At 47.4% G+C, this 240,165-nt stretch overlaps 8 protein-coding genes across 20 annotated transcripts; 4 read left to right on the forward strand and 4 right to left on the reverse strand.

The window, feature by feature from the left end:
- Positions 1-12,695: 12,695 nt before the first annotated feature.
- On the reverse strand, positions 12,696-30,490 carry LOC144730232 (phospholipase B-like 1). 2 transcript variants are annotated; one of them, XM_078610858.1, is made up of 12 exons: positions 30,405-30,490; positions 27,466-27,554; positions 24,728-24,959; positions 23,768-23,851; positions 22,159-22,297; positions 20,964-21,125; positions 18,984-19,128; positions 18,242-18,442; positions 17,827-17,967; positions 16,509-16,694; positions 15,131-15,237; positions 12,696-14,392 (listed from the first exon to the last, which is right to left on the reverse strand). In XM_078610858.1, the coding sequence occupies exons 1-12, from the start codon at positions 30,488-30,490 to the stop codon at positions 14,201-14,203; spliced, it is 1,764 nt and encodes a 587-aa protein (XP_078466984.1). In that variant the 3' UTR covers positions 12,696-14,200. The 2 variants fall into 2 exon arrangements, with proteins under 2 accessions (XP_078466984.1, XP_078466985.1); XM_078610859.1 differs by lacking the exon at positions 30,405-30,490 and adding an exon at positions 28,166-28,253.
- Positions 30,491-31,382: 892 nt separating this feature from the next.
- On the forward strand, positions 31,383-47,919 carry LOC144730233 (protein NLRC3-like). 5 transcript variants are annotated; one of them, XM_078610862.1, is made up of 10 exons: positions 31,394-31,822; positions 34,174-35,585; positions 37,317-37,497; positions 38,293-40,236; positions 41,072-41,268; positions 42,729-42,815; positions 43,094-43,177; positions 43,703-43,786; positions 44,143-44,226; positions 45,231-47,919. In XM_078610862.1, exons 4-10 carry the CDS (start codon positions 38,335-38,337, stop codon positions 45,325-45,327), a joined length of 2,535 nt encoding a protein of 844 aa, XP_078466988.1. In that variant the 5' UTR covers positions 31,394-31,822; positions 34,174-35,585; positions 37,317-37,497; positions 38,293-38,334; the 3' UTR covers positions 45,328-47,919. The 5 variants fall into 5 exon arrangements, with proteins under 5 accessions (XP_078466990.1, XP_078466989.1, XP_078466988.1 ...); XM_078610863.1 differs by lacking the exon at positions 37,317-37,497 and having other exon boundaries at positions 31,392-31,822; positions 42,735-42,815; XM_078610860.1 differs by lacking the exon at positions 37,317-37,497 and having other exon boundaries at positions 31,395-31,822.
- A 15,314-nt stretch (positions 47,920-63,233) lies between these two features.
- LOC144730236 (splicing factor U2AF 50 kDa subunit-like) lies at positions 63,234-79,298 on the forward strand. Of its 3 annotated transcripts, XR_013587802.1 has the most exons (13): positions 63,234-63,458; positions 64,879-65,071; positions 65,444-65,547; positions 66,157-66,320; positions 66,717-66,833; positions 67,437-67,575; positions 68,392-68,474; positions 72,006-72,128; positions 72,875-72,991; positions 73,662-73,910; positions 74,265-74,563; positions 76,838-76,927; positions 77,198-79,298. XR_013587802.1 is itself a non-coding variant. In XM_078610871.1 (11 exons), the coding sequence occupies exons 1-11, from the start codon at positions 63,410-63,412 to the stop codon at positions 74,394-74,396; spliced, it is 1,470 nt and encodes a 489-aa protein (XP_078466997.1). In that variant the 5' UTR covers positions 63,234-63,409; the 3' UTR covers positions 74,397-75,194. The 3 variants fall into 3 exon arrangements, 2 of the variants coding, with proteins under 2 accessions (XP_078466997.1, XP_078466998.1); XM_078610871.1 differs by lacking the exons at positions 76,838-76,927; positions 77,198-79,298 and having other exon boundaries at positions 74,265-75,194; XM_078610872.1 differs by lacking the exons at positions 76,838-76,927; positions 77,198-79,298 and having other exon boundaries at positions 72,875-72,961; positions 74,265-75,194.
- Positions 71,190-88,490, reverse strand: LOC144730235 (uncharacterized). Of its 5 annotated transcripts, XM_078610870.1 has the most exons (19): positions 88,203-88,480; positions 87,491-87,596; positions 86,374-86,485; positions 85,073-85,162; positions 84,129-84,259; positions 83,230-83,282; positions 82,619-82,761; positions 81,689-81,775; positions 80,583-80,657; positions 79,967-80,022; positions 78,887-79,010; positions 77,923-78,005; positions 77,773-77,824; positions 77,476-77,539; positions 77,220-77,301; positions 76,846-76,913; positions 75,693-75,747; positions 75,329-75,427; positions 71,190-73,986 (listed from the first exon to the last, which is right to left on the reverse strand). In XM_078610870.1, exons 2-18 carry the CDS (start codon positions 87,589-87,591, stop codon positions 75,370-75,372), a joined length of 1,434 nt encoding a protein of 477 aa, XP_078466996.1. In that variant the 5' UTR covers positions 87,592-87,596; positions 88,203-88,480; the 3' UTR covers positions 71,190-73,986; positions 75,329-75,369. The 5 variants fall into 5 exon arrangements, with proteins under 5 accessions (XP_078466996.1, XP_078466992.1, XP_078466993.1 ...); XM_078610866.1 differs by having other exon boundaries at positions 77,220-77,539; positions 88,203-88,486; XM_078610868.1 differs by lacking the exon at positions 71,190-73,986 and having other exon boundaries at positions 75,353-75,427; positions 75,693-75,766; positions 77,220-77,539; positions 88,203-88,489.
- A 1,415-nt stretch (positions 88,491-89,905) lies between these two features.
- LOC144730237 (uncharacterized) lies at positions 89,906-96,599 on the reverse strand. Of its 2 annotated transcripts, none has more exons than XM_078610874.1 (4): positions 96,104-96,599; positions 94,660-94,803; positions 94,074-94,202; positions 89,906-92,697 (listed from the first exon to the last, which is right to left on the reverse strand). In XM_078610874.1, the coding sequence occupies exons 1-4, from the start codon at positions 96,582-96,584 to the stop codon at positions 92,108-92,110; spliced, it is 1,344 nt and encodes a 447-aa protein (XP_078467000.1). In that variant the 5' UTR covers positions 96,585-96,599; the 3' UTR covers positions 89,906-92,107. The 2 variants fall into 2 exon arrangements, with proteins under 2 accessions (XP_078467000.1, XP_078466999.1); XM_078610873.1 differs by having other exon boundaries at positions 94,660-94,806.
- Positions 96,600-97,969: 1,370 nt separating this feature from the next.
- On the forward strand, positions 97,970-103,405 carry NOL12 (nucleolar protein 12). Its single transcript, XM_078610876.1, has 6 exons — positions 97,970-98,172; positions 99,192-99,297; positions 99,476-99,530; positions 99,906-100,051; positions 100,766-100,899; positions 102,006-103,405. Exons 1-6 carry the CDS (start codon positions 98,096-98,098, stop codon positions 102,181-102,183), a joined length of 696 nt encoding a protein of 231 aa, XP_078467002.1. The 5' UTR covers positions 97,970-98,095; the 3' UTR covers positions 102,184-103,405.
- A 1,634-nt stretch (positions 103,406-105,039) lies between these two features.
- On the reverse strand, positions 105,040-186,194 carry MYCBPAP (MYCBP associated protein). Its single transcript, XM_078610877.1, has 20 exons — positions 186,061-186,194; positions 184,685-184,775; positions 179,643-179,782; positions 157,915-158,089; positions 151,499-151,605; positions 149,658-149,862; positions 144,662-144,777; positions 142,589-142,739; positions 131,518-131,648; positions 129,641-129,759; positions 124,672-124,780; positions 123,627-123,819; positions 122,359-122,546; positions 115,689-115,835; positions 114,365-114,481; positions 111,161-111,282; positions 110,024-110,136; positions 109,468-109,568; positions 108,693-108,872; positions 105,040-105,301 (listed from the first exon to the last, which is right to left on the reverse strand). The coding sequence occupies exons 2-20, from the start codon at positions 184,743-184,745 to the stop codon at positions 105,167-105,169; spliced, it is 2,610 nt and encodes an 869-aa protein (XP_078467003.1). The 5' UTR covers positions 184,746-184,775; positions 186,061-186,194; the 3' UTR covers positions 105,040-105,166.
- A 23,740-nt stretch (positions 186,195-209,934) lies between these two features.
- On the forward strand, positions 209,935-219,440 carry LOC144730203 (GTP-binding protein Rhes-like). Its single transcript, XM_078610818.1, has 3 exons — positions 209,935-210,392; positions 215,240-215,577; positions 218,793-219,440. Exons 2-3 carry the CDS (start codon positions 215,307-215,309, stop codon positions 219,380-219,382), a joined length of 861 nt encoding a protein of 286 aa, XP_078466944.1. The 5' UTR covers positions 209,935-210,392; positions 215,240-215,306; the 3' UTR covers positions 219,383-219,440.
- The last annotated feature ends 20,725 nt before the right edge of the window (positions 219,441-240,165 follow it).

Consider the following 240,165-nt stretch of genomic DNA (forward strand, 5'->3'; position numbering starts at 1 on the left):
CCTGCTTTCCCAATAAGAATCATCCACTTTCACCCCCCTTTGCACCACCCACTGGGCCAATGGCGGAGCCAGGATTTTCAGGTAGGGGGGGCAACCCCTCCAGCAATGAAAAATGATAGAAGAGTTGTTAGTAAGTAAGGACTTGTCCCTTGCTTTTTATTCGACGCGTGTGCGGCGATGGCGCAGCCATCGATCGAAGGTCGAATTGGAACCACGTTGTGTGATCGGCATCGCGCTCGCTGAAGGTGTTTGCTTTCAGGGAAGTCGTGTACTGTATACGCAACTGCGCACAATTCTGAGTCACTAATAACTGCTTTGCCGTTACTTATTGCCAATTATGGACTCAGACAATTGTCCTACCATCTCAGAGTCCCTGGCACGTGATAATATGTTACACAGTGGCAGTGGGGGTCGCAAAATGCCGATTTATTACTAATAAACCCCAATGATCCGATCCAAATTAGGGATTTCGATCGGGTCATTGGGAGGGCACGTGTCACCCCCCCCTCCCCCCCAGTGCACGGGGCTACATCCTCTTACTAAATCTGCTGTCAGCACTTGCAGCGCACGCTGCCAGAGAGCTGTGTTGTTCCATCGCCATATTGTGGCAATGCCCACGATGAGCCGTGCCAGAGCCCACGACTTGCTAAATGCCGAACTAGAACACAAACCACGTTTTGAAAATATTTATTTTCTGAAGCAGCCCACTACTACGACGACTACTACAAAGACAAATATCCCCCGTATAGCCTTTAACAGACTGTCCGGGCAAGTGCTGCTGGCGAGCATACATGAAGGCCGGAATGGCACATGAGGAGATGGGTGACTCCCACCACCACCACCACCACGATATTGACAGTGACACTGCCATCATTCAAGTTGCCCATCGCGCCTTCTGTTGCCTCCTTTGCGTGCGCGCTACTGCGCCGCGATCGTCTCGAGTGTGGCCGATGGCCCCGTGCAAGACGGGATCGGGGGACCACGCGCCTCTCAGTGCGCCGGAAACGGCGCGCGTTCTGCAGAAGCCGCAATGCGAGGGTGTCCCGGCCAGAATCCGGTCGTCTTGTTTTTGTTTCATGAGGCTCGAGAGCGCCCTGCTGCAGCGGAGAGGGGGAGCCTCTCGACCAACCTTGAGCCCAGCCCGTCATTGTGAGGGGGTGAACAACATTTCGTTAAACGTTTTGGTGTTGAGATTCTTGTCGACGCATAAGCGTCGACCTGGCAGATATTTATGCCGAAAGTAAGCGTTCTAAATTTTCGAAAGCCACGATTAAAATTAGAACCAGAGTCGTCACCCGCGGTCGTACATCTGTAAATGTAGATAAAGGAACGGGAGCAAAATGAACTAATTAAAGCCACTGTTCTGGTCAACAAAAGAACAAAAGTTTGGAAAAGACTCGCAGCATTCTTAAATAAAACAGTGTTGTTTTTTAAGGGCTTATTTATATACAGGAATCTCGCAATGTACCCACACAACTTCCCTTCACCCAGCCAAGCCTATCGCAGCCCAGGAGTTTCTTGACAGCTGAATTCTATTGGGGCTTCTGTTTAAACGACATCCAGCGCAGTCCGACGATTCTATAATTGTGCACGAATTTCAGTTGGAGACTTTGAAAGAAAATAAAAGGTCAACACGACATACGCAGCGCACGCGGAACCGAAAAACGATCAAGTGAGCAGCTGTTTCAGGCGATGTTATCTGGCAAGAGCAACGATGATGGCTGCAGGTGTGTGTGATTTTATTTTGTTCAATCTGTATGTTGTACAGCACTGCCAGTGCATTACTTAAATTTCGCGCATTTCAATCTACCATGTATTTTTTTAATTAACATATTTTCCATTTTCTGTGCCGCTTCATCTCCCATTCTCTTGTTTTAAAGAAAATATAATTAATTACATTAGAAACCCGGCTTCATAAGTAATAAGTCTTTTTAACTTTTCGGGTTATAACAGTTGAATTTATTCTAATGAAACTAGGTTAGAGCCAATTGAAATTCAATATAATCTATTTTGCGAGCGAGCTCTGATGATGAACTCCTTTAGGAAGGACTATTATTTTTTTTGTTAACAAAAATTTCTCATACATATATCATTTGGGACGTGGATCATGACACTAGCACACACTGCCGTACTTTAGTTAAATGAAATAACCATATAATTATTGTCATAACCATTGTTCTTATCATCCATTTCTAAACAGGAGCCGCACCTTGGTGACACTGACCACAGACACGAGTCATTGCGACAACACACAGATTCTCTCTCTCTCTCTCTCTGCGTGGGTGTTCTTTGCTTGCACTGTGCAACTCTCTGCGCGTTGCTCGGCACGATTGTCGACGTTTCACTCCACTCACTGGGAGTGCATTGAAATGTGCGGCACACAAAGCTGTTCTCCCGTCCAGCAAACTATAAACCATAAATATTCTCAGGTTTTTTCGGTAAAGTCACGTAGGTAAAACATTAAAAGTAATGAAAGTAAAATAAAACAAAACAAAAATAAAAATAAAATTCACGACGTTTCGGAGGCAACACAAGTCTCCGTCATCAGGTGAGACCGTCACAGCCAGATTAGCTGCATCAAGTGAAGCAATGATTCAAAATGTAATCCCTTATAAGCAAGTTGAAGGGGGGGAGGAGAGGGGGGGGGGAGTTCATCAGAATGTGGTAGCCAATGAATGGAACGTATCGGGAGGGAGGGGGGTGGGAGGGGGAGGGAGCCAACAAAACATTTGGCGACGGCTTGGACGCGGCTGCTGCGCACGCCAACACAATGGGCAGAAAGGGGGGAGGGGAGGTCTGATACACATGATAGAACAAAGGAACGAAAATGCCCGTGTTTATACCAATGCAGGCTGAAAAATGAAGAGAGTACTGTTAAAAATAACTGGGGATGTTAACACTCGGTGAAGTAAATTAAAATAGTGCCTGTCAGATAAGATGGTCCAAAAAGTGTAATTAAGTCTTTTTTGCGTGGTTAATAACATCTTTCCAGTGATTACTGAGTTTGTACCCATCATCACGGTTGAAATTATGTCTGTGTTTGTATATTTGTATGGCTTCGTGTACAAACCTTTGATGGTAGCCAGGAGGCTTGCAGAGAACCTTGGTCTCGGAAAAGACAATATCATGAGAGCCCGCCGAGTTGTAGCAATGATCGGCAACGGCCGAAGAGTCAGTTCTGCCGTGTTTCAGATCTGACTTGTGCTCGCGGACACGATCAGCAACATGACGTTTTGTTTCTCCAATGTAGCAATCACCACAAATGCAACTCAATTTGTAGACTCCAGGATACTGTAAGTCAGGAACGACATCCTTCACAGATGGAATCAGATCACGGATTTTATGCACTGTGCTGAATCGGACTTGGATCTTATGTTTGTTTAGAATTTTGGAGATCTTTTTGGTCACGCCTGCTATGTATGGTAACGTGATAGTTTTGGTCGGAGTTTCATGTGGTTGTTTCTGTGTGGTGGGAGAGACAGCTTGGCGGATAGTACGGTCAGAGTATCCGTTCATCCTGAGGGCCCGATGTACATGTCTTAATTCATCAGTCAGGTGGTGTTGGTCAGAAATGCCATGGGCTCTGTGGTATAGCGTTTTGATGAGAGAATTCTTTTGAGATGGGTGGTGGTGGGAATCCGGTTTCAGGTAGGAATCTGTGTGGGTGGCTTTCCTGTAGACAGAATGTCCCAAGGATCCGTCAAGCCTCCTCTTAAACAGAATATCCAAGAATGGTAGTTTACCGTCTTTCTCCACTTCCATGGTGAATCTGATAGATGGGTGTCTAGAATTGATGTGGTCCAAGAAGTGGTTCAATGCTGGGAGGCCATGTGGCCAGATGACGAAAGTGTCATCCACATATCTCTTCCACAGGGAAGGACGCAGGGTGGATGTCTGGATGGCGTCTGATTCAAACTTTTCCATGAAAATGTTGGCTATAACTGGTGACAAGGGGGAGCCCATAGGGGTACCCTCATTCTGTTTGTAGAAGGTGCCATTCCAGGTAAAATAGGTGTTGGTGAGGCAATGCATAACCAGCGCAGGTACATCAGAATTCAATCCCTGTTGGACTAAGTCCTCAATTATTGTTAGGGTGTCCGGTACTGGGACTTTGGTAAACAAAGATACTACATCAAAGCTGACGAGAATGTCATCAGGAGATAGTACCATGTCCTTAACCATAGAGACTAATTGGGTTGAGTTGAGTACTGCCGAAGAGGTCTTGCCTGTGAAGGGGAGCAGAGTATCTGATGGAAAACGGGCTAGTTTGTACGTCGGAGAGTTTATCGTCGACACGATGGGTCGTAGCGGGGTGCCTTCTTTATGGATTTTAGGAAGACCATAGAGTCTGGGAGGTCTTGCCGCCGATGGTTTTAGAGAGGGACGTTTGCTTGGTTCGATTAGGGAAGTCGAACTCATGATGATACTGTTGGTTTTTGTCGTTAGGCTTTTAGTGGGATCGTTTTTAATTTTGGAGTAACTCCCATCATTAAGAAGGTCCAGGATTTTGTTGTTGTATGAATCTTTATCCATGATGACCGTGGCATTGCCCTTGTCTGCCGAGAGGATGACTATATCATCTCTCTTTTTTAAATTCGCGAGTTCAGAGCGTTCGTTTTTGCTGATGTTACTAGTGGGTTTCTTAGCATTCTTGAGAATAGTAGCTATTTCAGCTCTTGCTACATCAGCATGGATGTGTCCTATGCCTCTGAGGGCTACATCAATCTGAGAAATCATATCCTCTACTGGTATATATTTAGGGGTGACGGCGAAATTTAGTCCTTTGGCCAGTACCGTTTTTAGATTGTCAGAGATTGGAATTCTCTCATCAAAACGCTATACCACAGAGCCCATGGCATTTCTGACCAACACCACCTGACTGATGAATTAAGACATGTACATCGGGCCCTCAGGATGAACGGATACTCTGACCGTACTATCCGCCAAGCTGTCTCTCCCACCACACAGAAACAACCACATGAAACTCCGACCAAAACTATCACGTTACCATACATAGCAGGCGTGACCAAAAAGATCTCCAAAATTCTAAACAAACATAAGATTCAAGTCCGATTCAGCACAGTGCATAAAATCCGTGATCTGATTCCATCTGTGAAGGATGTCGTTCCTGACTTACAGTATCCTGGAGTCTACAAATTGAGTTGCATTTGTGGTGATTGCTACATTGGAGAAACAAAACGTCATGTTGCTGATCGTGTCCGCGAGCACAAGTCAGATCTGAAACACGGCAGAACTGACTCTTCGGCCGTTGCCGATCATTGCTACAACTCGGCGGGCTCTCATGATATTGTCTTTTCCGAGACCAAGGTTCTCTGCAAGCCTCCTGGCTACCATCAAAGGTTTGTACACGAAGCCATACAAATATACAAACACAGACATAATTTCAACCGTGATGATGGGTACAAACTCAGTAATCACTGGAAAGATGTTATTAACCACGCAAAAAAGACTTAATTACACTTTTTGGACCATCTTATCTGACAGGCACTATTTTAATTTACTTCACCGAGTGTTAACATCCCCAGTTATTTTTAACAGTACTCTCTTCATTTTTCAGCCTGCATTGGTATAAACACGGGCATTTTCGTTCCTTTGTTCTATCATGTGTATCAGACCTCCCCTCCCCCCTTTCTGCCCATTGTGTTGGCGTGCGCAGCAGCCGCGTCCAAGCCGTCGCCAAATGTTTTGTTGGCTCCCTCCCCCTCCCACCCCCCTCCCTCCCGATACGTTCCATTCATTGGCTACCACATTCTGATGAACTCCCCCCCCCTCTCCTCCCCCCCTTCAACTTGCTTATAAGGGATTACATTTTGAATCATTGCTTCACTTGATGCAGCTAATCTGGCTGTGACGGTCCCACCTGATGACGGAGACTTGTGTTGCCTCCGAAACGTCGTGAATTTTATTTTTATTTTTGTTTTGTTTTATTTTACTTTCATTACTTTTAATGTTTTACCTACGTGACTTTACCGAAAAAACCTGAGAATATGAATCATTGCAGTCACGAAAGCTTCAAATCTAGAATATATAAACCATAAAACAAAAACGATAAAACTTTTTTTATTTTACCAGGTAAGGCCCACTAAGCTATAAAGCTCTTTTTTAGAAGCGATCTGGCCACAAATAATAGCTCAACGAAGTGGCTTATCATGTGGGAATTTATAGCAGCCAAATACTCTAAACGCGCGTTTATAAATGTGGAGGGGAAAACCACGAGGACCTGGAGAAAAATCCACGCGACCACGGGGAGAGAGACACGCAAACTCCAAATATACAGCAGGCGTCAGGAACGAGATCGAACCCACAACCTCCTGCATACCAGGCGAGGTAGTTAACATCTCGCCACCGTGGCACCCCAGTACGTGGAGTGAATCGTCGGCCAATGTGCCGAACAAAGCGTAGTACAACCCGAAAACGCATCGCAGAGAACTGCACAGCGCAACCACGAACGCCTACGCAGTTGTCCCTGAGAGGCGCAGGATTTACATATCAGAAGACCCGCCATCGACTGTGAATCATTTCCCTGAATGCCACTCACAGATTCTTAAATAACGGACAGCCAACTGCCGCTCTGCCTTAATTGATGCTCGCGCAAGGTGCTTAGGCGGGTAATTGGGCGTGGAGCTCAACGTTGGGTCCTCTATCCCGAGAAGACCTCGTTTCGCCCAGACACCAAGTCCCATAATTATCAAACTTACACTGCGCGCTGACTCACACGAGCGCAGGAGTTTAATTAGTAGCTCCTAATTCCACACCGTCAGCGGCTTAACCTCAACGCAGCTGTGCGGATTCATAAATTACACGGAGAAAATCAATCGAGAGACATTAATATTACAGCAGTTTATTTTCTTGCGCAGACTTAGCGTATAGAATAATATATATCCGAAGACATTTAATGCCTAGAAATGGACTGGAATAGTAATGAAAATAAATAATTTATTGCCCATTATAAATCCACGACGAGATAAAGGCCCCCCATATACTATGCAGGTCATATAGGTTTCTTTTTAAACATACTTCACCATGCTGGATGGTCTAGGTTGTTAAATTAAGGTGCCAGGATCGGTTCAGATACCACTTGCGACTTATTTCATCCATCGCTGGGGAAAAAACCTCGGTCACCAGGCTAATGGCAAACAACTGTGCCACTGTTCCCTATAAACCCGTTGACTGAAGTATGCCATGTAAAGTTAAGGTGTCGTGATGACTTGCAGACTCAGTCGTATGATGGACTTTCTCACACATCGCATGACGCATTAAGGGCATTTTGGGGCCAACTTTTATTCAGCAGTGCACAAAGTACGCAGCCTTGGCAGGCATTGTGCATTGAACTCCGTGTGTGGTTTAATTGTGAAATATTTCAGTTTTGCTCAGTTAACAGTCACTCGAATGTTATATGCTAGACTTATGTTGTTTTATTTGTGAAAATATCAGTACAGTTTTACTTGGTTAGGAACCATTCTATAGCATGGGGTAGGTATTGTCTGTTCTTTTCACCGTGAAAGATTTCAGTAATTGCTTCATTAGGAATTCCTCTGATGTGATGTGCGAAAGTTCTCTTGTTTTAACCGTCAATTTCAGTATTTTTCTTGGTTAGGAATAAATTTGATAGCATCTGCTAGAACTCTCATTCTGACTATTGGGGTCTGAGACCTTTAATTTCCCATAGTTCAGTGCAATCTGGCTCTCTCTGGCTGTCAAGACACCCATAATAGGAGATGATCTTGCCCCAAAGGCATAAAAAAATACTATCAATATATGGCTTTTGGCCCACCGCCCATCATACCCGCCCACAGGCTTTTTAATGATGGATCGATACACCAGATCCTGGTGGTGAATTGCTCTATTAAATTTCCTCCTAGCTTACTTTCCAAGGGCCAGGTGAAAAGTCCGTACCCGTTACATTTAAAAACTGTATTTTTTAAACAAGCACCATACAAGCTGTTGATCTAATTGTCACCCATCCTGCCCCCCCCCATTCATTCAACCGAGCATTGTAAATGAGAGGTGGCAAGGCTATGTTAATCTGTAGATGAAATCAGGAATCAGTGATCACGTTGAGCCCAAACGTGGCAGTGACTGCTGCTCAGTTGCGTGAGCTGTGAAGATTCGCAATGCTCCTTAACAAACCGCCAATCTAACAAACACACGGAGAGGAGACACGCAAGGCAAGGCCGCCGTTTCATGACGTCCTGTTGACAAACGCGGAACTTTTCTGGAATAGGAATGAGAATACATTATTTTGATGGAGGGAATATTGATTTTTAACGGCAGAGAGTTGCCTTTTCCTTGGTTTTGTACACTTTCATATTGCTTCGCTTGATACGAGCTGTTTTTATTGTGATCGGTTATTACTGGCTCAGCACGGAAAACTGAGGTGAGTGCCATGCAATGCTCCCTTGAGATCCGCGCTGAAGTTTACATGTTCTATGCAGGGTACTAAAAGGAAAGTGAACGTGTAAATTGTAACACACATCGTACATTTGCTAATTGCATTGTTTTAAATCCTTATTTTGTGTGGCTTCTTGTTTTGTTCGAGTCAATTTTGGTATCTTGCGTCCTTGCTCTAAAAAATGTTCTCAATTCTTCTCGGTATCTCAATCGAGTTTCCAACTAGTCAAAAAATGAGCACCTCCAATAAGCACGGTTGCCTACGTACGGTGCAAAAGAAGTTCAACATAATAATAACGATGTCCTATTTATCCATGAAAACGTCACCAAGTCTCAAGATATGTTTTAAATGCCCCTGACAAATGCTCGCAGGAGGGGGCAATGCCGCTGTGCGCAGTCCCAGTGGAGTCATTTGCAGCTACATTTTTCAGTATTTGGGATGCTTTGACCAATACCAGTTGTGCCCGTTTTCTATCCAGATAACTCGGGGGAAACGCACGATTATCATGTGCGGTGCGTCAATCTGAGAACTGAGCCGCGCACAGTGCTGACCCATGCGACTTCAGTCATTCGCTGTGGCAGCCTTAATAGTTGCTCACAAACAGCACTCACCCCAGCACATTCCAGAGAGCCGTGATGGCAATGTGTGCGTGTAGTCAGGCTACACCGATTAAGCAGGGCATATCGCTGTGCTGTACATTATTGTGATAAAGTAGCGGGGAAAATTGTTTGCACATTGTGCGAATGAACCTGGCAACCTCAGTTTGATTACCAGCCATGGATATCATCAATGGCAAATTATAGCTTTACGAGTCCTGGGCAATCTACCAATCCGCACTGACCAGCACGGTGAAGTATGGTGAAGCATTCCCCATCGGCACGGCGTGGGGAGGCCTTCATCTAGCAGCGGATTGATGGGAGGACTGTAAAAATGTGTTTTGTTAATAATTGTACCCAGCAAGACATGCAAAGGTATGACACAACGGTTGGCTACGCGCGGTACGAAAGAAGTTCAACATACGTACGTTCACTCGAGTGGAGGCCCTCCGGCCAGCAGTCCCATACGTAAGACATTGCAGGGCTGCACCTTTACCTTAGCACAGTGTGGGACAGCTGCACGCGCTGTGGATTATTATCCACAAACAACTCAGCCAAGGTCGCCAATTCGAGTCTATGTATCACTCTGTTTTATTAAGCCCGAGACCTAACTAAGACTTTCAAACATTGTCCACGAATGAGCACGCTTGGACACTGCTGCATACAAACATTCCTAACCCCTTATGTTCCACATGCATAACTTAACGTTTCATATTCCAGCCAGTTTTTTCCCGGTTTATGTAACTGCAGTGTCCATAATTTTATTTCCAATAACACGTCTGGAAAGGCAGCGTTCTGTTGAGTCGGTTGTCTTTGCATTTCCTGGGAATTTGCATAATTACGAGACAAACATTATAGCTGCCTGCGCGTAGCTGCGAATGTTACGCTGCTCCACGCTTCAACACAGCCCACAAAAACACGTAGCTGCCAGCGATTGCCAGAGGAGCTCGCCAATATGAGTGGTGTGCATATCCTGTAAAAATAGCATTGGCGGCGAGGCAATTCCCATCAGTGTGCATATATCATAATACAAAAACCTAATTGATGATGTGGCAACGTTCACCGCTAAAATCCATAAGAAACGTGTCTCTTCGTCAACACACGTATCATCAGCCTCTCAATATTAAATCGTGCTCTCCCTCTTGTGTTCAGTGGGGCAATCTGCAGCGCGGTGGAAAACTGCGTCCGCACTGCCGTAGTGGTGGTCCTTTCACGCGGAGGGACCCGGTGAAAACACAAAGATGATACGAGATTAACTTTCAATTCACGGAGGCACATTACTCCTGGTTCTGGAGGGCACATTGTTGGTCGTAATCAACAACTGTTGCTTTCGAACGCAACACAAGCGCCCGTCTTCAGGTGAAAACCGCGACAGCTGATACGCCTGCTGCTCGCAGCACGATGTCCACAAGGCAGCAGACATCGTGCTGCTCACAACAGACATCGTGCTGCGGGCAGCAGACATCGCAGTTGTCGTGGTTTTCACCTGAAAACGAGCGATTGTGTTGCGTTCGAAACGTCGTGATTTATTTGATTGTATTTCTACCTACGTGACTTTACCGAAAGAACCAAGAGTATGGATTCCTGCAGTCAAGAAAGCTTCAAAGCAACATCAAAAGTGATTCATTCTGCGGTCACAATTAATTTTGTAAATAAACGTGTAGTGCGCGTTGAAAACCTCGTTTCTTACCTTTGGGATGTTTGACCAGTTCCTTTAAGTCTTGTGATAGTATCGGTTCAACATCCACTCCCAGTTGTTATCGTCCGTACACTTTGCTTATTAAAACTGGGCTGAAAGCGGAAGTGAAAGACGTTGCGGTGGCGAGACGTTACCTCCCTCACCCGGTATGCCGGAGGTCGTGGGCTCGATCCAGACCCTGACAATTGCTGTATATTTGGAGTTTGCTTTTTCTCCCCGTGGCCACGTGGATTTTTATCCGGGTCCTCCGCTTTTCCCTCTACATTTAGAAACACGCGTTTAGAGTATTTGGCTGCTATAAATGTCCACGTGATAAGCCACTTCGTTGAGCTATCATTCGTGGCCATGTCACTTCGCTGTATAGCTCAGTGGGCCTTACCTGGTAAAATACTAATACCCGTAAACACACGTCGCGTTTTTCTCCTGCCCGGCAGACGTGTGTTCCAATCGCTCAAACCGGTAAATAAAGCCCCGTAGCAGTCCCCGTTCTCGAAATAACAGAATAACGTGGCCGCGTCGTTTCCCAGAGCGACCTGGTGTCCCCACACACACCCCTTCACCGTCGCTCTTCTCAGAGACAGGTCTCACTCCTTGGGGCGCTGTGCCGCCCGCAATGAAACTCACCGAGCCGGAGGTCCTACGGAAAGGTCAGGGTTTGGCGTCACACACACACGCGCACTCATGTGTGTGAACGTGGGGAGCGGTGGTGTAGCGGTTAGCGCTACACTGCGCTATGAACCCGGCGACCCGAGTTCGATTCCCGCTAACGGCCAACATCGGTGACGATTATCTGAACCGGTCCTGGGCCTCCCCTAGGTCGACTCAGCATCAAATGAGTACCTGGTGCGGTGTGTAAACATCGCCATTAGGGAGACAAAGGCGGGCGGGCGTGGTACTGGCCACCCACCCCTCGTGTGCTGTTCCAGCCTTCATAGGTGCTACGAGCTAACAGCACTTGCCCCAACAGTCTAAGGCTACACGGGGGATCTTTGTCTTTGTTGCGTGACAGAGCTACGGGGGCCGAGGGGCCGCTGCAGCTCGACGAGGCGCGAGCCGCCACCGCGGCCCCCCCCCCTTCACCCTTCACTGCCGCTCCACGTCGCGCACACCCGTCAAGGAAGCATTGGCCCCACGGACATGATTGGTAATAAACATAAATAATGCCCCTTGTTATTATAACGTAAATGTACAGCCCCGAAGTCAACCCGCCGCTGCACAAGGGGCCCTCTTCTCCACGCCGCGAGGGTTGTCGGGGGCTCTTTGGCCACGGTCGTCACACTCTCGTCGGTGCGCGAGCACGAGTGGAAAGATGGCAGCGGCCTTCGAGCGGCGCGCTCCGTCAGGCGAGAAGTCACGAGGAATGCCGTCAACGCGGCGCCCGAAAATCGAGCATCGATCTCCTGGTCTAAACAACAAACAACAAAGTTAAAGGTGCGGGAGCAAAGACGTGGGCGCACAAAAGTGTCGTGTACAACGGTGCGCTGCATTGCCCTCCGATGAGCTCCACACGGCACAGCCCAGCAAGCTACCTGGCACCTACCTGGCATGCCCAGTGATCACCCAATCAACCACTGTGTGGGGGCGAACCCTGCCTGGCTTCCGAGATTTAACACTAGTGGGCATATTCTATGTGATTTATAGCCATGTGCTTATAATAATTATTAAGCTCAAGAAAGCCTCAGTGAGACTTGCAATATTATTAAGGAGCATCCTGCATTGGGATGATTGGCCCATTCCGTTAATCAGCGGTTGACTTTGTGCTCACAGGGAATCTTGAGTACCCGGAGAAAATCCACGATTGAATCCTCAGGGTATGGCACCTTGATGCCCACGGAAAGGGAGGTTCACAACATTCGCACGATCCACCAGCCCTCGGCCACGCAGCGCTGCATCACAGGCGTGCACCACCAGCACACCTGGCTCAGATGGCAGGAGGGGACTACGTCGTCCTCTCGATCACCATAAACACAACATCGGGAAGCAAACGAATGTTACGTTCGGTGTTTTATTACAATAATTAGTATTTTGTGCTGCATTATCGTGAAAGCAGAATTTTAAAAAAAAATCATTGTAGTGCAATAGGTTTTCCCACCATGCATCAGACCGACCATCCTCCGATTGGAATTAAGTCCTCCAGTGAGCAAAAAAAACTATACAATGCTGAGATGGGCTTTTGATATTTATTCGGAGTTGAACTGCTGCAGTCAGCCTCCTTCCTGTTACTATATCTATTGATTACATTATCAGTTTCTGTAATGTCTGCCATGATATGTGAAGGCGACTTTGTTCCACACAAAGGGTGAACCGGTTTGTGCAAATTCTGGCAGGGTGCCTGCATTTTGGGCAACAACAGCCAGCCATGGGGCATCTCAGTCACAAGCCTGGCGACCTTGAGACGGAGTTAAACTGCCAAATGTTTTGCGTTGAAAAAAAATCTGTTATTTTTTTGGTAAAAATACATTGGCATACAGCGCAGGTCTGAGCACATTGCATCGTATTATGAGCGACAGCGAATATGCAGGAACACAGTTCCCTGAAGAAAATGTAAAATAAAAAGTAAACAAATAAGAAAAACGCATCGAAGAGACAAAAATCTACGTAATATTAAATCATGGACTTGCCAGCCCTTTTTGGCTGATATCTTTACGAGTGACATTTGGCACTCTTTGTATTTAAAATTCTGTCTTCAAACGCGACAGACCCCCTCCCCTTGCCTTCACAGGATTCTCCTACTAGGGCAGGCTGCCAGCTATGAAAGTGGTTAGAAAGATGCGGTCACTGAGAAGTGAAAAGTCTGCAAAGACTACGAACCATGCACAGGAGAAAATAAAAATTCACACTTTGGAGCTGGAGATTTTTGCAGGGGACACTATTTGCAGGGGAGGCAACTGATGGACTGTACGAGTAATGGCAGCAGCAGCACACAGGGAAGAGCACACGCACAAAGGGGCAGCTGTAGTGGAGATGAGTCAAAAGGTCAAAGTCTCTCCTTGCATAAATGAGCATTGGCAGCCCTGAGCTAGCGGTGACAATTCAACATTCCCATGGCGAAGAGCCAGTCTCTACAAAAACACATCTTGTTGACTTCCCACAAAATGGTGTTGATTTCATTGGCCCTGGTGGGATGATGAGCTGTAAATGACCCCAAAAAGGATTTGAAAACACATTATTGTGGCTGTGAGTGTCGGCCTCTGCGAACAGCGCCGCGTGGCCAGGTTAAGCAGCGAAGATATCGGGGCAAATCGAAGAAGCATCACGTTAGGCCAGGGGTCGGCAACCAAAATAATTTGGTAAAAACAACCTCAATATTTCTAGAGCCGCAACGCAATGCGATTAACGTCACAAAGCAGCCCTTAAAGAGCCGCAGGTAGCCGACCCCTGCGTTAGGCGGACGCGCAGGGTGAGAGAGGTAGCGGCCTCGCTGCTGGGGAGAGGCCTCCCCCAGGGAAGCGACAAGTCAAGGGGGTCGCAGCGTTGGGCGAGGTCCCCAGCTCATGGCAGCCCCGCTGTGGCAGCGAAGGTGGCGGGCCACACGGTGACGAAGGGGAAGTCGTACATCGGCGGCAGCCCCACGTGGGACGTGCCGTTAAACTTGCTCCAGCTGAAGGGCGGTGTGTCGGGCTGCACCGTGGGGCCGTTCACCACGAACGACGTGAAGTTCCGCGCGTTGAAGTAATCCGTGACCTGGGGCACCCCGCGCGCACACACACGGACGCGGTGTCACCAGGGTAAATCTGCGTGCTGCCCTCGGTTACCGATATGGTTCACCGTCCCGGGATCAAGCGCAAGCTCTCAAAGTGCCCTCATTAAATCCTGAGGCTCGGTGGAGAGCAACATACAACTTTGCCACTCACAACTGTTCCATAATTAACCGAGATACACCGACGCATTTAGGTATGGAACCAAAAACGTAAAACAGTTTCCAGATGCCTGCGACCGAAACGGATTTTCCAAGTCTCTTGTTGTGTGACGTTTTCCCCGTGTGGCGCCTTTCACCAGCACGGTCTGTCACAACGACTCCGCTAAACAACTCCTCCTCTACACGAACCCCCAGCGTACACGGACTGTGCTGTGTCGCAACCACCATCCTGCGCACCGCAGCCCTTGGCCAGGCATGGTCCGTCAAGCTCCGTCTCTTTCTCTCCGATGCGTTAGCCCTCTGGCATGCAGAATGTCGTGGGTCCGATCCGGACCCCGACGCCTGCTGTATATTTGGAGTGTGAAAAGCCACTTCGTTGAGCAATCATTTGTGGCCAGGTCGCTTCTGAAAAAGCGCTATGGAGTGGGCCTTACCTGGTAAAATAAAAATTGTTCATAGTTAATAGAGTGCAGCTCCCAACAAGCCACACGTGACAGTGACACGAGAGGGCTTTTAATGCACGGCCGCATGTGGTGAGGGACGTGGGCCATTCTGCTCCGTACCTTGGTATCGTAGCAGCCATCGGGAGCCGGCTTTGTTGGGTTGAGGTCACCACGACAGCAGATGCAATCGCAAGGGTCGCCTTCAGAATAAGGGTCGTACTTGTAATCTGCACGCGGAGACAAGGGAGTGAGTGACCATGGGAGGTAGCAGCACTGTTGTTGGTACATCGCTGTGTTTTTATATCACATTGACAGCTGCTCCGAGACAATTGCATTCGAGCACCAGAAATTCTCGAATATTCAAAGTATTTCAAGCCACGTAGCAGTGGTCATAGAGTGTGGCGCGTAATTATAAGGTTCCAAATGCCAGGATTTTTTTTATTCGTTTTTGTTCATGAGTAACTAGTGCTTATCTACGAATAAATATGTCCCTGCCAGAGGAGTATGGCGTTTCTGCCAATGGCTCAGAGCTGCAAGCGAGAAATGAGTGCCACACCATGCTCGAGTGGGCACTTAACCACCTACTTATTTCCATTCGGCCAATAGTGTTTATTCAGTAAGACGCGGCTAATTATTTATAGTTCAAAGGCATTCAAGTAAACAACTTGGCATGTTCTGTTCAAACCTCTTCATTAACAATTAATACCAATGAGTGCCTCATTAACCCCGCAGAAGTGTCACATTTTGATGCGTCAAAAGGCGTTCATGTAAATGTTATTGTTTGAGGTTTACGCTTCTATGTTTTATTCATACGTACTTCCATAAAGTGTCTCCGATGACGGGAAACGTATTCTCCTTAGGACGGCATGTACCCAGACTGATAATCCTAGGTCCATTCCAAGCAAACTGCTCTAAGCACGGCTCAATATCTCAAGGATATATTCTCAAATTCTGAATTCCAAATTTTATAAATGTTGGGCACACCACCAGAGCAAAAGAACACAGGCTTATAAATATCATCACAGGATCTATAACATCGACTTGAAGAAAAAAAACGATCTTTCATTTGAATGATCTTTTATATGTTCCAGTTGGAATGCATTCAAACTACATCTACACGATCGCACCACAACTTTTATGAACAATGCCTTTGACAGGAAATGATAGAGGAGGCTTGTGTTTTCGGCAATGATGCATCTTAAGGAGAGAAACTGCAAACAGAACACTGTGACTTATACAACAGTTGTAGAACACATTGTACAATGTGGCACTTTGCAAATGCTGCCAGCGTATCGTGCAACCCGCTGTTACAATACGGCGGTGTGAGTGAAGGGGGCAATCTGAAATCAATCTTTTCTTTCAATCACAGCGCCACCGGTCCCCAAAGTCTTCTCAGTTGCGAGCGCCGCGTCGGGTTCCACAGGCGGCACCAACGACCGCCGGGTATCGTCGAGGGCTCCGTCGCCGGGGGGGGGAGGAGGTCGCTGGGGGCACTCACTGTTGGACCTCATGATGCCCTTCATGGAGGCCAAGTCCACCACCGAGCCGTGGTCGCGGCGGAAGATCTTGGCCCGAGGGGCGAGCTCGTAGGAGAAGTCGCTTCCGTGCGTGGCCACGAACTCGGGGTAGCCGCTCAGGTTGTACACGGACTCATAGAACGGCACGTTGTAGGACGGCCAGTATCCTGGCGGGCAGAGGCGCGGGTTAGGTGCAGCGCACTTTGCAGTGATCCTGCGAGCGAGTCACTGCGGACATGGCTACGACTCCACTGTCCCATGGACAAAGGGGCAGCCGTGCATGACGCTCGCCACCCAAATCCTCGCTGTGCGTCAAGCGGAAGAGGTGACAGCGATGGCTCTGCTGACTGCACGCATACACGTGTGTGTGTGTATTTGTGTATGTACGTGTGTGTATGTGCACGTGTGGGGAGCGGTAGTGTAGTGGTTGGCGCACTGCGCTATGAGTACAGCAACCCAAATTCGATTTCTGCTCACAGCTAACACCACTGACAAATATGTAAACTTGTCGTGGGCCTCCCCTAGGTCGACTCAGCCTCAAATCAGTACCTGGTGTGGTGTGTGAACATTGCCACGAGGGAGACAAAGGCGATCAGGCGTGGTGCTAGCCACCCACCACCTATGAAGACCGTGCCGGCCTTCATCGGCGCTCGCCAACAGCATCTGCCCCACCGTATGTTAAAGCTATACGGGGGATCTTTGTATTTTGTGTTTCCAGGTACGAGCGTGCATGTGTGCGTATACGTGCTTGTGTGTGCGCGTTACAGTGAGCGTCTCTTTATGGTTGGGAAAGCTGCAGGAAGGAGGGTGGTGGTGCTGGCACCACATCCGGTGCCACAGCAGGTCATCATTCTAGGCTAAGTCAACCTAAGGGGGGGTTGGTGGAGCGCACATCTCAGGTTCCAGCAAATCGCCATGCACATCGACAGCCACGAGGTGAGCCTCTATGGCCTGCAATGTTCACATCTGATCCGCCGTACTCCCAGCCACGAGTTATAGTCACCAGTGGAACAAGCGTGACACTTCGCTGACACAACGAGGCCTTGTTCGCCTCCAGAGTGCCTCTAGAATCCTTCACCCTCATTGCACTTCAGCGAGAATTACATAAACTTTCTCCGGTTTCAAACTTTCTCGGTGTCATCAGCAGGGTGTCGCGCAAACAGATGCTGCCCGCGGGCGACTGATGTCATAGGCAAGAGCACTCGTGCCCCTCCGCCCCCCGCCCCCCGAACCCTCGTCACACGTGGGGGCCCGTCCACTGCGGAGCAGCCAAAACGTCGCACGGATTCGGCGGCTCACCTTTGCGCAGGATGTCCGTCTGGTCCTCCGACACCACGAGTGTGGGAATCTGCTCCACCACGAAGAGGGCTTCGTCCGCAATGTTCTTCTTCAGCTCAATCTTCTTCAAGTCCAGCACCATGTACTGGTTGTTGTAGGTTCCTGTGAGACATCAAGAAGGCTCTCAATTTCATTATTTTTCCCAACTATTATTTTTATATTCTCAGTTAACTAAACAACCTAAACAATTCATCATCATCATCACATGACCAAAAATCCCCAAAAATAAATTTGCAAATCGTAATATCTGCCTCGAAAAACCCTAACACCGTGTTAAGTTCACCCAATCCACCGAGCATCTTTCCCACAAGCCGATTTCACCACTCCGCCTCCTTCGCCCCGTGGTGCGACGTCCCCTCCGACGCGCCCCATTCACCCGAGTTGTGTCTTGAGAAGACCTGGCCCCACTGCCGGCCACCACGAGCCATCATGTTGGCGACGCGCACACGCTGCCACGCCAGCAGCGACAGAGGAGTGATGGCCGCATACAGGGACGCGTTGAACACGTTGTTTGTGGTCTGCAGCAGCACGAGCCCGCTGCTCAGCAGGTAGTAGTCGTCCAGAGACTCCAGGAAGCCTGCGGTCAAACAAGACAAGTGGGGGGGGGGGGGGGGGTTTACGAAAACAAGAGATTATGCTCAACGTGATGTGGCAGCCGGATGTTCCCAGCAAGCCCAACATTTATTTCTTGCTCTCGGACACGTTTTTGGTCCGTACCGCGCACGATGATGTGCGACGTTTTGGCACAATGTCAGACGTTTCGCTCCACATACTGTGAGCCTAAAGAAGCTCCCCTAACACGTGGAGCGAAACGGCGGACATCGCCGTCCCGAAGAACGCGACCCGACAACACGTCGGCGAGAGCCACGCGGCAACACCACGAGAAGCCAAGCGCCTTCCTACTCATGCAACCGAAACGCGGGCTCAGACTGCCTGCCAGGGAGAGACGGGATCGTCGTCGGCGTCGTTTACGCTCCCCGCTGACGCACGGAGCGACGACCAAACCGGGCTGGCGAGCCGAACCGACGCAGCCAAACGCTCCTCCATTCCGCACCGTCGATCGTCCGAGTGGGGCCGTGCATAAGGGATGGCGAATGGCTGCGGCGTGCGACACCAACCTGGGTAGCTGCTGAAGGACATCTGCCGGCTCGCCGTGGAGGCGTCCAGAATGTTGAAGTCCCAGTGCTTGAAGATCCTCATGGTGGCTGCGTAGGTGAACCAGCTCGAGTGGGACATGAATATGTTCTCATATCCAGGCAGAATCTAAAGATAAAAGATATATTTGAAAATACAAATTTGACGATCAATTTTCTTTACGACAGATCAATCATTGGATCTTCATTCATAAAAAGTGCACTTCACATCAGATAAAGGCAAATCAGCAAACTTTACATGGAATAAAATGTATATGAATGCACAATACTTATAAAATATCGAGTACAATAGGGCATAGATACAATACATATTGCCAGCAATGACGTATTCCAAAGGCCTGCTACAACGACATTACGGGACCAGGGACCAGAAACATGAACGCTGACAAAATGGGATTTTTTTTTTAAAAGTGCAAAGAAGCGTGACGATATGGACACTCAGAATGATGCTGGAATGTAAAGAGGAGCGCCTGGGCCACGATGAAACGAAGCCAATCAGAGACTTCATGTTCACTCAGGACAGTAAGCAGGCTTCGGTAGGGCACAGCGAGAAGAGATGGTGGCTGATGGATCAGTTGATAACGCATTGGGCAGCTTCTGTTTCACCTCGCTCATCCCATGACCCCTCAATCTCTCCCTTCTAGCCACTACCATCCCCGCTTCCTCTTCATAATCTCAATTCCATGGATACCCCTCATTCCCTATCCATCTAAGACATTAATCATCACTTGCTCTCGTCAATTTTACAGCAGTGGATGGAGCACGTTTCATGACCAAGATCATGATGACGATTAAACATAATTAAAATATAAAACAGAAAATGTAGTTTGTAAATCAAGGGCTGAACGATCAGTTTCCGAGCAGTATTCTGCTGTGTTCTACTCTTTCTTTTAGCATGGCGATGAGCTAATTGGCGCATCATCTTGTTGCCAAAACCTGTCATGAATTTGTGTGGAGCACTCCTGTTTATTGATGGCACGTTGGGCAAGTCAAAATCAACATCGGCAGACGATTACGCAGGTTTTTGTGATCGTATGAGCAAGCGTAATGAAGATTACATTCAATATTTATCTGCCAATATTTGGCACGCACACATCTCAGGAGGTAACATCTATGGAGGAAGCAAGATTAGCTCAACTTTCAAAATGTTTACTAAATTGTGCGTGTTTGGTAATGAGCGCATTTTAACAGTGTCTATTATTATCCGACGTAGAAGAATCGATGTTACAGTACAACTTTACAACAGCCAGTAAATATTCATTTAAATTAGGAATCTATAATAGCAACTCAATTATTGATTATTGGGACTGCAATTAACGGTGAGAGTTAATATTTCAATATCAGGAATTGAATTGTAGATGTAAAAATAAAACGTAAATCGAAATATATTGCCAGTAAGCATCATGAGAGGATATTTATAAGCACACAAGTCTCCTAAACTCCCAATGATTTAGTATTGGCATCAACAATTGCCACTGGACTCAGGTGAGGCGGTGGCCCAGTGGTTATTGCATCGCACTGTGATCACTGTGACTCGAGGCGTCACGGTGACTAGGAGATGTTAACTACCTCGCCCAATATGCAGGAGGTCGTGGGTTCGATCCCGACCCTGACGCCTGTTGTATATTTGGAGTTTGCACATTCTCCCTGGGGTCGTGTAGATTATTCTCCAGGTCCTCCAGTTTTTCCCTCCACATTTAGAATCAACATCACGCATTTAGAGCATTTGGCTGCTAGAAATGTCCACGTGATGATAAGCCACTTCGATTAGCCATCATTTGTGGCCAGGTCGCTTCTGAAAAATACCTATATAGCTCAGTGGGTCTTACCCAGTAAATTAAGTAAACAATAGTTTAAATAGTTTACGCGTAGCTGGATCTTGCGTCGCTCACGACCGTGACCTATTCGCCGGCGCGGAAGCATTTTGTTTTGTTCGTGTAACACCTTGATGAGAGCGGAGCAGTGGCCGCTCTTCTGCACCAGCCTCTTGGCCTCGGCTTTGCTCAGGGACAGCCACGGGGGCCGCCGCGACGGCACCAGCGCGTTGACGAGGTCGATGACGTCGCCGACGGCGTTGAGATACAGCGCGGGGAAGGAGAGGTCCGTCTGCGTGGGGAGGGCGAGGACAAACATAATCACTCAATACGACTAGAATGAGCCAAGAACGTCTGTGTGTGTGTAACGCACGTGACGTCACTCCACATGCCGCACCCCCTCCCCTCCCCCCCGTTATTAATGTTCATGAGCGGCTGGATTTTTTTACACTCGGACAGGTCGAGCGGAAAGACATTTTTTCTTCGCAAATTCGCTTTAAGTTTGACGCGTCTTTATTGAAAGCGAATCTAATAAATAATTCTACGCAGCAACAAAGTGGATTTGGCGTCTTCATTTATTTCTTCAGCACTTGACACAAAAGGTAAGTCTAATTTATGCTTTTCCAGATATTGTATCGAATTCCTATTTATTTCAACCCCAGCGACCGAAAGCAGAAGAGAATAAAGTATCAGAGCAGTGAATTTGAACAAATGGAAGGTCAGTTATACACAGTGCTACAGTGAAATGAAGCTTCCGTCCTAGGACGGGCAAACAAGCTAATCATTCAATACTCGTATAACGTCCGGGACTATGACAGGTTGATAAGTTCACCAACACGCTTCGTCCAAGTTATTCTTTCGTAAGTGCTCCTCCCTTTAATTTTACCATTCTCCCCCCTCACCCCCCCGCCATAAAAGTACAGAAGCGACCTGGTCACAATTGAGAGCTCGACAAAGTGGCTTATCGTGTGGACATTTATCGCGGCCAAATACTCTAAATGAATGTTTCTAAATGTGGAGAGAAAAACCGGAGGACCCGGAGAAAAATCTACGCGACCACGGGGAAAGAGAGAACATGCAAACTCCATATATACAGCAAGTGTCAGGGTCGGGATCAAAGCCACGACCTCCTGAATACCAGGCGAGGTAGTTAACATCTCCTAGCCACCGTGAGCCAAGCGGCGCAGCTTGTGGCTCGCATCTTTCTCTGGCCCCACGGCCACAGCACCGGATGGGCCCTGCTCTTGAACGAGAACGGCAGCTTCTCGGGTCGAGGTTTCGTCGCTGCCGCCACCGGCCTTCGACTTCGCTCTGCGGGGCCACACCTTAATGCCGTGCTCGGCGTTCCTGCGCGTGGCTCCCGCGATCATCCCGTCGAGCTGCGACAGCACGTAGTCCACATTCCTCCAGAAAGGGTCATCGTGGTTCTCCCGCGACTGAACACGCGCCCACGAGTCCTGCTTCCTGGCAGAGCGGAGCGCAAACCGAAACCCGCAGGTACATTTACTTTAGTAAATTTTCTTTTCATTTTTAAGCGTCATCTGAAAAGGAGGGAAAAATTGATATTAACGATAATCATAGATAAAATATTAACGAAACAAATAAACATTGAAATAAATTGTAATGCCAGCATTAAAATAAATGGCGTAACCTGATGCGTCCTGACTTTTGGGCCTCCCTGTACGTGCGCAAATCAGAAATATTTATTTGTGTGGTGAATGATCGTGAGCCTTTCCTTCCATCTAACCCACTAGAGACAAACAGGGGATCACCCGTGTAACAAACAAGATAAACTTAAACACATCCTTGAAAAATACTCAACTACGGAGCGAGCAACGTTCCTCCCGTTCGCACATTCACGCGTGTAACTGCAATTCCCCCTAACGTCGAAGTCGATGATCATGGAGACAAATGGGTCAAGGCCGACCAATCACAGTGGACATTCTTCAGAGTTATAGAGTTGTAGTCAACAGCTGGCAGTGGGTAACCAAGGCCACCAGCTGAAATGTTCGCTCGTTTACAAATGGCAGCACACAAACGTTGCTCCGGACCAAGAAACCTGCGTTCATTTTTTGCTCGCGTGCCCCAGGCGTTTGAGCCCAGGAACAAAGTGGCGCCAAATCAGCTCTGCGACATAAACATTGGATTCGAGCCACACAGCCTCTGGACCTGTACTTAATTTAATCCATCATGTGTGTGCCTCATTTAGCTATTGATTAAATACCTCGTGTGTTGGGAGGCTCAATTAAGCTGTGCACTGCTCGCTTAAGAGCGAGATGCTCCTCCAACCCACGACGCGTCAATACGAGGCTCTGGAACAGTGTTTAAAGAGAACGTTTCGTGATAGCTTTGTGCAATAAGAATGGCGCAAATACCAACAAATGTATTAAATTAGCATTTTTATTATCGTTATCATGACATGTTTCCATTTAACGAGGAAGCAGAAGAGATGGAGGCCTGGGTAAGAAATTGTAACGCGATGGTGTTATCCTTATATCACGATGATGTGTTATGATTGTTAGGTCATGAGGTTCAGAAACATTCTGATGGAAATTCATAGCCTGGAAGAGCATCAGATTATACCAGGGAATGAATGGCTGAAATGAGCCCAATTTGAAGTCACTTTAAAACAAGATATACATCAATAGGCCTCTCTTATCCAACACTCACATCGGATGCCTCAAACACCTGCATATCAATCATTCAATGTCCACCACACTTTCCTGTGGCAAGGGTTGGTATATCTGTAAGACCATAACCATCGCTGTTTACTTCCCACGATGCAGTTATCAACTTTAGTAACCCTGGATAGTTGATGGACCGAGTGAAACCCTGACTGGGATTTTAACTCGTGGGACGTGAACTCGTGGCATGTAAACACGTTTTTACGTCTTGATGTTCATTCTTTCATGTGGCATAATCGGCGACACGTACCGGAGGAAATCTTCCAGGATGGCATGGGTCTTATTGTCCTTAATGAATGTGGGGTACAGGTTTTTGAAGTGGTTGTTGATGTATCTGTTTGGAGAAAAACAACAACAAAAAGCACGCATCACATTTATAATTTACTGCAGAAGACTCCTCGTTCATGGCAAGCAGTGGGGTTATTTAATTCAAGCAAACGTGACCATGTTCAGTCTTGGTGCGCGTGATGACGCATCGTGCTCAATACCCCATCCCATGGGCACCAACCACCAATTGCGATTGATTGTAGATGTGCCAACTTCATTCGCATCTTCCAATAACAATATCGGGATCTTTACCACCACTGCGAATGTTTTTGCAGTTGTGCTGCATGGCTCTCCGACGTGTTTTTGGGTTGTTACGCACGATGTCCTACTTCACATGCTGGGAGTTTATTCAGGAACCTAGTTCTGAAAATTCCAGAATTTTGAAGTTGTAAAGCAGCTCCCGGTGCACGCAAACGAAATGTTGGATATCGTGCCGAACAAAGCATGCGGTACAACTGGAAAATAAATCACAGAACCAAGTTTCACCTTCACTTGGAGCGTTGTATTTTCGGATTGCATTTCACTCTTTCCTTCACTTCACAGGCGTGCAGGTTGTGGCTTGGCTCTCTAACACACCGGTGTGCTGTACTAGTGACGAATTGGCACGTTCTGTTTACATGACAACCCTTTCTAGTCGGCTGTGTCGGGTGGTGGCGGGTTTAACGACACATTATTATATTTACGCAATCTAACCCAAAAAACCTATATTATGTGGGTGTGTAAACATCGTCACTGGGGAGACAAAGGCGGCCGGGCGTGGTGCTGGCCACCCACCCCCTTCGTGTGCTGTGCCGGCCTTCACAGGCGCTACTCGCTAACAGCACTTGCCCCAACAATCTGCCAAGGCTACACGGGGGCTCTTTGTCTATGTGCGTGCGCGCACCGTGCCGTCAGGTATCCTTCCACGTATCCGGCCAGGAAGGCAACGTCAGAGTCCCCGATGGCGCCGCGGCCGCCACCGTAGCCCGAGCGCACCTCGAGCGCGGCCCAGCCCGTGGAGAGGAGCGAGTCGTTGAGCGTCCCGTACGCCGCTCCTCCCACCGGGTCCAGTTTGCCCAGCGCCACGTCCGGATGGCGCGGGTTGCCGCTCACGTAGAGCGTGACCGTCGTGTAATCTGAAGTCACGAAGGCAAAGGTCCCCCGTGTATAGCCTTCTACAGACTGTTGGGAGCAAGTGCCGTTGGCGAGTAGCGCCGACGAAGGTCGGCACGGCGCGCGTGGCGGTGGGGTGGCCAACTCCACGACCCGACCGTCTCTGCCCACCGAGTGGCGATGTTTACACATTGCACCGCGAGTACTCACTTGATACCGAGTCAACCCAGGGGAGGCCACGGAACGGTTAAAATATTCATCACTTATAATGGTCACAAGCGGGATTCCAACGTGGGTCGCGGGGTTTGTAGTAGGGTGGTGCGCTGACCGCTACACTACACTTCCACTCCCCATAATCTTAAGTCACATGGACGCACAGAGCGAGTACGCATATGTCCAATTCAACTGAACTGCTAGGGAAGGTGCTACTGACTGTTGTCACGGGTTTGGCACGCGATTGTATGTAAATAGGATGTTGTTCAGTGCATGGCCGCCTTTGCCTCCTTAACACATGGGATGGGAATCCTGTGTTGCCAGAGGACCATTTAAGCCTGGCAAAGTACTCTGTCTGTGCCTGTCACCATCGTTAAATTGGCAGAGTAAACACCCCGATGAGTATAGATGCGATGAGCAGGGCTCGAGGACACAGCCTCCTGGATTACTCAGAAATGTGTGCCAGCTCCATTTTCTGTGAAGTACAGTGGTGCATAAACACATGCACGTGTGTATGTTGAACTTCTATTGCATCGTACGTAGCCAATCGGAGGTGTGGGAAAACAAGCCGTGGGCCGTCTTGTGACCACGAGAATGAGGTCATGAACAGTGCACATTTCGCGAATGAAAAGTGAAAATATCACGCGAGATCACTTCTGCATTTTTGGTACGAAATACAGTTGACGGTAACTTCACAACGCAGGTCTAACTGGGCCAACACCACTGGTAACTTTACAATGCAGGTCTAACTGGGCCAAACACCACCGCTTTATCATGGGACCTTTTTGCCAGTATCAAAGTATTAAAAATAAGAATAGGTTTTACCCTTTCTGCCAATAAAACAGGCGTCTAGATGTTCAAACACCAAATAGATCCCTTTCGCAAGGAATAAAGTCGACATTAACCACACGCACTGTTGGTTGTATTGCCAGAAGGAGTAAACCCTATTCTTATTTTTCACCACAACTTTACCAGGTCAAAATGAGACAATCTGGACCATACTGTATTCCTGGGGGGAGGGCAGCAGTGGCAGAGTGGTCTGCGTGGCACTACGCTATGAATATAACAGTCTGTGTTCTATTCCTGGCCACGGCCAACATCGGTGGCGAGTGATGTCTGAAGTGATTCCAGTCTCTCATCCCCCGTCCGCCGTTTTTCAAGAGCCAAGGAGCGGTCAAACAACCCCCCGTGACGGTCAAGGTGTGAGTAGCCTTCCATCCACGTGTGCATTTACAGATGGCCGTCTAATGTACAATACGAAATGTCATCCTAGATTAAGCTAGATTATGATAACAAGTTGCAAAAATACAGTTCCATGCGTTCGGAGTCGATCGCCTGTATTTTAGCTCGTGTTAAAGAGGCATGAATGGAAAAGTCTAAAAGTTGAAAAACTTTGAAAGTGCCGAATATCTGAAATCCCAACTTGTCTGCGGAGCACGTGACCCGGAGTGGCGTAGGGGCAGCAGCAGCAGCACACGAGTGCATTAGTGGACCACTGCTTTAGCAACACTCATCTCAACCGACTTGGCTGCTTTAGCTTATAACCCCCCTTACTGCCAGTCACGTTGTGCCGCACAGGGGTAGCTGCCAGCAGGGGTGCACTTTCAAATGTATTGATGAGATGTGACGTGCCTTGATACACGCGCGGTGTATAGGAGGGCCATTATATCAAAAACACATCATTGTAATCATTGCACGTGGCTGGCAGTTGGAGGGCAGTGCAAAACACCCCATTCGCGTGTAACCGTAACTCTATGATGCTACGTCTGTGTACCCAGACCTCACCAACCCGCACTGACCAGAGAGATGAAGTATGGTCGAATTACTCCACCACGGATTCTCTCTTAAGTTAGAAATTCCGACCAGTGAGTGGCAACAGAGGCCAACCACAGCTGTCCGTGTTACCGTATTCTCCCCACTCCAGCCCCTGTATTTCAAAGCAAAGTTGTTTGGGGGGTAGGGTGCGTCTTATAATCCGGTAGCTGCGCGCACATGTGCGACTAGGATCAGGTATTTGACCCCAAGGGCTCAAGTTTGGGATCAGTCTTATTTTCCGGAGCGTCTTATAACCCGGAAGAGAAGACGGTGGCACGGAGAGTTGCTGATGTTGCAACACGGCCTTGTTACACAGCCACTTGCTTCACAATCCACGCGGCGTGAGAATTGGCACCAAGACGCGCGCCCTTTATTCAGACCACCACACGGTGCCTCTCACACCACATCACACGCGAGTCATCACATCAACCTCGTCTCGAGCCTCACACCAGAGTGTACCGAGTCGCAAACGTCGTCTGTCTCGCTCGCTCTCGCTCTCACCTGCATCTGTTCCCTGAGCACAGCACATCAGCATCACGAGTGCCACGCAGGAGATGGTTCCCGCCGTCTTCTTCACGTCCTTCATGGCCCTGAGTTGTCAACACACACACAGACACACACGCACAGAGCCCTCTGCTCCTCGCTGGTTCGCTTCCTGTCTCCCCGGCACGCACCGAGCAGCTGTTTGTCCCCCCCCCAGCACGTGACAATCAGCTGATCTGTCCCGACCCCCACACCAAGCACTGGCCAATCAGCTGCTGTGCCACTCCAACTTCAAACGCCGATCAGCTGATGAGTCCCCCCCCCCTACAGCGCGAGCTGATCAGCTGATGAGCCCCGAACTGGATGAGCTGATGAGCCCCCCCCATCCCCCACGACGCGAGCTCAACAGCTGATGAGCCCCCCCCATCCCCCCACGATGCGAGCTCAACAGCTGATGAGCCCCCCCCATCCCCCCACGATGCGAGCTCATCAGCTGATGAGCCCCCCCCATCCCCCCACGACGCGAGCTCATCAGCTGATGAACCCCCCCCCATCCCCCCACGACGCGAGCTCAACAGCTGATGAGCCCCCCCATCCCCCCACGATGCGAGCTCATCAGCTGATACGCCTTCCACTGCACGAGCTTTACACGGGGCGATCAGCTGATGATGCCCCCCTCCCCACCTGCTGTAATTACCCCCCCCCCCCCACGACTAACAGGGACTGGTGACGATGCCTCCTCTCCCCTCGCTCTGCCGACCGCGGCATCAGGAAATTCCGCATGGAACCACGTGGGGCGGCGTCGCGAGCGCGTCACGCGGGATGGCTCACGCCAATCATCGCCAGCATCAGCATGAGCATCAGCACCACGAGCAGCAGCAGCAGCGGTGATAAACAACAGAGCCCACTGCTCTGCGTCTGTCTGCACAGCGGCAAGTCGTGTTCATAAAATCGCCTGCGGTGCGGTACAGCAACTTGAACTCGCAGCTTTGATGCGAATTATACAGCACTGCCAACGTTGACACAACGTCCCGTGTGGACTTGCCATCCATTGGCTGTGTTTGTAGATATCCCGATGTGTGAGACAGGACAAACGATACACACGCCGGTACACAGACACGGCGACGTGGGCCTGCATGCGCCCCCATCACCCAGCAGGCGGCACGTGGCACACAATGGGGGTCTGCGTTCGTGGCTGTGAAGCACGTGGAGGGCAATCGTCACTTTGCACCTCAGATGCTGCTGCTGCTGCTGTGCTTGATGTATGGGTGGTGAGAGTCACAGCCTGGCGTGAGGGTCAGACTCGTGGCAGGGGAGAGGGTCACGTGGCAGGGGAAAGTCACAGCCTGGCGTGAGGGTCAGACTCGTGGCAGGGGAGAGGGTCAGACTCGTGGCAGGAGTGAGACTCAGCCTGGCGTGAGGGTCAGACTCGTGGCAGGGGAGAGGGTCACGTGGCAGGGGAAAGTCACAGCCTGGCGTGAGGGTTAGACTCGTGGCAGGGGAGAGGGTCAGACTCGTGGCAGGGGTGAGAGTCACAGCCTGGCGTGAGGGTCAGACTCGTGGCAGGGGAGAGGGTCACTTGGCAGGGAAGAGTCACGGCCTGACGTGATGGCGATCGTCCTGGTCGCCCTCACGAATGAGGCATCCTGGAATCTGAATTTCTCGCCGGGGTTAAATGAGATCAACTCGAATTGATGCGAAGTGAGAGGCGCGCCATGCTGCGTTGGCTTCTAGTTGCTGTCCTTCCCCGCACCACCGATTAGCACGGTTGGCCTGGTCACAAAAGCAAAGTTTGTGGGGAATAATATCAATTTTCTATACTTTTTAGGCATAAGAAATAAAAAAATAACACTTAATACCCAGGAACAAAAATTGTGTTGCATAATGTAATCAGTGGAGAGCTCATTGAATTAAAAGTATATTGTTGAAAAGAGACCTAGGCCAAAAAAAACAAGTAAACCCGTAAAAACAAAGTTTTTCACTATAAATCCTTTATATGCGTGGCGGCTAGAGTCTTGTCGTCCTCTGGCTTGAGATGGCTGCTACCTATGGGTCAGATGATTGTCTGCCAATATTAAGCAATTGATAATTAAATATTTAATTTGTTTTCCCTAAACAGTGTAAAATTTTGGAAAAAATTTTCACGAAAATTAATTGTCACACACAACGAGTCTGTGTGGAAAATGTCAGCTCGATTGGATCACGGGAAGTGGGTTAAAACACGAGCGAAAGATTTGCACGGTCCTAAGCAAGCAAGCGAACTTAATATAAAGGATTTAAAAATATATTCGCCTGTGGAGGACGCGGGGATCGATCCCGCGACCTTTGGCATGGGAAGCGAGGGCGCTACCAACTGCGCTACTCCGCCACGGCCTGTGGAGGGGTTACGCTCTGGGCTCCTACACTGTGACGTTCAGCCAAAGCCATGAATGAGTTGTATTCGAATAAATGTAAAATAATTTTTTTTGCCTAAAAAGTGTAAAAAAAATTTAAACATTTTTCACGAACATTAATTGTCTCGCACAACGAGTCTGTGTGGAAAATGTCAGCTCGATTGGATGACGGGAAGTGGGTTAAAAAACGAGCGAAAGATTTGCACGGTCCTAAGCAAGCAAGCAAGCACGCAAGCAAGCAAGCACGCAAGCAAGCAAGCAAGCACGCAAGCAAGCAAGCAAGCACGCAAGCAAGCAAGCAAGCGAACTTAATATAAAGGATTTAAAAATGAAAATAATCCAAAATGTGAAATGACAAAAAATAATCGGCCCCATTGTGGAGGATAAAATAACATAAACCAGGTAAGCATGTATCGTGCCACATTTCCATGTATCTGTTCTTCTGCACAAAAAAAACAACTAAAGTATGACACAACCCATCCGATAGATGGCCTTTCTGTGAGTGTACAGTCCCAGCAGCATGTCGAGCAAACTCTGGACCAGTTTCAATCCCCAGTGTCTCACCAGCAGAGCCAGACCTGCTTGAATCGATGCTGGCGGTCTGCCAGATGCCACAGGGAAGAACCGCCAAGTTGGACGCAAGGCCGCATTGCTCGTGACACAGAATAATAAGTGTCGTGAAGAATGCAAATAACATGATACACGTCTCTCCATCTCTTACGCAATTCGCCGTCTGGGAGTCCACAACCCCAGCAATGTTGACAGAGTTGGTACAGTTTGGCCAACGTATAACAATATAGATAAATATTGATCGTACTGTATTTCATCATACAACTAAATCAGCCAGAAGAGCGTGAGGAATTCCCATGCTCTGTGTGTGGAGGATTCATGCTATCGAAGACATTGAGCCCATTCCAGAGTTAAAAACATTGTCAGGGGCCTCGTGAGAGAGGAACGACCTCGATCCGCCGCGGGGGGTTCTGGGTCTCTCTCTGCACAGCGCACCAGCAACTCGAGTGTGCTCAGAGGGGGCCACTTGAGCCGATAAGGGGCCGTCCATAATTAAATAGACATTTTAATCAATGTTTTCTCCTACAACATCTGATTGCAGCGCCACATTAAAAACGCACTACAATGACAATAGTTTAAAGCGATTTGAAGCATGTCATATGTTTTTTGGGGGGGGAGGGGGACAGAGCTTTGTGACGTCATATTTGATGGGGGGGGGTCTGACTTTTTTTGACGCCGTGTAACGAAGGGGTCTGGGGGGTAAAAAATCGTCCAAAATCGCGTGACGTCATTTATGGACGGCCCTAAGACATCGTCAGTGTGAGGACCGACACGCCATTTGAAACCATCGTGGGGTTTGACAGCAGCACCATGACGACGATGGTGATGATGATGGGGGGTGTTTTCACTTTTGTGTCTTGTCGGGAGCCGCACTAAAGGCCACCGCGGGACTTTCCCCGGGCAAAGAGAAGCCCCCAGGGGACGTGGCATCAGCCGGCCACGCCGCTGCAGGCAGCCCACTGAGTCACCCACCCATCATCACCGGCTCGCGTGCCTCTTGGCCAAGTCTCAGACGTTCACGCCCTCCTCCTCCTCCGCATTGTGGGGGAGGGGTGGCTGTTGTATTTAGCCAATTAACGAAAACTTTACTGGCGGCGTTAGAGGCGGCGAGTGTGGGTGTTGTGAAAGCAAACAAAGGCAATTGTGGGCATCTCGAGAGAGCGAGAGAGCGAGTAGCTGGTGTGCGTGCCCGCCCACGTGTTCCGCTTGCACTCACAGCGCCAGCCCGCCCGGGTGTATTTGCCTGCTGTGGCTGTGAAGAAAGATGTCGCTGCGTCGTCGTGTGTTCATGTTGGACCACGGCCTAGCAAGAGAAGCGAGTGAATGATGGGGGATCACGCACACACACAACGCGCTGAAGGATGTAGCGTGAGTGGAGCTATCGGCATCACCGCGCCGACAACGCCGAGCTGGTGAGTACTGATTACACCACCCAGACCGCTACGTTGCATTTGTAAGTGGGCAGTTGAAGTCGACGTTTCGGGCAATGGCCCTTCGCAGCACGTTTCGCGCAGTGGTCTTCTTGCGCCGTGCAGAGAAGGCCCCTTGCCCGAAACGTCTCCTTGTTTTCATTTTGAATCCGCTCTTGCTGTTGGCTGTGTTGAGTTGTCTCGTTGTCAATTGTGCCTGGTGCACCACTGCCAACATAATGTGTTACCAGTTAAAGCGATCGTCATTGTGTTTTATTACGGATACGTCTAACAATAAGGATGTATCTGTACGAGTGCTCGTCGCTTAGATGAATACAAATGCCGTAAACTCCGGATTGTAAAACGCAACACCCCCTCGTATTTTCAAGCAAGAGTTTTGTTTGCGTCTTATAATCCGGACAATATGATAGTCTAATGGTAGTTAAAACGTGCTGCGTTTCATTCAGCTGGGTGGCCATCATGGGCCAAGCAACAAATTGGTACCGATTGTATCGACCACGGAGAACTTTTTTACCGAAAGAGCCAAGAATATAGTAGAAATACTGTGACTTTTTAAAATTTTATGAAAATGTAAGATAATTATCTTGAGAATGAAACCGCTGGCGGTGAGTCCGTGGCGATGTTCCGGCTCTCGCCACGAGAGGGAGCCGCACGGAGCCCCTGCCAGCCTCTTCTCGGGGGGCTCCTGGCCGACTCTTGCACTCCCCACAGACGCGAGGCACACTCAGTGCGTACACACACATTAGGGGAATACCAGGGGCACGTGAGTGGTTTGACCTTTTAAAGCCTTGTTCTCTTAGAGGTGCAGTCCTGTAATGTTCTAGCAATACAGTACACTCACACGCACAAGAGCAATATTACTGCAACGTGTTGTTTTCAGTCTCTCCTTGCTGCGACCCAGTAGTGGAGGGCTCGTGGCTGGTGAGATGATAACATGTTTGTCGCAAATAGTTGTACGAATACAGGTTTGGGCATTCAGAAGCCCCTCGGGGTGGCGTTTGGGTGTGGATCATTATACTGTTTCACTGTCGGAAGACCAACCTTTGTGGGACATTTAGAAAATCATGTTTCTGTGAAATACTGAAATTCAATCCATGAGTCAAGGTACAGCTGTGGCTCTGATGGTGCTTGCTCTCAACACGGCTGCCAGTGGGACCTCCACAGGAGAGGGAGAGATGGCTCTTAGAGAACCCCATACGCTTCGGTTTTTTCGGTAAAGATTTGTCCATGAAGCCATCCAGATATACAAACATAGACACAACTTCAACCGAGAGGATGGTTTGTAAATTAAGCAATCATTGGACAGATATCATCAACCAAGTCAAACTTTAGCTGCCTTATAATTTTACAGCCATATCCATGTCTTCCAGTTTTTTTACTCCCAGCCTGATACACCACCATCACTCGTCGCGCAGATACTGCACCCGTGCACAAACTCCCCTCCCCTGACATCACAAAAGAATACAGATGGTTATCTAGATGGTTGTCTATCGGCTTAACTCATGCTAATCCCGTGCCCGGCCGTGCACACTGCCTGCCACATGCCCCCCCCCCACCCCTTGACTCCCCCCCCTAACACCCAATATAAACACGTTGTCTCTGAATAACTCTCTTCATACGCCTCAGTAATTTTGCTGGAGCAGTCAACACCTGGTGAAGGTTGCTTGTGTTGCTTCCGAAACGTCGTGATTTAATTTTTTTTATTTAATATTTTTCACCTGCGTGACTTTACCCAAAAAACCAAAGAGTATGGATCCTTGCAGTCACGAAAACTTTTAATCTTAGAGAACCCCTCTAATTGGCCTACTCTTCCACGCTATTATAATTACAGCCCGGTATATCTCGTATTTATTATGCATCATGTAAAGGTTATACCTGTACTTGAAATAGGTCTGCGGTGTTTATTTGTTTTACCATTTAATGGTGAGTGGTCCAGCTGATTGTCATGTGAGTTCAGTCCATTAAATTATCTTCATATTATTAGGGCGATGCGTTCATTGATACGCCGCTTAAATTTGAATGACCCTGTTACTTCTCAAGATGCGATTGAATGCAGTGCAGTACTCTTACCGAAAGAACGAAGAATAAGTGCAGTACTCTATTGTAAAGACTGTCCCAGTAATAATTACCATTTGCCAATGTGTTCGTCCAAATGTTGTGATCACGTGAATGCACAAAAGTGGTATGTTATTGTGAGACACGTGGAGTGGCAATGAATGTAAGTTTACATCATCGCCATTGTGATGATGATGGACGGGTCCCATCGGTGTGTACATTAGTAACATTTAAATGCCAGTACAGTGCAATGTATTTTTCTTGCATGTGTCATTTAGTGTGGGCGTATGGACAATGAGTAGGCAGCTAGTTCATAGCTGCTGCTGATTGAAAGAACGTTGACAACCCAGCCAGCCACCTGGAGGAAACGTCGCTCCAACGTGATAAGAGGAAGTGCATTTTACACACTACAGTTTCATTGGGCCCTTTTCAAACACAGACGATTACAGTACACGTCTTTAAACGCAAAGGTAGCTATCGTTTCTTTAAGGTTCACCTTCTGGTGGAACGGACCTTTTTTTTGTCCCACTGAACTCTGTATAATAATAACAAGGCTGGCTTGTGCAACCGCTAACCAGTAAAAGGCTGCCCTGTAAAACATTCAATTTGGTATTTGTGATTGAGTGGTCTTGGTTACGTTGCTTTCTTGTTGTGCTAAAGTCTCTGTTCCTCTTTGGCAGTGTTTTACTCGAGCATTTGTTCGAAGTATCCCTCGCATATAATTAAATGTGAACGAAACACATTGTTAGCCAAAACTAAATCTCTGGTGCAGGGATATGCCTGAAAAGGACAACACATTATGTACGCGCGCTGTACGTGGCAACTTCTGAGGTAGATAATAACCACAATTTCTCGTGCAACAAATTTAAACACAGAGTTTAACATCATTACGGAACGCACCGTAGCATGAAATGGTTCTATGCTGCTACAAATACGTGTCCAGAATAAAACCTCACCATCAATTAATATTACAACAATCAGTTTCTTATGTGTATGAAAAGGCTTCTATTTCAGTCGCGGCAATCACTTCCTTGCGCGCAGTGTAGTACCATTTGTTTTTGACACTTCAAGCTAAATGTAATATTGCTGGGGCTCTTAACTGGGGCTCTAATTACAGTAGCTAAATTACTGTTGAACTTGTCTTCAGTGACAAAATAAAGTGAAAAGCGGCACAACATTGCCGAATGCAAAATCTCAACTCTTACATTATAGTTCCGTTTGCTGCAGTATGACTTTGCTGTAAAGTACACGCATTTCCCAATCTCGTTGGGCTTTTTCTCTGCCAGCCGATGTATTTTTAAATTGTTGCACAAAAGCGCGTGCCATATCGGGAAATGCACGTTTAAATCATAAACCTCACCACACAATATCCGGCATTTGCTCATGTTACGGGAAAGGGTTTTCAACGTTTTCACTTAGTTCTCCCTTTTTAGTGAAAGCAGTCTTTTTATTTGTAGCAGAGAAAGTTTCACATTATAAAAAAAATTTTTATTTTGGGTTAGATCGTGTAGGGCACCACGGTGGCGAGATGTTAACTACCTCACCTGGTATCCAGGAGGTCGTGGGTTCGTTCCCGACCATGATGCCTGTATATTTGCAGTCTGCATGTTCTCCCCATGGTTGCGTGTATTTTTTCTCTAGGTTCTCTGGTGTTTCCCTCCACATTTAGAATCAACGTCACGCGTTTAAGGTATTGGCTGCTGCTATAAATGTCCACATGATAAGCCACTTCGTTGAGCTATCATTTGTAGCCAGGTCGCTTCTGAAAAGGAGCTGTTTATCTCCGTGGGCCTTACATGGTAAAATAATATAACAGAAATTACGTTTTTACCCATAGGCTTGCTACACAACCTGACAGCCAATCAAATAACCTTGTCACGTGGACAAATGTGCCAATTGATTCGGACGCTACCATTTTGTACAAGGTGAGGTCCTACAAAGTTGTCAAATGTTGTTTGCTTTTCAACATTCCCGAATCAGTTGGCATATTTCCCAATGTCACAACTTCATACGATTGGCTCTTGGGTGGTTGAGAGTTAGAGTTTAAAAAATATATATATATTTATACGATCTAATCCAAAATTAACTAATTATGAATCATATCAGTCATGAAATCCTACGTATAAAATAATCTTTCACATTTTAATTATAACGTGCAGCCCCTTTGTCAATCCACTGATGAATGGAGGCCTCCTCCCCACGCTGTGTGGGTCGGCCTTGGTGGTCGTTGAGCCTCGCGTCACGCTGGTCCGTGCAGGTTTGTCAAGGGAGGAGGGCTGCCACAACTACGGTAGTTCCGCTCGCCACTGCTGTGTTAGCCTTTGCGGAAATCGAGCTCCCGGTACCGCTGTGCCACTTGCACCCGTTTAATGCCCGTCTTAAAGCCAACTATAAATAAGTGCTGTTTTGCACGTGTTCACTTGTGCGGAGGCTTTTTGTTCTGCTTAACACCACGTAGGCTTTCGCGACCAGTGTTATTCATTGTTCTGTAATGGGACGTAATGACATTTTGAAGACTATAATGAAACTAAAGGTTATTTGTTGTGTAAGGTCACGGTGACACTGACCCGTGGCTGGAGTCCAATACCGTATCCAGCATATTCGAAGGTACCAGAAAGGCCGTGTCATCTGAATTCATGGTGCCCCAGGCGATATTTTCAGCGGATGGGCAGAACTTCACTTGGTTGTTTTCCACTGCACGAATTCTGATGTTTGTGGAAGTTCTTTTCAAGCCTGGCAGAGCTTATGGGAAGTAAAAAAACGGTTAGAATTCTCCACACGTACAATTGCCTCTGCCAGCATGGAATTCACTTCCCACCCTGCCATCCTTGGAAAATAATCTTGAGAGGCAACATCTGGTTTAATTGCTGCCACTGTTCAAGGTCGATAAAAAGAGGAAGGCCTTGAACTTCCCCCGACCCAATCCTCGTTTCCTCTACCAATGACTGTTTCGCTGTGTAAAATAAGATAAATAAGACTCCCTTTCCCCTGCTAGTCCAAGTTGCAACGTTTTTCTTCTACAGAGTATTGGGGTCCATTTGCACTTACTACACTATACTGTATTAATCCGGATTGCAATTGTGACATTTAATGGGAAAATACACCACTTTATGTGAGCCGCTACACATGTCTTCGTGTCTAATCAGACACAAGCATGTTGAGTATATAATGTACAATATCAATTCGGTTTTATTTAATTATATATTTTCAATCAAGCAAATTTACACGTACCTGTTTTGTAACTTACATATATATATAAATGAAAACTACTTAAAACGACCGATGCCATTGGTGAACGGGGAATAATAATAATATTAATAAATAATCAGAACCGGTTGGTTGAGTTGGGCTGCTGCCTCAATAAGAGGCATTGCGACGTTGCCTGGTGCTTTGTGTGTGTTTTTTATGCCATCTCATGCAGTCGGACTTCTCGGTTTGGTCGGTTGTTACTGCCTGCATTCATTCTGGGTGTCTGCCACATTGCTACGTGGTAAATGAATAGGACAAGACAATCGTGTGGTTTGTTCCACAAAGAACAGGGGGCCTATGGGCAATAAGGGGTCAAGGGAACTCCGGCCGCGGTCAGACTCGTCGTGGATTAAGTAAGTTTCCTATTTCTTAACTAAAATCTAATCAAATGCAGTACATTACACAATAACATAATCAAACATAAACATTAAGTGAACTTTACATTTTTATATTGAGGGCAGAAGTCCATGATTATGATGATGACAATGAGATAATGGGGGACGTGGGGAGGAAGGGCTCAGCCCCACCCTCTTCCTCCGGGCCATTAATGACAGGTGAGTGGGCAGGTGAGGAAGCAGGCACAGTGGTGATGTTGGCTGGATTGGTGGTGCTGTTTCGGTTCATTAATAAAAGTTAGGCTGGATGGATGCTGCATTATTTTGTCTTGTGTGTAAGTCCCGGTTCACCTCGCTGCGTGATTGCGGTGCGACGCGGTCAACAAGACAGACGGACGGCTCGCAAGCTGCGCAGCGCCACGGTGGCGCGGACGAGAACCGCGCGGCCCCCAAAACGTTGTGAATGCTTTTTTGGGGACCCGTGCTTAGCCGTGGACACTCAAAATGTCTCGGCCGCCTTTGGTAAAATTGGTATACAACTAATAAAGCGTGTGTACATGAATGCCGTGGTTGGCAAGTCCGTGTTTGGCGAGGGAGTATTACTGTCTATAGAATAGTGTGAAAGAGTAGGCCAAAATATAGAGGAGTTCTCTAGAGCTCGCTCTAGTGCTGACCCCTCTTCCAGTCGTGGCAAGAGCAAAACATTTCAGGGCTGCACCTTTACCTTGTTACCCCTATACCTTTTATAATGCGACTGAGGTGACCCATGATCTTGTATTTAACCTGTTCGTTTTTTTTTTATTTCTGTTACAGAACTGCATCTGGAGCAGCTTCAGCGCGTGAAAACCCCAGTAAATGGCAAATGTCAACCGGTTGAGGGAGAATCTTCCTGGCTTCGTGGAGGCCCTGAGGACGTGCATCGAGCCTGTCCTCGATGTCCTGCTGGCGAGGGGAGCGCTGGTGGAGGATGACGTCCATCGCGTACGCGCCGGGAAGGTTCCCGACGACAAGGCGCGAGAGCTCCTGGCGAGGCTACGTGGCAGGGGCGAGGAGAGCTGCGAAATATTCCTCCGAGTCATGGACGGTCAAGAGTACGCTTCGCAGACCGCGCGGAGCCCCCAACGGCAGAGGCATCGGGAGTGCCTGAAGAAAAGGCACAAGGCTGTGCATGAATACGGGGTGTCCGGGCAAAGCGGCAAGATGGTCTGCTCTCATTACGTGCCGACGACCATCGTCGCCAGCAGAAAAGTGACGGACAGGCCCAGCAACGAGGTGCTGGACAACATCGAGAGGTACCAGTCGCTCTCCAACGAGGACGGTTCCTTCACGCACGTGTTGGAGAACGAGCGGATATTCCTGGACGTGGCGGGTCAGGCGCCCCGGCTTGTGCTCGTGCTGGGCATCGCCGGGGTGGGGAAGTCCACGTTTCTCCAGAAGATCATATGCGACTGGGCAGACGAGGTGGCCTTCCTGCAGTTTCACACCATCTTGCATTTCACCTTCAAGCTGCTGAATCAGGAGGAGCTGGAACGAGAGATGAGCTTGCACGACCTGGTCGTCAAACACTACAGCCACCTGAAGGATGAGTTGGAGAAGATGCTTAAGGACGAGCAGGAAGGTCTGCTCGTCATCTTCGATGGTCTGGACGAAAGCAAGCTCGACCTGAATTTTGAGTCGACTCCGATATGCACCGATGTGCGTCGCCCCCAGAGTCTGCCCCACATGCTCGTGAATATCCTTCGGGGAAGCCTGCTCGAAAATGCGACGGTTATGGTGACCTCCAGGCCAGCTGCTTGTGGGACAATACCTGAGGACAAGGTGCAGCTTTTTGTTGAAATTTTGGGGTTTTCAAACGAGCAGAGGAAAGAGTACTTTTTGAAACACTGCGGAGAAGAGGAAAAAGCTAAGAATGTCCAACGATATATCAACATGAATAAACCCCTGTTATTGATGTGTCACATTCCAGCATTTTGCTGGATAGTCACACACTCTTTGAAGGATATGCTGCCACAGGGACAAAGCGATCCAAGCAATGGCCCGCAGACCATGACCGAGATATATTCCACCTTCCTAAAACTCATCATCTCCTATCACGGCACAGAGGACACACGGAGCGTTCGCGTCCTGTGCAGGGACCTGACGAAGTACCGTGAGTGGATTCTCAATCTGGGGAAGGTCAGCTTTCTTGGCATGCTCTCTCAAAGCTACGAGTTTACCGACGAGTTCCTGCGAGCCAACGGCGTGGTGCTGTCCAACGTGCCCAGCATGTTCCTGCGTGAATTCCTGAAGCAGGAGAACATGTCGTGCAGGCAGGTGTTCCACTTCACTCACCTCACGCTGCAGGAGTATTTGGCCGCGCTGTACTTCGTCGTCGCGGTACTCCCGTCCTGCCGGCTATATTTCGGCGAGGAGTACGGCCCGGCGGCTAGGATGGCAGCCCGGGGCAGGGCGTGGGTCGGCAGGCTCTTCAACCGGCAGAGGCACCTCCGGAGGCAGTTCTTGTGCGCCGTCAGGGCGTCGCAAGAACACTCGGGCAAAGGCCGCCTCGACATGTTCTGCCGCTTCGCAGCGGGACTCCTGTCGGAGCGAACGCAGCAGCTGCTGCCGGGGCTGTTGGGCGAGCGGAGCAGCCCCGACGCAGCTGCTGTGGCGGCCAAACTGGAGGTGATGGTGACCCACGGCGAGCTCCCGCCGGAGCAGTCGATCAACGTCCTGTACTGCCTGCAGGAACTGCGCATCACCAGCATTGTGGAGCCGGTGAGCATTTAACACGGCCCAGACATAGGCGCAAAAACTTTGCGACTGCACGTGATAATTGTAATAGGTATTTTGGTGGTTATTTGGCCTGTTCGCTTTGCAGAACGATGTTATAAAGCATTTTCCAAGATATCTGTTCAGGCGTGGAAGAGTAGGCCCAATACCTTTTGTCAGGAGCTTTCCAGGGCTCCCTCTGTTTGATTCGGCATGCTGTGGAGATTCCTGCCGTGGATTTCCTTCTGCCAGCAGTGGCTTGAGCAAGAAATAGCGTTTTATGATGTAAGAAAATATTTGTTTAAGCAAGCGGCTCTCTGAACCCAGAAGGTCGAAACCAGCATATTGATACAGAAAATATGCTGCAGAGGCACTTTGCAGTGATACTTTCATCATGTTTTTTCTGCCGCATCTTAAAAAAGTGTTTTCTCACATGCATACCTGTCAACCCCTTATCAGTGCCTACATTATTACAGACAAATTCAGACCTTATTGGTCACCCCGTGCCCCTATAACTCTCAACGGTCATCCCACAGAGTCCCATCACAAGGAAGAAACACAAACAAATAGAACAAAACAAAATTGCCCGTATTGAAACGGCTGTACGACGTATGGACCTGAACTCAATTTTCCTGTACAAGAATACGGGTAAACCGTATGCGTTGACAGGTATGCATATGTAGAGAATCGAACATGGCGACAACTATCGTGCCGCAGACTATAAAGTGAGGGTTGCTATGCATTCTTGTTACCAATCGCAGGACGCAAACCGCTGCGCCACCACTCCACCGCCGGCGGTGGAATGCGTTTGTGAATGTTCCCGTGGCTTTGCGCGCTGTAGGTGAAGTTGCTGCTGCACGGAAGGGGGAAGGTCGAAACGTTGCGCCCGTGTGACTACACGGCACTAGCCTTTCTGCTGCAGCTGGAGCTGACGACGTCCTCCCGGCAAGAACTGCCGCTCTGGCTCGAGGGTTGCGACCTGAACCACGAAGGCCTCCGACGCCTCCTCCCCATCCTTCCGCTCTACTCCAAGATGTGGTACGAGTGCACGTGTAGCGCGAGTTATTACTTCAAATTTGTACCGAATTGTTAATTGTTGGCGATTGCTCTCCAACACACCGAGTGTGCTGGAGCGGTGATACATTGGCATGGTTGTTTCAAGTGTCAACTTTGGTACAGCACGGTCAAATAATCCTCGCGACTCGCACACCATGGAGTTTCTCTCGCCCAGCAGTAGGTCGGTAAAAGGGCTCTACGTATGCAAGTAAAGTCACATTGTGTACTTTGTGGCTCATGCTGCTGAGCTGCGTGTCCGTGCCCTCATCGCTTCTTGACTTGGCCACCGTGACTCCCACCTCCTACGGCCTCCTTGATGTCCACCTTCACAAACTCCAGATGGCTCAAAATGGTGCTGCCCCGCATTCCCACCCGATCGCGTGAACTCCACCCTTCACTCGTTTTTTTCCCCTTTCGCTGGCTCCCTCATCCGTTGCCACATTTCCCATGACCTCGGGCTCAAAAATCCTCTGCAACTTTGTCCCCCCCTATATCTATCCTCCTTCATCGCTCCCTCTCTTCCGCCTCTCAAAATATCTGGTCTTTTTACATATCCCTACTCTCCAAATCGAAATTCAATCTGAAATCCCTTTGGGTGGGCACTCCGATTCCCATTTTACCACCTCGATGTGGCACTCCCTCTCGGTATCTTTCGGGTTGACGCCCTCCCACAATTAATATCTCATCATACTCTCTTTTTACTGGGGGTTGAAGGTCGTGGCACGGAGCGATCTGCACTCCTGACCCCCAGAAACTTACTACTCCCTACCCCCCCCCCACCCCAAATGTCTCCAACTTCCCTGCCTTTTCTCTGGAATCTACTTGCCCCTTGTCATAAGGGCACCACGGTGGCGAAATATTAACTACCTCGCCTGGTATACAGGAGGTCGTGGGTTCGATCCCGACCCTGACGCCTGCTGTAGATTTCTCCCCGTGGTCACGTCGATTTTTCCCACAGGTTTCTCCCTCCACACTTAGAAACAACGTGCGTTTAGAGTATTTGGCTGCTGTACCCCTGCTTCCTTGCCTCTCTAGCTCCCTCCAAGCTCCCTCTCCCTTTCTCCTCTTTCCGCTGCTGTTAATCTTTTTCTCCACGTTCCTTTTAAGTTATTTTAACCCTTTTTTTAAATACAGTTTTATCGAGGGTTATCCAAGTTAAGGAAGTATACACCAGGGATGTAGAGTTTATTGAAGCACATGGCATAGGCAGATTCAAAATATAATACGTTGGTAATAATCATTGTACTCCGCATTTTGTCTATGCTATTGTCAATTCCCATACAATGCCATCTGTGTGTACCTCCATCGTTTTTTCAATAAAATACTTTTGGAAGAAAAATGTTCAATGTTTATTAATTATTCATCACGTGGTTAAGCACTGAGACACTGTGGTTTAAAGGGCGCACTATTAAAAAAAGATGTATTCTTGTATCCTGTGAAAGCTTCAGCAACAACAAACTGGGGGAGAAGGGAGCAGAGGTGATTGCTGAAGCCCTGCGCAGCGAGGATTGTCGGATAAAGGCTCTCTAGTAAGTACTGAATGGCACCAAAACACATCGTTATTATTACAGTAAAACCTGCCGGGAAACTGGCAGTACAAGCATGTTACAAATGTCAGATTCCTTTTATTTTACGTCGGGTTGTTCGATTATTTTAAGAAACGTTAAGCTTTGGTTACATTTAACATTTCCACCTTAAAAGCTTTCCGCCGCTGTTCATAGGTTCACATTAGTGTGCGTGTGCACTCGTGTGTCGTACGCATGAATACGTCGTCTGAAAATATGTTTCGCTGCACATTCGCTTGCAGCATTACTCACAACAATGTCGGTGCCGAGGGAGCCAGACATGTGGCAGAGGCCCTGATGGTGAACACGAGCTTGGATGACCTCAGGTGAGGGTTTGCCACCTTGAGGTACTCGCGTTGCCACCTGTGCTAGCTTTTCCCCCGGATCTTCCTCTTTAACCCTTCCCCGTTCCGAGACGTTGCAGAGCTACCTCGGAGATCACTTCCAGTGGCACGCAGTAGGAGGCAGCACTTTTACTCTTTCCTTGCAACATGAGGCTGGAGCTCGTCGCGTGACACTCCAACCACGCTATATTTTTATTTATTCACAACCGCAGGAGAAATTATACGTGGTGATTTTGTTGAGGAGTTAATTTTGACCTGGTTGAGACCATTAACTAACCACACTTGACCACCCAGTTTAATCGCAGGTGTCTGAAACCCAGATTCAAACCCAGGATCACAGCGGTGCCTGATCAGTGCACTGGCCACGAGACCATTTCCGGGACGCTCGCTCTCAGGTTGTGCGTCTCATCATGGACGGTTTAGTCACATAATTAGGAATCGTTTCTTTCGGGTCGAAATGCGTCGCATTGGATTGCCTGACCCCCCTCCAACCCTTTGACGCCGTAGGTTCGCCTGCAACAAAATCGGTGCGGAGGGAGCGCGCTACATCGGAGAGATGCTGAAGGTCAACACAACTTTAACCAACTTGAGGTTAGTATTTACGCATATAAAGTTATAAAGTGGTGTTACCATTTTAGACATGTCCTTACAGATAAGTTGCCCAATTAATGAAAGGGTTGCCCAAGAGTTGGCGCTAAAAACCAGCGCCAAGTGGATAAGCTTCTTCAGGCCAAGGCAATGACGTCACACTCCACGTGCACGCACCTCGCTTCCTCGTGATGCCATTACGTGTGACGTCATCTCGCAACATCACGCGTTTACATCATAGCATCGTTTGTTGTCCTTCCCCCGCTGAGGACAAAAGTTTAATGGAAAGTGTTATAGAATCCGTACGTACGTACGATTTTTCTTCCTCGGTGTATAAGAAAATGTTTCTTATGTTGTAGGTTGAGAGACAATCATATGTGCGACGAGGGAGGAAGATATATCGTCGAAGGTCTTCGGCTCAACAGAGGAATGAAGGAGATCTGGTGCGTGGCATTCATATGGCACTGGCGCACAGCCTACTTTACCACCTCACAAGGCAAAAGCATACTGCATTACAGAAACGTGAAATACTGTTGCGGTCGTTACAATTGCGGTGGCGAAGAAGAGTGAAGGTAGCATCCCTACATTGAAAGCACAGCCCTGTAGTTTAATTAGATTTTCTAAAATATGCTGCGAAGGATAACCATTCCCTAAAATGATAATAGTTATTTTAACCAGGAATACTTCTTCTGATTTGCAAGACATGTTTGTTATTCCCCGGGCGTCTTTCTTTAAATGTTGGACCGATTAATTTTTTTGTAAAAAAAAAAAAGCTCTCCCTTCTCTGTCAGTGTTGTTGAAGGTTGTGCATTGGGTTTCGTTCCATTTTAAGCTTTTTTTTTGCATGACAGGAATCTATGGAGCCCAGTGGAAAGCCGTACACACAGAAATGCATTCGCTTAAACATCCACACCGGCAGGCCAGCAACCTTATTGCTGTAGCAACCTTGTTGGTGTACTGCCTCGCAGGCCATGACGCGGTCTGCAGGACGTTTCCCACGCGTGATGACGTTTGTGCGACCCTCCAACCCAGACCACGCAATCACAAAGCGTATCCAGAAGATAATGTGGTGTCAACGTCGCCTATTATATATTTTTTCCACAAATTGTTAAACTATTATTTATGGTTTCATTTCAGGCCAGTGTTATTGACGAATATGCTTTTGATAGCAGGTGTGTGCATCTACGCTCGGTATTAAATACTCATGTTGTGTTTTTCAGACTGTTTACGACAATGGTAAACCTGGATTCAGGAACATCCGCGTGCTTTCGGTGTTTGACGATTGTGTTTTATTGTCTGTTCATATGTAAAACTATACATTTTTGTAATACAAACACAGAAGCAGTTTTAAATCACAGAATCGGCACGCGTTGTCAAGAGGCAATGTCTTCATTGATTTGTATGACACCTGTTTAAAGTTTAACCTTTGTGGTTGTATTTCTTCCAGGCTGTATGATAACAACTTCACTAAAACAACCAAAGATATGCTGAAAGTCTTGAAGGAGGAGAAGGCCGACCTAGAGATCTACTTCGAAGGATCTTGAAAATCAGCGTTTTATCATCATCATCGGCCATTTCCGCTCCGTTGCTGCATAAAGAGAGGTGTGCAGTTCAGTTAACGTCGACGGAGGTGATTGATTTTATGAAGCTCAACATTGATCGTACCTACACAGATACGTCGGTGAGCAGCTTTGCGATGAGTGATTACACTGAAAACTCGAGAAGAGTACGTGTAGAATTAGTTGCACCCTCTGGGGTTTCTTCAATATGACTCTTGATCTACACCAGATGGTGCAGTGGCTGGAACGATGTGACCCACAACTCAAAGAACACTGGGTTTCAATCCAAGCCAAGGTGGTCGCTTATTTTCTCAGGTAATGAGTAAAGCACTGTCCTTTTGGAATGATCACGGTCAGCAGTACATCACTAAATGCTGGAAAAATGATGCTGGTAGATATTTGTCAAGGCATATCTACACCAGGTGGCATGCCTCGTGAAGTCTCTTCATCCAGTACTGCCGTTGTCCACCCAAAATGTAAAAGTATACACCGCAGTATATTGTCGACCACTCGTCGTGGTGGAGTACTGTGTGGGTACCTGACCTTTTAATACTTGTTTGGCCAGTATTCAAATGATAAAAAGTGGAATTTGGAGGCCATCCATCTGTTTGGGCACTTTCCAAGTGTCAAAGTTAATTTCGTGATGAGAACTCATTTGCAAGAGTGTTACAGTCGCCAAAATGACAAGCAAAACAAGAAATCCAAACCGAAAACAACCATCACATGAGAAATCGAACATATTGCACGAACATGACTCACTGTTAAATCAAAGTTAGATATAAAATTCCCGTTAGCGCAAATCGGCTCGGGCAAATCATTTTAGACTGATAGTAGAAACACAAAATGAAGTTACAGGTGACTGTGGCACTAATATGTGAATAGACAAGGATATGAAATGCCATTCCGAGTGAAGTTATCAACGTGTGTGGCATTGTGAGCGGGACAGACCTTTTACGGAACAATGCGGTCAAGAGGTCACCACAGGCGTTGAAGCCATCACCCCTCACCATTGCTGCCTTGTGCTAGATCGCACGACCGTTGCCTTGTGTGAAGCACTCCAGTGCCTTTTTGCTATGAAAGAAATCTCGTCTTAACGGCCATGGCTTTCTGTTACTACTGCGGGGTGACCCCAAGTGAATTGCGGTTTGACCTTTTTCAAGTCGGTGTTTAGTTTTCTTTCGTCTCGCGCAATAATTCCAAGTTCAGCATTGTAATTTGAAGGTCAAATCTGTACTATATATTTGGTGTGTACATGGTAGACTTTAAAACAAATTATGGAAACAAAAAAAATCTGTACAAATATAATCGCAGCTCCTCCTCGTGGGCAGCTGGCATGGCAAGTTGCAATCGGATCAGATGCAGAGGTCACGTGACGAGTCTGTCTCGCCCTCTTTAAAAAAGATGTGGTGGCTTTTAAGTCTGGATGCGAGGCAATAGTTTGGCTTGTTAATATTTTTTTACGTGTGCGATAGTATGGAGATGGTGGTGTGGTGACGTGGAGTGATGGTGTGGTGAGTTGGTCTGATGGGCCATGATGGGCCGCTTGAGTCATGTGAACTGCAGATGATCTCACTCTATAGACCAGTCATTGTTAAGCAAACACCACCAAGTTGCCATAGCTCATGGTTAATGCCGGAACACGATTGCCCTAAAATTGCACGAGTGGATCATGGCATTAAGCCACGAGCATGTGATGAATACGAATACGGCCTATAACAATTCGCTCAATGAAACGAAGACATTAACTTCATCCCGTTTATTTAAGACCTGTGGGTCGGTGCACGTTGCCTCGCTAACACCACGCACCATGCTTAGAGGAGATTTACAACTCTATGTAAATCCCAAAGGTTCCCCCAACAAAGCGGCTTGTTTCTAGGGGATCCTCGGAGTAATGGGAGAAACATGCCACGCCGTCGCCAGCGGCTTCCCCGTCTGCATACAAGGCCCAATTGAATCGTGTATCTACTTATATTTATTTCAGATACCTCAAAAGAATGTATCTGTTTTACTTGAAGAGCAATGAGCAATATATATATCCTTCAATGTTTTATTTTCTGAATAGATCTCGGTGGATAAGCAAGTTGCCTTGCCAGCAGGAAGTGTGAATTCAGTTCCTGTTTACTTGAACGCGTGTCAGAGGTGGCGCCACAACCTCAGTGCTGAACGCGGAAATATTTGTCTTGTGGTGATACTATTTTATTTACTCATTGGTCTGTGCACAATCTTTGTTTTAAAGCAGTATTAATGCATTCAGCTATTTGTATATTATTTCTTTGCACTATAATGTTCAGATTGTTGGGTTATTTTTGCAATTTTCTCTGGTTTTTATGATTGAATCTTGGAGCATTTGAGCCATCGTATTTGTTATATATCGTCGTCATCCTGTTAATTACATTATTTCTTAGTACTATAATTGTTCAGTTGTCTTGTTTTTAGGAAACACTTATTGGTTATACTACTGAACGTGGAGGAATTACAGCCATCTTATCACAGTTTGCTATATATTGTCAGCAAGACGGGTGGAAGTTAAACTTGCAATCTTAATTGTAAAGCATTAAATAAAGTTCTTGGATTGGTGGACTAACTCTTGATGTCATGAAAGAAGTAGGACCAGCTTTTGGATCAAAAGTGGAAACCTGCTTATACATGTTTACACAGAAACAAAGTGGCTTGGTGCTTGCAGAATCAGAATCTTTATTTATCCTGGAGAAATCTGATGACCTATGAAGCTCTTTTTCAGAGGCGTCCAGTGGGAGTGGGTCAGAAAGCTCCAACAACACACAATACAACACACAATACAACACACAATACAACACACAATACAACACACAATACAACACACAATACAACAAATGAAGTGCAAGGTAGAGGAAAGGTAAACAAATCGCTAAAATAAATAGGTAAAAAAGATTAAGTCTTGTAAGTACCAATTGCAAAAGTATATACATTTCCTTGCATTAGAAACAGTGCAATACAACTCCAAAGACATCCTTCATAATTGAACCATATGGCGGGACCCCGGGGTCCCGAACAAATAAAAGTAAAAATCGTAATTAATCTATTTATTTATTGTTGGCGACTCCGTCCCACCGCGCACACAAACGCCACGACCCACATGGCGCGGATCATTCTGTTGTCATCTAAGCGCAACAAGGACGAATGCGCAGAAGGAACAAAATTTTGAAACGTTTATTAGCGCATCGTGTAGAGCTCGTCGAGAGGAATTGATTGCCGTGTCGTTCGCCTTCAACAGACAATGACGTCGCAACGCAGTTTATGTGAGAGTCGGGGGCTTATGGGACCCCGGGGTCCCGCCATGAGCTTCAATTGGCTAATCCAAAAAGTGTTCCCCCATGGGTCGCGGAAACGAATTTTCCGTGGGGCGAGACCCCCAAAATCCATGAGGTTTGGCAAATTTAATTTTTGTAGAGTGGTTCGACAGGTGCCTCGCAACTCCAATAATTTTTTTGTGCATTGTGAGTCACGCGGCTAAAAACTATTTTATTTCATGTTATTTGAGTATCGCAGTGAGATAAAATTAGAGGGCGTGTGTGATACACTTCTCCCTTAGTAGCGTGGAATTTTGGAGTTCAACTCGAGCCCCCCCCCCCTTTATCGAGCCCCCCCCTTTATCGAGCCACCCCCTTTCTCGAGCCCCCCCCCTTTCTCGAGCCCCCCCCCCCTTTCTCGAGCCCCCCCTTTCACGAGCCCCCCCCTTTCTCGAGGCCCCCCCCCTTTCTCGAGCCCCCCCCTTTCTTGAGCCCCCCCCTTTCTCGAGCCCCCCCCTTTCTCGAGCCCCCCCTTTCTCGAGCCCCTCCCTTTCTCGAGCCCCCCCCTTTATCGAGCCCCCCCCTTTATCGAGCCCCCCCCTTTCTCGAGCCCCCCCCCTTTCTCGAGCCCCCCCTTTCTCGAGCCCCCCCCCTTTCTCGAGCCCCCCCCTTTCTCGAGCCCCCCCCTTTCTCGAGCCCCCCCCCTTTCTCGAGCCCCCCCCCTTTCTCGAGCCCCCCCCCTTTCTAGAGCCCCCCCCTTTCTCGATCCCCCCCCCTTTCTCGAGCCCCCCCCCCCTTTCTCGAGCCCCCCCCCCTTTCTCGAGCCCCCCCTCCCTTTCTCGAGCCCCCCCTCGCTGTTCTCCCCCCCCCGCAGCCAATCCCTATCCTCCAACGGTTCCCAACCGTCGCCTCTGGGCCCCGCTCCGTTTCCCGCTTAAACCTCTCCACCAATCCCTGCACGCCCTGCCTCCCGACCAATCATCGTGGAGGCCTCCTTCCGCCAATAGGAGGCCTTGGCCTACTTTTTGCATTACAGTTTGGCTGCACGTTGGCTTGGGGCGAGCGTCTCTTCATTTCGGTCATTACACTTGTACAGATGTTGGTTTCCGTGTTGTAAATGGAATGGCAGGCGTATTTATTGTTATACAATACACGTGCAGGGGACTCGGGAGAAAGTGTTTAATGATCACGTTGAGATTAAGAACATGTGGGCGTAAGGCGCTGTATAGGTAATTAAATAACACGTTGAGATAATTGACGACACGTGCCGTAAGTGGGGTCGAGGGCACTGTCCGATCAGGGCGTGGCCTGGCGGGTATATAATAATAAGGGGCGTGGCCTAACGGGTACATAATAAGGGGCGTGGCCTAACGGGTACATAATAAGGGGCGTGGCCTAACGGGTACATAATAAGGGGGCGTGGCCGACTGATCGCGGAGTTCTAAATACGCTATTAGCTGTAAATAAACACTTCACCTTTTTAAAGAGTGGACGTCTCCGAGTAGCTTCTTTACAAATGCATAGAAGTGTGCTCTGTTATTAACAGTTCTCCATATAAAGTATTTACTTTAGCGTCATAGGTCGTGCCCTTGTGGTAAAAGCTCTGGGAAGGATTTTTACCGCCTTGCATTTTATTTCATCTTGTAACTTGCTAACCCGCCCCTAGTGGACATCTGTGAAAAAATAGCTTCATAGCTCATCGGCTTCCTCCAGGATAAATACCGATTCTGATTCTGTATCGTGTCGTCGACTAAACTGCATCGTCACGCATTTCATTCTGAGGGCTTCACTTATCGGAATGCCTCTGCGGCTGCGATCTCTCCATGTCCATTCGACGGTGCACAGATGGAAGGCGCTGAAAACGAGCAAAAAGACACGGACCACGTAACAAATGAGACTCGGTGATTTTTTTAAAGCAACTTTAATTCGTATAGCTGAAAGGAGGTTAATATAAGTAAATGAATACAACATGCTGTAATGCAAATATACTCAAGAGATTACAAAACAGAAACATACATACAATCAATGGATGAGTAGATTGCCAACGTGTATCGCCCATGGTTTTATATTTGTGGACGTGAAACTTAAAATAAAAAAATTGCTGAAAAATGTTGTACAGTATTTCTATGCTGTACATGTACACTCATTTGTCCATCCACTACTTGACAAGTGGCCCCCACCCCGCCGCCACGTGGGTTGCAGGCGTTGTCTGACGTTCCCCCGTGCTGGGGTCAAGGGTGGCACAGTCGGGTTTTTACAATCGGGTTTAATTGTCTTTTTATATTAAACCCCATCATCTGAGATTGGGAGAAATCCGGTTTAATTGGTTATAATTGCAGAACCGCACTTCTCAACGATGGGCTTCATCCATTCCAAGCGAAGGAACTCACTGGCGCCCACGAGTGTGGAGGAGAAGCTCGTGTTCATCACGACCAACCTGCCCGCCGCATTCTACGACTACCCCGTGCCCGACGGCCCCGAGTACGATAGCAGCACCGACGAGGAAGCAGCCTAAGCCGATCGGTTTCGTATTCATGAAACCAGGTTTTAATTCCCCAAAATCGGGTTTGATTGTATTAAAGAAAAAAACCAATGCCTACCGTTTTTTCCACCCATGGCTGGTCAGTACACGTGGAGGCAGGAAGAATAAACACGTGAACATCGAAGAAGCACACAGTTCTACACAGGTTGTACTGCACTGCCGTGCAGTGGCAATTAATGGCACCGGGTTCCAGAGTTAACAAAGTCTGATTCAGGTTTCCAGTGCGATGTGATAACTTGTGTAAATAGACTCGTTTATAATTTGAACACGAAGGCAATCTTCTTGGTTCTTTCGGTAAAGTCACGTAGAATGGAAATAATCATAATAAAAATATAACTAAATACAATTCTCACGACGTTTCGGCCACAACGCAAGCAGCCGTCCTCTGGTGAAGAACAGGGCTGTTGGAAAGACAGCAATGTATGATCACAATGCGACCGTGCTGAGCTCCCACCAGACCAGTTCACCGAGGAAAGTGCTTGGGCTGCATGCGCCCGTGTGGTGGAGGAGGCGCCGTTCATTAAGGATTTGTCGGTGCATTACATTTTTTAAATCCTTTATATTAAGTTCTCTTGCTTGCGCGCTTACGACCGTGCAAATCTTTCGGTCGTTTTTTATTTAAATCCTTTATATTAAGTTTGCTTGGGCGCTTACGACCGTGCAAATCTTTCGGTCGTTTTTTAACCCACTTCCCGTGATCCAATCGAGCTGACATTTTGCACACAGACTCGTTGTGCGTGACAATTAATTTTCGTGAAAATTGTTTCCAAAATTGTACACTTTTTAGGAAAAAATAAATTATATTTAATTACCAATTGCTTAATGCTGCCAGGCAATCATCTGACCCATAGGTGGCAGCCATCTCAAGCCAGAGGACGAGAGGACTCTAGCCGCCACGCATATAAAGGATTTATAGTGAAAAACTTTGTTTTTACGGGTTAAATTTTTTTCAATGAATCCGAATCTACATGTGCACGTTACGCTATCACGTGAGACTTGAAACTCAGATGCAGACTTTGTTACGTCAACTTAAGGCCACGAACCACAACTCTAATTCTAAATGAGAAATCTGAAATCTCAACGGTGTGATTCAGGTGTTGATGGAAACCAACTTTTTGTGTCATCAATTTAATTCTGAAATTGGGTAAAATGTCTATAAGCTCTCTTGGTCAGGATTTGATCAACAAATAGCACGTATCGATAATACAATTAAAAACATGACAATTATGGCAGGTTGTGGAGGGTTAATGACAATTTTTGGCAAAAAAGAATGCGACGTGGCCCTAACCCCAAAACAAATATGGGTCATACAATGTCTGAAGTTTATATTCGATAAGCAATAACTTTACATCGTAATCTAAGTGCTGGAATTATTTTTTGGAATCTCACAGAAGAATGGAAACTTCTCCAAACATGTGATATCATTCCACATTCCATTACTTTTTATTCCAACGCAATCTTCCTCCCCCATATTGTTAGGTTCATTTTTATCCCAGTTCATGAATTGACCTAGTGGTGTTCCATCTGCATATACGAAGTTGTTTTCGTTATCTATGTCATTAATTCCAATATACGATATGTCCTCAATGAGTTTGTGTAATTGATTGTTCTGGAAAAGGGACTTTGGGTTTGCCAAGTCTCCTCTTATCCCTTGGCAATATTTTCTTGCATCCGCATGGGTCTTTTGTTCTTTCAAGAGCACGTACGCTAGATCCACTTGAAACGCTGCCGAAGGAAAAGCATGGTTGTGTTAGGGTTGGGGAGAGATTGTGTGGCAGTTCATATGGCATGAGTGGCAGAGATTAAGTGGAATAAATTATCTCGTGAAAAAATATAGTAAGTCGTGTGTGCTTGTGAAAGAGAGTGTATGAAGAAATCCAGTTAGGTTATGCTGTGACCGAGCATTCACATCGCTACCACCATGAACATGTAGAATATCCACTCCTGGTTCAAAGCCTCCAGCAGATAGGGAAGCATATACACAGTCAGGTCTCGGACTACGCGAGACCTGAAAGGACGTGACTTTACCAAAAGAACCAAAGAGTATGCATATAACACTGTTCACACTGCATCTTGATCCATAAACTGTACCTCATAACTGGCGACCTAGACCTTAGCCAGACCATGGGTAGCCTCCTAGACAATAGACACTTCTACGTGGAACTAAAAGGGTAGAAAAGTAGATGGCATTCTCAAAAGAATGGTTTACCACAAGGCAGTGTGCTCGCACCACTTTTATTCAATACTAGCAGTGCGTACTGACTGTGGTGGTACCTGCTATGATTACAGCAGTGCATGCTGACTGTGGTGGTATCTGCTATGATTACAGCAGTGCATACCGACGTGGTGGTACCTGCTATCACTACTGTAGTACATGCTGACTCTATAGCAGTTTTTATCGACTGTATAGCACAAAGTACTCCCCTGACAGAGCGTGGTGAGGTCTAGTCTCGTGCAGAGCCTCCGGCCTCCCCTAGATTGTCCAGCCGGCCGAGGTGGCACCTTGACAGGCTGGGGCTGGGCTGCTACCCCTGACCCCCCCCCCCCCCCACAGCCACGATCTCCTCGGCTGCTCTGCAGTAATATATACGGCCTATAGTGCTAGCATCTAGTGACTGTATATATTAGTAACTGCACGCATCGGGGTGGGGGGGGGACATCACACAGTGAAGAATTTACGTCAGCGTTTAGTGTATTTTTATAGAATTTTTTACGCGACAGAAAATGTCCCCCTCACTCCCACCGAAGGCGTGCCACTTGGCATGGGCCGTTCCCCCCACCAAAGGCGCGTGAGTTGGTATGGTCGTGCACGCGTCATAAATAAATCAAATGAAAGCGCACAAAAATCGTACAAACTCGCTAATTAAACTAATTTAAAGCTGACGGATGTGAAAAAGGAATAGTACTTGCTGACCGCGGGGCTTACGGCGTGGTACCTGGCTATTTTTTTTCACGTATACCCCACCGTTGGAGAAACAAGCGTGCGACCACGCACCACCCCACACATAAACCCACAAAACCCACCTCAATTTTTGACTTTTATATATATAAAAGATCTACACCAACCATCAGCCACTTCCTGCTGAATGTCAGCAGTTCATTTATGCTGGCGACCTCTGTATCACCACACAGCAGAGGAATTTCAAGAACACAGAGAATATCCTGGAGAGGGCTTTGGATGTGCTGTCAAGATACTCCTTGAATAATCATCTCAAACCCAACCCGAGTAAAACCCAAATTTGTGCCTTCCACCTGAGCAACTGGGATGCAGAGCGACACCTAAATGTCACTAGGGAGACCAGAGCCTCGAACACCAGTCACCCAGTGTACCTCGGGGTAACACTGGATCGTATACTCAGCTACAAAAAGCACACTTTAAATACCAAAGCCAAGGTCAACACATGAAACAACATTCTGCGAATGCTCGCAAAATTCAAAGTGGGGAACACATCCATCCACTCTACGCACCACTGTCTTAGCACTTTGTTTCTCTGTGGCTGAATATGCATTCTCTACCTGGGGACGCTCAACCCACAGTAAACCTGTCGACACCACCCTACATGACACGTGCAGAATCATATCAGGGTGCCTGAGAGCCACCCCTGCCTGTATGCACTATTTGGCAAAGCGCCCCCTATATCGCAAAGCGTCCCCTAACCGGCAAGTCATAGAGTGGGACGACCGTCATCCGCTACATGGCCATCAGCCAGCACACCGTCGTCTGTCATCGAGAAACAGCTGCTTGTGCTACAGTGTCCCACTGACCACATCAACGAAATCTGCAAGATCTTCCCTCTGGCAAAAATAATGGGAAAAATCGAGTGACAAAACTGCTGAATGGAGCCGGCAAGGAATCATCCCCAGCGAGGAGCTCGCATCTGGCTCCAATTCCAAATAGCTCACATGGCAGAGCCTAAACAGAATGAGAGTGAGTTTCGGCATATGCATATCTCATGAAATCATGGGGCTTCTGCGCAACCGAACAATGTGCTTGTCAGGAGAAGCAAAACCACGTGGATCATCTCCTGAGATGCCCAGCAGCACCACAATGCACTCCTCAAGATTTGGCAATGCCAACACCAGAAACGGTGGCCTGTGCAGAATATTGGGAAAATACTTTATAGGTTCGACAGAAGACACAAGAAGAAAAAGTCAGTAGATACTACTGACTATTGTGTGTAGGTATATATGCCTACAAGATAAATTTATTTTGGGGGGGGAGGGGGGTCAATTTTTGGAACCCTGTTGGATCAACTTCTTACCCCCACATCTGGAGGAGGGTCCACATTCTATAACTTTGTGATTCCGGCCTTCTGAGCGCCGGGCTTTTATAATATATGGTTTATTTACATGTGCGTGACAGGATTTTTTTACACTGTTTACACTGTTTTTGATTTGTATTAATTAGTTTATCTTGTCTGAGATTGCTCAGCTAAAGCCTGTATCATATCGACGCGAATATTGAATGGTGATGTTAGCATTTAGGTTCTTACCCTTGTTTTCATTCAGTATGCGCACTTGGTCTTTCAGCTGGTCCACCTGCTCCTTCATGCCAGACATCTTGGCATTGATCTGCTGCTCAAGGCTCTCCACTATGACTGGAATAAAACACATTTCAACGGAGCGATTTGTACAACGAAGCATCTCATTCGACAGTGGCGGAGTGTGGTTTCTATGAGAAAAGGGTTCCAGGCAACTTTTCATTGAGGCACCCATGAGAACCTGGAGACAATATTCATCAAGTCTGCAGGACAATACCACCCCCTAGTCTTAGACCACGGCTAGACAATCTCAACCTGTGTGCCGGCACCCTCTAATCCTCCATCTGCCACCCTCAATATATGTCCTTACACGGGCACTGAAGTCAACATCACAATTTAAATTGCGAACTTAAACCAGAGAAATTGACTTAAAGAATACTTGGGCCTCCCTTGGCCTGCCTGGCCACCCTCAAATGCCTTCCTTGCTTGGGCAGTCTTTGTCTTGCCTTTGAATAGCTGATCCTTCTCTGCATCCTCTCGGTAGTTCCCCAAGATTTTTTTCTGCCCCTATCCTCATCTCCAAATCATTTGTATTGTTATATTCCGTAATTATTCCCTCCCTTTTCAAGCTAAAGATTATCATGCTTCAACTTTGCAGCTGGTGCTCAAAACTTCTAATAATTTGATGGCAGTGAGCTTTGTATTTTCCTTAAATCATATCTTAAATTTTGCTGTTCGTGTCGCGCCATGAGACTCAACACCGATTCAGATCTCTCGCAAAGCTGCGTAACTCTCCAACTCGAGGGAACGGCCAATGGAATCGGATATCGCAACTGCTTCTGAGATCACTTCAAATCATCTCTAGTTCACAGTAGCGGGCAGCACTTTCCCACCCACCCTGCTATATGAAGTAATGTTCAGTTCAACCAACATATTTAACTCTCAGACCTGGAATTTAGACAAATTAAGCATAGAACCAAATTCATTGGGATGTGGTTTGGTTGTGCAATTATTGGTGACTGTCTTCCAAACAAAATGTATTTCTCTGATGTATCAAAGTAATGTCTGAATATTGAAACGTATTTCCAAATGTGGACTTACCCGTTTGAACATCCTGATGATCCACGATCAAAAGCTGTTCTTCTTGAAAGTTGGTGGCGACTGATTGAATTGTGTGGACAACTGAAAGAAAACGAAATTGTTATCCTGTATTGCATTGTTTGCACAACATTATCCCTGACCCAAAATTTCTAATTTCCTACTGCTTATATTTATCAGGCATTTATAACTGGTTCACATTAGGTTTGTTCTGACCATTTGTTAAAATTAACGATTTACACAAATAAGAAAACCTCCCACGATTCAAGGCATGTATGTTGAGTGTCAAAATCTCTTTAGAGTAGTGAATTGTCACTTTCACTTCGTCAGCCCCGTGTATGATGGACAACGTCAGCCTCGTGTATGATGGACAACGCACTGAATAGGTTGCTGGTCACCAAGGCAATGGCAAGGATGGTGTTCATCACAAATAACAGGGACATAACGGTAGCCATGCAGCTGCAGCGTTGATGTTGGTCGTTTGGTGAAGACTGCATGTCTGTGGAGAACACCGCATAGCAATGCATCGTACGTCACATCGTAACATCACATCGTACATCACATAACGTAACATCACGTATCGTACATCACATATCGTTATATATCGTACATCATCTATCCAAATTTGGCAACCCCCACCAAGTCACCCCAATGTTCTGTTTGCTCCTTGGGCTCCGCATCCGATCCCGAATTAATTTCTGGATAGCATTCATCATCTTTCAGTTTCTCGATGGACTCACCCATGTCCTCCTCACTCATCTCTTATCTCAGTCTACAACTCCTACACGCACTCTCTGCGATAGCAACCCAATACTTCAATAGAACCACCCCTCTCCTGTCAATCTCCTTATGGTGGGAGGAGCTCTTTCTCGGTGTGGTGCCCTCATTGTCCAGAATTAACCTCCAACTGGCTGTGTGCACTGCCACTTTGCTTTTCTTCTTCACGTACCATCTCAAGACCTTGTTTTCCCGACTGCCTATGACTGACAGTCTCTCTCTCTCTGATGCGTATTCATTGTCACTTTTACCATTTGCCTCTCTGCCTTATACCGTCCTAGCCCATGTTCTCTCCCCATTTGAAACCTATTTTCAAAGATGACAAAAATGCTTCTTTCAAAATACTGTGACGTCCAGGGTTTTAGGGAAGCAGTCGCATTTGCATGCTACAAATATGCAGTATATATACAATCTATTGTATTATTCTACTACATATGTAAAAAATAAATTGACCAAATTCTGTGTTTATGTGTCGAGCACAAAATGGGAAACCGTTTATCATGCAATGATATCCATATATGGAGTATAAGATTATCGATTATCGCGATGTAAAAAGTGTCACTTTTCAAGAGATTGGTGCTGACATGCACACATCGAAGCTAAGCATGGTTTGGGAGAATACTTTTCTCCACTTTTGCAATTTCTGTGAGTGGCAGCAATACACTTCCCTTTTTGTGGCCAATTCTTTCATGTATGTAGAATGTGCTGATGCAAAGAATAATAAAAAATAACAGAGTAAACTCTTAATATTCGTTGAGTTTATAAAGTGTGTTTTGTATTGCTTATCGGTGCTATTTGATATTCGCAGGGCTGTATTTTAAATATTCGGAGTGTGCGCTACTACCACGCGAGAAGTGGCGAGGTTCGGGAGCGGCGTCGATCGTGAGAACGCGAAAGTTGCCGCACGTGCTGCTACTGCCCCCCTCTCACGCTGCCTTCGTGAGCCCCACGTGCTGCTACTGCCCCCCTCTCACGCTGCCTTCGTGAGCCCCACGTGCTGCTACTGCCCCCCTCTCACGCTGCCTTCGTGAGCTCCACGTGCTGCTACTGCCCCCCTCTCAGGCTGCCTTCGTGAGCCCCACGTGCTGCTACTGCCCCTCTCTCACGCTGCCTTCGTGAGCCCCACGTGCTGCTACTGCCCCTCTCTCACGCTGCCTTCGTGAGCCCCACGTGCTGCTACTGCCCCTCTCTCACGCTGCCTTCGTGAGCCCCACGTGCTGCTACTGCCCCTCTCTCACGCTGCCTTCGTGAGCCCCACGTGCTGCTACTGCCCCTCTCTCACGCTGCCTTCGTGAGCCCCACGTGCTGCTACTGCCCCCCTCTCACGCTGCCTTCGTGAGCCCCACGTGCTGCTACTGCCCCCCTCTCACGCTGCCTTCGTGAGCCCCACGTGCTGCTACTGCCCCTCTCTCACGCTGCCTTCGTGAGCCCCACGTGCTGCTACTGCCCCCCTCTCACGCTGCCTTCGTGAGCTCCACGTGCTGCTACTGCCCCCCTCTCACGCTGCCTTCGTGAGCCCCACGTGCTGCTACTGCCCCTCTCTCACGCTGCCTTCGTGAGCCCCACGTGCTGCTACTGCCCCCCTCTCACGCTGCCTTCGTGAGCCCCACGTGCTGCTACTGCCCCTCTCTCACGCTGCCTTCGTGAGCCCCACGTGCTGCTACTGCCCCTCTCTCACGCTGCCTTCGTGAGCCCCACGTGCTGCTACTGCCCCCCTCTCACGCTGCCTTCGTGAGCCCCACGTGCTGCTACTGCCCCCCTCTCACGCTGCCTTCGTCAGCACCACTGCTTACACCGCGTGTGCTTTCCTTCACATGTCTTTGGACTTAGGTCCCTGTTTAAAATAAATACAAAAAAATAATATTTGCAATTTGAATGTTTATGTTCATCATTATTAAAGGTAAAGTCACGTAGAAGGGAAATAATAAAAATAAAACATGATAATACAATTCTCACGACGTTTCGGCCACAACGTAAGCGGCCGTCCTCAGGTGAAAAACAGGGCTGTCGGAAAGACAGCGTCTGAATGAACACCACCAAGCTTGGCAGCGTGAGAATTGTGTTGTATTATGTTAAATTTTTTATTATTTTATTATTTCCCTTCTACGTGACTTTACCGAAAGAACCAAGAAGATGAATCCCTGCAATCACGAAAGCTTTAAATCGAAATATTAAAGGTAAGTTAAGTTAAAACAATGCTATACAATATATGTATTTATGAATACATACCATTTTTTTTAAATCCTTTATATTAAGTTCGCTTGCTTGCGTGCTTGCTTGCTTACGACCGTGCAAATCTTTTGGTCGTTTTTTAACCCACTTCCCGTGATCCAATCGAGCTGACATTTTCCACACAGACTCGTTGTGCGAGACAATTAATGTTCGTGAAAAAAAATTCCAAAAAATTTACGCTGTTTAGGGAAAACAAATTAAATATTTATTTACCAATTGCTTAATACTGGCAGACAATCATCTGACCCATAGGTGGCAGCCATCTCAAGCCAGAGGATGAGAAGACTCTAGCCGCCACGCATATAAAGGATTTATAGTGAAAAACTTTGTTTTTACGGGTTACTTGTGTTAATGTTTAAATAAAATATGTGTCTATGCCCCCTAACCCTATTTTCCTCATAGGCTTTAATTACTGTAATTACACCTTATGTAGCGCCTTTCATATTTGGGGGGGCGGTCTATGTTATGTAGAGGCTACGTTTAAATATAAAATGCCTTCACTCCTTGATAGGGGCAAGTTGGCGAGGACAAATACCATCTGATGAGGAAATGCATGAATTGACAATAAACTACGGATATGAAGCGGAACAATGAACTTGCAGCCAACGCCCACTGAATAGCTAAATAAACCGAGGCACCAATTTATAAGTCTGTGCGCATATACACAAAGTAAATTTGAACCTAGACTGCTGATGCATAAACCAAAAGAGGCCACTGAACTGCGTCCATCAGTGACAACTCCATCATACACACATTTGAATGTGAACCAGAAAACCCCATTAATTGATAATGCACCAACGCTCGCTTACGAAATGTTAATATTTCAATAATAATAATCTTTGAATTGTATAAAATTAAAGGTTTGCTCCGTATTGAATAAACGCATGGGATATTGATGTCACCCGAACAAAAGAAGGTCACATCAACTGAAGCTTTATCTTTAACAGCAATAACGTCACGTGTAAATTAAAACAGGAAATAAAGTGTACTTTACTAAAACGAACAACGCATTTAAAATGTGCTGTTACAATCAAAGATCTCTGTTTTCACTGTCGCCATCAATGTTGTGAAAAATTATAACAACACGGAGGAGCTCTTTACAGTAATCCTTTCACGTAGAATGTAGAAGTTACTTGTTCTCTAAACTATGATATACAACGACAATTAGTATATTGCATGCAAATATTAGCATGTGAAGTACGTCATAGTCATTGACTTTACCGAAGTACATTTTACTAAAATGGCAATATTTGCAATGCTACATAATTGTTCACAAGTGTACATTTTGTTGTAATGTCGTTGCTGTGAGAGAAACGTGTTGGTGTTTAGACGACGACTCGTGTACCTGGCATTGTGTTGAGAGCGATCACAGCACCAAGGACAACGCACGACGACTCAGCCGCTTGTCGTGGCTTGAACTCTGAATGGTGTCGTTACTCAGGGAGCATAAATATATAAGATGATGAAGCTTCCTGTTCAACATCCCTTGTCATCTTGTGGTTGGCTAAGTTCAAGCTGCCTTTGGAATTAACATGTCTAGAGATGCAGCGTTGAGTTTATTGTTTAAGGCTGTTGCCCAGAAGCCGAGACCCACAGACAGTGAGAGACACACACACAAACAGTGACACAGAGACAAAGAGAGAGAGAGAGACACACACACAGTGGCACAGAGACACAGAGACAAAGAGAGAGAGAGAGAGACACACACACACAGTGGCACAGAGACACTGAGAGAGAGAGACACACACAGTGACACAGAGACGGTGAGAGAGAGAGAGAGACACACACACAGTGACACAGAGGCAGTGAGAGAGACACACAAACAGTGACACAGAGACTGAGAGAGACACACACACAAACAGTGACACAGAGAGACACAGTGACACAGAGACAGAGAGAGACACACACACAGTGACACAGAGACAGAGAGAGACACACACACAGTGACACAGAGAGACACAGAGTGAGACAATTAAACAGGACCCGGAAACAGAGTGAGACTGAAACACCGATACAGTTACACCGAGACAGGGTGAGGCAGAGAAACGCAGAGACAGGCAAGAGACAAGGAGACACACAGGGAGACACAGGGAGATGCAAGGAAACAGAGAATCACGGGGACACAAGGATACACACAGGGTGACAACGATTCAGATGATATACAGGTACAACACAGAACAGTAACCAGTGAGCCATTGGATTATAAGAATGCATTTTGTGTTTAGTTTGTTGTCCTTCCCCCGCACCTATGATTAGCACGGTTGGTTACGTATGGTGCGAAAGAAGTTCAACATACATATGAAGGACGTTATTAACCAGTTTAGGTCATAACTGGCTGTGATGTCCCCTCCCTACCTACCTATGGTAGCAGTTATTTTCAACTCTCTGAGTTACATTCACTAACACGACCACCGTTAGCTGTGATAATTGGTTTTTTACCCTTCTATCTGGCAACAAAACTGACACCTTTTTTTACAAGGAGTCATGTTTGCATAGACCACAATACCTGCAGTCAAAATGCAAACAAAAAACATAACTCTGATAATATATGCGTTAGCTGTGTTAGTAAATGGCGGCTTGCCATCCTTTTCCACCTCCATGTGGCGATGCTCTGGCCGAGCTCTCTCCGAGCTTACATTTACAAGCAAATCTCTAACATTGACATGCTCATCTCTCACAATACAATGGACACCGCCACAGCTGCGTTTGTCAAGATTTACCCGACCTTACATTGACATGCAAATTTCATCTCTAGCCCCTCCCACTGACCCTTGGGCTGCATCCACCCCAAACCTTTATAACTCCTTACCTGAGCAGCGCTCCCACCATATGTTCTCAGAAGCTCTCCCTCGATATTTCTCACCTTATGACGATTGCTTGTGTTGCGATCGAAACGTCGTGATATTATTTTTATTATTTTTTATTATTTGATCTATCTACACACAGTATGCAATAACCAAAGAATATACACATGTAGTGGCATAGCGCTGGCTGCTGGCGAAAACGGGAAACTGCGGTGTACGGCAGCACTCACGTCAGCAGGCCACGATGTACACGAGGGGGGACATCTCTGGGAAAGGTTGTGAAGGGGGGGTGTGGAGGGGGGGGTGGGGGGTGTGCAGGGGGGTGGAGGGAGTGTGGGGGGGTGTGGAGGGGGGTGTGGGGGGTGTGCAGGGGGGGTGGAGGGAGTGTGAGTGTGGGGGGGTGTGGAGGGGGGTGTGGGGGGTGTGCAGGGGGGTGGAGGGAGTGTGAGTGTGGGGGGGTGTGGAGGGGGGTGTGGGGGTGTGCAGGGGGGGTGGAGGGAGTGTGAGTGTGGGGGGGTGTGGAGGGGGGTGTGGGGGGTGTGCAGGGGGGTGGAGGGAGTGTGAGTGTGGGGGGGTGTGGAGGGGGGTGTGGGGGTGTGCAGGGGGGGTGGAGGGAGTGTGAGTGTGGGGGGGTGTGGAGGGGGGTGTGGAGGGGGTGGGGTGGAGGGGGGTGGGAATGGGGGGGGGAGTGGGGGTATGTGTGGGAGTGGGAGGGGCTGCACCGGTCACGTGACCCCGCCAGGGCGCGCTGCATTGTGGGGGGATTTGGCAGCACAAAGCGGCTAGGTTGCGTTTTGCTCCCGCCTCCTCATCATCGCTAACAACAACAAGAAGAAGAACAGCAGCAACAACTACATCGCCGTCATGTCGGACTTCGTCGAGTTGGAGAAGCAAATGCGCGAAACCCGCATAGGTGAGGTCGCAAAACCCGCGCAATCACGACTAAGCAGCCGCGAGGGAGGGGAGCTAGGCGAGAGCAGGCTTCACCTCGCGGCCTAACGCGGTCTTGATTTAAGACGACTTTGCAATTGTGTAAGCATTTTTTTCAGCTGCAATGGGCTTGGCTTTGTGTTTGGCTGCGGTTGTTGTCGCCGCTGTGGCATGTGAGCTGCCCTGACTGAGGCGACACGGAGCCGTCGGTTGAGTTTGGTGGGGGTGGCCTAGTCTAGGCTCGCCCTAGAGCAAAGCCGCGTGTTCGCGCTCCCGCGATGAGAAACGAATACAAATTGCGGTTAAAAACAACTTAACATGCGCGAGTAGAAGTGTCTCGGATGCGCCGTGTAAACATTTTGGGGGGACGAGGGGAGGCGTTGGCGCGGTTCGCCTCGCTCTGAATGGCGCCTCGGCGCACAGCGTGGGGAGTTAAAATGGCGGCGAGGGAGCCGGGCCCTGGCGTGGCGAGTGGTGGCAGCGTGGTGGTGGTGGCGGTGGTGGCACTACTGCCGTGTCCACAAACTCGCTCGTAAACCAGCAACCTCCATGTGAATAAACAAGCGCATTCACTTTCACAGGCACAACAAACTAACAGTCGAAATTTAAAGCCGCTTGCTCAATCGTGTAAAACAGGTATAAGGCGATGTGCCATTTACACAAGCGGCGATGCTCTTCGCTTGGTTGGTAGCCCTTATAAATTCCACATTGCTATGACTGGGCCAGATAATTTACGGTATTCGGACATTTATTTTTAAACAAAACTTGTGCAGTTGCCAATCATGCATACGTATCTAGTTCGTACGTGTTGCTGACAATAAGTTTCGCTGTTATCTTCATTGGTGTGACCCTAGTGTGTGTGTACCGTGGAGTTCTCGGTGCTCGCGAATAACATTTAACCCTAAAGTTCATAATTTGTATGAGACTGAACCGATGCATTACAGGGACCGATTTGCATATGTTTAGCGTAGCGAAGGAGCTGCCATAACGTTTCTCCAGTGCCGCTTGTGTAGCTGATATATTACGTGAAATAGCGCTTTATGGGATATTGGACGTACGCTCCCACCAATGCTGTTCCCTGTCCGCAGATATTTAGCAAACATTGTATTGGAAATGTAGGGCTTGATCAAATAAAAGTATTAACCATCTCATATTTGCTGATAGTATTGTTGGAATTATATCTAATGGTCGAGACTGGTGAACATGCCCCAGAGGGTGATCACCACGGAGAAAACAGTGATTAGATGAGCTCGTGCAGGAGGAGTAAGCTGCCATTGAAGGACTGAGAGAGCTAGTGACGACGTGGTGGCAGCATTTATCCTGCACTGGGAATGATCGTTGCTGCTGCTACTGTTGGTGGTAGTGATGATGATGGAGTTGCCATGTCATGCTTCACCTGACAGAGCGCGAGAAGGAGCGGCGACACAAGAAGCGGAGTCGCTCGCGGAGCCGTGATCGCAAGAAGCGCAGCCGCAGTCGCGAGCGGAACCGCGACCAAGATCGGAAGAGCCGGAGTCGTGAGCGCCCCTCCCGTGACAAAGACAAGAAGGATGAAAAGAAAGAAGACAAGAAGGAGAAAGGCGATAAGATACGCAGGTATCAACTGCCACCTCTGACACTTTGGGAGCCTTGTTGTGGAGGCTAATCGATTATGATTTAACCTTCAGTCTAATTTTCCCTAATACGGTTTTGCAGAATAGGCATGTTAAGAGGTTGAAAGGTTAATTATTGTGTTAATTGTCTGACCATCCGGATACGATAAAAGCTATAAACTGTGATTGTAAATTTTCATGCTCGCATATGTCATCAGTGTGGGTTATGATTTATAAGGATACCCCTTATTTAGTCTTGCCACTAGTTAAAAAAGTAATTCCATTGCTATGCAGTTGCGCACAGCTGGCAAGATTGTGTCTAAGTCTTTAAAGGTGCTTTCTTTCTAACCGACTTGATGCTTTTGTCACATTTTAGCCGCTCCCCTCGCAAGCCACGCAAGAAGAAGCCATACAAGTACTGGGACGTGCCACCCCCTGGCTTCGAACACATCACGCCCCTTCAGTACAAAGCCATGCAAGGTTGCTAGCACAACATATCAAAGCAAATCTAGAATGTCAAAGCACTTTACCTAAACATTTGGATTATTCTACTTAAAACTAAGTAAAATTGTACAAATGTTATCGTCAGCCATCTTCATTGTTTTTATGAGTAACAAACAACTGTTAACTGTCAACTACATACACAATTACACATTTTCATGTCTTAATTTTTTTTGAATATTTGACCTGCAATGACGAAATTCCATTAAACAAACGGCTGTTATCTTCTCGATATGTACCCAGGCTTTGTGGCCTGGATTGTCACTCAAGTTGGAAGCATTTGTAGTAAAAATATAATATTTTGTTGACTGTAGTTAAGATAAATTACACCATTGACATGGACATCAGTGCAGTGATAGTACTTCTACGCTACGGTCATGGACCCGACTAACATTTAAAGTATTTCATAAACTATGCAGTGATTACATATTTTTGCTGTAGTTACGGGATTAACATTGTAAAAAAAATCTAATGTTTCAGTAATGCCTTTTATAGCATGTCATTTGCAGTCAAATATGAATATTTTGTTTTACCACCAGTGAATTGACACTGCTATAATTGAATGTCATATATCTCCTCTATTCACAGCTGCTGGCCAGATCCCAGCAACTGCTCTCATCGCCACGACTACCACCGCAACAGTGGCTGGCCTGCCGAATCCCGCCGCGATGCCCGTACCCATCGTGGGCAGCCAGCTTACACGCCAGGCGCGGCGTCTCTACGTCGGCAACATTCCCTTTGGAGTCACAGAGGTACGGTCGTGTGCCCTGCACGGTGCAGCACTGTGCACTCGCTAGCTTCCTTCGTCACATGACACCATCAAAGACAAAGATCCCCTGAAGAGCCTGAACAGACTGTGGGGGAAAGTGCTGTTAGCGGTCACCTCTGAAGCCCGGCAACGGCACACGATTCCTCCACCTTTCATGAGAACACTTGTCTACACAGAATGACTTGTTTATTGCATACTGTGTTTAACCACCTTAATGCAGGTCAAAACTCGTTCTGCTTCTTTCCTCGAACTGCTCAACTTTGGAATATCCCTCCCATGTTCTCCTTTCTGCAAGTTCTTTTCAGCTGGTTCAATTCAAGAAATACGTTTTTATCCAACATTGATCTAATGTATTGCTTTCCTGTTGTTTTGCTTGTAGGAGGCCATGATGGATTTCTTTAACAACCAGATGAAGTTGGCAGGACTGGCACAGGCTCCAGGCAATCCTGTTCTTGCTGTCCAAATAAACCTGGACAAGAACTTTGCCTTCCTTGAGGTATACACGTGACACAGAGCTATTGATACAATTACATCCATTATAACACATCCTATTAATGGGCAAAGCACTTAATATTAATGTACCGACGTCTCATTTTTTTCTTACATTAATTGCTTGTCCATTGGTGTTCAGGCTTCAGAAGGGACGCATCGTAACGGGATTTAGAAGTTATTTAAAACCTTAATCTGAAATATTCTATAACATGCTTTAACATCCTTTAAGCAAAATGTGATGGATATAATTACAATATATTTATACGTGTATTTGGAGGCTTAGGTTTTTTTATCAATACGTGCAAAAATGCAATCTTGATATGTCAACACAGAACATCCAGAAAAAAACAATTACCAGCAATAATTCCCAATTTACACGTTAGTCTTTTTGTGTTTAGTTTGTTGTCCTTCCCCCGCACTTCGATTAGCGTTGCTGCCCAAACATCTTTCGTATTGGTGTGGCATACTGGCAAGGGTGAAGTCGTACGAGTAGAATGTTGAATGTGGTTAGCGCATCCAGGTGGCCAGATGCTTGCAATTCAGGGCCACCGTGCAGGTCCTCGCAAAGAGCTGCTGTCGCCTCATTGCTTGCACTTCTTTTACGTAGTTCCGGTCAGTGGATGAAACGACGCAAGCGCTGGCGTTCGACGGAATCATCTTCCAGGGCCAGTCACTCAAGCTGCGCCGCCCACACGACTACCAGCCCCTGCCTGGCATGTCAGAGTCTCCCGCTTTGCATGTACCAGGTACGTCGAGTGAGAACGCGCAACCTATGGCGGTCTTTGTCGCGCTCGTGCAGCACACTTGCCTCTGAGGGGAAAAGTGACTAATTTTGTCAGAAGTTTCGCCGAGTGACGTGTGCGAACGTGGGCAAAGATTATATCAGCGGTCACTCATGCCTCCCCAAGTGCATCTTCTGGAATGTTTAATCAGACATCTTAAAATTTCAACTTCAAAATCTATTCTGGGAGTATATGAATCTATATTATGTATGCAAATGATATGCTAATTTGGGTTAATTTATCCCCTCGACACAATTATTATTCAGTCACAATTTGATTCAACAATAGATTATCATACTTAACATTGCGGTGTATAGTAGCTCCTCTAGTGACCCCAGAAGTGATGTAAATACAGGACACCAAAAATTAATCAAAAACCATGTATTACACGTTTGGTTTTGATGCATAAAAGATTATGCATCATTATTGGTCAATGGATAAATGCATTTTATCACACCTAATGCTAATGAACCAATTGTTTAATTGAACGAGCCAGTACATGTTAAACATAAAACACCAAAATACAAGGCAAACTAATCCTATTCTCGAATCAAATCCTGACTCGTTGCATGCCTATTATTTGTCTTCCCGAGCTGGTTTTCATGAAATGTCACAGCCACCACACAAGGTGTAAAGTTGCATCACATGACACCTGTTACACTGGTTTTGCTGGTAAAACAATGTTGACCTCTGTTGAATGCCTTGTTACAAATGATGTCTTCCACCTTCTTCGATTGGCTATTCATTTTGGTTCTGCTGTTGCAAATGTATGCTATTCAGTAGGTGTGGTGTCCACTGTTGTGCAAGACACGCCGCACAAGCTGTTTATCGGAGGTTTGCCCAGCTATCTGACGGATGATCAGGTAAGTTTTAAAAATTCACTATCTATATGTATACCTTTTACCCAAGAAATTTGGGAATGTGTTACTATTCTCTTATGCTTCTTTCTGTCATTCATCTTAGAATAACAGAATAATGTGAACCACAAAAAGTTTACTTTTTTCTTTCACCTTTATCTGCAACAGTTTTCACCTGAGCCTGAAAACACCCATGAAGCATGCACTCTTTAATATTCTGTATGCACACGTGTTAGCACACATGAACGCATTCGATCCCCCACTTGCCTCCGAGGGGCGCGTAGTTAAATAAAAGAAGACCACACAACAGTGGGCATGGGAGGACGTGCAGGTAATGTGTTTTCTCCCTGAGTTTGTTGTGTGTTTCAGCAAGGTAAGGGCTTGCTGCACCTGGACCCGTCTCACAAGGGCGTACAGTTTCGCGCGATCGTGGTGTTCTGTTATCCAGGGTCAAGTTTTAGGGGCGGCCAAGAATACTTTTCTTTCCCCGCACTTTTTTTATTTTTTATTTCCCCCCCCACCCCTCCTTGTTGAGTTACAGGTGCTTTTAGGGCTCTGTGCTAGAAGCCGGGGCATCGCTGTGTTTTTAGGTTTCTTTGGATCTGAACAGCCATTTAAGAGTTTTAAATTGCAGCTCTCCAAATACAGGGCCTTCTCTGCAACTGGAGCCTGAGTGTTCTTTTTCAGCAGTTTTTTCACAGCTTACAGGGTTTGAAATTCCATTGAATGAGCATCGTACGCCAACGGTGAGATTCCCCATTGACATTAACTAGCGACTTTTTAAATCATAAGGTATGGACATAATTATCAATCGTCTGTGCATTCTGTAGAGATAGGTCATAAAGTATTAAATTGATCTTACCAGTCCGGAACGTGCATTATAATGTTGTATGCTGCTGTGAGTAAAAAATATAGCAATTGACACTGCAATGTAGCATTTTCTTAATAAAAAAAAAAAGCGGGCTCTCAAGCCGCATTGCATCATGCACGTTCCGTAAACCCGAAAGAAGTATCAGTAAGCAATGCCGATGTAATCGGTGTAGGAAAGTGTTCAGACGTGTTCCCTCCAGTTTGTGATACTGATGGCTGTTTTATGTTTGTTCCCCTAATTCATCCCCCAGCTAGGGGCCTGTAAGAGCGTAAGTCGCGGCGCGTAGTACCGTTTGTTCAGTAGCACTTGACCCTCTGCGGCAGTGCTACCCGCCTGCTAACAAAGGCAAGTAGACCGGCACCAACAAAACCTGCCCGCGCCTTCTGGTTCCTCTGGCCCCTTCCCCCTAAAGGAATAGAACCAATCAATCATGGGGGTCAGGATTTGGGATTGTGGGAGGGTTCACTTGGTGTGGCCTGGATCAGTGTTTACAAATTCAATTAGGATAGTGTTTTGTTTATGGGGGAAGTTGGATTTTTGGCAGCTTTTTGTTTGAGCATTTTTTTTGTAAAGCTATGCTTTGATTCACCCTAATGCTAAATTGGCCGAATACTCCACTGAGAAACGGCTGTGGTAATAACGTTGATTTAAACTGCAACTGTGCCCTAAGTACACCGCATAGCTTTGCCACCGTAATGCTTTTGCACCCGCAAACAGACAACCATGGATGGTTGTCAACGAACATTTATGCCAGTGTCCATATTTGTGCGGAGATCTCTGCTCCCAGTGACAAGCCTAATCATTCATTGCCCCAGAGATTGAGATAAAAGCTGCTCTTGGGGTGCCTGCAAGCACTGGGGGTGCGCTCTAGTTCCCTACCTCAGTGGGACCATTGCATTTCTTGATAAAGGAGATACAGCAAAAGCTCTGTTATCCGGCATCCATGAGGAATGGAGGGTGCCGGTTAATCAAATATGCCGGTTATCTGAGTTATACTTATGGTTCAGAAAAATGTCCAACTACTTAAACTTTTTTTCACCAAGTTTTCCAAGTACGACATAATAAATATACTCTTTTACAGAAGTACTCACCAGACAGTTGTAGCATTCTAAGTTGATTGTAGTGAAGCATTGGGGACGTTTAGAGTACAGTAAAACCTTGGATTACGAGTAACTTGGTCTGCGAGTGTTTTGCAAGACGAGCAATTTTTTAAAATAAATATTAATTTGATAAACGAGCGAGGTCTTGCAATACGAGTAGTACGTGTATACGCTTTGTCTGCCGAGCGTCACGTGATCACAACTGATATACGAGTGCTTTGATATACGAGTGCTTTGGATTACAAACACGTTTCCGGAACGAATTATGCTTGCAATCCAAGGTTTTACTGTATATCATATTGAGGTTGCAGTACTGTATGTACATCTTTCGCTAGCACCACTACTCACCAGCATCCTGAAGTTTCCGTAAACAGCGGATCTTTGATAAGTGCATGGCAAGATGCCGGATGGCCGTTGAAATTTTTCCTCATCCGTGAAGGAAGATTTGTTTTGCCATCTATATGACAGATGCCGGTTAATAGGACATTCCTGATTGGTAATACGCCAGATAACAGCTTTTGCTGTACACACCTGTCTGCAAAAATATTTAAAAATATGCCTTTGTTGCTTGTGTTTATTCCGGTGTGCATTGCACAGTTTAATAGATTAAATATATTTTGGTGAGAGTACATTTAGATATGGTTAGGGTGAATCTTAGTATATTTACTTCAACTTGAGCATACTTTATCTTGTCATGTAGATTAGAATAAATATCCACACTGAGCAAAACATGGCACCACTGCGATCCACTGAAACGGGGGCGTAAAGTTTATTATGTTAAACCATCACTCTTAAGGTACATACTTCACAGCTACATTTTCATACAAACAGCATATACATATACATTCTCCCAACATCGCGACTTTTTTTATTCAAAACTGCACTATTTTCTGAAACCGTCTAAGTGAGTGACCTCTCGGATTGGGACTTGACTTGAGTGTCAATGAAAATGTTGCAAACTTATGTGCAGCAAAGCACTGCATCTATATTCTTGGCGAGTCCCAACCCTTTTTTAAAATATTTAAATATATTGGAACTTTAAAGCTTTCCATTACAAATCTTAAAAATCTAGTACTTAAGTGGGCTTTTATATTTGCATAGCACAACATTTTCCTTGCAAGATATTGGTAAAACATGTCCACAAAAATATGCCGATAGAAACTGTCATTGAGTTTGTTTAAGCAAGTGCATTGTGATTTCCACAATTGCAACTAGAGTTATTTGTGTGGTACATAGATTTTCATTTGTTCATACACATGCATTTAATTTCCAATGCAAATGTTTTATACATTAATTTTAAATGTAGACGCATCACTCCTGTATTACCCATGCATATATTTATAGCTGGCTCTTCCATCCGGTTAAATTTCTTGGCTGCAACTAGGTGTGCATGATAAAATTCTCGGCACGTTCATGTTGCATATGAAAGCCCACTTAATTGCATTTAAGGCAGCTTCATGGATGCTGCTGGTTTTTGAGATACCCTTTGCCGAAAAATCTGCCTCCTGTGGAGCTCGTGTCCAGTGCTTCAACCCCTGCTGACTGTACGTGTGCCTCACTCGGCAGGTTAAGGAGCTGCTCACGTCCTTCGGGCCTTTGAAGGCCTTCAACTTGGTGAAGGACAGTGCCACCTGCTTCTCCAAGGGCTACGCCTTTTGCGAGTACGCAGACGTCAATGTCACCGACCAGGTGAGTTTTACCTTGCTTATCTGGTAATATTTTCCTAGGAAGTGTTGATTTGTCCTTGATTCTCACTAGATTCGACCCTGGCAGGGGAAATGTTAATTATTGTGCTTAAGTTGACCCCAAAATGTACACCAAATGTACAAACTGAGCTTTGATGTTTTTACACCTGTTGCTTTGCTTAAAGTGTAATCCAGAGGAACATGTACATTTTGGTTCATTACCTCCCAAATGGCACAAGAAGAAGGTTTTTGAACTGTTTTATTTAGAAGGCATCCTTACAAGTTGTAAGGATACAAGTTGTAAGGATACTCTGCCAAACACCCGACTCCAATGAATCTGTGTAGCCTACTTGAATTGTTCCACTTACAATTGTAAAGGCCTTTTGTTTATCCCAATGTCATTTTTGTCCAAGCTCAAAGGAATACTTCGGGTTCACACTTTTCATGCCATAGCCTTTACTATGGATGAAAACCTTGCAGAGAAATCTTCCAAAAGCATCCTTATGTCATGTATAATTTAAAATTAGAATTTAGAAAGTTTGGTTCCTTTGTGGTTTTTGTGCGAATACGAAAGTGTGCGTTGTTTGCAGGTTACATATTTTTGAAAGTTTTAAGTGGGAAGAGATTAGCGTTTTCTCATTGAGCTAAAACCCCATGATATAAAGCTATAGTTGCAGTACCAGTCAAGAGGGAGCATCCAGCCACTCTGCGACTATTCCTCACACGCTGTCAATCTGCTCCCATGTGCAGGCTATTGCAGGACTGAATGGCATGCAGCTGGGTGACAAGAAGCTGATTGTTCAGCGAGCCAGCGTGGGGGCCAAGAATGCCAACCCGGTATTTGGAGCACCTGACACAGACGGCGTGGTATGGCACATGCATACACTACTTGTTGAATCTGAGAATTTAGATTGTTTAAGTAAAAATCTTGCAGCTAATGCGCTTTAGTGAGATTATTTTAAACACAAGCACACAATAGTAAAATATATGCAATTTGCATGACTTGTGATGCGCTTGATAAATATATTTGTCAATATGAAAAATATTTAGTTTGTATTCCTACATAAAATTTACCATTTGGAGGTTGAACTTTAGACATTCATTTTAAAGTGCTAGTGGTAAGGCTGGGGAAGCCAGTTTCAGTGAGTGCCACTCATGTGTTGTAAAAACTGCCTTCAACAAAAATGGGAGTCTAAGTAGAGGTCACCTAACTTCATCTATAATTGGAAACTTTAATTGCATTTGGTGAATCTAAATGTTAAAGCCATAATAACACTCGTGGTTAAAGGACAAGCATATTGATGTACACATTTTTTTATGTAATGATGAGTGGTTTTGTTTTGAATGGACTTTTAAGAATATAATTTTTGTAAAGTTTTTATAATTACAGTTTTGAGTAAAAAAAATGTCTTAAGTCAACTTAAATTTGGGCAGCCACTGACAAAATGAACTTTAGCAATAATGAACAGTATCATCTGCTTGCACTAGTATGTGCTTCAACACCTGTGCGTGCGTGTGCTTGCGTGCACACCAACAGACGGTGGTGGTGCAGACGCCCGTGACGCTGCAAGTTCCGGGGCTGGCATCGAGTCAGGTGCAGCACAGCGGCTTGCCCACAGAGGTGCTGTGCCTCATGAACATGGTGACCCCTGAGGAGTTGGTGGACGACGAGGAATATGAGGACATCTTGGAGGACATCCGCGAGGAGTGCGGCAAGTATGGATCCGTGCGCTCCGTAGAGATCCCGCGACCCGTCAACGGACTCGACATCCCGGGATGTGGCAAGGTGAGGGCGCACGCAACGTGCTGCTGCTGTCCCTTATTAACACCTGAGGGACGGCCTGCTGCACCTGCACCGCTTTCTGCACATTAAACAATGTCTACATTATAATAGATTTAACTTATCCATCTGCGGGTCTTGTCGGTCAAAGATTTTCTCGAGTAATATTTAAATCGCAGAAAAGAACTCTTGACTGGAAGGAACCAGGGACCTATGGTATTGACAAAGAGCGATTTAAGACCTATGACCTGAACTACATTAAAATATTTGTGAACTCAACTGATCCATAGTGCTTTGATTTAACTTCATGCCCTGTGGCCAATGTGGCCCGTTCCCTGTGCCTTCTCTGCACTTTAACAGATCTTTGTGGAGTTTGCGTCACTACTCGACTGCCAGAGGGCCCAGCAGGCGCTGAGCGGCCGCAAGTTTGCCAACCGCGTGGTCGTGACACAGTACTACAACCTGGAAAAATACCACTGTCACGATTTCTAGATGTGCAACCTGCTCCATCATGGGCTGCTCTTTGGCGTTGTTTGTTATCGATGTGTGAAGATTTGAGCACCGTTTCACAAAGCAGTCTGTGACGCTGCACGATTCGGCAACTCCACCTGCTCACTTGGCAGCATTTTTCTTGGTGGTCTCCCTTTCCTTTTTTATCGGTAAGTGTATTGTCTGTGTGCTTTTGTCAAAAAGTTGACTGCTATGCATTTGTGCGTGGTGCAGCCTACACGGTAGTGGTGTCTGATGAAAAACAGCGGCACCATTTTTTTTATATTCCGTTAAAATAATGGTTTCTAAAGAGCGGACTTGCGGGGGGAGGGGGGGGGAGGAAATAGTCACTTTTGTGAAAATTCATGTTGACATCAGTACAGGTATTAGTACCCACTTTACAGAAGGTGGTGACAAGGTTTTCTTTGGGGGGGGGGGGGGGGTGTAATTAGGTGTTTGTGAGATTGTTTTCATTAGTTACCTTTGGCTAAATGTAACAATGTGAGGAATTCCCATGGAAGCATCGAATTTGTCTTTTTGCATCTGTATCTTTTTGCAGTCGGTGGCTGTTGCATTTGGGAATAGGCAACCCTGTCCCAAGGCTTGAGCCAGATGTTCAAGACAAACTTTAGTACTTGTTAGGGTGGTAAAATTAAATATGCGGACACTTGTGATTGCATCATTATAAAAGACCAGCATTGATGTATTTGTCATGCATAACTTGGCACGATTTATCTGTTTATTCCCATACTGAATTTGCAAGAAACTTGAGTATTTCAATAAAGTTTTCAACTAATTGTGCTCCTGTCTTGAAAGTTTGTTGCATAATGAAGATGTTGGTTCATACTGGAAAGACCCACAAACATGGCACGTTTATAAATCGAATGGCTATTTTTACCAAAACGGGTTGTTTTGGCTTAGTTTGTAAAACTTACCAACGATTTTCATGTAAACTTGATCCAGTTGTCAAACGCAGTTAAGCTTGTCCGTCGTGATCTGCTGCAAACTTTCTAGCATCTTCTATGCGTTTACGACTGCACACACACAATATTTTGCAAAGTATATATGGCTGGAAACATTTCAAATCTTGCATAATAAAACATTCCCTTTTACCTCATGCAGGCTCTTGAAATAATGAAAGCCTGGCATGTGAAAGCTTATTTATGTATGGTCTAGCAGCACCCACTGCTTGAGAGATTTCTCCGGATGTTCATCAGGCCTGCAGAAAATACTGATCCCCATCTGCCTACTAAATGTGGGGCTGTCCCTCACTTGTTCTCTGCATGTCACCGTGCTTACCTGCTGCACTGGCTGGAAAGCCTGGATGACTCCATTTCCTTATTGTTACTTGGTCCTGCGTAAAAAAACAAACACTGAAAGCTCTTCTCATCAATGTGTGGTTGCGCACGGGATATAGGTCAATATATACACATTGCTCCGTTTTAGACTTAAAATCGTGCTAAATTACAAAAGTTTTGCTAGTGTACGGTTGACCACATCTGGTGTGATGTTATCCATATTCGGTGTAGAGCCAGGTTTGTGCATGTTGAGGTCCTGCCGCCCTCCACTTGGAACGTGTATGCTGGACAAATGTGTGAGCAGTGCTCTTATATAAAAAAAATGTATTAGACCATCGGTCCTTACTAATATTGTTCAGTCGCATTTGTTTAAGCAAAAAAAAAACTGGACTGGTTCAACCGGCATCCTGTCAGCAGTTGGGCTTGTTACATGCTCATGGTTATAAGCAACTATTGGCAAGAGCATTCCATGTTCGAAAAGCAAAGGGTGGACTGCAAATGGTGTGAGGTTAATTGGTAATGGTATGTCGAGTGAGGTCGATAGTGTTCACGACATTAAAAGTGCTGCATGTGCCTCCGGTCAAAGGCATGTGAATCGGTACTGCCGGTGTGAATGAGATGCAGCATATTGTATTCATCAAACAAGACTTACAAATTAATGAAAACTGATTTTTAAGAGCCCATGTTTAAATATGCACTTAATTTACTCTTTAGTGGACTCCATGAAGTGCCCAGATAAAGGTTGCCAATCCTGGATTGGCCAGGAGTCTTACTGGAATTAACATTGATCTCACGTGAACCTAAACTATTAAAAGCAACTCTGATTATCACGGTTGGCTATGTACGATGCAAAGGAAGTTCAACATGCAATCTGAGATTTTAATAGAATATTTATAAATACATAAAATGAATGCACAATTTATACAGAAGATACATTTTAAAAACGTAACGGTGTCATCTGATGTCGTTTTTCTTTCCCTTTGCAGCATAATGCCAATACTCCATGTTGGGGTAAAACAAATCTCCCAGAATAGCTTCAGTCAAGAGTTGGCAACCCTATGCCCAGAGTAGGGGACGTCATGCTTGTGTTGTTAATATTAAAAAATTCGTGGATATTAACAGCAAAAACCCGATGTGTTCAAACAGTTCCCCACCTGATGTTGGTCTGGGTGGCGACACTTGGGGTAATGAGTTCACGACAAGGCATCTGACTTCACTGAACCTGCGTTGAAAGAAGTGGGTCACGTTATAGGTCTTGGATCATTTAATTAACTATGTTTTTGTGAACATCTTTTATATATTTACAAAATACGAACTCGTGCATAATCTTCGTAATTATAAAATAACATTTCAACTTATTAACATTCGTTTTATTAAATGCTTAGCTTTTTTTATTGGCTGTCTGCCATTGAAGCAACTGATATAGAGGTGGAAACTGTCAAATTCTAACCGATGTGCAAATAATTGCAACAATATTAAAATGTCCTGCGGTTTATTTTATTTCAGTTTATGGATCTGAGTTACAGACCTCTGCTGGAGAGACCCGAGTGTGGCTTCCATCTGCCCTTCCAAAGACTCCATCTGTCCCACAAGTTTCTGAGAAATCATTGCTGGCAGGAATGAAAACTCAATTAGATGCAGAACAATTCTGTATTGACACATTTGCCAAATACACACTCCAGTGCCATGAAGAAAAACTGATATATCTACATACAAAAATATACCATAAAAGTATACAACTAGTTTAATGTTGACAAAATTGAGGTTAGTACCAAGAATCTTACCACTATTGGCAGTCATTGGCCTTATGTTTATGGCTGTGGATCCTTGCTTTGATGTGACTGATACCTGGCAAGCACAGTTTCATCAGGACCATTATTAGGAATGTAATAATCAGTACTCTTGTCATCACTGCTGTCACTGCCATCATCTATATCATGAGCATCATCGTTTCCATCAATCATCACTCATCATTGGAGAAATCCCATAATACTCGTTAAAACAAATTGGCCAAACACGCGAATGTAAGATGTTCCAGTTATGCTTTCCTGTATAAAAATGTAGTAATATTTAAATATTACCCCATCAAGTATCTCCAAATGTGGGAGGATCGTCGTGAGCTCCTGCTGATACCTGTCACAACAAGACGACTTTAGAAGTTTTGTGGAACTCTGAGCAGTTTCATGTCATGCGGCCACATGCTGTGCACTGTAGAGATGAGTCCAACGTACCTGCTGTGCTCATTGTTGGATGTGATTGCTGGATTTCCATTCACACACAGCTCCAGCAAGTTCATGCAGTTGCCTAAAAGTTTCTGAACAGCAGAAAAATTATGACTGCTGTGCAGACGTCACGAATTCATTCAGACGTGCCAACTGAGAAGACATTTTGAACTGGAAAGCATGGCGGCGGTTTCATTTTCGAATGTACACACTTCCACGACCAGTTTTGGTGAACACAAATATATGTTAGGCATCATATATATGTGGCATCCCTGTAACCAGGGTGCAGTTTAATCATAAAAAATCCGTGGTTTTCTGCTCACCCCAATAAGTGTTAGGCGTTCATAGCCCTGTGATGTTAATGTCAATGTTCCTACTACGGGAACAAGCCTACGACATTACAGTAATGCATTCAGTTCACAGAGGAATATACTATTGAGTCTATCTAGCTTGAATCCATCTGCAGACTTATGACTATTATACCTTTTATGTGCTCTTTCTCTGGTATTCTAGTTCCCTTCCACATACTAACACTTGTTAATAGAATTGGCTAATCACATCACGGCAGGCCCAAGTTAAAACAAGTTGAGTAATTAAGGTGCGTTATATTACATATTTGACACTGAAGGATACAAAGGAGGTGAAAAAATATTGTAAGGAAATGTTTACTGGAACCACTTTATATCACTGAGAGCACCACCAGCTTGTGTTGAATATTTAAAAACATAAATTATTTTTAGGGTGGCTGGGTGACAGTTTATGATTATTTTTTGGTTCAAATGCAATCGTAGCCACCAACACCAAATCGTTCGTGTGATAATTAAACATTTGTGATGTCAAATGGTCATGAAACAATATTGGAAACACAAAGCCAATCATTTTATTTGATTAACCTTGTGCTCAAAAATAGAAGCACCTTATAGACTGACTATTACTGCAGGTTGATGAGCTCAAGTGACATTAAGGCACATACCAGGTCTTGCCAAGAGCTGACCAAATTGTTTGCAATGTTCAGTGTCTCCAGAAGAGGGAACAGCTCAGAAATGCCTCTTAGAGTCTGTATCTTGTTGCATGACAAGTCAAGGTCCTGCAAGGAGCTGGGGAACGGCAGACATCAAATGAGTACTTGTATAGAATATTTGAGTATGTAACTGAGAGTTGAACTGGAAACCGGAATTTACCACTTATTTTCTTGAACTGAAAAGCAAATCCCAATAAAATTTGTTCTGGAACAAAAAATTAATAAAAAATAATTTGGTTACAAGTATGAACAGCCATAAAAAAAATTAGATTACATTGTGTAAATATATAAATGTGTCTATCAATTTGTCTGTATTTCTGTCTCTGCATCTCTGTCTGCCTTGCAATAAACATTGCACACGCAACCTTTGCTTTGCTGTTTCTTAGCTAATAAAATATTAACTGGTGTACACCGGTTTTTAGAATATGGTTAACTGAAACCGAAGCTTCCCGAGTCCATTTGGGTTTAACCCAACCCGCACCTGAAAATAAATCGGTGATACTCCCTGTTGTGTAGTCTGCACTAAGTGAAGACCATCACAGGTCTATGACTGAAATGAGATCCCATCTGGCACGCCTCACATTTACATTCGACACCTGTCTTTACGACAGTACTCTGGAAATACCTTTCTGGCATGCATTGATGTGAGGTGTTAAATTGGAGCGAGACACCTTCTGTATCTGGCATGGGGGTAACCGCTTTGATTACACCCATTACAAATCTACTGCAGATCGGCCTTTGTTAGGTTACGACTGCTGTGCCGCTTTACATGTCGTGGGTGCACGTGCGACGTGTCAACCATCAGAGCTCGACTACTCATGACTGAATTTTCACGGCAACATTTCCTGACACGACAGCTTCACTCTGCAGGAACTACAATGTCATGGGGAAGTGAACTTTTGTTTCACCAGTCGACCTTTTAGTGCCCTCGTCTGCTGTGCAGTGGATTATTATTATTATATATATTTGCAGAAATAGGCAATTGGGTATGCAAACACGTTCAAATGCAGCACCGGTGCTCATGACACTCACCTTAAGATCCCAAATGATTCAAGGCTACTCAGAACATTTCCTGATAGATTCAGTGCCTGTGCAGGATACCAATCAACAAAAACACAATCACGTGACAAACAACACATTTCATGCATTCGTACAACAATGCGTGATATAGTGGTCATGTTTTATACGTGGACTTGTGTAATTGAGATAGTCAACATTGGAAAAAGGCTTAGAACTATCATAAAAATGATTAACGAGATCACGATAATGATGGTAAGCGATGAAAAATTGTTAACTTTTTATGGTAAACCAAAATAAGATCAGAACAAGTGTGTCAATTCATATACTGTCTTAAGCTCAAAGAAAAGACATGCCTTGGTCTAGCATAATATATTATGGAAAACATCACAAAATAAACAAGATGTGTCCATCAAATTACAAAGTAACAATAATAAAGAGTTGCGAGCCATAGGATTCGCAATGGTATTTTCATATTAGAGCATTATTCCTGGCCAGGCAACACAAGTAAAGAAAACGGTTTAGCATATAAAGCCAGCAGGTTATTGCTGATTACACGTATAATCTGTTAAGTTGTTTAGGAGAACAAGGCACCGCCATGTAAGTACATTGCAATGAATAACAGACTCACATTGAGGTGCTTGGGAAGGCTGATATGATCAACAGTCTGTGTTATTCTGTTGTCGGAGAGGTCCAGAACCTTCAGCTGCAATGCAAGTCACACATGGCATCTCATGTCGATGCCAGCAAGGGGGCACACAACGTCAACAATGGACCGTGCCTCTCAGCTGTGCCCTTCCTGACATATAAATGGACAAATAAATGATGCTCTACATTGTAATACATATTTTATACCCAGCAATTGCTGTTCCTTTAACAATAGACATGTTAATTTCATTCAATACTTTATTAAACCGTTTTATATTCCACTTACAACGTTTTACCTGTGGTACACTATGGGGAGAAGAGTTGAAGATATAATTCATGGAAATTCATGAGAAAACATGGGAAATAAGGGGAAAAGGATGGAAAGGGAATGAAAAAACGTGACCAACGGGTCAGGAAAGCTGAGGATAGGAAGGAAGAGGCGACATCAGGGCCTCAACGCTGAAGGTCGGAGCATCTGTTCTCACAGGGGGTGGAGAGGGGGGAGGGGTTCAGAGTGGGGGTGGCCAAACACAAGTCACGTGATTTACACGAGACTTGAGATGATTTAGAGGTTAGTTTGGAATACCACTCTTTTGTATCGATTTTTTTTTTAATCAAAGACTGTACATTGTTACGCATGTTCTCTCTACATGAGCTAGCCCTGGTGTAACAATGTGGTATCAAATACAATAATACTGGTAGGAACCTCCTGGTTACACCAGCCCACAGGGGATTATTGTGTCTGTCGTGCAGGGAGCGGCTGGGTGGGGAGAAAGGGGCTGGGTGGGGAGGGTGGGGAGGGGCTGGGTGGGGAGGATGGGGAGGGGCTGGGTGGGGAGGGTGGGGCTGGGTGGGGGGTGGGAGGGGTGGGGCTGGGTGGGGAGGGGCTGGTCACCCCGTGGTGCCCTTATAAAACTCAACGTTTAACCTACTCACGCCGGCTTGTGCCCGCCCTCACAGTCGGCCATATTTGCGGAATACACCACGCCGCCGTTGACCCTGGCCATTGACCGAGCAACCCAACGTTCCTACCAGCTCCCTCCGCAGGATTGTGTTTTGACTGAAGGAGAGAAGAAAACCCACACTTACTTGCTCACAGCAGCTGAGCTCTGGGATGCCACTCAGCTGATTTCCACATGCCTGGAGCTCTTCAAGACTCGGCAGAACAGACACCGCCTAAGGGCCACATACAATACAATGACGTTTTTACAAAGCAAATAAAGTAGAAAATATATTTCCGGATAATGCACACAACTATAACATGCAAACAGAGACAAATGATTGAGTGTGTGAAAACACAGGTGGACTTTTACACTAAATCTGTTTATGAAAAAAAATATTAAAACAGGATTATGAATGGGAAGAGGGAGATTGGAATAACGTTTTTACAGAGTCAATAAGGTGCATGCAACAGAGAAGAAATATTATTTTAGTTGTATAAAAAAAATGGGACGGAGAAATGCATAAAGTAAGGGAGACAGCGACTGCAGATGGCAGTCAATGTTCAAATGGACGCACAGCCAATGCAGAAATTTAAGATTTGGTAGAATGTGCTCTTTAAAAATACACACTCCTACTTATACATGCTAAAGTATATATATGTACATTCACCTAAATATTATCTGCTCTTCTCATTAAATGTGCCCTGAATCGATTTACAGATCTATGCAAAAGTGTATCCACTTATCTGTGCTTATCTGCAGATATGACCTTACCACAAATGACCAAAATTATCAATTTCATCCTGTAACTTGAAGTAATCCAAGGTTGCGCACGTGCTTTAGAGTAAGAAAATGCGCAGAGAAGCGCGGACAATAAAATCCACCAACAGCAGCACCGCCGTAGTCAGCGCTGATGAAAGGAGCTCCTTCTGCACGCACGCAATCACGTGTTGTGCGCTTACAGGACTCATTCTACACTAAGCAAAAATAACTCACAAATGACTGTCAACATGCAGCCAACTGACTAACTACGTTTGTATGAGCAAAGCAGCAGCGTCCCTGCCGTGCAGCTACTCACCGTGACGTCAGTCAGCTGGTTGTGGCTGATATCGAGTGTCTGCAGGCTGCTCAGCTGAGCCACTTCTCTGGGCGACAGCCGGGACAGGCGGTTGCTGTCCAGCCTCAACTCCTTTAACTTCTGCTTGCCTTCCAAAGCGGTGCCTACGCACGCATGCACGTAGTGCAACACAACAGTGTCAGTGAAAGGAACTTCAACGCAAATGTGAGAGTGGTAAACAATGATAGAACTGCAATACTACATATGGAATACCACGCCTGCTTTTCAATGACAGATTATAACTGATGACGCGCACTCGTTATTATACTCTATCTTGTTTTTTTCTCATATTCTTGTCATCTTAGATAATGAAGGTAGAATGTATACCACCTAGGATATAACTTAAGATGTATATCTCAGAGCAAAGCATGTATTTTTTATGCCATGACAGATGAAATAAAAATTAATTTTATGAAAAAAATTACACACTCATATGCAGTGTCCTCAAGTATTTTGACTGCAAGTACGGTAGGGGTTAGGTATAGAAACATAAATTAATGAAGAAACCAAGTGGTTAATAACGATGTAAAATAAATATATTTGAAACACAATATACTCGTGTCATCAGTTACCTATTTTGATGATTTGGTTGTGTTGGAGATGTAAAATTTGAAGTTCATTGAGCCTGAAAAAATATGGAAATTCACAAAAGCTGCTCAATAACAAAATGGTCACGCATGCAATCATGGGGTGGTGACAAGGCTTGCTGGTAGCACATTTGCTGTCTGTTGCAGAGGTTTGTGGTTCGATTCCAGAATGCCACCGTGGTTAATACTGTGGGTGATTTAACCATACAATGTGTGCCGTCTGCTTAACAGCGAACATTACAGATCCTGTGATGTCATTCAAGGAAAATAAGGCCATTGTGTGCTGGCACCATGGTCAAAATTGCCCATATTTGATAAATCACTCGCAAATGATTTAGTCATGGAACACAGCAATTGTCAACCCTTATGTGAAAACTTGGTAGGACCTTCCTGAGACTCACCGAGCATTTCCTGGCCATTTACACTGTTAACTCCATTTTCTCTTCAGGAATCTCATGCTTTCCTCTTCTCCCATTTACCTATCCTCGTGTTTTATTCCATTCCAAGGCACCAATGTTACATCCTCCAGTTCCTAACCTCCTGTTTCCCATAATCTCAAAAAGCATATATAATTTTCTGAACAGTATTCTAACATGTGGTCACCTTTACACACTTAATAAACACACATTGTATTGTATTGTGAACTTTCCCAAAGAGTGCACAACTGTAAAAAAATATAACTGTGGTGACACATCCGTTTATATCCCACATTGTCCTTATACAGTACACTAATTAAAACAACTGGTATGAAGTCAGTATTCAATTCAATTGCAGGAGGATAACAACTATGATGTTATTCTATGTCTACAGCAGGGTACACATTGTACACATACACAGAACATTGTCTTACACTGCACCGCCAACCATATGCACACACGTCTTACCGGCTGAGGTTCTGAATGATGGTTATCTTGTTTCCATACAACTTGAGTTCCCGGAGGTCTTTCAGGTGCTCCAACCCTTCAATAGACTTGATGTAGTTGCAGGAAAGGTCCAATGACCTCAGCCGTGTAAACTGTGCAGACACCCACGCTTTTGGTCCCTGTTCAAGTCCAGGCTCAATAACTTCATTTTTCCCTTCTGCCTTATGACTGTCTCTCCCCATTAAATACATACGCCCACTGTTTATGTATAGCGTCTTAAGGTGTAGTTACATCCCATGTTATTCAAGTTCAAGTTCATTTATTAGGTATAGCCCTGTGAGCCATTCGGCTCTTGAATCGGGTGCAACTGCAACAAACAAAAAACTAAAACATGAACAAAAAAACATCTTAAAGTGAATATGTGACTGAGTGCAAACAGAAAATCCAAGAAAAGACAGCAAAATATTGCAGAAAAAACACCATACGCCAACGCTGTGTAGGGTACATTCAAATTGTACTGCACTGTAACCTTCCTTCGTGAAGTATTGTGCATCGTGTATACTACGGTGTTACTGGAACAAAAAAAAGTAAGTCACCTTTGTTCAAATGGTCAAATAAAGAAAGCAATGGGGGAATTATGGTGATAATTCTCTTAGGATAAAACAGGTCACGAAACTTTAAATATTGTAGCACTGTGCCAGTGCATCTCTAACCTTCATAAAAATATGATTTATGCATTGATGCATGCTTAATTAAGCTTGGTGTACATGTAACTCATTATTCTTATTGCATATTATCTGCCACTGTTATTAACATATTTTTTAGCTATATCACAGTACCGAAAAATTCACTACTGTAGTTTTAGAGGATGATGTTTGTTGTGTTTTTAAGAACCCAAGACAAGGTATAAGATTATAACTTTAAAAAGGCAATGCACCCTCTGTAAATGCAAGGATGACACTGACCTTTTCCAGGTTTTCTATTTTCTTGATGCCTCGTGCATGCAGCTCGAGGGTGTAAATTTTACTGAAGCTGGCCTCGTGGGCTTGGACTAGCTGCAAAATAATTACAAACACAATACAATTAAAAGAGCCCAATACGCTGCAATGTTAAAACTTCTACGATTATTCCAAACATGTTTAAAAAGGAGAAAACCATTACACCACCAGTATCTTCAAATCAAGATTACACCACCAGTTTGTCTTCAAGCAAGTACATAAGCGGCCAATCCATATAGACCATATTACAAAGCCTACATAGTCAGCTGATGATACTCTGGATGATACACGAACCTCATACAGAACATGTGTTTAAATACATTAATCATTAACACGAATATGCCGTGGTTCATCACTTTGGAAATACTGTACCAGAAAAGTATATGCTTCTATTGTGCTTTTTTCACTGAATCTTTTCAACGCACATTCAAAGGAGTCTCTTAACTGATGAAGGATACGATGTGTTTGAAATGTTTTATCAATCTGGTAGCTTTTCATTCATCCTCTTGTACCTGACAAAGACTGTATCTGTACTGTGAATGCGTGAAGTGTACAATAGCTGCCTATCCAAACACTGCATCCATATCTGGCATGTTTCTGAATTGTATCTATCCACCCAGAGGGCTATCTGGGTGGTGCTTATCTTTGTAAATTGCCAATGGCTCAAACTATACTGGTGACGGTGGATAGGCAGGTATGAGTGGCATTTGAGCGAAGCACTATCACTTCAGTGTGTCATCCTTATGGGCCTCTTGCATGTCACAATATTGTCGTGATATGCCACTGTCAATGCACCTCAAAGGAATAAGTCAATCACTGTAATTCTCTTTAATGCCATACTCACACATCTGTAATACTGTGTCAATAGACTGCTGGAGGAAGGCACCCCCTCGCCGTGTTGGTCATGGTGGTTGTACAGTACTCCACTCCATCAATGCGGGTTGGTGAAGGGGGAGAGACCCTAGACCGATTTAGATATCATTCGACAATGATGCTGGCCGTGTCCGGGAATCAAACTCAGGCGGCCGTGTTCTTAGCGCAGTGCATGAACCACTGTGATACTTGGTCGTCCTCAGTGTCAATTAACCAGTTGAATTGAGATATCTACTTACTACGTTTAAGCAAATTACGTCAGTTTAGTGACCATGGTGATTACGGTTAACCAAAGTGCTTCGTTGTCAGCAACACACTTCTACTTCGGACAACTTGTCGACGATACAGATGCGGGTAAACAAACGGGTGCATCGAAGAGGAGACGGAAACCTCACCAGCTGATGCGGGTCTATAACACCCGCCGTCCGGCTTGTGGCTCCTCCAATGCCCCTTTTCTCCTCCAAGCCCTTGGCATCCGGGCGACTCCGTGACCGCCCACTTGCAAACCTGGTCAACATCAGCCACCTGAATCCTGCAAGTCGTGTCCGTGGTGCAAGAACTTTTGTCCACACTGCTGGGCGAGGGCCTCCCTCACCGTGCGAGCAGAGGGAGATTCATTTGGCCATGTATATATGTGGGACTTCTTTCGCACCGTACGTAGCCAGCCGTGCTAATCGGGGGTGCGGGGGGAAGGACAACAAGCTAAACACAAATAATTGGCCATAATTCATTTCGCTGGTCAATGCGGGTTGGTTAAGGCAAGGAGCATAATATAGTACAATTTGCTGCACTGCCCTCTTCTGAGTCTAAGGGATAGATATTTTTGTTAGTTTCTGCCACAACTTGATTTGAAGTGATCGTTGCTTTGGGTTTTTTTTTTGCGTGATTGCAATTCATTCTTAAACAAGCAGCGTCCACTTTAGGCCTGGTATATCATCATAAAGCAGTATGTTGGGTGCTAATACCATGCTTATGAAAAGGGCATGCCTAACAACAAATTAACTTTAAAAAAATCTGTCAACGCACAGGACGTGGCGTGAAAAAGTAAAAGTATATTCTACATGAGATAAGCCTCCTGTAATAGACTCGTTATATTCAGCGAGGCTTTCCTGAGCTACAATCTGAACTCGTGTCATTCATTATCGCCATGGTCAACCCACTGCTGGATGAAGGCCTCATTCCACAACGCAACAGTCCACGCAGCCACCTGCACATGAGCCCAGGTCATCGCTCCGTCTCATCGGTGCACGTAAAATTATACAAAAAAGGTTAAATAACAACTTGCGGTGAGTTGAATCACACTCTTTATTTTTTTCGTTAAAGTCAAGTAGGTAAAAATAAATAAATGAAAACAATTAAATCACGACGTTGCGGAGGCAACACAAGCTTCTGCCTTGTTGTTGTGTTTTTTCATTTATTTATTTCCACCTACGTGACTTTACCGAAACAACCAAAGAGAATATGAATCATTTCAGCCACGAAAACTTCACATCTCGAGTTGAATCACGTTACCTGCTCAACGTCGCTGCCGCTTGCCCAGATGGCCGTGCCCCCCCGGGTCTCCGCGCTCTCGGGCGAGGAGCGCACGGACTTCCACCGCATTTCGCCTCCATGTGGCCTTTAAACGCACACCAACACCAACAACACGTGGACATTGCACTGAGAAATGTCGCCTTCAATCGCGCTGCTTCGCTATTGAATATAAACGCCGCGACCGCCGGCAACAGCGACGAGGGTTCGAGTCGGCGCAGGATGCATGACACAAGGTGAAGGTGCAGCCCCTGCAAATCCCTCGCTCACGCCGCTGCTGGCAGAACGACCGCCACCAGAGGCGGCTCTGGAGAAGCCCGATAGAGTCCTGTACTTGGCCTACTCTTCCTTTAGCTCACCGCGCCTGACCTGCCGAGCGACTTACGTGGAACCCGTTTATAACTCTGAAACCCGCAAATTGAAACGTTCCAAATTGAAACGTTCCGTTTTGTATTTCTCCTTCGTAATTGGCAGCAGCGTGTCAAGTCGAGTGGCCGTCTAATTAAACTCGATTCGCTCGTGTTAATTGCCAGACCACGTCGTCGTTGTTATTGTTGTTGTTACGGGCAGGCTCACGCTAGGCCGACAAGGCCGCCGCTACCAGCACGACTACAGCACTCGCGAATGTCTTTAACGCGCATTTAAAGCGGCGCGCTCGGAGCTGCAACACGGCAAGACTCGTCGCGAGTATTACCATCAACAAGGTTTTGTTTTCAATTCGTCAACAACGTGAAGACGTCAAGATGTGAAGAAGTGAAGATGTCAAGATGTGAAGATGTCGAGCCACGTGAAGAAGTGGAGCCCGCCACGGCGCGGCCTCGCGTCTCACAGCAACGCCGGTTGCCATGGAGACCAAACTAAGTGCGGCTTTTAAAAATGTAAACTAAAACTCATACATTTTGATTTAAAGCTTCTTTCGTGACTGCAGCGATTCATATTCTTGGTTCTTTCGGTGAAGTCACGTAAACATGTCGCATACGACAGTGACTGTGTACCTTGAGCTTCTCCTCCACGTTGCACACTCTGCTCTTTCGTGTTTAACTATTTGGCGATTGCTGCTGCTGCTGCTGGGTTGGCAACGTCGCACAAACACAAAGTACCCCAACCCAAAAAAATATAATGAACTCAACACGTTTGTATGTTGAACTTCTTTCGCACCGTACGTAGCCAACAGTGCTAATCGGAGGTGCGGGGAAGGCCAACACGAAATAAACACCGTTCAATAACACTGCCTTAAAATAATAAACAGAAAATCGGTGACGTTTCAGGCAATTACCCTGTTGGTGTCGGAGAATGTTTTTTTGTGTCATGTACTTCAATCATTTCCTGTCGTTCATTCCCATTGGATGTTGTGATTCACCAGCAGAACCGAGGTTAATATTCTCGACATTTATTGATACAATCATTGCTACAATCCAATTGGTGACGGTCCATCTCTTTGCACGATTCGCCGTGTATTGATGCAATCTCAGTGTAGCTATTCCTTCTTTATAAACGACTGCTATGATTTTTATTTTGTGTTTATTCAGGTCCCACTTTGTGAGACGTAACTTCATGTCATTGTTCGTTAGCTTTAGTGAAGAATGACGGTGCTGATTGAACATCACCGCTACAAAGCCATGTTACACGCCTGCAGGTGCCCCTGTGGCCAATGCAGCATTTGTGATCGCAGTCTTGGCCATTGGTCACAATTCCCATATTTCAATGGCACGCCACAGTTGAGCCTTAAATCATCTTTAAAACAAATTCTGGTTGTTCCACGGTACAGGTAGCACATCAGGCAGCCTTACCGCAAGCAAGGGTAGTGACGAGAACACACATTCCATGGTAACATTCACAGTAATGCATTCTAGAGCCTTGACCAGTACGACTGTGGTGAAAAAAGGCACATTACCCAAATAAATACACTGCCTTCTTTAGCAACTCATAGCACCAACCTAAGGCTCCCTCATGATTCCTAAGTAAGAATGTCCCAAGAATGTCCAAGTCCCATGGAAGAACATCAAGGACTCCTTAAGGTTCCAAGGAGGTGATGTTAAGAATTTGCTCTCGTCACGCCAGAGGCTTGCAGCGCTAAGCTCCATAATGAATCTTGTACAAACTCATGGTGTGCTGTTGTGAAGCACCATGGGCAAGTACATCGTGCTTGTACATCAAAATGTAAAGAGACGTTAGTCTCCTTACCACTAAAAATAGTATCAACCCATTCACTAGCTTTTCAGACCAATATGAGTCTTTGAGTGGAGATGGGGGGAGCCCATGTTGGGACAAGACCAGCGCGATGCTATGGGCCCTGCCAAGGATATTCCAGGAACGTCGCGGTAAGTATCAGAATCACGGTGTGGAAACAGCAGACTTGGGTGTGAAGGGGAGGATAAACACTCACGCACAAAACACTCGGGCATGCACAGCTTTTATTTGTTAAAATGATTCCTCAGTGACCGATTATTGAAAATATAGTGGTTGAATGTATAGTGTTCCATTCCTCAACGGTGATTTTTTTTTCATTGTAATATTCCGTTGCATGAATTTCAAACATTCCAGATCGTTGTTATTAGGCGAAAAAACCCCACTAATGTTCGCACAAAACAAGAAATATTGTAATTCTGTGAACTGATGAATGAATGTTGACATCATCGTGTATTAACATCACACAGAAAAGACTAAGCAAGCAGACTCAATTTCTTAAGTAATAGCATTCCTTTCCTGTACTCACAATATTAGAACAAATTGCGAAACAGAATACTGCCACTATACGAGAAATATGATCCTGTGTAGTATTGAAATATTTACGTCTGTGACAATACCCCTGCAATAATCAACACAAAGCAACCGTCATCGTAAAACGACTGACCACACAAAATGCTGCTGTTATATAATGCAACTAGAACGCTTTTAAATAAATCAATCAGAAATCAAAAGTACTTGATTCTTCCAAAGCATTTTTAAATATTCTCTTTTGTACCTATAACATGTATTAAGTTGCATATGAATTCGAGAATAGGTTTTCCCCTTTTTTCTGGCAACAAAACAGGTGTTAAGATGTTAAAACACCCAACTGAAACCTTTTACAAGGAATCATGTCCACATTAAACACAATACTTGTGGTCAGAATGCAAACAAAAAACACTGATAATATATGCATTGTCTTTGTGCTGTACGCCTTTTGGCGTCCTCTGGTCTAACACCTTTTGAGACTAGGCTCCAAAATAGGCCTCGGCAAGGTAAGGTAAAAACGAGCCTACCTTTACCCTACCTTTTACCCTTACCCCATACAAATTACCCGATTACAGGGTAATTACTGGGGTACTACTACACATGAACAAGGTTTATAACGGTAAATGCTTGGTAGAGCGCTTTATTCATATAGAATACTCTCAATTATTCCAATTTTAAATGGCGGCCACGGTCTGCGCCACGGAGCTTTTAGCAAGCGGTAAACAAGGTGTTTACCGGGTAATACTTTACGCTACCTTTACCCTACCGAGTAATTCTTCCGTGCTACCTTTACCCTACCCTTACCCCTTGGCATGTCGACACCTTTATCCTTTTACCCGGTAAAAAGGGTAAATTACCTTACCTTGCCGAGGCCTACTCCAAAGAAAGCTGTCTGGTGTGGACCAATCAGTTTTAAAGACAATGCATATATTATCAGAGTATGTTTTTTGTTTGCATTCTGACCACAAGTATTGGGGTTAATGCAGACATGATTCCTTGTAAAAGGTTTCAGTTTGGTGTTTTAACATCTTAAAACCTGTTTTGTGGCCATAAAAAAGGGGAAAACCTATTCTCATATTTTGGTACTGGCAAAGGAGGTCCCATAATGCATATGAATTTGTTTGAAGAAAATAAACTAATCTTGGGTAGATGCAATGTGCTCCTGTAGCTCTCTACAACGTTTTGACGAATTGGCTTGACAATACGTTTCTGGTACAAACCCAGAGTCCGAGGTTTGCCTCCGAAAGCCTCTTGCCTCCTGATTGTTATTATTCAGCTGTGAATGTCTACCCCACATAGTCCCCACCCCTTTGTTTACCAGGCTCCACCTTCCTCCTTTTGATTGGTGGCCACCCCAATGGTGGCTCTGCCTCTCCTTACACCAAGGAAAAGGAAACTCCTGCCACCACCTCTCTCCGCTGCTGTGCTTTCTCACAAGGTTGAGTGGGCGACATTACCAGATGACGCCTACACATCATGACCATGTCACACCCCAACTGCCAATCAAACTCGTTTAAATAAACGCTCGCTGTACGAACAGCACTTACACTGACAATGGTTCGCACTTTGAAATCACCCAGTTTTATACAGCACAAGCATGAAATTCCATTCCTACCTGTCACTACAACAGGCTGGGGGTTTTCTTTTAAACACAGAAATTTTTTTCAAAAATGTTCAAAATGTTAGTGCCACTTCCACCCATCTCCAAGAATTATGACAATAAATAAAACACACCGCTCGACGTTCCATTTGAATAATGTGCATAATTCGTTTTTTTCCGTGGCGCTGCTTCTGGCCACACGCAAATCAACGTTCTCCCTCAGGCCTGCAGGAACCGCCATCTTCACGCTGCTCACAACTAGCCGCGACGCCAGCCCAACGCTAGGGAAGCGAACGCAGTGGCTGCGTGGCGGCGGTAGCCGCGACGCGCTCCAGGGGCCGCAGCACGTGGCAGCGCTTGTGCCGGCCCAGGCAGTAGGAGCGAGAGAAGCGCCGCCCGCACACCTCGCACGCGAACGGCCGCTCGCCCGTGTGCCGCCTCTCGTGCACCCGCAGGTTGTACTTGGTGGCGAAGCGAGCGCCGCACTCGCGGCAGCCGAAAGGCTTGGTGGACGAGTGCGGGCTGTCCCTGCGCCCGGCGCTGCTGCCGCCGCCGCTGTTGTCCGGCCGCCGCTCCCCAGACGGCGCCGCGTTCTCCATGCCATCGCCTGGCTCGGAGGAATCGCATCGGTGTCCGTCAAGCGGCGGCGCCAGCAGTCGCTGCTGGTGCAGCTGCCAGACCTGCTGGCCGTCGTACGACTCGGCAGCGGTGGCGGTGTCGCGCCTGTAGGGATAGTAGGCGGCGTCTTCCCTGTGTGGGTGGTCGACGCAGTGCAGCTCGCCGTTGTAGCCGAGTTTGGTTGGAGCGCTTTGGTTGGTGGTTCTCGTGATGACAGAGAAACACTCCTCGTCCGTCGCCTCTGTTTCTCCGTCTGAGCGAAGATACATCATCGGAGGTGTATATTTAATTATAGTAAGCATGAGAAATGTGCACATTCACGAAGAAATGTAAACATAAGTTGAAAGGTGCGCAAAGCAGCATGGAGAGGTGCATGATTAGAATTATACTGAGGGACATCAAGAGGAACATATGGATTACAATATATGCTGTCAAGTCGGCTTGGACAGGACAAGACGGTAGGAGGGAGGACGGTTGATGATCGAAGCTGACAACAAAGTAGTAGCCCAAGGAGGGGACACGGCCGAAAGTACACCCAACAGAGCTGGAGCATTGAAATCAGCTCATGTGCAGGAGGTATGTGGCTATGTTAGCAGGCAGGCAGGTAGCCTTTCTTAGAACCAGTTGAGATCCAATAGCTTTTGCAAGGGAGACCTGGAACCTTCAGATAATAAAAGGATTACCAGATTTGACCAACTCTGGAATTGAATCATTACCCAAAACATGTGGCCCTCACCATGATTGTCTGCATTTTTATCACGAAATTTGACTCAATAAAAAATATTATCACGTGACATATTCCAAATGTATTTTTAAATACTTTTTTGCATTTAAGTGACAGATTAAATAAGAAACTGTAGCTACAATATGAACACGTGTATTTGCATTAGCCTGTGAATAAACTACTTCCATCACTGTCATCTCACCTGTAACCTTCATCACTGAGGTGTTGATAATGAATCTAGGCCATAACCTTTTTCAAGCTTCTCCATATATAACAGCTGACAAAACTCTTAATCAAAGCATTGATTTACAACCACTCCTGCAAGTAAAATTATCTGGCTTGTGCTGATCTCATCGGCTCTGGACAATGCGGCTTTGTCAACAACACACCATCCACTTGCTCTCTCGTTCAGATGACCGCCCTTACAGCCTGCACACACAGTGGTTTGTTCATTAATCTGCAACGTTTCTCAACTATAGATGTAGTCTATAATTGTCCTTAAAAACCCAATAAAATTACCACTTCTGGCCAACAATCCACGACATGTTGTTAATAATTCCCCATCTCGCTAGTTATAATGATTCAGGGTTCTAAATTCAATTTGAGAATCGCATCCTCAGTCTTGTTTTTTTCTGTTGCATTTGTATTGTTTCTCATTTATCTCACATGGACAGTTTCATTCGCTTCTTAGCCTAAAAGAAATATCAAAATATAATCTACGTGCAATGTAAAGAATACATTTTTTACACGCATGATCCAATGCATCACTCTGAGTGTAAGAATTGATTTTCTTCGACTAATCAATTGTTCCACGCCTGGCAAGTTATTTGTAACCCAAGCAGCTTCCCTGTGGACCGCCGAGAGGGTAGGGTTCATCTCTCGAGTTACGTTGGCACGTAAGATACCTCTGACAACGTCATCCCTTTCCGCTTTGACCTCTCTCCACGTCACGTTCACATCAGTCTCCTCCACTTCACAAGGGGACTCCTCGATGGCGCTCCAGCAATCCCCAACTTGAGGCAAGTCTGCCTTCTCTAGAAAGAAGAGCCGGCCACAATAGCTGTGAGTTACACACATGGAGAATTAAAAACACCGCTCTTAAATTAATTACTTTTTGTAGTTGTCTGCGATGGGAACTCCCAGTGTATAGAGCGAAACGTCGAACATCATCATGCTGAACATACGGTACAAACCTGAACACAAATCGCAGAGCTATACAACAAAGCCCTACACAGTACTAACAACGTAATGTGACACAAAGGCATGATTGTCGGGAATTCCCCAAAATAAGTTATACCAATTTACATGCATTAACGAATAATAGTAATCATATATCTAGACCCCTTGGTCACTCCACTGCTGGATAAAGGGCCTCCCCAAACCGTCGCCATCTCGCACAATCCTACAATGTAATAAAACACGACAACTTTCACGTGGACACAAGCAGTTGTGTATTTATGTAACTATCCATGAGGAGTGCAGCTGCATTACCTTCCACGTTATTCTGAAAGAGCCTCTCAACTTTGTCTCCATTGGTTGCCCACGCATGGTGCAGGCTGTGCTCTTGCTGAATGTCTGAATGCGGGTCGGGTGACCGGTGATTTACTTCACTCCCAGACACATCTCCCACCACTTCTGCTGTGAGCACGCATGTGGAAAAAACATTCACAACAGTGGTGAGTTTGCACTTCATGACGATTATATAAACTATTTTTTATAAACTATTTGTACTTTACCAGGTAAGGCCCACTGGGCTATAGCTCTTTATCGGAAGCCACCAGATAAGCCAAATGAAGTAGCTTATCACGTGGAAATTTATAGCAGCCAAATACTCGAAACGCATGTTTCTAAATGTGCAGAGAAGACCCATTGAAAATCCAAGCAACCACAGGGAGAGAGACGCACAAACTCCAAATATACAACAGCAGGCGTCGGGTCGGGATCGAACCCACGACCTCCTGTATACCAGACGAGGTAGTTAACATCTCGCCACCGTGGCACCCATGGAGGCATCATAATGCCAGAGAGAAAAACTAGAGGACCCGGAGAGAAATCCACACGACCATGGGGAGACCATGCAAACTCCAAATACACAGGCGTCAGGATCGAACCTCCTGCATACCAAGCAAGGTAGTTAGCACCTCACCACCACGGCGCCCGTACATGTACAGCCCTATGTCAATCCACTGCTGGATGAGGGCCTTCCCACACCGTACGGGGTAGTGAAGTCTATTATCGAAATGTGTGTTGTGTATGGGCTCATGTATATTCTTGACGTGAAGATGTACTTCTATGATTCCTGGTCTCCTCTCACACCCAGACATTGTTGTCACACCGCACTTCTGGACAAGTCCTGGACTGTGTGAAACCGCATATAAAGGTAACGAAGATGATGTTCATGAAAGATGATGGCACGTGGCTTTTCCACCACCGGCTGAAGGCAACCAAGGAGGATGACAGTCGACCACCGTCTCATTCTTGTGTGTCACGGGGCGGGGGGGAGGGCACCACTCCTGACGAGAGTTGCCACGTGCCCAGGTTGGACCTGAACAGTCCAGGAATTGGCATGTGTGCGGTCATGTGGCGGGATTGGATTCGTTCCGAGATCTGGTACCGTTATTGTGTTGAACTTTATGACTGTATGTTGCAACAGGAGTCACAGACCTCAGCTGAGAAATAAATCCGGGTTTGTGCCTTTGGGAAAGGTGGTAACTCTTCTCGTGACCTCTTGACCCACGCAATCTTAGAGTCCCGGTTTCCAGTGGCAAGTTGCATAATCTCCCCATAAAAGTAAATCTCGTCCCCTTAGATCACAGCGATTCACATTGCAAACAGATGGAGGGGATGGGGGGGGGGAATGGGGTGGGGGAAACATCGCTCACGATATTTTATGCAACCGAACAGGGGAGAGGTTGGGGGGGCTGGTCAGACTCACCCACATCCGAGGCGAGGTGGCTCGCCACTCCATCGTCCAGCGACACCACGGGGTAGAGGGCGGGCTCCAGGCAGCTGAACCTCTCGGCCGAGTGCAGCAGCTCCTGGCTCAGGCTGTTGAGCATGAGGACGATAGCGTCCAGGAGGCCGCTCAGGAACGGCTGGAACGCCGCCGCGTTGCCGGCGGCCTGGAGGCCGCCACCGGCCCCGTCGTGGCCCTTGGGGGACGAGGCCTCGGTGAGGCGGCGCAGCACGGCGTAGAAGGCGAAGGGCAGCCGCTCCCTGGCGGCGGCGAACATCTCGGCCCTGACGTGGGGCTGCTCGGCGCACGCCAGGAAGGCCTCGTAGTCGCCGATGCCCAGCTCCCGGTCCACGGCCTCGGCCACGCTGAGGCTCACGCCGTGAGCGGCCAGCCACGCCGGGAAGTCCTGGCGCGGGTTGATGTGGGACACCACTGCGGCCGCCACTGCCGCCGTGGCCATGGTCGTGGCTGCAGGAATTACCCCCCCCCCCCCCCCCCACTGACAACCCCACACACACCACCCACCCCACACACTGACAACCCACCCCACACCACCCACAACCCACACACCACCCCACACACTACCCACCCCACACACACCACCCACACACACCACCCACCCCACACACACAACCCACCCCACACCACCTACACCACCCACCCCACCCACACACACCGACCCCACACACCACCCACCCCACACACACAACCCACACCACCCACACACACCACCCACCCCACACCACCCACCCCACACAACCCACACACACACCACCCACCCCACACACCACCCACACACACCGACCCCACACACACCACCCACACACCACCGACCCACCTAACACGCACACCACCCACAGTAGTGACGTCTATGCCCCCTGTGCTATTAATGTGACGCCAGGCTACTACGGGATATTCACAACAGCCGGTGTGTCTGTGTTGGTGCTGTGTGTGTAGGTGCTGTGTGTATGTGTATGGTGCGGTGTGTATGTGTATGGGTGCTGTGTACTGAATGTAGAGTACGTGTACAATGTGTCCAAGTGCTGTATGCACAGACTGGCTACCAACACTGATCTCCAGTCTGTCGCCCTCAACAGACAGTGACAGACATTCTCGCCACCGTGGTTATACAGCGACAAGACGAAGATCACGACTCAAGTGGGTCACACTCTTACAAACATCAACAGCGACTACCCCAACCAAATCACAACACGTTACAACACAGGAGCTCTAAGCGACGAAGAGAGTTTCTCATCAATCCCGGATCGGATTCAACAGCAACAACCGCCGTTCGCCACTTAAGTGGCTTTCGCGGCAAGTGGCGTTAGCGTGTCCTCGAGTGCGTGGTGCACAACACGGAACAGAGACGGCAACGAGGCGACAACAACAACAACAGCACCAGCCGAGGTTTTAGAGTTCTCGAGACACGGAGCGAGAGGCGGCCCCAAGTGTCCACGTGCACTCACTCCGACACACAGCACAGGCCGCACGATGGCGCGGGTACACACACGAGTATGGGCAACTTAAACGTCGCACGAGCGATGATGATGACGATGATACGAGAAAGACGATCGAGAGAGTTGACAGAGGAGAGATGGAGAGAGAGGAGTTGGGACTCGGAGCAAACCGCGCTTCCACTCAGCAGGGCTCGGCTTGCTGGACCGGTCAGTGTCCCCGGAAGTACATCGTAAACAATAACAACGATACAGCCATTAACTCGCTTTTAGTTTTACATTTAATCGCGCGGCACGGTCGCATGCGATGGTTGCGGCAGCGTAAAAGAGCGCGCGTCCAGGGCCCCGTTTGTAAAAAAAACAAAAACTGAATTTTGTTTAAATTTTATTGTTCTGGGGTCACATTTGACCCGGAAGTCGGCGCGGCCACGTGCGTGGCACGTGGTGGTGTTCACTGGGGCGGCGAGACTGCGCGTGACTACACGGTGCTGGGCTGTGTGCTGGGCTGGGCTGTAGAATGGGCAAGCCGAAAAGCAAAGCGCCTCGAAATAGGCAGACGAAGCTGTACCTGACGTTCAACGATGAAGAGCGAACGTAAGTGGGCGATGAGTAAGCGCGCACTTGCCCCGGCAATGCGATACAGTACAGTCCTGCGCGGCCAACATTACAAGTCCACAGCTCCTTGATTGAGCCCGGGCGAGATTATTAACGCCGATTTAAAGGCGTGGAACGGGTTGATATATATACAATGTATCTGTTAAATTCCTACTTGAAATGGCCAGGGGGACATTTCCCGTTGCGGTACACTGTAGTTCTGTGCATCCAGACCGGATGTCGACTCAGAACCCTGAGCTGCAACAGGTCATCGCAGGCTACTGGTTGCATAAAACAACCCCAAGTTATGCAATTACCTGTACCGCTTTATATTACAAATTGAAGTCATTACGACCAAAGTACAAATGCGCGCGGTGTATCATTGCCGAGTGTTAACCACCGTGCCTCCTGAAAAGGCTTGGGCCTTTGCTGGTTAAATAACTGGGTAATTTAGTTTGCTTAAGTTGTATGCAACGGTCACTTGAAGCGAGGTAAAATGTTGATTCAAATGGTGATCTGGATAGCTAACAATGAATTAAAATGAAATGTTTAATGTGAAATTTAAATCTGCTTTCATAGAATACTCAAAGTCTCTTCATAGGGAGATCTGAGAACGTGGTCAAACTCAACAACTTTCACGGCGTGGGGAAGCTCTTAAGCCATCGTTGTGTTGCTAAAGTAATACATTATCATACAGAAGTTGAAATTATGCTGCTTTGGAGAAAATGTGTGGACCTTACAAACAGAGGAGAGCCGTACCCCAGGACACGGCGAATCGAGGCGACTGCCCCGGACCCCGCGCTTTGGGGGGGCCCCCGCGTTTCGACATCACGGCGTCATCAGATGTTAATACTCCCGGTTTAGTTTGAAGGCGTTGGGGGGCCCACATTTGGATTTGCCCCCCCCCCCCCCCCCCCCATGGACGGCCCTGTTTACATTCTACTGAGTTGGTCTCGGTCAACCATTCAGCAAATTACGGGAACAACGAATGTAACGTTTTACTGATGCTTTATGGGCAGGACGTATCTAACAGGATTCCACAAACGGAAGGTGGAGCGGAAGAGGAAGGCAAAAGAGGAGCTCGTACAGCAGATGAAGGAAGAGCAAAAGCGCCTTAAAGACGAGGTACCAAAAATCCGCAGCACGTGGCACTGTGTCAAAACCATGTGACACGGTGTACGGACTTGTTCTATAAAGTCTCGAACGCTGCGATCACTACATCAGTCGTGTTTCAAAGGTTACAATTAAACCCGAAGGCCCTGATGTAATGTGGCGATGTGTGTACCCGGTGTGCTAATTTCAGAGGAGGCAGCAGTTCATGGATCTAATGAGAGAAAGAAGGAAAGCCCAGGGCATAGGTGAGGGATGCATCCTCGTGACCATCTGATGTATCGCACACATAAAGTACTCTTTAAAATGATCAGAAACCGCCAATAAAATGTATATTGTTTTACATTAACAAACATATTGTAAAGTCCCTTCTACGTGACTTTACGGAAAGAACCAAGAATATGAATCCCTGCAGTCACGAAAGCTTTAAATCAAAATTAAACATATTGTAGTTAATTCATTGATACGCTATGGTACATTTGGAATAATTGGTCATTCATTTGAAATAAATTCAAATGTTACGACCAGGATGTGGCACGGCGCAAATGGCACGTTACATCAAATGAAAGTAGCGTATCGGCTTGCCGTCTTAATCGAATGCACGTCATTGCTCCTGCAATCAGTGAACGACTTGGACGAATTGGACCTGGTGACGACAAGCAAAACGGAGAGCGTTCAGTACCACCACCCCAACCACACGGTCACGGTGACTACCATCAGCGACCTGGACCTGTGTCACCCAGAGGGCCTCAAACTGGGCACCAACACGGTACGGGCGGAACGCGTGCGGCAGCGGTTATGGTTACACCTTGGAGTGTGCCTAGCTGACTAACCTGGCTCACACATGCTGGCAGTATTTACATGTGAGTGTACCTGGCCACTAACAAACATCTCGGACATGGTATTGACAGCGGTTGCATTGTGCAAGTGTGCCTGGACATTAGCACACATCCGTAGCACGGTTACATCCGTGTACCTGGCCACACACACAGGACGCACGTGATAGTGGTGACAATAGTTACATCTCGGTGTGTTCCTAGCCTAACGTAATCTCGCACATGGCGGGGACAATGGTTGTGTCATTGTATCTGGCAACTATCACGCATCATACAAACGGTTTAGGTTATGACTCGCAGTGAACTTGACCACGAACAGGCCAGCCACACATGGTGGTGGCCACGGCTATGCCAGTGTATTTGGGCACTATCACACATCTTACACATAGTGGTTGTAATGGTTACATCTTAAAGTGTGTCGGACATGCTGTGCCTTTTTACAACCCAGGAGACACTTGTGCGCCGAAGCCTTATGGTATGAACAGTCGTACATCTGCGGTCTGGAAACCAGTGGAAACGATTGTTTGATACTTGGCACCAGAATCCTGCTTTTCAGTATTAAATGTCAAGCAGCCTCTTCAGGGCTTGGTGCGTTCAAGCGAGCGCTGCTGTGTCAAGCACGCTGAAAGATATTTTCTGACCGTCAGTTTGCAAAGGCCGATGATGACGACGACGACAAGCAGCAGCAAGGGAAAGAGGGAGAGGACGAGGCGAGGGGAGAAGGTGGAGAGCCGAAAGACATCCCACTGCCAAACAAGAAGCAGTGTCTCACGTCCAAGAGGTAGTGTACGAGGCCCAGAGGTCTCTCGGCTCGTTTATATTCGCATCCTGCTCTGAGGCATCTATGGAAATGTATTGCACAGCTGCTACTGTTTGTGCCACCACAGATGGTTATGGAAATAGCTGCCCTTCTGCTCGGCGTTAATGTTTGTAAATTGCACCATGGTTCCAATGGGGATGGCACGACTGAGATGAAGGATCAGTAACAGGAGGCAGTACAATAACAAGAATACCTATTAATGTACTATATAAATTTTAATCTGTTTAGCCTATGTTGTATAACGGTCAAATTAATAATAAAGCTTTTCTTTAGGTTAGATCACATTAATGTGTCGTTAAACCTGCCACCAATCGATGCAGCCAGTTAGTAAGGTTTGTCACTTAAACAAAACGTGCCAATTAGTTACCACTTGAGCACGCCGCTTGTGTGTTGTAGAGTAAGCCTAAGTGTTAAACTTAAATAGAGATGTAAAATAATCAGTGCAAACATTAAAAAAACTAATGTCTCAAGCAAGTTTCTACTTCAGGTTATAAAATGTTCAATTGCCTTGTGTAAATACCTCCCGCATGTTGAATAGCTGTGCGTGTGTGTATGCGATTGTGTTGAGGCTTCAATAAGTGCATGCCAAGAGCACTAGGCTGGTGAAGGCTACAAGCCAGATCTTTGTCTTTTATGCGTGCCCTTGATTATGCCTGTGGATGTCTGTGCATTTGTGGGCACAAACATGAACTGGGGTGAAACACAGTGGCACAGCTGTTGGCACACGCTGTATTGCCAACCCCCCGTGGCTCTCGGGTTCAATCCCGGCCACAGCTAACATCAGTGGCTCGATGTGCTATGAAGGGAAGCCCAGTTCCAAAAACGTTATATATGGCACCTCATAATGCAGTGTAATTAACGAAGGTGTTGAGCTGTTTGTTGTTATTGACTATTGATATCTGAACCGGACCTGGCTCCCTTCACCAATTTGTTCTGCCATGGCGCTATACGGTGAAACGGCCCTCACGACTGACACGGCCGTGTCGAGGCCTTCCTCTCGCCATGGATTGACGCAAAGCGCCATCAGTTCTATTTAACGGGCACCATCTTCTCACCTTTGCGCGCAGGCTCTCCTCGCTGATGTCGTCGCTCGATCCGAAGAAGAACAAATCTGGCAAAAAGTGGAAAAGGGGAGCCAAGAGCTCCAAGAAAAGCAAGCGACCGGCGCAGGGGGGAAGGACGACAAAAACCCAGCGCCGGCAGAGGACCGGCGCCCGTGAAAAGAAGGGAGGCTTCTCAGGTTGAACGACTCATCGGTGTTTGTGCAAGGATGTTCAGTTCATCAACAGTGGCCGTGCGACAGGGTCATACACTGCAGACTACTGAGGCGGCATTGGACGAACCTACTTTTTGGCTCCAATCGAAGGATCTTCCTGAATACACTAGGTTTTTTTTTCTTACTCACATTGGATTTAAGTGCCTAGCCAACAATGTCAACCCAGACGGTGTCTTCGTGGGAGAACCTCAAGTGATAGTTTCACAGCGTGAACCTGATGCGCACGCTCTTCATTTAACAACACGATTGATATTAAATTATGCGAAGCAAAGACGAGTCGCCTTTCATTTCTCAATAAAGCAGCCCTACAAAGATAGAGAGGTATGCCTACTGGGCAGTTTTTTTGTTAATTGCTAACACAGAGACTGATCATTTGCTCAGGCATCAGATGCACGGTTCACCGAAATGTCACCATGGGTGAACAAATGTGTGTGTAACTTGTGACAGCCCATTCGTCGTAATGAATGTTAATCTGGGCTGTGCAAATGATGAATGAACCTGCTAAAACACCAATCCAATTAGCATGGGCAGTGTAATAAAATACTCGTTAAACAAGATTGTGCGGTCTGAGGTCATTTGCTCAGCACATACCCCGAATAGAAATTGGAATGTTCCACTGTCCTCCCCACTATTCAATAAGCCAACATCTATATGCCTTGTGGAATATCCCACTTCATTCGGCGAGGGGTGGGTTTAAATTGCAATGAAATTAACAAAACAGAGATTGGAATTGTTACCCCTGAACACAAATCTAAAAGCGTTGCTTCCCAAAGCGGTGTTATACAAATAACTCTTGTTGGCATTGTTGCGTGTGACATTGAAAATCTAAATCTGCCAATGGCTGATGCTGATATTGAGAAACAACTATAATTTTACGTTGATGCGGCTGGGCCAGACAATTGTCAAGTGCTGTTGAGTAACCCAAAGCCACATCCACACCAACCGTGGTAGATGTGGATACTTGATACACAAATGGAGGTTTGAAAAAATAAAAATGATGCGTTTTTACCACGTAGCAATGTTACGTTCCTGTAAAATCAAAGAGTGCAAATGTGTGGACCAAAAGTATGAACATACAATGGAAACGGTAGGTTCTTAGGATTTGTAATATGTACCAACACAATTGGACACTTTGCATTTGAACATGTAAATTAATACATATTAGAATAAACTCATTTTAACATTTCTCAAGCAAACTGTGTTGCCATCTTATTTTCCACGGAACATTCACGAATGTCCCTGGCAAAAGGAAGTGTAAACGGTATCGAAAAGTTTGTACTTCACTGCCAATAAACAGAAATTGGGATAGCATTTTAAAATCAATCTACCAAACAGGTCGTCTTGAAAGTAATGCACTGTATACAGTATGCAAATACAGGTTTCCCTTGTTTCATGCGATTTCGCATGTATGCGGCGAACCTATTTCCAAAAATCGCGATATCATGCGGTTTGAATTCACTCGTGCGGCTATGCGGTCACACGTGGGACAACATTGTGTGCGTACTGTGTGCGCACTGCTACTCGGCAGGCAGCTGTCTCGTGCGTCTACTACCTCAAAGCGAGGGAAACCCGTAACGATGATTTTATCTTGTAACGTGCCGCGCCCTATTCGCTCGCTCTGGAAGAGCGAGAACGAATCGACAGGCGCGAGAAACCAGAGACGTGGGCAAGGCAACTTGGCGATGAGCCGGTGCCAAATTCTCACCCCCCTCCAGCCCTATGGTTCTCAAGATATGAAGATGTTACGGGCCAATTAGTGAGCATTTACTGTTCGAGGAAACCGGAGCACCCACAGACACCTGTGCTTGTGAGTGAAGTGGCAACACTCTCTCCCGCACAGATAGAACAGGCGAGGTCCACATTTTTGCTGTACCGCGTTCACATGGCGAGCTAGGGTTTTGGCACCTCCATGCTCGCGGGAAGTGAGTGACAACATTTGTGAGATACACCATCTCTCCCCTCCACAGTGCTGGATTCCAGGTGAGCACCACTGCCTGTGATTTCATATCAAATAATCTGCAGCCCTTCATCAATCCACTGCAGGATGAAGGCTTCCCCATGCTGTGTTGGTTATCTGGGTTGTTTGGCCATACCCAATCACACTCGCCATTGGACATCTGTGGAAAAGAGCTTCATAACTCTTCGGATTTCTCCAGGATAAATGAAAAGATGTGTATTGAAGGGGGTGCTTGGACAAGTTCAGATGTCACCCGCCACCGATGTTATCTGTGGCTGGGAATCAAACTCTGCCCACCAAGTTCATGGCGTGTGCGATTGTAACCACAGCAGGTGTGCGCGCATCGCTGCCCAATGAAAGACTTTGACCATGAAACCCCAGATAGCGGTTGGTGCTGCGTGCATCTCGGTGGGTGTTGGTGTTTATACAATTGGAAGCTCGCCAGCTGGAATCCCAGACTTGCATTGACTCTGTTCATCATCCTTTTAAAATGAATTCCGCAGCGGTCGGTGGTTAATGCAGAGGTTGTCTGCCGACGTGATGTGGAACTTCCACTCCGAGCTCAAGGCCGTGGACGGAGATGACTGCGACTCCATTGTTCATTCGAGCAGGAACACACCGCTCCCTATAGGCCACTTGTTTCTCAAAGTCCACCATTACCCTGCGCTGCAGCCTTCCTTTTGACGATCAAATATTTTCTGTTCACATGTAAATCAAGCTGGAAAACAATACACTCGCCTAATGATTGGTAATAACAGGACGGTGCACCGTAGGAGTTCTTGATGACTGAAGTTTGAGAAACACCGCGACAGACAATGACATTACTGCAAAAAGCCGAAGAACCGTGCCGAGCGAATCGCCGTGAATTGCCCCATGACCGTTCTCGTGCTTTGTGGTGTGGCGGAGTCCTGGCAGAGTCCTGGCAGAGTTCGTGTCGGGAAGATCCACGGGCGGGGTGCGCACGCCGTTGGCTTTGCCCCCCTGCCGATGATCCGTTAGCGACGTGGCGACACCGTCGCTTGCTGGGCTGCAGGCTTCCACGCGGATAGAGGTTCGGCGTTTGTGTTCTCATCAAGCTCTTCAAAGAGACCGGCCATCTCCTCCACCGTGGCCGAGAGCAGGGCGTACACCTGAAAAAACGACGACAGTTTCGATGCTTTTAGTTTTTTTGTATCGCGGTTTCTGAGCAAAGGTCCAGCATGCGACCGTGGTTATCTGGAACAGACCGTACAACGTACAACACCTCGATCCACAAATACGAAGGCGACGTCACGGCGATACGCTCAGCTACTCCTGACGCGGTTGTCCGGCTTGACCACCTGAATTTTAAATTGTAGTTGCTTTGCAGCAACAAACAACGTTTGTTGAAGGAGTAAGAGATAAAGGGATGAATACGTTTCTCGAATTGGGCAAGGTGATGAGTACTTTTGGAAAGTGATGGCAGGAGGGAATTGCAAGGTCGAGCTTGTCTAGGAATGTAGCAGAAGAAGTGTTCTGACCTGCAGTGTGGTGGTTCAACACAATATGGACGAGGGAATGCAGTCAGTCTGGTGGAGCCGAGTCCTCAACGTGGGTGGATGAATCAACGAGCGAAGATCACGGGAACAGTCACCACGGTGATAGCGACAGAAGAGGAATACGGAGGCGACTGCCCACTGGTGAACACGTGACGGGAGTGAATCGGTGAATAGTTGTTCCAATGTAAAGCGCACAGAGGATGAATGCATCCCAATACTGAGCTCCATTTACAGTTTTAATTCACACAGTGTGTAAATGCGACATTTACACACAACAATATACCAAAGTGATGGACACAATGGGAAAACAACAGTTGAATGAAAGGATAGAAAGGAACGGTTTGTGATAACGAGGAGGAGAGCTCCATTGCAGTGGAAGAAAGTGTTTGAAGCGTCAGTCGTAGGTGAAGAGGCACAGCATGTCCTGAGCAGGGAGCGGAACGGAAGAGGAGCTGAGTCAGGCTAACAAGAGTGATGTATTCCAGACAGAGGCAGTGGAGGAGAAGAAGTGAACAGCCACTGAGCGAACGCATCTCTCTGTGCTCTGCAGCAGCAAAGCCAAATCGGCAAGGTTGAGGACAGACGACCACATGACCAGGCCACTGACTGATTCAATCATTAAACAGCCCACTGCTGAATGAAGGCCTCTCCACACCGTGTCGATCAATGGGGGTTGATTGAACCGGCTGCGCTCAACTTGGTTGACCGGTGTGATATAACGGAGCCGAACAATTTGATCTGAAGCAGTGGATCGTGGCCGTTCTGTCAGGCTGAAAATTACGATTTTATACAAAAAAAATTATGGTTAAATACGGATGTAAAAGATGGCGTGAAAGTCAATGATTGAAATACCCAGGAACGCCTCAATTAGTCTCAAGGCTCTTTGTTCAGGAGGGTCTTGCATTGAGGGGGGTCAATACCGTTGCTTATAAATGTTCGGCATATGGGAGGAAACGAGAGGACCCAGAGAAAACCAACGCCTATGAAGCGGTGCCATTCTGTACTGCCACCTGGCCACCTTGCCACCCCACACCTACCACTCCTGACAAGCCCCGGTGATCACCCACCCGAGTGCTCACCCCAGATTCTTAGCTTCGTAGCTTCTGAGATCTGCTGAGATCGGGCGAGTTGGTCGTTACTCATTTGGTCAAAAACGAACGGGGAAACCCACTTCTGCAAGCAACCAGGCCGCTTAGTGTTCTCAGACCGTCACATGAGATGCAATGTACCAGAGCCCCATGGACACCCAAGTAACTGCTTCGTTTATTCGTTTTTTTTCCTATTTTCAATGAAAATGTAAAACTCCCATTTCTATTACAATAGTTCAAATTCAACATTCGCGTATTTCACATTCCGCGGCTTAGCATGTCAAGTTGCTCACATTACACTCAACAGGTTTACGAAGATGCTTTCCCCGATTTACGTTGAGCCCGTCATATTTCACTTGTTAATCTCTTTATGTCCACAAGCTACGGTGACATGCCGGTGACGTTGGCCATGATCTGAAGGCACAGTTGCGTGCCGTCCTATCAAGATATGAAAACACATTTTAGTCCCATAAACACAACCAAGCCTACCTCTGGCAGCAGCTTTCTACAAACTTTCGCGTGATAAAATGCACACGAACGGGTTTTACTGTTCAAAATAAAAAAAAATGTTAGGAGATATTTAAGCGGGCGCAAAACTGTGACGTTATATAGCCACATATTCTACGCTTGACGTGGCACGCGGAGGTGGAAAGAGAACTGGAGCACCAGATGAAAATGTGTGGTCGCACTGGATTAGAAAATAAAATTGATCGACCAGAATAGACAGACGCCGCCAAAGCCGAGTGCTCACTCCTGCCCAAGAGCCATCTTTTCTGTATTTATAATATTTTCCATTAAAATTCATATTAGTTTTGTGCTCGTTACTCTTGTCGGTTCACTTGAGTGGCTTCTGTCACACACGAAAATGCTCGGGCATGTGATGTTTCAACCTTCCCAGACACTTCGGAAACTTTCACAATTTAGAGAGTGGCGATTCTATGAAAATAATCAGTCGGCTTTTGTCTCGTGCCTACCGTCTCGTTTGTGCCGTTTCTCGTTATCCAGTCTCGCTTGTGCAGTTTTGTCTGCTCCACTCGCCTAAAATTGTAACGTTAATGACAATTATAATTATAATAATCGGCACATTTATTTGTCCGGCGCCATATTTCAGAGAGGATGTCACGAGGTGGAGGCCTGTGATGATGCTCGAGTGGAGAGGCACTGAACAAAATCGTGAATTAACCAATGGCCACGCGCACGAGTCAACGCATAATGCGCGCACGGCAAACATTGGCTCAATGATGGATGCACTGCCTGCTAGAAACAAGTGCCTTCGTAACACGGCATGGCGCAGCGTGGCAAAGCCCAGCATGGCCCAGCGAGGCTTCGTGCCAAGGTGTGTACAGGTAGGAGGCTACCACCATTTGAATGTAACAATCATCGGACAGAGATCGTGCGTGGAAATGTTGTACTTCAACGTCACATATCATAGCGTGTAAGTGTTTGGGGAGAATCTAAATCACACGAGGCTCAAATCAGACGAGGTATTTAAACGAGTCAAAATCTCCCACAATGTGCCTGAGCCAGGAAGCTAAGCAGCTAAACGGGGTCGAGCGTGGATAGTTTTTGGTGGGGTGACTTACCGTGCGCCAAAGCCGGGTTTAACACGTGCAGTGGGCAGTTGGGGGCAATGCAGCAAGATCCGTTGTTCTGCACTCCCCATCCCACCTTCAGCAACCCGCACTGACCAGCGTGGTGAAGTATGTTCAAATGTCCTTCACGAGAGCTGGGGCGGCCGTCGACCAGCAGCGGATTGACAAAGCGGGTCGCCACACGTGCACCAAGGGTCAAGAACAGGGCGGAAGAGACCCATCTGAATTACGAACCGTACGTGCCAATCGTGTACGGTCGGCAACTCGGTTGGCACGGCGAGGCTCTCGCAACGCCGAGCATCAAGGCTCCTGCCCGACACCCACCTGCATGTAGAGCTGCAGCTCGTACTTGTTCTGGGTGGCGCGGTCGGCGAGGGTGGACGTGGGCGACACCGCCTCGCCGTCGGCGAGAGACGGGGCTTCCTTGCCGTCTCTGGCCGCACCGGAGGTCCTGCTGGATTTTTTGTCCTCTTTGATTTTCACTTTCTTGCTGCCTGGCCGGTCCTTCGCATACCAACACACAGCCGTGCACACTGCCAATCAGCCAAAGCAAGGCTCAAGGGTGGCAGCAGATGCATCCCAAGCTGTCTTGCACGGCCGCTTTGTTCTAAATTCCCCGCACCTACGATCAGCGCGGTTGGCTACGTACGGTGTGTAATAAGTCAACATATATAACCATGCTTAATTAATTTGCATTGCATGATGTGAAACATGCTGAGGCTTAACTCGGCGCCATCAGGTCATTGCGATCCTCAAGTGATGTGGGTATAATAGCGAAATCTGGTGTCGGTCAGAGTATGTTTCTTTTTACCTCGGCCAAAGCTCAGAGATCATACACAGCTTTTTAGCAATAACATAGGTCCCTGGCTCCTTCCTATTACAATGAGCTCTCATTCAACACTTTGCAACAAACACTGCTGGAGTGCAGTGGCTGACAAACGAGGTTTTTTGTTTTATAAATGATGGAGAAGTGAGCGTCGTCATGAGTCTGCTGCACACGTGACGGGCATGGAGTGGGGGTAACTTGACGCTTCCTATCATTTAAATCTTTTTGCTCGGAAGCTCTTTCGGAAAACGAGTCCAGCCTGGGTTCTCTCACCATCTTTCTGTCGTCCCTCCCGGCCGTCGACTTCTTCTCTTCTCTGCCAGTATGGCTCTTCCGGTCTTCCCCCTTGCCCACTCGGACCCCTCCTTTTTTACCTTGCGGATGAGGAGGCACGCATCATGTATCTCGTGCATTAAAGTTAACCACTGGGGAAGTAGATTAGACCTCACTTGGTTTGACCTCAATGGGTGAAGCCCCCACGAATGGCGTGGGATGGCGAGGCCTTCATCCAGCGGCGGATTGACAAAACTCTGTAAAGCGTTAACATTTGGGAATGTGAAGGCACTCTTCCTACTTATTTTTGCACTTGCCTCTATTTTCAGATATCTTTCTGTCATGGCACCCATTCATAGTTAAAATTCTGGACACAATGCTAACCGACCGACCGGCCCACCCGCCAGCCGTCCATCCATTCGACCGTCCGACCATCCACCCGTCCATCCAACCGTCCATCCACCCGTCCATCCACCCGTCCATCCATTCGACCGTCCGACCAACCACCCGTCCATCCACCCGTCCGTCCACCCGTCCATCCATCTGTCCAACCAACCGGTGTCGTCGTCCGGGGAGAAACCCCCCTCCCTGTCCGGGAGTGACATGGAGTGGCGCAGTAGCATGGAGGTCCCCACCATCGCGTCCACCATCTGCGACAGCAGCTGGTACCTGCCGGTCCAACAGGGTAGACGTTCCCCCTTAAATGTTGGTTCCTACAGAAATTAATATTCGTTCCCCCAAATGAACTAAAATTCGGGAATAATGGTTCCCATTCCGAACATTTGCACAGCCTTCATGTTTTGTAACAAATACATATTTATTTGCATTTAAGTCAATCTCCATGGATATCAATTTTAAGACCACTTTCCAAACTTTTTGTACATTACTTGCTCATTTGGCTTTCAGTACTGCTTAATTATTTTATATATTCGGTTTGATCCTAACTTCGTCTTAACAGAGGGAGAGGCTAACCCTTTACCCCTCCCGAGGGGTATAAATAAGTAGAGGGGAACAAATATCCCAGAGAACAAATATTCGTTGATATGAGCACATGGTGGTATTTATACAAAGAGTCAATTCTTAATTTGTAGAATGGTTCTTAACCACGCAGCTTGACAAGTTCCATGATGGAATACTCCTTAATTGCCATTTTGCTTTGAATCGAACCAGATATAACTTTTGGTTGGGAACATGCCTCACTATTTAACAAAAAAATCAACACATTCCTCAATAGCATTGCCTAGGGAGGCATATGTGGCGTGATGAAGGGACATTGCCCGAAACGTCGCCTATTGAATACTTTTTATTTTTAAGGCAGTATACTGACGAATGTCTTGAGTTATATTTTGTTATGTGTGCTTGTGCACCGCTGCCAACGCAGTATCATCAAATCATTAGTTTCACTGTCGACAGGTTGCGAGTTCCAGTCCGGGACGGCGTTTGCCCCACGAGTGGCCGATTGAGCGTCACTTTGTGGGATAACCAACGGTGGCCGTCCTAAGGAGTGTCTGGCCTCCGCCATGGGAATGTGGAATGTCCACTGCTGGCACCGGGACACCAACGCACCTCCGATTAGCACGGTTGGCTACGTACGGTGCAAAATAAGTTGAACACGCGCGCAGGGCGAGCCGAGCGCCAGCCCGAAGCTCGTGTGAGCAGGGAGACGCTGCGACTCGGCCAGTGCGTCTCCTACCCGATGCTGTGCATGTGCCTGTAGTGCGCAGTCAGCGGAGCGGCCGAGAGCTGCACAGCGTCTCTGTTAAACTCGGCCAGAGCCGCCTCCCTCCTGTCTGCATCGGCGATCGACAGCAGCACCTGCGGTACGGTGTCACGGCCACCTTCGGTTAGGGACACGGGATTTTAGATTATATATATATTTACGATAGGTTGAGTCTAGAGTCGTGACACAAAACTGTTGCTGCGTCATGCACAGTCAATATGTGGTAACGTACCATAGCGGGTAAGGCAAACGGGTGTGGGGGGTGACGGTGCAGTGGGTAAAACACTGCGCTGTGAACTCGGCGGCCCGAGTTCAATTCTCGGCCACAAAATCACAATTAACATTCATGGCAAGTGATATCTGAACTCGTCCTAGGCCCCACCCTCACCAATCCACTATGACCCAGAATGGTGAGGTATGGTGAAGCAACCCCTATAATTGACATGCTTGGGGGTGGCCTTCATCCAGCAGTGCTGTCAATTATTAGTCGTGCCATTTAATAGGGCACGTTGTATACGTATCGTAAGTGTTCCGGCCTTTCGCATAACAGAGCCACCGTCCCAAAGGGCTCACAGCTACTTTTAAACACAGAGAAGATGGAAGTTCATTCACAACAACAGGTGGCACAACAGGTGCGGTGAGCAGTGCGTTTGTCCTGCGCTCTGCCCCAATGCATGGCTTCCCTGTGCTCACCCAGACCACAGATTCAAAGACAGCCGACTAACGTAGCCCCACAGTTGCAAATCTGTAACACATGATGGACGCGATGATGTGTCACCACTTCTGCTGTAGCGAGGCATATACATCGATACGTTGTGCCGAATGTCTGGGATGGTTCACAAGACTGGCCAAGCAGAGCCACAAGAATGCAGCGCGATGTGACTGCTCCCGAAGATAAATCGGCGGTGCTGCCCCAATCAATGAGGGCGCCGCAGTCGTGAGATGTTAACTACCTCGCCTGGTATACAGGAGGTCGTGGGTTCGACCCTGACCCTGACACCTGTATATTTGGAGTTTGCATGCTCTCCCCGCTGTCGTGTGGATGTTTCTCCGGATCCTCCGGTTTTCCCCTCCACACTTAGAAACATGTAAAATCAACATCACGCGTTTAGAGTATTTGGCTGCTATAAATGACAAGCCACTCCGTTGGGCTATCATTTGTGATAGCCAGGCCGCTTCTGGAGCCTTACCCAGTAATTTAAAATTCGTCGTGGTAACGTTGTAGCCCAGTGGCAGCGCTTGGCGTGTTACGATAACGCGTTACTCCACACGAGGGCAGGAACGGCACAGCGCTGGGACCGCTCGGAGCCAGCGATCGCGATCGGTCACTCCGCAGGCTTCGGGATGAACCGGTTGCACCCGAGAGAGACGCTTTGTTCCCAGTGCGGTCGCAGTGTTATCAATAATTGGCACTCGTGTAAAGATTGAATTCAAGTGAGACGCCGTGGTGCCTAACAGTGTACACTGTGCATACTGTTTTGCCCAACAAGAGACATTTTTTAAAACTAATTCGGTACAAAAAAAACCAACGCTCAACAGTTCAAGAGCCGCAATGCACGTCGTGAGCACGGGACTGTGGTGGACCTTGACAAAGAACTGTCACGAAGCAGCAGTCCTCAGTGAGCCACCGCGTGCGGCTCCGAATCCGCAGGTTTAGTTATTTGCTCTGTATCACAAATAGTGCACAGCTTAAATCAGCACAAAGGTCAAGGGGTTCTCCCCGTTCCAACAAGCATGGGGCAGTGCTCATCTTCAACGAGGGCCCTGCTGCGGCAGTGGTGGAAGTTCCACATTCCCGTGGCAGGGGCCAGGCCCTCCCTAGAACAACCACTGTTACATTAGCACGTAGGCTTTCGCGACCAATATCATCCATAATAGAGGTTTCTGGGTTAGACGTCTATTATGAACCACTGTAAAACCCTGGCGATACAGCCGAGTGTGTAGCACCACCTCATTGGCACTGGGTGGCGCTGTGGGCAGAATTCCCGCTCTGCATGAGTTCAGATTCCAGTTGAGCGTGAACACAGCCCATCATAACGCAAGGGTTGATTAAATGAGTACCGCTTTGTCAGAAGCTAACAAGAGGTCATCATACAGACAAACCTGTCCCTGACATGGTCATCTGCAATTTACACTTCAGGGTCAACGCGGCCAACAGAGATGAGCGCTGCTCTGTTGTTCATTTGTTCAGGGAGAGACACTTTTCAGTGGCTAAAACACAGCAATAGCTGGCATAACTTTTTATATATTCACAACGTATGTATGAATCATTGGGAGGCACGTAACAACTCACCACCCTCAGTGAATAAGGAACCGTCATGATTAATTAAAATCCAAATTTAGCAAAACATTTTCGTGAATCACGAATAGCAAAATCACACAAACAATTCACTGCAGCTAAAGTAACACTTTCAATATATGAATCAATGCATCATTATATGCCTGCCCAGTAAAATCGTCATTATCATCACCTATCAACCATTATAAACTCACTGCTAGATGAATCATCGTCAGCGACGAGCTATCCTCTGCTGGATGAAGGCTTCCCCAAGCCGTTGCCATCCGACTGATCCTGCGATGCAACAATCCATCTGGATACGAGACAAAAGCTGATATCATCGCTCTACATCCACGGTGGACGGCCTCCTCTCAGGCGCGTTTACTTCACTGGCTGCCATCCCCTTGATAGTCTCGGCCACCGGTCTCCATCATCGAGTCTGGCGACGTGTCCCACCTCGGCTCTGGATAACGGCGTCACCATTAATGGTCCCATGCATCTGCCAGCCAGCCACGTTACTCATGCAATGACCTTCACACAAAGACGAAGACCCCCCGTATAACGTTTAACAGACTGTTAGGGAAAGTGTTGTTAGCGAGTAGCACCGATGAAGAGCTTCACGGCACACGAGGGGGTGGGTGGCGAGAACCGTGCCCGGCTGCCTTTGTCTCCTGAGTGGCGATGTTTACACACCGCACCAGGTACTCATAGGAGGCCGAGTAGGCTTAGAGGAGGCCCAGAAACGGTTCAGATAATCGTCACCGGTGTTGGCCACGAGCGGGAATTGAATTCGGTCCGAACGGTTTCGTAGCGCAGCAGCGCTAACCACCTTGCTACCGCTCTCCTCCCCAACACACACGCAGACACGCGTACGTTTTTCTATCTCTTCCAGCACGTACCGCCCTGCAGGATCTCAGGCAGAAGTCCCACTGCGGCGTGACGCCGTGTCCCGCGGGGGCCGCGTGCTCCGCATACAGCTGCTTGAGGCTCTCCACCACCTCAAAGTGGTAGTGGAGCTGCGTGCGGACACCGAACACACGGCAAGGGTCGAGCGCGGAGTGACGGGCGCAACGCGCTCGTGCACAGCAGGGAAGGCTTTGAATTCTCACATGGCAATCATCGTTATCATCGCTGTTGTTATTATTAGAATCAGAATCATTATTTATACGATGAGCTATACGGCTCTTTTTTCACAAATGTCCAGTGTATGGGGTGGGTGAGAAAGTTAGAATAACAATAGAAAAACAGTGCAAAGTATAAGAAAGTGAAGCAAATTACTATAAAAAATATATATACATATCTATGTTTATGTTACCAGGTAAAGCCCACTGAGCTATTAGCTCATTTTTCAGAAGTGACATGGCCGCCTAAGATAGCTGAATGAAGTGGCTTATCATGTGGACATTTATAGCAGCCAAATAATCGAAATAACCAAACATCTCGTTGTGGTGGCCAGATGTTAAGTACCTTGCCTGGTCTACAGGAGGTCGTAGCTTCGATATATTTGGAGTTTGCATGTTCTCCCCATGGTCGCGTGAATTTCTTTTCCCAGGTACTCCGGTTTTAAAAATATTTGGCTGCTGTAAATTTCCACATGATAAGCCACATCATTGGGTTATTGTTCGTGACCAGGTCGCTTCTGAAAAAGAGCTACATAGCTCAGTGGGCCTTACCTGGTAAATGTTTTATTTATTTAAATAGTTAAAGTTTCACCATCATCATCATTCACGGAATATGGCACTCCAACCGTTCTAAACGCAACCATATTTCCCAACTGTGAATGTTTTAACAACATCGTGAAATGCTCTCATTGCCATCATCAAACACATTAAACCATCATCATGGCTAAAATTGTAATCACCATCCTCTTCTTACGAACCAAACACATCATGATCGTCATTGCTCTCATCACTATGACCACCATGATTACTATTTTCAGTATAATCTCCAATATCATCACATAATAACTATAATTATTGTCACCATTAATATAATTCATATAACTCCTGCATCCTCTGAGAACTTGCTGTGCTATCTCCCTTCTTCTCCTGCCCCTGTTCCTCCTCCATCTCATTCTCCACTTCTTCCGGCTCCACTTTCAGCTCCCCTTACTCCAACTCAAATATTTCTCCTCCTCTTCCCTCTCCGCTCCTCGTCCATGCTCCTATTGCTCCCCGCCCTCTCGTGCCAGCTGGGAGCGAGGCGCACGCGGTCCACCACCACCTGTGGGTTGCTGAGGCTGAAGCGGTCGCCGTCGGAGAGGCGAGCGCCGGTGGGCGAGGGGGCCCGCGGGGGCGTGCGGACCCCGTCCAGCACCTCCTGCAGGAGGCCGCGCGCCGCCGCCACCGCCTCGCGGCGCCGCAGGCCTCTCTGAGACGCACACGCAGACACAAGGCAACGCGGCCACTCACGTCCCGCCTCCACGGACACCGGGACAGGTGTTGTGAGCGAGCGCCTATTAAAAACTATTTTCTACTTCACCAGGTGAGGTCCATTGAGCTATATAGCGCTCTTTCAGAAGCGACCTGGCCACAAATGATAGCTCAACGAAGTGGCTTAACACGTGGACATTTATAGCAGCCAAATACTCAAATGTGGAAGGAAAAACTGGAGAACCCGGATAAAAATCCACACGACCACGGAGAGAACACGCACACTCCAAATATACAGGAGACGTCAGGGTCGGGATCGTATCCACGACCTCCTGCATACCACGCGAGGGAGTTAACATCTCTGCCCGGCACACGGATGAATGCATGAAGAGACAGAAAATCTATTCGGCCTTTTGAGCCTCCGTGGTGTAAGAGTTTGCACACTGGATGTGCAATCCATAGGTCGCCGATTTGATTTGACCTCTCGGTGTGGAATTAGTTTTATTTAAACCACCCCACGTCTGTCAACCCAGCAGTCTAAGTGGCTATACTCGACCACAGTTAGCCGATGGTGGGGTCAAGTGTGGGTATTTCCAACAGTGGTGCGAGCAAAACATTACAGGGCTGCACCGTTGTCCTGTTTATTGGGCTTCACGATGCAGTTGATTTGAAAAGCTGAGCTTTATTGTCGCTTTCGTCATTTTCCAAAAGAGTTTTTTTTTATGCAGAGGGCTACTCTGCAATATACAGAGGTGCTGCGGTGCACATATACGGTGGTTTGCGTATTTAATATGTACATGCGTTTCTAAAGTCAACGTGTATGTATGTATGTTGAACTTCTTTCGCACCGTACGTAGCCAACCGTGATGATCGATGATCATCCGACTCATAATCATTATCATCATAAAAACAACCGGGAAGGAAGCTCATTGAGACAACACACGTTATTTCCAATGTAAACCTGAGCTTCCACAGAGTGGACCATCGATGAATTACAATATCCCTTAATGCTCAGCCAGACACGGTCACGTGTGCCATGTGCCACTGCTCAGTAACCGTCGCTCAACCAAGCTTCACCAATTGTCAGACGTCCTATTCCCAGTGTTCAAAGCCGCGTCGTGACTAGCTAAGGTTTTCCACGTGTAATATATGAAGATGGCATTGCCTCAATTTACCAGGACACTTGCAGATGAAACTGTTGCTAGTCTCACAGGGTTCCAGGTCATCACATTCTCCAGTGCAGGTTGCTTTAAAGGGGTCGCTCGAGCAGAAATAATTGAAATCGCTTCTCCCTTTTATATTGTAACGTTTTTGGGGTTTTTTTTCGTGGAGGAATCGAACTGAAGACCCTGGAGGTCGCCAGGAATATTAATCACACGGCACCAGAGGAGATTCAGCTCACCGAGCCACTTGGCAGCCTAAAAGCTGCAATTTGTTCTTGTGCTCGTTTTTTCTTTATATATATATAAATAATTGCTCTGAGCCAAAGAAAATAAAGAACAAGGAAAGGCATTTGTAAACAACGCTGCTGACCTTTCGGCATAAAAACACTCGGGGGAGAGAGGGAGAGGCAAGAGGGTTTCAGCCGTAGCCGAGTATCGCACCGCAGTTCGAATGTCAATGAACCATCGCAACCCATCACATGCCTCCTCTTGCGAATCTTTCCAAAGAGCATCCGTTGAGAGAGAGAGAGATGTTGCATTTTTAAGCTCTTTCTCAGCTTACTATCTTAATTAAGCTTGCTGCTTTCAGAAGCACTTTCAAGGATGAGAATGTGTCTAGCAATTTGGTTTTATATCGAAAATGAATAAAGCCACGCGGAATGGCTTTCATAATTTTAAATACTCACCATGTTGAATGGAAAAGAATGACGGGGATGCATTTTCAATGGCCGGCTTTCATTTCCAGCGGATGTAATTCCATTTGCTGATGTTGCACAAGGACTTCATTTTAAAACTCAACACCAGCAATGGTAAGAATTCGTGCGCGCTTGCGCTTCACGTAGAACAGAGTTATTGCTGCTCGCAATCTTTAGTACATATTGACGCACGTACAAACATTCCTCCGTTTAACCTCAATTCTACAAATTCATTTTAAAACGGATTCATTTCAAACATGTAAGTCCAATGTGATGAAATATATTTCTTGCCACGGTGCTGTGAGTGCTTAATCAATACAATGCAATTTTGCAATGTAATTTGGATTCGTATAACATCTAAATTCAATTGCATATCAATGCCTGCAATGATAATGTCCTTTTAAAGCCCGTGACACTGACAGGCCTTCGACAAGGCTGGGATCCTATCGGCAACTTTGTTTAACATTGTATTAGATTACATACGGGGGCCGATAGAGAGGAATGCAATCAGGCATTTCTATCAATGACGTAAATGCACAGTGTGCGGCATTTGCCGACGAGACGGTACTGATAGCTGAAATAATGTTTTAGCTCGTGGAATGCACCGCTGTGTCAGAAGAGGAGAGTGGACTGGGGAATAACAATGGGAAAGGCTGAGACAATGATCGTGAGAGCAGCATGCAGATATGGTCCAGAACAACAAATACAGACGACGGAGCAAGGCACATAGGAAAGGTGCCCCAGGTTAATTTATCTCTGCGGCGATACAGACAATAAAGACGGAAGTGAGATTAGATTTTGAGAGAAGTTTGTTTGTTTACAGCATGATGATGAAATGAAAATGAAAGTTAAATTAAAAGTGGAAGTCCTCATTGTACAACACGTGGCAGGGATTCATAAAGCTGAATAATGATGGCCCTTGAACATCGGCGAGATGTCTGTGAGAATAACTGGTGTCCAAATCCACTTTGAACCACTTAAATAGACAAACGCACCGATGCATTAGTTAGAAACCGAACAAAAAAACCATTGACGTTATCAGGAAGAAAATTATTAAGTGGGTGGGACACATGGTGAGAATGGGCTCGTCAACATTGTCATACAAATGGAAGCCAATACACAGATGACCAGGCACAAGACTGCCTGCAGGAGGGTTTGCTAAGGACATCGATAAAACAACAACAAGGTGAAACCAGATTAACCTGGCGGTGGTGGCAAGAGAGAGAAAGAAGGAATGTGACTGCAGAATCAATAACCGGAGATGGCAAAGATGATCGATCACCTCATCCGAATTACCCAAAAAAAGTTTCACTAAGACTCAAGACTAATTTAAAAATTCCATCAAAATCACGATGAGCTTTTCATCATATTGCGGGTCATTTTTCAAATTCTGAAAATGGGACAGAACACACAGCACAAAACATGCCGTGTGATCTGTGATGTCACCTTTACAGCAGACAGCGCGTCCTGGCTATGCCTCTCCGCGTCACGCAACATCTGCAGGAATCGAGATATTGATCGTGCAAAAGAAACACCGCCTCAATGGCGAGAGCACCAACACGCCAGACAAGCGAGTAAGATTGACCAGGACTTGTTATCAACATGTGGCTCGATCCCGTAGGTGGCGGGCGGCTAGGACTAACCATGGCTTGGACCCCCCTTAAACATTGAACAGCTTGCATTCAAACACAGCCGAGACAAAGCTCTCAAAGCCAGACCCAGCGAGAAAGAGAGAGCGTAAGGTCACCACTATGGAGCGCGTGTGAGACTGAGGCCTTTGGGCGTGTCAAACCACCACGTGCTCTGCTCGTTTCTAGAAACCTTGCGCTCTATCGTTGTTGGATCTGAATTCTAAAAAAACTTTGCATTGTACAGTATTTAATTTTGATTTGAAGCTTTCGTGACTGCAGGAATCCATACTCTTTGGTTCTTTCGGTAAAGTCAAGTAGGTAGAAAATAAATATTTCCCACCTGATGACGGACGCTTGTGTTGCGCCCGAAACGCCTTGATTTATTTTATTTTATACCCACGTGACTTTACCGAAAGAACCAAAGAGTATGTATTTAATGTATTAAAACATGCATATCACTGATTCATGGCAAGATTTCAGTGTATTTCACCCATAACCTGAGCTCGCAAGCAGCGACTCCTCTGGTTCAAAGATCAATCTGCTCATGCAAATCTTCCAAGGAACGTATCGTACGACACTAAACGGTGCCATTCGCGTAACCTGACATCCACAGCAGCACGAGCTTTATGCCGCTCATATAAGAAAAGCACGCCCAGCATGAATCCCTTACATCTCTGAGTCAAACACTCACTCTTGCCCCATACTGCCGACTGTGTTTCTTCACACCCTGTCACGCTTGTGTGGCCCTCATTTCACTGCCACCCACAATCTCTGGGCTTGGCTCAATCGTCTCCAAATATCGGCAGACATGTATAAAGAAGGGGCGAGTGAACTTTTTTTCCAAAATAGCTTTCATTTCAAAACCCCTTCCTAAATCCCTGCGCATGGCTGGCTTTAGAAGGCATTGTTTATGTTGTGTGGAGCGCAGGCATCTGAAGTCAGTCCCAGAGAAGGCGTTTTTATAATCCAGCACTGGAGTGCATGACCTTTGCGGCATACACGCCGCACGGAAAGCGCTGCGCCGACGTGGTCTCGGCAGCTGTGGCACCGTCGCAGCCTGCACCGTGGAAATTGGGACATAATTTGCTTGGGCGCTGTAAGCACGGATTCAGTATGGTGCGGATAACGCTATCAGCGCAGCGCTAAAACCGCATTAAAAGCTGATTATAGAGAGAGACACGCAGCATTAATGCACAATAATGCAATACGGCCCCATCGCATTCGTACCATGATTGAGCAATCACCACTTGCCGTAACGAAATTGCGTCCGCGTGTCGCGGGCACGTGCGGACCAATCGCACGCAAGCTCAGCTCGGCAAAAGCGCTTTAATGCAGCAACCCGCGGCTTGCGAGCATCGCTAAACGGCTCCGTCGAGCATTCGGCCCAGAGGCACTCAGCTTTCAGGCACAAGAGTACGGCGTGCGCGCACACAGGGGCTCCTGAACCAGCGGCCTCTCGGTGATTCACGTGGGTGCACTCACGGCCCTATGACGCATGAGCGTCCACATGCAGGAAGTTAACCCCACTTATTCAAGATAAAACATAGGCACAAACGCTTGCATGGACGCTACACTGCACACTCTGGGTCAGTAAACTTAGCACCAGCTGCTGAGATTGCACCGAGTGATGGGCATCAATGCAATGCAATATTTTATATGGAGATTGGTGCCCCTGCCAAAGGAAAATGAGAAACTAATTGTAATAGAGAACGCCTCTTTTAAATACATGCAGAAACGTACCCGTTAGGGGACCACTGGCACCGTGGTTAGCTGCCTGCGCTATGGAACCCGGTGACCTGAGTTTGGTTCCTGACCAGGATGAGTATCAATGGGCGGGTGATAATGAACGAGTCTCAGGGCCCCCTTTGCCAACCTGCCCCCGGAGCAGCATGGTGACGTGTGGCCAAACGGGCCCTGTGATTGGCACGGTGGGTGGGGAGGGCCTTCATCCAACGGTGGATTGACAGAGGTCTGTACAATTATTCTCGTCATTATTTTTACCCGTCAAGAGGAACCACGGTGACATACTTTCCGTGCAATGTGAACAAAATGCCAGACGCGTTTAACAGCGGCAACAACCGATCTCCATCCAATTTAGTTAACAGGATCCTCGCATGATGAGACACATTGATGCTCTTCATTGATTCATCAATAGGCAGGATGTCTCGGCAGAATGGACACCGCTGGAGACATTATTCTCTCATAAAGGCCTCTGCAGGTTGGCTCTCCATGGGGCCGCAGGTGTCGCGCAGTGGTCGGGAGGAAAGGCCACACGGGCGTAGGGATTTTTTTTTATATCTAGGAGTAATTGGTGTGGTGCGACATTAATACTTACTCGAACATTTAAAAATAATAAAAAACTAAATTAAAACAAAAATAATAACGTCGATTGCGTTTACACATACACAGCTGTTTAGCCAATCTACTGCTGGATAAAAGCTTCCCCGCACCGTGCAGTTCGTGGGGGCTATTTGACCATACTTCACCACGCTGGTCAGTGCACCTTGATGAAGACAGAGCATAGGTGTCAGAGCACAGAAATACAGTAGGACAATGAATTTTTCTGGACTGACCTCTGCTGCCCACTACAGAGCCCCTGAAGGTCTCTGACAAGTTGTCTGTGCATAGCAGTCGTCTTTACAAAGCACGATCCCACCCCAACCCTGCTTGGCTTCCGAGATTTGAGCAGACACATTCCAGGACAACTGGTCACAGGCGATACTATTAATGATAGCAGTCATCAAACAAAGAAAATCTTCGCCGAGTCTCAAGACGATTTTTTTCTGGATCACTCCAGTTCATTCCGGCACATTCCGACTCATCCCGGACTCTTCGAGCTTATCCCGGATCATTCCCGGCCTGCGTTCGCGTATTGGCACGTTCTGGTTCACTTTGGGCTGTCCCGGCTCAACGCGGCCCCACCACAGCCCCGCACCGCACATCGAACTTCTTCTTCCGCACCGCCGTACTTAGCCGACCTGCGCTGATCGGAGCTCTGCGCTGCTCTGATGAGCACACGGAGCTCGGCTCACCTCGATGCTGTCCCTGCGCGCCGCCGTGCGGTCCTCGTGCAGCGCCACCCCGCGCAGCGTCAGCTGCAGGGCGGCGCCGCTCAGCAGCAGCGGGCGCGTGCGCAGCCGCCAGCGCTCGCCGAAGATCCCTGCCGAGGGCGACTTGAACGTGAAGGGCGCGAGCAGCGTGGCCCCGGGGAGAGCGACCCCTGCACGCGCGTCACGGCGAGACGCGAAGCCAGCAAGGGAAAGGCGCGATCGCTCCTCTGGGGCCGATGAAATGCGAAGCGCATGTACCGTGCTCCGCACGCGTGGAGCGATGTTGCATACTGTTATTAAAAAACAGGTATGGGATTGATAATTGGTTTCTTATCCTTCTATCTGGCAACAAAACTGACACCTTTTTTTACAAGGAGTCATGTTTGCATAGACCACAATACCTGCAGCCATAATGCAAACAAAAAACATAACTCTGATAATATATGCACTGTCCTTGAAGTTGATTGGTCCACACCCGAGACAGCTTTCCTTAGAGCCTATTCTCACATGGGTATGGGATTCCTTACAAAACATAATTCAGAACACAATCTGGATGTGTTATAAATTATGTTTTGAAAATAGCTACAAGTTTGGATTTTTCCTCCCTCATCTGTTCTTTGTCTCCCCAGTGCTGATGTTTACATACCGTGTAAGGTGCTTAAATACCGTGTAAGGGACTTACTTCAGGCTTGGCTGAAACCCAGAACGAGTTCTGATTACGAATCGAGCTCAGGTCACCAGGTTCATAGCGCAGTATGCTTACCAATACGCCACCACTCCCGGAACCACAACATACGTGTCCAGGCAAAGGTGCACTTTGAGGCCACGTGAAGTGTCAATGGCTCACTAGCAGGAGGTCACTGGACAAACCCAGGTGTTATAGGTTAACTTTATTAGTTAACTGGCATATGAACCACCTGTGCATCCCACTGTCAACACACACACGCTCACTCACGCTCGCTCACACGTACGCACACGCACATCACCGTACACCATTTCAGGCTGTTGGGGATGTGCCGATCGTGAACTCCTATGGAGGCTGAAGTGCCGGCACGGCGCACGATGGGTTTGTGCGGCCAGCACCGCACATGGCCGGGCGCTTTGTCTCCCGAGTGGCGATATTTTACACATTACACTAGCTACTCATTCGGAGGCTGGGTCAACCCAGGACTGGTTCAGATAATCGCCACCGATGTTGGCCTTGAGTGGGAATCACCCAGAGGTGGACACACGTGCACGCACACACATACCACCGGTCACGTCAAAGTAGAAGCGCTGCACGTGGGCCCTGGCGTGGCCGTTGGGGAAGCTCCCGGGCTGCACCAGGCGCTCCCACTCGTAGTAAATGGCGGTGGTGCCATCATTGACCACCTCCAGGTAGGAGGTGGCTTTCTCTCCGGCCAGGGCCTCAAACGTGATGCGCGCCGCGATTCCCAGCTCATCCTGCATGCAAGCAGCAACCGCAGCAGCGGCAGTGGCGGCACCCACAGTGCGTAAGTGGGCAGGCTGGCATGGGTGCCTGTGGCTGTGAAGAGCAGCTCTCGCTGTCCTAGAGTCACCTTTGTATTTCAAATTAAAATGGTGTCCCCCAGTTGGTACCGCTGGGATCGTGGGTTCAAATCCACACAGACGCCTGTGATTAAACTGGGATGCCAAGCAGATAGTCTCAGATCAGTCCGCAATGACTGCATAAAAAAAACCACGACGTTAAATTAAGTTTTATGCTTAATTTGGCAAAATTCCAGCAATGGGAATTAATCATGAGTTTGAAATTATTTCTATCCCCTGCTTTTCATAACCAGTTTGGCTTACGTTGACGGTGTATACGTGCATCACAATGCGATGTATCGGGCCGGCACATTGCCTCAATAACACTTTTAAACATGAGGTTGACTGTCATGTGACAAACACACGCAATCACCTGGCCACACCTCGCCACACCTGACAAGCCCTGGAGGTCACCCGTCCACGTACCAACCGACCCTGAACCCTGGTTAGCATCTAAGATCTGACGAGATTGGGGCAAGGTGTGCAGTGTTGTGCTGCTTTGTATCGCCAGGCTTGTGGAGCACTCTTCCCCCGATAATGATTATGTTCTGCACGTCATACCAGGTTTCCGAACTGCTTATCGAGTTGTACTTCTTGTCTTCTCAGAAGGACGGGAATGCTGTGCCTGCCATTGCTTGGCAAGGCGATGTGATGAACCGTAAGCATTGCTGCTCCTCATTACGTTTGCAATTTTGGCACAAAATATTTCTAGAAACCCTGCGATTTGTTTCTTGTGACACCCGTCACCTCGTGGATGGGCTCCGCACCAGTCCAGCGCGCCGGTTGCCCACAGAAGCGGATGGACGGCCCAATGATGGGTAGAGGCACAACATCCGGGTAGCTCCTCAGTGGATCGCTACGGGGAACAACAAGCAATGAATTACGTACAACACCAACCACTTTATAGGCTGTTGGGGACAAATTATGTTGTTATGGCATTCTGTGGACGGTGACCTGAGCACCAGTAACACGCTGCCCGCCGCACGTTGCAGAGGTTCACGGTTCGATTCCAGCGGCCGCCACGATGTAGCTGCTCACCCTGAGCTCTCAATATGCTGACAGTGGCATTGTCTCTGTGCTGTTTGCCTTTTGGCGTCCTCTGGTCTAACACTGTGTGAGACGAGGCTCTCAAGAAAGCTGCCTCTGGTGTGGACCAATCCGTGTCAAAGACAATGCATCATCATATACTACTAGAGCGTGTTTTTGTTTGCATGTTCACCACAATAATATGTGGTTAATGCAGTGACAGGATTCCTTGCAAAAGGTTTCTGTTTGATGTTTTAACATCTTAACACCTCCTGTTTTATTGCCAGAAAGGTTAAAACCTATTCTTATATTCTTATATGATCAAACCTGTGGGTGCATTCTACAAAAAATACCGTGCGAGGTGCCGTCCGTTTCACGAGTGGACATTAAAGATCCCTGACGTGGTTCACAAGAGTCGGCTATTGTTTTGCCTGGCAGCTTGGTATCCTAGTCCACATTTGCCAAGTTTGAAAAATTACCCAAATTGGTATTACACATCTAGCAGTCATTGCCCCCTACTACTCTGAGAACTTGGCAGGACCCTGCTGAGAGAAAGTCACGATATTCAAGACGAGGGCAAGCAAGTGCAGTGTGCATGCCTTTTTGTAAAATGTTAAGGCTGAACTTTAACTGCAGTGTGTTAAGTGGTATACGTTAAGGTAGCGCATATGTTAATATGGTGTGTACGGCGAAGTGAACATGGAACGTGCTGTCTTGATGAAACAATGCCACTTGTGGAAAAATACACTCTCGAGGAGAAGGGGGGGGGGTGTAATTATGGTGAATAATTGGCATTCAGCGTGACGTGTGTTGGGGACAGTGGAGTCCTCTCCCCGGGCCGGTAACTTAAATCTGCAAGATTGCAAATTGTTGGATGTTGTTCCCTGGAGTGGGTGAGTCTCAGAGAATCATATGCCAACTTAAAAACTGTTCGTCAGGAAACATTTCTAAAATGTCGTGTCCCACTGCTCATCCTCAACAGCAACTGAGCACGGCCCCGCTCATGTTCACCGGCGCGTCTATCACACCACCGCTGTCAGTCCGTGACCTCGGCGTGATACTGGCCTCGAAGTTCTCATTCAGCCCGCATGAAGGTCAGCAGGTGCTTCTTTCGGCTGCAGCGAATCAACAGCTGCGTGAAAGCGCTGCCCATTGAAGCCGTCAAGACTGGAGTGAACTGCTGATTGTCGTCTCCAGAGTTGACGACCGCAACTGTCAGCTGGCCGGGGCGCCTCAACGCCGGCTCGGACAGTGCCTACAGTCAGTCGCGAGCGACGCTGCGAAGTTGAATTGCTTGACCACGTCGGTCGCAGGTCCCGCAAACTTTGCCCGCCGACCTAGTAATTGGGCAACTTCTGTCCGACAACAAGTCCAGACGTGGCCCGAGGTCTGCTGCGCGCGGCCAACTGGGTGCAGCGACGACAACGGCGATGTTCGGCCCACGTGCTTGTGGAACGGCCCTTGCCACGCCGCGCTCTCGAGCCGCTGAGACACTGCCGACGCCATTAAAAATCTCACTCACAACCCGGCCTTTCACTCGCCACAAGCGGCACTACCTTTGCATCTCACCTCAGTGGGCGTGTGACGAATCTTTGATGTTTGTGCGTTTTGTTCAGCGCCTGTGTAATGGACCTGCCATATTACGGTGCTCTAGAAAGCATAATTAACTCCTCTACCTGTCTGGCCTCATCACTAGTTATGCGTCTATGAAGAAGCATCATTGACCAAACCGTCATTTATTGCATATTTTCACTTCAAAGTCGTTGTTTACGAATGTGTTCAGTTCAAAGATTAATTATGATTATAAAATGGAATTAGAGGGACAGTGTAATTCATAAATTATACTTTATGTGAAGTGTGCAACACCAGTCCCTTTGTGTTAAAAAAAAAATGTCTTGCATCAGACATCACATTACATATTTTATGTTAATACATCTATAACATGTATGGGTATATTATGCAACTTCCGTCTCAGTTAACTATAAAAGTAGCATGTTGGAACTGATGGCATTGATTCAGTCTGCTCTGGATATTGTTGTAAAAATGAGTATTGCAGCAGGAACTGAAAGCGCATTTTACGTACCATATCTGCAGCACTCTACCACTATTAGTAAAGATACATGGAGAGATGCCCAGTTGTTTATCAACCAGTGTGCTATTCCATTGTTTTTACTTGTATTGTTAATTGTCTTTGTTATTGTTACTATCCACTCTATCCAACTGCCCTGAAGTTACAGGTCTCAATAGCTCTGAGCGCCAGATGAGCTTGAGTATCAGCCAGCTGAGTTGTTCATGCAGTCTTCCATTGAGAAATTGCTTCGCACTGTTTTCTGACGTTGCGTCCATGCAAGCGGATCGCCACTGAAGGACTTCTTGATGGAGCAAGTGTGAAGCTCACCACGGCCTTATGCTCAACAAGTCCCGTCCGAGCTGACGGTCCTAGAAGAAGACTAAGACGGGGGAGGAGGGAAGGAGGAGGGGGAAGGAGACCGCAGCCCAGGACGGAGTTTCCGAGTGCCACAGAGAATTCGTCGCGTGGGACGCCCTCCCGACAACGACAACGGGTGAGCATCTGTATATGCTTGATGGCGTGTGCGCTAAGTGTCCACCTGCAGTTGCAGCTGCTGTACAGCAGTCAGCGCGGTGTCACTACACATGTATAATGCAACATTCAGAATGTGAGGAGGTCTCTTGATATATCCCAAGACGACGACAATAGTTCAGTAACCCTTTCCCGGTCCGAGACAACTGCAAGTTGCAGGCTGGGTGGTGTCCCGCTCACCGCTGAATATCAGAACGCGCAAGCGTCTCAGCGTTAATTTTATTTAGAGAGGCATCAGCGCCGTTGATTTTAAAGACATTGTACTCACCGCAGAGAACTGTAGCGACACGACCGCACTCTATGGTAGCTGGCGCCAAACTGTGCCGCACGCCCTCTCGCATTGCTTTGTGGGAGCCTCGGTACCAATAAAGTTATTTTATTTTTTCTTCCAGTTCCATTTCGATATGAACGGAATCTGAAGAAAGACTGATGACGTACACGCACGCCATTGGAACGGGAAAGGGTTAATTAACAAGACCGATCCACACCGCAGCGACGCAAAGACAACCCAACTCCTTTTGCCTTCCCGTTTTCAAATTGGGCTGTCAGATTATGAAATAATCGATCGCTCTCCCGATTACATTATCGGTTAGATTATGCGACTAAACAGAAAACACAAACAATGTTGAATAAAGAAGTCTTACCTCTGTGCCGCTGGATGAAAGGTGATGGGCAACCATTTAAGTGTAGGCTCGAAAAACCATCTTGTTTTCTTCTACCCATGACTGTTTCTTTCATTCTACACCCAGGCTGTCTATGTCCCAATGTTCTTGATAGCATTGTGAGACATGGTTGCATTTAGGTGCTACATAAATACAAAAATATATGTACTGTAATTGTAAACCAAACATTTTTCAACTCAAATATAAACTGAGATTTTTAAAATGGATTACATATCCAAATAAATGGGTAAAAAGCGTAATTTAACAAACTAATGAGCCATTGAATTAATAAAGACAAAGATAAAGTGTTCCCAGACTACATTAAAAAACGAAATGCATAAACAAACGCACACGCGTGCAACGGTGACGTAAGCACCATCATGCATTTATGCATGAGCACCAGGTTTGTTCTAGCCTTCCTGTGACATAATGCTTAATTAAACTGTCCATTTCATTACCGCCATACACATCATTCTCAGAATTAATATCCACCCACCCCGCGGTGTTTTAATATCCGTGTCTGGTTTACGCGGAGACCCTACATCTGGCCGTACCCTCACGAGGTGGGGACTCGAGGGGACGACTGACCGTTTGGGCAGCCCCTACCAGGGGCTCAGACCGCCGCAGGATCGTTCTGGAAAGGTTCGACTGTTAAAATGAAACAACGGTAGAAAAATTCCGTTGTTATGGCACTCCGTCAGCTGCTGCGAAAGGGAGTTTGGAAACCCTTGCAATGCAGACCTTTGTCTCAGTAGGTTCTTGCCAAGTTTATGAATGAAATCCGTTTGTGAAACGTAACGACGATGAACTCTTATCACAAATGAAATTACAAAAACGACACCAACATAACTACAATCCCATTCTTGAACATCCATCATCAGCCATGGTCAATCCACTGCTGGATGAAAGCCGCCACCACGTCTATCAACCCTGTGATATAATCATCCACCGAGCTCCTGCAGACATTTAGATTTCCTCGCCCCCTGCCTTGAATAGTAATAATCATTAATCTCCCAAAGACGGAAATTAATCAAATAATCTCACACAATTTTAAATAGAGTGGTAAATAGATTTGGTGCACACACACACACATACATTTGCACCCCAGAATAGCCTTCAACAGACTGTTGGGGCAAGTACTGTTAGAGAGCACCTATGAAGGCTGGCACGGTGCGCGAGGGGGTGGGTGGCCAACACCACGCCCGGCCGCCTTTGTCTCCCAAGTGGCGATATTTACACACCGCTCCAAATACTAATTTGAGGACTGAGTCGACTTCGGGGAGGCCCAGGACCAGTTCCGATCATCGTCACTGATATTATAAGCGGTGAGCGGGAATCGAACTCGTGTCGCCGGCTCCGTAGTGCAACGTAGCGCTCCCCACTCACGCAAACATGCACAGGCAAGCACACACGCAGTGGCCCCTACTCATTCTCTCGCTCCTCCTCCGTCTGCGCCTCCAGGATCTCCTCGTGGGTGGGGAATTTCTCCGCAGACGTGGACGAGAAAGGCTGTGATGTCCCCAGCACTTCCAGACCATCGATGTCCTGCACAGGACCATGTACACCAATATGTACACATCAAACTTCATTCGTCCACCTGTCAGCCTGGCAGTCTGTCAGTCATAGCACTCGTTTCAGAATGTATTGATGATGAGCTTTGTGTGTTCTGTTGACCCTAGACGGTGACATTCAGTGTCTCATGAGCAGAGGCAACGTTGCTTGAACCAATGTTGGTGTTTATAAGGAGCCTCTCTATGAGATGCAAGTCCTAGTTGAGCACAAAACAGACCGAATAATAATTAATTTGTCTTTCTATATTCATCATTAGTTTGTGTTAAAGGTTATTTTGCTGAAAATGTGTTTAACTCCTGTTATGTGGAAGTGGAGATATCGGAAGCAGGCGGATTGTCTGTTTATTTATTACGTAAAGGCACACTGGGTGCTGGGGGCAGTGTGGGTCCTCTTGGCCATCCTACAATACAACCCACTTTTTCCAGGAATATGCGATTACACCAATGATAATAAAGCTGCAGTAATAGTGTATACAAGAGCTGGTCGGCCGACAGCTTCAGGGGAAGTCAACAATGTTAACACTGGTAATTGCACTTCATTAAATTGTACCATTCTATATTTGTTGATCTTTGAGAGTTTTTTTAATTCTGACTTCAAACCTGAGCACCTTGTATAATCTATCCCAGGTCACCTTTGCAAAACAGTCTTGCATCTCGATGGGCTCTCATTTGGTAGTAAATGGGGTTCATTGACTAAGGTATTGATGGCTTCCAATTTGATTAAGTAATAAAACGCCACTCGTTAAAAATCATAGTGTGAAGACACCTTGACGTTGTGTGTATAATTGTCAACTCCTCAATGTTTTTGACTGAAGGGCATTGCACTGCGGTCTATAAATCATCATCATCAGCCATGGTCAATCCATTGCTGGATGAAGACCTCCCAAAGCCACCACGATCCCGTGATGTAATTACATACCTCGCCCCTGCAGTGTCAATAATATATACCCTAAAAGTTGACTTAAAACTTTCGTGACTGCAGGAATTCATATTCTTTGGTTCTTTCGGCAAAGTCACGTAGATATAAAAAATATAATAAAAATAAAGTGATTAAAAAATAAACAAACAATACACTTTTGACTTAAAGCTTTCGTGACTGCAGGGATTCATCTTCTTGGTTCTTTCGGTAAAGTCACGTAGAAGGGAAGTAATAAAATAATAAAAATAAAACATAATAAAATTATTCTCACGACGTTTCGGCCACAACGCAAGGACGGCTGCTTGCGTTGTGGCCGAAACGTCGTGAGAATAATTTTATTATGTTTAATTTTTCTTATTTTATTACTTCCCTTCTACGTGACTTTACCGAAAGAACCAAGAAGAAGAAAAAAACAATACACTCACTCAGCTTAATAACCAGGCTACAGTCTACATTATAGACTGCCAGTACACTCACCCAGCTTAATAACCAGGCTACAGTCTACATTATAGACTGCCAGTACACTCACCCAGCTTAATAACCAAGCTACAGTCTACATTATAGACTGTCAGTATACTCACCGAGGTTAAGAACCAGGATACAGTCTACATTAGTGGTTTTTGTTTATTTTTATTTTATTTATTTATTTATTCACTTTATTTGTATTATTTTTCGATCTACGTGACTTTACCGAAAGACCCAAAGACTATGAATATATACCCTAAACACGAACTCAGACGACCGCACATCTCTCCATAGCACGAAGGAGGAGGAAAGTGTGCGGGATGTGCAGGCAGAATGGGATGCACTCGCCGGCTGGTTGAAGTCCAGCTCGCGCAGGACGTCCCACAGCTGCTGCTTGCGCTGCTGCAAGTACTCGCTGCGCTCCCACGTCTTGTGAAATCGCTCCTGGGCCAGGGATCCACCACCGCCACCTCCGCAGCCTAATAGGACAATGAGACCCCCATCACCGCGGCTCAAACGATGCTCTTGGCAATGCCGATAAGTACAGACCCTCGTGAACCCTGCAAACAAAGGACGTTCGAGCCGCTGAGTGCGGTGTCTGTTATGGATGCCGTGGCTAGAAGAGCCACCAAAAGGTTTTTTGAGGCCTAAGGCAAAATTCATTTGATGATCCCTCAGCATTTCGATTTAAAGCTTTCGTGACTGCAGGGATTCATCTTCTTGGTTCTTTCGGTAAAGTCACGTAGAAGGGAAGTAATAAAATAATACAAATAAAACATAATAAAATAATTCTCACGACGTTTCGGCCACAACGCAAGCAGCCGTCCTCAGGTGAAAACCAGGTCTGTCGAGGCGTGTGCTGTTTCATTCAGACGTTGTCGCCTCGACAGACCTGGTTTTAACCTGAGGGCGGCTGCTTGCGTTGTGGCCTAAACGTCGTGAGAATTATTTTATTGTTTTATTTTTATTATTTTATTACTTCCCTTCTACGTGACTTTACCGAAAGAACCAAGAAGATGGATCCCTCAGCACTTTGTGAGGCCCCCGCGGATCTGAGGCCCACCTGCCCCACCCCTGTGTACGGCTCTGGGGACTTGAAACGCGGTGGAGAAGGATGACGTCGAGAAAGAGCCACGGTGATTTGCTCGAGATGCCACATGCCGAGTAACGAACGGGGGTGGCCGTGGCAGGAGGCAGTAGGGCAGTTGTGGATTATTTTTTCCATAGGCGTGTGGAGTTTGAGAGTTCTCCTGTCGAACGCGTGGGTTATTCTCCGGGAACTCGAGTTTCATCCGACGTAGACACGATAATAACACGCCACTGGCCAACACTCCCGAAAAATAGCCGTTGTCAATTGATAGATAAGAGATTTAGTGACGAAACTGTACAAATGAGATCATACAACATTTCCCAAAAAATGCGTTACAATGGAGCGTGTTATATACGTGGAATAGTCCAGCAGTACAGCCAGAACCCTTGAGGCATTACAGTAAAATATTCAAAAATGACCATCTCACGAGCACAAACCTGGAATGATACATCGTGCGGTGCCTTCACACCTCCCGTCCCGGTACATCAATGAATAATTTAAATGGCACGGCAAGAATTGAATAAGCTCACGGATATAGTAATAATATATATTATAAAGTTACATCGCTATAGATAGATCCGTTATACAGCAGTCACCTAATTACGCACATTCGCGTATTTCACAGGAATTGGTGCCCGAATCTCTGACGCTAATGCGGCGCTGCAAAAAAATGGTGTTGGCGTTAAACACGTATGTATGAGCAGATATGCGACACTACTTTAACCTCTGTTCAGATTATGCGTCATCACCCGTCACCTGGGCATATCATTCCTCCATGCCAGCGGGTGAGTGCAGGCACACACCCGCGTGCCGTACGCACTGATGATGCATCGCCTGCAGACGCAATACGTGTCTTATTTATAAGATGAACCCGTACTTCAGAACTTTAAGGAGTTGCCAATGTGGAGTAGTGTTTAGCTCGCTGGAAAAAAAACCGTACATACGCCTGGAAAGAGCAACACGGCTTTCTTTGTACATGCATTATTAATGCCAGCCTATTTTAAGGTATTTTATGTAGCCCGTTCATCACTTACTTCTCGCCACTCTTGTTTGATCACAGAAGCTGAGCAGCCTGGATAGTAGTTAAACTAAGCTATTTGTATTTTACCAGGTAAGGCCCACTGAGCTATATAGCTCTCTTTCAGAAGACACTTGGCCACAAATGATAGCTCAACGAAACGAAATGGCTTTTCACGTGGAAATGTATTGCAGCCAAATTACTCTATACGCGTGATGATGCCAAATGTGGAGGGAAAAACCAGAGGACCCAGAGAAAAATCCACCGCGACCTCAGTTAAAACATGCAAACTCCAAATATACAGGCGTCAGGGCCGGGATGAAACCCACGACCTCCTGCACACCGGGCAAGGGAGTTAACATCTCGCTACCGTGGCGCCCCACAACAAGCAGCAAGCAGCGTGTTGCTGGTGGTCGTGTCCCCGCCCACAGAATGCCATACCAATATAATTTGTCCCCAACAGCCTATAAAGTGGTTGGTCATGTACGTAATTACTTGCTTGTGTTCCTCGTAGAGATGTGCTGAGGAGCTACCCGAATGTTGTGCCCATAGTTTGGATGTCCATCCAGTGTTGTGGGCACTTGGAGGGAAGACAGCCCAGGAATATCTGGAAACACTCATTAATTTGGCTGATAACACCTTAATATATAGACGGCCACAGAGCTTGGGCAATTGTTGTTCGCGCTGGCTCGCCGCTGAGTCCGTGGTTCCTCCCCGTGCCTCCAAGTCGTGCTCTCGCTTCCAGAGCGAGCGAATATTGTGCGGCGCGTTATTGAAATTAATAAGTAAATAATAGCAGGAGTTCTAGACTTGGGCTGTACAGGAGCGTCATGGGCTCTGTAATGCAAAAGTTGCTCCTGACTGTAAAGGATATTATTGTTGTCTTCTCTAACGACGGGGACTTTCTCCAAGTAACCCGTTTTCATTCCAAAGGTCAAACGCTCCTCATTAGTGGAAATGTCCAAACATCCCGATGCCCGATCCTCTTGATAAAGTGTGTGCAGGGTCTCATGGATCAGTACATAATATCATTATTACGTGATAGCATTCAAAAATGAAACTAGTGCAAAGCGTCATTAATTTGTAAAGAACTGGTTTTCTTATTTCGGATTCAGCACACTGCTCTTAATGCCGCAATGTGTCCAGGTGAATGATACCAGTTGTTTGATGTTAACATCAGATAAATGGCTGCCAGGAAGGATTGAATATTCACATTAATTAGCGGGTGACCTTTAACAGTCGCACGCGTTGTTCAAATGCCTGCGGTGCAATTTCATTTGAAATGGCAATAAATATACGCCAAACAGCTCATAATATGGTGGGATAATTGAAAATGCAGTACGTTCAAATAACCTCTAAATGTCAAAGTTACGGTCTTTGACAAGCGGAGCACTCAACCGAAGGACAACCTTGTCGACGGGCGTTGATGCTTTCTGATGCACGCTCTAACATTTGCGTGTAACTGGGAGACAGGTTAAGAAAAACAAATTAATGGGTCACACACACAGCCAACCGTGTGTGTGTGTGCAGAAGCTTCATCGCGAGTATTACATGAGAGCCTGGGGACCACATTGTAAAAGAACGTGAACCTCGTGAATTCAGCGGTGGCATCCATGAAAACATCCATTCAGCTTGTCCCAATGCTGTCCTGTGGCTGTCAGGCCTGGACATGGACTTATACGTTGCTGTACGAAAGCGAAAAGCAAGCAGATGGCAGGATGATTTAAAATTACAACGAATTCTTTACAAATAGAAGAAATCGCTTGGTAGCTTCGTACTTTGTTGTGATGCTATCGTAACACAAAAACACCGCTGGCTTCGCGAAAACTGAATCCAGTGCTTTTCAAACGAGCACCCTCCTGAGGATCTTTGCTCGAGCAGCGGAGTTTAATTAGGGCCCCACGATGCAAGAGCAGATCGTCGTGTGCCCGTGCTGGGGCTAAATCGGGAATTCTTTAAATGTGTGTTGGCAGCGCTTGCTTGTACGTGAGCCGTGATCATTCTCTGCACAGACGAAACACTAACAATGACATGATCAGTGCAATGTGTAAGAGACCGACTGAAAGCATATTTCCTTCTGAGGCCGACACCATGAAAAGAAATGAACGCGGGTCAGATCTGTTGATGAAAACATAAACATTTCCAACGTGGAAAGTAAACACAGTTGGACAGTAAATCACACAAATTTGAGCACGTCAAATACGAGTAGAATTTAATGAGGACAAACATTAAATATGGCAAATGCCCTGACAGCAATTAACCTGTCTGAAATTAAATAAATCGCGATGAAAAAATATAAGGGCACTTGCTCCCCCACCTCTTACATCGCTTGCTCAGGTCCTCTGTGACTCATCGTTAATTGTGCAATTCGGAGAGCTTCTGCTGTGATAATGAAAGCAATCTGGCCGCTCATTGTAATAATCAAGAGTTGCACTGGCTGCTCGATAAACAAAATGATGCCAAAGAGAGGACATTCGCACGCGCCCTCCAACCAACGCTGGAATTCACCGCTTTGCCACCTGCTCACAGCCGGGCAGTCCCCGTGCCAATCGGCAATGCCATCAATCAAGGTGATTGCATGGAATATGCAAAGCATTTGGCGTCCTGCGTTAACTGGTTATTGGATTCAATTGCCTGTCAAAATTAATGAACATTTTTAAAGCACAATTTCACATTTAATTGTGCGCATCAGCCGTGCGTTTTGCCTTTTGTGCCACAAGAGTCTGGCAGCCAATTAGGCGCGGCCTAATTATTTTTTAAGCTCTCTTGTGCTGGATACATCTGGGTCACTCTATCGTTCCGGTGCTTTTTGCACTTTGTGCTTTTACCTAAACGTGGAACGGAGTTGGCCTGTAACAGGTGAAGCGATCCGCTGTTCTCCTTCTTACAGCCCTGAGCCAGCGATGAACATTCTCCATTCCTAAGGCAAAGATGAGTCTCTTCATTCGACTACCACTTAACAAAGTGGCACTTATTTTATCGGCCCCCACGGAGCTATGATGGGCTGAGACAGCCCCCAACCAGGATGTGAACTCACACCCTCCTCCTGATTGCAAGCCGCTTGCTCGTAGCGCTGAGCCACCGTGGAACGGAGTTGACCAGTAACAGGGTTTATGTAAATAACAAAGTTTGATTTTCATCTCCCGTGTGGCCATGAGTATGACAGCATGTGTTGTGCTTCTGGTAAATGGCTTCATGGGGTTTAGAAAACTAACCATGTTTTTAGAAAAAAATAAGTTTTCTCATTTACTCCACATAATACGGCTGACACTTATAAAGTACTCGATGTACACAAAGGAAAGTGAGTCTTAAAAATATCTGAAAAAAACGCTGAGATTGCAGGTGTTTTCCTGTTTCTTATTCTTCGATGATAATGTGACATATGCACAACATCGTGTGATTTCTAGGATGCTCGTTATTCATCGGCGGAAATTGTCCTGAGTTATCACGTTAACAGTGGATTTACAGACAGGAATAAATATTTAACAAGTAAGCTTTCGCGACCGGTATCATTCATAATAGATTTTTGGGTCACATCACATTAGTGACATGTATGTTGTAAACCCTCCTCCACCCGATACAACCAATTAAGATCACCATTAATACACTGGCGGTGTCGGCTTGCAGATGGTTTACGACACACATTTTAGTTACGCGATCTGACCCAAAAATCTATTCTGAATAAGGATTCAATATATGACAAAATCACCCGGAACTGATCTGAACTTATCAGATCTTGGAAGCAAATTAGGGTTGAGCTTGGATAGTGCTCATTTGGGAGACAAATATGCATAAAAACAGGTGTTATAGGCTGCTGCGGGGCAACGCTGTCAGCACAGGGCAGTGCTGTGCTCCATGCCGGGTCAAGATGGGTCAAATAACCCCCACTATCAGCACGGGGAGGCCCTCATCCTGTGGCTGATTGATATAGGGGCTGTACATGTGCAATTAAATAATGTTCATACATATATCTTGTAAATATGTAGCTAAGAACGGCTGTACTGAGCTGTTTATTATACTGTAATGGTAACGTTTTACAAAATTATGAGGATGTACGAATTTTCTCTCTCTTAAAGGTGTTCATAAAATGTGAATAGGGCCATTGCTGAATGGTTGCATTTTTCTGAATGTTTTTTGTTCACTGTAAATCCTTCACTGTGTAATTGTATGGAGTGTGTGAATATCAATGCGTACACCACTATCTGATGCATCCAGTCATTGGCTTGAGTAAAATTCACAGCTTTACACGAACTTTAGCGATGCGATTGAAAAAGCACTCTAATGGTAGAATGATGCATCCAGTGAGATGTGCAGTGCTCATTTGCAGAGATTCCAGCCCCCACACATATAGGAAGTTGTTCTATATTAAAAAAAAACACGATTAGTCAAAGGGAAGCATCCAGCTGCGAGAGAGACCTCAGTGACCTCCCTCCTTTTATGACTGAAGTGCGTCATGAGATCTTTGGTTTCACGTGACAGAGAAAGGATTTGGTTTTACATCTCATCATAATAAAGGCGCCTCCTTTAGCACAGCACCAAATCCTATCGGAAGCAAAAATCATCCGTATAGCCTTGAATAAACCGTTGGGGCAAGTGCTGTTAGCGAGTAGCACCTATGAAGGCCGGCATGGCACGCCGGGGAGTGGTGTGGCCAGCACCACGCCCGGCCGCCTTTGTCTCTCCCAGTGCGGATGTATTAACACTGAAGTAGGTACTCATTTAAGGCTGAGTTGACCGAAGGGAGGAGGCTCAGGGCCGGTTCAAATATTTGCCACCGCAATTATTACTCTTTGTTTTTTTCGGTAAAGTCACGTAGGTAAAAAATAAAATAAATGAAAAAACTAAATTAAATCACCGCAATTATTCTTGGGCGGGAATCCAACTCGGCTCGCTGGGTTTGTAGCACGGTGAGCTAACCACTACACTGCCGCTCCCCCACCAGCACACGCACGCACACACAGAAGTGCAATGCTCACCCAGATGGAGCAGTGACGTGTTACTCCAGGTTTTCTAAAAATATGCGCTTGATGACATCATGATGACGTATGGTCGTATACTGATGACAGCCTCACATCATGACAAGTCCAGTATATGAATGTATCTATTTATTTAAAATGATACGCACGGTGCAACAATCCCGCCCGGCACCCATGTGCAGGTGCCGGGCGGGATTGTTGCTTCGCAGGAGCCGTGGCACCGGCTGTGGGCAGGCCTTCATCCAGCAGCGGCTTCACGACGGCTGATGACGACGATGTCTATAGAAGGAGCAGACCGTCAATTTAAAAACATCACAAGGTGGCCAACGCCATGCTCGCTAACCATTCCTGATGCCGAGGCCTGCAGCGAAGCTTTCTGCAGTAGCTTCCGTATGACCAACCACTCGGGTCTCTTCCTGACTTCGGAGTTCAGACAAAAAAAATCTGTGCAAAGGCACAGGAGACAAAGGCGGCCGGGCGTGGTGTTGGCCACACGTGCCGGCCTTCATAGGTGCTCGAGTGCATTCAGTTTATTCCGTTTACACAGGTAAGGACTCAAGAGCTCAGGATAGTTTAATTTGCAAGGGTCACCTGCGGCATGTCTGCCAATATGGTGTGATGATTACCCTGCATAATCCAAATTGAGTAATTGTGGGCAATCTTAGAATTTGGCAAATTTGGACAATGCATCGCCCACTCTTCCAGATAAATGTTTGAACAAGTATAGTACACATGTTGATAGCCGATGCCATATTCTTCGGATTATGGAATGCTCCGGATAGTAATATGCACCCAAGAATGATGCGCAGTGTTAATGAAGTCATACAAATATGGTTACGCGTGCATGCACGCACCTACTGGATGATAAGAATCACCCACAAATTTTGCTTTAAATTACAGGCAAAAAAAATTGCATCTTATAATCTGGTGATTATGATGATGGTAATTGAGAGCCCTTTGTGAACACTGCTGGAAGAAGGCCTCCCCACCCACCCACGCCATGTCGGTCATGAGGATTATTTGACCAAATTTTACCACAATGGACGGACAATGCAGGTTGCTGAAGCTGTTGGAGAGGGAGGATCAGTTCGGATATCAGTCGCCACTGATGTTAGTTAGCCATGCCTCGGAATCGAACTCTGGCCATCAGCTTTGTAATACCTTGAACTAACCGCTGCACCAAGAAGGAAGTTATTCATGCCGTGTGTGGCGAGAGACTTCAATTGTATTTTTAGTCAAGAAACATATGGCTGACTGCACCGTACATTTTTTGTACTCTCATTTAAAACCGACGTAAATGCCAACAGTCCTTCATAGACAAATGTAAGCTGGAGTATTCTGTCTGTTAAAAACCGGGCCTTTTGCGCTGCCTGTCGGCATCAGTCGCCGTTAAACCCAACGTAGGGGCAATAGAGGCAATCGAGGCAATACTGCATCTGAAATTGATCCAAAGAGTGACCAATGTAGAAGTAATAAAAAGGCTGCTCATAGACGACCTGATGATGTAGAGCAGTGATGGGCAGGAGAGTGGCACTATTTTTACACGCGCGTATGATGGACAAGAACAGGAAACTCTAAAGTGTGCTGTTGTTGTTGTTCGGGAAAAAATGGAAGGAACCGTAAAGAGAGGAAGAGCTCACAGAGAATGGCTTGACGATGACCACGTCATGAGAGATTGGTGCCGGGAAGATGTGCGCACTACTTGGGCACATTGGCACAACGCAGAGGAGATTGGAAACAATTGACGAAATGTGCAGTGGACACGTGTGGGCTATCTGCTCATTGATCACGGTGATGATGATGAGAAGCAACGTGGCATAACGCAAAGGCAGGATTTATCGGGTTAAATGCTACGCACTTTACTCAACAATTTTTTTTTAATCGATGGAGCTCTCAGTACAGACTTCATTCATAACCGCAAAAAGGCCCCCATCTCTGAAAATAATCACCGATCAATAACGATTGCGGTAGAGGTAAATAAGATGACGTTTCCTCTGGCTCAATTGGACAACGGTGGGGAAAAGGACCGTTCACTCACAAGGTAGTTATTCCTCAAACGCGCGTTTTACGAACCACGGTAACCGCGATAACAGCGGGGTCACAGAGGTCACCAACAATGCCACCCAGCAGATGAGCCAAAAACACCACCCCCATGCCGGTAATATTTTCGGCAATAATCCCTACATTGTTAACTTCAATTCAATCATTAAATTACATGCAATACTTTCACCTCACGCAGGATCCCAATAAATGAAACAAATACATATCTTATAAGCCTCGCCCGACCACTGACGTTGGTCAAAATGTTTCACAATCGTGCAGGACTTTGTGCATTTTTACAATAACAAATATAATTATATCAATGACAAACACGATTACAATATCTGATGAGCTGTCGTGCAAGTGGAACAAGCGGCAATGACGACGGCGAAGACAGAACCAGAGAATAATGTCAGGAGATGAACTGAAGGCATGCGGAGAGTCACCCACTGAAACACAAAACTGAAACGCAGCTGGTGGCTTCGTTCAGAACCGACGCGCACAATGGCAGACTGGTGGCCGTGGACGTCACCGCCACGACCTAATCTCGCGCGCTCCGAAGAAACGTCACCGCCACGACCTAATCTCGCGCGCTCCAAAGAAACGTCACCGTCACCGCCGATGGGTTCCATCGATCGCGCGCTCGTGCCGTTTTTCCACGTCGTCGCCAAGAGCATCTTCGCATTTTTTTTGTTTTACACAGAATCGGGATGGGCCACCTGTCCCCGCGCCGCTACGTTTTTGCACAGCAGGCAGTCCCCACTGTTAAAAGCATATACTTTGCTGCAAGTAAAAATGCGGGTATCGAATCGAAATGCACGTGTGGAATCTTACAGGGGTTACACCCTGTGTTCTTTGCATGTGTGTGCACGATGGATATAGACTGCCTATACGAATTAGAATGACAACAATGTGTGCGCTATAAATATAAATAAAGCAAGAAAGCTTGCCCATTTGGCCTAATGGTCTGTTGAGGGAAGCAAAGTTAGAAGGCACTCAATCAGGCCAGCACAACACACACACACAGAATGTGTGTACGTTTAGACTGGACAGTCTTATGCCCTGTGTCCATGGACAGCCAGCTCGAGTCGACTTGATGAAACTCGAGCTGGCCTGATTTCTGCCAAAACTCGAGTGATGAACAACTTGAGTTGGTTAGAAACAAAAACCAATGACTGCAATTGAATGACTCTTTGAGTTGCTACAGAAACCACATGAGTAAGACTATCCCAGAAAATACACGCAACGTAAAGATCAAGTCCACGTTACTGACATAACTAAATGCTGAATGTAAATGTTTCTGCCGCCATCAACACGTTTTGATGAACGTGTTTGGTGATGTATTCCCGCTTGGCCCCAATTCTAATGTAACTAATTCCGGGCAGCCGGGGAAGTGAAATCAGCCTGGCTATTTGGTTCTGCTGTCCGAATTTGGCAGCCAACTAGAATTGACTAAAAATATTGAAACATGTGGCAGTGAGAGGCAACTCAAGTTCACGCACGGGGCTCTATGGCTCATGGACAGGCGGTACTGTCGTCTGATGGTGGACAAGTGTTGTTGGTGAACACCGAGTAGGGCCGTGCATACAGATGGATGCTATGGCCAGCATTATGCCTGACTGCATTAACTCCCGAGCGCTCTTGTATACACAGTGAACCAGGCAGTCAACTCTCACTCAGTCATTCTAGGGAAGGCCCAGGGGACAGCTCCAGACAACACTACCCAGTGGTACTGGTCATCGCTGAGAATCCAACTTAGGTGGCCTGGTTCAAATTGCAGTGCAGTAGGCACTGTGCCTCTTCTCCCCACGACCACGACGCCTCTAGACTCACACCCACGTGTCCAGTTGGAACATGGCGTATGACGAAAACAATAAAACATTCACGCGGAGGCACTACCAATACTGCTCTCTTGGGAAAAGGACAGAAGAAACAAATCAATATTCAGATAATTCTAAAGTCCCACACACTTGCATCAAACTGTCTGCTTAATGAGATCAGAGGGGGTGAATCTCAGTGTCAATCAGTGACATTCAATGAGGTGAGATGCCATTAAGATAATGATCTCTTTTCAAAGGCAGCCTGGTAAGCTTAATTTTCTCACAAGAGTTATGAGGTTTTTTTTTACACTTCAATTCCAAGCAATTTTCAAATTGCGCATTTGACACGCAATTACTCCAATGCAACTCTCCACAAAGGCGACCTGTGCACGGGATGACGACGAGGACTGAGTGTGAGTGGAGGGGGCCGTGGAAGTGCAGGGCGAAGTGGGCAGCTTCAAACGGCCCTGCTCACCTGTCTCCCGCTGCGTGCTGACTGGCTTGCCCACGTGAGTGACGGACCAGGGCTGACCCCGCTCCGTCTGGGTCAACGTGAACGAGATCCCGCCAAGCTCGTCTCCGAGGCGCTGGGGCAGCTGCCAAAACTCGCTGCCCACGTGGAAGCCCTGCGTCACAGCGGATTAACGTCGCGGCTTCTCCGTGATGTCTGAGACACGCGGCGGCGGTGGCGGCGAAGGCTCAAGGTGACATTGGCGTCGTCTCCCCAGCGCAAGCGAGCATGGGCGCGGCCGCTCGTTGCATCTCTATTCACTGTCGAGGACCAGCGGTGGAAATTTCACGTTTTTATAGTGACGGGGTGACTCCTCCCCTAAGATAACCGTTGCTGACTAGGTGGTAGTTGTTTTATATGCCCTCGAGGGATAGTGGGACGAGTCGACCTTGGACAGAGGTTGAACCCGTAAAACCTCTGAATACACAGAAATCTGACAGGTTTTGAAATTGAATTCAGTCACATTATATCACGGCGCCAAAATTAATATATACTGCTCTCCTGGTATCCACGAGTAACAGTAAAAGCAACGTACGTCGAGGTGGCATCCGAAATGCACAATGCAGAAATAAAAAACTGATATTGTTGATGTACGGTTCTGTGTAATCCTCTGCTGGATGAAGGCTACTTCCATGCCGTGTCGTTGATGGGAGTTCTTTGAACACAGACGTCACCATACTGGTTCGTGCAGGTTGGTGAAGGTAGCCGTATCCTGTATAGGTTCAGATATTGCTTGCCATTGAGGAGTTGGGTATCCGGGTTCATAGCGCAGAAAGCTCATCTCTGCCATCACTCGCCCATAAAAATAATATACAGAGAGTTATGCTCAAAATTGCAAAAATAAATGTCAAACTTCAAAGAGGCATATTAATTTTGTAAGAAAATTGCACATTCAAATGCACATTTATGATAATGCCTTCAATGTTGTGGATTGGATTCAAGCATTAACGAGCATAACGGGAACATTACAACCCATCGCACGAGTGTATAATCCCACATCTGAAGTAATGAGGCCAAATTAGAAAACAAATTTGTATTCCTGGAATCAATGTGACTATTCACATGGGTTTCCAAAACATATCCTCCATCGTTGAGGGAAAAAAAGCAAGGCCCCACGTTTAACTCCACCAACAGTGACCCCCCGCATTCAGAGAGAGATTACAAATACGGTGAATTACACGAGGACAGCACCAGGTTGGAACGGTGTAAGGACCTTGTGTCTGTGTGTATACATTGTGTGTGTGTATATACACAATTGTGTATGTGTATATATACAATCGTGTGTATATACACAATCGTGTGTTTATACATAATTGTGTGTGTAAGACAGAGACCCACAGGCATCGATTGAGAGAACAATCACGGTCCATTGTCAGGCGGCTCAACGAGGGCAGCACAATCACACAGCGCGTGGCCGTGGACTCGTACGAACTGACGTCTCGTATTTGCACACAATTTGTTTAGCTCGCGAACCAGCCGCGCGAGTGGGAACTGCTGGTGTGGCGGCGGCGGCGGCGCGAGTTAGTTGGTCCGACAGACGAGGCTCATTTGAGCAATGAGCTGCGGTGAGAATTCGTAGAAAGAGAAATTAAATTGGCCTCGCTGCCAAGCCCACCGAGAGCCAATCGTCCAATAGTCTTCAGCCGCAGAAGAGACGTGCGCCCTCGAGAGCATCTCTCAGGTCGGTCAGCTTGAGGGCAATCCTTTCAAAATTACAAAAGCAGTGTATTGGCTTTGGATAGTGTGCGTTAACCCAAGCGTGAAATGAAACTTGGCTAAAACTTTCGAGAATAAGCCATTGCTTCCCGCTGGCTGTGGAGAAAAAAGGACAGGGAGAGGTTGGGATCACAGAGCCGTGCTTAGAGACAAGTCTTGAGCCATGCCAGACTGTTCCAGAAATGACACGGCATGGCTCGGGGTCTGATTCGTTTTGATTAATTCCCCATGGAAACGCAGCGATAGAGCGAGGCCTCGAAAAAGGGACGAGCGAATGGTCAGATGCGACGAGGCAACGCACCACCGTCGCACGCGCGTTACCTTTCCGTAGTCGAGTTGTGGGATGGCGCGGTCAATGAGCTCCCTCTCCTCCTGCACGTGCCGGTGACGCCCGCTCTGACACATCACCAGCCGCTCCTCCGACGTGTCCATCACCTCTGAAGGCAAATAAGACAAAGATTCCCCCGTGTAGCCTTAGCTGAGTATTGGGGCGAGTGCTGTTAGCGGGCATGTCTGAAGGCCGGCACGGTACACGAGGGGGTGGATGGCCAGCACCACGCCCGCCCAGCCGCCTTTGTCTCCCAAGTGGTGATGTTTACACACCGCACCAGGTACTCATTTTGAGGTTGAGTCGACCTAGGGGAGGCCTAAAGACCGATTCAAATAATCGCCACTGGTGTTGGCCATGAGCGGGAATCGAACTCGGGTCGCCGGGTTCGTAGCGCAGTGTAGCGCTAACCGCGACAACGCTACCGCTCCCCACAGCCAGAGACACACACACACACACGCGGCAGGAATCACTTCAAAGTGGCACAGCAACGCACACACCGGACGTCAATGATGCCATTTAAGGCAAACTGTGGACCAAATAATACGTCAGCGTCTTCCTTGATCATTCTCCATCAGCATTTTAAATGTTTGTCAGGCTACAACTAAAGCCATCCACTGCCTAATCAACCTCAATAAGAACATTTAAATATTGCTGCCCAGCGCTCTGCTATACTACAGAAGGCAATGCTAGTTTTACATTCGTTGTGCAGTTAACGTGCAATACACATTTTTTACACGTCGGCTCTCAATATTATGATTCGTAAACGATTTTGAGTCGGATCAAAATGACACTGTACCTGTTGTACACCCTCTTCTACCCAGCAGAGGAATAATTAATGTTGTCACGTGACGCAAACTGTGAGCCCAGGGATTGTGACAATTCACCACATCGCTGGGAGGGTGATTCGGTAAATGCCAGGAGAGGCACTACCATTCACCACAAATGGGTAAAAAATTATAACTCTGAATTAGCATCGTGAAATCTGATCGCAGCAAGTCAACGAAACGCCAGAGGGGTACATCGTGCCACCCCAGGTTGCTCATGCTCCTGCAGAATATTATTATTGGAGTTGGGATCTCAAGATGTCAGAAGAGGTCCCAGAGTTCTGCAAAACAAGGCATGCACTTGTAGTTGTTCTGCCCGTTTATGCCAAAAATACACCACAGTATTAAAGGCAACCATGCATGTTGTGTAACAGGACTGATCAAGGGTCTTTATACAAGGACACGGCCCAAAGCACACCAGCTACAATTGTATCGATACGTAACAAGGCTGGGCCCCAGGCTGTCTGACTGACATTGCTTTGAAACTTCGTTTTAATGTCGGGGAAAAATACATTTCACGTTTACGAAAGCCGTTACCGCTCGAGTGACGCCGCAGCTGCGTGATTTTATTTTACTTTTGATAAAATCTCTGCAATGACATCGACGAGAATACTCTCCTGTAAATCGTTTCAAAGTATCGCCTTGCTCATTAACGAAGCCCTGGACAGTACGGAACACACAGCCCAGATTCGTGTCCGTGAGGATCTATGTATGTTTATTGATCGGCGTCATTCTTTATAGCAACAAAGAATGACATTAAGGTTAGCGCCAGTGCCCTGCCACGGTAATGTAAGTCACGGAACACCAACAGCTATCCATTATTCTGCAGTCTGCCTCTCCATTGTAAAACGATATGGCATAATGACCCGAAGTGAAATCATTTCCTTTTTGTAGGACCGATGCGTCATATGCATTTTTTTTTCCTTTAAGCAAGACTCAGAGAAACGCAAATAGGCAATGGCGAATTCGCCTGCGCCATCGCGATCATCGCCCTGCAAATAGAAACGCTACATCTCGGCTGCAGTGCGATCTCCTCATAAATTTAACACCGAATATATATAAAAAATGAAATACACGCCTCATTCTAGCATTCAGCAGATGACTGCAGGAAGTTGCTGCCAATCATTGCATTTCAAAGCTGCCAGATATGAAGGGCATTTTATATTTTTCACACATCGTATCAAAGTGTCACTCCTAACACACAGTTTTACGATACATTGATGCCTGTGCCCTGATTCTACAAACAGCTTCGCTTCTTACCTGCCCACAATTTTGCAAGAAAATTCATTTCATCTTAATATTGCCTTTCAAATGTGGCCAATTAAGAACGCACACTCGGTTTTGTAATTCTGCCCCTAATCCAGACGAATGGAAAAAGGCTTAGTAGATAAAGCTGCCTGTAAAAACCATAGCGCTGTCTTCTTACGCCTCGGCTTCACAGGGGAAATGTTTCGACACCTTTACATTTTAGAGAGTTTTCCATGAGCTCTAAGAATCACACACAATCGTGCAGCTGCCTCCAGCAACAGCAGCAGCAACAACATCAGCCCAAACATTAGCCGAATCCTTTCAGAAATATATTTTTTAAATGTACGGTAACACAGGGTTTGTATAACTGCATATGGTTTCCTATCGTTACAATTATACATGCACATCACCTTTCTCAACTGTTGGATGAAGGCCTCCCCATGCCCTGACAGTTGTAGGGATTGTGTAAGCAACAGAATGGATTCTTGAAGCTAATAGTGACCATAAGGATTGAGAAAACATCAATTCTCAAGCGACGAGAGCAATTGTTGCAGACCTGGATTTGAACCGAGGTTTCAGCAACTTGTGATATAACCAGATTCTCAAGCACAGTGAGATGGTGGTCTCACCGTGCTCACCACTGGCAGCACAAAAACATAATCTTATTAACTTAAATATTTTTTTTGCACATGCCAGCTCCTCTGAGTACTAAATGAAACAATGCATTGATTTTCAAAGAATGATGACGTCTTCCATTGTCGTGTTTGGCAAGAGTTGAATTTCAGAAGTGACATTATTTGCAGGGCTGGTCCTTGATAATGTAAATAAAATGAGTTTGGTTTTACATAACACCCACTACATAACTGGCAAATACATGAATTCCCCAGCTAGCCGGACTCCAGCTAGACATATTTCAGATTTAGCCAGGCCTATGCCAGATTATTGAAATACAATTCTATAACGAATTATAAATACAAGAATATAGAAGAAAAACACACTGTACATTGTATATAATTTAGAATATATGTAATATAACATGTATAATAAAAACATGTTAAACTATATTTATATTAATGTGGTGAATATGCTGATTTAAAGCAGGATTGAGCCTGGATATTGTTGGAAGGGCAACCACAATGCATAACAAGTATTATAGGCTGTGGGGTTACATGGTGGGCAGCAAAAGCCAGTGCAGCAAAATTCACTGTTGTATTGTACGTGAAATGTCCAGGAGATGCCAGTGATGAGTGTTACCCCCTCGTGTGCATGGTGGGTTGTATTGTACGTCTATGCTGCCATATCTATGCTACCCACCTTCACTGACTAGCACGGTGACGTATGATCAAATGACCCACAGAGTGCAAGGAACAGGTCCTCACTCCGCAGTGTATTGACGAACAGCCGAGACGTCTACACATGCACGGACACCGCACCCCGGCAGCGCGGGCAGGGGCCGGGCACACGTGGCGAGGACGCTCCACGAATCGCTCCCCCCCCCCCAATTAAGCGGAGTCAGAGACGTCTCGGCTCATTTGTACAACCTCCTTGGAGCATCGTTGTCCGTTCACTATTCGCCGACTCTCTCTGCGCATCGATATTTTGGCAAAGTTCGCGCAATGACTGCTTGTTGTTGTGGGAGCTTCTGTTGTAACTCACAATGCAGATGGCTGGAATGTGCGGTCGCCTAAATGGTGCACTAATTGCAAACCCCGTTCTCTTGGTGCGCTAAGCAATAACTGTGCACCTACGCCCACCCGCCCCGTTTAACGACCGTTTCTCTGCTCGCACCGCTCAGACCTATGGCAAACAGCCCCATGTTTCAAACTCTTATCACTCACTGCTCTCTGTAGGATTGCAAATCGGACGACTGCTGTACGAATCCTCCGGAACTGCAAAGTGAGCAAGCCAAAGTCACCCGTGGTGTCTAATTTATTTCCTTCCCCTGCAAACTGTGATAAGCTGATAAGGGCTGTTATTGTGAAAAGTAGCAGCCAAACTACATTTCCACGCTGCTGAATGTCAAGCGCAACAACTACCCAGAGAATCACATGTGTGAGAGCAGTCCCTCACGGCCGTACTTTCCAACTCGATTAACTACCCACACGGTAACGTGCCGTTCGAACGCATCAGCAGTGTTTAGAGCAGCAACATTAACAGTGACAAAGTCGCACGTGCATGTTGGTCTACTTGGCACGCTCACATCGAGGACGACATCGGCAGGGCCGAAGACAACACCACCAGAGCGGCACTCAGCCGGCACGTTCAGAGATCCTCATTGAAGCAGAGTTTGTGAACGGTATCGCTTCTTGCCTTAAACAGGACCACATCATTTCAATGCAGTGCTCTTGCTAATAAACATCCGGTAACCCAGCAGTATTTGTTTAACAAGCCTGACTCTGCTGATGAGACCCAGAAGGTCAAAACTGGTCCAGCGTATGCTGGCTTCATAACGCTACTTTATAGGATTGGTGTTAAATTCCATGAGGCTGATAAGACTATAGATTATTTAGTTTAATGTATGAGCAAAGATCGAATGGATCACTGCTCATATATGCTTTTAATCATCTAAGAAGGTGGCGCGACTGTAATTACGCAAGCGGCTGTCTGGCGGTACGTCAGAGGAGGGACGTTTTCCACGCTGGGGCCCTGGATTATTCCACGTCGGCCCAAAGTCCCGCTAGGACGGGAAGTGCCGGCGTGTGTTGTATGCACGTATGTTGTATGTATGGTGTACATATGTATGTTGCACTTCTTTCGCACCGTACGTGGCCAACCGTACTAATCCAGTGGCTTCCTAATATCGGAAGAAACAGCATTGCAGATAGCTGCAGAAGCGCGTCTGAAAGCGCCGCGCGACGATGCGGCGACCGTCACTGCTCGCCGTTCTTGTTGCGGCGGCCGCGCGAGCCCTCACTTGCGATGTGCCCCTGCAGGCGACGGCGCTCTGCCATGCGGCGCTGCCAGTGCTGCAGGGCGCGCCCCTGATCCAGGCCGGTCGGGGCGGCAGGAGGTGGCTCTGCGGCGCCACCGGGACCTCTCCGCTTCACTCGCGTGGGCGCCTCGGAGGGCGGAGGCCACTGGTCGCCGTCCTGCCGCTGCGCGCCGACTAGCTGCGCCACCTGCGCACGGGGATGGCTGCGTTAGGTTTGGCCTCACCACGTCATCGTCGTCGGCGTGGTGCAGTCGTGCAGTCGTTCGCGCTTGCTGTGACGAACTAAATTTGATTCTGGGCCGCAACTAACACCGTCAGTGGCGAGTGGTATCTCAACCGGCCCGGCGTGCCACCCTTCACCAATCGGCATTGACCAGCGCGATGAAGTATGGTCAAACAACCCCCGTGACCGGCACGGCAAGGGGAGGTCTTCATCCAGCAGGGAAGTGAAGGGCTTAACTTATTATATTTTATTATCAAATGATTATCTTTGTTATTGGCGTGGAGCATGAACATGATCATGAATCAAGAATATCACACTACTACTTACGACCAGCCATTTTGGGCAGGATGTTTGTTAATTAGCAAAATAAATACAAGGGTGAGCAATACATAAAACGTCTGCATAAACTACCCTTTTAAAAAATCAGGGCATGAGCTCAACTAGAGACCAAAATAATTGTTGCATCGTAAGTCTATGAAGGGTGGTGACGGCTTGGGGAGGCTTTCATCCGGGAGCGGTTGGATCATGGCTGGCAATGATAATAGCGATGGAGCTGCACTGACGTTCACATTTTTGCTATTTTGATTTCAACGTGCATCGTTCTCTGAAGGCAAATTTACTTTTGCATTAAATTCGTGCCCGCATTGTTCTTCCCTTGTGTTTTTCACGACACGCTTACAGAGTGCAATGTGTTCAGAATACATGACTGACATAATTGCAGTTTAAGGAAGTGAAAATATAGGGGGTGGTGGTAGGAGGTGATCAGCAAGGGGAGGGAGTTTATTGTATTGCAGAATCTTTCCAGGCGGGGGATAGGGTCTCCCTTGTGAGAGGTTCATTGGGTTCTCGGCAACTAATATGAACTAATATAATTGTAGGGGTGTCAGGGGAAGGATTCCCACCAATAGGAGGGTTAGTGGGAGGGGTAATCGAGGAGATATAAGGGGAGAACGGGAGGGAAGAGGGCGCCTTTGGCGGGAACGAGATTGGGACGGCTGGGGACAGGTGTGGATGGGAGAAAAGGATTAAAAGACGAAACCCCTGCAATCTTGTGTCGGCTCTCCTTTACATAATATATAAACGAATATAAAGGCTGCCGTGTGATTGACACATGTGCAGTGATAATAATAATGACGCCAATTAACTCAGGGAAGCTTCGCTAAGTCTCCAGACTGCGTTTAAGGAACGTCCTGCATTCAGTTGGGCCAATTTTTTTCACGTCCGGCTTTATGTGGGATAAAACCAGAGTACCCTGAGAAACCCACCATGCACACGAGGGGGTAACACTCATCACTGGCATCTCCTGGACATATCACAGTGCCATGCCGAAAACATTGGTAGTTACGCATCCAAGCTCTGACCAGGCACAACACTGCTTAGCTTCCGAGATCCAACGAGGTAGCCATGACCACAGGAGATGATGAAGTAAACTGTGGACCATATAGGAATCCACCGTAGTCTGAGCTCTTTCAACAGAGGAGGAATAGCAAAACGACACAAACCCTCTCCTGAAGCCCTCTCGTTGAGGACCGCAGGCCTGCATTCAGCTCCTCAACACTTTGCCATCCACAAGAGGAGCCTAGCCGAAGATGCAGCATACCTCGGTCTCTCCTCTCTCCACAGCCTCTGTAACGTAGTCTTCCACGCTTCCCAGAATGCTGTGCAGCAGTACTTGGCCCTTCTCATCAAAGCGTGGACCTCCAGGTCCTAGACGATGAAACGCACACACACGGGCGAATGTTTCGACTTTGTTGCTTTAACAGCAAGGGAGTTGCCCCTGTTGTTATTCAGCCTGCCCTAGAGTTAGAATAAAGAAACGATTATTTTTATTTTAATGTGTTGATTGCAACACAACGTGAGCGCGGTACAATACTCTGATCGCAAATGGAGGGGAACAGAAACTCCACGATCAGCAACCCGATTTCGGCGCTGCAGGACCTCATGGACAGGAGAATTTGAGCTCGCTGGCCCACCTAAGTGGGGACCACGTGCAGGGGCATGAAGATTCATACGGGGAGGGGAAAGGGGGAGGGGTAAAGGTAACTAACATCCTGGGGGGAGACGAGGGGCCGGGGGAGAATAAAAGAGACGATTCTTCAATAAAATCATGACCCCGAATCGTGACGATGTTTTGAATTGTGGTGCAGTGTGGGGGAGGGGGGGGGAGTGAACTGCTAGTCGGGCGGTAGCCTGTTATCCAGCACAGTGGAGGTAGTGAGGGTTGGTGAATCACCGCACAAAAGTTGTGCAACTCCCTTTCAGTGGGTGTCGAGGAGGCACCATAAACCTGGCTCGTCAGAAGGCAGTACGGCAAGTCAGCTAACCGCCACCTGTTTTCACCTGTTTCCAAGTCAGCTAACCGCCACCTGTTTTCACCTGTTTCCATCTGTTTCCAAGTGAGCTAAACGCCACCTGTTTTCATCTGTTTCCAAGCGGGGTAACCCCCATCCGTTTCCATCTGTTTCCAAGCGGAGTAACCCCCATCCGTCTCCACCTGCCCAGGCACGGTGTTGCCCCCCTCGCCTGCGTGAGTCTTCTCCGGGTGCTCCGGTTTCGGAATCCCACTTGCATAAACACTCGTCATTAAATAATTGGCTGAAAACATCTTAAAATAAATCAAATAAAAACACAATACAGGACCCTCGTCAAAAAAAGTTTGATAACTCAGTTTGGCTTTCCTGGGTAAATATCTCATTTATCATTATTTTATTATGTTACTCACTTGGATGTGATGCCTACACATGACACTCATTGTTTTTTAAAATCCCAACTCTGCCCCTTGACTCCCCGAGTGAAATGTCACGGGGGCCGATCTCTCGACCCGACGCTCAAGTGCATCGTGCACTTGTATCCTCAATCAATTCAGCACGGCCCGCTTCTGACAAGTCACATTACAGGTGAGTGGCACTTCACACAACCGATGCTGACGAAGTAATTCCGTTCACAATTCTCCTTTGCTAGGGGAAACAATCAAACGAGTGGTTTCAGACTAATTACCAAGCGTGAGTGGCGTGACCAGAGCCTGTAAACGGAACACGAGGGGGCTCCTGTAACACTCGGGGGGGGGGGGCATGTGTGATGTCAGCCACGTGCACTTCCGAGTTAAATAAATCAAGTACGTGGGACGCGCGTGAGACTGATCCACCCACCGTAGTAGGATCCATCACAGGGAGCTCATCATAAACATCATCATCGACCATCACCAAATCAGCCGTCGCCATCTCTCACAGTTGTGTGATGTAGCAATCCATCGAGCACCTGCGCACAAGCTTATTTCGTTGTTTATTCTGCCCGGTGGGCACCCTCTCTCGATCACGTGACCCCCTCTCGCTGCCAGTCCATCGTTCGTCTTGACCGCTGGACATCGTTCCTTCGAGCAACGTGCTCTGCCCAAGTTTACGTATCCTTTCTTAATGATATCACTAAATAGCGTTTTCATATATTCTATAATGCATGTGTTCCTCATTGTAAGTGTAGTTGCCAGCATCATGCCAATGTTTCTAAAGAAGTACGTTTTTAATCAGCCTATATTACCTGCCGTAACGTGTGGATCATAAACACGGACACTGACAAACGAAATGGAAAAAAGGCTAAAAAGTGCGCGAAGAAATACGAGAGGCGATGTCACAGGTGGGCACCAATTACCAATAATTAACTTACAAATCCTGAACTTTCCAAATGCACTGCATAATGACAAGGAAAACTCTTCACCATTTCCAGTCAACTCGTGGTCTCAGATAACATCATTACATTTTTAGATTTAAAGCTTTCGTGACTGCAAGGATTCATCTTCTTGGTTTTTTCGGTAAAGTCACGTAGAAGGGAAATAATAAAATAATAATAAATAAAACAGACCTGTTCTTCACCTGAGGACGGCTGCTTGCGTTGTGGCCGAAACGTCGTGAGAATTGTATTTTATTATGTTTTATTATTTTATTACTTCCCTTCTACGTGACTTTACCGAAAGAACCAAGAGCATAATTACAATAAATTGGTCTCACTGTGGTGAGTCATATTTAAATGTAGTTATCAATACAACAACAGAGTCGAGAAAAACATTTTCATGGCAATTTCTTTTTTAAAGAACGTCAAACCAAAAACAAGAATGGTAAATTGTGGTGCTAAAAATAACGCAAGATTGAAAAGCACTGTTTTTTGTGTATAATTCTGATGTCATAGCTACATCACGACAAGCAAAAGTTAGTGCTACATTTACAAGCTGAAATTAAGTCATAATGGTGCCTGTGCACTGAGTATTAATAAAAAGTTCGGTCCCAAGTCTATTTTTTTGCAGTTATGTTTTGATTGGTTAATTCATTCACTTTGCAGTGATGTCAGTGGTTATAAAAAATAAAATAATACAATTCATACGTATAAAAGTTTTCGTAAGTCTCAACGAAATGTCTTAGAACCGTCCCAAATGGGATGTTCTGCTGATTCCAAATTGGCCAAACGTTTTCACATGTGGAACAGAAGCCCAGAGTGCCTGAAGAGAAACCACACATACAAACAGTAAACTCTTGACAGTTTGCAGACACGTCCTTACGCACCCAATTTGCTCTGCAACTATTTCCTGGCCACTTAAACGCCCAGCGAGTTTGGGAGACTCACGGCACGACATGACATATGCTTGATCTGCCAAAGCAAAAGTAGTGAGTGAAGGCTCGCTGACAGGCAAAGACAAAGATCATCTGTATGGCCTTAACAGACTGTTGGGGCAAGTGCTGTTAGCGAGCACATATGAAGGCCGGCACGGCACACGAGGGGGTTGGTTACCAGCACCACGCCCGACCACCTTTGTCTCCCCAGTGGCGATGTTTTTACACACCGCACCAGGCACATACTGAGACAGACGGTGGAGAAGTTAAGTCTGAAGCTGTTCCTACTGCAACTCTCCTCAAAGTCCTCCTCAAATCCCTCATCTCCAAACTTCGCATGATCCAAAATGCTGCTGCCCACACCCATAAATGAGACCACGTCGCCACAATATTCTAAACCCTGCACTGAGTCCCACTCTAAACCTGGTTGCATTTCATATTACACTCACCGTCTTAAAGATCCTCTAGCGACTCCCTTCTGCCTACCTCTGTTCTCTCATCTCTCTACTCCCCTTCCAAGCAATCTCTACGCCAGCAGCCCACCAAGGCCTTCAGTCTCAGTCCCCGGTGAACCTCCGCTCAGCGGGAGGTCACTCATCTTCCTCTACTGCTCCCACATCCTGGAACTTGCTTCCTCCAACCACCTGTGCTGTCGACTCACTGCCGTTGTTCAAATTCAGGCTCAAGCTCTTAAAAAAATGTTTTGCATTTATCTATGGCCGATTGATTTTCTGTAAAATAAATGTGCCCACTGACTCAATACAGCGTTTTGAGATGCGGTCACACGTAGATGCTATACAAAACTGCATTGCATGGCTATTATATTGTGTCCTCCTGTAGCCACATACTTTATGGTCACGTTGAGATTAATTCAAGTATGCCACTTCATGAATATTACTTTACGTTTATTAATGAAAACTCAAGGCTGACTGAGAAACGTAACGCCCTGGCTGGAGTATCCAATGCAGCAATGCGGTGTCAACAACTAAACCAGTGACACTGTCATTAGAGCCATCACCCCTCTGGCCATGCGCCATCAGAAAGTTAAAATGCTGGTCAAGTAGCGACAAAATGCAGCAGCCCTTTGGGGTCGATAAAACACCAGTGATCAAACGACAGTAAACCTGGCCTCCTGAAGGGAACGTGGAATTTCCACCAACAGAGATGCACACGACTCAATTGGTCTTCTGGGCAGGGAGATATTTGGCAAATGTTTCCATTGACGTCATTATTTCCCACGCATGCTTACATGTTTTCTTTGTGTATGCTGCCGACAGGAACAATAACACTTGACAAACACCTTCAATACATCCGGTGACTACGTAACATAATTTTCAATTAAAGCCAGTGTCTGTAATGGAGAGATAGATTTTGAGAGCGCACTTTCGTTTTCAATTTGCCTCTGGAAAGAAACAAGGAGATTATAGGAGCATATAGAAAAGAAAACAACCATCTTAAATCTTGCAGAAGATATTTAGTGTTATTTACATAAAAGTTATCACGCTCTGTTAACGGGCCGTTCGTTATACTAATGACTTTGCTAAGTGCTGCTAAAATCAGTAAGGAGGAAAAGATAATTTGGTCTTCATGCATCTGCAAAGTAAGATTAAATAATTACTTGATAAAAATGGATGATACCTTCAGTTTCACGGAGTAGTGTAATATTTAATAGGGCTGCAGACGCAGCTAATGTGTGTGTATAAAATCACATGATAGTCACACAATCCAGACAGCTGTCATCATAGTTGGTGGATGACATAGCGATGGCAACTGCGTGAGACACACACACACCTACTTGCCAGTGCGAAGGTTCCATTAAAGAGGCAGTACAGAAAGTAGGTTGATTACAGGCTATCTGCGCAGAGTCTGCATCCTCCTATTGTGTGTGTGGTTTGCCAAAACGCAAAACACAAACCAAAAATACTAAAAAAACAGAATGAGATCAACATTGCCGGATATCATTTCCCTACAGACAGCGAGACTGGAGATCCAGCGAAGCTTTCATGGGTAAAAAAAACTGGATTACTCTATTATTAAACGGTTCAAGAGATAGCTTTGTGGGAATGTGTCCTCACAGGATGTGCATCAATTTAACACAATGGCCAGCAGCCTTTGCGAGAGAAAAGAGTGTTTGGCCTGTAGGGGTTATTTTTATTGAAAGTTACTGATCTTTGACCTTTGTGAACCACTCCAATATCAGCAATGGGGACACTGGAGTTGTGGATGGTCGGCATATAGACTTAAAAACAAATTGTAAATTTACAACGTAGGATTTCGCAGCCAATTGTAATCCAAGGGTCAGTTTCTGTATCAGGTTGCATGTCGAGCAGCATCTTTTCCCACTGCTGTTGACATCTTCAGGAGCCTTTACCATACACTAATGCGGGCATCACCAGGTGCTGTCACCACACACCGTTGCAGGAAGATTCCAGGAGCTTTAGCCACGCACTAGTGCACGGATCTTCAGGAGCTGAAGATGCCCACAGTGGCGTGTGACGAGAGCAAGAGGGAAGAAACGCTCACCACGCAGCGCAACCCGGAAATTGTCATCAGGTTGAGAGAGAGCGGGAATTAGGTGGTGACTGTGTCAGAGTCGGCAGGACGGGGGGTCGAGGAGGAGACGACAGAGCGCATCGTGAGGCACGGGCAGCACGGCGACGCAAGTTTACACGGAAACACAAACAACGCGACTGAGCGGCACAGGTCAGTTCGCAGACAGGTGACGTAATGTGGCAAGAGTGGGTGAGGGTACAGGGCTTATAACGTTGCATAGTACGTGCATTTTAAAGTACTATGAACTAAACTATATTTTATCTTACCAGGCAAGGCCCACTTAGCTATGATAGCTCTTTGTCAGAAGCGACCTGGCCACAAATGACAGCTCAACAAAGTGTCTTGTCTTGTGGAAATGTAACGCAGCCAAATACTCTCGACGCGTGATGTCGATTCTAAATGTGGAGAGAAAAACTCTGAGGACCCGGAGAAAGACACACGACCATGGGGAGAACATGCAAACTCCAAATATACATGCATCTGGATCGAACTCATGCCCTCCTGTATACCGGTCGAGGTAGTCAACATCCCACCAAATGCAACCGTATATCAAAATGCTGCACAGAAACAGTGGACATAGTTATGTTTTAAAGATATAGTCAGTCATAGGGGGCTTGAGGCAGAGAGCGCGTGCACGGGAGTTGTGCGAGATGAAAGGGGAGCGGTCGGAGAGTGCGTGGTGCCGAACAGAGGTGAGAGGTGAGAAGTAGGAGAGTGTGTGGAGGGCAGTGGAGTGAGATGAGAGGGGACAGGTATTAGAGTGCGTAGATGGGGATTGAGTGAGATGAGTGAGAGGTGAGAGGTAGGCAGTTGCGATCCCACGAACGATCCCGGAGTCCTCGGGAAGGGTGACTGATATGATTACCGGTGTATTCCAGGAGACTGGCAGCAGCTTCCGGTGGAGCTGGACGCACCACCAGCAGCCGCGTCTTCCCCGCAGCCTCTTCCTGCTGCTGCCGCTGCCGCGTCGGTCTCCGCACGGTCACGCGCATCACCGTCGAGGGCCGCTCGCTGGCGGGTGGCGGACGCGGGGGGTGAGTCTGCACGCGGCATTTAGACACGCGGAGATAGAAATGCGGCGATAGACACGCGGCATTTAGACACGCGGCGACAGACACGCGGCGACAGACCCGCGGCATCAGACACGCGTTCATCTCGCAGGTGGGGCAACGTGGAGCCTCGACGCACAGATGCCCGTCCCAACTCGCTTCCTCGCGACAACGCTCACAACCTGGCATCCTAAACCCCACTTACCAGAAGCTGTGGCGCTAGTGCCAGGGTAGTATCCCCCCACACACCCCCTGATGCTCCCCTCATGCCACCCCGCACTAGGGTTGTGTTCCCGATTTTCGGGATATGATAAATCAATATTTTGGAAGATCCGAAAACATGACGTCACTTCCATGACATGTCGTGCTTTTCCCATCCCAATGTGGTGTAGTGTGACATCGGGTGATGTCACTTTTGCTCAAATAAAAAAAAACACGAACAAAGATCTGAAATTTTACTTAAAATTCCAAACTCATCTTTTACCTGCAGACACAGACCACCAGGTCTCCCCTGAAAATAGCTCTTTGTTTTTAGTGATCTCGCACCTGCTTTTAATCAAGGGCCGCTATCTTTCTGTGCTGTATGCCAACAGACGAGACGGGCCGGTGTGGCAAGCCAGACACGGTTAGATGGCAATGGCTGGTGGAATATACCACCACTATGAATGACATCCAACGATGCAAGCGGTGATCAAAAAGTCTGACGTTTCGGCCACAACACAAGCAGCCGTCCTCAGGTGAAGAACAGAGCTGTCGGAAAGACAGCATCCTAACCTTAGGACGCTGTCTTTCCGACAGCTCTGTTCTGTGAGAATTTTATTGTTTTATTTTTATTATTTTATTATTTCCCTTCTACGTGACTTTACCGAAAGATCCAAGAATAAGATTGATATTTCTCACAATTGCATACACACTCACAACTCAAAGCTTGAATGCCACATTATCCAATACACTCGTTGAGTATGCCAGTGCAATTTATACAGCACTCAAGGCACCATAGGGAAAATAAAAAAATAACAGCCCTCTTTTAAAGGGCACGTAAGAATAGGTTTGTCATCTGCCATGATGGAATGGTGAGCACATGCTCCGCTTGCAATCAAGAGGTCACCAGTTCAAATCCCCCGGCGTGGCAGTTGAAACAATCGACCACCAGGTTGCATATGGTGGGGTAAAAGTGTGGGTCCTCCCACTTGTTCCAACTGCAGCGTGTACAACATTCTATGGCACGTGTCGTGACGGGCACTGCGAGATCCGACCGTGTCCGTCCAGTGCTCGCTGAGCTGCATTGGCTTCTGGTTGCCGAACGAATACCTTACCAGGTCGCACTCATTACACACAAAGTGATCGCCACAAATGAACCACAATACCTTGCTGACCTCGTCAAGGACCATAAACCATCACGCGAACTTCGGTCATTCTCGCAGCAGCGGCTTTTGGCTGGTCATCAAACAAAGGTGGTCACCGCATCCCGCACTTTCAGATGCGCTTCTGTGGCCGTCTAGAACACTCTTCCTTCCGATATTAGGAAGCCACTGGAGTTATGCACTTTTAAATCTGAATTGAAAACTCATTTGTTGAGAACTGCTTTTTGTGTTTAATTTGTTGTCCATCACCCGCACCTCCAATTAGCACGGTTTGTTACGAACGATGCGAAAAAAACATACAAGATATCTGGCCAGCATGAAAGCGAATTCCAAAGTACCCTGTGGAGGAGTTCTCTCTCGAGCTCTCTCTCTCTCGAGCTCCTGTAAGTCAAGGCCCTTTTGGCAACATCTGTCATCTGTACGTACTAAATTTAGCTGAAGACTTAAACAATCACGGTCATTAATTGAACACAGTGCGTAAAGACTGTATGTCCAGGCATCTTCACCGCCATTATTTCACATGCCACACGACAGCAGTCACGGAATATCACGAAGGGCATCCCGACCGCTGTATAAGAATAAACTTATGGCTGTTTATAAAATGGGATGAACTTCCATAGGAACCATTCAAGTGTAATTTCCACGCAGTACAACATACCCGAGGGTTTTTGGAATTAAATATTAGTCTGCAAGAACCAATGCTATCCATCATAGTTGATATATATATATTGTTGATATACAACGACAAAAAAGTAACGACAACCAAAAGAAAACTTTTGCAAAAATAACAGCCTTGTGTGTGGGTGACGCGTCAATAATATTTTTTAATTATATCAGCGTTTGAACAGTTACAGGTCATTTATGCGATGGCAGCCGTGACAATGAAAGGAGGTCAACAGGCCTATGAACACTGCCAAAGTTAAATGAGGCATACGGTGAGCTATTAAACTCATTATTTGTTTTCTTTTGTTAATAAACGACAGTAATTTGCTTTGTGAAAGCTGATGGGTAAGTGGTTTTAAAGTACCTCCACTACAGCGCTATCACTTGCTACAGCCATTTGCGTTTTTCTTGGACAGTATTAAGCTTTTATTATTGGGTTGCAGGCTATAAAATGGCCCAAAACCTGACACTTTTAATTTTTTGTGAGTACAGGCACTGTTATAGACTCACTCTGCAGACTTGAAAATGCCAATTTTGGAAAGACAATACAAAATAGGAAATGCAATTATGATTCTGGCTGTCGTAAATGCCATTATTACATCCCACGTGCGAGTTCTTCTCACTCGTCTCGTCATTTTGGAATTCACTTACTCGATTTCCATTGTACATAATTTCGGTTGTTTATGATTATAAATTAATCTTGTTTATAAAATGTCCATGCTTTTGTTCTATGCAACCAACCCATGTAAACCCTCCCTTCCCATGTTACATGAGCAGGTTGCCAATGGAGAGCTTGTTATCTGAATGGGGCCTTCCATGACACAAAGTGACTGACTGAACGTGTCATCCCTCCTTGCCTTTGCTAGGGACTCACAACTTCTTTGCTTTCTGTCACGCAAGACGCTCGCTGCGTTTGCACAAAGCGCCGAACTCTCCGAATTCGTCTTAATTCTCTCACCGTGAATCCACCAGTCTGAGTGAATCTTTTTTTCATGGAGCGGATAAAACGTAATTTGGTAAGGTCCTGATTCAATCCTTTCAAGAAGCCAACTTCACATTTAACATATTAGCGTGCTTTAACCTTTTATCAAACTGCGTGTTTACCTAAGTATGTAGAGAGAGGTCTTACGACTCTTTTGATTGCCTCAACATTATATTTCGTGACATAGAGAATATTGGGACGATGCAGTAATTGCGCTTTTTATGCGACCCTGACATTAATAAAACAGTAACTGAATTAATGAATACATGAATATTTAACACTTTGTGCTTCCTTTCCGGCAAATTATTCTTTACATATCCTATGAAATAATAAACGGACAAATTAACCATTACAAATTGATTATAAAACTAATTATGATTTATAACGTGACTGCTGCCTTCAATAGCCCACACTGATGTAAATGGCCACAACAACTGACACAGCAGCATAGGGAGGGCCTTCGTCCAGCAGCGAGTTGACGAGGGTCGAAACGTGAATGTAATTATGATATATTATATATTACTAGTTAGCACAGGGAAAAGATCGCACCTAGCACGGAAGTGCCAAGGCGGAAGGAAACACAAGGAAACCAAAGTCTGCGATTTCATGTGTACGTGAACGTAAGCTGCACACGGGCGGGGGCAGTGGCATTATTATAACGGCATACTTTTGATAAAAAGCGCTCAACTCACAAATCCCAGCCGGGGGGGGGGGGGGGGGGGGTTACTCAGCCTATAATCCCTCCGGGGAAAATAAAATGCGTACGACTTCACGGGAAATTTACGAGTGTCGTTCTGTTAAAAGACTTGCCCTCGCCATGGGAAAATGTAATGTCCACCAATGTCGAAGGGCGACCGAAGGTGGTGGCCGCCACCCCATCGCTCGTTTGAGCGGATTCGAGGTCACTTCATCCAGCATCCGCATGATAATAAATTATCACAAGAGCTGGGACGATCTATGGCATTGTAATAGGACGATCTAGAGGTGTGACCATCTATGGCATTGTAATTAAGATAATCTAGAGTTGTGACTATCTATGACATTGTAATGAGGACGATCTAGAGGTGTGACCATCTATGGCATTGTAATTAAGATAATCTAGAGCTGTGACGATCTATGACATTGTAATGAGGACGATCTAGAGTTGTGAAGATCTATGGCATTGTAATGAGGACGATCTAGAGTTGTGAAGATCTATGGCATTGTAATGAGGACGATCTAGAGGTAGGATGATCACCAAAAAGTAGTCCAATATAATTGGACTACTTTTCGGTTACTCGTGCCCATTTTAAAAATGGCAACCATCTGGACATCCTGCCTCCTGAAGGCGAGAAACCCCCGCACGCCACGCCCAGCTATGCAGCTGACCTCGGTGACATCACCAAGCCTCTCGTCCAGCGGCACACGTGGGAAGAGAGGCAAGACTTGTTCTATCCAACTACTTCCGCCGTTATCCAATTCGTCCTTTAATCGAACTCGTAATCAGTAGCGTAATTGATTAATAATTGGTGACGAAATGACGAAATGTGCAGGCTACATCTGCCCATGGATTGTAATAATGATGATGATGACGACGAGTGGATTACTTAAGGAATCGGTAAGCTCGGTCCGGGCGGGCAATGACGTAGATGACGATGGTGCAATGTGGGAGGTGAAACGCAGCTAAGTGTAACTCCGGAAAACGTCGAACGGTGGGAGGAGGACGAGGCACCCTCCTCGCATCTGGACGAGTCGCTGAGAGGTCGCGGCAGGGGTGAGCCCAGGGCAACCGCGCGCCACTTACACACCCACGCGGGCCATTCAATCACAGGTCACACGCCTCCGCAATTTGCCAATCGCCTTGTTCCTCGTTTCAAGAGCTGTAACAAAGTCAGCAAGCGCCTGTTAGCGTCGACAGAGCCGGCCCACTGCCGTCTTCCCCACGCCGCTGCTGAACGCAATGCAACAGGTACTCACATCTCTGGCCGAGCCAACCAAAGAGAAGCCCTGACCAAGTTCACGCAACATACCCACCGATGTTGCTGTCATAAAAGGTATAATGATTCAGTCCCCCGTCGGTTAGAAGAATTGTCATGATTGAAGGTTACAGTTCAATCAAATATTTTTTTTATTAACGCAAAAATATACAAATAGTGACAACCTACCTGCTATACTGCCTTTTAGAGGCACATTTCTCCCTCTGCAGATTGGGCATCTTAGGCACACAGATTTTTTGTGCAATCCACCAGCCTCACATGAAGAGTGCTGGATTGCAGGTGTGTGAACACACACGCACATGAAAGCTAAAGCTCTCCCAAGTAGCCTATAGACTGTTGGGGCTAGACATATTAGCAAGCAGCTATGAATGTTGTAATGGCACACAGGGGAGTGGTTTGGCCAGCACTGGCCACCTTTGTCTCCTCAGTGCTGATGTTTTCACACTGCACTAGGTACTCATACAAGGCCGAGGTGACCTAGGAGAGGCCCAGGACCGCTTCCGATATTCGCCACTGGTGTTGGCCATGAGCGAGAATCGAACTCGGGTCGCCAGGCTCCGAGCACAGCGTAGCACAAACCGCTACACTACCACCACTCACACACAATACACACACAATACACACACACACAATACTCCCATCCTCTCCAACGTAAATGCGAAAGGTTACTCAGGGGCCAGAAGTGCTGGACCTGCTGCAGGCCATGCCCGTCTGCGAGTCAGGAGGATGAAACGAGAGCAACGCTGCGACATTTACGCGCCGCTGAATAATCCACGCTCCAAGCGGAGCCAAGAGCCCCCCCCGACCGCCGCCCCCCCCCTCGCTCTCTGCAGTGTGACTGGCACGTGCGATTACATGTCTCAGGGGCCACATTAACGGTGACGACGCCTGCAAGTCCCGAGGGTCGTGGCTGATTTACCGCCATGCCATTTTTCATTACAGCATATGGTAAGGCGAGAAGGGGGGGGGAAGATTGAACAAACGGCATGAGAAATAAATAAACGAGAATGAAAAACGTTTATTACATGTAATACTAAGTGGCCTAATTCCATAAAATAAACCTGTCCTGAATATGCATGATGTCTCCGGGACATGTGAAGAAGAGCTTCATAGCTCATCAGATTTCTCCAGGATAAATTAAGATTACGATTCTGACCAAAACAAATGTATATGAAAACTTTAACAGGAAATCACATTCTGAATATTATAATGTACAGAATTCACGCTTTGCTTTCATCATCCAGAGTACACCCTGTGTCCGTATTCAAGTGGCACCTCCTTACTGCCAAACGACGGAAGACGTCATAGTGTGAGCCTGCGAAGCCTAAACGGGAGCTGCAAAGCAAAAGGCTGCTGGCATGCATCTATTTCCCATTGTCCATAGCTCACAAGGGGGTGGTAAAGTGAGATGACTTACTCGAGCGAAAATCCATTGAGGAATTTGGAAATTCGTCAACGCGGTGCCACTTTACTCTACAAGGCCACATTAAACCCCAGTGTCTTTTTTGTGAATCACCTGCTCATGTGAACACGACTGGAGGGAGAAAAGATGCAAAGAATTAACATTATGGTCTCCAGTCGTGTGAATGGACTAATTGCGAATCCAATTCTCACTGAATTCCTTAAGAGGACTTTACATCCATTCATTTGAGCTTAAGGCAGTATTGGCTGAACCGGTTACCCACGCTATTTGAGCGCATGTAAACACTCCCAGATGCATACTGCTCATCTACAGATATGCTCTGCAGAGCGTGGTGTGGCACTGAAAATAGGTCGGTGTTTTCTTGCTCAAAAAGGGCATTGAGGCAGTGTCTGTTAACCCTTTCCCATTCCGATGATTTACGTGTTCGTACGTCTACGTCATTGGAACGGAACCGGAAAAAAAACACAACGTAATTTTATCGGTATCAAGGCTCCCACAAGTCGATGCGGGAGGGCGTGCGGCACAGTTTGGCGCCAGCTATCGTAGAGTGCGGTCGTGTCGCTACGGTTCTCTCCGGTGTACACGATGTGTTTTAAAACAACGGCGCTACGCCTCTCTAAATAAAATTAACCGCTAAGCGCTTGCGCGTTCCGAGATTCAGCGGTGAACGGGACACCCACCCTGCAACTTGCAGACGTCTCAAAACGGGAAAGAGTCAACAGCCCTGAGCCAGTGGTGGGACCACCACTGTTGACTTCCCCACATAGTGGTACAAATTGTATCGACACAGGATGGATGATGGGCCAAATCAACCCCTCTCCCCTTCACCCCAAGCAGAATTTGGAGTCACAACCATCCCATTGTGTGCCACTCGCTCTACCGCTGACGGTAATGGCCTGGTGGCTCAGCGTGGTTGGATACGTACGGTGCAAAGACATTTTGACGAAAGTTTAAAAGTACACAAAGCATACTGAGCAGAAGAAGCAACACGTTGATTGGGGAACAAAAACAAACATCATTGTGGCCGCAATAGGTGGAATGGTGGCGCGTGGTTTCCGCACTGCACTATGAACCTGGTGACCTGAGTGTGCTCCCTATCCACGACTAACATCCGTGGTGAGTGATATCTCAACCTGTCCTGGGCCCCCCTATCGATACTCATTTGAACATCCCGCAGGAACCAGCATGGTGAAGTATGGTCACACCGAGCACTCATAACCAAACAGTATGAGGATGTTTTGAGATGCAAACTCTGGCTCGTTGGACTCCCCCCCCCCCCCCATTTCCTCACAATGTTTTAAATGTCTTTCCAAGTTAACAAATGGGAAACTTGGCACCTATGTCCTAATAAGAGACGTTTATATCATGTGCACTCCGAGTGCAATGCATACATTGCATGCAGAAATCAGGGCACAAATAGTAAAGGTACTGGAACCAGGCACAGATGGTAAACCTATTACAAGGTAGTGTTTTAATGTGATAATGATTTAATTTTTTATTATTAATGCGTGTGTGTTTGCATGCCCAGAGGCAAGCTGTAGCACAGTGGGTGTATCTAATAGCGTCTTTGTTTGTTCTTTAATGGGTATGAATTAGGCATCAGCTGCGTTTCCATCCCAGTGGGATTTTAAATATTATTAAATCTGCACATGGTGATGTAGGCATCGCACCATGTGTTTGATGTGTGATTTATTACTGTAGTAATAATAATAAAAATACCAGTTAAAACAAACCCCATTCTTATTTTACTACGTCGAATGTGTGTGTGTGTGGCTTCAAGATGACCTCAGTAATATATCACAGACACACGTGTGCATGATCGGAAACATTCTTTATTTTTATTCATGTATGTTTGTTAATTAAAAAATATAAATAAAAGTAGCAACCCGATAATAATGCAGGCAAATTAAGCATACTCCAAATTGCCAGGCTTGGCAGGCAGTTCCATCAGCTATGACTTAATTGCAAAGGCTCGTTTATTTTTCTGCAGTGCCCAGTTAATCTTTGATAGATTCAGTTCCATCGTCAGGTATTGTGCAAGCAGCTGCGGCAGTCGGCACGACTACGTAAGACTGCAAATACATTCTGAATGCATATTAAATGCATTTAACCTCATGTGGAACTGTGGTCGGGGACACTGCAGACGATTTTACATTGATACATATGACGAACAAGGCTTAGCTTTTCATGAAAAATACTCTTATTTTATTTCTAACAAGTCATTTGTAAGGCTCCAAGCTAATTTTCCTTCGTTCCAAAGGCTAGTTTATTTGTATATGTGATTTGATTTTACCACGAATGATTTAGAATCCATTACAAAATGTAATAATTCGAAATGGAAAGGCCCTCAGAGAGCAAATAAAGTCACTTGCAGCTAATTCCAAAAATCATCAGGATGCAAAATTGCAAAATGTTACCAATGTGCCACTAAAATTTCGATTTAAAGCTTTCGTGACTGCAGGGATTCATATTCTTGTTTTTTTCGGTAAAGTGACGTAGAAGGGAAATAATAAAATAATAAAAATAAAATTCTAATACAACTGGCGGGTTTTGAAAAAAATTCTTGCTGTGGTTTTCACACCTGATGATGATTGCTTGTGTTGCAATCGAAACGTCGTAAGAATTGTATAGTTTTCTTTTTATTATTTTATTATTTCCCTTCTACGTGACTTTACCGAAAGAACCAAGAATACAATGTTCCACTTGTATTTGTAAACTTCATTCAACGTTCGCCAGACTGCGAAGGTAATGAACTCACGCGGTGTACCTTGATGTCTGCTCGACAATATGCTCCAGTAATCATGCTCCAGCAATAGATGAATATGGCACTTCGTTTCAAGTCACATGCTTAAGGTCTCCACGACCCAGTACAATCTGGTTTCCGTCAGGGTCATTCATATAAGAGGTCAGAGACATATCAGAGGTCAGAGACTGATTTTTTTACGTGTGCTGAACAACCTCCTATTCTCTCCTATCATTAAGGATCTCACTCCGAGTTCTCCCAGACATCACTGCTCCTTTCGATGCCACCGACCACTCGATCCTCCTTGAGCGTCTCAATAACGACGGAGGCGTCTCCTGCGCACGGCTCTCCTTGCTCTGTTCCCACCTCTCGAAGCGCTGCTCCTTCTACACTGCTGCTATGATCCGATGTCTTCTTCCCAGGAACCAATCGTGTTGTGGTTGTGAACCACGAGGCTACATCCCCGGCCCAGCTGATTGTTTCCATCCGTCTCCCACCAAGCTTCCCCCCACCCCACTTGGCTAAATCATCTTCAGCTGCTACGAAATTTATCTCATTTATACTGCAGGAGGAATCCAATAAGCTACAAAGCTCTTCTTTTCACAGATGTCCAGTCTGGGCGGATCAGAAAGTTACAACAACGAACAATGCAACACACACAATAGGAGTGCAAAGTATAGGAAAGGTAAGAAAATCATTAAAAAAATAAGTAAACAAATTTTATTTTACCAGGTAAAGCCCACTGAGCTATCAGAATCTTTTTCAAAAGTAACCAGACCACAAATGATAGCTCAACAAAGTGGCTTCTCATGTGGACATTTATAGCAGCCAAATAATCTAAATGCATGTTGCTGCGTGTGGAGGGAAAAGCCAGAGGACTCGGAGAAAAAAAACACAATTTCTATGCTGGCGACCCCCAACTCCGCATCACTACCGACTCCACGAACCCACCCTTAATGTCCACACTCGTACCCTGCCGTGATGTGTGCTCGTCCTGAATTGGTTCAAATCTTTCTCGAGCTAAAATGCAGTCTGATTTAATGTTATATTCATAGAGTGCCTTCACTCAGGGCGCTCGACATCGTTTGGACAACGGTGAGAGAACATCATGCTTTAGACGGCAGGGCCATGCAAGGATTGAGGAACATTCACTCTCAGCAAAGGGCTCCACTGTGAACGTGAACTCTGGTATCACGCCGCGTCCTTGCGAGCCATTGGCCCTCATCTCTCAGCTCTGCAGGACCTCTCGACACCCCCCCCCCCAAATCACTTACTTCCAAACTCCAAATAATCCAAAATGTTGCTGCAAGACTCATAACATGAATCGTTTTATGGGACGTCACCCCACTCCTCAGATATCTCCAATATCCCCTCATAGAGTTCAGAGTAATAAACTATTAAATAATTACCCTCATCCTTTTCACCTCACTCTACTCTCATTCCCGTACTCTCAGCTCCAGCAACCACGGGCACAACTGAACCAACCTTCGCTCACCGTGCCGTCACCATTTTGTCCACTGCAGACTCTCAGGTCTAGAATTCCTTCCCCTCGACGAAGCGTGCTGCCCGTGTTCAAGTCGAGATTCTATGCCTCCCTTTGGTCCCCTGTCTATGATTGACCGTCCCTATCTAAAAAGTGACTTGAATTGCACCTTATTTGAAGAATATAAACACCTCAATTTTGTGCCTGTGATGCACATGTCGCACCTTTCTCTTGAGATGCAGTTGCATTTAGATGCTATATTAATCCAAACTATCCTATTATGATGCGTCACATGTGGAAATGCTTTCAGATGAATGGGGATGTTTGATTCATGGCCTCCTCTCCGTCTGCCAGGATAGCAATCAACATGCACACGCGGATTTCAATTCACATTGTAGTATATATTTTTCTAGAAATAGGTTGATGGAATCACAGACTCCAAACTGATTTTTGGAAGAAATGCGAATACGTACCGTACAGTTGTATGATGAGATAACGAGATGGATATTGTAGTTTTTTGTTACTTTCTTTCAACCTATCTACGTGACTTTACCGAAAGACCCAAAGAATACGAGATTGATATTCTATAATGAGAAATATATTTCTGCCAAAAACGCCATCCGATCAAAGGCAACTTTATGGTAACTTTACTTTCAAACATCCTTCCCAGTAAAAAAATGTAATATATATGCTACACGTGCTTCGAATGCGCTGTTTGCTTGTGTGTGTGTGTCTATGTCTTTGCTGTGGGAAGTGGCAGTGCAGCGGTTAGCACGCTGCGCTACGAACCCAGTAACCCGAGTTCGATTATATTATCGCTCATGGCCAAAACCAATGACGATTTTCTAAACCGAGCTTCCCCTAGGTAGACTCAGCCTCAAATTAGTACCTTGTGCGGTGTGAAAAAACCGCCACTGGGAAGAAAAAGACGGCCATGCGTAGTGCTGGCCACCCACCCCTCATGTGTCGTAGCAGCCTTCATAGGTGACCGCGAACAACACTTGGCCCAAAAGTTTGTTCAGGCTATATGCAGGATATGTGTCTTGTTTGTCATAAACCGCAAAATAAACATTGCTTTTTATCTTAAAGCTTAAACTTTAAATGCATCATGTCAATAGTGTCACATTGTGAGCCCGGGGTACTCGTGTTTGCTTATGTACATTTAAAAACACGTGCTCCTGCACGCACTTTTCGTACTGCATGCAACACATTAACCACCTTTCTCATATTTTCTACAAACAGCAGCTGAAAACTCAGAGACACAATGAATGATCATTTTGTAAGCCAATTGAATTTTGTGAAAGCAGACATTGCAAATACAAAACGTATCAGTGACAGATCTTTGTTGTCTGGGAATAAAAGCAAACTGTCTTAGGTTATTACATTTTGATTTGGCTCAATCGAATACAATATTCTCAATCAACATCAGAGGTATACAGTATCGAGATGTACTTATCATCAGAAAAAACAGAGGGCATAGTCGAAACACTCTTTTGCAATTGTGCTGCTATATTGAACTATTTTTTCTTCGTAATAATAGTAGGATTTCCGTAATCTTTTCAAAGTCACAAACTTTTCATTCAATGAGATTTAAAACAGAGAATGATTTTTACAATTCATTTTTGTTTTCCGTGAGATAGCACAACCTGGCTGAATGCAACCAATTTGACCGAAATATTTAAAGAAAACGAAGCAATTCATTTTTTTAATACAACGTCGGATGAAGTTCTCCCCCTATGCGGGTCATTTGAGCATACTTCTACAGAACAATCAGTGAAGGTTGATGCAGGAGGGATCCCCAGTACCGGTTCAAATGCCACTCACCATGGAGGTTAGCCGTATCCGGGAACTCAGTTTGGGTCGCCAGGTTGTTTGCGCAGCGTTCTAACCATTGCGGGGACCGCCGCTCCAGCCTCACGTCGTTACCGTGGCTTGAAATGTGCAACATTTTAAAAAAGACAAATGCTAATAACCTGGTTTTAAGTAAACTCAAATTAAAACCAGTTTTGCTACATCTTCTTGGTTCTGTCGGTAAAGTCACGTAGAAGGGAAATAATAAAATAATAAAAATGTAACATAATAAAATAATATAATAATATAATTCTTTTATGTTGTCTTTTTATTATTTTATTATTTCCCTTCTACGTGACTTTACCGAAAGAACCAAGAAGATGAATCCCTGCAGTCACGAAAGCTTTAAATCAGTTTGGCTTCGTTGTTTTCTTTGCATGTAAAAATAGCTAGAAGCTTTACATTACACTTTGTTTCAATGCACACATAGAATCTAAAACACATTTCAAGAAATATGTCATTAATGCAACAACAAAAACTGTAATTTTTGAAAACTGGCATTCTGCACAGGTTGGTACCTGTCAGCCTACCCTATGTCCCTGCCTTCCTGTGGCATGGTCATCGTATTTCCAAGTGTTTCGTGCTTTGGGACAGGTAGAGTATTATGAAAGTCAACTACAGACAGGGGACGCTCTTCTCGACAGGTTAGTGCTACACTGCGCTAAGAAGCCGACGACTCGAGTTAAATTCCCGCTCACGGCCAACACCAGTGACGATTATGTGAATCGTTCCTGGGCCTCCCTTAGGTCAACTCAGCCTCAAATGAGTACCTGGTGCGGTGTAAACATCGCCACCGAGGAGATACAGGCAGACGGGCGTGGTGTTGGCCACCCACCCCCTCGTGTGTCGTGTCGGCCTTCATAGGTGCTGCTCGCTAACAGCACTTGCCCCAACAGTCTGTTAAGGCTATATGGGGAATTTTTGTCTTTGTCATTTTGCTCTTTTCTACTGGCGATCCTGAGCATGTGGTGGACAATCCACACTTTCATGACTGATTCAGTTTATCCATAGGACACTCTGTTGGCAACCTAAAAGGCAGTACCTATTTTATGAACGCTATAGGCATAATGGGCAGATCCTCGACCGAGACACAAATTCGCGCCTCTTCTGATTCCGAGGCGAGTGCTTTGATCACAGCGCCACCTCGCCAGATGTGATGCAAGGAGTCCTGCTTGTTACGTTTGTTATCAATAATACCAATTCATTTAAATATGTTTGGTCATTCTTCTTAGAACTTAAGAACCCACAGGAGCATAACGGTGAGCAAAACACTAAAACCAACAACTAAATTCACCTTTACAAAAATATATTTCGTTTTTTGAAAGGGTATAACCTGACCTGGACAGTAGGCAAACATGTTGAATGGAGCGAATGGTCAGCTGTGATTGTTCACCAGACACTTACTAACCGACGGCTGGTCAAACAACAATATTGTTCAAATCACCATGCTTAACATTTCTTTATTGACAGACGCTTGCTTTCATCACGATCCACGTTGCCACGTGATCATTTGTTCTAAATTGAATGAGCTCTGCGCGTCGTTCTGCTTCTTAACTCGATGTGCTGAAGAAGTGCAAGGATGTGCCCTTGTGCACACCGTCACCTTCCTCAACGCGGTGCCATGGTGGCGAGGCTACGTCAGAAGGCCCCACTGAAAGTGGTGTCATTAAACTCCGCTGTGAAACGTCCATTCAACTACCTGGCATCTTTTCTGGAATGAACATTTAGAAGTAGGTACACCGCGCGACACTAAAGCTGTCCCCTTGGCCACAAAACCGCCACTGCACACGTGGAGAACACGTGGAGAACATAGCCACTCGAACCCTCAGGTGGCCGAGTGCCCACTTAAAAATGACAGCACGAGCCCAAAGACGATTTGTCTTCCGTGAAACGCTGGTTTCGCCTGTGCCACCCCGCATGTCCACGAGGGTTGCCACCTGTCCTCGGTGTCCCAGGATCATGATCTCTTTGGAGGCAGCTGTCTTGTAAAATCTGTAAGTTTTTACAGGACTTTCAAAAGTCCCGTGTTTTGTCAGTTGTGCAATAATACACTGTGGGATATCCTTTTCACATGACATCTCTTGTTTTTTTTTCACCTTAAAAAGGTGATAATCAAATGTCCACGCCAGGGCTGCGGCTACCCACCACAACTGCCTGTACCAGCGGTGAGTCACATGGCACTGGTGTGGTCATCCATGTGGTTCAGGGATGATCACAAATGAGTTTGTGCATCCATGGGCTACACGACTCAGTAAATGGTTGGCTCAGAAGGGCTAATGCTCTGTCAGTATGTATCTATGCAGAACTTATTTTCGCACCATACGTAGCTAACCGTGCTAATCGGAGGTGCGGGGGAAGAACAACAAACTAAACACACGAACAAATCAATTCTAGAGAAATGAGTCGGAGCATTGAACCAGCACTGCCCAAGTCCTGAGCTCGAATCTGGGTTTCAGCCATCCGCGATTAACCCACTTTTTCAAGTCCAGTAATTGGTTATATTAGCTCTGATTTATATTTACTTCATTCTTGTAACTCACTCTTGTCATTTTGGTGATCAAGGTCACTCTTGCAAACTGGACTATCCTTGTCTCTTGAGTTCTCACCTGGCTCAAAACTTGAACTTGAAACCAACAATATATATTAATTGGAAAAAGTAAAACAGTTTAGTTCATGTGTGTGTTTCGATAGTTTTGATGGCAGAAGGAAAGCAAGCAGTGAATCAAACACCCCAATTCGTCTGACATGTTCACCTTTGACACACGGCACAATGACAATTGGATTCAAAATGGAACCGCATTTCAAGACTCTGCAGAACAAGGGTGAACTAAAAATGTAACCTTAAGAGGAGACTTTTTTTTTGTTCTCCAGAGGAGGGAACAAAGAGTAACAGGCTGCAGGAGAGAAGATTACAAAGGTACCAATGAAGATGCTTCACTGAAGGAGATGGTCAGTTCTCGGCACTGAGGAATTTTCTTGAACCCACACTTGAACACGAGGAATGAATTCATATTGTGAATGGTCACATCACGAGAATAGCAGACAGCAGGCAGCAACAGATGGAGCAGTCTCCCATTCAGGGGAGGATGACTGGAGGTTTTGACATGCTGCAGTGGTAACATGTTGTCCTGTGATTCTATGCTGTGTTCATCAAACTACACTGACCAGCGTGGTGAAGTATGGTATAATAATTCCCCCCCCCACCCATGACCCACACGATGTGGGGAGGCATTCATCCAGCAGTGGACTAAGAAATAAATCACACCTAGCACAGCAGCGATAACGTGGACCTCAACATGTCGAGGAGCAGCCCTCATCCAGCAGCGGATATAGGGAATGCATCATCCAGCAGTGGATTTACAAAAGCGCCATATATTATGGTTATAAGCAACATCGCCGTTGAAAAGTGCCACTGGAATTTCAGCTCAAGACACGTGCCAGGCTTACAATCACCGCAAGATTGCGAATCGTCAGGCTGCGGCTGCTCCGGCAGATGCACCCCGCGGGGCTCACCATGGCAACGCTCACATCCGAGCCGGTTTTTTTTTACGCTTCAAGGCGGAACCATTGGGGAGAGAAGATAATCAGGCGAGGAAGGTGTTCGGCACTGACGCACACCTCCGTCACGTTATGGGGAATAAGGTGTCGCAAAATTCTGTAGCTGTGGACGCACATTTTTCATTAAAGCACAAGGGTAGCTCCTGCAGGCTTTCACGCCTGCGGTGCTGGCAGCATGCGATGACCTTTAACCCTCAAATACGAACCTCTACCTGAGCTATGTGCCTTTGTGTGCCCGCGCTGTCATGGTCTCGTCCAGCCTCAAATGCCGTACGGAATAGTATCAAAGTACAGCATACAGATACACCAAACAATATATGTCTACAGAAGCCAAACTCTCTTCTATTGTCTCCATATTGAAATAAATATGATGTCTAGGCCGTCGGCCGATTGGCTTTTCAGATCAATATTATCCAACAGCATTTGGTTTCAGCAAGGAGACGCTGTGCAGATGTCGACCTTCTGGGTCTCAACAGGAGTCAGGCTTGTTCAACAAACGCTGCTGGGTTACTGGATCTTATTTGCAAGATCATTCCAGCTCGACTATCGGGCCCTGTTCAACACAGCAATCAATATTTTATTATCAACCCTGGAAAGTCAACAGGGCCCAAGAAACAAATATTTTTAAAAATATATTTGTGGAGACCCACACAGAGTGTTGCTTACATATGCTTTGAACAGCAGTGATCCACAGCAATGCATAATGAGATATACATGCTGCCGATAGAAATAAATTATGTGGTGATACTGAATTGGCAGTGGTGCACAGGCACAAATAACAATTAAAACTCAACAACATAAAAAAATGCATACAATCAGTGACATTTTGAGCAATGACCCTTCTTCACAGTACACAGAGAGGCCAGCGAGGGAGAGTGATTTATAAGGTCGCAAATATTAAGACATTGTGATGCTATTCTCCATATGTCTATGCCATCAAGACGCGGTTTGACAAAGGGCTGCAATAAATGAGATATAACTGGTTGCGAGTGACTGATGTTCATTGTGATCATTTTCTCGAAGGGCTAGAGAGCTGACATTTGGTATAAATGTAGTGAAGTCTATGCTCCGAGCGAAAAACATCCTCTGCCTAGTGACCGACTGCCTCGAAAAAGAAAGCCCATTGTTTCTGTGCAGCGCTTTGAGACTCGGGCGCATATAGGTGCCATACAACATTGCATCGCACATGTAAACCGACCTAGCATGCATAATAAAACAATAAATGAAGCATACGAACAATCATACATCAGGATGTATGTAGAACTTTGCTTTCACACCGTACGTAGCCAACCGTGCTAGGCGGAGGTGCTTGAACTGGTCTCAAGAGTAAACGGAATTGTTTAACATTACTACGAACGGACAGCACCGTGGTTTACAATTACAACGCGTTCGTCCGCCATGTGTTCCAAACTCAGCTAAAATCTGCAGGAAATGTTTTACAAAAAATAAAAAAATTATCACGCGACAATTAAACGACACAGACGCGCGGGGCTCATGTGCGGACGACGTAGGCGTGTCAAAACCTGCCTCAATTAGCGCAGATGGACAGCTACAAACTCGGACGTATTAGGCAGCACTAAATGATTATGCTAGCCTCAGGGCATGGCCACATGACACAGATTTGCAGACATTTTTGTTCCGAGTGACAAAAGGTCATTCGCGGTGCAGATAGAGTACACCATCCGTGCGATTAATTCCACGGGCACCAGTCAAATTGGAGGTGTTTTTCATTGGAATATCCTTCCCGAAGGCCACGTGCATGTGACCACAATTAAATGTTGGACACTCGGCTCACTGTGCGTAAAGGTGGCCTTTGCGCATAGCCGAGTGAGAGGCCTGGCGGGTCGCATGGGCGGAGTGCGAGGGCTATTTTTAGCGAGTCACGCTGTACAATTAAATGTTGGACACTCAGCCCCACTATGCGTGAAGGTGGCCTTTGCGCATCGCTAGTGATAGACCTGGCGAGCCGCGTGGGCAGAGTGCGAGGGCTATTTTTTGCCAGCCCCGATGTACAATTAAATGTCTACCCCGAGCTGTGGGTCATTCTTTTCTTAAACAGTTGCCAGCAACCCCCGTAGGGAGGGGGAGGTGGGTCTTGGTGCCGATGGAATACTCTGTAAGTGGCATGGAAAAAGGAGTTAATCACTTTCACATTGCTCAATTATTCGTGTCACGAGGCAAGATCGCTCTTCAGCAGGAAAAAAAACAAGCGGATATCATATGCACAAGCTAAACTGCTGTGCAACATCTAGGAACGTTGACGTTGTGTTTTAAAGAAACCCGTAAGTCAATGGTGTTCATCCCATGCAGAGACTGTCATGGGAATGAGGAATATCCGCCACTGGCTCAAAGCCACCAAAGGAGATGAGCGCTGCTCCACTGCCAGCTTGACTTGTACAAATAAAGCAACAAGAGTAGACCGCAATCAGAAGCGAGAATTAATAATGGTAATAAACTGCTTGGCAAGTTTTACACCAAACACTCAATTTAGACACTTTGACAATGGATGAACTCAACGCACACTAAAAATCCATCTTCTTGGTGCCACATTAAAACTGTGGCAGAATGCCAGGCATGAGCAGCAAGCGAGTTGCATCTGCCGAGCGGGCTGATTAATGAAGACCGCTGATACACAACCTAAAACAGGGCTTTGCCAGAACCACTCATTAGCACGCCACACAGAACACAAAGAACCTCTCTTTAATGAATCAGGGAAAGAAATCAGCGAGTCTAAAAATGTATGGATAATGCTTGCTAATTGTATTTCCCAGTGGCTTACATTTCCCAGTAGCAATTGAAATCCTGTCGAAAGTCAATGTTGATAATGTATTTAAATCTGAGCGAGAATCACTCTGTAGCTGGGCACAGGAATAAACGAACTAAGCAAAGATAGACGTAACAAATTGTTCACTCTTGACTTAAAGCTTTCTTGACTGCAGGAATTCATATTCTTTGGGTCTTTCGGTAACGCTACTTACCGAAAAAAAAATGTTCATTGTTCAACATTGAGCAAACACCGAGCGATAATGCAATCAATAAATGCATGCATCTTTACACCTAAATTAATAGCCTTCATGAACCCCCGAGGCTACTTGACTATGACCTCTATGGCTGCTTGACCCCAACTTTAACAGGATCAGTGTCTTGCTATTTCGTACGGCATCTTGAGATGCAGTTGCACTTCAATGCCATTTAAATACAAATCGTATTGTATTTTGGGGAGGCGGTAGCAGGTAATGTGCGTGGTGTTTCTCATTTGGATGAGCACAACATGGCACAGTCGTTCTATTCCTGGCCACTATTAACATTGGCAGCAATTGCTATGAAAGCCCGTCCTGGGCCTCCTGTAGGTTAACTCAGTCTCAAATGTGCAGCTGCTGCAGTTTATAAACACGTGGATTTTTTTGTGGATTGTTTTCAAATTATCTGGTTTCCTACCAGATGTCAAACACACCTTAAAATTGAACTGGGCAAACATACTAATGCAGGTCCCTAACCCTAACACTATATCTCAAGAATCAATGAGGATTTCCTAAAATAAATTACATTCCAGTATAAATGACTGCATCACAATACACACAGCGTCCTGTCAGAACATAAGCCGAGATTGCTCTCGCATGCATCGCGTAGACCCACAAATCCAGCATGGCATCAGCAGTCAGGCCACATTAATCCACCCATCGCATAAAAATATGGCAGCTTCAAAAGCCTAGGATAAACAGGTGCTAATACATTGTCCGGACAGCCTTGAATAATTAGGTGCCACGTGGTATTAGCGAACACATATTAAGGCCTGAGTGGTGCATGAGCAGTGGTGTGGCGAGGACCATGCCAGGCTGATTTTGTCTTTCCAGTGCTGATGTGCCAGGCCCTCATTTAAGGTTGAGTTGAGGAGGCCGAGGATCAATTCAGAATTCACCTGACGCTGATACTAGCTATGGCCGTGAATCACATCAAATGGCTGGGTTTGTAAAACTATGCCGACCACTGCGCCACCGCTCCCCCTATCGCACACAGACACACACATGCACGTGCGCACAAGCACATTTACACGCTGTAGCCGACTGAAATATTTTCAAACGAGAACAAGACACTGAAGCACATGCATTATCTTTTAAAGCTCTTTGCTGGCAGTATTCCAGAGGTTGCTTCAATATTGACAGCACTGTGAAGTGAACAACTAAATTTACATACAATTTACTATATTGCTATGAAAATCACAAAACAGTACTTGGCAAATGTGAACTGCATTTGAAATGTGTTTTTTTGTAACACAGTACATTATACAGGTGGTGTGTAACAATGTATATGGATCATGCAGATACACTCAAAACGAAACACTTTACACAGAGTATACACCATCTTCAGGTCAGCTTTCAGATCTTCCATGGACTCATCCCTGCGTATAGCCGCCCTCTTCTCACTCGACTCCCCTTTGATCTCTCTCCACTCCAGTCACCAAGGTCTTTAGCCAAAACTCTCAACTGACCTCTAAAATGGGGGGTCGCTCCTTCTCTGCTGCTGCTCATAGGGTCTAGATTTCCGCTGCTGAATGAAGGCCTCGCACCAACGCCATGTCGTCCATGGAGGTTATTTCACCACGCTTCACCATACCGATTCGTTTGAGTTAATTAATGAGCGGGGCAGAACCCATTCAGATGCCGCTCTCTAGCCCATCGAGAAACTGCACCACCATTCCCCATCGAGTATTAGGGTAGTGCCAATATTTTAACACATATCAAAATATCCATCCTAAATGTTATAGGCTCACATAATCAATCACTTTGTCAGCCTGTAAACATCCCAAATGATAACAGCTACATTTTCTGGTGTCATTGAAAATAGTGCAAGGCTGCAGTCAGTGGTTCATGGGGCAAGAATGCCACTGAAACTGTTCACAAAGAGTCATCTCCTATTAGCATGCATTACAAGGATCAAATGAACATTTTGGAAGCCTGTTGATCCATGTGCGCCTGAAGAGCATTTGCACAAAGGCCCCTCTCTCGTTTCAAACTCTTGTCACTCCATTTTCTCCCTACGTTTCTATTTACTTGATCTTTAAGCAACACCTTAGGAAGCGTTGAATGTATGATGCAGTGTAAGATGCAGCGCCAAATGTGCATCCGTATCAACCCTTGCAACGTTCCTTCAGGTGAAAAAAGACGATTGCTTGTATTGCGATCGAAACGTCGTGATATTATTATTATTTTGATGATTTTTTCTACGTGGCTTTACCGAAAGGCCCAAATAATAGGTATATTATTACTAACTACTCAGGCAAATCATTGTTTCTTTCCCTGTGAAGTCTTTTCATATATCACAATAAATCAAGCGTTATTGCAGTATCTGAAGCATCTGGTGAATAAGGTTTAAATATTGCTCCTTACCTTCACATATGCGTTGTAATCCCTGACATCGTAATAAAGTCGCATTTGTCAACACCACCACCATCAGCATCATTGTCGTCATCATCTTATAATCATCTCCGCCGGTCGGTTTACCTTTGCCAGGTCTTCCCTAAGCACTGCCAAGGCCTGAATGTCATCCCCACTCAAGATGTGACTGCTGGCAGATTCCTCCAGGATGGGTGTCGTCACTTCTTCCAGCGAAGGCTTGGTAGCTGCTTTGCGTTTGTCCAAAACTGCGGAGAAAACACACGAACGTTTAAATTCACTGCCTTAAAGCAGGTGAAAAACCATTTCCAGAGGAGCTATGCATGCACAGACATGCACAAAAATCATCCATATAGCGAGGTGCTGTTAGCGAGTGCAGCGTAGCGCTAACCGCTACACCACCACTCCCCACACACACACTCACGGATGGACGCACTCTCCTCTTGGACTGCCATGTCTTCGTCAGTCTATCGGCCATCATCTCTACGAGTGATGTGCCCTGCACAAGCAACGCTGTTTTTGTCCTCTGATCCATGCGTGTCTCTCGGTGTCATACCCAGGATGCATCTCTCCATGTTCATTGCGTACATTTCTGCTTTTGTTCCGTGCATTTTGTCACAGTCCATGGTTTTGATCCATGTCGTAGCAGGTAATTTGCATCGACTGAAAATTTTTCCGCACAATGGGATGCCACTGTTCATTGTCAAGTTACTTCCAAAAGGACCCCATCCTACTCTTGCCTACCTCTTTAGTTGATCGCGGTGTTACCAATGATTGTTTCCTGGTCCACAAGTACATACGCTGCTGTGTTTTACAGCCGTGTCTCTCCAACAATGATTCTCTTTTCTTCAGCGTGACTTTTCTTTCACCTCGCATTTATATTGAGCCTCACTTACAGCCCTCTTTAAGTCCTTCAATCATTATCCGTCATCCATTACCATCGGCTATTATGATGACACTGACATTGTTCAATCTGACATGGTTAATACTTTCACCACTGATGCCTTTATTTCTCCAATCAAACTCTCAGTAAATAACTCCCAGTGTCAATACAAATATCCATAGTAATGGCATATACCTATGGGCCTTTAATTCTTCACCTCAATTCTGTCTCCCCTCTTGAACAGAAGAGCGATTGAGCCAGAAACACTCCAATTACAACTACAATTACCAAAGATGGTGCTGTTTCTCAGAACCTGCTGTAGGCTGATAACTGTCACGTGGCTTTGCACCCATAGCCCAAGCAGAGGCAGCAAAACTGCCGTGAGTGACGGAGCAAAATAAGAAACCTCTATCTAGTCAATGTTTCACTGATGAGATCAAAGGGCACTCGGAGAACAATTTACCAGCATGTATTTTTAGGATGTCATTAATGGGTTTTTTTGTATGTATTTGTATTCAGTATAGTATCACAATGTTTGTGCGTCATTGTATCTGCTGCTGTTGTTTTTTATGTCAACTTACACCAGATGACTGTGAAAATAAATAGTTTAAACACAAGGGGGGGGGGGGCATGGTTGTTAAATCTTTTCATATTTGTTGTTGTTGTTGCTGTCGCTTTGAAAGCAAGTGTAGCCGACAATCGCTATGCACAGGAAATAGTATATTCATCTGAGAAACTCCGTTTTCATGAAGACTACAAAGACCCGTGATTAATCGCTTTGAAACTTACCAGACCGCTTACGAATATCAGTGCCCTGATCTGTATAATGTTTGTGCAAATAGTCTACAAAACACTTTTTGCAAAGTCTTTTTTTTTCCTTCCAATTACTGGCTGTACAAGGTCAATTAGCGCATGTGCGTAAGAACGAAGTTAAAGAGAGCAACTTTCATACTATATTGTGGCTTACATCAACGTTTTAAAAATAAGAATAGGTTTTACCCTTTCTGGCAATAAAACAGGGGGTGTATAGATGCCCAAACACACACCCACTTAATACAGGAAGAAGTAACACTTCGTAAATAGTTTTGTTGCAACATGCAACGTTTTCCGAACCTGGTTTGAAATGCGTGCCCATTGTATGAAGTACACCGATTGGCAGAACGGAGTCACGTGGTCACCAGAAATACTCAATCCAGCATTGGTGATTTTTTTATGGTTGTGTCAGCATGAGAATATTTAGTGAGATTAGATTAACCTAGTTTTATACAAGCAAATTGTACAACCCACCTTAGTCCAAATATTGTCTTGCATTCACCTTATTGCTACTAAATTGCGAAGTTATTTTGTAATAGGCTGACCAGGTGCCTTTCCTCGCCACAACTAAATTGAGGCTCCTTCCATCGACTGGCTTGTCAGCTGCTATTGTTTGATAGAGACATATTATTTACTATTTTTCTTTTTACTAAACCACACTGGCTGTTTCGCAGCTGGTGATTTTGACGATGACCAAGCTTGTCATCGATCGCCTAAGAAAATTGGCTTGATGGACGGATGACATTCCATCAGCATTCTTTTTTCTGCTTCAATTCATAAATTCCACAGGCCCCCAACCGCATTCACCTTCTGATGAAATGCAATCACCACGGACTGTGTGCAAGCCAGCTTTCCAATGTGATTTCAGCAGTGGACCAAAAGCCTGCACCCTCTTCCACACCTTTGGACACTTTGCCTGATTAAACATTCACTCGGCTCAATAAAACCAGCAACAAACAATCTTACACACTGCCAATCATTCTTAACATCACAGCAATAGCAATTACTCCCGTGTTGTGCACACCGTGCAAAGTTGACCGCGATTAATAAACAAAACAAAAACGTTCCCACTCTTAGTGGGTGTGACAAGACGATCGATCAATTTACTTAGACGTGAACGAGAGCAGGTCGGAGTGCTCTTGAAATTGTTTAACTTCATAATTAAAAGCAGCAAACCACCAATATGCTTGGAGAGGAAAGTGTTTTTTTTAAATTAGTATACAGCATATATTGCCTGCTATGATCTATGTATCGGTAACGTGGACAATGACAAAGAAAATTGAAGAAAAGATAAAGTGCGCAAAGAAGCATGGAGAGGTGGGGCATGCTTGTAATTACGCTGATATACAGGAAGCGGGTCACATGGATTGGAGAACATACACAAGTTAGAGACGTCATAAAGACTGTAAGGAAATGACGTGAACTTGAGCAAGACATGTCGCTCTAAGAAATAATGGCCGGTGGTCGAGACTAATGTTGAAATGGCAGCCAAAGGAGGGAATGCAACCGACAGAGCATCGACTCTGAGAGATCGAGTAACAACATCAGCTCGCGTGCAGAAGAGACATGGGATTGTTGCATCAAGTGACCATGACAGACAGTGATGGTTTCTGGCGTCCTCCTTCAAAACACTTCTGGTGATGCATCACTTATTTTAAAGTGTTATGCATCACCAGCCACGATTTGCCAAAGTTCAAATCAAACTGCAACTTCTCTACTCATCTTCGGAGGGAAGTTGAATATTCGCAAGTGTTGCAAGATGCATACTTTCCATGCAAACATAATCTATCCGTGTGTGTGTGTGTGATGACAAATGGGCACGATTGAAGGATTAATTTTCTAATACCACCACACTCTGCTCAACCTATAGCACCATCTTCTTCTGCTGATTCTCCAACAATCTCATTCTGCAGTGCTCACATCTCAGTCCTAAGCATTGCACAGGTTTTGAGCCAGCTTAATCCATCACTGCTTTACAAATGTCTCCTTGTAGAATATGTGAACTGCACTGCCCTGTTACTTGCCCTGCTGATATTAAGCCACATTCACATCTTGATTAAATGGCTAAAATATATCGCCTCGGGCATTTTCCCCCATTGCTTGTGATGGAGACATTGGGAAGCCCTCCGATCGGAGAGCTATAACGGTACAGCACAACCGCAGAAACCTACACCATCGCACATTGTAAAGTGTGGGGTTTTTTTCCCACGAATGATCATTTCAAAATGAACATTCAAAAACATTTGAATAGAAATCTATCCAGATAACTATGCAATTTTCCCCCACAGCTTGTAAGAAGCATGTGCTTTTACACGCTTCATGGCCAGATTCTAAATCGCATCCTTTTCATCCCTGTGGCTTAAAATACAAGCATAAAATGTGCATTTGTCTGCACAATTTTAGGTACAGCGTGTACTGCATTGTGTGGAGTATCACCTGGAATCACAGTGGACGAGAAGTAGGTCACATAGTCCATAACACAACAGTGTCAAATTACTTTCTTTTTTGTCACAATTCAATGTGCAGGTCACCATTGTGCTTGGAATATGGGAGCTTTCATCGCACTGTGTTAAATGCTACATCTTGGTTTGTCTATTCACGTCCAACATGTGTATGCCTGCTTGGATTACCAAAATGTGAGCATTCATTCCCCCTACGAACAGCCATTCCCCGTGCTAGCAATCGATCGCTGGACATTACTCCCATGTGTGTTACATCCCCATACGAATATTAAATCGTTGCATGTTCGTTTGTTGTCATACGTGTTGAGTCTTCCTTCGCACACATCTTGTGCCCCTCTGACATTTCCCTGTGCCCTTCACGGCTCTGGACATTGGGCGGCTGCCGTGAGCACCCAGCCACGAAGTGTGTGCGCTGCCGAGTCTGTGTCTAACGTTCCACGATTGAGGGATCGTGTCTGTGTCTAACATTCCCTGCTTGAGGGATCGTGGCAGCTGTCTCTCTGTGCGTGCCTCTAAGACCGTCGATATTACTCTGTGTATTTCTGTGTTTTTGCCTCCGTCTCAGTTACCGGTCTCTCTGCCTTTCTTCTGTGTTTCTCTGTGTCTGTCTCTCTGTGTAGCTACAGTATGTCTCTGTGAATGTCACCCTCTCTGAGATTCACTGTTTCTGCGTTGACTCGTATCGGTGTCTCTGCACCTGTCTTTGGTTTCCCTGCAATCGTCCGCTTGTGTGTAGAACTTCTCTTGCACAGTACGTAGCCGACCGTGCTAATCGGAGGTGCTTGCATGATACCAGTGCCAAGGTTACACCGTGCCGCGCCACCGATCAGCACGGTTGGCTCCGTACGGTGCGAGAGAAGTTCAGCGTATGTACGTGCGGTGCCCCTGACGGCATTGTGGCCTCAGCAGCTAATTTGATTGTTCACCGGCTCTCGTTGGCCGTGTGTTGTGTGTGCGCATTCAGCTTTCATTCCCTCTCAGTCCCCCGTCACCTGTGCTTGGGCTCCTGGAGGCCCCATCCCTCCTCGCTCTGCTCACAGCGCGATTCATCATCGTGACCCCACACACGGGACGGAGGTCAAACTGTGAACACAAACAGGTGAGGGTGGCACAACGATCACACAATGTGCACATATTGTTTGTCAATTCCACCGCTTGATGAGGGCTTCCCCCGCTTCTCGTGGGTCGTGGGGATTATTTGGACATACTTCACCACGCTGGTCAGCGAATTGTTGGACTGTACATTACACATGTGCTCCCATTCAATAAACGATCATACATCACACGACGTGTGTGTAATAATCGTACATCATAAATAATCATACAACGTTCATGCGAAGATCATACAACGGCCACAATTGTACTACAATCACATAAAACACACACAGCGACTAATGTACAAAACATACAACGCTTACCCTATTATCGCAACCTACTGCACGTGACACCCATACAACACACCACTATCAGACACATACAACATATCTCAATGCTGGTAGCAGCACAATCACACGAGCACAATCGCGGCCGTCTGGAACGCTCTTCCTTCCGATGTTAGGAAGCCACTGGAGCTTTGCACTTTTAACTCAAACTAATGTCTTTAGAACTACTCTGTGTGTTTAGTGTGTCCCTTTCCCGCACCTCCGATGAACACGGTTGGCGACGTACGGCGCGAAATGTCAACATACATACAACATACAAACATGCGTCCGACATGCAATCATAACGTCACACATGACGCACGATACAAATCGCAATCAAGGGCACACGGATACCATTCTCCTCTTCACCTGTGCCGTGGTGTTGCATGCTCTGACAATAGCACGACGATCATTAATCACGTCACATAGCTCACACTATCGTACGCGCAATATGAATGCACGGCGTTCATCTGACATAGACTTTACTCTTATGCCAGGCTAGGTGCACGTTGCATCCTCGCAAACACAATCACAGCAGACACAATCACATACACTTCGACGCGTTGTGACGGCAGGTGTTTTGAGCGATACTCGAGAAGACAGTGGAGTATTGCCGGCGCTATGCCCGGCCGCCTTTGTCTCCCCAGTGCTGATGTTTTACACACAGCGCCAGGTACTCATTTGAGGCTGCGTAGACCTAAGGGAGGTACAGCTACCACCGGTTCAGACGTCACTCGCTGCTGTTAGCCGTGAACGGGAATCAAAGTCGCCACGTACAGCAAAAGATGCCATTCGCGGTGACGTTCACGTCGCCGCAGTGTTTGTGCCAGGCTAGGTGCACTTCCAATGGACACACTCGCTCGTTTACACAAGCTAACACACACACTCCACAGTCCACACGAACACCCTCACACACAACACACACACACCACGCACACTTTACTTACACACACAAACAACAACAAGCGGCGGTGACGTCCCCACGGCGCTGGTGCCAGGCTAGGTGCACATTGACGTGCGCGCACTCAACGGGGTTGTTGGAGGCCGCCGCGAGGCGAATGCAGGCCGCGGCGTCCTTCCTGTTGCCGTGGGCACGGCACGTGCCGCCGTGCCCATGGCAACACATTTACATGGTGCACCCAAATGGAAACCACGCGCACACATTTACATGGTGCACCCAATTACAAACCACGCGCACACATTTACATGGTACACCCAAATACAAACCACGCGCACACATTTACAAGGTGCACCCAAATACAAACCACGCGCACACATTTACAAGTTGCACCCAATTGGAAACCACGCGCACACATTTACATGATGCACCCAAATGCAAACCACGCGCACACATTTACATGGTGCACCCAAATACAAACCACGCGCACACATTTTACAAGGTGCACCCAAATACAAACCACGCGCACACATTTACATGGTGCACCCAAATGCAAACCACGCGCACACATTTACATGGTGCACCCAAATACAAACCACGCGCACACATTTTACAAGGTGCACCCAAATACAAACCACGCGCACACATTTACATGGTGCACCCAAATACAAACCACGCGCACACATTTTACAAGGTGCACCCAAATACAAACCACGCGCACACATTTACATGGTGCACCCAAATACAAACCACGCACACACATTTACATGGTGCACCCAAATACAAACCACACGCACACATTTTACAAGGTGCACCCAACTAGACTTTACGCTCACATATTTACAAGGTGTACCCAATTACATGTCACGTGTATAAAAATTTGCAATGTGCCCAATCAGAAGAAGTCACGTACACAAACGCAAGGCGTACTTCAATAACAGACAAGTGTCAACATTTACAAGGTTTATTCGACGATTAACAACGTTCACACGTTTACAAGGGTTGCCCAAATTCAAGTAACGTGTACGCACGAATAAAGTCAAATTTGCAGATCTGGTGAAGTGTCGTCAAAACAACCACAATATCCAATCCGACATAAGGTGCGGGGGGGGGGATAGACATACGACTGGAATTGTCACGTGGGCGCGGCCCTGTTCTTCATGTCTGAGACAAAAACACAAGTGATGGAACCCTCTCCCTCTGTTTTGTGTGAGGCCCGCGGTAAATATATCCTCTTCCTTTGCTTGTGCCTTCTGGACAAAGCCCTTGACACCTTCTTGTTGTGTTTTTTTTCCAATCATACCAGCTAAGGCCTACTGAGCTGTGTAGCTCGTTTTCAGAAGCGGCCTGGCCACATATGATAGCTCAACGAAGTGGCTTGTCACGTGGACATTTATAGCAGCCAAATAGACTCTAAACTCGTGATGTCGATTCTAAATGTGGAGGGGAAAACCAGACGACCTGGAGGAAAATCCACGCGACCATGGGGAGGGGACACGCAAACTTCAAATATACAGCAGCAGGCGTCAGGGTTGGGATCGAACCCACGACCCTCCTGCATACCAGGCGAGGTAGTTAACATCTCCTAGCCACCGTGGCACACCAATGTCTTATACAACGTGTGCCATATTGAATGGGTGCATGAGTATAGCACGCGATATATTTAGACGAGTAAAATGCTCATCTACTTGCTGGGAGAAATGCATAAAATGCATATATAGTCATTTAAATTGAATGAATTGTGCGTCATGTTACTTCTCTTGCACAGCTGCCAGGCTTCGAATAAGGAAATCCCAATATCCCATGGCCATCCTGGCAATATAGCTTCACATCTTCTTCAATCTTCGACTTAAATTTCATCGGGATGTTATTACCTGAACATGCTAATGTGATTTATTATGACGAGAACATGTGTTTTAGCTCGCCGCACGACTAAATCAAAATTACCATACTTAAAAAACACATTTGAGAACATTCAGTTAACGTGGGCTCTTAAAATGGAAAGCACTGATATCTAAAAAGCCACAATAACAGCAATTACCATGCTATTTCAGCTCTCAAATTCTACTGTATTGAAAACATTAACACTGAAACTCAATGGGCTGGAGCAGTTCAAAAAAGCGATATGTTTACATTTCTGCAATAAAAACTAGCGAGAGAACGCGAGAAATTAACGTCACGTTTTGATATATTGCCCCGTACCCTGCATCCCCCAGAGAGGGTGGCACTGCAACATGTGCGCTCCATCTGTATGGGATAGAGCGTTGCCCCCTCTCACATGTGGATTTTCTCGGGGTGCTCCGGTTTCCACCCGCGTGTACACACGCTCAGTAATTGGCCTTTAACACCTTAATATAGAGATAGGATCACAGAGCTTGGGGGTGAATTTGGCACCGGTTCGCCGCGACGCTGCCCGCCTTTCCCGCTCGTCCGTGGTTCCCTCGCTCCTCCAAGTCGTTCTCTCTCTCTCTTCCAGCGGGAGTTAATATTGTGCGGAGCGTTCCAAGTTCAAATTATCATCCTCGCATACCCACCGAGGGAACCTTCCTGACCTAATTTTGGCCAAAAGGGAGCCACTTGCTTGGGGTTTATAACGCGCGCGGCATATTGCTCATTTTCTGTTCAAAATGAAGAGGGGGGGGCGAAGACACTTCCACTCTGCAAACGCCACGGCGAGCATGCTCCCCAGAGGGATGTCCAACGTTGATTGTTTTGAGGGGAGGGGCAGTGGTGTCCCCCCCCCGCCCCGCCCCCCAAGTGACCCCCAGCTCACTCCGAGACAGCCACCCTGCCCGCCCTCAGCACGCATCCACCCGAAGGGCTGCGGTCGTTACCTTCGCCTGCTGCGGAGGCGATCGAGCGACGCTTCCGCCGAATAGGGACGCGCGAAAGGGGTAACGGCGCACACCCAGAACGCGCACCACTGTTACGCAGGGACCGCGAGGGGCCACGAGGGACTCGAAGGCAACACGCTCTCGGCGTGGCTCGAGATGCGGGCGACGTGGCGTGAGGATGCCTCGGCCGCCGTCTCCAGAGTAGAAAGTCGTCGTCGTCGGCGGCGGAGTGGCAGTGGGATGGTGGTGCCCCAGACGGACAGTCCCCAACGTCGTGCCGGTGATGATGTTGGCAAGCCCGCATCGAATCTCGACTCAATTTTTCGTCCTCGTGGTATTTACTTTCAAGTACGGTTATTTCGGGTACAATAATTAGGGATTGTTACGAATGGGCGTACTTTTCACTCTAGCGGCAGTGCCTTACGCCGATAACCCCGACTCTAAGCCAGCCTAGCAGCATTCTGGAAAATATCGAGTGACAATTTCAGCCCGGATACGAATGCACTCTATAAACCCTGATCGGATTATTCTTCAACAGCGCCGCTGGTTGCTGGGCCCCTGGCGTTCGAGACCTCTGGAGGAGAACGGACGGCGTGGTTCTGTTTGTTGCTGGGCTCTTGGGTGCTTGTGCTCAGCAACTGTGACGGGAAACAAAAAATAACAATCTCAGACGTGACATCAGCCGCAGCAGCAGCAGCCTATAACCACTGCGACCATCCCTCACTTCGTCTCAACTCAGTCAAAGTCGATCTGACAATTACATAATTAGACAGAGTCCCTCGACACTCACGGTGGGGGGGGGGGGGGTAAAGAGATTGCCTCTTGCGGAGGAAGAGGACACCCCGGGGAAGGGAATTGACTCTTCGGCAACATCTGTCGGCACTTGCCGTGCGCAAATGAGCGTTGGCCATGGGGAGGTGGGGGGTCGTGTGGTTGGGATCAGTGTGTTGTTGAGACCTACGTTCCTTTACGAATACGCGTAATGTTCATAATCAACGATTTTTGGGTTTAGATCGCGTTATTTATAAATGTGTCGTAACCCTCCACCACCCGACACGGCCAATCAGTAAAAAAAGTGTCACGTTGACAAAAGACAAATAGTTCACTGCTTTAGCCCACCGGTGTGTTGAAGCGTGAAACCACAACATTTACAATTTGAGTACGACGTTTCGCTGGTAATTGCATCCAGCATCATCGGGCAATTCGCGAATTGCCCGATGATGCTGGATGCAATTACCAGCGAAACGTCGTGCTACTCAAATTGTAAATGTTGTGGTTTCACGCTTCAACACACCGGTGGGCTAAAGCAGTGAACTATTTGTCTTTTGTCAACGTGACACTTTTTTTACTGATTGGCCGTGTCGGGTGGTGGAGGGTTACGACACATTTATAAATAACGCGATCTAAACCCAAAAATCGTTGATTATGAACAATATTGGTCGCGAAAGCCTACGTGTACGCGTAATGTGTCACGGCCAGTCCAGCCTGAGCGATGTTGCTACCGCAATCTGGATTGTCGTGCGTGCGCTGTGCGCTTCGTGGGTTCATGATGATGATGGATGGGCCCACACAGGCACGGGATGACGACCAAGAGATCAATGATGTGGATGTGTTTGTGTGTGCCCTATAATGACAGTGAGTATCTGGGTCATAAGCAGGGGTGTGTGGTGGTGAAGGTGTATCAGTGTGTGTGTGTGTGTGTAGGGTAAATCTGTATCAGTATGTGTGTGTAGTATAGCGGATGGCGCGCTGCGCTACGAACCCGTCGACCAAGATTCGATTCCAGCTCATGGCCAACGCCAGTGACGATCATCAAACCGGTCCTGGGCCTCCCCTATGTCGCTCAGCCTCAAATGAGTACCTGGTGCGGTGTGTAAACATCACCCCTGGGGAGACAAAGGCGGCCGGGCGTGGTGTTGGCCACCTCTCGTGTGTCGTACCGGCCTTCATAGCTGCTCGCTAACAGCACTTGACCTAAAAGTCTGTTTGATGCCACACGGGTGATATTTGTAGGGTGTGGGAGTCGTAGCGCAGTGGTTACCGTCCCACACCACGAACGCCGGTGACCCGAGTTTTATTCCTGGCCACGATTAACTATTGTAAAACGACAGGTTCCATCTCACAAGACCATCCAGGTAAATTTTTTAAAATTAAGATTAAAACATCAATGGTAAGTGACATCTGAACCGGTCCAGGGACTCCCCTAGGTTGACTCAGCTTTTCAATGAGTATCTGGGGCAGTGTATGAATGCCTCCTCTTGCGATGTGTCAGCATCAATAGGTGCTTGCTAACAAGTCGCCACAACTGTCCATGCAGAATATAGGGAAGGTCTTTTGGCCGTGCATCCATCATATTTGGGTGTTCTGTGCTATTTTTAATCAGCCACGATCCAATCGCAATTCATTATCTCGTATAGAGAAAACTGAATAAGCGTAATTACGTAATGAGAGTTACTGCTTTTTCCTTAGTACAATTTTAATTGCCTACAATTTCCTAATCCTGCAACGGGTTTTTGGCAGCTGTTTCCGCTTGGGAACTATCACAGCACAGTCGCACATTAAATTTCGAGCACATTGAACACTTCAGATACGCAATTAAACTATTTGAAAAGAGGTTACTGGGAAACTTTACCGCCAAACTAATATGGCTCGGAGATGATGGACCATCTGACTGGGGGATGAAGCCACATGAACAAGAGGCAGTGCAATCCAAGTTCAAACGAGCGCTGGTCAGGGCTCAGAGGCACTTGTACATGGTAAAGGTCGAGAGATACATTCCAGGTTTCAAGTTTATTTGGTTTAACAATCGTAATGAAATTCATTTTGCACATTTCATTGAGGATCTCGGATAGGGACTCAATATGTCGTCGAAGAGTGAGAGAATGAGTGAGTGGGTGATTGAGTTAATGAGCGAGAGAATGAGTGAGGTGGTGATTAAGTGGGTGAGTGAATGAATGAGTGAGAGAATGAGAGAGGTGGTGATTAAGTGGGTGAGTGAATGAGTGAGTGTATGCGTGAGGTGGTGATTAAGTGGGTGAGTGAGTGAATGAGTGAGAGAATGAGAGAGGTGGTGATTAAGTGGGTGAGTGAGTGAATGAGTGAGAGAATGAGTGAGGTGATGATTAAGTGGATGAGTGAGTGAATGAGTGAGAGAATAAGTGAGGTGGTGATTAAGTGGGTGAGTGAGTGAGTAAATGAGTGAGTGAGAGAATGAGTGATTGAATGAGTGGGTGAATGAAATGGCGAGCGAGATGGTGGATGAGTGGCTATATAATTATTAAACGAAATGAGTGAGTTCAAGTTGCTGTTGTTTCACGAAGTCAGAACTCAAGAGGCCAGGAAAAGTATTGTTTGCAAGATTGAGTCGAGTGAAAAAAACCACCATAGCAAGACCAAAACATTAATACAATTCATCATTCATCAATTAATATTAACTTGTAATAGTTCAAATTTCGATTTAAAGTTTTCGTGACTGTAGGGAGTCATATTATTGGTTCTTTTGGTAAAGTCACGTAGAAGGGAAATCATAAAATAAAAAAAATTTTAACAATTAAACCACAAAACAATTAAACCACAGCAAGAACATTTTCTTGCTGTGATTCTCACACCTGATGATGATTGCTTGTGTTGCAATCGAAACGTCGTGAGAATTGTATTGTTTTATCTTTATTATTTTGTAATAGTTCGCCAACACATGCGTCAAATCACGTGTGAATGAGTCGTTGTTCTTAATTCATGTATGTTGCATATCATGGGTTGACACGAGCCCCTTCCAACCACTAGAGGCTGCTAAACTAAACCACAATGATAGCAAAATTAAATTTATTTAATGATGACAATGCATTAAATCGCGTGGGGGCTAGGTGTCACATACATGACATCTGGCATGGTACTTGAGCACACGTTGCCAGCATCACCGCCAGCACACGGTCACAACCAGCACTACACAACCATCAACAATGTCCCCATCACCGCCAGCACCATTGCTTTTGATTTCCAGATATGCCCCTGGTGCTCATTGTGGCAATTTATTTTTACATTTCTCCAAGCCACGGCCATCCTATCCCGAGGACAACCACCGCTCGTTTAAAAATCGCCCCATATTACAGAACCGAGTCGACCTGAAATCCGAAATCTCGGTCCGGATCGCTCGATTAAGGGCCCTCTGCCAATCCCAACACGTCCATCTCCGAACCAGGCACAGACGCACGCGAACGATATCACCATAATGCTGGACAGCTGTGCAAAAGGAGCTGTTACAGCTCATTGTATTCCTCCAGTCTCCATACAGAGTCTGATTGCCCCCACCCCGCCCGCTCTCTCGCTGCGACTTCTACCACGAGACCGCTGTCCCCGCGCGCTCCGCGTGCCACCGAGACGTCTGCATCGCCCCGGGGGCTCCGTCCGCTCGCAGACGCGCCCAGCGGGTGGGCCCGGAGGTCTCGGGCGAGATGTTCAATCACAGAACGCGAGACGCGGGCAGCACGAGACGGCGCGCCGCGCTAATGCACTCGTCGTTTAATTTCAGACAGCTGGGAACGGGGGGGGGGTGAAGCGCTCTCCTCTCTCTCTCTCTTCGCGCGCTCGCCGCAGTGACCGGCTGCGTACATGTTGTGGAGGGTACGTACACAATTTGGGGTAAAAAATGCAATTAGCGACGTGGGCGTCATTAACGGCAATTAGGCGGAATGTGGATTGGCGCACGCGCGCGCACATGTGCCATGCGCGCGCGTTGTTGGTCCCATATGTTGCATACGGCACATAAGGGTGAGCTCGGAGACTCTTAGAGCACAAACAGTTCAAGCTGCGTGCCAACATCTGACACGCGGCCAGACTGTTCAACCACCACCTCCATCAGCAGCAGGGACACGGCCACGCTGTGTCCATGGCGGGGGGGGGGGTGTGGGGGCTTCTTCTGCTCGCGAGTCGCACTGCCAGTGGCCACTGGGTGAACTCCAGAGATGGCGATCATCAAAGTTCGCCCGCCACACGCGTCACAGAGAGGAGGAGGAGGAGTGCCACCGCCCTGCGATTATGTTCCATCGAGACGACTCGGCACCGAGCGCGCTGTCCGTGCGCGACTGCGTTTTTAAAAGGTTCCGTCATCAGCGCAACCAGTGTTTGTGTCGCCTGGTCCAAGAGAGAGAGACACGTGGGTTAAAAAAAATACCAGGATTTTTGTCTACGATTCTGTGCATTTCTTAACCACATTAAACATGCTGTGGGTGTCTCATGGCCACATCTAAACACGCAGTGGATGTCTCATGGGTGATGTGGGTGTTATACCACCCACAAGCGAGATGTTAACTCCCTCGCCTGTTTTACAGGAGGTCGTGGGTTCGAGCCCGACCCTAACCCTTGTATATTGGAGTGTGCATGTCTCTCTCTCTCTCCCCGTGGTCGCGTGGATTGTTCTCTGGGTCCTCCGGTTTTCCCCTCCACATTTAGACACGTGTTCAGAGTTGTTGGCTGCTATACATTTCCACGCGATAAGCCACTTCGTGTTGAGCTGTCATTTGTGGGCAGGTCGCTTCTGACAAAAAGCTACACAGCTCATTGGGCCTCACCTCGTCAGATAAAACAAATATATAGTTTATAGAGACCACTTTCGTGCGTCCGAGGCACACCAAGCCTCGGGTGGCTCGGCACGTGATCACCCACGGCACGGTGGCACACGCGTTACGAGCTGACCTTGTTTACACAACTCGGACTTTACAACGCATTGAAGTTGCGTCCGTGAAAGGGCAGCGCATTATCTCCAGCAGTCACGTGTCTGTCTGCGCGTCTGTGGGTCGTACACGGCGCGTGGGGAGCGGTGGTGCAGCGGTTAGCGCTACGCTGTGCTATGAATCCGGCGATCCGGGTTCGATTCCCGCTCACGGCCAACACCGGTGACGATTATCTGAACCGGTCCCAGGCCTCCCCTCGGTCGACTCAGCCTCAAATGAGTACCTGGTGCGGTGTGTAAAAAAATCGACACTGGGGAGACAAAGACGGTCGGGTGTGGTGCTGGCCACCCACCCCCTCGTGTACCGTTCCGGCCTTCATAGGTGTTCGCTAACAGCACTTGCCCCTACAGTCTGTTAAGGCTATATGGGGGATCTTTGTCTTTGTTTGTACACGGCGGTGCAGTGGTGAGAGCACTGCCCTCTGAAGCCAGTTAACTTGTAATTTAGATTCCCGGCCATGGCTAACTTCGGAACCTGCCCTACACCCACGTGTTTGTGTGTGTGTGGGGAGCGGTAGCCTAGGGGTTAGCGCAACACACCACGATCCCCGAAAGCCGAGTTCAATTTCTGCTCTCAGCCAACACCAGCGACGAATATCTGAACCGGTCCTGGGCCTCCCCTACATCGACTCGGCCTTAAATGCAGGACCGAGAGCGGTGTGTAAACATTCTAACCGAGGGGTGGGGGGGGGGACAAAAGCGACCGAGGCGTGGGTGCTGACCGCACTTTCCCGTCGCTCAGAGCGCATTCCGCTACGGGCCGCGTCGATTATTATGCGAGGGATCTTCTTGTTGTTTTTTTGTGGATGGTATATTTACTGTTGTACTTAGACGGCCCTTGAATTTACAGGGCACATTGCCGTCAGAAATATGTGCGTAAAAATAATGTCGTTTATTTATTTTGGTTGTTTGACCGATTCATGTTCAAAGAGAGATAGGTTTTGTTTTACAGTTCATCCATCCATGCAACAATACATCTCTTTGGCAAAGGTGAGAGCAAGAAAGCGGTATGACGACAGGACGGAATGTGTAGCCATTGATCCACTCATTTACCCCGATGCCTGCAGAATACATCTGGATTCCAGCTTGATTACACTTCATCGCTTGCCCACCATTACCCGTCAATTCCACCAATTGCGCTTCGTATCGCTGTGTTATTTCACCTAGCGCCAATCCCGAGATGTCACGGGCAACTTCTCACGCAAGGTTCCTGGCGCGTCTCGAAGCTGCCAGTGCCGAAGGAGCCACAGACCGAGCGCTTCGGTTGGAATCCGGGTTAGAGCAGCCCGCGGGATTAGAACAGGTGATGGAGTGCAAGAGAGTTGAAGCTGGTCTCGGCCCAGTTACCAGCGCGCATAAAACAAAAACGCATCACGTCACGTCCATCGGTGCCCTGGAAACATCGGCTAACTGCGAGCTCTGTGACGCTCGCAGATGGCAGTGAGGCAGAGGTTGCCAACACGATGTTTCGTTCTAGATTTGAAGCTTTCGTGACTGCAAGGATTCATATTCTTAGGTTTTTTTCGGTAAAATCACGTAGGTAAAAAATAAAAATTAATAAAAGTAAAATAACAAATAAAATAAAAATCACGACGTTTCGGTGGTAACACAAGCTTCCACTTGAAGACGGAAGCTTGTGTTGCCTCCGAAACGTCGTGATTTTTATTTTATTTTTTATTTTACTTTTATTAATTTTCATTTTTTACCTACGTGACTTTACCAAAAAAAACCTAAGAATACGATGTTTCGTTCTCTCTGTGCAGCGCTTTGGTTGCTCCCCAGCTCAGGTGAAGCCCGCTACAATCACCGAGTTGTCAATTGGAATGGGGAATTCTATTTTTTTGCTGATTTTTTTTGGTACATCGCTCATCCTAGCATCATCACTTTGCGTTCGCGAGTCATGAGCGGGAGGATGGACAAACATTTTTCTTGTTAAATCAACACTGCAGTACAATGAAGAGGATGATGATCTATATTGATTTACGTCTTACTTTCTTTGTCTAGTTTTTTTGTTTAAAGTCCGGCTGCGTATCGGGACGCGCACATCAAATGGAGATTTACGTCTGTCTCAAACACCCATCCTGTGACATCGGAGTCGAGCTCGCTCGCAATCCACAGCGGCTGACGTCTTCGCTCTGTGAAAGCGACCCACGACTCCTGCTTGGCCTCCCTTGCCCAGTGCCCTGTGGACTTAGCGAAACTCGACGATCACGCACAGACCCGCACCACCCCCAACTCTCTGTCTCTCAAAGCAGGATGCAGAGCTCCTGTTCCAAGCCACGAGAACAGCTCTTCTTCTGCGCTACTTTTGTGACCATCGCGCGACTGACTTGCAACCAATTTGCTACCGATGCACGCAGCCACCGCGCGACTGACAATCAACTTGCGAGGCCAATGGGCAACTTGAGACGTGACCGTGGCCACATGGACCAGCGTGCGACGACCTCGAGAATGACCTTCGACGAACCGGTGACCAACTTACGACTAACCTCCAAGCCGACTGACGGCCAACGTTCGGCACAAGCTAAACAGCAAACAGCCCGCTAACGTTGGGCCCACGTTTCGTGTTTACTGGGAGAAGGTAGCGAAACGTAATCCTTGCGTTCACCAAAATGTTGTACAAAAACTGAGGCCGAGTGGCCCGTAACCCCGAACTGGTGGAAGAGGCATCCCTTTATCAAACACGAATCTGGGCGTTCCAGGTTCGTGTTACGCGTCTCGTGTTGTGCCCGGGACCAGTGTGTATACGAACATGTGAATACATTAAACACTGCAACAATAATAACTGGAGGCTATTAACCATGAACGCGTTTACATAAGGGAGCGTATCTCCATCGCATCTGCTCAGCTTGCAAACCCCCAGAAATCGTGGAGCTTGTAAACAAGCGCAGGCCGCGCAAGCGACACTCCCACGTGTGGGTGTGGGCTCGAACCGTCGTTGGATTCCACGGATCATCGCATCGATGGTGCTTCTTACCATACGAGAGAGTCCGTTTGTTTTGTTGAACTTCTTTCGCACCGTACGTAGCCAACCGCGCTAAGCGGGAGATACGGGGGAAGGACAACAAACTAAGCACAGAAATACGTTTTATAGAAAAGAGTTTTTTTATCTGGATCCAGTGGCTTCCTAATATCGGAAGGAAGAGCGTTCCAGACGGCCGCAGAAGCACAACTGAAAGGGCGCGATGCAGTGACCACCGCCTTTGTTCGATGGCCACTGCGCAGATGACCGGGGTTCACGTGATGATGGTTTTTGCTCCCTGACGAGATCAGCGACGTGTTGGTGGTTCATTTGTGGCGGGCACTTTGCGCGTAACGAGCGCGACCTCCCAAACGGGTTTCGTTCGGCAAGCGAGAGGCAATGCAGCTCGGCGAGCAGTGGACGGGCCCGGTGGGACGTTGAGCGAAGTCTGGTCGGCGATCCGCGCATTGCGACCACGGATATCGCACACACGCGAAGACTCTTCCGGCACGACGCCACCGCCTTCTCTTTGTGATTCCCACCTCGGGTGCGATGTCGCCCGCGTGCTAGAACTCACACCCCCACCCACCCAGCCACCACCGTCCCCCCCACCGACACCGCCACCAACCACGCACGCGACTACTTGAATTTCCACTCATTTCTTCAATTTGAAATAGCACAATACTAGTTTACGTTTTTACGGCTAAAAGCTCCTCTTTCCTTGAATCCATTGGGATCGCTGGTAATTTTACTCTTTGGAAAACCAGTTAATCCAGATTCCAGACAGTGTCTACGCCAGCCCCTGCAAAGCGAAAGCCTGCAAAACACTCAGGCTCAGCGTGTGTTTGCTGAATAAATACATCGTCAAGACAATCATCAACATCACTATCGTCAACACCACCACCAATAGCTTCATCATCAGCATCAGCATGTTCATCACTGTCCCCGAACATCAGTGCCATCGTCGTCATCATCACCTGCATCGTTCTCATCATCGTCGCCATCAACGTCATCGCCGTTCGTTAGCATAACTCATGGCCACCCATGAAGATGAGAACCGGGAGTTCCCAGTGCTCCTGACAGGACATTCCCGTCCGTATCGCCCATGGCCAACTAGCACACGCGCGACCTCTCTCTCCCTCTCTCTCTCTCGCAATCCTTCGTGGGGGTTGCCAACTTTTCGAGGCAAAGCGGTGGGGTGAAGTGGGGGGGGGCAGACGAGTTAGTTTGGATGGGCAGAAGGCACAATCCGCTTGTGAGTCTTCAGAACATCGGGAAATCAGTCTCAACGGCCTCTCAAACAGTCAACGCGTGTTGAGGATAATAGTACTCGTCGAGAGGTTCTCGCCGGCTTTAACGACGTGAATGCGTGACCTCATGGACCTTCGTCTGGTGGATCACGAGCATATTGCGCAACTCCCCTCCCGTCGGCATCGAGGAGGTTGCCATGCCGTGGCTCGCCAGGAGGATGCGGTACAGCGAATGTGGACTCCGCCCGTTCCATCTGCACGGGATCGAGTGTTGTCCCCTCGCACGCGTGGGATCTCCCCATGCAAGTGCCCCGGTTTCCTTACACATGTAAACACTAACTCGCCGATAGCACCTTAATATGTAGAGGGCCGCAGAACTTGGAAAATTGTTGGTGCCGGCTCACTGCCTGGATTCCGTGAGCGAGTTCTGTGCGGCGCGCTACAAGTTGATATTATTGTTATTACGATCCACACCCATCCACCCACCTACCTTCATCCATCCATCCTACACAGCCACTCACATACCATTCATCCGCCTACACACCTATCTTTCGATGTACCGAGAGGCTGTTTCAGTGTCTGCAGGTAGAGTTTAACAAATCACAGCCGCCAAAAGCAAGCTCCTCCACGGATGTCAGTGCGCGCTGGTTGACACGGCGCTAGCGGCCTCAATCTGTGTATACCCCAATTGAGGCTTTAAACGGGGGGCGGGGGGGTGAAGGGAGTCGTGGGGGTCACGGTGCGGAGGGGGGCGAAGGTCAGGGGGGGGGGGTCTCCGAGCTCGGAATGGGATGGGAGGAGGCTGTCAGTATTCATCACCGGCGACGTGCAGGAGTTCCCCGACTCCTCCAGAGTCCCGCAGGGAAGTCAGCCGCAGGTGGCGCGCACGGAGACGAGCGACCGTCACGACCGCGCAGCGCATTCGCTTTTGTATCGGAGGGGGGGCGGGGAGTGAGGGGGGGGGCAGAACGAGAAGTTGCCCCCCGACTGCCACGTGGTGAAGCCGCGTGTCTCGCTCCGCAAACCTCCCGCCGTGGATCCCGGTTGTGGCACCCGCCACTTGAGACTCAACTCTCAGCCGCCTCCTCCTCCTCGTCCTCCTCCTCCCAAGCCAACTTCGCCCGCGTATTTATTTGTAAGAAATATATAGAGACACACGTTTCTTTTAAATTCACACTCGGGCGAGCGCGGGTGCGGTGGCTCGCGAACGCAACTGCGCTCCGAACACGGCGAGCTGAATTCACATCCCGGCCACGGAGGGCATCGGCAATGAGTCAACATCCCAACCGGCCCCTTGGGCAGGGGCGGTTTCTTCATTAGGGCGATTGGGCGACGTACCACCAATCTCAGCAGTTACTGTGCCTCTGGATATAGTCCAATCAGCGTCATGTCACGTTCTGTGGAGTACCGCCTCTTTTTGGGCGATTTCACTCTGGCTGAGAATCGCCCCGAGTGGTCCCATAGACTTACATTCAAAGATGTTTTTTTTCGAACGGCGGGCGTTGCAATGCATTCTCTATGGCTTCCGGGAGGGCTCGCACTAACGTGCTTACGTCATCTTACGTAAGCACGTTTCATCCAACAATATTATTTGCGCCACCTAGTGGAATCTTTAATAAAAGAAACTGAGTGGATTGTAATAATAGTGAGTATAGAAACAAACAAGATGTATTGTAAGAGTCACTTTATTTTTCATTAATATTAAAGAAGTGAAGTTGCCTTTACATGCTTAAGCTGTTAATTTATCCATTGCATGGGTGGACCTTATCCTTATCAATCATCCAGACATTTGCCCCCCCTGAGAGATTTTGCAGGAGCCGCCACTGCCCTTGGGCAACTCCTTTCACCAACCCGCACTGGTGAAGTATGGCGAAACAGGTCCCATGATTGACAGGGATGGGGGAAACCTTCATCCAGCAGTGGAGCGACGAGGTGTCGTACTAATGATGGACACTCGATGGATTGCTGGATTGCAAGGCCGCGAGAAATGGTGACGGCGTGGCGAAGCCATCACCCAGCAGCGGGTAGATCCGCGCCGATGATGACAATTGCATGAATTGTCGTGACATTTCTTGAGAGAGGAACGCGACTCAATGAGACGAAATCGAGTTTCCGCGAGGGCTGTGGATACGTTTTGGAAACATGAGCAGCGGTTTGAAGAGATGCTTTGAGCATGGAACTATACAAAAGGTCAGACTGCCCTAATGCGACGTTCATTTGAATTTCAGTGACATTTGCACTCGGCCTGTAAGGATGCATCACCATATCGAATGCCCGATTAAACATGCATGTCAACATGTATGTAAACGTGTATGTAAACCAAGGCCGTAATTATAATATATATAACATATATTGGGGGGGACACATCCCCCCCCAATATTCAAATATGCTCAAAATGTCCCCCCCAATATATTGCTATGAACAACATTTTTAAAAAATATATTAATTGCTATGCGTTGTAAATTAAAAAAAAACTATTTGCTAAACCTTGGCCACAATATCTGGACTTGTCTTCATATAACAATGCATAGATTTCTGTTTATATGATTGTGGTTATGGTTGTACTTTATTAATCCCTAATCTCTGCCATTACATACAATGAAACAAGAAAAGGTAAAAAAGAAAAAACAGAGTATTGTAATACAATACACTATTAGACATTATTGTAAAAATAAATGAAAAGTCCATCCCATTTGTTAGTGAATGTTTTAATATTTTAGGCAGGAAATTCGTTTTCAAATTTAGATTTTTTTTTCTGGGGGGGAGGACCCCCAAACCCCCTGGAAGATTTGGTCCCCCCCCCAATGTTGACTCCATGGTTACGGCCTTGATGTAAACATGTAAGTAAACATGTATGCACACGTGTATGCAAACGTGTCTCGCCAATGTTAGATTTAGGCTAAGGGAGCAAGCAACACGTCACAAACGATCCAGACGACAACAACACAAACCCCAATTACAGCACAAACAAGATGGGGAAATCACCAGAGACCCAAGCGAGACCAACGCAATCTTGAATCTCGCCACGACCCCCGATTGCGCGACCCTTCGCGAGAGACGCTGCGAGGTGGCACTTGCCACTGCTCATCCTCCAGCCACCTGCTCGGGGCTCGGGTTCATCACTCGACGGGTTTGGTTCCCTTCCCAGAACCCTTTCGAGGCTGACTTGGAACGGCGATTATCGACACACCAGGCACTGCCACCAGACGACACGGTGCGCCTTGTCCATAATCATCTAAACATTAGTGGACGTCAAATTCCTTCTATACCATGGACATGTTTATTAACAACAACAACAACAACAAACTAATTAGTTGCATGGAACTCGCCGTTGTTGCATTGTCATGGGGATAGGTGGACGTGGCAGAAGAGCGTTCCCGACTGTCCCGGGCTGAAATGAGGCAACGCGTGTGCTACAATCGCCGTGCGACATCCCATCTGCTGTCTGTCTGTAGAACTTCTTCTTCACCGTACGTAGCCAGCCGTGCTCAATCGGAGGTGCCGGTCAGAGCGCGCCACTTGCAATCAGAAAGTTGTGAGTTAAGTTCCCAGTCAGGGGCGGTGGGGGGGGGTGGTGGGGGCTGGTGGGGGCTGGTGGGGGGGTGGTGGGGGCTGGTGGGGGCTGGAGGGGGCTGGTGGGGGCCTTCGACTAAACTCCATCTCCTCGCGGAGGGCGATCAGATGGTTACCAGCTTGGCGAGAAGTCTCCCTGATTGGTTCTTGATACACCGCCTCTCTGCTGGTTGTTGCCTCTGGCTAGCCAACTGATGTCCTCCTGAGCAGATCTGGGTCTCCTATATATGTGTACCTCCCCTGGCTATTCAATGTCCCCAGCCCATTGGCTGAATAGACCCATCACCTGTGAGGTTCAATCATTCACACCTGTGGAGACCGAGCAGCTCTCTCCCTCTCTCTACATGCAGAACCAATCCACAGCTGCTTAATTCTCCAACCATTTTATTATTGCAAAACTCACGCGCAGAAACTGTTCGTTTTCTAATTCTTTACAGCAGAGCCAATGTGCTCCTGTACCATTGCCGTGCGTACTGTCGATGGATTGTTTATTCCAGCTGTGGGACAGATGTCCATTAACCCCGTGACACCAACAGCCCTGCAAGTTCGCAGCAACGCATCGTGGACTCGTGTGCGGTTCTGCTTTTTGGCTTAAATGGGCATTCCACGTTTAACCAATCGGTAACCAGGCCTGACTCTGCTGATGAGACAAAGAGGTTCGAAACCGGTTCCACAGCTGGCGTGCGTCAACAAAAATGCTGCTTGATGTAACATTGGTCTGGAAGATCAAACTAAATGCGGTGCGCTGTCTATTTCCCTCGCTTTATGCGGTAGATGCTTTCCAAAATACAAAAGAGGACGCACAAAGTGAAACGGCACGAGGCAGCTTGGCTGCCGAGTAGCGCGCACAGAACTGCTGAGTTTGTTGTCCTTCGCCCCGCACCTCCGATTAGCGCGGTTGGCTACGTACGGTGCGAAAGAAGTTCAACATACCTAAGTTCAACATACCTACACTATGTTGTCCCACGTCCGACGGCATAGTCGCATATGAGTGCATTCAAACTGCATAGTGTAGCGAACTATGGGTATGGATAGGTGAGCCGCATATGCGCAAAATCGCACAAACCGGGCCCGCGTAATGCTCGGGAAGCCTGTCGCCTGGTGGACTGAAACACATTTTTCATTTATACGTGGAGAGACAGCTGAGCCAAGGTTCTGATTATATTCGCATTTATGTAGAACAAACTTTCCCTGTGAAGAACAGTAAATCTGCAATGTTCTGTGCATTGTTTGACAACAACATTAGCTAAAAAAAACCACGCCATAGCGAGCGAATGTGCCGGGTCAATATTCAGAATCAGAATCCTTCATTTATCCTGGAGGAGAAATCCGATGAGCTACAACTCTGTTTTTCACAGATGTCTAGTCGGGGCGGGTTATACAGTTTTAACAACAAATACAAGATAGGAGTGCAAAGTATGGGAAAGGTAACAAGTCACTAAAACATTCATGAATATACTGAAACTTCACTATTTTTATATTTTACCAGGTAAAGCCCACTGAGCTATATAGATTTTTTTCTTCCAGAAGCGACTTGGCCACGAAATGAAAACACTCGACGAAGTGGCTCATCATCACGTGGACATTTCTAGCGGCCGAATAATCTAAAATCACCTTTCTAGAAATCGCCTCTCCCTCCCTCCCTCTCTCTCCCGAGCGCGTGCGACACGCGGCACGAAGAGGCGGGCGTCTGCGGAGTGGTGCGCGCCGAGTGAGGGAGCCGAGGGTGCCGCCGTCTCCGTTTCCACGCGGACGCAGGGAGAGAGAGAGGGAGGGAGACACAACAACAACAACAACGCCGCACACTCTCACGCCTCTCCCTCTTCTTCTTCATCCCCACGGGAAATTCTGCAGCGAGATTATATGGCTGTATCCCAGGCAGCGCAGCATCATTCTCGGTCACGATGTTGGGGGAGCTGCAGTGGAGAGTGGGGGGGGCTGTAGGGGAGAGTGGGGGAGCTGCAGTGGAGAGTGGGGGGAGCGGTAGTGTAGCTTGAGTTGGTTCAGCGCTACGCTGCGCTACGGACCCAGTTACCTGAGTTCGATTCCCGCTCACGGCCACCATTAGCAGTGATCGCGATTATCTGAACTGGTCCTGGGCCTCCCCAAGGTAGACTCAGCTTCAATTGAGTACCTGGCGCGGTGTGCAAACATCGCCACTAGGGAGACAAAGGCGGACGGTCGTGGTACTGGCCACCCACCGCTAACGGCACTTGCCCTAAACCTCTGTTAAGGCTATACGGGCCATCTTTGTCTCATGCATGGCATCCGAGCGAGGTGACCATTCAATTAGCATACAAAACATACAGTATCGAGAATCTTCGATCTCAAGTATAGATCATGATAACATGTACACGACTAAGTGGCGGTGACGTCACCACGGGCGCCTGTGCCAGGCTAGGTGCACCGTCGCTATGCTGTACACGCAGCTCTACGCAGGCACGACATCAATAGGAATGGGGATGGGCGTATCCACTCTGCGCTCGTAAACAAGTGATGAATAAAAAAATTACAATTTGCAAATATGACGCGTGTCTAGGGCACGCATGCAGCCTTGCCATGGCTCGCTCACGCCACTTGAGGGAGCTCGAGGGAGCTCCTCTAACGGGGAGTGATCTGCCTACTCTTCCACGGTGGCTGCAGGTGTCAGGAGAGGTGTGGGCACCCACACTTTACCCCGCCGCAGCTGAATCTGCTCATCGACTGCTCGAACTGGCCACTGCCGGGTGGACAGAGGCAGGAGGATTTAAACAAAATATATCAACAGGGGCCCTTTGTTAAAACTGCCGCGCCGGAAGATCGTCAAGCGCCACTGACGTACACGATCAGTTCAATTTAAACTTAGGTTGCTGCGTGGGTAGTACATCGTGTACGAATACAAAATATCTGCACCATCACTAATGCTGGTCTTTATATATAAACGTTGCACCCGTGGCACACCGCCACGGGAATGTGGGTAGAGTGAATGATTGAGTTCGTGGAACAGGATAGGGAAGAGAGAAGATCAACAATGGGTAATATAGAGGGATTGGAGGGAATTTTTTTTTTAAAGGGATTGAATGGGAGGACGGAGAGAAGGGATGACTGGGCCAAGATGTCAGGGGGGTCATGAAAGGGTGGTGATGAGAGGGAGAGAGAAGGAGCAAACGGCACTAAGCAGCATCTCTTTTGCATGTACTGTCTGCTGAACTTCTTTCTCACCGTACGTAGCCAACCGTGATAATCGGAGGTGCGGGGGAAGGACAACAAACTAAACACAAAAATCGGTTCTAAAGAAAAGAGTTTTCAATCTACATATAAACCTGCATAGCTCCAGTGGCTTCCTAATATCGAAGGAAGAGCGTTCCAGACGGCCGCATCTGATAAGCGCGCGGTGCGGTGACCACTGACCTTGTTCGATGGCTACCTGATAGCCGCCGCTACTGCTGCTGTGAGGATGAGGGAGAATGAGTGGAGTTTCCGAGGTGGTTTCTGCCCCTTGAGGAGATCGACTCCGTCTCGCCCGGCGTAAAATCAGCGGCGCACTCCGCCCACGAGGTTGTCTGTCAAACCAACATTTTTAATTCTCCGATCTGAACTTTTAGGCAAATGAACGTGAACACCGCGTCTTATCAGGTGCCTTCTTTTTAGAGGGGCATCCATCGAGAGCCCAATTTAATCGCGAACCGAGGGAGTTGCTGGCTCCGTATCCTCGCGTGACATGAGCCCAGTTGAGTCGCCCAGCCACCTTCAGCATTGCACGCGACCTGCAGTCTGCTACTCTCTACGATGCACACACGCAGAGAGAGGGCCCGGGTGGTCCATTTAGAGATGGGTCACTCACCCGCCCATACCGGACATCTTCAGAGCTCATCCTCCTACAGCCTCAATAAAGATTCTGATTCTGTTACCCCACTGCTTTCAAATACTGTCTCCTCAACAGGTGGTTGAATCTATGGGGTTCTTTTGAGAATATCAACATATCGAATCTCAATAAAATAATTAAACTCAACTCTGCTAAACTATTTTAATGTTTCCAGGTAAAGCTAAGCAGCTTATTCTTTCAGAAGCGACCGGGCCACAACTAATAGGTCGACGAAGCGGCTTGTCACGTGTAGATTTAGAGCAGCCAAATAATCCAGACATGCCGTAATGTTGATGCTAAATGTGGAGGGATTGAGCCTGGGTAGTCTTTGGATGGGTGACCTCTACGGCTGCTGCTGCTGCTGCAGCGGCTGCATTGTGGGCAGCACAGGATAGTGGAGAAAAAAATAAAAACAAAGAAATTGTTGGACTGTACTTCTACGCACCCGTGGCTGTGCTCTCTGTCCGTCACGCCCAGGAGTCGGCAACGTGCAGCTCGCAAGCGGCATGCGGTGGCTCTTGAAGGGCCGCTGCTTCGTGACGTTATTCACGTTGCGTTGCGGCTCTTGAAATATTGAGGGTGGGCGGGGGTGCTACAGAATTTGAACAAACAAGGCTTCTTCTTATTATTTTTGGTTCCCGAGCCCTGCCCGTGACTGACGCGGGATTGGCCGGGCTCATAATCCAGCAATTGGATTTGACAAAAGGGATGTGCGTATGCGTTGAACACGCACAGAGATGGATTGCATCTCACCCGCTGTCATGAGCGCACCGTCTCTCTCGCATTCATGGCAATTGATCCGGGAGCCAGACCTGCCTGTCTGGTCCGTACGTATGCAAGAGCCCTTTTCCAATTGTCTAAATTAATTCACGTCACTTCAGCTCCCGCTGTGCGCCTGACACGTTGTGCACGTGTGCACGGAGGAGCGCTGACATGGTCTGACAAACGGAATGGAGGAGAGAAAGGCAGGAGAGACCTACATATGCTCCAAATGTCACGACATCTCTCTGGCCTTCTCTGTTTATCTGCTCTGAACAAGGGTCATTGCCTAAAACGTCACCTATGTTTTTTTGATTTCCTTGCAAGGTCGTGGTATTCACGAATGTTGTAGTATACACAAGATAACGATTAATTTAATTATCGATTTTAATTCTATTCTGGTGGTTACATAAAGCCACCAAATGTCTCGGTTTGGCATGGCGAGTCCCGCTGGGGTCAAAAAAATCTGTCCCTCTATGTCTGTTGTAAACATTGGGATTTTTTTCTGACTCGGTTCAAATAATCGTCACCGGTGGTGGCCGTGAGCGGGTTCGTAGCGCAGCACATTAACCACTACCACTACGCGCGGGTTACGTGACAGATTTGACGTCACAGCTCACTTGCCGTGCAAAAAATAAATGCATTATTGAGCCCCCTCCCCCCCCCAAAAAAACACAAAAGTGTATTTTAATAATTTTTGCATGGTGTACAGTCTGGAAAGTACCCACATGGCAAATTTCAAGTTTGTTGCATGTCGGAAAGTACGCTAAACATTTTGAACAGACACACATAATCACAACTTTGCCTTTTATATATATGGAGATGAGCGGGGCTCGTGAATGAGTGGGCGTGGTTATGCATAAGTGGGCGTGGTTATCTAAAAGGGGCGTGGTCGTGTGAAGGTGGGCGGGGCAGGCGGAGGGAGGGAGGGGCCGCCGGTTGACGATGTGCCCAGGTTGAGCCTTCCAGAAATTCTAGATTTGAAGCTTTCGTGACTGCAAGGATTCATACTCTTAGGTTTTTTCGGTAAAGTCACGTAGGTAAAAATAAATAATAAAATAAAAATTATAGAAATAATAATAGAAATAACATTATAAATCATGTGCGAGTATTTATAACGATTGTGCTAATTACGGGAAAGATGGCACAGAAAATACAAATGAAATTCCGTACTGCAGACGAAACGGACATGCAACGTTTGCAGATGAGAGAGCTCATATGGACAAGGCCGTGTCGACAAGACAGAGGAGAGGGCACGCGCACCTCCACGTGTACACGTGTGTATGTACGTTCATCCGTCCAATCGTGTGTCTGGACAAAAAACAAAGATCCCCCGTGTAGCCTTAACAGACTGTAGGGGCAAGTGCTGTTAGCGAGCAGCATCCATGAAGGCCGGAACGACACACGAGGGGGTGGGTGGCCAGCACCACGCCCGATGTTTACACACCGCACCGGGTACTCATTTGAGGCTGAGTCGACCTAGGGGAGGCCCAGGAACGGTTCAGATGATCGTCGCTGGTGTTGGCCGTGATTGGGAATCGAACCCGAGTCGCCGGGTTCGTAGCGCAGCGTGGCGCTACGAACCCGGCGACTCCACCGCTCCTGGACACACGCGCACGCACGCGCACGCACGCGCACGCACGCGCACGCACGCGCACGCACGCGCACGCACGCGCACGCACGCGCATGCACGCACGCACGCGCACGCACGTGTGTTGCAGCGAGCAGCCCCGGGTTACCGGCTTACTTCTGCAAGGGACTGAAGGAGGGAGGAAGGGGAGTGAGAGTGGTCGGGGTGGCAGTAGGACGGAGTGATGGTAAGAGGGAGGGAGTGTGAGTGATGGTAGGGATGGAGGGAGTGGGAGTGATGCAAGGATGGAAGGAGTGGGAGTGATGCAAGGATGGAGGGAGTGGGAGTGATGGATGTATGGAGGAAGTGGGAGTGATGGAAGGATGGAGGGAGTGGGAGTGATGCAAGGATGGAGGGAGCGGGAGTGATGGTAGGGATGGAGGGAGTGGGAGTGATGCAAGGATGGAGGGAGTGGGAGTGATGCAAGGATGGAGGGAGTGGGAGTGATGGATGTATGGAGGGAGTGGGAGTGATGGAAGGATGGAGGGAGTGGGAGTGATGGTAGGGATGGAGGGAGTGGGAGTGATGCAAGGATGGAGGGAGTGGGAGTGATGGATGGATAGAGGGAGCGGGAGTGATGGAAGGATGGAGGGAGTGGGAGTGATGCAAGGATGGAGGGAGCGGGAGTTAAGGAAGGATGGAGGGAGTTGGGGAGCGTGATGTAGGAGGGAAGGATAAGAATGGAGCATGATGGAAGGAGACAGGAGGGGGGATGAAGGTCGGTGGAGGTGAAAGCAGTGATGTAGGGGTGGACAGATGGAGTCAGGGATGGAGTTGTGGAGTGAGAGATGTAGTGAGTGATGTAGGAAGAGGGAGGAGAAAGTGATGGAGGGCGAGAGATGTAAGGGGGGATATAGGCGGTATGGAGTGATGGGGTGAGTCATAGAGTCATAGAGTGCGCAATGGAGAGAATGAGGCATGCATGCATGCAGGGATGGAATTAGTGACAGAGGGAGTATGGAGATAACGAGCCGAATGGCTCACAGGGCGATACCTAATAAATGAACTAATAAATAAATGAACTTGAACTTGAACGAGCGATGGAGTAAGAGGGAGGTGAGGATGAAGGAGGGAGTCAAGGGGCTGACAGGGCCTCTACCTACCGTCGGGATGAAGGGAGTGATGTTGTGACAGTGATGGAGAGATGCAGTGATGGGACAAGACTAGTGATGGACGGAATGCGCGACAGAGTGAGAGCGACGGGAGTGATGTCGGAGGGAGGGAGGGGGAGTGGAGCGAGGTTGAGGATGTAGGGGGAGGGAGGGAGCGAGGATTGGGGTGCTGCTAACCCTATAAAGGCGCGTGCAGGACGCACGCTGCGCTCATTAAACTCCTCACCTCCATCGCCACGCGCACGGGACCGAGCGCTTCCACACAGACACTGAGAGAGAGACACAGACACACACACATAGCTCAGATATCCCTGGGTAATACCGTCACCATTCGCCATATAAAGATTGCTTGCTCCATCAACTCGCTCCGCTTCGCTAGAACACTCGTGCAGTTTCGCGGATTCGAGTCTCGCGTGGCTGCGAGGCTCATCCCGCGGCTCGAGATCGGTGGGCGAGCGAGCGAGCTGGTGGTGGTGAGCTGGTGGTGAGCTGGTGGTGAGCTGGTGGTGAGCTGGTGGTGAGCTGGTGGTGAGCTGCTCTCGTTGTTGCACGTCGCTTTGCGGTGCTGATAACCACGAGGAGACAGCGCGCATCACGCTGCGTGCTGCCCAGGTCTGGCACGGGATTGTCAACTGCGCTCCCTCCTCGTCCTCCTCGTCCTCGTCATCCTCCTCCTGCTCACCGCTCAGGTGAGTTGCTGCTCCGCGCATTCCATCGCTCGCCGGAACAGGAGGGAAGGCGTCTTCACAATTCTGTTATTGTTGTTATTGTTGTTGTGATTACCGGCGAAGCGTCACGGTACTCAAATTGTAAATGTCGTAGTGGGCTTACTCTTCAACACACAGCCGGTGTACTGAACCAGTCACTCGTTGTCACATTTTGTTTACGTGACAAGCCTTACTAATTGGCTGTGTCGGGTGGTGATGGGTTAACGACACATTCATATTAACGCGATCTAACCCAAAAAAACCGTTACGGATAATATTGGTCGCGAAAGCCGATCGTGTTCAACTCGCGAACAGCTCGCAGCACACACACATACATCTGTGTGTGTGTGTTATCAGCTAAGAAAACAATACATACACACACTCAACACTTCGCCAATAACGAGTTTGAAGATGGGACCAACACCACGCCCGACCGCCTTTGTCTCCCCGGTGCTGATGTTTAACATACCACACCAGGTACTTATTTAAGGGCCAGTTGAAATGTTTCTTACTAATTTGGTCGTGAGCAGGAAATAGAACTGAGGTCGGCGTACACGGAGCGCATTGTGCTAAACACGACGAAGATCCCCCGTGTAGCCTTAGCAGACTGTTGGGGCAAGTGCTGTTAACAAGCGGCACCTATGAAGGCCGACACGGCACACGAGGGGAGTTGGTGGCCAACACTACGCCCGGCCGCCTTTGTCTCCCTAGGTTGATTCAGCCTCAACATGTACGTTCGAGGCGTAGTCACCCTCGGATCACAGATAATTAAATCGTCATTGGTGTTGGCCATGAGCGGGAATCGAACTCGTGTCGCCGGATTCGTGGCATACACAAATACAACGAAAGAAATACATACACACAGACACATGCCGTGTCAATGGTATTACAAAGACACATGACAGGTGGCAATACAAACGTGTTAAAATATCTTCCTGAAGGAGACCACTCAGCCGAAACATCGATAATTTTCCTTAGAGCAGCCCGAATTAAAAGCACATAATTTGTATGCGTACTGTATAAAACCACCAAAGGCCAGCACATTCGTCAATAGCACGGCCCTGAAAGATTCGGCTTCGCAGCGCAGAGAGAGGAGAGTGTGCAGAGTGATTCACAGTTCATAATCCGCTTCAGTTACATCCGTCAGGGCCGTCCATTGTGGGGGGGGGGGGGGTACGGGGCCCGGGGCAACCCCCCACCGCGTGGGCCCTCTGCGCCCTCAGACTACCCCCCAAGTCTTACTTCTAACACCGTGACGTCGAAGCGCGGGGCCCCCCATAGCGCGGGGCCTGGGGCGGTCGTCCCCTAGGGTACGGCTCTGACACAGATGGTTACTGCCTGTACCCGAGTGTAGGGTGGGCTTGTATGCCCACGCAACTGTGAAAGCCTAGCAGGCGACGTTTCGGGCAAAGGCCCTTCACCTGTGTGCGAGGCATTGTTCATTGTCGAGGCATTGTGAATTGTGCACCACCGCCAAAGGAGTCTCACGACAACACGTGCAGCGTCTATGTGTGTGCTCGACAAGTCACGGAGAACATGCATTCACATCGACATGAATGATACATCATCGCTGCTTCAGCTATTGCGCAAAGCGTAATTAATGCATTTAAGATCATTTAATTACTCTAGCCTGTAGCCACTTCATAACCGCATCTGAGTTTTAATTTGCAGCGATGTTGTATTGATAAAAGTACCGATTGATGGCTTACACGCGCCTTTAGACGAATATCTCATCACCTGCGTGGAACAGACAGAATATAATGCATGACAATGTGTGGCCCTTCAACCCACTGCTGGATGAACGCCTCCGCATCCCGCGTCCGTCCCGGGTGTTTTCTGACCATACTTCACCATGCGCTGGTCCAGTGCAGGTCGGTGCAGGAAATGAGTGACCAGCAGCGGCTATTGGCTGTGGGGTTGGGGCGAGTCGATCTCAAATGCGGGCGGCCGGGTCGCGTTATTAGCGCCAGTGCGTTAACCACTGCGCCACCACTCCCCCCCCATCCCACGTTTAAACTTCTTTCGCACCGCGCGGAGGCAGCCGCGCCTCATCGGAGGTGCGAAGCAATTATGACGTGCGCGCCGTGGAGCCGTGTTCACACGCCGCTGTGGTTTGCATGCTGCACGTGGTGGTGGTGGTGGTGAGCACGCAGTGTCGCAGCGTGCGCGCTGAGCCCGGCAAACCAATGACGCGCATCAGCGCTCGACGGCGTTCTGATGATTCATTATTCAGGCACGGTCAAGACAACTCCCAATTCCGAGCGCGGCGGCGTAAGAGAGGAGGCGATTCATCCAGCGGTGGATTGACAAAGGCCTGTCAATGTATAATACGGTAGTAGTAGTAGTAATTGTGCTTCGTGCATTGTCTTCCAAGCTGTCAGACCGGCGTGGGAAGAGTAGGCCAAATACCCTCTATATGGGTTCTCTGGAGCTCCCTCTCGTGGAGCCTCTTTGGCCAGCAGTGGCGAGAGCATGTCATTGATTAATTGTAGGGCCGAGCCTTTTACGCGAAATCTGAGTTATAATTTTGGGAACTACGTCTCTGCCTCAACAGGCACAGACAAAGATCCCCCCCCCCCCGTGTAGCCCTTACAGACTGTTGCGGCAAGTGCTGTTAGCGAGCACGAGGGGGTGGGTGGCCAGGCCCACGCCTGCACGGCTGCCTTTGTTTACTCAGTGGCGATGTTTCATAATCGCACCGGGTTTAAGGCTAAGTCGACCTAGGGGTCGGCCTAGGGGTCGCCTCAGCCTCACCTACAAACGTGCATTCGCGGGGTGCACGCGCTGGATTACGAATGACAAACGCACACAACAGAAGCGTTGCTTTCCACACGCGAGCTCATTATGCATGCATGGGGCTGAGAGTGCAAAGCAGCCAGGTGTATGTACGAGTCTGATCTGAAGAGGATGTCCTAGGCGACCGCATCTGAATACATATGGATGACTGCGACTCGGTGACCGCTGTAAATTCTAATGATGTTCTAGAAGGTTCAGGAAGGGCTGTGACATTCGCCACGCGTTCTTGTCGAGGACGTGCCGACCAACTTCAGGCGAACTGGAGCGTTCCCAACAACAGTCGCGGTTCTTCTTGGTTCTTTCGGTAAAGTCACGTAGAAGGGAAATAATAAAATAATAAGAAAAAAATATAATAAAATACAATTCTCACGACGTTTCGGCCACAACGCAAGCAGCCGTCCTCAGGTGAAGAACAGGGTTGTCGGAAAGACAGCGTCTGAATGAACACCACCAAGCTTGGCAGCGTATATTTAATAAAACATAATAAAATTCTATTTTATAATGTTTTATTTTTATTATTTTATCATTTCCCTTCTAAGTGACTTTACCGAAAGAACCAAGAAGACGAATCCCTGCAAGTCACGAAAGTTTTAAATCGAAATTTAGTCGCGGTTCTATTTAGACCAATGCCTGGGGTCGGTGAGCGTCGGGGCACGAAGTTCCCCATCGACTCCACGGGGCTCAGCGCCCTTCGACTCCACGAGACTCGCTGTGGGCGCGCCAGCTCGAGGAGAGCGACGCGCGAGACGACACAATGCGGATCACGGCGGCAGTGTGCGACTGTGCAGCGCTTGGTCGATCCACTGCTAGACGGGTTGGCCTCGCCGCGTCGCGTCGGTCACGGTGGTTGGTTGTTTGGCCATACTCCACCACGCTGGTCATTTTAGAACCCGGTTTAAAAGCATTTTTGTTTTAGAAAATGTGTCCTGCTGCGTTGGCTTTGGTGAATACGCACCAAAAACAACAACAACAACAACACATTCACCATTGGAACCTCATTTGCCAGTAAAAAAATATATGATAATTGTTTTTTTACCCTTCCATCTGGCAACAAAACTGACACCTTTTTTACAAGGAGTCATGTTTGCATAGACCACAATACCTGCAGTTTGCATTATGACTGTACATGACTGCAGGTATTGTGGTCTATGCAAACATGACTCCTTGTAAAAAAGGTGTCAGTTTTGTTGCCAGATGGAAGGGTAAAAAAACAATTATCAACAACGCATTCGTCAATAACACTGCGACGCTTCTGATAAATATATTTATATGATCGGCAATATTTCGGGCCATTGACCGAAACGTCGCCTATTATATATTTCCGACCCCAATTGGGTGGCGTTGTTATTGTCACGTGTGCCGATTTGACGAGGGGCGACTGAAAGCCAAATGCTTGAATCTGGGCGGTGGCAGCGGTTCCCCGCTCTGGGTCCTCGCCGCTGCCTCGGGTCTCGGGCAACTCAGCGGCTGCTCCGCTGGCCCCGTGGTGCGTCCTGTACGGCTCATCTCGTCGTGCGCGTCTCTCTCTCTCTTGTGGGGAGCGGTGGCGCAACGGTTAGCGCGCTGCGCTCGCAAACCCGGCGACCCGAGTTCCATTCCCGTTCACGGCCACCAACACCATTGACGGCGATTATCTGAGCCGGTCCTGGGCCTCCGCTAGGTCGACTCGGCCTCAGATGAGTACTTGGTGCTGTGTGTAGTAAACATCGCCACCGGGGAGACGCAAGCGGCCAGCCAGCTGAGCGTGGTGTTGCCCCCCCCTCCCCATTCGTGTGCCGCGCCGGCATTCATGGGTTGCTCCTGGCGAAACAGCAGCCTGGCTAAGGCTACACGAGACGATACTTTTAGGTTTTTTCGGTAAAGTCACGTAGGTAAAAAAATTAAATTAAAATTAATAAAAAATAATAATATAAATAAAATAAAATAATTGTATTAATTTTAATTTTCTTTTTTTACCTACGTGACTTTACCGAAAAAACGAAAGCTTAAAATCTAGAATTACACGAGGTGATCTTTGTCTCTGTGTCTCCCAGACATCAGCTCGTCGAGAGCCCTAAACCGAAGGCTCGAGCAAGGCGAGAGAGGAGTGGGGGGGCCGTCATGATGAGCCTGGCGCCGTCGCGCGAGCCGTCGGCCGGCGTGCCCGCGAAGAACGCCTACCGCATGGTGGTGCTGGGCGCCTCCAAGGTCGGCAAGACGGCGCTCGTGTCGCGCTTCCTGCTCGGCCGCTTCGAGGACGCCTACACCCCCACCATCGAGGACTTCCACCGCAAGCTCTACCGCATCCGCGGGGAGCTCTATCAGCTGGACATCCTCGACACGTCCGGGAACCATCCCTTCCCGGCCATGCGCCGCCTCTGCCTACTCACAGGTACGGCGTGGGGTGGAGACTCGAGGCGCTGCTCTTCCTCTCTCTCTCCTCTTTCCCGATGGGGTTTTTTTCGGGTGGTTGCCGCGCGTTGTCCGACGTTTCGGCGTGCTGCCGGCAAAGTTTCGCTCCACGCGCTGGGAGCTCAAGTAGGAATCAGCCGATAGAGAGAGGGATCCTGGATGTGATGTGCCGGGTGTGGAGATAAATCGTGGCTTAGGTCCCGAGTTGCGCCTCCCCAACAAGATAGCCACCCACTAATACAAGGCCACGAATACAAGCCCTGCCACCGACCCTAACTAAGTATTCAACCAGTCACTTACCCTCCCACTGACCATAATCAACTCAATCTTAATTTTGGAGCTTTCGTAACCAACTCGCCTACCAGCCACTAGCCCTGCCACCCATCACAACGAGGGAGGGAGGGAGGCAGGGAAGGGGAGTGCATGGGTCAGGATGTACACAAAGTGGTCCTCGCTTCACCGTCGCCAGACCTCGCGGCGGCATCATTACGACGCAGAGACTCAGTCACAGCTCATTCCCCGGGTGCCTTCGTGAGCCGGGCGACCCTGCGGGAACTGCTCAACGTGCGAGCTACTCATGAAGGGGACTTTGATTCGGCCGCGGCCGCGTGAGACGGAGACGCCCCAATGAAGCGGTGGTGGCGGCGCGGGGGCGATTTGAAATTTGGACGCCTCCCAAGCGCGAGAGGCGTTGGATCGGCTGCTCGCTCAGAAAATAAAAATGGGAAAATTTTTCGCCTCTCGTTCGTGCGGTGGTCGCAAATTGAAACGAGGACCATTTGCATAACGCGAAGTCGTGCATTATCACAGCGGTTTTAATCAAATGTGAATTTACATATTTGTTAAAGGTGTCTGAGCTGCTCAGCTGTTGCAGGCTCAGAACACTGAACCAGCACGGACACAATCATGGGTCTCAGCCACCGGTCATTAAACTGGATTCTCAGGTGTAGAGAGTTGATTGTCTTGGCCTGATGATTTTCTTCAATTAATTTAGCAACATTACCAGCTCTGACAAAACTAGACTTCAGTTTGACATACAGCAGCAGCAACAACAGCAACACACACGTTTGCAGGGCATTCATTGGTGAGCCCCTAGTGTGGATAAAAATGTCTGTGATGAGACTTCAAAAGTAGATCTGTGACATCATCCTGCGGGGGGCAGGGGGGGTCATTCTCAAACACGGGGTGATGCACTGCGAGCTGCAGCAATCCAAATGTAAATCTCTCCACCCACTCCTGCCCCCCCCTCCCCACTGCCACCAACCACGCGGCCGGCAAACCCCAACGGACTGTGAAGGCAGAGCGAGAGTGCGCAGAGACCAACATGTGAAGAGAGCAACATCGCACTCGCCACACCGGAGTGCCCGGGTCACATCGCTGGGGCTGAATCGTGGACTCGAACCCATTGGGCTGATGATGACGATGGCGGTGGTGGTGGTGATGACGATGGTGATGGTGGTGGTGATGATGACGATGGTGTCGCGCCGTGATGGATCGCTGGAACAAAATGTCCCTTGGCTAAGAGACCTCTAAGCGGAGTGACAGCCACCACACCTTGAACGCGGTTTCATCTCAGCAAACAGCACGCACCTTGGGGTCAGCTGACTTGGATGCAACCAGGGGTACTGACACAGATGCGCTGCTGCTGCTGCCTGGAATACATTTTTTTAAATACCACAGTTGCGACTCCTTGAGTTGGTGGTCTAGACAAGGCTGCGCGTCGTCACGTGCCGGGGATGGGTCACGGTCAAACTCTCCGGGAGCTGTTGACTGTGGATAGAGTTCGCGCTCAGTTCACAGGGCGGCCGGTGAGAGTGAGGCTCCGTGAGCATCCATCAGCATCGCAGAAACAGAGAACAACTTCACCTCTCGATCTGGCCAAACAAACAACAAACATCTAAACAGGAAGGTGCAGGTGGGGGTGTGTCGGGGCAGTATGACACGCGCACCCTACGCTACTTGTACACCCGTTGTTTTCCTCCTGATTTAGTTTTTTTCAAAACTCAGATTTGCCAGCTTCTCCGTGTCAGCGCGCCAACCACCGCGCCACCGCTCCACCACTGCCGCCGCCTCTCTCATAGGTTGCGCGCTTAAAGCCTCTCACCGGACGGTCCAATCCGCATTTATCGAGGGTAACTGGGGTGACTCGGGGTAGCCGCTCGTCGTATTTTTGCAGCGTCCTTATTTACGCATTATTCATATTCACGCATAATTCATATTTACACATTATTCATATGTCACGTGTTGTTTGTGACGGACACGCGAGCGGGTCGGCTGCCCGCGGAGCACAACGGCGGCCAGAGGCGAAACCCGGGAGGGTACCGAGAGACGGGGGCGGCCGCCCCGGGCCCCGCGATTTGGGGGATGGGGGGGTTAGGGGAGTGGGATTGGGGGGGGTTGGGGGGAAGTGGGTTTGGGGGGGGGGTTGGGGGGAGTGGGTTGGGGGGGGGGTGCCCGCGCTTTCGACGTCACGGCGTCAGATGTCATTCTTCTCATGGAGTTTGAAGGCTTCAGTGGGGGGGGGGGGGGGTCCACGCGGTGGGGGTTTGCCCCCATGGACAGCCCTGGCGAGGTGGGCGGCACAATACAGAGGCCGTGCTGCGACCTTGAACTCCGAATTGTTATTCAAGTGGAGCCGCGCCTCTGATGATGCTGCTGCTGCTGCGGTTTCGCAAAGCAGCAGAGAGGGAGGGGGTGGAGGACGTCCCGCGGCTCGCCACGAACGGCGAGTGGCTTGGCCGGCTCACTGCCGCCGCCGCTGCTGCTGCTGCCCCGGTGGAATCGGACTCGTTCCTGTTCATAGTTCCCTCTCTAAAGAGGAACTGCTGATCAATGTGCTGTTACCAGATCACCGTCTGTCCGTGTAGGAGTCGCGTGGGTGTCACGCGAGGGAGAGGCTGGTGTGTGGAACGAGAATCATGTAACTCAGTCGGAGGCGAGGGGGGGGGGGCGAGGTGCGTGCGTGTGAGTGTGTAAACGTCGCCACTGGGGAGACAAAGGCGGCCGGGCATGGTTGCTTTGCCACCCATCCCGCCACGTGCGCGTCGACCTTCATAGGCGCTCGCTAACAGCACTTGCCCTAACAGTCTGCCGAGGCTACACGAGGCATCTTTGTCTTTGCATGACCTGCAGCCACTCGTCATGACCAGTCCCCGTGCGCCACCCCTGTCCCCCTGTCCCCCTCCCTGTCCCCAGGCGACCTGTTCGTGGTCGTCTTCAGCCTCGACAGCCGCGCCTCCTTCGAGGAGGCCAAGCAGCTGCGGCTGCAGATCCTCGAGACGAAGGCGTGCCTCAAGGCCAAGCGGCGCGCGCTCGCCCACGACGCGTGCCGCCCGCTCGTGCTGTGCGGCAACAAGGGCGACCGCGGCGACGCGTGCCGCGAGGTGCCGCGGCGCGAGGCCGAGGAGCTGGTGGAGGGCGACGTCGCCGGCAGCGCCTACTTCGAGATCTCGGCCAAGCGCAACACCGGCGTCGACGAGATGTTCCAGGCGCTGTTCGCGCTCGCGGGGCTGCCCGGCGAGATGAGCCCCGCGCTGCACCGCAAGCTGTCGGTGAGCTACTGCGAGCTGCTGGCGCGCAAGTCGCTGCTGCAGAGGCGCAAGGGGCGCAGGCGGCCGGCGGCGAGGGAGGGCGGCGGGCCGGAGGAGCGGCCGAGCCGCGTGGAGGAGGAGGAGGCGTGCGGAGCGATCACGCCGTTCGCCCGGCGGCCGAGCGTCAACAGCGACCTCATGTACATCCGCGAGAAGGCGCTGGGGAACCCGCGCGATCGCTGCGTCGTCCAGTGACGTCGTCTTCGTATTCGCGTGCCGTGACGTTTGCCAGTGGAGGAGGAGGAGGGGACGGGGGGTGGTTCTTTCTCACTGGTTGGTACCGGGGTACTGATGTGTGGGCTGGGTGGGCTGGGTGGGTGGGTGGGTACAAGGGAATGTGTATTGGTTTTTCGTAAACACAAAACAAATTCTGGATAAATGTTGCGTTTTTAACTTTCTCAATTTAGAGAAGAAAACTTAAAAAAAAAGAGTCCTCTCCTTTGGTTATTTTTACTTGCGTGAGTGAGCGTGCGCCTGTCACCTCGTGTTCGAGCTGCGTGCATGGGGGTCGGCGAGCGGAGACCGCGGGAGACACCGACGCCACCCTCGAGCACCGCGTGGTGGGCAAACAAACAAACATCACTCGGCTCTGCGCTGGCAGGAATAAGATGACGAAGCTACAGCCGGGGGCTCCGATCACGAACAGTAAACGTCCCGTGGCAGAGGACGGCTCGGACACAACGACACTCCTCAACCAAGACGCAAGACGGACAGAGAGAATGCACGAAGAGCGTCTTCAGAGAGAGAACGCGGTTTTTTTGTAAACGTTGATAATAACTTTGGCAGAGAGGCTGCAGTCAGAGCTTGTTGTGAGAAAACGAAGCGACTTTGGCCCAGGCCACACAGGGTGAATATTATCGAGCGTGTCTTCTGTCCGAACTGCTGATGGGCTCCGACCAGCGGTCTCAAGGGGTCGTGGTGAGACAAGTCGAGCGATGTGACGCACGGGCGGGGAGTTTCAGCCGCAAAAGGCAACGAGTTGCCGCTGGACTGGAGCGTAACCGCTTTGTCCGGGTTTCATCAAACCCCAGTGGAGCAGGCTTTGGGCTTTAACGCCATGAGCGGCAGAGATCTGGAGAGGCAGGGGAACGAGAAGATGGATGCGCCTCCTGATCACTCCTTCGCCCTCCACCTCCAGCCCTCTCGCTCCACATAGACACACACACGCACAGATGTACACAACAACAACAGTGACAACAGCTGCCACGTGCCACTCAGTGGCAGTGACGCCACCGCGGCGTTTGTCCCAGGCGAGGTGCGCTTAGAGGCCACGAGATGCCGTGCTTAAGGCTCCCTGGCAGCTGGTCACGGGACACCCCCAGGTGTTACGGGTTAACCGACTGCGATGATTGGCGGATGCGCCACCTCTGCTCTACCCACGGCGTCACCTTGAGCTGTCGTCGTTGTTGTGAGCAACATCAACAACACAGGCACACGTGGCGCTCTGCCAGTTTTGTGAAATGTAACACTGGCGATGGTTGCACCCAAGACCGTTTTCCAGACAAGGCTGTAGAGATTTTGTTATTTTTCATTTCCCGAACGTGGCGCCACTGTGATTTGCCTCATCGCCGGCGCTCACAGTGGCATCTAAACTAAAAACGAAACTATTTTTTACTTTAGCAGGTAAAGTCCACGGAGCTATTTCGCTCTTTTTTCAGAAGCGACCTGACTATCACAAATGATGGCTCAACGAAATTGGCAACCAAATAACTCTTGAAGGCGTGATGTTGATTCTAAATATGGAGGGGAAAAAACCGGAGGACCACGGGGAGAGAGAGACGCAAACTCCAAATATATATAGCAGCAGGCGCCAGGGTCGGGATCGAACCCACGACCTCCTGTATACCAGGCGAGGTAGTCAACATCTCCTAGCCGCTTTGTCTAAAGCGCTTAAACGAATGTGCCGCAACCCGCGGAGTCTTCAAGCGGCGAGGCAGAACGGCGCCACCACCACCATCATCACCACCACCACCACCATCATCACCACCACCACCACCATCATCATCACCACCACCATCATTACCACCACCACCACCATCATCATCACCACCACCATCATTACCACCACCACCACCACCACCACCATCAACCACCACCACCACCACCATCGCTCTCGCCGCACGAGCTTCACCGGTGGCATTGGACCAGCCGCGCAGCTGAAAGTGTCCACTTTCTACTCTGTATCACAAGTTGTGTTGTTGTTGCTGCTGTTCGTTGTTGTTTGTTGTTGTTGCTGCGTGTGTTAATGCGTGCGGCGGGGGAGAGTTCACCGCATCACCCGTTCGCGGCAAGCGCGCACCGTTTGTCCGGAGCAGGGGCCGGCAACCAAAACGACAAGAAGAGGCGGTTTTTGTTCGAATTCGCTCAAAGCAACAACAACTAAAACCCAACCTCAACAGTTCAAGTGCGTCCGCAATGCGGCGCGTGTGGCGAACCCGAGCCTGCGGTGGCTCTCTGAGTAGAGGACCGTCAGGACGCAGCAGAGCGGCTCCTTGAGGAGAGCCCTGGAGCAGAGAGCCCTGTAGCAGAGAGCCCTGTAGCAGAGAGCCCTGGAGCAGAGAGCCCTGGAGCAGAGAGCCCTGGAGCAGAGAGCCCTGGAGCAGAGAGCCCTGGAGCAGAGAGCCCTGGAGCAGAGAGCCCTGGAGCAGAGAGCCCTGGAGCAGAGAGCCCTGGAGCAGAGAGCCCTGGAGCAGAGAGCCCTGGAGCAGAGAGCCCTGGAGCAGAGAGCCCTGGAGCAGAGAGCGTTGGAGCAGAGAGCCCTGGAGCAGAGAGCCCTGGAGCAGAGAGCCCGCGGGGCTGCTGGGCCGGCGGCGTCGCACGCGGCGAGCCGTACGCGTGAACGCGCACCGGGAGCGCCACGTCAACCTCCTGGCTTCAGGGGGGTTCGGCCTACTCCCTCTGCGTGTGGAGTGCTTCGCCGTGGCGTCGCAGCCGTCGGCGATTGCTGCCGAGTGGAGCTGTTAGCCACCGCGATGAATCTAGAAGGCCAATCGTAAACGAAGTGTAACAACCTCCATCCATGTCCCATGGCCCAAGGCCGATGCTGCAGCGGTGATCGCTCGATGGACAACAGCCGCGTCGAAGCCACTCGCTCAACGTGGGCGTGCTCCACATTGGCAACTGGCAACTGGGGCAGGGGCACTTCGTGCTGTCGCTTTGGCATTCATCCGTGCACGTTGTGACATTAAGCGCGGGGCCGCGTAGGTCAGCGGCTCGCTTGTGTTGTACCGGTGACATTTAAAAGGGGCTATGTTGGCGCGTCAACAAGAACATTTGCTTCTGCTAACATTGTCCACATAGCTCTGTGTAAATGTGAGCTCTCGCAACCGCGCGAGACGGAACGAACACACGCACGATGGCAAGGTGGTCGCGAGCAACGCCTCTTATTTTCGGGTCTCTTTGGTGGGTCACAAACTCTTTTAAAGAGGCCGGATCAGTGTGGCGTGCGTGTCCTTGTTTACTCTGGTGTTGGCCACCAATCCTCTGCAGCATTTGCCCCAACAGTCTGTTAGAGGCTATACCAGGGATCTTTGTCTTTGTTTACTTATGGGGAGCGGTAATGTAGTGGTTAGCGCGCTGCACTACGAACCCGGCGACCCGAGTTCAATTCCCGCTCGCTCACGACCAACATCAGTGATAATTATCTGAACGGGTCCTGGGCCTCCCCTAGCTCGACTCGGCCTCAAAACGCGTACCTGGTGCGATGTGTAAACATCGCCACTTGGGAGACAAAGGCGGCTGGGCGGGCGTGGCGCTGGCCACCCACGCCCTCATGTGCCGCTCCGGCCTTCATAGGTGCTCGCTAACAGCACTTGCCCCGAACAGGTTGGTTAGGCTATACGGAGGATCTTTGTCTTTGTGTTCACTCTGGGGAGGGGCGATGCGGCGTTTTTCGCACTGCGCCACGACGCCGGCGACACGATTTAGTGTCAATCGTGGCCACGGTGGACATCTGAACCGGCCCTGGGGCTCCCCTAGATTGACTCAGCCGTAAATGACTTCCTGGTGCAGCCCGTAAACATCAGCAGCACTGTGGGGAGAGAGCGGTGGCCGTGACGGCCTTCACAGGTGCTCGCCAACAGCACTTGCCCCAACAGGCCTCATGCATGGCTGTCAACCCCTTGTCAGGGCCCGACCTTATTACAGAACATTTCAGACCTGATTGGTCACCCCGTGCCCCTTATAAATCTCAAAGTTCATCCGACAAAGTCCCATCATCACGAGGGAGCAACACAAACTAATGGTCCAAACAAAGGTTGCCCTATTAAAACGGCTGTGCGCCGTATGGACCTGAAAACTCAATTTCCCTGTACAATAATACGGAGTGACCCGGTATGTGTTAACAGCTATGATTACGGGATATCCTCACGTTGTTGTTGATGTACAAACATATGCTTATCTTATCGATATTGTTATATTATTGCTCCAGCTATTACCGCTTGCCTTCTGATGTTACCCACAGCCCCAAATTGAAGTCGGTTAGTACTGGCACTGAAACATTGCAACAGTGCAGAGTCCCGAGAATGTATTTAGCCAGCAAAGCCTCGCCGAGTCTCAGTGAGACCAGACCAGACGTGTTTCTCCGTCAGCCCACGGTCTATCAACACTGCAGTGTTTTTGTAATAAAGTTCAGCACAATACCGACAGATTTTAGTATACTGTGTTGTATATTTCTGCCATCACAATTCCTGCCATCAGAACACGGGTGCCATTTCCTGGACTGCTCAGGTCAAACCTGCACAGGTGGCAACTTCAGTCTACAGACCCCTTTTTTATCAGGAACGTCCTGATTCGTTTCGCACAATGATGGCGTGGGGGGGGTGACGATCGATGCTATCTCAGGGATCGCCAAATCAAAGTAACAATAAAATACATTTTTTGTTCGAATTCGGTCCAAAATAATCATTAAAAAACCACCCCTCAATATTTCAAGAGCCGCAAATTTGCACTGCTGGTGGCGAATACGAGGCGGTGGTGGCCCCCTAATAAAGAAAATAAAGAACGCCACGAGGCAACCCCCTAAAAGAGCCGCGTGCGCCAACTCCGGGACCGCAGGTTCGCCGACCCCAGCTCGACAGCGAGCGGAAAATATTCGCCACCCTCCGGCCAGAAGGCCGTACGCTGGAGGATCTTTGTCTTTATTCCAGACCCATCTGCGGTGACCTCAAGCGAGATGAAGGGGTGTGGTGGGGTGGGCGAACAGAAGACCAGGGGGTTAGGTAACAGACAGATGGCCCAAGTGTCCGTGACATTTATCCAGACAGTCGCCCAATTTAGCAAAGCGATGGATGCACGCGCAGCACTTTGTTCCACACGACGATAATGGCGACGACAACGACGACGATGGTGATGATGGTGGTAATGATGAGAGTGTTGCGTGTCCAGATAATGAATAACCCGCCCGCGTGCTACGGAACATCGCTCAGACATTGAGACGCGCGCAAGCCACCACTTAAACATGCACAGACAAAGATCCCCCGTATAGCCTTCACAGACTGTTGGGGCAAGTGCTGTTAGCGAGCACCTATGAAGGCCGGAACGGCGCACGAGGGGGTGGGTGGTCAGCACAACGCCCGGCCACCTTTGTCTATCCAGTGGCGATGTTGACGCACCGCAGCTGGTACTCATTTAAGGCTGAGTCGACCTAGGGGAGGCCCAGGACCGATTCAGACTTAAAAATGCACACACGAGCTACTGCGTGTGAAGCTTGTGTATGATTTCAACTTCCAAATTTAGAGTTCTGTGGATGAGTCGCATTTGAAGCTTGTGATGTCAAATTGCGATCGGGAGTCAACAGAATACCCACAATCCCTGCAGGGTCGATAAAGTGAGAAACATTTCGCGTGGAGTCATCAGTGGCAGTCCCACCGCAATGACTTCTCCCTGCCAAAAGGAAGGTGGAGTTTCCACTTAGCGGCTCAAGGCCACCAAATGAAGCTGAGCAAAGCCTAATTGCCATTACATTGCGAGGTGACTTATATTGCATTTTTATTCATATACCGGGTGGAGCGGTGGCGCAGTAGTTAGCGCACTGCTCGATGAACCCAGCGATCTGGTTCTAAACCCTGCCCGCGCCTTCCCTTTTCACCAACCCGCACGAACCGCGCCTCCGATTATCACGGCTGGTTACGTACGGTGCGAGAGAAGTTGAACATACACGCACACGTAGCCAACTCGGTGAAGTGCGGTCAAACAACGCGCCACGATCATCACGCTGTGTGGGTGGGTAGGGGGGGGGACTTCATCCAGCAGTGGATCGGCACGCTATCTGTAAATGATAATTCAATAAAAAAAATGATGATTACGATTTACTCGCACGCGTTGCGTTGTTACACGTTGCAGTCTAAGCGTGCAAGGTCACGAGGTGGGGGGGGGGTTTGTGACTCTTCTCGTCGCGATGCGCTCACCACGACCGTTCTGTACTTGGCTGGACGTGGCTTTCGCTTTTCCTTTTTCTCTATCGACGAGTGTCCTCTGCTGTCGGATGTGAATAATAAAAACAAAAGGCACGCGAGAGATAGATTCCTGTTCCTCCTTCTCGTGCCGCGTAGAGAGGGTGGAGGAGTTTCGATTTAAAGCTTCCGTGACTGCAGGGATTCATCTTCTTGGTTATTTCGGTATAGTCACGTAGAAGGGAAATAATAAAATAATAAAAATAAAACATAATAAAATACAATTCTCACGACGTCTCGGCCACAACGCAAGCAGCCGTCCTCAGGTGAAGAACAGGTCTGTCGGAAATACAGTGTCTTTATTATTATTTCTCTTCTACGTGACTTTACCGAAAGAACCAAGAAGGGTGAAGGAGGTCTCCGCTATTGCGAAGTCACGATGGTCATGTTTACGTTAAATACAAAACAACAACAACAGGTAACCACCCACGTGACTGCAACAGCGGCGGCGCTGGGTAAGAGACAAAGGGAGCAACAGCTTCGGGCGTCACGAGGCTCAAGGGCGCACCGGATTCATGGAAAAGAAGATCGGGCTGAAGCAAACACCAGCTCGAATTCAAGCCATAGAAACATGATCATTGTAATAAAATCCGAAAAACACGAAAAATCTAAACGTCTTTATCATCCACATCCTGTCCGCATCTTCTTCTCTCATCTTCTTATCGAACTCCATCTTTGGCTCTTGCCTACATTTCTCTCATCTCGTCACGTCTCCCGTCTATGGCTCTTCATCTCATGAGCAACCTTGACGTTTAAACGGGGAGGGGGGGGGGTCGGAGGGGTGGGAGGGAATAAATTAGTTCGTTTGGTGTCCTTCCCCACACCTCCGATTAGCACGGTCGGCTACGTACGGCGCGAAAGAAGTCCAACATACATACAGGCAAGGAGCTCACTGATGGGACCAGATCTTCATCGATCTGTGAGCTCCTCGCGCAATCCAGTTGCGTTCATCCCAGGATGGATCGTAGGCAGGCCAGCGTGAATGTTTCAAACAGGCGCAGATGTTCGTCTCGGGGGCTGCACAGTTTGCAGGCGCAGTAGAAGGGAAGAGGGCATCACGGGGCAACGAGCACCGCTTGAGCGAGCGGCCCCATCGGAATCGACGATGGAGCCCGTTCATCTGCCCGGGTCCAGAAACTCGGGGGTCCTTACGGGAGCAGCCGGCTCAGCCATCGCTGCTGTGTGCGCGCGTCACTTGGGCTGAGCGCGCAGGATGTCTCTCTCGGTGATTCCGGAGTGGCGGCGGGCGGGGGGAAACTGGCCTGCCTTGGGTATGACATATCAGAAGCCTCCATCGAGCAGCTGGAGAAGGCAAATGACCGTTAATGGTCGAAATGTCTCTGCACTGGGGAAGAGGAGGAGGGGGGGATACAGGGTGGGGGTCGACAGGTCTCTAATTGTGCTCACGTATCACAGACGTGGAAGCCCTGAGAGACAGCGCCAAGCAGTGCGGCCCCCGACAAGACACTAAAGTGAAAACACCCCCCCCATCACCATCATCACCATCGTCGTTGTCGTGGTGCTGCTGTCAAACCCCACGATGGTTTCAAATGGTGCGGCGGTCCTCACGCTGACAATGTCTTATCGGCTAAAGCGAAGACAACAACACTGGGATTCATCTTCTTGGTTCTTTCGGTAAAGTCACGTAGAATGGAAATAATAAAATAATAAAAATAAAACATAATAAAATAGAATATTATTATATTAATTTATTACATTATTTTATTATGTTTCATTTTTATTATTTTATTATTTCCATTCTACGTGACTTTACAGAAAGAACCAAGAAGATGAATCCCTGCAGTCACGAAAGCTTTAAATCGAAACAACACTGGGTTCAGGACAAATCCCCCCCGTGGGCAAGTCATGCGCAGCGCCGCTCAGGAGGTGCGCGATCGACGGCGTCGAGGGCCAGGCACAGCCGGCGGCACGAGAATTTGTTCACCGAGTGAACATTGCGGGCGGCATTGACGCACGAGCAAGGCCATTGACCAAAGCGCTCAGAACGTGCACGAGCTTGTGAGAGCTCAGGGGTTACGTGCGAGTGAGCTTGGATAGTGCTTGGGTGGACGAGCACAACCAATATCAGGCGTTATAGGCTGCGGGGGCTGCAGGAAGCGGTGCGGCGACATCAATTGTCGTACTGTACTGCTGCTATGCTCCCCACCTACACTAACACACACTGACCTAACGTGGTGAAGTATGGTCAAATAACTCCACACGACCCGCGTGGTGAAGTATGGTCAAATAACTCCACACGACCCGCGTGGTGAAGTATGGTCAAATAACTCCACACGACCCGCGTGGTGAAGTATGGTCAAATAACTCCACACGACCTGCGTGGTGAAGTATGGTCAAATAACTCCACACGACCCGCGTGGTGAAGTATGGTCAAATAACTCCACACGACCTGCGTGGTGAAGTATGGTCAAATAACTCCACACGACCCGCGTGGTGAAGTATGGTCAAATAACTCCACACGACCCGCGTGGTGAAGTATGGTCAAATAACTCCACACGACCCGCGTGGTGAAGTATGGTCAAATAACTCCACACGACCCGCGTGGTGAAGTATGGTCAAATAACTCCACACGACCCGCGTGGTGAAGTATGGTCAAATAACTCCACACGACCCGCGTGGTGAAGTATGGTCAAATAACTCCACACGACCCGCGTGGTGAAGTATGGTCAAATAACTCCACACGACCCGCGTGGTGAAGTATGGTCAAATAACTCCACACGACCCGCGTGGTGAAGTATGGTCAAATAACTCCACACGACCCGCGTGGTGAAGTATGGTCAAATAACTCCACACGACCCGCGTGGTGAAGTATGGTCAAATAACTCCACACGACCCGCGTGGTGAAGTATGGTCAAATAACTCCACACGACCCGCGTGGTGAAGTATGGTCAAATAACTCCACACGACCCGCGTGGTGAAGTATGGTCAAATAACTCCACACGACCCGCGTGGTGAAGTATGGTCAAATAACTCCACACGACCCGCGTGGTGAAGTATGGTCAAATAACTCCACACGACCTGCGTGGTGAAGTATGGTCAAATAACTCCACACGACCTGCGTGGTGTGGAGAGGCCCTCATCCAGCAGCGGATTGCATGTACTGTATGTACTGTACGTATATTGAACTTCTTTCTCGCCGTACGTAGCCAACCTTGCTAATCGGAGGTGTGATTGAAGAAATGGCAGTACATGCATACATTGTTCATTATCATACAATTATTCAGCCTCTTAAACATATAAAAATGTCATTGTTGGGTACAGCAATGTATGCTTGTGATCAAGTGCTTTTGAGGCAAGTCGTGGTGGATCACTCAGACTTGTGAAACTCCCAAAGGGCTGTCCTGCTCGGGTGGACAGGAGACGGTAGAACAGCTCAGTGGGTATCTCCATCCCGCACCAGTCACGTGGACACTCCCTCCCACCGCACACACGCAGCAGCATCAGCAGCAGCATCTAAGCACCGTCCACCTTCAAGTTGCAGCTCAAGGCTCTTACCTGTTCGTGCTCAGCTGTTCAGGTTCTCGCCTGTCCAGGCCCTCACCTGTCCAGGCCCTCCCCTGTCCAGCCTCTTACCTGTTCAGGCTCTCACCTGTTCTGGTTGGCGTACGAGGCAACTTTGAGCTCTGGCTCCGAGTTCTCGATCAAGGAATGCATTGAACTTGTGAGATATGTGCTCGCTACAAGTTTTTTTATTATTATTACGAGTATTTTTTGTGTGGATTTTCCTCTTGGTACTCTGGTTTTCTCCTACACGCAAAACACGTCCCAACACAGAATCGGCCAAACATATCAATGCAGGACCCTCCTGAAACAGTATTGAGGATTTCCTGGATAAATGATAGTTGTATTTTTCTAATTACTGCATTACATGATGTAGAGGAACCAGTGGTAGATAATCCACATTTCCACGTTAGGGACCAGTCTTTCTGATTGGACATCTTACTACCAAGTGGAACCCTGACTTGAGACTTTAACTTGCGACCTTCTGTTATGAGTCAATCTCTCCACCGCAGCGCCAAACTTATGCGATCGTCCTGGAAATGGCCTGACAATTACGTAAATCGGGCCTTTGAACTAAACTATTTTTTATTTTACCAGGTAAGGCCCACTGAGCAATGTAGTTCTTTTTCAGAAGCGACCTGGCTATCACATATGGTAACTCGACGAAACAGCTTATCACATGGAAATTTATAGCAGCAAAATACTCTAAACGCGTGTTTCTAAATGTGGAGAGAAACCCCGGAGGGGAGAACATGAAAACTCCAAACTTACAGGCGTCATGCATACCAGGCGAGGGAATTCACATCTCGTCACCTCGGCGTAAATGTCCGTGTGTGCATCTAGCTGCGTTACCGTTCTCGACGCACGTGGTCAGGAATGCGTACAACTCGTGACAAACGGGAATTGTTGTATTTTGTATGAACACAATTTTGTTTCTACCGTATCTGGAGCACAACACAACATGACGTGGGGAATTAATTAGATCGCGATGCTCCGGGAACAGGGCTAAATGAAACAATGATGGATTATTTTCTCATTTATTAATAATGTTTTGTTGTCGTTTTTAAAGCACTGCTTTATATATATTAAAAAAAAAAGAATGCGTGGCTTTTCAAACCTGGCTTAATAGCAACACTCTCCGGTAAGACTCTCAAATGAATAAATAAATAAGCACCTTCAGATAGAGGGGGGGAAAAGCATTCATAACACATTCATTATTTTTAAGATTAAAGGAAATTGCTTCCTGCGTAGGAAATTATGTCGCAGCAGCCAATGTACTTTGTCGTAAATTGAAAGCGGATCGACACACGAGGCCCGTCGATTATCCTTGGAGAAGAGCGTCTCGTGCACTCGTCGTGTGACGGAGGAGTGAGTCTGAGCTCTCGGGCGCCTCGTGAACGAAGACAACGGCGTCAATGTCGCCACCCGCTTCCCTCGCTGACCGCCGGACACCGTCCAAGACGCGGGGCCCGAGAAAGTGTCCTCGCGCGTGGCCGGCGCTCAGGCGCAGAGGAAACGGCCGCAGGGAAAGAATGAAAAAAGTTAGGGCCCAAAGAAGCACCGAGAGGCAGAGGTCGCAAACGGGTTTTGATTCCTTACCCGTACCCGTACCCGGCCGCACCAGGGTCGCAAATGGGTACCCGTACTCGGCCGGGTACGGGTTCCCGTTCCCTACCCGTACCCGTACCCTACCCGAAATGAGTGACCAACGGTGACTCACCAATGACTCACGGCCTACCCGTACCCCTACCCCGCCGCACCAGGGTCGCAAACGGGTACCCGTACCCATACCCGGCCGGGTATGGGTAGCCGGGTATCGGGTAGGGTACGGGTATCGGGTACCCGATTGCGACCTCTGCCGAGAGGTCTGGGATTCACGAAGAGAAAAAAAACCACACGAATGCACGGAATCACCAGCTTGAATGCAGATCGTCATCAATCGATGGATGAATATGGCAACGTGTTCTTAATGTAGATAACCAATAAACAAGAGTGCTTAAGTAGACATTGGAAACGGTGTCAAATAATCCTGTCACAGGCATTGTGTAAACAAACTTTGTGTTCTGCCTCAGACATAATGGGGTTTAGCAATGCAGTGTTGCATGTCGCAGTGTTTATCAATTTAAACAAAATATGAGGACTGGGTTAGTCCAGCCATACACACCACAAGGGGTGAGCCCACAAATGTAATAAAACATTAATGGATGTGATACTGCGCGTCAATACTTTTTTCAGGAGAGTCCTGCATATGTTTGGCCAATGTATTGTGTTATGAGTGTTTTGCACGTGTGTGTGTGTGTGTGTCATCTCGGTCATCTCAGTCAGTCGACCCGTGGCACCTGGGTCTTCCCCGTGACCTCCTGCCAGCGAGCGTTCGACACTTCACGTGGCCTCAAGGTGCACATGGCCTGGCACAAGCGTCGTGGTGACGTCACCGCCACTTAGTGGCGAATGGCGGTTGTTGTTGTTGTGTGTGGGGAGGGGATCAAGGTTCCCAGAGAAACCCCGTGGTTGCGAGGGGATAACACCCCAGAGGTGCACGCAGATGGCTGATGATCCCATGTCCTGCATCAGGTTGAGATATCGCGTCACCCACCAACCCGACCCCCGGAGCTCCGTCTTACAGGCGTGGGCCACCCGAGTAACATCACGCGATGCCTGGACCGGGCCGTGATTTCTCGCTGAATGTGTTCTGGGTCCCCGCTGGCACACAACTCGTGGCCACAGCCACCGCGAGAGGCATAGTGGATGTGGTGTGCCAGCTGCGGGTATATGTTCCAGGTCGCTCACATACAGCATTGCAAGATCGTAAGATGTAGTGGCAACTTTGGGGAAATGCCACATTCAGCAGTGGATTGATCATGGCCGATGATGATGATAACCGTCCAGACGCGAATTAAATATCGCCCTGGCGTGACCTCCACGTGCACCAATCTGCGTTGCATGTAAGTACTGATTGTAAACTTCTTTCGCACCGTACGTAGCCAACCGTGCTAGCCGGAGGTGCTGCGAGTACAAATAAAATACTTCACGCGTCAAGTTGCCCCCACCAGGCCATCACTCTTCCCACCGGCGTTCATCACGATCGATATTAAACCTTCATTTAATTATCAAGGCGCGCTCCACCCCTCTCTCAATTGTCAGGGGGGGGCGGTGCGATGCAATGCCCCGTGGATGCGACGAGAGCGAGCGCGCGCGTTCGGATTCCGTCCGCGCCAGATGTTCAACTCGTTTGCGTTCTACGCTGGCGTCCGTAATCGCAATGAATTGAGATCAGACGGACCGTGGCTGCGGTGGTGGCGGTGTTTGGCGGCGGTGCTGCGACCATCTGCGTCTGTCTGGCCGTGACGGCGTCGCCGTTTGTGAGCGACGTCGCAGGGAATTGATTAATAAGCGGGGCAGCTCCCGATCTGCTCAAGAAGTGACGGAGGATGTGGATTGTGCCCAGCACCGTTAAATCGCCCATTGACTCTCTTGACAGCTCGTGCTATAATTAAACACGTAAATAATCACGTTAGAAAACTTCCATCTCGGACTATTAAAATGTTATTTATTTCATCAGCCTACGCGCCCACGGGACCAATATCATCTTTTGTTTTCTTGACCCGTTCTGACCTCCTGGGTCTCAAGGGCTGACCGACCGCGACACTTTTCATTCATGCGGAGAAACCGAAGGAGGAATGTTATTTATTTATTTTATTAGCCATAACAATCCATGGCAACGGTGGAGGAGGTTGCGAAGCGGTGGTCATGCGGTGGTTTCCAAACGGCAGACCTGAATTTGAATCACAGCTACCGGCAGTTGTGAGCCTTCGTCAATCCACTGCTGGATGAAGGCCTCCCCGCACACCACGTCAGTCATGAGGTTTGTTGGACCATGCTCAACCACGCTGGTCAGTGTGGGCCGGTAAGACAGGAAGGCCAAGGATCAGTGTTGATGTCACTCGCCACCAGTGCCGGATGAAGCTAGTGCGGGGCATATAGCATGTGTTATAAACGGGCCCTAAATAAATAAATAAACTTAAATATTAAAACACATTTTTTTTACTTGCACAGTAAAGTAATTACATTTTTTCATTTTCTATACAGCCAGATAATACGACCAATCGCTAACCTTCAACACCCAGTCATTCATAAAAGTTGAAGGCGGTATAGTACTATAGTAATAAAGCAAGTGCAGAATCACTGAACCGGAATTGATAGCTTGAAAGCTTTAAGCGCGGGGCCCTTGAAAGTGCGGGGCCCGTATCGACTACATATGTAGTAGCTACTAGTAGCTACTAGTAGCTACTAGCTACTAGTAGCTACTACATATGTAGCTTCTACATATGCAGTAGCTACTTTTGCGACTAGTATAATCCGGCACTGCTCGTCACTGATGTTAGCCGTGGCTGGGAATCAAACTCCGGTCGCCAGATTCACAGCATAGTGCACTAATGATCGCATCAGTATGCATGTTTGTATGCAGGTAATTATAGATATTGCATATCGTTATGTTGATTTATTGATGCGCTTTATTTAGCCATGTGAGATACCCCCCTGAGATTAATTATGCCCTTTCCATGAGAAGCAAGCATCAATGTTTCATGTACTGTATGGATATATGTGTCATGCATGTTAAGAATGGCTAGGATGTCAACAAAGGCGTCTCAACATCGCTACGAGTACTCCACACGCAATTAATCAATATAATAAAAGAAATGGGGCCCTAATCTGTATTCCAATTACAGTATTGACTTGAAGCACTTTCACTAAGTGTCTCCCACACAAACTGCACCGATCACGACAATGCGTGACAATCGTCGATTGGCTAGATTTAAGTGAGCGTGAATACGGTGTGAGCTTTTAAAAAGTACAAACGCACGAGGTGACTGAGGTTCGAGCGCTGAGCTGGTGATGCTGTGACCCTGGGTTTAAATCCAGGCAGATGCCTCTCATTAACCTGGGCGAAGTGGCGATTCATGTGGACATTTATAGCAACAAAATAATCTCAACAATCAAACATCTCGCCGTAGTGGCGAGATGTTAACTACCTCGCCTGGTGAACTGGAGGCCGTGGGTTCGATCCCGACCCTGACGCCTGCTGTATATTTGGAGTTTGTATGTTCTCCCCATAGTGCTGTGGATTTTTTCTCCAGGTCCTCCTGTTTTTCCCTCCACTTTAGAATCATCGCGCGTTTAGAGTATTTGGCTGCTATAAATGTCCACGTGGTAAGCCACTTCGTTGACCTCCCATTTATGGTCAAGTTGCGATCTATATAGCTTAGTTGGTTTCAACTGGTCAAATAAAAAATAGTTAAATAAATAAAACTGGGTTCTCAAGGGTAATACATTGTAAGTGTATACATATTAATAATAACGGTTTTTGGGTTAGATCGCGTAAGTATAAATGTGTCGCAACCCTCCACCACCCGACACGGCCAATCAGTAAGAAATGTTTTACGTTAACAAAACGCCAATTTGTTACTTCTTCAGCCCACCGGTGTGTTTGAAGAGTGAATCCACAACATTTACAATTTGAGTACGACGTGTCGCTAGAAATGACATCCAGCATCTTCGGGCGATTTGCCAGAATAGTGAAACCATCCACCTGCTTCCGGCCTTCTTTCACATCGTACGTAGCCAACCGCGGTAATCGGAGGTGTGGAAAGTTGGTGGTCTCAGCTCGGTCACTGATGACTGCGCACATATAAACTCCTACCCCAATCCGAGTAAACATGGTTCTGCACTTCATTTGGCTAAATTCCAACTCCAGTATTAAAACATCGGCTTCGCTGTCATGCGACAGTGACAGAGTGAGTGGGTGGGAAAGTGTTACCCTGTACTACGAGGAACAGATCATGTGAAGGGAACTCAGATCTAGCCCCGTGATATCCACTTCTGCGGGCCGTTCTCGAACACAAAGGGGGTTGCACTGCTCTCAGAGGGACCACCATTTGTGTTTCGTCTCGTGACGTAATGTCCATAGCAAAATCGGTATAGAATTGGAGAAAAAAAAATGTAAAGTGTGTGTTTTTAAAAGGACAATATGCACCATTTTCTCAACCCGCGGGTTGGATGCTTGCGAATTCAAATCCTGTTTGGGGCTTTATCCAACCACAAATGTCACATGGTGTTGAAACATCAATGAACTCCTAATGCGATATAAGCATTGGTCATCGTGTAGAGCAGTGTTGTCCACTCACGTCCAGAGGGGGGCCACTTTCGCCGATAAGACATCGTCAGTGTGAGGACCGCCACACCATTTGAACCATCGTGGGTTTGACAGCAGCACCATGACGACGACGGTGATGATGATGGGGGGGTGTTTTCACTTTTGTGTCTTGTCGGGGGCCGCACTAAGGGCCACCACGGGCCTTGCAATGAACAACGCTGGTGTAGAGGGATCGGCCCCCACCATGGGAATGTGGAAAGTCCACCACTGATGGGGGCCACAAATCTAATTGAGCTTTGCTCCGTTGCTTGTTTGGTTGCGGGGAGACACTGCTGGACGCCTTGACTCGTACTGAATCAGTCGCAAGTGTGGACCAGGGCCTGCCTCAGTTGGTAATGTTCAATGCCCTGATGATAATGGTGGCTGCGGGTGGCTTGGCGCGGCAGTGTTGAGTGCACTTCGTAGTGAACCTGAGTTTGATTCCCCGCAGTGACCACTCAAAACGCTTTCCTAACCAGTCACTACGAGTACTACATTGCCCAATGATCTGAACACTAATCACGAGCCAACCACTATAACTAACCCCTCACTGAGCTTAGCCTTAACCAGTTAGTCTACGAACAGCTGTGACTAGCTCTACCCCTAACCAGAGTCAATGCCCAATTCGCCAAACAGACGCGAGTACGAACTCGGGTCTCTTTCGTCGCATCTATTTTCCTCTCCATTCAGCTTCGGCACTCACGGAGGCTCCACTGGGGGCTTGTGTCGCCATCTAGTGGCCAATGGAGTTCCAGGAGCTTGGCGTGTCACTGGATTTGCCCTTATCGTCTATCGGCGAGAGAAGACTGATTGGTTCCACTCAATGTAGCACTTAATATCTATAATAAATGGGGTACTTTGGGGTACATCCTGTAAAAATGAATGTGTTGTTAAAACCCGTCACCACTCAACACAGCCAATTAGTAAGGTTTGTCACTAATTGGCTGAGTTGGGTGGTGGCGGGTTTAACGACACATTTATATTTAAGCCATATAACTCAAAAAATCATTTATTATAGATATTGGTCGTGAAAGCCTACGTGTCACACATTTGTTCGTCCTCATTTAGTTATATGGCGAATGATACTGAGTTACTATGGGACCCTTTTGCCAGTAATAATAAGATAATAACACAGATGTTCCGATGTTAAATAGAAGAAGAAAAAAACTGCTTGACCAGAGCTTCCAACGCTTTGGCGTTGGCACAGTCCTTGTGCGGTGAGACAAACCCATAAAGGAGGCCGTCTCTGGTGGAGGCCAGTTTGTTTCAAGGACATCCATCATCAAAGCATATTCGCTTGCATGTTTTACCACAAATATGTGTGGTTCATGCAGACTTGATACCTTGTCATAGGTGTCTATTTGGTGTTGTAACATCTTAACACCTCCTGTGTTATTACCAGAAATAGTAACGCCTTCTTTTTGTATCATCTTCATTAAACGTACTGACAAAACACATTCCTGCGGAGGGAGCTGGTTGGAACGTTGGGTTGCTCGGTCAATGGCCAGGGTCAACGGCGGCGTGATGTATTCCGCAAATATGCCCGACTGTGAGGGCGAGCACAAGCCGGCGTGAGTAGGTTAAACGTTGAGTTTTATAAGGGCACCACGGGGTGACCAGCCCCTCCCCACCCAGCCCCTCCCCACCCAGCCCCTCCCCACCCTCCCCTCCCCACCCAGCCCTTCCCCACCCTCCCCTCCCCACCCAGCCCTTCCCCACCCTCCTCTCCCCACCCAGCCCCTCCCTCCCCACCCAGCCCCTCCCTGCACGACGGACACAATAATCCCCTGTGGGCTGGTGTAACCAGGAGGTTCCTACCAGTAAAAGTGCCCGGTAGATATAGCACGCAGGGCTCATTACACATGCATACACGAATGAGGCGATTATGAACAATCGGATTCTTCCGAGAGTCCACGCGAGAGTAACATCCCCGGTAGTTGCCGACTCCTCGTAACACAACCAAAGATCCCAAGGTTCAAGGGTCAAAGACTCTCCACTGTCGTCCAACAGAGGGCGGCAGCCATCTCCTTGAGTCGACTGACGATCCGTGGCAACGGAGCACAGGCAGAATTGACTCTCTTCCATACAGCACAGTATACATATGTGTTGTTTGTGTGTCACTTGCAGAGCACCCACATGCCCAAAGGCCAAACGCGTCGAGCGGTCAGCAACAAACAGCACACGGGGAAATGCCCATAACGAGATGTGCGCGCAATTAATCTGAGATCATTCTGGGAATTGTGGAATTCCGTCACTGGCACTGGGCCACGCAAGGCTCGTTTAAACACGAGGGCACATTCATTTGTGTGGGCCACATTGGAACGATCCGGATTGGTGTGCTGACAGATAAAATAAAAGTCTATGAAAGAGGGTCGTTGCCCAAAACGTCGCCTATTATTGTATATTTTTTTCCTTGAAGGCAGAGTTATTGAGGAATGTGTTGTTGTTGCTATTTCGTGCTTGCGCGCCACTTTAAATGCGACACAACGCAATAATTTGCTAAACGAGGCAACAAGACATGATAATAAGATGTAACCTCAGTAGTGTGCATGAAAGGTGCCATTCAGTAGCATCAATTAATTCTGAACGACAGAGATTCTTAAAATATTATTTTAGTCCAGATATAATCTGCCTGCAGGCCTTCTCAGGCATCCAGAAAACTGCGCTGAATAGTAAACACGTTAATTATCATTACACTTACCTCAGGCTATTCATGAAATCCCATTTATAATTATGCTACCGTGATTATCCAAAACATACCCATTGATTACAATTTAACATTTCTGGAGGTGCGCCTTTATAATTGAAATTAAAATTAACTGAATTCTTAATTTGTTTTAATTAAAGTGAGGACACTGTTTCCATACAGACTTACCACATCACGAAGGTAAGTGAAGATTGGAAAACGTAATATCATGAGTTTCATCATATTGAAAATACAATACTGTATAGGTTGCATGCAGGTCTCATTGAGCCACAAGCACAGATGGTTGTGTTTTATCTCACAAATGACTACCGATATGAACACAGCGCTCACACATGCAGAAGGCATGAGCATGAATGGGAATTAAATGGTAAAGTCTAGATTTTGGCCAAACACAATGTATAGCGAGGGTGGCGTGGTGGAGCCATGGTTAGCACACTGCACTGAATCCAGCAATTTGGAGTTTGATTCACCACTGGCCACGACTAATATGAGTGGTGCCTGATACCAGAATCTGTCTTGTATGTATGTAGAACTTCTTTCGCACCATACGTAGCCAACCGTGCTCATCGGAGGTGCGAGAGAAGGTCTTGGGCGCACCCCCATTCACCAATCAGTACTGACCAACACGGGGAAATAAGGAAAAACAGCCCAATTGACTGACGTGGTGTGAGTGAGGCTTTTATCTGGCAGTGGCTTGACCAAGCGCTGCAAATTATAATTTATTTTTAATTTATCGCAATCAAACGCAAATTCACACTCTACTGACAGAGCATGAAAACTTTAGTGATAGTTTGCACATCATACATGAGGTAGGCCTGTAGAAATATAATGTATATTTACGTATTCACGCTAATTGCACCAATTATGTCTGGCATCTCTTTATATGAACAAATGTTAATATAAATATTTTAGCAGCTATCATGCTGGCAAGCTAAGAAATTCCAGGAATGCTTGATGACATTTTTATTATTATCTTTTTTGTGTGATGACTTGAATTTCTTTGTGCAAAGTAAAATTAGCTTTTTTGTTTGGCTTTATGTATTTGGCTATATATGGTAAAAAAAAAGATGGAGATATAATGGCCTCCTGTAAATTATTGATATTTAATTTCACACGGGTACTTTTGTTGTATACTCATGAAGCTCGCTTCTCTTAACATTCGGATTTATATATACTGTACACTTTTTATATTCAAGCCAGATCTCCCTTACAAGCCAGGCCTGCACCTGGGATAAATGCTGAAGGATATCTGACAATAAGGTCCTCCCTACCGTCACTAAATCGTTCAACGTGCAAGATCCCCACCACCCTTCAGCGGCCTATCACCTTCCATACTGCTCTGTTCCTCAAGTGGTGATGATGGGCGTCTGCTGTAGTCGACAATGGAGGCCCTTGATGTGCTCTCTCTGCAACGAAGTCTAGTTGTGTTTGGGGCGTAGGAGTCAGATGTCGTTTGTACGTGCTTGTTTTGGCACTTATTATGTAGGTTCTCATCTGACTGTGGAGTCCGATTCTGAACCCGCAGACGCCAGCACATTCCAGACCAGTGGATAACACCAGCGATAGATCAATGGTTCTTGCGATCATGCCCCTTCTTTTGGGCTTTTGAAATTCGCTGCCTTTCAAACAGTGACACAAGAGATGTGACATAGGCCTCACCAACTAGAGCGGTCTTAGATCACTTCTTCCCAACTATCTACTGGGAGGTGAGATTTCTTTAGGGTGGACTTAATGGCAGTATAATTAGTTGATCAAAGAAAAACTGGGAAGGTTGCTGATCAAATCTATGATGTCACATCGGGTTGAAATGTTGAGTGTTGGGGGTGTTGGACAATGTAATACTCTGTATACAAGCAGCCAGCAGTGGATAGAGAGTGCATTTATATATATATATAAATGCAATTAAGGCGACGCAAAATAAGATGATGTTATTATGCAGTTGACAGAGCAGTGATGAGAGGACTAAACAATATCGCATTATCTACAGAATGCATTACGGAAATTTTAATATGCAGATGTGCTGGTGTTATTGTGCAAATAAACACAGTGCTGTTCAGTGCTAGCATTGCAGTGGCTGCACCACTATTAACGTTGTAAGAAGCGT

The sequence above is a fragment of the Lampetra planeri genome, chromosome 35 (assembly GCF_965212315.1).
Source record: "Lampetra planeri chromosome 35, kcLamPlan1.2.h2, whole genome shotgun sequence".
NCBI lineage: Eukaryota > Metazoa > Chordata > Hyperoartia > Petromyzontiformes > Petromyzontidae > Lampetra > Lampetra planeri.

Coding starts and splice junctions, on each gene's coding strand:
- LOC144730232 (XM_078610858.1), bottom strand. CDS start 30,490: ATGCGGCCTTGCGTCCAACTTGGCGGTTCTTCCCTGTGGCATCTGGCA. Junction 22,298..23,767: donor ATCCTGGAAGATTTCCTCCG/GTACGTGTCGCC, acceptor CCGCTCTGCCAG/GAAGCAGGACTCGTGGGCGC. Junction 16,695..17,826: donor GACGGACATCCTGCGCAAAG/GTGAGCCGCCGA, acceptor TCTGCCCGCCAG/GATACTGGCCGTCCTACAAC.
- LOC144730233 (XM_078610862.1), top strand. CDS start 38,335: ATGGCAAATGTCAACCGGTTGAGGGAGAATCTTCCTGGCTTCGTGGAG. Junction 40,237..41,071: donor TCACCAGCATTGTGGAGCCG/GTGAGCATTTAA, acceptor TGCGCGCTGTAG/GTGAAGTTGCTGCTGCACGG. Junction 42,816..43,093: donor TGTCGGATAAAGGCTCTCTA/GTAAGTACTGAA, acceptor ATTCGCTTGCAG/CATTACTCACAACAATGTCG.
- LOC144730236 (XM_078610871.1), top strand. CDS start 63,410: ATGTCGGACTTCGTCGAGTTGGAGAAGCAAATGCGCGAAACCCGCATA. Junction 65,548..66,156: donor TCAGTACAAAGCCATGCAAG/GTTGCTAGCACA, acceptor CTCTATTCACAG/CTGCTGGCCAGATCCCAGCA. Junction 72,129..72,874: donor ACGTCAATGTCACCGACCAG/GTGAGTTTTACC, acceptor TCCCATGTGCAG/GCTATTGCAGGACTGAATGG.
- LOC144730235 (XM_078610866.1), bottom strand. CDS start 87,591: ATGGAGGCGAAATGCGGTGGAAGTCCGTGCGCTCCTCGCCCGAGAGCG. Junction 85,163..86,373: donor TTATAGACCCGCATCAGCTG/GTGAGGTTTCCG, acceptor ATTATTTTGCAG/CTAGTCCAAGCCCACGAGGC. Junction 77,540..77,772: donor ATTTGGAGATACTTGATGGG/GTAATATTTAAA, acceptor TGTGCTTGCCAG/GTATCAGTCACATCAAAGCA.
- LOC144730237 (XM_078610873.1), bottom strand. CDS start 96,584: ATGGCCACGGCGGCAGTGGCGGCCGCAGTGGTGTCCCACATCAACCCG. Junction 94,807..96,103: donor CCACCTCGCCTCGGATGTGG/GTGAGTCTGACC, acceptor GCGTGCTCACAG/CAGAAGTGGTGGGAGATGTG. Junction 92,698..94,073: donor AAGGGATGACGTTGTCAGAG/GTATCTTACGTG, acceptor ATCTTCGCTCAG/ACGGAGAAACAGAGGCGACG.
- NOL12 (XM_078610876.1), top strand. CDS start 98,096: ATGGGCAAGCCGAAAAGCAAAGCGCCTCGAAATAGGCAGACGAAGCTG. Junction 98,173..99,191: donor TTCAACGATGAAGAGCGAAC/GTAAGTGGGCGA, acceptor CTTTATGGGCAG/GACGTATCTAACAGGATTCC. Junction 99,531..99,905: donor AAGGAAAGCCCAGGGCATAG/GTGAGGGATGCA, acceptor TCCTGCAATCAG/TGAACGACTTGGACGAATTG.
- MYCBPAP (XM_078610877.1), bottom strand. CDS start 184,745: ATGATGAATCGCGCTGTGAGCAGAGCGAGGAGGGATGGGGCCTCCAGG. Junction 123,820..124,671: donor GTGCGGAGCCCATCCACGAG/GTGACGGGTGTC, acceptor GCTTGCATGCAG/GATGAGCTGGGAATCGCGGC. Junction 110,137..111,160: donor AGGCACATGCACAGCATCGG/GTAGGAGACGCA, acceptor TTGGACCGGCAG/GTACCAGCTGCTGTCGCAGA.
- LOC144730203 (XM_078610818.1), top strand. CDS start 215,307: ATGATGAGCCTGGCGCCGTCGCGCGAGCCGTCGGCCGGCGTGCCCGCG. Junction 215,578..218,792: donor CCGCCTCTGCCTACTCACAG/GTACGGCGTGGG, acceptor CCCTGTCCCCAG/GCGACCTGTTCGTGGTCGTC.